At 40.0% G+C, this 288,358-nt stretch overlaps 1 protein-coding gene across 4 annotated transcripts; it reads left to right on the plus strand.

Moving 5' to 3' along the window:
• The first annotated feature begins 784 nt into the window (after window positions 1-784).
• Window positions 785-137,666, plus strand: ADGRD1 (adhesion G protein-coupled receptor D1). Of its 4 annotated transcripts, XM_051769134.1 has the most exons (26): window positions 785-1,829; window positions 1,926-1,962; window positions 4,328-4,411; window positions 7,586-7,681; window positions 9,526-9,648; window positions 14,144-14,323; window positions 15,508-15,762; window positions 17,595-17,659; window positions 18,501-18,656; window positions 21,183-21,242; window positions 22,421-22,538; window positions 23,730-23,840; window positions 25,515-25,590; window positions 28,867-29,008; window positions 77,398-77,471; window positions 79,188-79,311; window positions 94,017-94,120; window positions 96,944-97,055; window positions 101,917-102,070; window positions 105,256-105,322; window positions 106,380-106,446; window positions 113,182-113,273; window positions 132,402-132,528; window positions 133,709-133,750; window positions 134,513-134,605; window positions 135,288-137,666. In XM_051769134.1, exons 1-26 carry the CDS (start codon window positions 1,761-1,763, stop codon window positions 135,381-135,383), a joined length of 2,724 nt encoding a protein of 907 aa, XP_051625094.1. In that variant the 5' UTR covers window positions 785-1,760; the 3' UTR covers window positions 135,384-137,666. The 4 variants fall into 4 exon arrangements, with proteins under 4 accessions (XP_051625094.1, XP_051625095.1, XP_051625096.1 ...); XM_051769135.1 differs by lacking the exon at window positions 7,586-7,681; XM_051769136.1 differs by lacking the exons at window positions 785-1,829; window positions 1,926-1,962 and having other exon boundaries at window positions 4,332-4,464.
• The last annotated feature ends 150,692 nt before the right edge of the window (window positions 137,667-288,358 follow it).

The raw sequence follows: 288,358 nt of genomic DNA on the forward strand, positions 1-288,358 counted from the left end.
AAATTCAAAGTTTTCAAAATTATTCTGTTGTAGGTCCTCAGTCAGGATTACAAACAAAATTCATTTTTGATTTCAATACCGAGATTTTATATTATTAAACTTTGGTAACACTGGAGCATCCAGGCAGTGTGAATGTCTTGGGTTTTCCAAACTTAATTTTTGATCTCTTCAGTCCTTGGACTCTTGAGTTCCTCTCCACTTGCCAGTCATTTGCCAGGAGCTTGTTACCACCAGAGGTTTTGGAAGTTCAGAACACATCTGGGAAGCCAGCTGGGTAAATCAGGACCACAGCTACTGCCAAGTTTGCTGCATTCCAGCTATATAATACCTATATAAAGTGTCAGTGGAAAACTGTTTCATCCTAAAAGTTATAATGAACTCCAGTCAGGAGGTTGGTGCAGAAGTTGCCATCAAGTAGCAGAGGAGTAAGAGGGATAATACAGCGGAAAAAATAGAGTTGACAAAAGGAACCAGGTGAATAAAGTGAATAAAATATTACTCTGGTTTATTTCACTGAAAATAAAGACCTTGGAGAGAGCTGAAAGCAAGATATTATCATAACAGAATAAAATAAATGAAAAATATCAACTAGATCTAGCTATTTTTCTTTTACATGTAAAATGCTGATTACTATTTGTGATATAGTTCAGAGTGTAATTGAGAGATTCATAGAAATACTTATATGTAATTATTTTTATGTAAAAAAGTAAAATAGCAACTACTTCAAGAAGTCTTTTCCCAGGGGTTTGTTTTTACTGGTTTTGTTGTGCAACTTTGAGCAAATCAGTGAAATGGTGAATGCCTCAGTTTCCCCTGCTAGACACAGGCATGGTACAATCACTGCCTCAGAGTGCCATGTGATTTAAACCAGTGGTTTTTTTAGAGGTTATGCTTCTTCAGGCTGAACTACAATCTGTTATTTCAGTAAACAGATCTCAGCTTTCCTTCAGAAATCCCTGCTCTGCTTTTCCCGAGCGTTCGAATTGTGAACACTTGTTCTGGCTTCGATTCCTCTGCGAGTGTGCAGATTGCTCCGAGCAGTAATCTCTCTTTTTATCTGTTTGCTGAAGCACATGGACTCGTTTCCACTTGTTCCTGGCTGGCTGGTGTTAGGACCCAGAGAAGAGACAGCAGCAACGTGATATATAAATAGAGACCCAGAATGGGACAAAGTTGGAGGAGAAAGCATGACATCACTCAGCCTTGCTCTCCACCCAAAAAGATCTGGGATGGAGGTGCAAACGTGAGCTGGACAAGAGAGGAGTTTGCAGCTCTTTTCAGCTCAGTTTCTGAGGGAAGAGGGAGAGTTTTCCGCCCGATGTGCTATAAGGAAGTGCATTTTCTTGCGAGCAAAACTACGACCGGCTTCGGGTCTCTGACAACGTGAAAGTAACTGCAAGGAAAAGGCAACCGTAGGAAGAAAGTTGAAAACAAGATCTTTTCTTTTTTTGGCTGAGATTGTGACAGAAATATTTGACTCCTTCCCACGGAACGGCACAACTTTCGGATTTGATGCACGTTTCTTTTAATTTTCCTCCAATCATGGGAATTTATTTGCAGTTAAATGAAGATATCGAAGTGTGAAGCAGGAAAATACTACTTAAAGGGTCTGGAAGGATATTTCGCCATCGCTGAAGGAACAGACTTTTTGAACCTGCATGGAAAATGACCTTTTTAATACCAAAAGCAGCAAAGGAAAACTTATGATTGAAATCTTACAGGAGTTTGATTTCAGTTGTACTTTTAACCTGAACTAGACCATGGAAAGTTTATTATCCCTGCTCTGTTGTCATTATTCTCTGCTGATTTTATTGCAGCAAAAATACCAGGTAATGTTCTGAATGTGGTCAGTATTGAGATATACTTGGATTCCTCTTAGCAAGTTTTGCCTCACTATGTCTCATTATGTAATATTTCATGTGCAGGTGTATGGAAACTATTCCCAGCTCCCCAAACACCCAGGTAAGGAATGCTCTATTTACATTTTATGACAATGTGCTTAAATATTCATTTGCTTTTTTGCTTTGTATTTCTTATTCTCTTAGTACCTCCAAAGAAACTGTGATCCTGTGTTTGAATGTCAGCTCTGTATTAAAAATGTAATAGTCTAAAGTATCAGACTGTCCCAGTCATCTTAAATTCAGCAACCTACCTATTGAATATTCTGCATAGAAATATATTTGCAGAAAAATAGCTTGTATTGGCTATGTGGAAAAATCTTGTATACACTTATTAATTTTTTTGAGTGTGTTTCTCTGAACCAGACCTCCACATAGACTATTTTCCTTTTTTCCCCTCAATGTTCAGCATTTTCAATTCAATGATTTAGTGTTAGATATGTCAGCTTGTATACTTTGCAGTACTTTAGCATGGCTTCAAGTCATCTACCCTCCTCCCAGCCTCCACTCTTCAGTTTAAATCAGTCACAGGGCGTATTAAAGGATCTCTCATCTGTTTTCAATGTAGAAAAAACTTATTCAAAGCTTATTCGGGGTCTGTGTGTGTGTAACTGCAGAATTCTTCTGTTTATATAAATAGTTTAACCTCAAGCCTCATGGTGGTGTACAAGCACAATTTTACTGCTTTACCAATTCATGTATTGCTTTGTGCTTTTTAGTTTTAACCACATGTCATTATTTTCAAGTCAAACACGGAGATCCGTGGAAGTGCCGTGTTGGCTGCCAGTGCAGCAGCTTCAGCCTGATTAGGTTCTTTTGTCCCACCTTTGCTCAAAAACAAGAAATACAACCCCATTCCCTATGAGTAAGGATCACTGGCTCCTGGCTGGTGGAACAACAGGGGGGAAAAAGCCTCCTGCAATGAGGGGGGCAAGTTACCCAGCCCTGATTTTGGAGTAGAGTGTGTGTGTGTGAAGCACAGCTGCAAGAGATGCTCTCTGGATTTGAAGCCGGCTGCAAAAAAGTCCTGTGACTTTGTTCTAATCGGTGTAGTTATCTATGGAAAGGACATTGCATTCAGAGCAACAGGTATTTGTTTCCAGAGGTCTTTTGGTTGAAAGTGGGGTAACAGCACAGCTTTGTGGAGTTCAGAACTGGGAGCTGGGAAAGCCACCAACATGCAGCGTGGCTCTGGGCAATTTTCTTTGCTGTATATCTGTTTTCCTTCCCCCCCCCCCCCCCCCCCGTTTTTTTGTCTATTTTCACAGCTTTTAAATGTTTCTGCTTCTTTTGAGTTTGATGCCAGCCATGGCAATGCCTTTGTTGTGATGCTGCTGCTACTGCTACTAAAATGCTTGTGCCATATTGTGACACGTTTTTTGGCACCAGATAATTTTCTCCCAGGAGCTTCCTTTTCTCTTTTTCTCTCTTTTTCTAATTATTTTTTTCTACTACCTCTCTTAAATCCTTTTTTGTCCCCTAATACAAAAGGGAGATGTTAATGGGAGCAAGAGATGTTTGCATATAAGCACACTGTGAACCAGCAGGTGTGGTCTGTGCTCTACAAATGGAGCTGGGAGTTTGATGAAAGTCAGATGGAGGTATGTTAGCTCAGGTTAGCCTATGTGGATGCTCTTACTGCCACAGAAATTTATACTTTTCATTTCTTTTGCAGCAGCCAGAATATGTTCTTTGAAGATAGAAATGCAAAAGGTCTTGTTCCTATATCCCGTGTTCTCAACCTGCTTTGCCATGCTCAGCTTAGTTGAGTTTGGGTTGCTTGGAATTTCAGATTGGATTTTGTATGTGCTTATTCTGTGTCACTGTTCTCTTATGCTGGCAGCACCTTTGCCCCTTCATTAGCAGTTTTGCTTTTTTCTTCCTAATAGTCAAAGGAAATATGTAACCATAGAACCTTATCAATTCCCCTAAAGATTTCTCCATCTTATCTACTGATGCTCCTGCTCCCTCTCTGTGGGAAAACCTCTGTACAGCTGCAAACATTTAGCTGAGTTACCTCTGGGGGAGGCAGGAGCAGGAGTAGTTTGCTTTAGTGACAGTGCTTTGTACTACCCACCATGTGCTTGAAATCTCAGTAAAATCTAGAAATTACTCTTGGCTGACTCCTCAGCTGTTCCTTCAATGAATGCTGCTGGATACAAGCAGAGATTTAGTCAGAGATTGTTGCACATTTTAAATATAACCAAAATAAAAATCAGTTGAGTTTTAAAGCAGGTTTTCTGCAGTGGTTAATCAGATGGCTTTTATCTACTCTGCTGTGTTGATTTATGACCTCACTTATGTACCACACTGGGTATACAGAAAACATTTTCATTTACTTAACCAATTGACCTCATTTATTGTTATTTTTGGTTGCACTCCTTGTTGGTCTTGTCTTTAACAATCTTCTCAACTGTGTTTCTTGCAAGGGTTCAAAGTTCTGGCATCAGCTTCCCATTACTGGCCACTGGAAGATGTGGATGGAATTCGTGAGTTTCGGGATGCGAATGGAGGTAGACAAAGGATTCACTGACAATGGCAATAACATAAGTATTTGTGGCAGTCTGTAAGTAAAAGAGGAGCAGGAGAAAAGAAAGGGTTCAGCTTTTGTGCCACAGCAGTTTCAGCTTTTTTTTTTTTCCTCAGCTAGTGTTTTTGCAGTGCTCTGATGTCCAAATGATATCTTATTTGTGAACTGATTTTTATAGAGCATTCTCAGAGGTTTTATGGGCTGTCTGTGCATTTTTAAGGTCATAAAGAGAAAAGGTTTATGATCCAAAGAGTCATTGAAATCACATTGTTATTAGTTGGTTTGGTACATGCATTGCATGCACTAATACACTCAGTGACTGAGGTCTTGGGCTATGCCAGCAGTGCAGGTGTCTCCTTTTTGATTTTGGAAGGAGATAAATGCCCAAATTCCTCATGCACTTTTAAAAATTGCATGTAGAATCCATAGAAAGAGAAGTGTAAGCTCTTATCTGGATACTTCTTACTCATTTTTATCTGCTTTTGGGTGTTTCCTTAAAAACAGTATTGCAGCGTTAGTTCATATTAATTTGGGGTTTTTTCCAATAAGGCAAAATCAAGAGAGATTTTAAGGCAAAACTCACTGATTTAAAGAGTCTGTTGTGAGGACTGCAGGATCCCAGAGGGAATGATGTTAAAGGGCAGTCTGGTTGGGTTCAGCCATTCTCTGGATCTGAGGTTTCACATCAGGACCGAAAAGGGGGTGTGGGGCTTTCCAGGGATGTGGAGGTGATGTCATTAATGGGGCTCCAGCAGAACCACTGTGGTCCCTCAGGAATTTTCACATGAACTGTTTTCTCTCCTCTGACGCTTCCAAGTTGTGCTGGTTGTGCATTCCCCAGGATTCCTCACTCCAGGGCTGCCCACCCTGGCAGCTGAGCAGTTTTGTGCCAGTGCAAGGAAGGGGCTGTTGTGACTTTAATATCTTTATCCAGAAAGAACCACTGCAGAAGATTAAATCAGGAGTTAGAGACAACCTTACGTGAAAAATGTTACCAGAAGTGCAAAGTTATTGCTATTTATTACACAAAAATGGCAATATCAATCTCTGGTCCTAAGTCTGAAAAAGATCCATAAATATTTAAACCCTTTTATTGCAGAAGTTTTCAAGTATTTTAAGCTTAAACTTTGACCTATCTTTCCACAAAATTTCTGAAAGGAATGGAATTGGCTGACCAGAAATATATCTGAGCAATATTCTGCTTCCATTAGGAGCTGATGGCAGCATTCCTATTGACTTCAATAGAATAATAATTTGGATTACAAAAAGTTACCATGTGAGTTCTCTAACAGTGTGTTAAAGTCATTTTCTGACACTGGACTTCACGTAGTTTCAAAAAAGTCAAAGTGTTGCATATCTAGCACTGCTTTGGCAATCATGTTACAACAAAGTTGTTTGGAAAGTGCTTGAAAATGATAAATATAAAACAGAGCTCTTGGAAAAATGACAATTAATGTCAGATTGTTTTTCAAGTTTTGTTAAATGACATTATTTCAGCAAAATTCAGAAATCTTTTTAGTAGTATCTTGGCAGAGATAAAGCAGAACAGATGAAGTTCCTGATCCTACAAACCTTCACTTACAGGAATGGGACTGGCTCACAAGAGGGATCTCTTTTGACTCCTATTATGACATGGTGTTAAAAAACTTCATAAATGAGCCAGCTGCATGACTCTGCTGAAGAGATCTGGAGGACTTTGTCACACAATTATTTGCAGAGGGTGCCAGGAGCCGAGTCTTTATCTCTGCAGAGCAGCTCTGACCATGCTGAGTTCTTTCCTTAATTTTGTAGTGGATAACTCAAATTATTCTCAGCTGCTCATATTCTGTCTGATAAAACACAGATATCATCTCAACTGCCTCCAGCAGAGCTTTTATGTATCTGCCTGATATTTGACTTTGATATGCAAGAAAAGTTTTCTTTATTGTTGTAATCGACTGCAGGTGACAATTTGCTTGTTTTTGATACCATTCTGATGACACAACTCTTCTGTTTATTGCTGGAGTCTTTCTTGTTTTTCCACTCGTCATATCATGCAATTATTTTCATTCCATGTTTCTCCTCTTGAATCCTTGAAGCATCATAATCTGTCCGTCATGTTAATCCATTTTATTTGTTGAAGTCATTGTGCACGAAGCCAGATTTATATCTCTCAATGCATTTGATGTTGTGAGAGCGTGTCAGCAAATTAATTTTTGGTTATCTCAGCAGTGGAAGCAATTGAAGGGAAACAATCAACTCAAAATATAGCAAATAATAAAAAAAAGAAGTGGCCATATTCAGGTTTTCCATCTGACCCCTTGTTTTCCATGCATTTTTATCTTGAGGGTTTTCTGTATATTTTTCTTTTTTTTTTTTTTTTGTTTTTAAGAGCATTTGTCTTTTGTTCTCTGAGCTCAGATGGTCTAAATCCAAAATCAATGTCTCTCCCTTTACCTTCATGGGTTTTCCATCAAGCTTTATTTGCCTGCCCAGGGTAAAAAATTACAGTGTGCCAGATACTGTTAAATTATCAACATCAGAAAAAAATTAGAGAATAAAATTTTATTGTCAGATATAAAAAAGTTGAGACTTTTCTTATGTTTAGATGGAATTTTTTGTATTTTATTTTGTGCCCATCGCCTCTTGTCTGTTCATTGGGTACAAATAAGGAGAGTCTGGCACTATTTTTACGTCTCCCATGGAGTGTTTTCACACATTGAGAAGATCTCTGAGCCCTCAGATCTCCAGGCTGAGCAGTTCCCAACATTCTCAGCCTCCCACTGGACTTGCTCCAGTATGTCCCTGTCTTATACTGGGGAGCCCACAACAGGACATGGGATAGAATTGCCCATAACTTTTGTACCAGTATAATGATTTTTATTATACATGCAGAGTTCCTCACCAGCAGGAATATATTTCAGAGCCCTTCACCTGCCATTGCATTTTTTATATTTTTTTTCTTCTCAGTAACTGTGAAGAAAATATTGTTTTAGTGACACTGGATTTGCTTCTCTCCTGCAGATCCCAGGGAGAAGTTGTGGGATCATTTTAAAGGCCACTGCTCAACATCTGTGCTTTGTGCTGAGTTGAGAGATATGAACTGGTCAATTCATTACTGATTGTGTTGATTCATTGTTTTGCTTATTTGCTTGTTTTCTTTTGTTGTTCCACCCAGCTCTAAGAATCCACAACTTCACTGTGCTTCCTTCCCATAACTCTACCTTTGTATATACCAATGACTCTGCCTACTCTAACTTCTCTGCAACTGTAGGTGAGGATTTACATATTTTTTTTTTTTGTTCTGCATTTGTCAAGCTTGGATGGTTCTTGTAACGTTGGATTCAAAATTAACTGAGTTTTGGGTCAAGTGGTTGTGTGGTTTATGCTCACACTGTCACACATGCTTGGAAAAGCACTCCTGCAATGTTACCTGGGTTGCTCCCAATTATTAGGAGAGGAGGATGTGCCTTAGTGGTCCTCCAGAACCTAAAAAATTTTTGTTAGTCTTATTAAAACAGAGATGATGTTTCAGAGGAACATATAAGAATAAATAGGTTGATTTTTTTTTTCTTGTTTTCAAGGCTAAAACTCCATTTTTAATTGTTTCATAGTATTTTTTAGAAAGACAGATGCAAACAAATTTGCAAAGCCTGGAAAGAAGATCTTGTCAACCACGACAACTTTGATTCACATGAAGTTTTAAAAAAAAAAAAACAGGGAAGCAAAAATCTGCATATATATGTCCATTTATTGATTGTATTTTTCTTTAACATCAACACACTGGGAGATAAAAGGAAGAACAGAAAATCACAACTCACCAGGTAGAAACCTGACAGACTGGAAACCAGCTACATTTACAGCAGCATGATATTAAAGTCACTTAATTTAAGTCACTAACATTTATACTGTGTAGGTGCAATTGAAATACGACCTCTTATCCACTTTATGCTTAGGTATTAACTCCCATCAAGTTGTTGGAAAATCTGACCTAAGCAGAAGGATGGAAATGGTGAAACTGTCATTTGGGCTGCTCAGATACTGAGATTTTTATATTGGAATACTAAACCTACGATTTTTTTACTCTCTAACAGTAAAAGTATGCTGGCAAATGTGAACTCTATTAATAATGAACTTCACATGACCCTAATTCCTTTCAGTCCTTTCTTATCTGCTTTATAGACCATTTGCATAGTTCTCACGTAATAAAATATGTTCAATATGAACATTATAAAGAGTGACATCAGTGGCAAAGGAGATGCTATGGAAACAGAAATGCATTACCTTATGGGATTTATTCTGGCTGGATTAACTTCTAATTCAAGTGCCTCAGGAAGAACTCAGAAATGCTTGCTTTGCTCCATAGTGCACACTCACAGTTTTAAAAGAAACCAAATTTTATCTGTCAGTTAGAGGCAGGACTTGGTGATTCCTTCCTCAGATGAAGGGGAAGATACCCGAAAAGTGATAATTAAGTACTGAAATAAGAGAATATTTCAAGCTGCATTCAGTGAGGGCTATGCCAGGCTGTTGCTGTGTCCTTGAGGGGTGTTATCCTGCACTGGGACTGCTGCCCTCCTGCCTGGAGGTTGTCTGGAGTTTGGAAAGGAGATGTTGTGTTGCCCATGTCCCTGTTGCATAAAGGAAGGCACAGGCTGGGAGCAGTGACAGCAGGACTGATGGTGGTCACTCGAGACAGATGGTCTGTCTCTAACTGCCCCTGTGCCAGTTTTCATTAATTAAAGAATTTCTTCACTAACAGTAAGACACCTCTAGGATGTGTCTGGTATTCAGAAATCTGGAAAGCGTAAGATTTGTTCAGATTACTTTAAAATAATAATTTTGGAGTGTATGGGTTCTGTTAAACAGTCTTAGTTAATCACAGAGCTGAGTGACAGATATAATATTTACAAACTTGAAAGAGATATCTGTATGTTTCTTTAAAAATACAACAACAAACCACCAACAAGCTCACACAAACAAAAACACCTAAAAGAAAAACAAACACACAAAAGCAACAAAAGCAAACACATGGTCTGAACAAAATAAACATCTGAGGTGTAAGAGCCTGTTGAAGTTTTGATGTAAATACTAAACTATATTTTGCTTTTCCTTTAGATATTGTAGAAGGAATGGTGAACAAAGGAATTTACGTCACTGAAAAGAAAGGAGTTACCTTTCTCTTCTTTGGAAGCTACCAAAATTCTTGCATTAGTAATCCAGAAGTTTGTGGACCTGAAGGTGAGAAAATTTATTCATTATTTTTTACATTTCTTTTGCTGTCAAATTATGTAATTCAATACTCGTCGTTTCTTTCCTCATTGGAATGAAATCTAAAAATCTGATTTGACTCTTTTTTGACTTCTAAAACAACTGAGTGTTGATTGCTGAAAATTTAGTCTTTTCTAACTGCAGTTTAAATTAGAACTGGTCACCAACTACTCAGAGCAATGTTTTACAGTGTAATTAATTCAAACAAAGCCAGAAATAAACTTACAGTGTCCAAAATCTTACCAGTGGCAACCAAATTAATTAATTCCTACAAGATCAGCAGTTTGACAAGCTTAGAACTTGTAACACGGACGTCAAATTTAGGAGACAGATACAGTGTGGCCTCTCAGCAGGAATGGGTTTGGGTTTTTCACATTTATCTCCAGAGATAACAAAATTTGCAGGTCTCTGGTGTTATGGAATCCATTTGTCCTCACAGACACTTGAATCTCTTCGTTCTGTTTCTGTTCCCTTTTTCTTGGGTTAGGGCACCAAATGACAGGTGGAATGGGAAGGGCACAGGTTTGACAACATGTTGGTTACAGAAAATGGCTCAAACTGTGTCTGACTGTCAAACCAAACACTCACCTTGTCACTGGCATCAATCATTCACCAGGGGTTTAAAAGTCTGAGGCTCAATAGAAAATGAGGCTTTCTATAAACTCCAGCAGTCCCTAAACTTAAGAAACATTGTTAATATTGAATTTTTTTGCTTTTATTGATTTAGGCTGTTTTTCAAACTGGTGACATTGCTTGAAATAGGATTACTTTTGAGCTGATAAAACAAGAGCTGTGTATGAACTTTTCGTGAAAGTAGGAGACACTCAGAGAGCAGATGCTACATGGCTGTTACATGAGAGTATTAGAAAAAGTAATTCAGTATCCAACTGTAGGTGTATTTTCTGAAATATGCTGTATCTTTTCATACTTTTCTTTCATACCACTGGGAAATAAAAATCATCAGGAAGTCATATTGTTTCAGTGTCTACAGTATAACCTAATTATTTTTATAATACCAGAGCACTCCCAGTATCTCACAAATAAGGACATTAAAAGCATAAAACACTGAAATGTCCAGTAGGTAAAATGTGAAGAACTCATACAAACCATAAATAATAAATCGTTGTAGCAGGTATTAATAAAAAAAAAGGGGAAAAGCCAACACTCTTTTGTCTAAAGGGAGTGTCTTTTCTAATCAAATACACCTGTGGCAAGGATAAGGTGTAATTTAATGAAGAAAGGTAATTTTATTCCAGCCTGTTGTTGCTAAAACATCCCTTGATTCGTTGGTTGTGTTTGGGTGAAACTGGTGTTGAGTACATTCAACCAGGGGAACGAAATGGTCTTGGGATCTTTCCAGATGAAATACTCTGACCTATGAAACAAAAATCCCACTATTTTTTCCTAGGCTAATAATTTCATAACATCTCAGGACTGTTATTTTTTACTTGAGAAAACAAATTCTTCTCGCTTTTGAAACGTCGAAACGCTCTTCCCCCACCTTCCTCTTTCTCAAACAATGGTTTGTCTGTGAGCAGTTTTGGGCTCGTTGGAGTGGTATTTTCAGTCAAAAGAAACATTTGTGGAAGATGCAAGAGAATGTTCTCATGATCATTGGTTTGAGCACATTAGGAGAAGCGGGATTTAACTAATTTATGTGAAGTTGAAATTCAAAAAAGATTTTAAAAATTCTGTGCAACATACCATTTCATAAAGTTGGGTGTTTGTTGTGTGCCTGACTTTAATCTTTACTTTGGATCAGGATATTCCAAAACTAAAAGTAAAAATTAAAGTTTTCCCGTGGCCACAGGTTGATCAGTTCCTACAGGACATTCCAGTAGGACAGACAGTCAAAGATGGGACAAACCAGCTCCACTGCAGACAGGCTGCAAAATTAAGTCTCACTGTCTACATAACTTAAACTGCATCTCCCAGCCTGTAAAGAAGGAATAACAGCAATTCCCTACGTTTCAGAAGTGGAAAAAGGTTGTGAGAGGCTTTGACAGAGGGATCAGGAGTAGCTGGACGTGGTCAGGCTCGGTGTCACCAGGTTGGTGTCACCAGGGGGGTGGAGGGTGCTGTGCAAGGGACACCCATGGCTTTCTGGAACAAGAGTTGGGTCAGTGTTTCAGCCTGCTCCTGGTGTGGTAAACAAGCTGAAACATGAACTCAGATTTACCTGCTGATGAAGATATTGCAGCTTGATTGCAAGACACCTCAAATCCTTCAGCGGGGAGTCCATGGCATTTTTACAGCTTTAAACCCACACCCATCAAGATCAAGCAAACTGAGGCTGATGATGTTCATTTGCTGATTGATTTCTAGGTGGCCAATGATGTTTGTTGGTCATTTCCATGGTGACTATTTTATCATGTATAAAGCATAAAGGGAATGGAATGCAGACCATGCAAACTGATGGTTGCTGTCATGAGGATGGACACAAAGATCAGTTAGACAGGAAGATAGAACTTAGTTAAATTATTTATTCTGTAACAATTTTTAGCTTTCCTGCTAAGTTAATTTTATTTAAAAGGTTATGTGAAATATAAAAAAAATTATGCACCATATATAGCATTTCTGATGACTATCATGAACTGTCTGAGGCTTTTCTGTCTTTGATCATAAAACTATGAAACATGTAAAAATCTATGGATTTAACAAGAAATGTACATAGTAGTTTGAGAGCTTCATTAACTTGTCCTGGGCTATCTGGTAGCAAATTGGCAAAGTTCATACTGCTTGGAGGGCCTCAGAACTGCTGGCTATAAAATCATCCAGATAGTTTGACTAAACGTAAAAAAGAGCATAGTCAGCAGGTTAAGTGAAGTGATTATTCCATTATTCCCCTCTGTTCAGCACTCTTCTGAAGTGCTATGTCCCATTTCTGTCCCCTGACACAAAGGAGGTGCTGACAAGCCAGAGTGAGTCTGGCAGATGAGTCTGGTAGGACATGGGAGGGGAGGCTGAAGCATTTCCTTACACCGTGAGGAAATGTGGATTCTAAGGGCTGCCTCCACCTACCTGATGAGTGGTTACAGAAGCAGATGGAGCCAAAAAACCTTGGAGATGCACAGTGAAAATGTGCCAGGCAACCCAGGCACATCTGAGCTCAGGAAATGCTGATTAGATCTAAGGAAAAAAAATTCTCCCCGGTGTGGGTGGCCAAGCATTGGAGTGGTTTACACAGAGAGAGGCATCCAGGGTGATGTTAAAATCCCAGCTGAGCTCTGAGCAACAAGACCTACCTCGGAAATTGGGCCTGCTTTGAGCAGGCAGTTTAGATAAGGTGATCTTCAGGGTCATTGCCTTGTTAATTCACTGTGATCCCTGGAGGCAAAACCTCTTCCACTTCTGTACTTAGAAACTTTTCCTCAACCTGCTCTGAACTCAGATTTTACTGTTAGCACTTTGCACTGTGAATTCTGAGGTGAACATTTTTAGGAACTGTTTAGTCAAGCCATTTTCTTTGTATTTGACTGCAGAACCTCTCCAGTAGAGCCAGGAGAACTTTTGCAGTGTGAGGGAGATCTGATTTGCTGCTTGTGTTTCAGTTAAGCCTTTTGAGGTCACCTTTAATAAAGAAACCACTATCTTATGGGAATCATATTTCCTAAGGTATAATCTGAAGAGCTCCTCCATTTTACAGTTCAGTAGTAAAATTTACTGCAAATCAAACAGTATTATTTGTGGACAAAGCTAATCACATGGGGACTTGCAGGATTGCACTTGCATTTGAGCAGAATTCTTTTGTTTTTGCGCAGGTGGGGACGTCAGAATTTTTTCTGTGGCTCTGCATGTGTAGCTATTCTGTTCTTTTACACTGGTTCTTTGCTTTCAGGAGTTATTGGAACACTGAAGTGTGAAAACACATGTAATAGCATGCTTAAAGAATTAAAGTGTGGTTAGCAATGAGTGCTACTCAATAAGTGAGGGCAGCCAGGCAGTGCATCAGTAGCTTGGGAATGGTCAATGCACTAATTCTGGCTGTGATGGTGTTGGGTGAACACCAAAAAAAAATGTAGGTGTTGGATATGGTGGAGGATATGGGGATATGTGAGCAATGGGTGTTTTGGAATAAGTAAAGATCACAGAAGGAAAAGGGGATCATCACAGGAGGGGTAAAAAGAATGGAGAGACAAGGCAGAGGGAAGGGAAGCATAAATCTGGGAGAAAGAGACTTGTGATCAAAAACCTTTGGCTTTAACTGACAGAAGCTGCTCAGGACACTGATTCTTGCTGTGTCCTGTGTGTGCACATGTGATGCAAAACAGGGAGAGATGTTTATTTGGCTTAAACTGTTAGAGCATTGTTGATTTTAAAAACCCTGTCCTTGTTTATGCTAGGAGATGATCTGGCCTCAAAAGCATTCCCACTGGCTGTATTCTACATATTGGAAATTTTTAATTGCATTCTTTTTTTTTTTTTTTTTATTTTATTAAAGTCTCCTCTCACTTGCTTTTATCAGGAGTAACATTTTCCTTTTTCTGGAAGACTCAAGACCAACAGGCCAAGTTTCTCCCTGCCTCTGGCGGACGGGTAATTTCCAGTGGTTTCAAAATCTGTTCAAATGAAGGTGAAGGCTCAGTGGAATTTTACACCCGTGGGAATGCAATGATGAAGTGGAAAGCAAGCTTTAGCCCACCAGGTAAAATTTATAATTAAAAAAAAAAAAACCCAAACGTAATTTCTTTGTTACTTTTTGCTCTATGCTTGCAGACAGAGGTAGTGGTAAGAGCACAACATCAGGAAAGAGAAGTAGATATATAAAAATAGCTACAGATCTCTGTGCTTGAGAATTCTCTTGATGAGGGGAGAGAGAGATAAAGTACAAACTGAAAAAGTGATATTTTATTGTAGAACATTTGCCATTTGGTAACAGGCCTTGGATCCAGCTTCCAGTTGTTTCTGAACTATTGACATCAATAGATTAATGCATGTTTAGATGGAAACATGAGCAAAGAATGCTGGTTAATCCCTGACAGTTCTCAGTATATTCCAAAACTGGTGGGCTGCCTCTGCTGCCTCCTAAATTAAGACTTTATTTGGTAACTGTCTAACTGGGTGTTTAGTGCTTTCATAATTTTGTTATCTGTTGAGTGTCAAGTTTTCTATGCCATGCCATAGTATTAATAAACATTCTGGTATATCACATATCTTACTGCTTCTATCTAAACTGTGTATTGTAATACTTAATGACTGGAACAAATTCTGGTCTTCTGATCGTGCTACTGACATTCAATAATATTTTTTTGCCTTAATTTGACTACCTGTGCATTGTTAAAATAGGACTTTCTAACCTCATAGTAGCAGAGTTTTGCAAAGTTTAATGGATCAGTTTAGAAATCTTATTTTAAGAGAAAAGATGCAAAATGGTAAGAATAATTCACGCTTTTGTGGTTTATCCAATCCAAGTGGAAATTTATATTATGTTTTCTAACTCTCAAGCATAACAAAGAAACTGTGACATCTTTTAATTAGTCTGTTTGCTTGTTCTCCAGTTCTTGCAGCCTTTATGCTGTTCTTGCTGAGCTGAGTTTTGAGACAGTATTGAAGAGACCTCAAGTCTTGGCCAATAATACTCAACAGCTATAATTTATGGAGCTGCAGTGAGCCCAAGTTCAGACAAAAGCTAGCAGGCATTCTGCCAAAGCATGGGCTTCCCCATGGGTATAAAGATTAATATACACAGCATCAGCATTCCATAAGTCACTCTTAGCACTTCCTATGCAGCTCCACACCATTGCAAGAGTCAGCAAAACCACCCTGAACAGGAAAGGCTCCAAATGGGATTGATTCATGGCTTTTGCTGTGACTTTTAATGTCCTGCAGGTCCTTATTGGACTCACATTCTCTTTACTTGGAAATCAAGAGAAGGGCTGAAAGTCTATGTCAATGGAACTCTGAACACCACTGACCCAGATGGGAAAGTGTTCTATGATTATGGAGACCCCAGTGCCAACCTCCTGACGGGGACAGAGGGGGAGCAGAGCAAGCGCTACGTGAACGGGGCCTTCGATGAATTCATCATCTGGGAAAGGGCACTGACCCCCCGGGAGGTGGAGCAGTACTTCACAGCTGCTATTGGTGAGTGTCTGCATGGCTAGAGTTCATCATCTCTAAAGCTGCTGACTTATAAATGCTCAGTGTGCAGGGTTTGCATTTGTTTTACATCTCTCAGCTGCTCAGCACAACTTTTAGAGGCGCAAAATGTCAGCTCTGAATGTCACCGGGACACTCGGCTGCCTTTGGATGTGCAGCTTTTTCATCTTGGGTTCCTTTACCTGAAGTGATAAAGAGAATTATTAACTGCTTGGGAACTAAAAGAAAAGAGATCAGCTGAAATGTAATAGAAAAAGAGATCAACTGAAATGTAATAGAAAAGGCAAAGAATCAGGATTAGAACAAAGACAAAGTCTGGCCAGTAAATCCTGTCAGTGGTTCTATGGATCCTTATAATAAACCTTTCACTACAAGAAGGACTGTTGCTATTAAGTGTGAGCAGCAATTAGAAAGCATCCATTTTAGGAATAAAGCTATGGGGCACCTGGAACATTTGGCTTTGCTGGAAGTTTCCCTGCCTTCGTTTATTCTTACCAGGTTTCTGAGAGCTAAAGCAGTTACACCCATAACTCATGTGCTTTTAAACCCATGGGAACCATTTTCATAACACAGAACTTCTGATGCGTGCCTGGAAATGAAAATGTGCTTGTTTGTGACTTCAAAGTTTGATTATGCCAATCAAATATATACAAAACGTGTTTTATAAAAAATAAAGTATAAAGTAGTTTATGCGGAATTGATGTCACTGAAAAAGAAAACCTTCCACCTGGTATATAATGAAGCAATCTATTTGATTTGCCACACAAATAGTAGGAAGTTCACTCAAGTATTTTATATTAAAGCCTTTTTATTTTAAAAAGTGATTCCTCTGAAAATCTTCAGAACTTCTGATTGGGAGACTATTCATTTGGTAGTCATTTGATACAAGAAATAACTTTAAAAACTTAAAAAAAAATTTATAATGCTCTAGTCATGTTGGAAAAAATGCTTTTGTATTTGGCTGCTGTATCTTTCACAACAATTGAGGGTTACTATAACACCATCCAACTCAAAGCTACCATAAATCAGACTCTTTGATTAATGTAACTCAAGAAGAATGTTACGGTGCTGAACTCAAGAGCGGCAGATTTTCAAATTGCCCTGGTTCATCTATATGTGTGCCCTGTCTCACTGTCACAGAACTATGGCTTCTGTAAATACAAAGGGAACTCTTTTTCTTTAACCCCTTGAATCCTTGTGAACTCGCAGCTACCACCCTCAGCTCTCCTATTTTCCCATCTTCACTCCAATAAATAACCAAGGCGCCGTGGAAAGCCCTTTCCACAAAAGCAAATCCTGCTCAGGGCTTAAGTTTTTACTCCTCCCCTCTCTACTTTGGTTTGGAAAAAGTCTTACTGGGGCTCAAAACATCGTGGTTGGTGGACACTGATGTTTGTAGCTCCCTTTTGAAACCCTGCAGAGAGAGTTGGGGCCTCCGAGTGTGTTGGGGGGAAGAGCTGTTGGACAAAGATGGGTTCCAATGTTTCAACTGTACACTTGCCCTCTTTGAAATTAAATTATAGCACTTGAAATTCCTGTTTGCAAAGATGTGAGTATTTAAGGTTTAGACTGCTGCAGTGCTCATCCACACAAAGGTGAGGAAATAAAATTGATGACAGAATCGGAAAATTAAATGTCTTAAACAAGCATGTGTAACTGCAGTAATGAAAATAAGTAAAATCTACAGAACAGCAAATCTGTTGCTTCCAGGTAGAACTGATTCAGCTTGCAGAGGGAAAATATATATATATAAATATGTATATGATATTTAAATGTCAGATTTGTTAATGCTCTCACTTGTGTTTGTATTTTTCCAGGGGTGCAAGTTTTGCTTTCTTCCACAATTCCATGGTCTCTGATGACAACCACTACAAAACCTGGGGTAGGACAGTCCTCCTAACTCTTTTCTGTGATGTCAGAACGTGCATATATTACATACAGACATGTCTCACTTCATAATTTGCATTAATGGCACTTAGTACCCCAATTATATATACTTTTGGATATGCACAGGGAGAATTTTTAGCCACTATGGAAAGATGGAAGTACTACACAACTCCTAAAGGAAGACAGATGAAAGAAATTAACTGTTAAATAAAATATTTTTTATATTAAAAAGGGAAAAAAGTAGCAACTTCTGAAGTATTACATTTAACTTTGAAGATGTAGGACATGAAAAATCACTTTGATAATTGTTCCTTTTGTTTCTTTTAAAATTAGAAAAAAAACCCCGCCACGATAACGAAACTGGTTTTCATTTGTTTAGTGAAGGTGCAATGGAAAAGATGAAAATAAAACCAATTTTTTCATATGGAGAATAGCTACAATTAGCTGTAATCAATTAGCTGTAATCAGCCCATGTGCAATTAGCTGTTGCAGTATATTGTCATGTTCTTGCTTTCTGCAATATCAGAGTTCTCTTAGTTCTTGTTCACTGATGCTTTCAGGAAACCCTGGCAGATAGCAATGGCTAATGAAAAAATTAATCTTTGAATATTCTGGTTATTCTATCATCTATCTATCTATCTATCTGTCTATCTGTCTATCTATCTATCCATCTATCCATCTTATCTATCTGTGTGCTTTCCTTTTCCCTTGGCTCCTGTAGCCTCCTGTGTGTGACCACAGCAGCCTGCTGTGCCTTGAGCTCCCTTTTGGGGCTAAACCCATAAATCCTGCTGTCCATATGGGATAACCTGTGCTGAGTTGTGCCTCTGCTGTAGCTCTCCACCAACGCCTATCGACCCATCATCGCCAACCTCACCCAGGAGAGAGAGAATTTCCACTCCCCCGAGGCCACGCTGGGGTACCTGGAGAACGTGTCCTTCAGCTTGCCCAACGAGTCCCTGTCACAAAACACTGCTCTGAGCCTCACAGAGGTAAGTGTCTCTCACACCAGGTGGTGCTGAAGTTTCTCCAGAACCTGGAAATATCAAACACGGTTTTTAAAGTTTTTGCTTGTTGTTGGAGAAAATAGGTGTGAAAAAAGCAGTGGCTGCTTTAGGGGGGGTAGCAGAAAGTGAGCTTCAACCAGAGAGGATGGTTTAGAGATCTCATTGGTTCTTGAAGGTATTATTTAGTGCCTTTGGATTTCTCACCGTGAGACATTTTGGTGCTGGAGGATGTCCAGGGGATGACAGAGCTGGGGAAGGGTCTGGAGCACAGATCTGGTGAGGAGCAGCTGAGGGAGCTGAGGGGGCTCAGCCTGGAGAAAAGAAGGTTCAGGGAAGACCTTGTTGCTCTCTACAGCTCCCTGACAGGAGGTTGTAGCCAGGTGGGAGTTTTCTCCAAATAACAAGCAATAGGACAAGAGGAAACGGCCTCAAGTCGCACCAGAGAGGTTCAGATTGGATATTAGGGAACATTTCTTCACTGAAAGGGTTGTCAAGCCCTGAAACAGGCTGTCCAGGGAAGTGGGAGTGTCACCATCCCCGGAGGTGTTTAAAAGGTGTGTAGATGTGGCACTTGGGGACATGGTTTAGTGGTGGGCTTGTCAGTGCTGAGTTACTGGTTGGACTCAATGATCTTAAAGATCTTTCCCAACCTAAGTAACTTAAGCTAATCCACAGGGAGAAAAAAGAAGGTGGCATTTTCTGCAGTCTGAGCTGAGACTATGGGGTCATGTTCTGCTAACATAAAGTTAGCCTGCTGTAAAATGATGGGCATCTAATTCCCTGATTTCAGCAGGCCAGAAAGCTATTGTTACAGTAATCAGCTCTGGCCCCGCTGGTGATTGTTCCTTTAAGCCCGCGGGTAATACCAGGGTGAGGAGGATGCTTTACTCAGACAAACAAAATAAATAAATGCCTCTGCAAACGACACGGGACAGCAATTGATAGGTCGGGTTAAAAGCTTGGCGTTTGCAAACTGTAAAGCTCGGATTTCACGGATCACAGTTTAATATGTAGCAAAACCCCTTCTAAAAAGCTCTAATACATTGTTTCCTTTGTTTTACTGAAAAATTTGTGTGGGCTTTAAACCACAAATGGAACATGGCCCTGCCAGACATCAATACCTGTTTCCCACATCGTTCCAGTTGCTCTTTGGTTGCTCATTCATGCTGTCTGATGCTGCTTTGTCTGCCATGAAAGTGATTTGCAGACAAAAATGTGGGACGTGATTATCTTTAGCAAAGCTATTTTGGGAAATAAACACAAGAGAATCCTGATCATACATCCCGACTCTGTCATTTGTCTGATTGATGGCTGGGCTTTGTATTGTCTGCAGCTAATTCCCTGAAAGGCAGGCACTGAGCATGCATGTGATTTTTCTGTGGAGTTATCTCTGTCCTGATTGTTGTACGCCTCACAGCACAAGGAAATTTGATTTAAGTGATACACAATAAACTTTCTGATTCCTGACACGCATTTATAATGAATGGCTTCTGACAGATCTGGTTTGTGTTTTGCTGTGTCATGTCTTCCATACTTCACAGTGGAACTTCTTCTGTATTCAGTTGTTCTATAAAGACATTTTAATAGATAAGTTTAAGCAGGAGTTGTGGGGTTTTCTCTTTTAATTTTCAGTGCCATTTTCTGTGCTTCCTTTTCTCCTTCTATTTGTGTATATTGGCAAGGCTCCTTAGGACTGTGACTATATTGTGCTGAGCACTTGATTGGTGCCCACTGTGACAGCTCTTGACCCCAAAACCAAACTTTAAGTGCAAAAGTTAAGCATCTAATAGACTGTACTAAGTGAGGGGAAATTTATCTAGTGCTGTGGAAAAATGTAGTCATTTAAGACCAAAAGAGGCCTACAAGAAAGATGGAGAGGGACCTTTTATCAGGAACTGTAGTGTCAGGACAAGGGGGAATGGCCTCAAACTGAAGGAGAGTAGGTTTAGGTTGGATATTAGGAAGAAATTCTTCCCTGGGAGGGTGGTGAGGCCCTGGCACAGGTTGCCCAGAGGAGCTGTGGATGCTCCATCCCCAGAAGTGTCCAAGGCCAGGTTGGACAGGGCTTGGAGCAACCTGGGATAGTGGAAACTTTCCCATGGAAGCGGGGCTGGAACAAGATGATTTTTAATGTCCCTTCCAACCCAAACCATTCCATGGTTCTATTGATGTCATATGAGTTTAGACAAAATGGGAGAATAAGTTCACTTCAGTGTTCAGTTCCCAATAAGTTCACTGAGTGTCAACTCAGCTGTGGGATAATCACTGCACTCTGGGAGTTACACAGTGGTGTTGCTTTTAATAAATAAATTATTACTTTAAAATGTCACCATGCAGAACATGGTGAGAGTGCTGGCAGGTAGAGATGGATCTGTGACTTGAATGGCAGTGGGCTTGTCATGTTGGCATAAACCTCAGACAAATCCTAGCAGAGACCTGCCTTGGATCCTTTGCCAGGAGATGTAACTGATTAATAAATAATCAAATAATGGAGTTTTATTTATCTTTTAGGCATTTTTAAAAGCTATAGAAGACTTTATGTTGTTGCCCAACCTGATTGATGGACCACAGGTAAGACAAATGGGCTCAGATTTGTAGATTGCTTTGGTTGCATAAATGCACATGGATGGTAATGGAACTGGTTATCTCTATTATTATGCCTGTTAGGGCTTTTTTGGCACTGTGACTTACTTATTTTCTTATCTGTCACTTCCATATTTGCAGTAAAGATACACGGGGAAAAAATTGTGTAATTCTCTTTTATAATATGTTCTTGAGGGTTAAAACAAAGGAACTTTTTCTGCTGCTGTTTCCACATATTTCAGGATGAATGAAACAAAACTGTACTTATAAAATAATAAACATTGTCACTAAAGTAAGTGTTTAACCACTCCTTTTTTAGCACTGACCTCTGATATTTAAAGGTTTATATTTTTGGTAGATTGATGCTTTTCAATGCACATGAAATATGTGGTGGTGCTTACCTGTTTTGTGATCTGAAGCTCTGGGAGAGATTAGACCTGATAGGGGGGAAATGACCTGTATCAATGTTCTTTCTTTTCTAGTCTACCTATTATTGTGCCAAGGAATACCCGCAGGGTGAATCCAGGAGTTTCCTGAGATTTTTGCCTGAGTCCTAAGAAAGCACAGATTGCAGAATAGAGAGCTTTTAAACTGAGAGAAGGAGAGGCTAAAGCAAATCAAGGTCTCATTGAAGTCTAAAATGCTTTTAAGACAAAAAGATGTCTAATTGATTTAAGTTCTTAGCCTGAAATCCTTGATCATCTCTGATGTAAATGGATTTCAGATAAAACTAAAACATGCATTAACTCTGAGATTTTATGGATCAGGTTTCAACCTGCAGGGTTAAAGTAGCTTTATACTTTAAAGGAGCATTTTAATAAGATGAAACTGTAGTTTCTCATCTTGTGTTCCAACACAGATCTGAAACTGATCTTTAAGTATTGTCAAAAAATTCTTCACAGTTCTTGGCCTCATTCTGCTGAATCCTCAGTATAATTGACTGTCAAATGCTGGTGGGAGCAACAATCATTTGGAGACATTCCATAAAACACAGTATTTTATATAGTTGGGCTCTGGGTGGCATCAGTTTGTGTAACATTTTACCCACTAGACGTGGAAAAGGCCACGTTTGGCTCGGGGCAGTCGAATGATGAGTCAGGCAGGGATTTAACCTGGCATAGTTTTGTGCTGTGAATGGCAGAACCTTCTCTTCCTTCCCCCCTCAGATAGCTCACGTGTTTGGCAGCTTGATCCAGACTGTGGATGCTGTCATGTCTCACGTGACGCGCAACCTGGACGAGGACTCCTCTCCCTCCACTATCGAGGGCACGTCACCTGTGGCAGGTGGGATTGAGCAGGGACATTCCCTGTGGTGGGATTGAGCAGGGACATTCCCTCTGGTGGGATTGAGCAGGGACATTCCCTGTGGTGGGATTGAGCAGGGACATTCCCTGTGGTGGGATTGAGCAGGGACATTCCCTCTGGTGGGATTGAGCAGGGACATTCCCCCTGGTGGGATTGAGCAGGGACATTCCCCCTGGTGTGATTTAGCAGGGACATTCCCTCTGGTGGGATTGAGCAGGGACATTCCCTCTGGTGGGATTGAGCAGGGACGTTCCCTCTGGTGGGATTGAGATGGGATGTTCCCTCTGGTGGGATTTAGCAGGGATGTTCCATCTGGGCTGTCTGGGTGTCCCAAATGCTTCCATGCTTGCAGCCCCTCCTCTGTCAACACGGAGGAGGGAATCAAATTGGGTGATTTTCTCTTTTGAATGCAAACCAGAGCTTCAGTTGTAGAAAGATGAGTGTGCAGTTAGTCCAGAGGTAATCGGCTCTGACTGTGCTTGAACTCCCTCGAGGTTATGTGGGGAGGAACTCAGAATATGAATTATATGTGGAGAATCTGGTAATACTATGCTAACAGAGTTAAAGGACCTAGAGCTCTTAAGCAGTACTTTGAAGTCACAGATGTCTGGGTGCTACAAAATCTTAATTTTTGCAAGAGGCTGAAAATAATAGGAATAGCCTTGACCTTTTTGCAGAATTTTATTTTACTGCTCTTTAACGTCCTAGCACCCTCACTTCATCTGCATCTTTGGATGCTACAGGTATCAAAGGTAATTTATTTCTTCTGGCATTCTGCTGTGCCTTCAGGGGTAAATAACCTGAGCAGTCCCCAGCACCATTAATCACTGCATGGGCTCTCCTGGACATTGGGATTCTCAAATGGAGGACTGAAATAATGCCTTCAAATGTCAGTGGAAGAGAGCTATTAATCTGTTTTGCTGGTAAACTCAGTGTCTGAGGCTGGGTGAAGTGATCCATGGTATATTAACAGTGCACATAGCACCTTTTATGTCATAAAGAAGTCAGAAATAAAAGGCAATTTTATACTTGGGGAATTTACTATATTTACTAATATATGGGGTTTTAAATTCAAGACCTGCAACAGCTATTAGGGAAGTCTAGTTAAACAGTCAAGTAGGTTGTAGAGGCTATTGATTTTATGATATTTTTGTTTGGGTTATCACACAGATTACACTGTGCTCAAAATGCATCCTCAGACTCTGAATTTGTCCCACTATCGATTTCCATCTCGGGGGCAGAGTTATATTTCCATTCCCAGTGAAGCTTTCCATGAAAAAGGTAAGGAAAAGATTAAAGGGAGGAGTGGAGTCATGTACACAGGGTATCCAAAAATGGTTTAGCTTGTAACCAAGTTTTGGTTCACTTTATTTTTCCAAGTAACTGATTTGATCCCTCTTGGTTGTACTGGCTCTGAGGAAGCAGCAGTTGTCCTGTCATACCAATGACAGAGTTTTCATATTACTTGAATTAATGTTGAGTAATAGATCTGGGCCACAGAGACTGAAGCCATTTAATTTTGACACATTTTTATATTAGAGAAACCTTAATCTTGTAAATTTGTTTTAATCATCTGAACTGGTTATTTTTAAGAAATTCCAGGTTGTCAGATTAGGTATTGCTTATCCCTTCATGCAAAATTGCTCTTTTGTGTGAAATTAAATGATAAAATGACAGGTTTAAGCAATAGCAGCTGCAGAAACGAAATGAAGATATAGGCTGCAGTCATGGCAAAAAGGCAGCACTCAGAAATCCATACCTAAGCCAACATTTTAATAATCTCAAAAGCAAGGTATGGCAAAAAACTGCAACTTTATTCAAGACTCTAAAATAACTATTTGAAGTTAATCATCTTTGTTTTACTCTGGGATTGAGTAAAGTATCTACCCCCATCCTCAAATCTTTGAAAGTCTGACTTATGTGCCCTAAATTCCAACACACAGAATTTGCTCACCCACAGACCTTTCTGCAGTCACCTCTGTCAAAGGATGGTCAGTCCCTTTTCACAAAGTGCAAAGTTAGCTGAAAATAACCTACAGTGAGAAATTCTCTAATAATTACTGAACTGTCTGCCTGATTTGTGATGACAGCTTTGTTGCTTTGCACTGGCAGGGGCTCTGGCTGGACACTGCAAGTACTCTGAGGCTTGAACAACTATAATTGTAAACCTACTTGTAAGGCCAAAACCAGCATTTGAGAGGACTTTTTTCCTTTCCCACTTATAAAATTTCTCACCAAGCAGAGTTTTTTTTCTTCAGAACGTTGTCATGCTTCGTATCCCAAAATTATCCAGTGCATTAAATGTTTTATTCTTTTTCCACCTAAAGCTCACTTCTGAGAAATTTCAGCCCTCAGGCCACACTTCTACACTGCCCAGATGAGCTAAGCTAAAAAAATCTGTTATTTCACCTTAAACAGTTGACACTATAAATACTTGGAACCCAGCAAAAGGGGTAGTAAAAGACATCTGCGTGGTTCACTCTTAGAAAATACACATCTGTCTCTTCACTCAGATGCTGGAGAGCCCAAAAATAGTGGAATGTGGGCAGCAAACAGAAAACCAGCATGGGAACTGGTTGCCTGTGTTTGAGTTTCACAAGCTGCCAGTTCGTGTAGGTGGTGGTGAAGTGGCCTTGAGGTTACAGAGACACCGACTCTGGTGTGTCCTGAGACCCTTTCTGGTGCTGGGTGTGGGATTTACAAGTGACAATTGATTACTTCAGCAGCTTATTTTGGAAGTTTGGTTGTGCAGGGCAAGCTTCCTCCTATTTTACTTTTGATATCCATCTCTCGTGCTGCACAATATGTCCAGGATGTTCCACTTACTTAAAAGAACAATATGAAGGTGAACATAAATCAAGGCTCTTAATTAACACGGAGCTCCAAGCCTAGGAGAGAAGTGCCCCTTGCTTAGAACTGTTGCTCTGAGGAATAACTCCTGTTCCCTTTCCACAGCTTGGATTACCATTGTTGGCCTCCTTTACCATGACATGCATTATTTCTTTCACAATATCAACCCTATGGATACCAAGTAAGTATCTCAGAGCTCTCATGTTTTAACAGCTTGTTTATTACCTTAGTGATATACCTTTATAACAGCCGTGTCGTTATCAGCTGTAAATAAATTACAATGTTGAGGACATGTAGTCATTAACTAGACAAAGATTAAAGTTTACATTAGATGTTTTATTTTACGTCGCAATAAAATAGATTCCCGCGGCGACGTGTTTGTCTTTCTTTGTCTTCTCCTTCCATTCATCTGATCTGGTACTAGAAAAATCATAATTTTAATCTGCCTCATAAAAGAAAATTGCGCCTTCTCTCCTGACACATATCAAGATAAAGCTTGCACTTAAATGAAACAAATAAGAAAACAAAATCTGAATCCTAATCCTAGAAACCCGCAAGGTAATTTTACAACAGGAGACCAGGCAATGCTTTAAAGACCCTTTGTTTTATGTACTCCATCAGGGAAATCATTAGCAGATAAGATAAAGTAAATGCAGAGCTGTATAAACTCCCAGCAATACAGTTCCCCAGGGGATTTTGCAAGGCCATTCATGTAAATCATTACACTTTCCTTTCAGGCAAGTGGATGACTTTGTGTTTCCCTTTGGTTTTCCCTGGGGTACAGAGAGCAGTTTACACTTTCAGTCTTTTCCAATCTGTGATTTTTTCTGTGTTGTTTCTGACAGCAGGAAAGATGCAGCACTTCAGCTCTCCTCAATATCAGGGATTGCCTTCCTTTCCTGACAAGGGAGTTTATGGTCACAGGAACTCTTTTGTGAACTTCAGGGTAAAGAATCTTGGCTTGATTGATCCAGATTGGATCACAATCCATGTTGATCACCCTGAGATAATCACACAACTACTACTAAATAGCATTTCTAAATCCATAGCAAGCTGTGCTGTTGGTTGCCCTGCTCTCTCAAACAAAAGGACACTCAGCAGGTGGCTGCCAGGGAACCATGTCACTAATGTGCAATATTTCATACTGACATGAAGAAATAGAGGCAATAATTTATGAGGGCTTTTGTTTTTCAGACAGGAGGATCAATGCAATTTATTAAGATAATCAGCTAATAAGATAATAATAATCTCAATTTTTCAAAGGGAGAAAGAGGCTGAGTATGGTCCTGACATAGGTCAAAGTTTAGCAAACACAATAGGATTAAAGATGCTGCATGGCAAAGCACTGTATTGTAGTATATTGTCATATATCCTGGGGCTCTGACATAGCAAAATAAAACAGTTGTGTCATATTTGTGGACATTCTCTGAAGTTTGTGGAATAGGACAACATTCCTGGTCTCCTGAGTTGTGTGTGGTTTCAGCACTCTTTTAGAGAAGGAGGGATCTGGCCCTGTCACAATGTTAAATAGAAACACAAAGACATGGGAGAAGAAATGTTTTCTAGATTTCTATAATTAATTCAAAGTACTTGAGCTGCTTGCAGTGTGTAATGCACTGCAAAATCACGTCTATAAAATTGTAGGTGCAGGTCTGTCCAAAACAGCATCTAAAAAGGTGATAATAATACAGGGAATTCTAGCTTAGTGATTTTTCCTCTCTGGAATCAAACCCTAGATATTGAAAAAATGCTCTAAAAATAAGTATGCACTTCTACTGACTTTTCTGTTTTGTACTCTGCTATTATAACTTTTTTTACTTACTTTTCAGTAGAATAACAACTTTTTCACAGATTAGTTTGTTTTAAAGACTTTTTAAAATGTTCCCTCTAGCACTGGGCTACTTGAACACCTGTAATTTGAACCCTGTCCATTTTCTTCTAAGGGGCATTTTTTTCTTTTGTGGTGGAAAACCAAACCCAAAACTCTTGGAGCTTTTGTGCTGTACACACAGATGACTTCTATTTTCAGACTACATAAATAGCACTTTCTAAGGGGAGTAACTTTTGATTCTTTATAAAAAAAAAATTGAAACACAGCAATACTTTGAGCCCAGTTCTGCTCATGTACAGGTTGTGTAAATCTGCCATCTCACATCCAAGGCCATGGTGAAGAAAGGCTTGTGCCTTTTCTGCTTTTGATGAAGATTTATTTCACACTTCAAAACTCACCAAACTCTCTGAAATTAAAACACCAGATAAAGGGTGTGGAAAAAACACTTAATCCTTGCAGGAGAAATCTCAAAATGTCAGATAAAGGTTTGAACATTATTAGTCCTTCTCTGAACTTAAACTTTTCATACAAGAGGAGGCAAATTCTACCCTCAGATGCTGGTTGCTGGGAGCAGAAGTAATCTCTGATACTGATGGGTTTTTTAAGGTCAGAAGGAAGGACTGGTGCTTGGGGCTGTGCTAAATGAGTTCTGTTCCATTTGACCCTGCCAAGGAACTCAGGGTGGTTATTTGAATGTCTGACATGACTTTTTCTCTTGTTTCCTGAAAGCAAAATAAGAAAGCATCACAAACAGGTGGCAAATGTAAATAAAGTGGCTTTTAAAGTACTTTGCAAGCCAGCTCTTTCCAGTGGTGGGCTGTGTTTGCAAGCCTATGGTGGTGGTTAATTTACTTTGGCTCGTATTTCTCACAGTCAATACCATTCTTTCACGTGCTCCAAAGGTGGATGACAGAGAACATTTTACTCTTGTACAGTTTGTTACTGGTAGGGTAAAAAATTTTACCCTGCAGCCAAATGGATCTCAGTCACACCTAAATGTGCAAAAATGCCAAAGTCATAAGTTTTAGCTGAAAGCAGAAATAAGAGGGTTCTTATGTAATGCAAAATTACTTCAGACTAAAAATAAATGTATTACCTGGACAAATCAGATATTTAGTCAAGTTCAGCTGTTTGTATTGTGACCTGACTTATTCTCTAACAAACCTAACTGGACATAATCAATTTTCCAAAGTAAAGCTGTAAATTACTTCTAAACATATTCCTGTGTATATATTTATATGCATTATATGTGTGTGTCTTACACACTGATGTGTGTCTTTAGTCAGCCTGAAACCCCTCACAAGTTTCCTCCTCACTTAGGTTGCTTTCCTGAGAGCATTTTTAGATTCCTTCATAGGATTCTCCCTAATTACCTAAAGCACTTTGAGCAAGGCTAAAAGCAAGAGAGGAGCAGAGTGAAGGGATATTTAATGATGCCAACTCTCCAGGTTGTTTGTTCCCTATACTATGGCTTCTAGTCCTGTAGGACCTGTAGGATCTCACTCTCCTATAGAAATTAACTGGCTTGAATGGAAAAAGGAGATCCCATGTTCCTTTGTTGTGGGTGTTGTGGATGAACTAAAAAAAAGTTCTTCTTCTTCTTTAATATATTTGCTTCTTCCCAAGGATTGCTGAAGCTGCTGCCTACAAAGGTTATATGATCTCAGCGACCAGTTATCTCATCTCTATCAAAGTGGAACCTCTACCCAAGTTGTCCCACAATCTGTCAGGATCTCCTCTCATCACCATCCACCTCACCCACAAATTGGTAAGTGAAATGCAAACTACCAGTTTAGGTCACAAAACTGTTCAAAACTTCGGTGCCCGTGGTGACTTTTTTGTATTTTTCTCATAATTTCTGTGGGCATTTTTTTTGTAGCAATTGAGGTGGTGTTTGTGGCTACAATATGATGTTTTTCCAACCACTGTGAGTCCTGTCTCCATCACTGCAAAAGGCTGATTAGTGCACGTGTTGTTGAAGAAGGTGAAGTGACAAGTGCAGCTTTAGGCCTTTCTGTGTGTGCTGCTCTAAGGGTGTGTTTGCTGCCTGCAACAGAGTGGGATAAATTGCTTTTTTCTCATTAGAGTGGCCAAAACCAATTCATTCGTGGTTTTTGCTTTTGCTCTTAATCCACACTGAGATAACTGAGGGGTTCTGAATGAATACAACCAGAGAAGGTATGTTGGGCAGAGCATCTCCTGGGTAGGAGTGGAGCAGGTTCAAATCCCTGCTCGAGTCTGAACTGCCCTTTCTAGAGAGCAGAGCTTTCTGAATCTGAGACTAAGAGCCAAGAAATATGAGAATCTGAGCAAACTTGGAGAAAAATTTGAATAAAACTGCTGAGTTTCAGTAAGGTGTTTCAGTTTCCCCAAATCAGCACATTCCAGCAGGAAACTGGAATAATAGCTGGGTTTGTTTGCTCTTGGAGGGAGAGGTGTCTCTTTGTCTTGTCAGTGGAATGGAGAAGAGTGGAGTTCAAACTGGCAAGAGGAATGCAGCATCTCTGACCCACTTACAGCATCGAATGGAAATGCAAAGGAAAGATTTCAATTCTTAAATGTTTCCTAGAAAACACCTCTTAGATGTTCTTCGAAGTGCTGAATCATGTTTTTCTTCCATTGACTGTTTTTGAGCCAGTTTGTCTTCTTGCTGTTGGCCTTCTGATGAAGATGGAGTAAGCTACAGGAAGGAAATGAAAAATCCCCAAGGGACAGGAGTGAAGTGTGTTGTTTTGCTGACAGTTTTTTGCAAATTGCACTTTGCTTTATTTATCCAGGCACCTCCTCGTGCTGTAGTTATCATGATTTACTAGGAGGTTGTTAAACAAACCCATGGGTTTTTAATTTTCACTGTTAAGATGGCTTGTACCATGGTATACAGATAGAAATGTTGCCTGTTCAGGTGTGACTTGGGTTTGGTTTGTGGCATTTTTTGTGTGTGTGTATGTGTGGGGTTTTTTGTTGTTGTTGTTGTGAGGGTTTTTTTGGTGTTATTATTTATTTTTTTTTGTTATTATTTATTTTTTAAAACTCTTGCAGAAGTTGGGGAAACATCCTATTCCAATAGCATTGAAAAAGTAGCTCAGCACTGTTCAAAGTCAGTCAGGGAAATACATTTATATTTAAAGTTCTGAGAATTTCGAGGCAGGAAGCATTTCTAAATGTGCAGAGAGCATGATCTTGAATTCTGCCCAATAAGCTGTGCTGGGATAATGACTGTGTTAGATGTTGCTCTTGGGCACAAAGCCCTGAAAGGAGATGGGGAAGGCACAGCAGGTTCACCCCTCTGAAAGATGGGGAACTCTTTACCTTCTTATTCACTGCCTGCAGCAACAATCTGCTGCTGGGTTTTACATCTTATTAACTGCACAAACCTGTAAGTTTGGCTGAAGCTCAAGAGATGCAAGAGATACTTTCTCCACGAGTAGGGTTAGAAAAGTCAAAGTCTCATTGTTTCTTTTTTCCCCCTCAACAATCTGTGGACTTTAATTAAAAGCTGGACTACATAATCATTTTCCCAGTGTTTTTGAAAGCAAAATTAAATGTAAGGGTGGGAGGTATTTTATGTGCTTGTTTCAGAACCTTATTTCAGTGTTACCTGATGGTGAAGCACTTTGTTGATCTCCTAACTGGATTTCTAAACTCCCTTTTAAAATTCCAAATGCTAAAAACCTTCAAGCACCAAAATGTTCTGAAATCACCAAACGTGTTCAATCAGAAAATCTCTTTTGACATTATAAAATATTTTATTTAAATGGTGGTTTGCTGTATTTAATATCTATTGATTTCCCAGTGAAGAAATGTAATTTATCATTGGAATAGCTGTTTAAAAAGAGAACCTGGCATACAAGTTTGTAAAGAGAATTAATAAAGCTATAAGATCAGGGCAGTGGGAATACATCTAGTTACCTACTCTGCTTTTTTTGTGAATTTGCTTTAAAAAAGGGCATTAACCAGTGAGGAATATGCCTCTGGGTATCTTATGTATGGATTCTAAATTCTCTGAGTAATCTTTAGAAACAAAGTTATAGTGTAGGTAGAAATACATGGAATATTTGTCTGTGGGGAAGAGGTGTAGTAAGGAGTTGAGCAGAATGTGTGCAGCTCTGCTGAAATGGGATACACACTGAATTTGATAGGAAAACTGCTTGCTTGCCTCTGACACCTGTGGCTTTGAGAATATAATTTCTCTTCTGGCTTTTAATTAATGGGGAGGTTTAATATTAAGGAATGGATGAGCAGATTATTCCAGTTATGTGGGAGTGTGGCAGCAGTGGGTTAAATCTGTTCTCTTTTACGCTGCTGTGTCTCCAGTGACTTCCATGGAATAACTTTGAACGATATAAATTTAGACAATTTACTTATGAATTTACTTAAGCAAATTACTTAAGCAAATTTACAGAAGTCAATTCAAGGGAATTGACTTAAGCAGATTGGGAAATGACTCCATGTCTCTGGAAGCTTTCATATGATCCCAGCACAGATCCTTTCTTTCCCACTACATATGATTTCACTCTGGAGTGGTTTCATTTGGCTGAGCATGATCCCCTCATGAAATAAAAGTAGAATTTAAAATGTAAAAGAAATTCTGGCTGCAAAATCACTGTGTTAGGTGTGTGCTTTAAAGAGTAGCAGTCAAGCTATTTATCTAAGTTTATGATTGAATAGTATGATTAAACTGAGAGCATAAAATCTGGCTTACAAACCTGCTTTATCCATTAAAATACTGCAGTAAGGGGAGAAACATTTGAATGTTTGTCTGTTCCACATAATGTTCTCAGTTTAACAGAGGAAAGCACAATAAGAAAAAATAAAGAAATGCCAAGTCCAAACAAACAGTTTTTCTTTATTAATTTTTAAGTTTGAGTCTGACTTTTTAATTCTTTTTCTTCTAATGCGTATAGGAAAAACGCCAATCATTTAGCAACAGGGGGAAAAAAATGGGAGTAAAGTAAACCATGTCTATTTTAGGAAGTAGTTACAAAGAAAATGCCTGTGAACTGAATATCACCTCTTGAAACAAAACTTCACAGAGCATTTGTCATTCTGCAGCTCAACCCATGGTTAGTTAAATCTCCTCCTAAACAAGGATTCTCTGGGTTTCTCTGAAATTATCTGCATTTCTTACATAGCTCTTGGGAGCTCGTGAGATGATGAAGTTTCTTGTTTTGAAACATGAGGCGATGCAAAGTGAGGCTCCTGTCTAATCAATTAGGTAAGAATACAGGGAATATTTATAAAATACATGTTAATGCTTCCTTTTCCAGAGAGCACCAAGGGGCAGAGAGCACTGAGGGGGACAGGCTGGAGGCTAAACTGGAGCACAGGAACTGAGAAGTCACCTCCTAGTTAATACACAGTTAATTTATGTGTTCAAGGACCAGGGAGACCAAACTGCAGACTCACCTCCATCAGAAAAGGACATCAGTAATTACAGCCATTAGGCCTCGATGTTCAGGCTCACAGCTCCATTCTCATGGGACCAGTATTGCTGGTTGACTTTCTCTCTATCAGCAGAGCAGGCAGAAAATTTTCTGGTCGAGCTTCCATTAGTGAAAAATGGTTTTCTGACTTAAAATGGAATTTTTCATGATTCAGGATGAATAAGTCATCACATTATTTTTTTCACAAGATTAAAATATCACTTGTTTAAATCCTTCTTATGAAGAAAAGACTCTCTGTGGATAGGATAGATATGTATGTTTTATTACTTATAATATTTTAATCACCACTATTCTGACAACACTTTATTTTGTTGCAAAGTCCCCAAAACCTCTTTTTCTGTTACTCTTTCTTTTATCTTATGAAACTATTAACAGCTTGAGAAAGATTGTTTTGCAAGAAGTCTTCATCATCAAGGATTTAGAATTAACTTCTTTGCATGAGAATATAGAGTGATTAAGTGTTTTATTCTTTCTACCAGTCTGAGGAAAATTTATCCACAGTGTCTCCTTTTATGGCACAGTGACATAGCTGGGGGTGAAAAGCAATTCTCACTTTCCTTCTCTGTAGATATGACACAGCTTTTCCTGTGATATTTGGGCATCATCAAGGGCCTTTTTGCTTGAGACTTTTTACAGATGGAAGAATTACTTTAATGGGTCTTTTTAATGACTGTCCCTTCCTTTCCAATGCTCAGGGGGGCAAGAGGAAGAGGAGAGGGAACCAGCAGTACTTTGTGACACTGTATAGACTCAGATCTGTTGTCACCATGCTGAGCTGTTTTATTAAAAGTAGGATTCTAAATCTCATTGAAGATTTCATGTTGTTGATTCAATATTTGTCCCAATACAGCCTTGCAGGTCAGCACACACCTGTGCAGAGAGAGGGGAGGGCTTTCTGTCTTTGTACATATTGTTTTCTTTCCAGAGCTTATGTGAAAAACTATCAAAGGCTGTAATTCAAGAAAATCAAGTTCACTGGCAGTATTGACTGTAATTGCAGGACATTCAGTGTGAACACTGAATATATACATTTCTCTTTATCAGCAAAACTTTGTCTGAATTAAGTCCTCTAAGAGACAGAAGTTGATACACTAAGTAACAATAGTTAGTTGTTATTCAGGAACATTTCAGTGACACAGACATGTTTTTAACTGATTTAAAAAGTGATTATGCCCTGCTCTTCAGCAGCTTGGATGAACTACTGTCTCCAGCAAAAAAAAATAACAGGAATCAACTCACACCTTCAGTGTGTGTGGGAGGATGTGAAGACTGATGGTAGTTTGTAGCTGGAGACAGCTTAGTCTTGACCTGTCCAGATGTTTTGTAATGAGGCAACAGTACATTTTGTAAAATGATTATCTGAAAAAAAAAAAAAATTTCTGTTTCCAGCAAGATGTTTTTCGTAGCAGGAGCAACCAGAGAAGAATTAACATTTCGCTTGTGCGATCCAAGAAATTACAGCACGGGGTAGAAATTCAGAAGAGATGAATGTCAAGGCTGAAATGCAACACAACATGCTCTGGAAAAAGTCAGAGGAGGCGACAGAGGAAGAAATGGTGTCAAACTGCACCAATATTTTGTAAAATCCATATGGTTATGTAGCACAGACCTTGGCTTTTGACCATGTTGAAGTCACTTTTTGATTCTCTGGGGGCAAAGTAGCTACAAATTCTTGTGTTTCCTGACAAGGCAGCTGACTGTCTTTCAGCTTATAGAAACAGCAGCTTGGTATAAATCCAGGCCTGCTTGGTGCAGAGAGGGCAAGGGACTGCCTCAGGTGATGAGACAGAAGGGGAGCAGTCACACCCTGCATGGAGCAGCAGAGCTCACTGCTCTGGTGATCCCTGGCTGTTGACTGGCACTGGAGAGAAAATTGCTTTACATCTAGAAGAAAACTTTTTGTACTCTACTTTCAAACCAAGTAGTTTTCTCCAGGGGTTTGTTTTGTCTTTCCTCTTTGCAGAAGGGGGACGTGCAGCTGCAGTTTTGGAGGGCTGTAAGCTCCTGGCTGATGCACCCTGTGTGAGAGGGCCTCACATGAAGATTAGATGCAAATTGGGAATTCTTAATGCAGCTGGTTTCCCCCCAGATATATTTGGGGAAATGCCACTTTAAATATTTGTTTGATTCGGGAGAAAATGCATGTTTTACTAAGATACTACCACGTTAGGACTAATTTAGCATTGTTCCCTCTCAGTCCTTTGCTCTGTGTGGTTCACTTTAACAAACACAGTGCTTGGGGAATTGTCTGCCTGACCACGAAGTGTTAATCTCTCCTGCCATATTATTGCACTGAATCATTCAAACAGCTGCTTCCCTCCTCTTTTTTGAGGAGTTGCTGGTGCTCTTTGTTCCTTTCTGCCATGAATGCTTCCCATCAGAACCCCACTGTGACCTGCTTCCTCTGTGCTCCTTTCTGAGCACTCCATCAGTGGAGCTTTAGCAGCTTCTCCTTTTAATCCCATCTCATCTTCTGTAATGTGACTTTCTCAAACCTCCAGAATCAGGAGTCCTAGGAGAGCATCAGCATTCATTGTAGTTCAGCCTGAATGTCGGGGAAGAGCCCTCCTGGGGCTCTCCTTGGGAGGTGGTAAAGTACCAGGAAAAGATAGATCTCTTCTCTTCTCTTCTCTTTCTCTCTCTTCTCTTCTCTTCTCTTCTCTTCTCTTCTCTTCTCTTCTCTTCTCTTCTCTTCTCTTCTCTTCTCTTCTCTTCTCTTCTCTTCTCTTCTCTTCTCTTCCTCTTCTCTTCTCTTCTCTTCTCTTTCTTCTCTTCTCTTCTCTTCTCTTCTCTTCTCTTCTCTTCTCTTCTCTTCTCTTCTCTTCTCTTCTCTTCTCTTCTCTTCTCTTCTCTCTTCTCTTCTCTTCTCTTCTCTTCTCTTCTCTTCTCTTCTCTTCTCTTCTCTTTCTCTTCTCTTCTCTTCTCTTCTCTTCTCTTCTCTTCTCTTCTCTTCTCTTTCTCTTCTCTTCTCTTCTCTTCTCTTCTCTTCTCTTCTCTTCTCTTCTCTCTCTTCTCTTCTCTTCTCTTCTCTTCTCTTCTCTTCAACTTTCCTCCATTTATAGGAAAGTGCTCCTATAGAAAGTCCTCTTGCAGTTCAGGAAGTTAGGCACAAAGTTAAGGAACATTTTCCTTTGAGTTTTTAATGAGGCAATGGGACTTTTGCCCCTAAAATGTACCCTGAACGTCATCCTTTTTCTGTCTTTTTCCTGGCCATGCAATATCCTGAACTTTGTTTAACATCATTGCTGATAAGAAAATAAACTAAGGGAAGAAGCAATTCCCATTTGTACACAAATATTAGTGCTACCACGAGAGAGACAAATCAATGTGGAGCCAATTTATTTTTATGGCAAGTTAAGTGTTGACTAATTTATATATTGACTGAGGAGAAAGGGTGACTCTTGCCCACACCTGCAGGTATAATTTTTCACTGGAGGGGCTTTGACAGAAAGAACTTGACTAAAATACAATTAAAACTGTGACTCTGGCAGGATGTACCACAGTTAAGCAAAAAGAAAAAAATAATAATAAAGCCTGTAATTTAAAAATCAATGCAAAGTTTGGCACTTTGTTACACCAGTTAAGTCCTTGCTATAAAGAGCAAAGGAAATCCATTGAGTTCACATGAGAAATGGACATAATTGCAGCTAATTTTCTTGCTCCTTGGCAACCTTAAAACGCCAGTAGTCATTATGATGAAATACAGCATCTCTTAATGATACAGCAATAGTTTTGTTAATGTTATGAACAGAAACATCCCAGGACTTATTTTTTCTCATAGGAATCCATTCCAAAAAGACCTAGAAAGGTGCAGCTGCAAAAAAATATAGATTTTCGTTAAGCACATTGAAGATGGGCTGCTGTAAGGATCAGGACTGCTTTGTAATAAGCTGTAATTCATAGAAGGTTTAATTTCCATGTCAGAACAGGAAAACCTTTTAAACCTTTGGAGGCACAATACTTTCCCTGTGTTATCACTCATTTGCTGTGAAACAGGTCCTCATATTTCTTTGTAAATGAGTCCTTTGCCTTTGAGGTGGATATTGCAACAAGAGTGAGGGTTTCACGAGGTGATTGAGTGTTTTTGGATGCATGCAAGTAAAGTTTGCTTTCAATTTGGAGTTTACTTGCTGAGTTTTATTCTTTGGGTATGTGGGTAATTTTATATGCAAGCTTCCACTTAGTAGCTATAAAATTACCTCTTGCCTAAAGAAAATAACCACTGGTGACTGGAACCAACTGTTATCAATCTATGGCAAAAAGCATCTGCTTTTTCTCTTTCAAATCTCTGCTTGCAAGTGACAGGGTATCAGCAGTTGGAGCTCAGTCAATACCAAGCAATAAACTCCAAAAATCTTGCTGACTTACACACCCAAAACTGCATTCCCCAGTCATCCTGTTTTACAGAACTGTGGCATCTTGTGCTGCCTCACTCTGCCTTTGACTGAACATTTGTCATAATGGAAAACAAAATTATGGGGTTTATATTTGACATGATCAAACCTGCAATGCAGAGTTCTGTCCCAGGCATGAGCACAATTCTTAAATTCAGTTTAGTTCTCCTGTTTAAGTTCCCCATCAGTGACTAAATCCTCGAGGAATCCTTTCATGTGGGGATGGCTTGTTACAGGAGTTCTGTCCAGTTTCACTACATTTAATGAACTGTCAGGGTTTCTGCTATAAGACCTTGTGTTTCTTTGGACACTGTTAATACAGACAGATACATATTTAAATGCTAAGAAAAAAACTTGCTGCAGAGGTGAAGTGGACAACATTCAGATGTTAATGACTTTGATGTATAAAACAACAAACAGAAAAGTGAGAATAACACCCCACCAGTCCCTAATCCCCACGGTGAACATGGATCCTGTAAAATCTCTCCTGGTGAGGCCAAGCTGGTTTGAACTGGCACAAGGCGGCCGTAGCATTTGAAATTTCTGGATTCAAAATGCCCAAATCATCTTCTTTTTGGTTTGTTTTGGGTTTTTAAAGGTCAGAAAGAGTTGTGCTGATTGAGAATTTCAAAGTCACTGGAGTCAGATGCTTGGAGACAGTATGTTTTCCCAGCTGTTTTGTAATAAGACCTATTAAATATAAAGAGTAAAATTCTGATTTAATTATGATCTGTGCTAGAACTGCTGACTCCCATGGGGCCAAGCTTTCAGTTCTCACTCTGATGGTGATCTAATGTTGCTTTCAGACTGGTACAGTCCATTCCTCATTATTTTTAACAATTTGAAGAGAAAACAGAATCAAATCCAAAGACTGAAAAAGAAGGTTTGTTTCAGATACTTCGTCTGCTGATTGTACTGGCAACCAGTGTTTTTTTAAGTGAGCAAAAAAATCCAATACCAATACATTGCTAGCTCTCCATGAGCTACATCTTGAATAATCCACATAAAAGCAAAAGCAGAAAGGACTTTTCAGATCCTCTGGACACATTGCTTGAACTCTAGGCGGGTTCAGCTCGGTTTGTTTTCCTGGTCAGTGTGGTTAGCAGCCAAATAATTTACTGTGGTGGAGGGAGATTTAAGGAAGATGTTCTTGTCTGGTGTCCTTCTAACATCTAGACTTTCCTAAGCTACTTGGTTTTTTTCTGCTGTGTTCTCACATATAGCAATTAAATCAGAGTAGAGCACATACCTGAGCACCAAGAACTGCTCTTAAACCAGTTTTCTGTGTTGAACATGGCAGGTGGTTCTGCCTCTCAGAGATACCACTTGTTGCACAGGTCAGGTCCTGGCAGATAAATAAATGGGCCTGCATTTGTGAGGAACAGAGCAAAGGCTCTCTGTACAAATAATTCCTGAAAATGCAAAGCTCTGTCAGCACTTTGCATAACAAGTTGAGAGTTCACTACAAAATTTCTTGCTAGTTATTGACCTAGTTATTACTGCTTATTACCTCACTGCTGAGGTGCCACCTGCAACCCTATTTAATTTGGGATTTAGTGCTTTCAGGAGTATAGGGTGTGACTAACCTGCTGCACCTTCTCCTTGAGTCACTCTGGTGTAACAGTTGCTAGTTTTTTTTGCACAAGTGGTGACTTCAAAAGGTTGGTGGTAAGTGTTGGGGGAGCTGGGCTGCTTTTATTAATTCTGCAGAGTTTGAGCTCTTTGGTGCTGCTCTTTTTGCCTTTTAGATTGTGGGTTTGCATTTCTTGTTCATCAGTCCAAGACATTATCACATGTTTTTATTGAAGTTCCCCATGGCTTCTGGAGTGTTTGCCCATGTTTCTGTGAAACCTCTTAGGCTCACAGGAATGATATATGTGGCATGAATGGACGATATTTAAAGGCACAGAAATAAGTGATACTTCACTCAGAAAATTGTAAATGTGCTAAATCTATTTTTGTCTTTCTGGTTTATGTTCTGGAAACATATGCAAAAATATGCTGGAAATGAGCAGGTAATGAAAGGCTGTGAAGGTGTAACGTGTTTGGAGAAGAATAGGGTCCCTTGCTTGTACTCTGGGTTAGAACATGTGGAAAGGCCATAAGCATTTCTTTTAATCCCTTGAAACACTTCTTTGGTTGGTTGGTTGGTTTTGGGGTGTGTGTGTCCAAAAGAGTACAAGAAATAGATGGATATGGATAGTAACAGGAAATTTATTCCTTTGTATGTGCTTCTATATCATAGATTATTTAAGCTTTTTGAACATGGAACTCCTCCATGTTGGCTTGCAGTTAAGAGGGATTGGACCAGGAACTTTTGAAAGTTGCCTATTGGCAGGTTACACACATTAGACATGAATGATGAATGTAAGGGAGTTCACTATGGTTTTGTGGAACTCAGAAAGTTTAGTTTATGATAATGAGGGTTGAAAAGTTGTCTTCAACTTTGCTGTTCTGGTGATAAAGAAATAGTGGGCAGTTTCCAAATGGAATGAATTTATAGTTAGGGTTTGAGGATTTAAAACTCTACAAGTCCACTTAACATATATTTATATCCTCTCCTCCCCTTTTAAATATTCCCAATTTCTGCGGGCAAATGTGAATATTGCCTTGGACCACTGAGTGGGAAAACTAGAATATGTTCTGCATTAAGAGTAGAATCATCACAACCATAATAGTAAAGTGGGGTAGTTTGAGGGAAAAATAACAGTTATACAGTCTAATAGAGGCAAAGATTATTGCTCTGCTGCTGGTGATTAGCAGCGTTAGCACAGAAATAACTACACAGATTTTTGGAATTAATTGGACCCTTTTTATTACACTCCTGAGCTGTTGCATTTAACCAACAATGGGAAAACAAGGCACCTGCTCAGCAGTGGTGAGGGTGATCTCCTTTGCCTTTCCCCAGTGGAATTTCTCCAAGGCAAACCCGAAGGCAGCCGGGGGTGTTTGGCAGCTCCGACTGAACTAATGACAGGGCAGCGCTCGGGCTAAGTATGGGCTGTGTTACAGGAACATCGCCCACCTAAAACACGGCTTGCACTTCGTTCACACAAGATAAATAAAAACTTTGGCTCACAAGTAGCGTTAATTTTAGCTCAGAAAGGGCAGAGGAGTTGTACTTTGTAGGAGGCAGTGGATGGTAAATTTGTGGGTTTGCCTGTTCCCCTCCCCACCGTTCCCCAAGCAGATGAACTCCACTCCCTCTGTAGATAATGACATTAACAGCTCGTAATAAAAACTTGGACTTGTTGTTCTAGCAGGAAATGTGCAGCTGCTAAGGAGGGATTTTCCCTTTTTTTTAAAAAAAAAAGAAAAAAAAAAAGAAAGCCCAGTCCTTCCCAATTTAAGAGGCAACACAAGCTGGCTCAGCAGCGAGATTCCTATCGGGACAGGGCCAGCCAAGAGGAACTGCATTTCAGTGACTCACCCTGCAGCCAGCCCTGCATACCTTCCTCCTCTGCAGCGGCTCGCTATAAATTTCAGTAATCTCGGTCTGTCCAAGCTATCCTTTAATGACTAACATGTGCTCTGAGGAGGGGAAAGGGCGCTCGGGATGAAGGCAGAGCTCCTGCGATAACACATTGTTTGACAACCGGAGCATCACAGCCTGGGAGAGGCAGCACAGAGTGCAGCAAACAGGTTCTAGGGGGGATTACTCGAGTGGTTTGAGTCGGGCACGGTGCCAAGTCGGGTGTTAGGTAGTGCTGAGCAAGGAGAGATAGAAGATGTGGAAATCGTAAATAGAAAAATCCCATTAACAAATAAAATTGAAAGATATTTAATTAATTCGCCATAAAAACGTTGGGTAAGTTTAAAGTTCTAATTCAGAACACTAACTCGGTCTTAAAAAAACAAACAGAACAAACCCCCTTACATTTTCCCTTTTAATTTCTTTCTTTTCATGTTTTTTTTTTTTTTTTTTTTTTTTTAAATTTTCTAAACACTTTTTTTCCTTTGAGAATTATTTTTCTCGGGTCACTGGATTTTAACGTTTTGCTTTTATTTGTTCTTCTGGGGTTAAGTGGAATTGTTTCATAAGTATTTCTAATGCAAGGGGCCATAGAATATGCTTTATGTAAAGATCAGTTTGGAAATCCTCATAAAGATAAGTATAGAAACTAATGTCTCAGGGGCACAGGTACTTTTAATTAAAAATCTACTGGTTGATTTCAGAGAAATCAGAAATAAATGCATACTTAAAATAATAGTTAAAATAAATTCTCAGGTTTAGTTAGAGCAAGTCTAATCTGGTCAACTGGTAAATTTTTTTTTTGCTTGTCATGTCTGTATCCTAATTTAGTCATTTTATAGCCTGCTATTTATATATTTATATGTATGACTAATGTTAAACACTGTATTGCTGTAAAACAGGCAGGAGCTGGAGTGCTGTCCTAGATAATGTGGGGCTTTAGCTGAGCCTGAATGCTTTGGTGGAAGGAAGATACAAGGATCCATCCTGGAATTAAACCACTGGCATTTATTTATTTTACATATGGTGCACTGCAGGAAGAATTTACAGGGTTAGGCTGATGAAATGTGCTTTGACAGATCATGTAATGATTTAGGGTGGAATTAATCCCTAGATGCTGGTGAAAAATGTTTAGTCACGAGCTTTTAGTCCAATGGAAGTCATTAGCTTCATTATTTTGCATTCATGCCAACCAAAGAGCTGTGAAATGAATTAATCCTGTATACTATGGCTAAATGTCTTTGTTCAGTGTAAGAATTGGTGATGTTACCAAAGGTTTGGAGGTTTTGCTGTGAAGTTCCCTCAGGACTTTCCCTCTGGATAAACAGGAGGAAGGGCAGGGGTCGTGTAAAGCATCAGGACATGTTGTCCCCAGGCACTGGGGAGATTGCTGTGATGTGCATTATAGGTTGGTACAAAAAGCTCCACAAGATCTAACATTTATTATTGCAGACCATTTATTTCAGACTGGCGTGTCCAAGCTTTGAAACTTTAACTGTTAAAGTCCAATTGTGTGATGAGTGGCAGGGCACGCTTAGAGAGGAGATCAAAATGTTCCCTTTCTTGGTCCTGTGACTGCAGTGTTGAGCCCTCCTAAACTGTCACCAAGGAGCTGTGACAGCTCCACGTGTTTCTCCTTGGCAAAGCAGTTGGGCTTTATGCAAATTCCTTCGAGGAGCAGAAATATTTACCTTGAAAACCCGCCAAGAGTCAGACGAAGTGTTGGTGGGGTAAGGGAGGCGTGGGCGAAGGGAGAAAATCATCCAGGGAGTAATTTCAGGCAGCAGAAGAAAATATTGCACCAACACCATTCCTGTTTCAGCACTTTGCTCGTGGGAGCAGGTGCCAGTGGGAGGTGAACAAGCAGAATTCAGCCTCCCCTGTGGGACTGAGGGCTCTGGCAAAGTGACCCAGTGCTGTCAGCTCTGGGGGGAAGCTTGGGGCAAACTTTTAACCTTTTGGGACAAAGCTTTTGCTGAGTGAGGTTCAGTCAGGCCCATTTATGACTGCACTGCTGGCCCAGCTGGCAGGAGGGGTGAAGGTGTGTCCCTGGACAGGCTGGATGCTCCTCACTGCACCAATCCATGTGGAATGTGCAGGATTCCAGCTCGGAGTCCCTGCAGCCAGCTGTGCCCAGTCTGTGTCTGACAGTGGAATTCCTGCCCTTAAACCCTGCTGGTGAGATGTTATCTGCCTAACAGGGAATTTTCTGCCTTACTTTCTTTTGTGGATTTCTCTTTAGCTGTTCAAATGTACAAGAGAGAAAGAGCAGCACGGGAATGGCCAGTTGGGAGGGATGAGATGGGATGTTGGGTGCAAATCATTCAGTTTAAAAGTCCCACACAATCCCCTGAAGGCAGCGTGGAGGCAACAAGCTCCTTTAAAATGTGTTATTAAGCCTGATTATTTATTTTAAGAAACAAATATCCTTATACTTATCTGAGTAGGTGATTTCACTTTAAATCATGTATTTCGCAGTTAACCACACAAACTTCAAACCCAAGTATATCCTGTGAACATAAAACCTGACAGAAAGAATTCCAATTAAAAATTTATTAAAAGAATTGCAGAGACTTAATGCTTTGTTGTGGTAAAGTCTGTACCCAAGGGAACAAAAGCACAACTTCAGTATATAGTGTATTTCTTTATTGTATATTTTCATTCTTCATAGTCTGCAGACTGTTGATTAGCTTTTACTTTCCTCAGCTTGAATATTTTGTATATCCCAGAACTAGATTTACATATTTTAGCTCATTCTTTGGCTTCCTCTTGAGGAAAGTTAGAACTCAGTAAATATTATTAAAAAAAAAAAGACCATAAATATTCTTCCACTTCAGAAAAAAAAAAGATTTTAAGTTTGCTTCCTGCAACTATCAACTAACCAGCAGAAAACAAATGTACTGGCAAGAATATTTAGCAGAGCAGCAAATTTTAAGTGGTTACAGAAGACTGTTCCTGGAAGGCAGACTCCAAAAAGCAAGCTGTCACATTTTTTCCTAGGTATCTACTATTTTTTTTGATGTGTTATACATATTTGCCTGACTCTGTCTTTGCTAATGACATGTCAAAACACTCAGGGATTTACTGGATTAAATACAGTGATCAACTGTATAAAGGCAATTAATCAATGCAAGGACTCTTTACTGGTGTTACTTCTCCAGGAGCTGCTGCTCACTCACACTTTCCTGCTGCACACATTTCATCCCTATCTTTGCTGGAGTGCAGGTCTTGTAGAACAGAATTTTATTACTTGATATCTGAGCTTCTATTTATTTCTCATCTATTTTCTTTTGGATCATCGAGGAATTTTACATTTCATGCCACAGCTTTTCTTGCCAAGTTTTGCAGCATTTATCAGTGCTAGCAAAGAGCTTGTTGGCTTCTGAGCTGGAGAATATCAAGCCAAAATGTTGGAGGTGAACTTGCTGCCCTTTGCACTCGATGAAGAGCAGACAAAATCCTTACTGGAGCTTCCAAGGGTCAGGAGGCAGGAACAGTCCAGTGACTGGGAGCTGGAGTTTCACTCACTGCTGTTCCAGTGGGTTCCTGTAGCAAATCAGAAAATGCAGATCTAAAAGTATTTGAGTATCCAGTTCCCCTCTCTTTGAGTGAAGCTTGCACCCGGTTTGGTTTGCATTTAAAGACCCGGGGCAGGGTGTGTTTGAGCAACACTTTTGTGTTTTAACATCCCCTAGGACTGACATCTCCCTGTTTGCTCCACAGCCCAGGCTGTGTGTGCGGTCAAGAAGAGGTGTTAAATCTTCCAGGAGATGATCCATCTCATGCCAAAGTGTTTGTTTAAAATGTTTTGGCTGAATTGCTCCTGTTTATCTGGACTGATAAGGGAAACTGGAGCGAGAAACATCTCGATTTGCTCAGCTAAAACCCCACCCTACTGTCTTACAGTTACACAGATCAGGACCCAGAGGGAAGTTCCCTGCTGTGAGCAATAATGTGAGGGGTGCAATAAGGATACATTAAGGAATTAGAGGTGCTATTTGTGCCTGGTGTAAAGACTACACAGATGATATATGGTGATTTATATTTGTAATGGTTCACACTTGATTACTCGCTGAGAAAAACTCACCCCATTTTGGATTTTCTGGAACGTGCAGTTTTTTCACCCTAAGGAATGCACTTGGAAAGATAGAAGAAAAAAAAAATTAAAAGGCAAAGATACTGAGACTATGAAAGTCCTTTATTTTTCCTCATATTCCTTCTTGCATGACTGAACCAGATTTTACGTTTTGATGACACCATAAATGTGACATTTCAGCCCAGAGCTACAGAGCCCTGAAAATAAAAATGTGTCTTGCAACCACTGATGGATCACTGACAGGGCTGGAGCTTCCAAACTAATGAGAGATGATGACAAGCCCTGCATCCAGATGAATTGTTTCAGTCTGAGCTGCAGCCTCTCTCATTTGTCTGACACTGTTCTTCATAGGACATTGTCCCACAGCACTGGGTTTGTGAGCAGCAGATAAAGATGTGTCATCCAGCTGTGGTTTGTGCTAAGTTACAGCATCCAGCACTTCTTCAGTTACATAACTCCAAATGAAAGGATCAGGGCTTGGATGCTGCTTTTTCCCCAACGTGAAGGACTAGGTAGGAGCCAGGCTGAGCCTGGGCAAGCCTGGCTTGGTGCAGATGGCATTTGGTCCTTGCAGAGAGGGAAGGATGAGCCCTGTGCCAAGTGCCACCTCCCTGTGTGTATTGCCTGGCTTGGGGGGTGGCTCAACCAGTTTAATTTAGGAGTAGGAGGGACAGTACAGACAGCAGTATTTTGCATTTTGTACACAATTATCTCCCATGACACACTGTCTGACAACTTCAAGAAAATATAGGCTAAAAATAAAGGTAAGTTTCAGAGTGGTAGTAAAAAAAAAAAAAGTGCAGCTGAAACATATGGTCTGATGAGAATCTAAGTACCTTATGTTTTGAGAACTAAATATATGAGCATATTCAAGTATACTCCATTTATTCTGCTCCAAGCTTTGAGAGCGTGGCAGAACGGCAGCTTTGTTCTCTATTGATGAAAACCAGGGTTACATTGCAAATCTTACTGGTAGCAAGACAAATGTGAACAGAAGAGCTGTGCTATGATCAGCATGTGGTGCAACAGCTTTCTACTCTGCCCCTCTCTGCCTCCTGGTTTGAATCTGTGCCTCCTGAGGAGGAACCCGTGGGGTGATGCTGAGGATGAAGGCTGGGAAGGGAGGCAGTTGCCCTCTTTGGGAGCAGGGAGATGGTTCTGGCTGCTGGCCTTGCTGGCCCCAAGCTGCCATGCAGATCAGTAATTTATGTCACAGTGATAATAGGTTGTGGTGCCAGTAACTTTTTATAACGCTCATAAAATTCCTTATTCCTGTGGGGAAACATTCCTCCAGTGTGGGCAGGAAAATGATCCCTTTCAGATGTCAGTGTGGACTTCTGCACTGAGAGGTTGCCAACTGTATATCAAGGTGACCAGGTTTTCTAGGCTCCAAGTCAAGGAGAAGTATTTTGGAGGAATGGAAGGAGGAGGAGTGCAGACCCCACCTGGGATTTTGTTACAAGCCTTCAGTCAAGCCAGGAGTCCCTTCCCCTTTCTTACATTTACATCCCACTCCTCTGTTGTGTCTGAAAAATCAGATCCTAAAAGACCACATCAAACAACCATCACAACCTGCTGTGTTATTTCATTTAAAGTCACTCTGGTTTATAATCTGATCCTTGCCCTACATTCCTTTGGTATAATCTGGGGAAGTATTTTCCAGGGTTCATTCTGTCCTGCTCGTGCCAGCTACAAAAACTCTAGATTTCAAAAAAAATGTGAGGGCTGAGGCAGTGCCTTCCAGCAGGGCTGTGCCTGGTGCTGCCAGGCCAGGCTGCTGAAGGAATGCACTCCATGGACAGCACCAGGCAATGGGGACGATTTTTCTCCTAAAAATGTTATCGCTGGGAATGTGTGTTGAATAAACTAAACAGCTCAAATATCACATCTGCTTAACTGTGCCAGGTCTGGGTGGGTCAACGGGTAATAATCTGCAGGAAAATATCCCAGCACCAACCCTTTAAGACCTAGTTTGGTTTCTGTTTGCTTTGTGAGAAGAAAGTTTCTTTTGAAATCCTTTCTATTTGCTGGTGTAACATATTAAAGGCTATCTGTGAAAACTTTAGGTTCCTTGCAGGAAGGTAACAGAGACACAGGAGTCTTCCCACTTTCAAGATTCCTCAGTCAGTCACTCAGAAATCTGTGCTCTCATTTTTATGATATTTCTAAGGTGGTGTTAAGCTTTTTTTCTAACAACCTGCTGAGTGATCTCCTGTCTTTTCAACCTGAAAAATAAACAGTTGCATTATTATTGCCATAACATATGTGCTTATTCCTACAAGTAAACACTGCAAAATAAGTAATTTTGGACTGAAAGCCTACAGAGACCTATATTTAATTTCTCCTACATAACTAGTAGCTTGAAGAGTAATGATCTTGATTCCAAGATCCAAACCATAACTTCCATCCTTCTGCTAGGTTTGATCAAAGATGCTGGGTGGGCTGTGATTGACTTCAGAGGATTTGATTTAAGCTGTTATGGATACAGTTTTTGAAACTCATGGAAACTTGATCCATGAAAGAGAATTGCTCTCTCTCTCTCTAATATATTAAAGAGTATGGAATTAAGATGTCATTGCAGTGACATCTGAGTAGGTCAATAGTCAAATAATACAGGTGATGTTCCTATTTTGTTACTACAGGTGTCAGTTCCTCACAGTTAATGTAATTACAGATTACACAGATCTCCTTAGTAATGTAATGTCTCCTCTCTGTTAATGATATTTGAAACAGCAGTGTGTCCTTGTGAAAAATCTTGTAAAATACTGTGCTTTGGTTTTAATTAAATGTTGAGTAACCTTTATCTTCTAAAAATCATGAATAAGTAAGGTATACACGATGTTTAATTTGAAATAGAAACAGCATCATTTTAGCACCATCTGTTTAAAGATACATGTTCATAATTCTTTACAGGGACGAGATCTAAGCTGGTAGATTGCTGAATTTTTTTGAGGCAAAGTATCTACAGAACAGCAACTATCAACCACCAGTTAGAATGCTTACTTAGTTCAAGTTAAGGGCAGAAATAATTAGAGCAGTGTGGCTCTAGACTGTCTTTATTTTCCTTCATAGATATGAGATTCCAAACCAGGCATTATGTCAGAATCTCTTAGCAATGAAAAACTTGACAAAGCAGACAAAAATTTGATTTATTAATAAGTCTTTATATTGCAGTACCACTGGCATTAAATTTCTTTTAGAGAGCAAAAGCAAATTAAAAAAAAAATAATGTATTTTTCTACAGATGCTATAGAATGGAATTAATCTCAGGAAGCAGCACATCATAAGGCTGTTAAGTTCATTGAATGTGTTCATCAGGAATGGCCACTGTACAGTGGCAGTCAAATGTAAATTAAAACCAGATCTTCAGAAATAAGTGCCTTGCCTAAATACAGGGTGAGCAGAAACAAGATGCTATTTTAAAAGCAATGACTGCCCCAAAAGGAATAAGGTAGGAATAGACTTAAACATGTCAAATTTCCTGACATTTGGAGTGCTGTGTTTAATATTTGCGGATAGAAAAGTTGGAAACTGAGCTGAAAATTCCAATGTTGTTGAGGGGTATTTTCGGCCCAACCTTTGAACAACCATGTAAAGACCATTTCAGCGTGAACCAGGTCCCATGTTAACAGCAAAACTGCATAAGAAACCCAATGGGCCTTAATCCTCTAAATTCTGGTGTGAGGTAGAGGAAGATTTTCTCTGGTCGTGTGTGGCCAAAACATTGGCCAAAACAAAGGTCTTTGTTCTGTAGCTGTGTTCCAAAAGATGTAGAGCCTCTTCCCTCCAAACCTGACAGCTGTTACTTGTGAAGAAACAAGACACTTGTAAAGTCTGTCTTAGGACAAAAAAGAAAATTAAAAAAAAAAAAATAACTGCAGATGCTAGAACAGAAAAATATCTTTAAAGTTATATCAGTTGCAATGGAAGGAGGGAGAAACTCCCTTCCAAGAATGTTCTGTCTCTGTTTTCATGTAGATTGTGAGCTTAAAAGGAAGACAACACAGGTAACAACCACAATGGCCATAATCAAGAGCATAAGAGATTCCAGATTAGAAGTAGTACTTTAAAATTAAAGTACTTGTGCTTGGGTTTTAGCTTGTGTTTTCATTGACAATGTTAGGTTAAGTGAGACTTAACTTTTTGTACACATTCAGCTTTACAGGAATCCTTATCTTTAAATTGTTTTCAGCTCTGGGATGCTTCTGGGAAGTCAAAGTGTCTTCAAGTTCTCCTTCGATTTTTGCAGGAAAAAAAAGAAAGCTTTCGAGTACTTATTAACATTTCACACAATATAGAATGTTTAAATTTGAATAGGCCTAAGAATCTTAATAAAAACACAGTATTTGCTCTAAAAACAGGAGTATTTGCCCAGCTGAGAGAAAAGATCAGCTCAGACGTTGTTTTCCAGCCATTAATGATTGTGCCTCACATGGACATATTATACTTTTAATGTGAATATGTATTTTCCTAAATTTATTGGAACCTGAGGCAGGTTGGTGAAACCTTTTTATTGCCTCCTGTTGGCATGAGGTTGTATGAACTCTGGCAGTGCAGGGGTTGCATGAGAATTAGACCTTTCCAATTAGTTCTGCAAAGAGACAGAGGTTGCTTGGGGTGAATCTGTAAAACAAAGCACTTTTCCCTGTGACATAATCCTGCCTTTTTTTACAAGTTTCTCAGACCACCCGCTGCGGTTGGAGAGTCAGATCCTTCCATGGGGTATTGGAAATGCAGTCAGATTGGACTAAAACTTCTGGGGGAAAAAAAGCCCCTTGATAATTACTGACTTTTAAATCACAGCCCATTCCATTATTGTTCATTGTTCCCCCTCCCTCCCCCCATTTCAATTGTAACAAGGGATCATCTCAAGGTACAAAGGATTTTAAGACTTCCAGTGGTTCAGACATTGCAGGATGTTTCCAGGATGTTTGGTCTCAGGAGGCTCTTGGTTGAGTGCGAGATGGCAACAAAATCTGTAAGTTTTATTTTATTGGTTTTAAAAGGACAGGGGAGGTGAGCACTTAAATACAAAGCTGGGAAAATAAACCTGGATTATGATGTGGCAACATTAGTCATAGGAACTGCCGTTCTTGTTTAGTCTCTGAGGGTATATGAATCTCTTGACTTTCAAGATGGGCACTAAAACATCTGTTGCTTCTTGGTTTATCATCTGTGTTGTTCATCCTTCAGGTCAGAAAGAGAAAACAGTCAGGGCAATTTTCTGGCCCACTTTTAGCTTTTGCAGTCCTTCCAGTGAGAGAGACATTTCCCCACTTTCCATGAGAAGGAAGCCCTAAGAAGTATAACCCTGGGATGTCACAAAAAGGCACGCTCTGCACCTCTTTGTAAAATTCTCACTGGCCCTGCTCCAGCCTCTTTTTTTATTGCTTGGGGTTTCTTTGAATTCCAGGTGCCAAAGAACTGGTAGTTTTGTGTAATATCCTGATATATCCACACCACTCTGGTTCACCTGCAGACAGCAGGACATCCATCATTCTCCCTCTTATTTCTGGCCAAACCCCTTAAATCTGTCTGTGGCAAACATTCCCCAAATACCAGCCCATTTCCACTTGGGAAAGAAGATGCATTTGGGCCTGTCTGCATCCCCTGAAACGTTCCATCATGGAGGCTGTGGGACCAAACTCCAGGAGCTGGAGAAACCAGCTTTGTGCTGAAGGTGTCAGGGGCCTGGTGTAAGGAAGAATTGGAAATATATGGAAATGAAGGTGTCAGGGGCCTGGTGCAAGAAAGAATTGGAAATATATGGAAATGAAGATGTCGGTTGTTCGCTCGGCCGTCCCTTCCCTCGTGGCAGAGCAGAATGCAATCTGCTTCCTGCATTACAGTGCCTGTTCCCAAGGCACCCCACTCATTTGTTTATAAGGCAGAGCACATCTGTGGAGCTCTGTTGGCCCCTGGATAACTTGATTTCCTCAGGGCTGGGGGGGGGAGGCCAACTGGGCGCTCTTGTTTTGCAGTCAGCCCGTGTTTGACTTTCCTCTCGCAGGTGGGTGCATTCAGCTCTCCCAAGTAGGGCACAGTATTTAGCTCTTTAAGGCTTCTCAGGAAATATTTCTAGTTTGACACAGCCAAATTACATCTGCACCTGCTGTTTAGAGCACATACAGCAAATAGAGTTCAAACAAAAAGACAAGAAATCACTGAAAAAAGCAATAACCTGCCATGGGCAAACTGTGTTTGCTTCTTTGCATTTCTCCAGGTACAAAAATATTTTAGGGGGGGTGTTGGTTTCTGTCATTACAAATTATAAATAATTTCAGGGTGTTTCTTAGGAACACCCTTTTAAGCAAATGTGTTATTTGCTCCTATTAAAATAGTTTGCTATGTCTGAAATACATCTGTGCTATTGAGAGTGTTTCCATAAAAACCTTTACATCACAGTATTGAAGGATATTGATGATACACTTTGGCTTTCATGACTTTTACCTCGCTGTACTAACAACTTAGCTATTTTTCATGCTGTCACATGTGGACATGGTGACAAACAAGGACAAAAAAATCCACAAATCCAATTCGCTGCTGCCTGCAGGAGTCATGTACGTTTGCAAAGAAGGGATGTAAAACACAGTACCTTGATTTCTCCATCTGTGTTTTGCAGATGTGAACAATGGCATGTAAAGTAAGATGTTTGGAAATGTTCTATATTGGTCTGACTCTTCTTAGAGTCTGTGCTGTGCTTCTTAGTCTGTGCTGACAAATCCAGGAAATTCTCTTTTTTTTGAGGCAAGGTAGAGAATTCGGGTCATGCCTCTGCTCCAGGAAATGTGAAGTTTCTCCTCTCATCCCTCCCTTTGGAAAAAGCAAGTTAGGGAATATCTGAGAGTGGTCACTGGGGAATGGTATGGTCCAGGTGACCAGTTCTGTCTCTGTGCCACCTTACCCTCAGGAATGTTAATGTAGATTTAGCATGCAGGATTATTAGGGGGGAGAGCTGGGTTCCCTCTTGCTTCCCAGTCCACAATTCATAGTACAAACTGTATGGCAGCTCAGCAGAATTAATACCACACATTTTATTCACGTGGACTGGTTGTTTTCTAAGAAATTGGATTGTGATTTAATGTTTCCTCGAAGATTATACAAAAAAATGTTAGTGGTCCTGGTCAAAGTCCAGCTCTGACTAAAGTGTGAACTTAGCTGAATCACAGACCATTTCCAATAAATTCCAGAACACAGGAAAAGATGTCCTCACAAAGAGCCAGAGGTTCCTGAGACAGCCAGAGGGAGATGGAGAAGGAACTGAGATTTACGACTGGGAAATGTTTTCCTGAACTGCTCTTTTATTCGCTCAAACTTGTAATTTTGGATGGGCTGAATTAGGTGTCAGTTGTGCTGAAAGGATTGAATAGCTCTGGCAAAGCATTTATAAACCTGTGTAGTATTTTTAAAATGGAAACATTTTATTTCAGTATTTAAACATGGAGTATGTTTCTTTTAACATGACACATTGAATCTGAACGTTTTCAGTGTTTTCTGTGTCAAAGATGAAACAAGACTCAAGGTTTTGTTACATACATGTAGAGAGTCATTGTATCAAAGGAGCAAATTGCTTTTTTGACAGTCTAGAATGTCTCACTGCACCTTCCAACCTTCTTTGCTGTTTTGATCACTATAACCAGGCTCCTCAGCTCTTTGCTACACTCAGCTCAGTGCCTGAGCCACCTTCTTCTGGTCTTCAGGAGCTTCTGGTTTTCTCTTTCTTGACCCATCAGCAGCAACCAAACAGTGCTTGCTGCCTTTAGAGCCCAAATGCTGACCAACTTCTTGAAGGGGCAAAGTTTTCAGGGTGTGTTTTGCATTGTGATATCTCACTTTATAAAGATGAAGTTTTGCAGGCATTTTTTTTTTATTATTACTTTTGAGTATTCTTTGTGGGTCTCTGATATTTTTGGCTCTGTTTCTTTCTTCCATTTTCTGGGAATTACAGTGAATTTAACTGAAAGCTGTGCTCAAACTGTTTAGCAAGTTTTTTCATAACATTTTTATTCGCCTCCTGTCCTTCTTGTCAATGTGTCCACAAAGTTTGGTGTACACGTTTGAAAAGTCAGAATTAAGGGATTTCTGTTCACTTTCTTTGTGCTCTCTATACAAAGTCAAAGTCCAGTTTCTGTCTGCATAGCAGGCCCTTGTCTGTATCAACAATGGCAAATGTATAACATAACTTGACTCTTGAATTAGAAAGCAGAACATAGAAACGGTGTCTGTAAATAGTGAGAAGATGAATGCTGGGAGTCTGTTCATAACTCTACATAGGATATACACCAAACCTGCAGTTTGAGTTGTTTATCTCACCAGAATATGTGCTCAGAACAATCCTGATCCTCTTCTGTCTGACAGGCACATTTGACACCTGATTTCGTACCAACAAGGAGGTTCCACGCTAGGAATGCAAACTAAATGAACTGGGCATTTCTTGTCCTTGTTGGACACAGCAGGACTTACACAGGGGGATATTCCATGTGGGAGAAATCTTTGGGAATAAGCAAGGGACCAAGATAATTTAGGAGAAACAGGGGGCATTGAAATCAATCCTTGCTGTTAAGTAAGCACGAGGTTGATACACTGTGAGATGAATCAACCTCTTCAATGCCATCTGTATAAATTACAGGATGGATTGGACTGAAGCAATAACAGAATGGAAAATAAGACACACTAAGGTGAAGTAACTGTACAAGGCTAAAATTTTGCAAAAAGCTACAAAATAAAGGGAAATATATGTGGAGTTTAGCAGGTGAATATATTTTCACTCATCAGTGCCCATATTCCTGTCTGGAGTTTGCAGGTGTCAGCAGCTTCAAATGTATTCACCTTTCTGTACTTTCTTAAAAAAGCTGAAACATGTATGGCTTTCTTCAGAGGCAAACAGGATATTTAATGTCCTCCCCCCAACTGACAAGCAGGGTTGAGGTGTTTTAGGGCATCAGCATGAAAGTTTTAAAATAGCACAGTGTTAGTTTTAAACAGCATTTCTTTTTTGTCATCAATGTTTCTTTCTTCAGAAATTAGTCATGTCAACTGTCGTTTTCCAGGCAATCATTGAGAGTTTTTGGCTTTGGTTCAGATTCCTCTTTGAGAAGTTAATTCCTGTCTAGGAGGAGTAAGTGTCTGACCTGGGGATTGTTAGCAGACACCAGTCACTCCTGTCCCCAAACAATTTTTTGTTGTTAATAGCTGTCCATTTAATTGAGGTGGTATTGTCTCAGTGATCATCAGCCTTATTTATCCACATAAAAGAGATAACTGAACTAACTTTTTAAATTATCATTCTCTTTCATGCCTTTCCCCTTTTTCCAAGGCTTCAGAACAAATTGTTCATGGGCAGTTGTATAATTATAATGTACCTGTGGTTGTCAAGCAAGTTTTCTGCCTTTCTCTGTTATAACCCCTGAGTTCTCCCAGGGTCATCAGCTCTTTCAGTGGCTCCTGTCTCCTAAAATCCCAAACATCTGGACTATTGGAGAACAATTTCAGACTTAAACACAATAGAAGCATTTAACATAAGCCTACAATATTCAAGCTTTGAGGGCCCTTTGCAATTTTTTTGTTGTTAGGCAGGGTTTTATTTGGGAGAAAGTGTTGCATACCCTGCAAGAGCTTCTTGCCTCTTCACTTCACCACAAGAGAATTGAATGCTGTGTTTTGCTGTTATTCTGACTCCTGACTCCACTGAGCAAATTCGATGAGAACCAGGCAGTGGCCTTTGTTAGGGTGTTTTGAAAACTCTTCACAACGTGATTCTGAAATGTTCTGACCTTAAAGAAGAACCCAAACAGTGCTCCAAGAATCAGTGAAGAGCCTTGGGAATCAGGAATAAATAAAAGGCTTTTCTGCTTACAGCATTTCAGATTAGGCGAGTCTTTCTTTTCTCTCTATCTCAAATACCCAAGCTCTGAGTGTGCCTTCATTTCTGGTGCAGTGGCTCCCTCCTTGGAGACAATTGCTCTCCCTGATGCAAGAGCTCAATTGGACAGCCTTGAGTTTTGCATAAAAGCTTATGTAGGACAAGTCTTCTGGGCTTCACCCAGACAGAACTGTGCATTTTGTCAATACGTGGAATTGGAGCAGGAATTAACTGTAACAGCATAAAGGTTTTGTATCACCTTATTCTCTTTTTATTTCATATAATATGATACCCTGTGGTGTAGCCTGGATTTGGCTTTAGAGGTATTTGGAGTGCAGCAGAGACAGATGAACCTTGATTGCAAAGTGGTGGCGTGGGTTCCACTCGGGTGAGGGGTCCCGGACAGCTTCTCAGTACCTGCCCTCTGGAAGGCAGCTGCAGGATCCACTTCCACAGCCACCTTCCTTGGCCTCTGTTGGGCAGCTTGTGCCTGCAGAGGACCACCAGGAAGGGCAAGGACTTCTGCTGTTCAGCAGTATCAGAGGAAGAGAACTCTTTTCCCTGAACTGTGATAGTTTGTGACAAGTCTGATTGATGATGTTAAAGGTCTTTTCCAACCTTAATGATTCTATGACTCTGTGATCTATCCTATATTGTTACTGTTTTTTTCTTTAAGACCTTTCAAGACCCTCTAAGCCTTACCTTGCCCAGTGGGTGCCCTGTTGCTGCTTATTTTAGAAACATATCTGACACTAAGACTGCATTTGGGAGACTGAGCTTGTGCAACCATCTCCTCTCAGGCACAGCTGCTGATTTAGCCTTCAGCTTCAGCTCCTCATCCCTAGCATGAATATAACTAGATGAGATCCCTGATTAGTGTTATGAGGATTAAATAAAATAGTAGTTCTGAGATGAAGAGAATCTTTTAAGTAGCTGGGTGTCATGGTTTAACACATCAGGCAGCTAAACACCAGTGTGGGGTGGGGGAGAGAACTGGGGAAAAAAATTAAATTTTGGGGGTTGAGATAAAGGCAGTTTAATAAGAAAGAAAGGGAAGGGAAAATAATAATAGTGACAGAAGAAGTAAAATATAAAAAACAAGTGAAGCACAATGCAGTTGCTCAGCACCCACAGACTGATGCCCAGCCAGGTCCCTGTCCAGCTTTCCCCCCTGATGCCACACCATGATGGGTATGATGCCATGTGGTCTGGAGTATCCCTTTGGTCAGTTGGGCACAGCTCTCCTGGCTGTGCCCCCTCCCAACTCCTTGTGCCCCCAGTTGGGGTGGTGGTGTAAGAAGCTGCCAAGTCCTTGGCTTAGTGCAAACACTTCTTAGCAACAACTAAAACATCAGTGTGTTATCAGCATTATTCTTATCCTAAAGCCAAAACACAGCACTGCACCAGCTACTAGGAAGAAAATTAACTCTATCCCAGCAAAATCAGGACACTAGGTAGGGTCTTGCCTAATAAGATGGCATTAGAATGCTGAATTCACATTGCACAGTATTAGCAAATAAGGATCATGAGGGACAATAAATCCCCCAACAGCCTGGTGTTAATTTATTTTAAACAGCAAAACAAGTGAAACCCAATTAAGATCATAAGTCATAGTGTGAACAGAGTCCAGAAAAATGTCAGTTCCAATAAATATGACAAACAAAACCATTGGCATAAATTCCAAGGATTTATATCATTGGCACCATGATAAGCTGATCTTGAGACATGACTCAAAATGTGAAGAATGAGAAGATAAATATAAATAAAGGGATGATTTTTTTCCCCTAAATGCTGAAAGGGTTATTTTTAACACAGTCAACATTTTCATTTTAAGTTAATGCTAGTCAGTGCAATTGGAAGAACTTCTCAGTGGGTTTAGTACACCCAGCTGAAGTATTCGAGATAATCTGTACTGAACTGTCACAGAGCTGGATAAAATAGATTAATATACTAATCAGATTATAATAACCCAGAGCATCATTCACAGTCTTCATAATCAGCTCTCAGTAATGAGTTCTGCACTACTTTTCCTTGGATATAACATTTCTAGAGAGAGAGATAATTTATTGTTCAGAGTGTAAACTCTGCACACACTTTTTTTTATGGTGATCCAGGTTTTAATGGCAGAGTGATTGAGGCATCAAGCAGTGGGGGCCAACTCAAAAACTTTGACTGCATCTTTTCTTAGAGCCATTTAGCACGAGTGAAATACAACCCGTGGGGTGAACACATGGAGGAATTGCTGGGTGCTCTGCTGGATTGCTTCAACCTGCAGAGCCCCTGACTGCTTTTTCCAAAGGATGTCACCTTTCTGTGTGGCTGAGGGTTCACCCTTACAAGGTGCTGCACTGGCATCCTGACATCAGGAACATGTGTTAGGTTCTGTGCTTTTCCTTGGATATAGGTCCATGAACATCAGCAAAACTATTTTGAGGCCTGGGACTCAGAGCTCAAAGACTGAAAGACCCATTCCAGGAAAGCACAACAGCATATCTGTAGAACAACACTCATTGCAATGTGGTTTTGACCTTAAGTACCTGAGACATTATTCATCCCTTAATTTAATAACATCGCTGTTCAAATATCAAATACTGCCTGTGAAAGAATACATTATAGTCACTCAAGTGATCTCCACCAGAATAATTGGCCTACAATCAAGCTGTAATTTACCCTTTCAAGTAGATTGAGTGATTTAGATTGATTTAAAACAAAAGAGCTCCTTTTTTCCCCCCAGAAAATAATAGATGTTCACTTCACATTCCACGTTTTAAAAAATAATTAATCGTGGGATGTCATTTTGCTAATCTGAAATAGCTTCTGACAAAAACAACAGGATTTGGCATGTAGCTTTAAGCTTGTACTGGTGGGTGTTAGAAGTGGATATGTGCAAGTTAATCACAGTCTCTGTGGCCTTATTTACAATGAGATATTTCTTGTCTTTGACTGTTTCAAACTGTGTGGAATTACTGGATCCAGAGACCCAGCCACAAGTGAATTGCTCAAAGTGTCCCCATCAGGCTGCCTTCTTAATTTTCTGGTAGTGATAAATTCCCTTATCCAAATCCTCTTATTCCTACTCTGATGACAGGTAATTGATAGAAGCACCTGGGGAAAATCCACGAGCTACAAGGGTCTGCAGTGTTTTGCAAGGTGGATTGCCCTGGGGTCAGGGTCCTCAGTGAGTGTAAACTGCTATAAAATATGCTGAATTCAGAGGAGTTTGGCTTTCTCACACTGAGCTGAGAACACAGTCTTTATTTTCTGTTTCCTTATTTTCCTGCACTTTGTGTAGGATGTACAGTGAGCACTGATGCAATTCTGTCCCTGTTTGGTAGCAGTTGAGGCTGACCTAAAGCAAACAGATCTGACCAACAACTTAAATTATAAAGGTAAAGTTTAAAGCCACCCCTTCCAGAAAACCCTGAAGGTTTTGTGGAATAAGGCAACTTCTTCAGTTCTGAAGAACTGATTAAAAGACTGTAAGAAATTTAAATAAAATTAATAAAAATGAAAATTAGGTAAACCTTTGCTCAGACTGAACCAAACAGCACCTAGATTTTTTATGAGATTGAAAAAAAGATAGTTAACTTAAAAATACAGTGTAAGACTATGCACTTCTTGATTTGGGTTTGAGCTGGACTAAAATAGCTTTTTATGTGGCATTTCTGGTTTGTGGCTAACCAGGCTCTACGGCCAATCTCATGCAACTGTCATTCCCATGAACTTGAAAAAGATGCAGTTTGTGTGCCAAGTTTTAGATATGCTTTAAGTAAACCATGCAGTTTTGGAGCAGTGTCCCAGTTTTCTGAGCTTTCTAAAGTTAAAATAAGAAAAAAAAAAAAAGACACAAAATTATCTGGTTTTGGTAGAGTTCATCTTCCTGCCAATGCACCACTCTTCAATTTTTTTCCCCCCTTTCCTCTGACATGCCTGCTCCAATTTTAAACAGGGCCAAGCTGAGCCATCAGAAAATCTGTCTTCATCCCCAGCAGCTCTCAGGGTTGATACAAAACCCAACACCTGGGAGTTCTGGTGCTGTGGGGGCAATTCAGATGCTTCATATTTTTCCAGCTAAGCACAGAACTTCTCCCAGGCTCTTTGCTTTGTCCTAACTCTCTGAAACAAAAATATGGATGATCTGTCAAGCTCCTTAGGAATTCTCTTGTTCTTATTCCTTTTGGCCACAGTTTTCTAGAGTGCTGCTGAACTAGACCATAAATTGCTTTCTGTAAGGATGAATATTCAGATGAATCTATTTGCATAAGAAGCTTATTTTCACATATTTCCCCCCTGCTTTTACTGCCTTACACGTGGTCCCTCAGTCAGGGCTGCTGTGGTTCCCTCAGTCATTACCTTTGTGAACTGCAGTTGTACAAAGGGAGAGTTTGCAAGTGCAAAAGGAGAGTGAAAAGATAGTTTTACACTGGCAAAGCATTTCATATCTAAAAACCCATTTCTGAACTGGCATAATCGACTTCTGTAACCTGGAGCAAACTGTTTGAACATGGTTGTGTCACTCAGAGGAAATAAAAAGAAATAGGAAAAGAAAAGAAATATTTTCCTCCTTGATCTCAAGGAGGGAAATAGTCCAGAGCAATTCAGGGCCTCAGTTTTCCTGTTTGTCAAATGGACACAATGATCTGTCAGCTTTTTTTTTGTTGTTGTTGTTCTTAACCATTCTGTCCTGTTTAGATATTTGCCTCTTCAGAGCTGAAACTGTGTGTGTGTGCTCAGTGCTTGGCATGTTACTTGACATACAGACTTGGCACAGAGATTTTAGGATATATTGTGCTGCATCACTGGTTGAAATTAATTGGCAGATAATTTATGATATTGATTCTGATGGGTCTTCCTTTTCCAATATTTAAAAATTTAATTAATATTTAAAAATATTTTTTAAACCCCATTCTAATATTTAAAAATACTTTTAAAACCCCAAACAGTTTTCCCACCCTCCTCCCATTCCAAATAAGATCTGAGCAAGCCACATTCTGGTCCCACTAAAGTCGATGGCCCAGTTCCCACTGACTTCACAAAGACCAGGAGTTGGCTCTTTATGTATAGATATTATATTTGCAATAAAAGCAAGAGAATCTAACTGCAAACAACTTGGGCAGCTCACAGAGCTGCTGGTTCCCATATGCCACAAATATTTTACTATTTGGTTTGTGTCCATTTCTCACCATAAATTTGAATTGGACATTTTTTATTCAGCTTTCTGGTGGGATCTTTGGAGAAGAAACCCAAATAAATCACAAAGTTCTGTCTAGAATTGTTTTCGTAATGATTTCATGTTTTCAGTGTATACCATGTAAGGTGAGGGGAAATAGCTGACATCAAAGAAACAGCCTCTATTTTCAAGTGCCTGTGTGCTGAGCTTCTGTCGTTCATATAGGATTCACATATGTTTTGCTTTTATTATTATTTATTGTTACTTTCGTCTCCTGGAGTAACTTGAGGAGAAAATTTATTCTCTGTTGAAGTCACTAACTTAACAGAAAGATTTAATTGAAGCTGGAGAAGCCACTGCACTCCTACTAGTTTGTGCTGGAGACATTTGTCTTCTTTTTTCTCTTTCTCCACTGTTTATTTATCCAGACACAGAGCCTGTATATTTTTATAGTGGTGACTCGTTGCCTGTGTTAGTGAGCAGGTGAGCTGCCCAAATTAGTCTGTTTAGTTTAACTCAATTTTATTGGAAAGAAAGTCCTGAGAAGCAGCTGAACTGGGGTGGAACCTTTCTCCACTCCAGAATTTCACAATACTTGTTATTTTAGTCCTTTTTACTGCCACAGATGAGATTGTTTGACTTATAGCTTAAGCCATGTTTGGGGAGAAAAAGCACTGTATAGAAATGAAAGATATTATTATTACTATTACAGGGTTCTCTATAACTTTTATAGTTTATAGGCTGTCAGCATTTTCTTTAGAAACCCTGTATTTTAGGTGTCTCAGTTTGGCCTTGAAGTTATTCTCAAAGTTAAAAGTTGAAATAGTAGAAACCATCTCAAAGCAAAGTTGTTTCCCTCCTCTCTCCTCATAAAATGAAAACAAGCTTTTTAGAAACCTTTCCATCACAAAGACTCAGACAAATAAGTGACATTGTTGGCTTCAGGCTTTTTCTTGTGATAAAACCCAAAAAACTTTGTTTCTCTTGTTTCCCTTTTGTTTTAATGCAAATCTCTGGAAATCATCACCCTGGTGGGACTGATCTTGTAGTTTACACGAGTTCTGTGGATCTGATTCTCTTGCCACCAAAATCAGTGAATGAACTCCCTGTAGTGGGAAAGAGGAAAAGCTTGGGTAAAGCAGGAGGGAAACTACTTTATTTATAGTCAGGGAAAATGTGCAAAAAGAAAAATGCCACGTGTGTGTCCTTAGAAATGTGGGTGATAAATAAACCTGCAGGCTTTTAGTTTGTGTTCCACAGAGAAACAAGTTCTGGTGTCAGACTCTGGACTGGGATAATGGATACTTCTGAGAGATGAAGAGATGTCTTCTGGGCAGTTTAGTATGATTGAATGTAATAATTTAATCATTTTCTGTATTGCATATAGGCTGAAAAACAAGAGAATGTGATCCAGAAGAGAAATATCAAAATATTTTCAAAATGTCGCAATTTTTCCGTTCAAAATTAGGGGACAATTTTCTATCACTTTGTGATTTCTTGAGGGAAATGGAGAATTAAGACCTTTCAATATTTTAATTTTTAGAATTTCGTGACATTTCATTTTTCCAGTCCCACATTACACAAAAAAATGGAAAAAACCCTCCCCCTACATACAAACAAAATGTAGAGAGGAGTGTTTGTTTCGTGTAAAATTTCAGGAAAAATAAGAAACAATTCTTCATGAATTTCTGAGTTTTCTGTCCAATGCTTTAACTCAGTGATTTCACACCACAAAGCAATTTCGTGGACAGGCATACATGTGATTTCTTTCTCCTTTTCCCTTTATGAGAAAAGTATCCAAATCTCCCACTGGGTCATTTCATATTTTGTTGGGCTCCTGGCTGGGGCTGAGCACAGACCGTTTGTGCCCTCAGCATTTATAGCCACAGCTCTTTTTTTTTGGGTGTGATCCTTTTTACTATCAGATGAACTGGAGTATAATTTCATCTAATTGGAGAGAGCTCATCCTGTGAACAGAATGTATTTTTGGAGACTCTCTCCTGTGCTCATTCACGTGTTTGTGTGAGTTCCAACCACACTCAAAACCCTGCTGGCACTGACCAGAGAATGTATTTTAGCTTGCAGTTGTGGGCTGTGCCCAAACACAATATGTTTCAGCTTCAAAACAGAGTAAAAGAAACATTATAGATACATGAAGTTAGAATTAGACAACAATGGTTTAGTTTGAATAACATCCATGCTGTTTCAGCTTAACATGAGGGTATTCCCTCAAAGAAAGTTTTGTGACCTCAAGGAGTGCTGAGAAACAATAATTTTCCTTTGTTTTCATCAACTGCCCCTCTAAGAAAAGTATGTTTAAAAGCCACAACCCACCAACGGGATAAAATAAGCCTTTTTTTTAAAGCAAAAAAAAAATAAAAAATCACAAGTGTAAAAATCAAAATTAATAGGAAAAGAAATTTTCCTTTGATTGTGGGATAGCTGCACACGTTAGTTTTCTGGGGATATTTTAAACCTTGCCTCAGCCCTCAGCATGCCAGCAAACTGCTTTATATAGCTGTTGTGTTAGTAATTGGTGCTGGGAGCTGGAGCCTGCCCTGCCAGAGCCTCATGATTGCTACGTTTGCTGGGCTGTGTGTGTGTGTGTGATGAGGGACCAGCTCTCTGTCCCTGGGTGTGACACACATTAAAGGCTGCTTCTGCTAATTGCTAGGAAGAAATAGGCAAAAGTAGGCATTTGAGATGTCATTTTTTGTCTGCTGGAGTCGGCCCCAAGGCTGGCAGGGGCTGTAACCCATAATATCCACGTACCACGTGTGCAGTTTGCATCCATGGCCATCTGCAGCAGTTCTGCTCCGTGGGCCGTGCTGCTGTGTGTGCTTTAATTTACCTCTTTAATTTACCTTTAGATTTTTCAGTCTGTTCCCGCGTTCCCACTGAGGCACCCACTGAAGAGAGCAGAGAGGAGCCCCACGTTCCAGTTCCCCAGCCTGTGGTTGATAAAAAGGTGCAATCTTGCTCCAGTCTCATCTATATACGATTAGTTAAGGATGAGAGTAGATTGCTGCTGTCTGGGCTGCCCAAGGCTGGAATTCGTTTCACTGTTTTGTCTGTTAAATTTAAAAATAAGGTGATTATTGTTATGATTTCAGTCCTTGAGGAGAGGGGAGAAAGAGGAGCTAAAAGCAGTACAAGTGGCATGTGGATTTAGGGAGAAACAGTATTTTAATAACCTTGATTCCTGAAGCATAAGACATGTCTGCAGCACAGATTGCACCCCACAGCCCTCAGAAGGGTGACAAACAGCTCCTCAGTGTTTGCATTTCACCAGATGTCTTCACCTGCATTTTATCTTTTTGTCTTCTCATGCGAGCTCTTATGATAGTTCTGTTGCATCCCCTCAATGCCTCTACCAGCAGCAAATGAGAAGCTGCTTGCAGTGGTGCAGACCAAAGGACCTGCACGATTTTGGTGCCTGAGCAGCCCTGTCCTTTCTTTGGGAGACTGGAGTGGGAAGGACGCTCATGTCTTAACTCAGAAGTCCCTCAGTTTCTCTTCTGTGATGTGCAATTCCTCAGCTCAGAGCAGATGGTTGAAATGTCCTCCAGCAGGGCTGTAAATTCCTCTTTACAGAGAAGTAGATTGTACTTTTGGGAAGAGGATACAGCTGGAACCTGCAGAACAGATTAAGGAGAGGGAAGGGCTGTTGCAAACAGCAGGGGCTTTTCTGTCCTGAACATTCCCTTACACAAGTTGCTCCTCTGAATGCAGAAGTTCACATTTGTAAGCACTAGGGCAACCTGAGTCAATCAACACAAAAACAAAAACAAAAAAAAAAAAAAAAGAAAAAACCACATAAAAAGGAAAATATACCTATGTAAGGGGCCACACCTTTGTGCTGTAAAGGATTCTGGTGCTGAAAAGCTCTTGAGCTGGCAACAGTTTCTAGTAATGGATTCTGAGGGAGTATGGAGTCTCTGAGGGTGTTAATGAGGAATTTTGCTGGCCCTGTAATGGAGACAGTTGTCCAAAACTTCTTTAAATCCAAAGAAAGGCTGTAGCTGGCTTAAATGGGTTTGGGATCAAGCCATGGATTTTGTCATGAAGCTCACTTTGTAGGCAGATTCAGCTGGACATACAGACACTTATGTTACACCTCAGTCTCAGCACCTCTAGCTGCCTTAGTGACCAAATTGTTAAAAACTGCTTTTACAGGTAGCAGACGTTAAAGGTTAGAAATCCCTGAAACATCCTGGCTCACCTCACATACTGGATGTGGTCCTTTGATTTTGTTGCTCTTCCTACTCTACTGAGGTTGAATGTAGAGAGAACCCAGAGAGTTTGCCAAGGCAAACAATGAGAAGTAGGAACGAAACACCAGAAAAAACTCTGGTTGGAGCAACATTTTTCTGGTGGGAAATAAGTAGAAATGAATCACTAGTGTGTAAAAGAGAAATAAGAGGCCTGACTGTGCTACTGCAGGTGCTGAGAAGATTCCCTGAGCTGGTCTTTGCCCTCCACTGGGTGCACTGAGTGCATCTTAAAATGCACCCAGCATGGACTGGGTAGCACCAGAGGTAGCTGACTGTAGTGCAACACAGTTTGAAGAGGCATCAGGAATAATTCTGATAGTAAATCATATTTCAGATGGGATTTTGCTACTTTCGAAAGTTGTTCTTTCTTCCACTGAAACTTGAAATTCTCTCTCTGGTACTCTGGGTTGGGTTACAGACTTACTGTATGTGTGACTGAGTCCAAGAGGAAGAAAGGGATGTGCTTTCTCTTCCCTCTTCTCTCTTCTCATTTTTCTGTCTCCTCCCTCGGGCTCTTCTGCTTTTTGATTGTGTGCAGCACGAGGAGACCATAACAGCCACAAACTAGAAGATTGCCTTTAAATTATATTCCTTTTCTTTGTATTGATGCTCAAGGCTGTTTCACTGTAGTGCTTTAAACTTCTGATTTATTAGTGGGCACAGCCTGGGCTGTCCCCCACAGTGATCATAATCCCCACAAGGTAAATTGCAGCCCTGTGGTCCTGGTTTATGAGAGTGCTTGGGATGCTCCCATTAACTGCAGCAAAGCCTTTGGTGTGCAGGGCAGCCCAAGAATCCCAGTGACTGCTCTGATGCCCCTGATAACTTACTGTGCTGCACAGAATCAAAATACATCTCTGGGGAAGGTTGTTTTGCCTCTCTCTTCTATTCTCCCTGTTCAGAAATACTCAATTTTGAGTCACCACAAAAGTTTGTGAAAGAGCCTCCCGTCTCTATAAGAAAAGACTTGGCATTTTTTTTTTAATGAACCACCTTTTCCATCTTTCTAAATATGCAGTGGCTGATATGAGTATGGGGTAGAGATGCACAGCATGTGCCATTTTTGGTTATGAGGATACTGAATGTTCTTGAGCTGTAAGTAATGGTTGGAAGGAATCTCTTGACTTATTTGGCCTGCGTATTACTCTGTGTCAGGCTAACCATCATCTCTTTATTAGAAAAAATGCCCTTATTTTTTAAGCTACCAGACACTTGATTAGAGTCTTTATAAACTATAAAAAGGAGGTCTTAATTGGAAGTGTTGCCCCATTGGAAACATTCCCGTGAACACTAGCAAGAATGTTTCCAAAAATAGCATGCTTAGCAAAAGAAAGAAATCTCCATACTCCATGGCACAAAACACCCTGAAGTAGCAGTCAGATGACACTGAAATCGTTGTTGTAATGTTCTGAGACACTGTGTTCCTAAAAATGGACTGTCTTTCTTTTTAATAACCCTTGACCACAGCAGAACAGGAATATTATGCCTTGTACCCACTGAAGTCACTGGGAGTTTCCCTCCTGAGTTCAGTGGGAATGGAATGGGTGCATCTGAGCCCTATAAAGGTACTGGCACATAGCAGTTTGCTGAAGGCTTTTGACTGTTGGTTTGTAACTTTTCTGATGTTCTACAGAACTATCCTGGTAAATTAAGTTGTGCACTCAGACATTTCTGTTTACATTTGGTTATAGTTTTATTAGATCTAAAAGCATTTCCCCTATTTATGTAATATATTTTTCTTGAGGAAAAAAAACCAACCAGACAAGAAAAGACACCAATTGATTTACAGGGTGCCTGTGTCACAGGAGCTTAAAATCTTCTGTGCCAAGATGCTTAAAAATCCAGGTTACCATACAGTGACATTTTGCTGATGTGCAAGGAGGAGAGAGGAGAAGAGAGCGGCAGCTTTGCCATGGAAGGGAGAACATCCTTTCTCGTTCTTTGCCCGTTTTGAATCGTTGTACTGACTCATTGACAAGCGAGGCTGGAGGTTTTGCAAAGCTCTAACGACCACAGCTGCATTCCTCACACCATTAGCTCAGTTTCCAGAGGGACCCGCTGCTGATTTCAGGAATCTCATGGAAAAACTGAGCTCCAGACAAATAGCGTGAGCTGGGAGCTGAGTAACGGTGGAGGCATTTGAATTTATGGCAGGAGATGCCTTTATGTGGCACTCCAGGACAGGCCTGGCTGAACTGGCCGGCAGCAATCCCTTATCCAGCGGTTTGCTCCCATTCCCGTGTTTTCTGCGGCAGGTTGGGTTTGCCGTGCCCAGCTGCACACGACTCCTCTGGATGAACATTCCTGTCAGCTTTCAGCTGAGGACAAGCTGGTGTTATCTGCAAAGTGGCAAAAGACTGAAAGGTTGAATGTGCCCCTGCTTTAAAACCTCCATCCTGGTTATCCTGGAAAAAAAACTCCTCACGACGAAAATTCCAAGCTCCGGCACCTCAGGAGCACTGCATTTATTGTGCTGCTGAAAACCCAGCCTTGTGTGGTTCCTGCCATTCCAAGGGCTCCTGGCTGGCTGGCAGATGGGCACATGCATCTCTCCAGCCCCAGTGCTCACCCAGGCTGCTCCATGAGGAACTGGAGTCCTGGTGCAGCAGCATCATCCTCCCAGAGCCAGGGCCCTGCCTTAAATTCCAGCTGGCTATTTTTCTGTCTCTGCTGTATCAGCAACAACATCTCTATCTGTGCTGTGTCTGGAGACACACACAAAGCTCCACTGACTTCCATTTTCCCATCTGAAAAACCAACTCAGTGGCTTAGTCTCATATTGCTCAATTTTGTAGCTGGAGTTAATGGACCAGGCCTCATTCCAGACTGGTTCTCAATTTGTTGGACGTGGCTGATGCACAAATCAAATAGTTCTGGCACCCTGACATTTCCTATGAATGAAAAAATGACACTAAATAGTTGTCTGAATTTTATCCCTATTCATACAACAGACTAAAAGACAACTCATATTTGGCAAATGTGCAGGAATGGGAGAAAAGATTCAAATCGGAGGGAAAAAAATATGAATGTTCTCAAGAGAGGATGTTGTTGTTGGTTTTTTTTCCCCACAGTGAAAAGAAAAAAAGGGGAAAAAAGCCGTATTCAGCTGATCCACGGCTCTTACCGGGAAATGCCACAGCTTTCTGGTCTACACTGGTCTCTGCAGCCTTTAGCTGGGTTCCCACTGTGCAAAATACAGGATACAGGTGTCATGTTTTAGTGTGAGACATGACGGAGTAAGCAGGTGGGATAATGAATGTGAAACTAAACACAGAGACGGGAAAGAACCTGTGAAAAGCTGGGAAAAGAGAACTAGGGAATAAAACCAAACGTCCTGAATCCGAGTGATTTTCTGATCACACAGAATAAACATTCCCTTATCTCGCCTAGTGGGCCTGAATATCTTGGCCTTAAGCAGGCATAAGTTTTTTGTCATATTTTCCAGTCTGGTTACAGCATTTTATCGTAGAAGGACTGTGCGCTGTGTCTTCGTCATGAGCTGGGGCATCACAACCGGAATGTTTATTGTACTCTGTCATTATTTGTACTCCGTCGCTTCCATTGACTGCCTGTCCCACCCGCTCCCCGGAGATTAGCTGAGCCGGGGAAAGGATAAACGACGATTAGCAGCTAGTCAGGGGCTGTAAGAGCTGAAAGGGTCAATAGAAAACAAAGGCTGCCACATATAATTCACGAAGAACGCGAGGCACTGCCTTTCAGAGGCAACATTCGCATAGCCACGGTTTTAATGAGAATGGAAAAGGCTACCATATAAATCCAGTCCTAGAAAAAAATATTAGCAGCGAACGCACTGAGTGGTAAATATTTTTACCATTAAGCCTGGTACTCTGTTTCTGACGTGAACTATTAAAACGCCTCCTAAAGCTTTCATTAAATCATGTCTTCAAAACTCCCTTTAAAGCGTGGTCCTTTGTTTGGAAAGAAATGTGAGCAAAGATGCCTCTACAAATGTGTGAGGATGAACCAACTGAATATCTTACAAATTCCCTGCAGGGGATTGCAGTCTGTATAAAAAAGAGAAACGTTCTATTCCCAATTATTCCATAAATAGTCCATCATTCCTGTTATTATCATGCAGAGTAAATGAAATTTAATGTTTCACTACTCCAGGCTGTCAAAGCTTGAGCTCTTCAAGATGAAGAGCACAGGTTTTGTTTGGTCTTTGTGTGGGAAAATTAAGACATCTTTGTGATTGTAGTCTTTTTTATCTACTTAGAAAAGGTAATACATATTGATTCTTCACTTGGAAACCTATCTTGGGATAACTACTGTGTGTGAAAAATTGCCTAAATAGTCTCTAAAGGCTTTCCCATAATAAATATGAGTGAACATTGATTGATTCTTCTTATAACGATGACTTTCACTCTTGCAGGACTCAGAGATGTTTGCTAACTCAGATTTCGTTTCTGATTTGGCAAAGAAGGATGTAAAACCGAAACCAAAACGGGCCAGTGAGACTTGCCACTGCTGTTGGGTTTTCCAGCTTCGTGTTGCTTTTGAATTCAGTGCAACTTCTTGCTGTTGCTGAAGCTTGTTATTTGTAGGTACTGAACCTCTGTTTTAGGGGTTTTGGTTCCACCTGAGCTTTGTGAAATCTAGTTATCAAAAATCCAGGCATGTCTTATTTGGGGGATGGGTGTCTGGGCTGTGGAAACTGGAACAAATGCTGCCAGGCCCTGCCTGCCCATCCTGCTGCCCTCTGAGGTGCCAGGGGGGCACAGGGCCCAACTCCTGCCCAGCTGGTGCTGTCCCAATTTCTTGTTTCTGATTTAAACTTTCTCTGCCCCCATAACATGGAGGTTGTGAATTACAAGTGCAGTTCAAGTGCTAAATCTGAGCATCTTGAATGGCTCTTGTCTGATGCAAATGTTTCTCTTCTTAAAAAAAAAAAAAAAAAAAAAAAGGCCATCAGGAGGAAAAGTCCAAGCACTGTTTTGGAAACCAGGAATTGTGGGAATATTACCTCACAGGAAAAGTATTCCTAAAACTGATCCTACTCTGTGCATCCCTTTAAGGGATTATGCTTTATGCCTGCCTTCTGGTCCCTGTCACAGCTCTTGTCATTACCCAGACAATGTTTCCTGTTAAAGAGCTCTGTGTTGGGCCTGGATAGTTGTATGGCAAAGGGAAATATTTCTGCCTATGTCAAAATACTACAGGTGAATGGGGGGAAAAAAGATTTATTTGCCTCTTTCATTGTGGTTCTGTTGGATTAGAAAACGTGCCCATTTTTAAATAGCCTTTTCTACATCAGTCAGAGCAGTTGTTTTCCTTTGGTAATACTTTTGCACGAGTTTAGAGAAACAGAGCAGATTAAGAAAGGGTGTATAGAAGGCACATCTGCTTCTTGTTTTAGAAAAGCAACAAATTTTTAATATAATAATGCAAAGTAGCAGAAAAAGGAAACAAAAAAACCTTAAGAAAAGACACAGTCCTCTATTTCACTAAGCAGTTTTGGAAAGTTATCATTAGCTTGTATCAGCATGACCACAAAATCTATTGTATCAGGCTGCTTGTAAGGAGGGTGGAGAAAAGCTGAAGTGATATTTCATTCATCTCTCCAAAAAGTCCTGTAAGCTTCCAGCAGTGCATGTGAGCAGAATTTCTCAAGGCTGGAGGATGGTTTGCACAGAGAGTTTTATGAGTGGTTGGCTTTACCTGCATTAAAAATAGTGTTTTCAAGGAGCCTTGGAGTGCAGGGGCAGCATAAAGCAACCTGGTCTTGGACCAGAGGAATGAACACCACAAGCAGTTGCATAAATAGCCAGCCTTGGCAAGGAGTATCTTGCAAAATTACCTTGTGGAAAAATGGGTCAAATGCCAACCTTTGGGGTGGTTTGGGATTTTTAGCTTTGTTTTATCTATGCTCCAAGGTTACTTTCAGCCTGACCCATCCAACTCAGATCAGAGCATAGGAGACAAAAATGAGATCTTGGTTAGGGGAGAAGGGCCCATGGGAGTCTGTGTTTGTGGTCCCTTTGGGATCCCCACTTTAGGTGGGTCTACCAATAAAAATAATGATAGATTTCCCTTTTTTTTTTTATTTATTTGCCAGTCTGAAAAACTCTTTTTGAGCCCTGACAATCATGCTGGGTTTCTTCTGTCCAGGGAGAGGTTCTGGAGCTGAGTGAGTGTGGATGGGAGGGGAGTTGGCAAAGACAGAACAGCTGCTCTGCAGGGCTTTGCATTACACTGAACCAAAACCAGGTCTTTTAAGCAATAAGTGACTGCCTCAACATGGGCACCTTGAGCGAAACAACTTGCATTTTTAATCCCTTGATTTAAATCAGATGTCTTTGGAGCCAGGCTGTGTTCATTAATTTTGGAGAGGTAATGTCTGCTTGGAGGTTGTGCCCTGGGTTGGTCAGAGGTAATGTGGGGTGGCCCAAGGAGTTTGATGATTCTAGTTCTGAGCAAAAAACTCTCCCAATAACACACAGGAAAGAAACTGGCTCTCACTTGCTCTCTCATTTGAATTAAAACATGTCCCAAGTGCATCAGTGTCATTGCCCTAACTTTGCACTCCATCCATCCTTCCATGTCTGAGTCACATGTAGGTTTAGATGGCTGTGTACATATAATTTTTTTTGCTTAAATATGGATATTACTGTTTAACTGTAAGGACATAGCAAAACCCTCCAACTGCTATATTGCTAATTACTCAAATTTCTAGAGAGACAATATTAATATTTTCAATTTGTCATTCTTTAGAGCAGAACTGTGCTTTAAGGGACATGAGAAATATTTTCACTTGAGCATTAAGGCAGCTTTTCAGGCAGACCATCAGTTCAATCCTATATCTGTTGGTGCTCACATCAGAAAGGCTGCTGTGCTGAGCCCCACTTCTCACTGACTGGCATTTAAATTTTTTAAACATCAAATATTTATTGAAGTAACTTGGTTGCTGCCCAAATTGAATTTCAAAGGTCCTTTTCCTTTTGTTTTTATTTGTGCATGCCTTCCGCTGAAGCCAGCTCCATGCATCTCTAATGAGAATGAACATACTTCTTTCTGTGGCTATTTTTCAACCTTTCCATGCTCCCCTTTATTACCATGATTTACAACAGTATTGTGAGTGTTATTAATCCAGATTGCAGTCAATGGGAGTTTGGCAGGGCTTTACACTGCAGAGCTGCATCTTAAGCAGTTCTGGCTTTCAATCTGAAAGGGTTTGGCACACAACTCCCTGGCACTGCCCAGGGTTTGCCAAGGCACACAGAACACCCCTCATGCCCACATGCACAAGGTCAAAGAGAAGGAAAGGGGGGAGAAATGTAAATGTATATATTTTCCCTTCTCCCCCCCCCCACTACAGAGCTGTGCCTGAAAGTTTCTCTTCGGTGTTGAGGAAAATTCTGGGGAGATGGGGGGAAGCTTGGAAATTGGATTTTTTGTGGGGGTCAAACCACCACAGTGGGTAAGGTACTTTGGGCTGAGAAACTCTCGAGGAGTCCAGGCCTCAGCACTGAGCAATGATGCTGTGTTAAGTACCTGAGGGATCTTCATGAGTGTAACTTCTGAGTTGGAGGGGGAGTTTTGTAGCTGTAAAATTAAAGATAAGCCACTTGGGAGTTGTGCATGTGTGTTTTAATTATTGAGCTTGTAACTTTAGCTCAAGGGTTGCAGGGTTTCCTTTGCCCAAATTTCCTTAAGCAGTTTGGAAAAAAATGGCTTTTATGCTGTTTAGCACCCAAAACTAGAGAGAAGAGCTGTTACTCTTAGAACACAGTCCTGACATTGCACCTAGAGTACATTCAGCTTTTCTGGGTGCCACGAAGCTCACCTGTGCTGTAAGCAGTAACTGGAATGGGATCAAAGAGACAAGCTGAAGGAAGATGAGCACCAAGTAATAATTCCAGTTTCTGTAGGTCACAAGTGTGTGGCAGATGCACAGAGCTTGACAGCCCACACTGAGACCTGCAAGTGGTCAGATGTTGACTTGGCAGCTGTTGCATGAAACCCCTTGTACACTGTTGTTAAAAAGGTTGGATCCTTTTTAAATGTCTAGCAGGATGGCATTTTTATTTAAATGGTTGTGGACTTGCTGGTCAAAACATAGCAAGACCTTCTGATGCTGAACACATTCAGAAGTAATAATTTATTTTTTTTTTTGCTACGTGCAAAAATTAAAAAAGAAAGTATCAGGACCATTTCCTCATCCATTCCCTCCTCCTTTTGTCTCTCTTTGTAAAAATGATATCTAGTAGAGCAGCCAAGATATTTTTCAGTCTGTTGCTCATGGGTCTTTTCATGACTTTTTTTGTTCTCACACTGCCTGCCCAATACAGCAGCTGTTAAATGGAGAACTCTGAGAACTGGGGAAGGCTATGGGTGTAGAATTTGATTAACACTATTTTTGCAGGAAATTGATATGTCAACTATTTTTAGCCTCAGGCAAAGGAACAGCCAAACCCAATCCATATGGTAACCTTCTCTGGTTTCAGATGCCTTTATAACCTCTGATATTTCACTGAGTTTTAAATTTATATTGTTGTATGTCACAATCTTCCACCCTTTGTGATATCATGCAATTTTTTTTAACTGTATAATTGTCCCATTAAGAAATACATTCAACAAACTTTCCTGTTGGCCCTGGGAGCCTGCAGTGTTTTGTTCATGGCTTCAGTGTGTTGGCACAACTCTTTTCACAACAATGGAACAACTAAAGGTCTGGCTTTCACCCATAACACACTATAATTCCCTATTCAAAAGCTAAATTCCTTTTGCACAATTTGTTAATTTTTTTCATTACACATGCTGGTTACATCTCAGGGTGAATCAGTCAAATGGGCTCTAAATTAAAACAGTTGGCTGATCTAAGCCCAGAGTCTGTTGCAATGCAGTTTTCTCACAGCTTGGAAGAAAACAGCCAATATAGCCACTATAGAAACAGGTGATTATTCTTTCTGTCTGTCTTTTTCCAGGTAACTGAGTAGATGAATGTAGCCTAAAGTTTTAATCTTCTAGGTAATTAGCAGAAGTAGGTGGAAAGGGAAGTCAATAAAGCGTGTATCCCTGAATAGGTCACGCCAACAGTCAGGATGTCACTGTGAGGACAGGAAATCCTTAAATTAGAAGCATCATTTTAGGCTCTAATTTAATCCATAAACCAGAGTCAAAAGTGTTTTAGAACAATACACACATGAGAATATTTCAATGGGGCTGTGAACTTCACAAAAGACACCAGCATAGGGACAAGAGGCATGTTTGTCTTTTCTTGTGCCTTTTCTTGCCACCTTCAAAATAATCCATGGTATTTTTGGAGGTTGAGAAAACAAGGCTTCAAAATCTCTGAATTAGACAAAATTCTGTGTTTTGTAAACAGAGACAAGTGAACTCCAAATTGAACTTAATAGGGCAAATTATGAAGTGCTTTGGACGACGGGAAGTCCAACACCCACCACGTTGGGCTTGGAGCTGCTGAATTTAGATCAGTGACAGATCTGACCCAAAGGTTTGTCCTTCTCCACATTGGAGAATGAAGGTGCACATCCTCCTCTCTTGGTGGCCACCATCATGTAGCTCAAGATTTGCTTTTTACGTTCAAGGGAGGAGAGGAGAAACAAGAGCTAATCTCATAAAGGTTCACCCCACCCTCTGCTTGGCTTCTCTTCCTTGGCAAGCCTTCCCAGCAGCAGCTGGCTGCCTGTTTTTCTTCTGCAATTGTGTTCATGACATTTCCTGCAAGTAGGTTTTCCTGAAGGTTTCCAGCAGTCCTTTCAGCTCACATCCCCCTTTTTTTGGCCTCCTCACCCACTAACCATGGCTTGTTCCTAGTTCCCAGCAAGTGCCTCATCCCCATCACACATCCATGCACATTGGCTGTAAGCTTTCCAGGCACACACTGGATTTCTGGGATTTGCTTGTGAGTGTGACAGATTCACTGAGGGTAAGTGGTGACTGTAAGGGATGCTGAACAGCCGTGATGTAAATAGGCACAGTCGTGGAATTGTTAAGGCTGGGAAAGACCTCCAAGGTCATCGAGTCCAACCAGTCCTTCCTCAAGGTCCCTGCTCCATGACACAGACACAGACTTTGCCCTGTTTCTTGGTGCCAAGAGGTTGCTTTTCTCTTTTAATGTAATCTTTTCTTTGAGAAGCTGCATGTGGCCCTCTCCATGCAGAAGGACTGATAAGAAGAATGTAGATGAGGGAGAGCTCCTGCACAGATCCTGGGTCATTTAGTGCTGGTACTTTCCCTCTCCACACTCCTGAATGCTTCATAAACTGTCCTTTCACAGGCTTTTGTAAACACTCTAGTGACTTAATCTTTTAGTGTAAAAGCCTACTTGTATTTTAAGCTTTCTGTTATCAATGTCATTAAATCGATATCCTCAGTTCTACAGAACTCAAGTCACATATAAGCTGTCACACACAGTTTAACTTGAGAAGTCCAGTATTTAGGTACAGTTAGTTCATTTTTCATAGATTAGAGAGTACTTTGTAGTACAGCTGCTGAGGATCAGAAGGAGTTTATTCCTCTGTAGCCACTTTCTTATATGTTGGGGTCTTTCTAATCTAATGGCAGTTTTGTTGCAGAACTTCAGTGAAGTTTGAGAGGATGAGCATTTTATGCAGTTATCATAAATGGCACTGGAAAGCCTTGTGAAGGTTGTGTCATGGGTGATAAAACATGGCACATATTCTTTAAGAGAAATGAAAAGGTAGTTTAGTATGGACCCTTCTTGTCCATTTTTTAATCTATTCATCTATTTATTTGTAATTATTATTTATCTATTTTTTCCATCCAGGTACACACACAATTATGGACAGGTCAGAGGCTGTATGGCTTCACTTGGTGCAGTTCATTGGATAATGAGTGACATCTGTGTTTAGAGTTGAGATGGAGAAAAACAATAATTTGTCCCTTGCCAGAGATACATAATTGAGAGTATAACATACATCTGGGATTTATCTGTGTAAAAAGATACACAACTGCAATACTACATCTTCTTCCAACCTGACCCCAATGCACTTTCCATTTAGTGCATTAAGAATCCAGATTTATCTAGAGATATCTTACAAATCAGAAATGACAGTTATTGTTCCATCTTAGCTGTTATTACAGCAGATCTTGCCCTCTTTTCTCTCTCTCTTTTTTTTTTTTTTTTTTTAGCCACTGTTTGTCATAGAAGTGAAATAATTTGTAATACAGGCTGACTGTAGATTCTTCCAATTGCTTACTTCAGGAAGGCTATTGCCATGATGGACATGACATTATAGAGCACAACAGGCAAACAGTGCTCTTGCTGCTGGTGAAATAAAGGGAACTCTGCCAACAAAACTCCAAATTAACTGAAGTTGCAGAAGGCAGTTTTCCAGCCATGGGTTATGGATCATTAGCCTTCTGCATTTTCTGAACTAGTGCTCTTCAAGATTGCTCTGAGCAGCGAGAGGTGGGATTAATGAAGGAAGCAATTTCTGTCAGACATTCTATTTTATGGGTAGTTTGTGACATGGAAGGTGTGCAGGACATGCCATTGTTAAAGGTGAGGCTGTGGCAGGGCACTTTCTGAAAAGAACCAGAAGGTTAGGATTGATGGATCTAGCAGGGAACATACCAGTTCAACCCTGGAGCCTTGTACAAGGCCTTCTCTGGGCAGCCAGTGTTGGGGAAGGTCTTTCCTGGAATCATGGAATCATCAAGGTTGGAAGAGACCTTTAAGATCATCCAGTCCAACCATGAACCCAGCACCACCCCTGTAACCACCAAACCACATCACTCAGTGCCAGATCCAGATGCCTCTTAAGCACCTCCAGGCCTGGTGACTCCACCACCTCCCTGGGCAATCTATTCCAGTCCCTGATCACCCTTTCACAGATGAGGGAGGACTCCTCTGTTATTACCATTAATTAACATCACACACTTGGCTTTGCCACACCTCCCTCACCACAGCTGGAAAGAAAGTGGAGTGAGCAGATTGGGGGTTATATCAGTGAGGTGCCCCATTATCCCTTCCCATACATGTGAGAGTATGGGGTTTCAGTGTTTGCCTGGTGGAAAAGGGCTGCAGGGTGCCACCAGAACCTAAGGGGAAGGTAGAGACCCTCAGCAGGTGAGTGACAGCCCTTCCCCTCCACAAAGCACCTGACCTGCAACCTCAGCTGTTTCCCTGACAAGGGCTTGGAGAAAACAGGGTGAGGCAAGGAACTGGAAGTTTTGTCCAGGGATGTGCTCAAGCAGATAGGAAAATTCCATTTATGTTCTCCAGAGACATGAGTTAAGAAGAAGTAAATGTCCTTATCTACAGCACAGCTACTTGAGGTGTGTGGAAATCCAGTGTGCACGTGTGGGTGCCCTGGGCTGTGCAGAAATGCTTTATCATCACTGGTGAGGAGGGAACTGTGCTGCCTTGTGCCTGACACTCCTTGTGGGACTTGGGGGAGAGGAGAAGGAAAATTGCACAAGGAACTCCTTGTACTAGGTTGAGTTTCAGCACGACGAGGTGGTGGGGTTTTCTCCCTTCTTTCTCTGAAACATAACTTGGTTATCTGTCTCCAAAGCCATACTTGGTCATCTTTCAGCTTGACAGCAGGATTGTGTTGCAATAATCCCAGAGCTGTTAATTCACCAGTGATTTGTTTCTGTTGAAGGCTCTTGTAATTAAAAAAATTGCCATAAGGTAGGGTCCACACAATGTGGACTTTGGGGATTTATGTATTAGAAAGGGTTGAGCAAATCCCGGAAATCTTCTAGTTTGCATATTTTGTCTGGAACAAAACTATTACTTTGGTCCAATATAATTTGAATTATTTTGTCATCAAGCTGGTGTAACAGAGGGGAGAATGGGCTCTCAAAGCTTCTTGAATATAGGAGATTGAGTTATTTGCTAAATCTGTTTACAGAAGATAGAAATTATGTCATTATAATGCTGAGGTGTGTTAAAATAAAATCTTGAATTATGGCACTCCCCTTTCAGTTTGATTGTATGTTTTAAAATAATTGCTATTGTGGAAAGAAAACGTCTGTGAGTTGGTCATTGTAATGAAAATATTTCAATGTTATTAATCCTAAAATGTGACATTTTTATTACCCGGTGAGAACAAACTGTGAACAAAACCCAAAGAAGCCAAATACATGCCAAAGAATAATGCCCCAATCCTCCAAAAATTAACACATGTATTTGTGTTTATACACAATAAATAATCCTGGTTTGCTATTTACTTAAATGGGACAGAGATTTCTCACTCAAAGTGGCGTGAGATTAATCCCAGTGTGTAAAATTAAGACTGAATACCAGCCTTTGCGTGTTTGGAGCCTGTGTTAAAGCTACGAGGACTGAACAATTTTGCTGTCAGTTGTGGTGTGTTAATCTAGAATAAGCCTCTTGAAATTATTATAGCATTGAGAATTTAAAGGAATTGAATAGCGGAATTTAATCCTTTTTAAACATTCCCTCAGGGTTTGTGGTTTTTTTCTTGCAGACACCCAGACAATACAGCCAAGCACTAAATAAGAGTAACAGAGTTCATCTTTACTGTGCATTTCTGGACTATAGGTATGTTACATAATTTCAAATCCTTTAACTTGCTCTAATTAAATTACACGTGGTTTGTGATGCTGTGTGTTACCTACTTCCTTCTTGTTTCCCATCGTTCATGGAAACAGTTAAAGAAATGGAACCACTGGTTTAGACAAAATGCAGTCTGATAGTGGCTTCTTACCATAAATAGGAGACTTGTTACTCACAGACCCTGGATCAGGTGGGTAACTGGGAGACTCAAAAGATTTTGTGATCAAAACTGCAGAGTGATACAAATCATGCTTATCTTGGTTTATGGGTATGTCCACTTGGGCAGATGCTTGGATGTTTTACGGTGGCAAACCTCCAGCACAGCCATTGTTTTCACTGGACCTGTGCCTGTGTCACAACAGCATGTGAGATCAGTATTTCAGAGCTGTGAATTTTGGCCAGTGCACGGAATGGATAAATATTACATCCCTGAATGCAAATTGAAATTAAAGGGAAACAAATAACGCCTCAAATTTCAGTTGGAAAATAAGAGCTATGGAAAAGAACTAGCTTTTTCTTTTTCTATTTTTTTTTTTTTTGCTCTGAATACATTTCATCTGGTTTTGATTTGGAAACGTGCTGCTCTTACTGAATTAATTGAGAATTAATACAAATACTGAATTTTGAATTTGATGGAGATTAACAGTTTTTGAGCCATAACGGTATAAGCCTAATTTATGTAGCAACAGCCCATGCTGTGATCCCTCCTACCAGCTTGCACTTGGGAAGGTCACTGTAATTGTTTTATTGAAGTTTTGTTTCAAATGTGTTGAACTGTCCCAGCTGTTGGCAGTTACCCGTTGTTATGGTTACTCACAAATTACAATAAATTAGAAACAGATTTTACTGCAGCAAATTAATATGGTTGTGGCATTGTTCCTGTGCTGCTCCCCACTGGGGCTTGGGCCCTTGAGGCTTTGCCTCGGGGTAGAAACTTAAATATGAAATCTGTCCTTCCAAGTGAGTTTCATTTGTGTCAAGGTGATCTTATTCCCTAGTGCGTGGTAGTTAAAGAATAAGGAATTAGTCTGTGACCTACAACAGACTCTCTTTGAGAATTCAAGGAGGTCTCGAAGGACAGAAGTGTGAGGTAACACTAATCTTCAAAATAAGTACTGAGACAATGCAGATCACTCAGTGGAGCTGCAGGACCCAGAATAATATCAAAAGTAATAAATAGGGAAGGTCGGGCAGTTTGGGTGGGTGACCTCTGGTGCCTGAGCCCACAGAACACCCACAGACCTGTGCCTGTGGCTTTTCTGTCCCCACCCCACTTCAGGACTGTGATAGCACAGGGAATTCTGTTTTTCCCTGGCTCCAAGAAAAGTTAGACTCATGAGCATCTCCCAGACCTGGGCTCAGGTCCCACAGCCTGCCCAGCCACACCCTCAGGGGAGCAGGAGCTGCTGTTGCTGCCCCTGAGGGTGATGTGACAAAACCCAATTGACTATAAAACTGGGAAGAAATCTCTAGAAACATTCATGTAGAGGACTCAACTGCACCTTGTCCAGGTCCAGGTAAATATTTTCCTTAACTATTTCCATGATGGAATTGAGAAGATACTAGCAGTGTTTGTGGATGCTCCAGCCTGAGATGGCATCCCAAATTTTTATCTCCTATATAGTACAATGCATGTCAAATTAACCTGCATAAGATGCATTTTGCTAAGAGACTGTGTTCCATTTTTTGTGTGCTTTGCAGCGATGGAACTGGTGTTTGGTCTAATGAAGGCTGTGTGCGTGAGAGTGGGGACCTCAACTACTCGGTGTGTCTCTGTAACCACCTCACTAACTTCGCCATTCTGATGCAAGTGGTGCCTCTGAAGGTGAGATTAAGCAAAGGAATAAATCTATCTGGTAAAAATGAAGCATAAAGACATCAGTTTCCTCCTCATGCCTCATCAGTTAAGTGATTAGGACTGGGCTTATTTATGCCCAACTCAGATTTATTCTACATCTTGCTATCTGGTGGGATGTTTTAATACTTCTTGACTATATTTATGTTTTAAAACTTTTGGGAACTGAAATGAAGCATACCTGTGGTAGGTCAGAATTCTCTTTACCTTATTCTCAGTGTTTGGGCGTGATTTCTTAAAGTTCTAGGCAGGAAAAGCACTAGAGGACATTGTACAGGTGACCTTGGCTTTTATGATTCGTTTTCAAGACAGAGACAGCTGAGATGTGGCTGTTTAGGGTTTTGGTAACTAGATTTGTGGAATATGAACATCTGAGCTCAAACTCCATGTGAAGTGAGCTCTGCTGCCAGCTGGCCCCTGCTCTCATCTCTGCCAGCTTTCCAGGTGTCTCCCCACTGCTGCTTCTTCTCCTTGTTGCCAAGCAGGGGCTTGTGTGGAAGGAGCATGAGAAGCAAACCAGTGCTTTAGAGCTGAGGGTGAACCCCTTATGTATAGTTTTCTCTATGTTCAGTTCCGTTGTCCAAAGAGTTGGCAAGGAAGCATCTCTTCATGTGGAACGTGACTCTTTCTCTCTTTACCCAGGACCTTTGCTTGCTATTCACACTAGTCACTGGTTTCAGATGAAACTTTGATGGCAAAAACATTGTTTTGCACACCAGACATGGTCTTCTCTTCATGGTACAGAGATGGAGCAGAGTGCCTGCTCCTGACAGGTGAAGTGTTGCTCCTGCTGAAGGACTCCCTCTCCAAAACTCAGCAGCAGGCAAGGTCAGCCCCATCCTGGATCTTAGCAATCAGACAGCCAGCACTGCCATGAGCATGAGAAATGTTCTCACCACTTTTTTTAGGTGTACTTCTGCCCGGGAGGATCCAGTGGAGATAGGGATGAAGCTCTGCTCCGAGCAACCCTCAGTTAATAAATGATGAACGTGTAATATAAATAATTTACCAACGGCACATTTAAAGGAGCATATACAAATTGTCTGTCAAATTTATACTCTCTGGCACATTCTCAGTTTTCTGCAGACACCATCCCAATAATATAAATTAACAGGCTGAAGAGCTTCAGGAGGACTCCTCCTGCCACAGCTATCCCTGTGTGCTGCTAACAAGGGTGGTGTCCTCTGTGGTGCAGCTGGAGGGGTTTTGTCAGTTCTGTTACCATGGGCCCATTGATTATATGGCCTTGTCTCAGGCTCTGCTTAACTGATGGGTTTGCTCTCCTTTTAGGCAGCAGCTTTGCCAAAAAAACACCTGCTGCAGGATGGGCAGTGTGGGCTGGTGAGGGCAGCACAGGTTCCTGCAGATGCAGGGGTCAGCTTGCAGTGCAAGGGAACTCTGAGCAGGGTTACACCTCTGAGCAGCACCAAAGTCCTTCCAAGGACTGGCTCATCCCAGATTAGAAGCCGGGAGTTGGCTTCTTCGGGTCATCTGGGTTTTATCTAACTGTTATTATCTTTATTACTTGCAAAGCACCTAACGACTCCAGCTGCTTTCCAAGTATAATTTTTCTAGGAGATCTTCATACTGATAATAAAATGCAGCTTTCACTGAAGACCTCCAACCTTGTGAGACAAAAGTATCCTGAGACAAATGCACTGTTATTAACCTTTTTAAACAGCAGCATACAGGGAATTAGCCAGGATTGAACAGGAACAGCCACCAATAAAAGGCCACTGCAAGAGTAGTTGACTTTTAACTGGGGAATAGTTCTGAAGGTCCAGCTTTCAAAGAAACAGATTTAAAATTGTGGTGATTAGTGGGACTCTGCAATAAGTTTTAGTATTGTGCAATATTAGTAATTGGAGAAAAAAGAGATTTCACATCAAAGCCTTTGGAATCGAATTTTCCTGAAGAGGTCTGAAATGCATAAGCAGGAAAGGTTGGATGTGGATGAACCTTCAGGTATCTCTCTCACAGTCCTTTAATGCTTCCATTTTCAATATTTCCTCTCTCCTTAAATTTTTGGTCTAATGCATTTCCATCCACCTGAATTTGTGTGGAATATTTTTGCATTGTTTTCCCCTCCTTTTACAATAAAAGGAAAATCTCATCCCAAATCTTTGTCCAGGACATACCCTTTAAATTGACCATCTATGTTTATCTTGTGGTATTAATATTTTAAGTAGTGAAAAAAAGTGTTACCTTCATTGTGTAATTGGCATGAAGCTGAGAGTCACACAAAGACAGGCTTCCTGGCTTTTGAGCTGTACAAGAAGACTGTGCTCAATTACAAATTCCTGAAACATTCCCTAAGTATTTGCCTCAAATGTCTGAGCATTAGAGCCCACTGAATCAACTACACAATTGGAAACTCCTTTCAGGTGTCCTTGGAACCCTCTTAAGTAAATGTTACAGTGCTGTGGGTTTTAAGCACCTATTCATGTCATTCACCATGTTCTGAAATTCATAAGCCAAGGTCCAAAGGGCCCATTTGAATCACCCATTGGAATATTAGATTGTCAATGCTCTAAGAAATTGTTGCAATGATGTTATATTTGATCTTGAACTTGTGTGTATTTTATTTTTCTTATCGTAAATGAAGTGCACAGATAATATGAGACAAGTAAAAGAGAGAGTAGGAGTATGCAAATGCCCACATTTGAACAGTTCTGTTTATACAGCTATTATATATCTGTGGCCATAAAAATAGAAATGAATGAAATTTTTCCATATGAACACTATTTTTGACAGAATGTTTCATTTTCTTCTTGCAGAAAAGGGCCTGTTTTTCATAAAAAATGTAAATAAGTTGTTGGAAATGCATTGCCTGAAAACTGCAGCGTTTTTCATCAAATGCTATATTTTGGTACCAAAAAAAGTTAATTCATTTTTCATGGGAATTCTTTGAGTGTTTTACATTTCCATTCTCCTATGGAAAGTATAATTTCCCTTTCTCTCCATCATGCTGATAAATGCAGCTCTCAGGGGAGCAGCAAGAGTCAGACATCCTCTCCAAGGGCACCAGAATGGCCTTTAATGCAGCAGTAAAACCAGGTATAAATAGTTCTACCACTCCTTGCAGAAAGGCAAGCAGCTGCACAGAAAACAATTAACAAAATTAAAAAGGGGAATATTGACAGTTGTAGAGGGTTGTGATACAGACCAGCACACAGAGCTGGGGGAGCACTGTTGGTGTGGAAATCCATGAACTCTTGAGACCAGCTCAGTGTGATAAGTGTTCTCTCTCAGCTCCTTTTCATATTGATTTTCTTTCTGCTCAGGAAAAAAAAAAAAAGAAAAAAAAAAGGCATAATCATTCCATTAATGAGGCATTGCAGTTATTTAGAGTTTGCTGTTCCCACCCGGAGAGCACAGCATCCTCAGGGAGTGCAGGCAAAGCCAAGGTGTCTCTAAGCAACAATCACCAACAATAAGTGACCTTCCTCAGAAGTGCCTGCTCTGCCCCAGGAATGGGTGTGGTGAGCATTTCTGATGACCACAGAGCTGAGCTGGTACAAGAACTGTTTGTCGAGGATGGTGACTCTTTCTTCCCAGCTGTGTTAAACTCCAGCAAGAATCTCCTTGCCTAACTCCTTCTCTTTATTCCTTCACATGGTCAAAGCTACCTTTTCCCACTTACAGAACCACAGCATGATTCTGACCTGCTCACCCTCCCCCAGTGCCTCCCTTCCTGCTCCTTTTCCCACCTGTACCAATATCCAGCAGATCACTCTACATATTTACACATTTTGTGCATCTCTTGTGCACATAAATCCCTTGCTATATTCCCAATGTTTTTTATCATTGCAAGTTTATTGTAAGATACAGAACTGTGATAGTAATATATGCACCTGGCTTGGGGAGGAATTAAATTGTCTCACATGGATTTCATTTTGTTTCAGTGAGACACTCATAGGAAGAAAACTGTAGGATATCCTGCATCTGATGGTGCTTTCTCTTGAGTGCTTGAGCTGTGAGCTGAGGGATGCTGGATTGTTAGATGTTTATGGCACAGACTGTCAGGTGGGTCTAATTTCCAGGGAGCATAGAAATGCAAGAAGGTTCTTAGCAACAAGCTGTGAGTTCTTGAGTTTTCTTCTTGATCTTGGCCCAAAAGAGGTGAGATTAATTCAGTCACTGTTCTACTGTATGCCAGCTGGAAGTAATCTCCAGAGGCTGAAATCTGCTGAGATGAAAAGGTGTTTTTATTCCAATATTCAGAGAAAGAAATTGAAAGAGAGCGGTCACAAAGAAAAAAATTTAAATTCTGGAATTTTAACTTAAATGGGACAAAATGAACCTTCACTCTCATATCTGTGGGCTGTACACCAGGATGTGAAGAAGAAGGACTTTAAATGCCGTGAATTAGTTAAAACTGAGCTCGGATCACAAATGTAGTTGAACACCACTCCAGATTTTATATTCATTTCAGCAAGAGCTTGAAAGCACTGGAGTCGTGGTGACTGTGAAAGAAGGGCATGAACAATGCTGCTGATGAGCTCGGGGTACATGTGTGAGGTTTAGATGCTTTCAGGGATGCAGGGGATTAGCAGTTGTAACAAGTTTATTTTGGGAATGAAATAACCATCTTGGAAAAACTTACAACCATGTGGTGCTCAGATGTCAGCCTGGCACTGACCTGTTAGCCTGCTGATGAATTGGCCCCCAAGGAATGCTGGAATTATTTGTGTTTTATCACTCTGCTGTTATGTCTGTATCACGCCTGGCCCGAATTCTTGCTCGCTGAGATTCATTTGTCTTGTTGGTTTTCACTTGAGGAATTATAGCATTTATTTTGAATTTTGGAGATTAATGGTCATGAGCTGGTTTAACCAAATAAATAAGTTGATTGAAGGTAAAATGTGACCAAAGATGAGTGGAATGTTCCTGAAGGGACATGTTCAGCCCTTGATTGCTTTCGTGGAGTCGCATGGATGTAATTAAGGTCAGCACACAATCAGTACTTGGAAGCTTGGTTGAGAACTCTTTTCACTACTGTGATCAAGTCAGTAAGATGGAGAATTATTCAACTGCATCTTCCCAACAATAAATGTAAGTGGGATGTTCAGAGTAGGTGTGATATTGGCTGATCTGTGCACCCTCCTCTGGGAAACTCATTGCTCTGATTAAGCTTCCCTTTCTGACAAGGGAACCTGAGGGAGGGTCAAGTCCCTCACAGCAAACCATTGCTTAGGCTGCACTCTTGGGACTTCACATCTGTCCTTCTCTTTCCTTGACCCACAGACCAGTGTTCCAGTTTTTCCTTCAGCTGGTGCAGCCAGAACAGACCTTGGCTGCCAGCACCCTGCAGTGCTGTGCTTAGGGAGACACTGATGCACTAGTACAGCTGTGGCAGGAAAAAGAAATAATCCCTTTAGCTGGATGTGTGTTTACGCTGGTTTATGTTTGCTTCTTCTGGAGGAAGCCCAAGCAGAAGGCACCCAGGGTGATGTGCTCCCTGTGGTGGTTTTCTTGTGGCACTGTGGTACAAGAATCTTCTGCTGTGCCCGAACCTGGAGAAGAGCAGCAGAGGCTGGGAGATGAGGTCCCCTCAAGTGGCAGAGAGCCTGGGGAGATCTCAACCTGCAACACCTCCTCCTGCACCCAGCACCCCTTGGAACTTCTGGCTGGAGGGGAAAAGGCTGGTGGAGAGGTCCCATTCCTGGGGCAGGAGGGACAGGTGACACGGGGAGGAGAGGCACGAGCAACACTCCTCTTGGCCCAGACAGACAGAGGGATGGCTCAGGGTGCTTCCTGGACAGCAGGAATCAAACCCAACTCGGAGTAAGGCTCATCTCAAAAGCACTTCAAAGAAAATTCGGATGCTACTATTTCATTTTGGGCAGCTTTACTTCCCCTCATCACTCAGTGGGGCCCTGTGCTCCTGCCAAGGAACATGCCAGCCATCTGGCAGTTTTTATTTTTATAGTGATCCAACATCTCCAAGGCATGCCAGGCTATTTGTACCATCTGCCACATAAATGTCAGTTCAGCAAAAGGATGGTGGACACCTGGGGACCCAGAGTTCAAAAATCCTTCCAAAGGGGAATCATTGTCTCCCAGAGATAATAGAGCTCGAAGCTTGGGTCCACTTCCCCCAAGGGACCAATGCAAGACACAACTGAAATATTTATTACTCCCAGACCATTCTCTTAAATTGTCCTTTTCCCTTGTTTTTTTCCCTCTTCCTGTCTTTTCCAACTGCGAGAGTATAAAAATTACTACTATAAAGTTCACATGTGGATGGACATTTCCAGTGAAGCAATAGTGTCATACAATCTGTGGTAGAAATTGTTTGGGGTTTTGACCACATTTTCTGCATTTCTAAAACTAGAAATGACTTTGGGTTTTGTCCTGCTCATAATTCAGAAGAGAGGATCAATCAATACAGCACAAGCCCCTCACCAACAGGCTTGAAAGCAGAGTGGTGTTTATAAAGGGAAAAATGTTTAAGAACATCTGATCTTGCAGCTGGAGCTATAGAGACAACCCATCTTCAGGGAGCCCAGGATTTTGAAAAGGCTTGGGGATTTAGCTGTGAGGTTCTATTTACAAAAAGAAAGGCATCCCGAGTTTCTTCTTTGGGGCAATATGTGTGCTTTTATTTTATTTTTCACTGTTATAGCTGAGTTTGACAGTAAGTTTTGATAACGTATGACTGACTGAGAACAAAGTGCATCAATTGCTGTTTATAAAGGAGGCTTTGAAAATGTCTTAATATTGTGAATGCTTTAAAAATATGGGGGATAGGTGTGTAATTTATAACTTTGGAGCATTGTTTCCTAAATCTAATATTGCAGTTATTAATCAAACATTGCACTCTGGGTGCAATAAAATAGCAGTCTGAAGTGATAACCCTTTTTCTTAAAATTTTCAGCCAGCTACATTCTCTAATAGGACAATGAAATGGAAATAATGTGGCACTCCCTGATTTCTGCTGTTTTGTAATTTTAATGTAATTACTTTTCTCAGCACGCTTTTCATTGCTGGAAACATAAAAAGAATAATGCCTTAGCCCAGTGATTTTTCTTTTGTGTTGCATATTTAAAAATTGGATAGGCATTTTGATTTCTTTGGTCCTTGTTTATTACCATTGACAGTTTGTTTAGCTGAAGAGATCTCTGCAGACAGTTCAAACAGCCCTTACCCATCAGATGAACAAAGACAAATCAGCCTGAGTGTTTATTCTAGTATTGCTTTGTAAACTTTCTTTGCTCTTTCTCACTCTCTCCACTTCCCCCTCCATTTTATTGCAGTGGAAGTTGTCCCCATGGAGGAGCATTTCTCTCTGATGTGTTCACAGTGTGATTGTGCATCATATTTCTTTTGTCCTTACTATATCCATGCTCATCTTTTCTGAAAATTGAGCAATAGTCTTGATTTTTAACTCAGAGCAATTGTTCATTCTTTTGCTGTTCCACTCCTGTGCCAGTACAGCTTCGTTGATTTTGATGGGAGGAAATAGGAGACACCTTCCTTGTCCTTAATCCCACAGAATTACATGTAAAAAGTTGGACTGGTGCTGCAGGATACTAAACCCTTCAAATTCCTTAGAGAATTGTTTGGCAGTTACTGAATTTCACTCAGCAGAGGAGAATAAAAAATGACTTTTTATTTTTGGAAAGCACAAATATTTAAGAGTGTTATAATGGTCAAAAGAACTCCTTTGTTCAAGAAGCACGATAGAATATTCTATTTGAATCAGAATACTTAGTAAAATAACAGAGACTTCCTTTCCATGGTGGAAATGAAAGCATTGAACCACTTGGCAGCCAGTTCTTCTTGCTGACTAAAGGATTTCCCCACGCAGTATAAAAAAGTTATGATACTGCACCTTTATCCATCACTGTTCTCTGTTGAATATTTTTAAATTTAGTAATTCTGTACTCTTGAGTTCAGCCTGTCTCCTGTGTTGGCCTTTTCATGCCCTTTCTCCCCAAAGTGTGGTGTAGGGGTGGTTCAGGGCTGGGTACCTGTTGCTGCTGGGCTGCAGTGCAAAACTCAGTTATCCACAGCCCTGAATCCAAATAGACCCTTCTGAGTCAAAAGGAGACATACCTATTTTTGTAGAATCTTACTGGGAGCTGGGTATTTAATTAACCTCAACTGCTCTGAACAGTCTCACACTCAGTCTGGCAGGAGACCATCATTCCTCTGCCTGCAAGAGCCTGCAGGAGCCCTGCTGGGTTTGATCCTTCTCGTAGCTCTCTGTGGTGGACTTTGTTTTGGTTGTTAATTGGAGAACAGGATGAGCCTGCTCTGGCTGGAACAGAAGGCAGAGAACAGATGTCCAAGTCTCAGGTGTACAGGCAAAAGCAGCTCCTTGGGTGTCACAGGGGATAATCTGCTGTAACTGCAGCATTTAACATTCCCTGAGAAACACTGCCAGCATTAGGCCTGTAACGAAGGCAGAAAACCCACACTGCTTTTTTTTTGCACTAACAGATATGAAGAACTTGAAAATGCCTGCTTTTCTGATCCCCAAACTTTGTTATAATCTGACAGGGCTTCGCCACTTGAGTCCTTCCTCCCTGCCACTCTTCCTTCAAGCTTCATTTGAACCAAGAACTTGCTGTGTGAGATCTGTAATGAGCAGATTACCTACTGTTTGATGGCATCTTGCTCAGAACCGCTTCGAAAAATGATGGGGGCTTTTAAAAATACTAATTAATATCTTGGCAGAGACGTTTGGAAAATTCTGTATTTTTCGCGCAACAGTGAAAAGTTTTAAATAAGCAGCACCAGGCTGGGCTGGCTGGAGGAAAATGTACCTGTAATCCTGAAAAAACCCCTCTGTAGCACTTTACTGCAGATCCCTAGGAGTTGTGGAGTTAATAGAGAATGGGAATTCGAAAGCAATTCTGCTGGAAATGGCTGATAAAGGTGATTGCACCGCAAAGTGTGACTCTCAGAGGCCTTTTTTTCTTCGAGCTCGCAGTGTCTGATACATTGTGACTTGAGAAAAGAAGTTTCTGCATCAAGGTAGACTTCCCTTTCTGTGAGTAGTGGTTGTGCAGTGCCATTAAACATGGCCCCACCAAAATAATTTCTGTGGTGTCAGGGAGTAGATTGAGCCTCCTGAACTCAACACAGATGTTAATTTGGAGAAGCCATAATGTTATGTACCTAGCAAAGTGCTTGACAAGCTGAAGGAAAACAGAGATTTGTATTTTTATTATTATTTAACATATAAATAAAGGCCTCTCTGGACTGAAACTGAATTTCAGCAGCCTTTCTGGAGGCAATTAAAACCATTAGCTTCATCAGCCAAGGCCAGCATTTTAATGTCTCTGAGACACTCAGGCTGCCAAAGTTAATTATTCATCCTTTTCTTAATTGGATTCAGATTGCATTTTAAAGGTGCAGCTTCAATAGCACTGGCTGAACCTTGATTTTTCACCCCTTTCCTCCCCCCAGGAAATGTGTCAGAAGAGGTTGTTCAGCCTTTGCACAAGAAGGGGCTGAGGGTGGATTTCAGCCCAGGCCAGAGGGTGGACAGCTCATGGCAGATTTGTCAGTTGGATAAACAGGGAGAAACCCACCCCTCCTCGTAATGTCACAGTGGGAATGATCCTGTGGGATGGAACACTGACCAAAAGGGACATTAAAATATAACTCACTCCTACGTTTGCACTCAGGGCAAAATGCAAATGTCATGTCTTATGTTTCTACCAGTGAACAAATAACTTTGGTTTTATAAAATGTATGCACTATATGATCATATGCAAAGATATGTTCTGGGTTCTCAAAGTAAGTAACACTAAGATACAAATGGGAGGGATGATATAATCCTTAGCTTGCAGGACTTTTTTTTTTTTTTGAAGTCTGTAAAACATTTTTTGGTTAAAGAACTTATCTTTTTCTAGAAGAAGATGAATTGCTTTTCAAAAATGAGATTTCTAAAGTAGTTTAGACAGTGAAATTACTACTTTTAGTGCCTAAATGGCCAAGCTGTAATTTGGTATAGGGAAAAACCCTTTCAGGATCAGCTGTGACAAACCTTGGTTTAAGTGTTTGAACTCAGCCCTTTGTCTGACGTGTTGCTTTTAAAGGTGGACACAGAGGGATGTTTTGCAGTATGTGAAAAAGAAAATTTTAGGTTAGCACTTCCCCAAAACATCCCTTTCTTTGGAGAGAGCCCAAAGTACACCCTTTGCAAAGCAGAAAACTTGTGGTCAAGTGACTGAGAGGTGAAGAATGAGCAAAAGGGACAGGGGTGCAAATGTCACACCAAGCAAGGGCACACTGAGCAGAGGGCCCTGTGTGGCCCAGGCAGATGCTCTGAGCTGAGTTGTGTTCCTGTAGCCCATCTACCTTTGTGGTGGGTTGGTGTGCTGGGTTGTATATACAGACACTCAGTAACCTGAGATAAACAATTAGATTTTCTGATCTAGATATAGAGCCTATTGAATAACCTTTCAGCCTGAACTGACCTTTCCCAGAGATGAAAAGTACCATCCCATTACAATAATATATTTTCATCTCCCTGTGCAGCTCTGTTTGAACAGAGGCGTTACATGTCACCACGAACAGCATCAGAAATGAAAAATATACATTTGGAGTCTGAGCTGGTGTCTTTCCAGGATTGTTTCTCAGACCATCCAGTTGCCTGAGAGTTTCCCAAATAAAAGTGTTGAGCAATGCACTGACTTTTACAAGGGAGAACAAGGCTGAGACAATAGACTAATACCACAGATGGGTGGGTCTGCTGAAAGCACCAGCTCTTTGCCCACGCTGTTAGCAACACTTGCAAGGTAAAGGGTGTTACAGCCTCAACCAAAAGGGTGGGAGTGTTATGTGAGGCAGGAATTTTTGATTTGACTTTGTCAAAGCTGGAACTAAGAAACATCTGTCTTTTAGTGTTTGTGATTACTAACACTCGGGGCTGTATGAGCTCGTTTCCTGGCTTTTCAGCTCGCTGCAGAGTAAGAGAATGACCGTATAAACCCAAAAGAAGCAAAACCTGTTAGAAGAAAAGAATAATTTAATGTGGATTGGGACAAGTGTGAGAATCAGGCTCATGGGACTACTTCACAGATTGCTGAATGTTTTATTTGGAACTTTTTCACACTATTTTCTTTAATAATAACATTACAGCCCAATTAGCATTTTTGTGCTGACTGCAAGATCATCCCAAATTACTGTTTTCTATTCCACAATCACACAGGAAGGCTGAAAACTTTTAAAAAAGACAAGCTGAGGTAAGATGAAATCAGCCCATATCAGAGCATTGGAATTTGTAGGAAATTGTTTCTCAATTGATGATTCACAACACTTTGACTACCCAGGTACTTGTAACAAACTGCTGCTTGTTATCCCTTGCAGTGGGAGCACTCCACACGTGTGCTGTGACAGCTGGGCTGTGGGGAGTTAGAGATCTGATATCTTAAACACGGGTTCTCTTCTCTCTTGTACAAATCCCTGAAACAAGGCTGCACACCCTGGAAATAATCCCAGGCCTTCTTTTCCTACTGTATCCTTCCCCCTGGAGTTCACATGATCCACAGAAAGGAGCTGGTTTCACCAGCTGCTCTGAACAGGGACCCCCTCTTGGACCCCTCCAGCCCGACAGCTCAGTTTGAGAACACCTATCACTGGTTCCTTAATAATGATAAAAAAAAGGTTGCAAGCTAACTACAGGCTTTCTGTCCTTCACACTGGGCAAGATGAGGGGGTGAACTGCAGCACTGTTGCTTTTGAAGTAGCTCCCACCAGACTGATGTTGGTATTAAGAGCATCATCCTTAAAGCATCATCAGATTCTGGTTGTGTTTACCAGAGCAAGAGCAATCTCCAGTTGCAGATGCAGGGCCCTGTGTAGGTTATTTTATGGTTCAGAGAATCTTCTACATTTTATTGTTAAGAGATTTTTTTTCCACTTTTTTTTTTGTTTCTAAGTAATACAGGCTCCATTTGGGAGAACTTGATTCTCATTATGTCTTGCCCTGCAGGGGTTTCTGGAGGAAGACTGAACTAAAACCCAGAGAAAGACTGTCTTAGAGGCATGTTAGTTTTGATAGAAATTAGTGAGGAAAAGATGTTTGTGTGATCACCATCTTCTCTTGGATTACTGTGGAAAAAAACAAAACTGTGGATTTTTAGAGGGATTAAGCCCCTCTCCTCTGAGGAAAGGCTAAGAGAACTGGGATTGTTCAGCCTAGAGAAGGCTCCAGGGTGACCTAATTGAGACCTTCCAGTACCTGAAGGGGCTACAAGAAAGGTGGAGAAAGACCATTTACAAGGGCCTGGAGTGACAGGACAAGGGGGAATGGCTTCCCACTGAGAGTAGATCTGGATCAGATATTAGGAAGAAATTCTTCCCTGTGAGGGTGGGGAGGCCCTGGCACAGGTTGCCCAGAGAAGCTGTGGCTGCCCCATCCCTGGAAGTGTTCAAGGCCAGGCTGGACAGGGCTTGGAGCAACCTGGGCTAGTGGAAGGTGTCCCTGCCCGTGGCAGGGGGTGGGACTGGATGAGCTTTAAGGTCCCTTCCAACCAGACCATTCTGGAATTCCATGATTTTTGCCAGTTTCCACTAGTTTGCTCCTCTGTATCTTCTGTATTTGTATATGATTTTCCCTTTGCAGATCCTCTGCCAGTGCAAACACTGTGAGAGATCCCTGCAAACCTGAATGAGAACTGAGCAGCTCTGACCTCCCCAGGGAACATTTTCTGGCTGCAGGAGTTTGGGAGTGAAAGGAGTGAAGGAAAGCTTTGAACTGCTGAGAAGCACTGATTTCAGAGTGATTTGAAGCTGTGAAAGCTTCCTCTGCTCCTCTCCTCCTTCTGTAGAATTGCAAACCACCTGTAGCCAGAGAAAAGGATGTGTATCAGAGATATCAGGAAATAAGGTCCCTCCATTCTGGACATGAATATCCCTGATGAGGAAATCACTTCTAAACTGCTCAATTTACCACAGAGATTACTCCTATTTCAGGAATATTCTCTGAAGAAAGGCTATACATGGCTTCTCTGAGGAATGAGGGACGATAGGATCTCTTCTGTAGGAATTATATGGAGCTTTTAAGCTGGTCCAGCACACAGAACTCTTTTGTTTCTTTAACTGATGCTGTCCGAGTCAGGGAAAAGAAATGTGCCTTTGGCTGGAAGAGGAAAAACCACTCAAGAGCTGCATCATATTTCCTAGGAACTGTAACACCATAGCAACAGTTGTCTTCCAATGCTGCTGCTGCATCCTTTAATAGTTCTCAGATTGCTGAGTGAGCCACAAGTTATTCTGCTGTAAAACTTACTGTACATGGGGTGGTTCTGTTGGCAGATAATTGCAGGAAAAATGTACATATGTAACACATCTTTTTGTCTGTGTTTCTGTTTCCTCATAACCACATGGCATGTTATTTCTCTCCTTTAAAGAGGAATTTTAATGGGAAGTTTATTGGTGGGGCTGCTTGGGTTTGATAATCTCTAATGAAATACTTTGTTTGGGAGGGAAATTTTTATTGTGCATGTGGAAAACAATAGAAAGTCCCAAACATGTGAGGAAGGATTAGTTTTCATTAGATAAAAGTTTCTGTAAAAAAGTTGGAAAAGATATTGTTCCTTTCAGTATTTTTTCTAATAAGTAAATATTTTGAATGAGTTTTCAGCTAGGAATTTAATTTATGGTGAACAGAGATTCAAATTAAAACATAGTATTTCAAGCATCAAAATTAAAACTTTTTGATTGACTATATATTCCTCCCCCCCCAGTTTATGTTCAGTTTATGAAAATGTCAACTCTATCCAAATTCAAGTCAGGAAAAATGTTTGAAAATTCTTCTGAGATGAGAAAACCTTTTCCTGCCTCAGTTCGTTCTACTTATTATATATTAATACTTCCTGGCTCCCTTTGTTGGGTGGGGCTTTTTTTGTCATTCTTTTATGAGAACTTGCATGGAAAATTAAAACACACTCTCTGATTAGTTTAAGATGAATGGCCAAACCATGGTGTCCCTCCAGCATTGACTCTATCCAGGTTTAACACAGATCCTAGTGGAGAGCACTGTGGAGTTACAGTTTAAATGTTCATGAAAAGTGGATTACTTCTACAAAAGGTGCCTGTAGATAAAAACAGAGGCTGAGAGGAGAGGTTTGCACTCCTACTGCTCATACTGGGTCTTTTCTGGGGTTTTCCATTCTGTAGATGTCAGTCCAGCTCTTCAACAGCCACTGAAAACGTGACACAATTAAACAAAACGAGCGGGCTATAAATGGCCTGTGATTTATGGCTTATCTGGGTTTGTCAGTTCTCACTGCTGTGAAGCACTTCTGGTATTTGCATAGTGATGTAAATTATTGCTGTGTGAGAGCATTACCTGTGACAGATCCCACCACTGACTCTGCCTGTGAGCCCAATAAACTGCTCTGTTCCCAGGCTGGATGATGCTGCAGCAGCAGAGAAACTCCAGCTTGTGCTGAGCAAAGCCTGGTTGAGGAAATAAAAGAGGGAGCTAAATGCCACGGGCATGTGGATCCCCTGGCTGTGTGACTGAGTTTGGAGCTGGCTCCTCATTTCCCCCTCTAGTAACAGCAGGGAATGACTGTGAACAGCTTCCTCACGAATGGCTGGAGGAGGAAACGCTGACCCGTGGTTCTGCAGTGTGATAAATCAATTAATAGTTGTTATTTCGTTTTTGTTTTGTTTTGTTTTTTTTTTTTTCTTTCCTTTGTGTGCAGCTAGCAAGAGAACACCAGGTGGCCCTCTCCTCCATCACTTACATTGGCTGTGCTCTGTCCATCTTCTGCCTGACGATCACGCTGGTCACATTTGCTATATTGTCGTGAGTAATTTTAAATTAATAACCCGCTGAGCAGCTATCACTGCAGGAAGGGAAGCAGTGCATTTCAGGCCACCGAGTAGGATCCCTTCAGGTGCTCAGGATAAAACAAAGGCTATTAATTCTACAACCTCCCTTAATTGGATTCTGCACATGTATTTGTAACAGTTGGTTGGTTATTTCTAAATTACTTTCATTTCCTGAAATGGGGTGGTCTTTATACAGCGAGCTATTTCCATCCCGTGAGGGATTTTTAGATTTATTTTTTTTTTTAAACTTTCCATGTTTTTCTACAGTTCAGGAGTCTTGCAAGGAGCCTCCTTGCAAGACTCCTGAACTGTAGAAAAACCTGGAGAGTTGGTTGGGAGCTCAAAGCAAGTACAATATGAGCAAGGACTGCAGGATCACCCCCTCTGCCCCCCTTACCCTCATCTTTGGGTTGTTTGGAGTGTACAGTCAGTCCTTCTGTCTGCTCTTGGGCTAGAAGGCAGTGTGTTTATAAAGGAATGCCCAGAAAGGAAGTCTCAGTCAACATTAGAGCTGCCTGCCTTTTGTTTCGTGCAACATGTACACAATTACATCATACAAGCCACGTTTATTTTCGAGTTGCTGTTCTCCATTAGGCTGGTTATCTAATGTGTTGTTTTAGGAGGATGAAGGACACTGTAAGCAGTGTGATATTCACTCCACAGCTCGTGTTTAAAACCTCTGGATCCCTGCAGCCTCCTGCCTGGAACAGGGCAGCCCCTTGGAGGGCTCTTTGCACTGGAATGTTTCTGCTACAGGGCACTCAGGGTCTTTATGCCTGTTTGTTTTCCAACAGTGATAACTGAGTTTGAGGCCCAGCTGGCCTTGATACAAACATTTCCAAGAAAGAAGATTTCATAGAGGTTTGTTTCTAAACAAAAACCAGAAAACATGACAAAGGGTGAAGCAACTTGACTGAGGTTGTGCAGCAGAGTGGTTGAGCAGCAAGGAATGGGATTCTTTGTCTCCTTTCACACACTAAACCATATTCTTCCTACTCAGGAGTTCAACTTTTGATTTCTGTGCCTAAGAATGTATTTTGGACATCCCATTAAGAGGCCAGTTTCTAGGGAAAAGGACTTGCTGTAAAAACAGTAAACTGATTGCAGTGTTCCTTTGTTCCAAACCCCGTATTATTTCCAAGTCTTGAGATCTGTGTTGGTCATACTTGGATTAAATGTGTAACGTGTGGCAGAATCCACTCTAAATAACTCCAACGTCTGCCTATGTGGCACTGCGCTGTGGGCATGTTTAGGCTGAGGGGAATGATCTGCTCCACTTTTGTCTGAGTGCAGAATTGGATGTTACAGTGTTTAGAAAGGAAAAAGGAGTAAAGGGAGGTGGTGTGGCTGCAGCAGGGCTGAAAACTCCTCAAGAAACTGGAGGCAAAGAGAAGACTTTTGGAAGAGAGCTTGGGGCCTGCTGACTGTCCCGGGGTTAAAGCACCCCACCTACACACAGGATCCTTCAAACTGCCAATCAGAAATAATTTGATTAGGTTTTCACTGGAGAGCAGGGTCTCGTTAAACAGCTGAAGCGAAATTTTGCAATGTGGTGTTAGATGACCATAACGTAAGCGGAGAAGAATCTGGCACGTTCTTCGCTGCTCCGCGTCCCGGCAGCGCCGGGCGGTTCCCGGGAGGGCAGGCAGTCCTGCTCGCCTCCTGGGGAACACTGCCCCAGCCTGCCACCACCAGAAGCTCTTTATTGGAAAGCCATTGGCACCAGGCAACACATCCTGGCTCTTTGGATTCCTTTTAGGACACAGATACTTCTCGTCGTTTCCCTCTTCGTTCTCTTCCAGCGGAGCGCTGGCTATGGCAGTGCTGGAAGGGCAGGGCTGACACAACCATGGTCTGCATCGTCCAGTCCATGTCACTCTGCTGCAGGGACACACACACAGTGGCTGCAGGAGTCACCCCCATCCAGTGTGACACAACAAAAGGATGGGAGTGGGTGGAGTTGAGTGGAGGAGACACACAACATTTCCCATCACCAATGGCCTGGGTGTCCCGAGATGATTAAAACTGCTGGTGGGGGCTGGCAGGCAGCATGGATGGAAATGGGGAACCTGTTATCACCAGAACTGCTTTTTAGAGTGAAGAATGAAGTTGTGGGAAAGGCCCGAGATGTTCAGATCAGTGTTTTTGTTTTCTGTTTCCTTTTTCTGGATGAGAACAGAAACACGAGGTCAGAAGACTTCCAGGAAAGCATGTTCTTGTCCGAGTTCCAGCTGTTTTGTGCAAAGCCAAGAGAGATGTGTTCAAATGATGTTGTAATCACTGTCAGGTCTCTGTCAAGATAGGCACTGCCCATCTGCATATGGAGCTATAGTTCCTGTGCCCAGAAGCTGATAATAGTACAAGTCAAAATTATAATAAAGGTCTTTTCACATTCCCTTATTTCTCACACAGGCAAATACCAGCAAAATAAATCCAGGAGTTCTGTGGCACAGTGTGGGCTGACTGGTGCAAGGTGCAGTGTGCTTTCTGTGAGGTGCAGGTCTGACCTCCTCTGTATCACAGCACCATTCGAGACATTCTGCCACTAGTCACGAACAGAGCTTTTTCATGTGCAAATCAATCTTTCTACTGCCTTCAGGACAGCAGCAGAATATCAAAGCAACCACTCAGGTACCACTCCATCCTGGTGGAAGGAGAGCTCAGAAGACATTGTGATAACCCCACCAAAACCAATATGCAGAAGTCAATCTAAATGCTTGCTGATAAATCATAAATATATTCTCGGACTGCTTCTGGCAATGCTGTTTTATTCACAAGTGTTTCTGCCTCCTGCCAGGTCTGTCAGCACCATCCGCAACCAGCGCTACCACATCCACGCCAACCTGTCCTTTGCTGTCCTGGTGGCCCAGATCCTGCTCCTCACCAGCTTCCAGTTCACCCCTGGCACTGTAAGTCCTAAGAAGAAAAATAATTTGGTTTGGAATGAGTGCCATGTGCAAGAAAAGCGTCTTCCACGTGAGATCTCCTATTTTTGACATGCCTTAGCCAAAAAATGCCCTCCTGGATAAAGCATTTTGTGCACCCAAACAGTGTTATCTGTGTGTCTGGTTGTTTGCCAAACCAAAAGCAATGTGTACCCATCCAGTGGAAAAATCACTGTAGAAATGGAGCACACCTCAGTGTGTTTTCAGATGTCATGGCTGATTCTACTTGACATGGCTTGTGCTTTCTCTCATCCCTTTAAAATTTTAAGAATTCTCTATTGGAGAATATTGCATATCTTGTGTGTTTAGGTAAGGTATTTGTATTTGGGTTAAGGTTTTGGGTTGGTTTGGTTGGATTTTGTGGTTTTGTGGTTTTTTTTTTTCGGGTGGGGGTTGGTTTCTTTTAATTGTCTGCTCTCTGCTCTGGTACATTTTTGACTCTTTTTTTCTTTACCCCACATTAAAAAGTTTTCTGATTCTCGATGGAAGGCAATGAGCTTTCCGATTGAGCTTTGGCAATATCTTCTACTGCCTTGGAGGGCAAAACAGAAGGTCTTTGTTTTTTTGCTCAAAAAGTTTTGTTTGTGGGGCAGAACATACTGTTTTTCTGAATAGCAGATTGATTGATGATGATCTCTACTCTGTAGATTTAGATGATTTTAAAGTAGGATTTGTGTAATTATCAATGCCAAAGGTAAAGCAACTATTGCTTAATTAGCCAGAGGTGACAGAAAGCACTAAGTATCACTGTGTAAGAGTTTGATCCAAGTTTAATCCAAGATATTGTAAAACATGTATATATTTCTCTGGCCATCTAAGGCAGCCACTTAAGCAACAACACCTTCATGTTGCTCACATGGTACTTAAGCTCTATGCATGTATAGGGTTTTTTTCTGCCTGATCACATAGATTGGAACTTGAAATTACAGATTGATTTTATGGATCTGCTGCTGCAGGTGGGAATTCCTCATGCAGAGTACCAGGATCTAAACCATTAAAACTGGCATCTAAAACAGCTGGGTTAGATTGAGACAAATAGGCCAAGTTAACAGTATTACATACCAGTAAAACCAATTTCTTTCCACTGTTGTGTTTAAAAAATGCAATTTAAAGTAACATAAGGTCTGTTGATGGAAAGTCCCACCTGAAAAGCAGAAACAAAACCTGATTTTACAATAAACTTCCAGTGTGCTCTGTTTTTGTAATGATCAAAACTTGGCTAGTTTGGTGCCCAGCTGTTGCTCCCTATTACTTTTCAGAAGCAGTGAGTGGCTTCTATTAATCTTTTTTTCCTTCTGTTTATTCTCAGTGCAAGTCAAGATGAGGCTTGCACATTCTTCATTTTGCCAATACAACAGCTACCTAAATTTATATTCAGCTCAAATGGGATCCTTTGAAATTCTGTTAAGTTTATAAATAACAATTATGCCTGGTTTTGCATAGGCTATTACCACCTGAGGATCTAAAAGCACTTTGTAAAATAAAGTTCATACTCTTTTGCTGCTTAACATTCAGGTGGGTCCTGAAGGAATGAGGCAACATGCAAGGGAGAAAATGGCAGGGAATGGTTTAGAAGGAAAATGAAATGGAGACAGCAAAAGATATAACTTGAAACTGAAGAAAGTGGAAACCAGGCATGAAAATAATCCTCTCTAAGTAGAGAGCTAAAACCCTGCTGAAAGGACGTGGGCTTGAGAGCAATAATGGGTTCACTCAGGGTATCAGTGTGTCTTTTCTCACAGTTTTTCATTTTTCATCCATTCCAGGCTTTCAGACAATCCAGCTGAGTCACTTCAGTTAGTGTGTGAAAGCCTCTTTACACCTTATCCAGGCCAGCATCACCTCCAGTCTTTAAAATCCTGTGAAACATTGGTTGTGTTTCCTGGTTTTACTTGGATGTGGGTGGAGCTCGTGTTCTCCAGAGGCCTGTCCCGGTGTCCACCTGCATTTATACCATGCCTTGTTCACACACAGGTGTCTTGCTTGTTTAGTCAAGCTTGTGAAGCACTCACATAGGCTGAAGTTGCAGTTTAATAAGTGCATATTTTCTCTTAAACCTATTCAAAACTTACTTCAGTTAAGTAAGTTAAATTGGAACAGTAGCACACAGAAAGCAAGACCTGCTTTACACCACAGGCTTTGTGAAGTGAAATGCTTCACAGAATCCATGGATATTTCAGCCCTACCTGCTCTATAACAGCAGTAATTGAAGAACATAACACTGTAAAGATCTTAAAGTTGAAGAATGTGATGTAAACACTGTCTGCTGTGCTTTTATTTTTATCGTTTTAGCCTCTCAGGATCAGGGGGGTTGTGATTCATCCTTTTATTGGCCTCACGTCCTTACTCCATGCTCTGTTCTCACTGGCTCTGACAGCAGTTTTAATACCTTTAATTGCAGCTTTAATTGAATTGCTAAGTGGTCGTTTACAGAAAGAGGGAGGCAGTATTTACACTAGAAGGTGTGAATTTGTAATCTTCTGCTTCTGCCAGAGATGGAGTATCAGTGCCAGGCAGTTTGGCAGTGCCCTTGTTTGAGAGAACCAGTGGGACCCCTTTGTGGTACCCCCTTGCTTGAGCCAATGCAGTGCAACAGGGAAAAACAGACCCTGAGCTGGCATCACTTCCTTGCATGACTGCGTTGAGCCTCTCCATCCTTTTCCTGCCTCCATCTCTAGGGACATTCAGTTTTTGATTCCAGATATGGCATAGAGCATTCCCCTGGTAATTCCAGATGTGTAATTTAATAATTTACAGTTTATACTACAACAATTTTCCTTTTGTCGAGTAAGACTGATTTCTAACCACGAACCTCTGTTTTCACACACAGGACTTTGATCTTTGTAATACACTCAATTGGTTGACTGATTTATAAAAAAGCTGGTCATTGATACCTAACATCAGTAGTGCTAAAACAGGAGTCTCAAATGATCATGGCATATTCCAGGAAGGCAATCATTCCCCAAACCAGGTTGTCTTTCTTCTAGAAAAAGTAAATATTTTTTGCACGAAACATTTTCTTCCTATACTGCCAAGTTTCTGAGATATCTTTACTATCCACATGCCAATCTGATGACTTCCCTTAGACTTTCAGCAACAGACAAATTTGTTTCTTCAGAGAGCTTTGCAGTCTTAGTTACTGACTCTCTACTATAGACTGGAGAGCACCATTCTTTCAACAGATTCTCAAACCACAGCGTATGTTTGCAAGTAGTTCACCATCAACATTTCTTTAGGCTCCTAAAGCCTTCCAAAGGCCTGAGAGTGTTTGTGGGAAAAACTGAAGAGTTGTTTAAACATAGGGAAATGCAAATTGAAATATAAGGTGTTAAGCAGCATTGTGGTTTCCCAGCAAAACCAGAAAATTTAATGTGTCTGCTACTTGCAGTTCTGGGTCGGTGTATGGAGCTGTTTCTCCCTCAGTACTCCTGCATGGCATTGCTGAAAACACTTCCAAATGGAGAGATGAAATGAGCTGCTTTCCTTTATGATATATGTATAAAATTATCTGTCTGTTTTAAGACTGTCCTCTGAGTCATGACTAATATATTTCTGAGAGGCCTTTCTGAGAATTTGCTTTACTTTCTCAACAACTATAATATGATGGGCCTTGCTGCTGGTTGGGCTGATTTTTCTATTTCCACAGACTCACAAGTAGTCAACTCTAAGAGTAACAGTAATGAGATCTGCCTTTTTACAAGTATTGTGCTAAAAGCAGAGTACATCCTATGATACAGCAGGGGAGACATGCTTGGGTTCAGCACAGAAAAGCTCAGCTTTTCAATGCTTTTTCAAGAAGGTAATTTTGTCATTTAAGAGTAACTTCTAAGCCATCATTAAAGCACAAAACCAGAACTAGTAGCAACTTTGCTATGGATTTTAGGTACAAATCTGCAACTAAGTGTTATACAGAATTACACGCAGACCAGCCTCCTGCTACTTCACTGTGTTTTATTTTTCTGCTGTTTTGTGATTCATGTTGTTTGGCTACTCAAACCTTGGAAAGCATCCATTTGACAGAACTAGCTTGTAAGTCAGGTTTATGTTGCATTTATATTTTTGTGGCTTAATCTTCTGGTGGAAATCAAAAGGCATTAAAATGCACTTTATAGCCTTATGATAAAACTAACTGGAAAGGCTTTTACCATTTTTGTCAATAAGCTAATCTGGTTTAATAATATGTCCCTGAACTTTGCGAAGTACTAAACCACATACAGACCTCACTTACACGAATTAACCCCAAATTTATTGCTTTTGAATACATGTAGTCACATTGGATTTGCATTAGAATGTCTTTGCACTAGCACAGAACCAGCTGAGTACAAGTGAGAACGTTCAGGAAAGCATCAATTTTCATTGTACTATCGAGTCCCAACATTTTAATTTTCATTAGTGTACAAAGTCCCAAATCATCAACAAAAAGAATAAAATGCCAGCACAAGCATAGAAGTTACTCCACTTCTTTGACTCCTGTACTTGCTACAGGCTCAGGAGCTGGATGCAGACACTTCAGTTTTGAATTCTTAAATATTTTGTAGACTTTGGTAGGAGTATTGCTCCTGCTGTTAGAAATAAATAACTCATTTGGATTTCCACATTGTGTTTGGCAATGTTGTTTGGGTTTTTTTTCTGTTTTTTTAAAGGTAAGAGGATTTGAAACTGTCTGAAAATGCTGTAGAAAAATGAAATTGCCTAGTGCTTTTTTTAAAAGACTTTTACTTCAGTGATTTAGCACGTAAATGTATATAGAAGTTAAATAAAAATTGGAAAACCAATGTGACTGTATCAAAAAGAAGTAATGCATTAATTTTTATTCTTAATTTAGGTGCCTTGCAAGATCCTGGCCATTCTCCTTCATTTTTTCTTCCTGAGTGCTTTTGCCTGGATGCTGGTGGAAGGATTTCATCTCTACAGTATGGTGATCAAAGTATTTGGGTCAGAAGAAAGCAAGCACTTATACTATTATGGAGTTGGATGGGGTAAGCATTTAGTAGCTGCTTACTTTAAGTCTCCTCACTCTAGGACCAGATTATATTCAGAAGCATATTTGAAATTGTCATCTTAAGATCACAGTTTGCCTTCTGAGAATAGGTCTGTTGGATAAGAAAATGCATAATTTTTCTGACTGTAATCAGACTTTAAAATGTATAGTCCTTAAACCGAATTCCACTGCAGCGAATTCCATGACATCTCAAGGCCAAATCAGCCCCTGAATTACCAAATTAAGAGCAGGACTGTGGGAGGGAGGTCCCACTGCACCATTTTTTTATGGTTTAGCTTACCTAATTGTTATACTGACCTAAGATGATTGTAGGAATTTGAAGACAAGGATGTCTCATCTCATGTTAGTCAAAACAGACAGTTCATTTATTGGTTCTGTGCTTTCAACTGAAGTGTGTAGATGTTTGGCTTTTGCAAACTCATAGTTCCTGGAATAAAGACAACCCTCCTCCTGAATTTAAAAACCCAGGCCCATCATTCTTATCTAAGCAGAAACACTGGGCTGAGTCTGTGTTTAAATGTTTGCAAAATCCCTGCTGATGACAAATCAAAACTTGAGGCCACAGTGAGGAGAGAAGGACAAGGAATTCTCCACCAACCTCCCAACATCTATTGAGGGATCTGAGAGGTGCTATTGCTGTAAAATGAGTTCAGTGGTAATGGGAGACACAGGACACCAAATGTGCAGAGCTGATGGAAGTTCCCACGTGTTGCCTTTAGTCCCAAGGGTGCTGGAATTAACTCAAAGTTGTCAGGAATTTAAACTCCTGCAGTTGTCAGGAATTTAAAAAAGAAAAAAAAAAGGCAATTTGAGGAAGGTGATGGTATCCTACCATTAAAACTACCTTGAAATCGATTGGGTTAAAAAAAAAACACCTTCTTTTTTTGCCTTGATGATTCAGGACAACACACAGAGATTATTGTAGCAAAGCTTTTCCCTCCCATCGTTTTTGGGACACTGATGACAGAGTTTGTGATAGTGGAGGTTCTGCTGTGGCACTTTGGCCTTAGCATGTTTTCCTATTTCAGCCCATTTCCTTTCCTTGAGAGACTGTCACAGATTGAAGACTTTGTTCTGAGCTGCCAAAAGACATAAATTTCTTTGTTTGCTGTTAGTTGATACAGTCCCAGACTTCTGCCTAGATATGACATAACACAGCAGAAGAAAATCATAGAAAATGAACTTCTACAATATAAATGGGAGAATATACTTTTTCCCATCAAGCAAAATAGATCTTTTCATCATTGGAAGGAAATATACTTTCACTTGTGTCTAATGCTTCATCTTTCTCAGTAGATGACATATTTAGCCTTTTAGAACTAATGTCCTAAAATTGCTTTAAATTGTCTGCCACAGATTTTCTATAGCCTGCTAGTTTGATTTTAGTTTTTTTTTTTTTTCCTGATATAGAAGACAGAGAAACTTTCAAAATACAGCATCCAAGTTTACAGGCATTTTCCATTTTATTTGTCAGTAGTGCCTCAGAAAGAAAGAATGGTTTGGGTTGGAAGAGATGTGTTATGGGTGTAGACTAAGCTTCACAACTCCTATGTAATTATTGCTGAAAAAAATTAAGCAACACACTAATTTTTGTGCATAATGTATAATCCACATGAATTCCTCAATCCAGATAAAATCTTATGATCCCCTTAGGACAAAAATATATTTTTTTTTCAACCTTTATGGAGTTAATTGAATAGCTGTTCCTTAAAGGAAAAATACTCTTGTTTTACTGTAACAAAACCTTGCTTCTTCCTCCATTGCCATTATCCATTTAGTGTCTTGTTAATGCAATGAAAAGGTAAACAGAGCACTACAGGCTGCAGATCATTTTATTCTCACTGACTTAAGAGCTCTTCTAATGCTGGTGACTGCTCTATGTTTCATCTGCATAAGTTTTATTATCTTCCAAAGGAACTCTATTTAATTTTCTTCTTCACTGCCATTTAAAATTGATAAAGAGTCGTGCTAAATCCTTTGAATATCCAGCATTTGACTGGGTGAAAAAAAAAAAAGATGGACTAGAAATATAAAGAAGAATTAGTCAGGTACAGGGATTTTTGCTTCAGTGACAAAGTCCCTTCTGTGGGAAGACAACTTGCATCAGCAACAATATCTATATTCAGTATCTACTCTGCAACCAAAGATGTGCTTGGGAATGTAAACACATACCTGTGGGACCTTTAGTGCAGGCAACTCACATATCCATGGCATATTGATTATCTGTGCTTAATTGCTCTGGTGAATATAATTATTTCTGATTTTGTTCAACTGTGTGTAGGAATTTCCTTTCTTAAATAGGCAAGTGAGGCAGTAAACTAAAATCTTACCTTTGATTGGGTCGTACATTTAAGATATTATTCCTGATTTGGACAAGCACGAGAAAGCAGAATGAAGCTCATGAGACATTAAACTCTATCCTACAGGATGGATTTCAAAGTCTAAGACCTAAACAATGCCTGTAGATGATGCTTCTTAACTACTGAGTATTTCATTGTATAAATACATATGGATATAAATATATAAATATTTATAAATGTGCTTCTAGCTGCAATCATTAAAGACTGAAAATACTTCTTCCAAAAATTATAGGTCTGTCATTACAGGAAAATTTTATAGAATTTGTGAGGATGATAGTAGTAAAATTAAACAGAAACTGCTTGTCAGAGAATTTTGTAAAACCCTCATGCAGAGAACCTGAAGAATTAAACAGAAAAATTGAAACTTGAGGCTATCATGTCTAATACTCTGTCTGGGACCTGGTTATTAAGTTCTGTAAGATGATAAAAGCTCAACCCTTCACATTTTATTAAATCATACAAGAATTACCCAACAATCACATGGTAGCACTACTTCAGTAGCAAGAGGCAGAAATTACACCAACAAAAACCAGGCTGAAAGAGGACTACAATTGTCAAGGAAATTTGCACTAATTCAGTTTAACTGTTAAACTAGTGCTTTATTGAAAAGCCATTTTGTTTTTCTGACATCAATTGATTAAAGCAAGCTGGATTACACAGCTGCAGGAGGATGTCAAGTTAGACTTAATTTGAAAATGACTCTGAGCTGTTCTGTTCATACAAAATCTGGCAGAACTTGCTGGGTTTACTGGAAGATGGTGCTTTTGTTCCTAATATTGCCACTGCCTTTGCCTTTCTGCAGGCTGCCCACTGGTCATTTGTGTCATTTCTGCAACAGCATCCCTAGACAGCTATGGAGAAAGTGGCAAGTGAGTACAAAAATGTCCCCACTCCAGGTGCAAATAGGATGGAAAATCTGACGTGGAGGAAACTCATAGATGTGTTAACAGGGCTGTGGAGCTGCAAGATCCTCCTGAGGAGCAGGGGAGATAACTTGCAAAAGCATGACTCTTTCTTATTCTTAGACATATTCTGGGATTTTTTTAGACATAGAAGCCTCAGGTTTGCTTTTCACTGCTGAGCTGATGCACAAAAAGCTCCTGAGATGTTTTGCCTCTTATCTTTCACTGCAGAGGCACAAGGCCTCCTCAGTGAGCTCCCTGCTCACCCCCTGCTCAGGGTAATCTCTGATTAAAGATATTCAATCTTCTGAAGAAAACTGCAGTTCTGGAACAGAAACACACTTACTTGGGGGAAAGTGGCTGAAATAATCTGATTTTTCCTTCGCATCTCAAGATCTAGAATGGATCACGTCCAACATTTGGAAAATTAAGTTCCTTTCTAATTTAGAAAAAGAAGAGAGAATTTAACCAAAAGACCAAGATAGGATTTAATCCTACCATAATGTAAGCAGAAGCTTTGGAGCAAAGATTGTTATTTTGTGTGTGGTACCCTGGCTTATCTCATCTGGGCTGGAAGAAGGGCCCACGAAGCTGAGAGTGTGTTGAGCAGCCCCTTCCCCAACACCAGCCAGGCAAGGCAGGGAAGGCTTCAATTTGTCCCTGGCTGCAGTGACAGTGCTCCAGCACTGAAATCACTGCCTGTGGCTGAGGATACAAGAACAACAAAGAGCAAACAAAACATTTCCTTTCTTCCCATCTTTCCACACCTGATGCTGTTTGAAAGTGGGCTGGGGCAGAGCTGTCACTGACTCTTTGCAAGACATAAATGCAAATGAGATCCTGCCTTGGGTTCCCTGAGTGTGAGGGGGGAAAGGAGCTTCTTCCTGGTGTTCTATCACATCTCTTGGTTTTAAAATTCACCGGTCTTTTTGCACTCTTTTTGAATTGCCTCTTTTAAATTAAGAACATTACTAATTAAATGACTGTGTGCTTCATCTGAAATCGTTCTGATTTCTCCCTGCAGCTGCTGGCTTTCACTGGAGAATGGAGCAATCTGGGCTTTTGTGGTGCCTGCAATGTTTGTCATTCTGGTAGGTAAAACCACAGCAGCTGCTGTTTTCTTGTTGCATTTCTGTGTCAGCAGAACTGGTTGAAGGCTTGGGGTCAATCCTTGTGCCAGCCCAGTGAAAGAGCAGTCGTGAATGTTCCAGAACTACTTGGTTCCTCCTCCAGCTTTTTTGCATTGTATTGGTTTATGCATATTAATTCTCACACTGGTAATTTCACTCTTGCAAAGATAGGACCTAAAATACTGGAGCAGCCCTGCTGGTGTCATTAATAATTGTGTAGGACCAAGTAATCTTGGGAGTTTCAACAATTCTCAGAAAGAACCCCCAAAAGAACAGACTCTGTGATTTGTGTTCCATATGCACCAGTAAAAGCTGAAAGCCTGATTCCATCCCACTGGTGTCTGAAGCTTTTGTGAGTGTCCCCAGTGAAGATGGTCACCAGCAGAGTTTGCAAGAGTGGGGTAGAACAACAAGAGCTGTCACCCCTTGGGTGGGCTCTGGGGATGGCAAAAAGCTGCCTCCACATCTGTCTCCTTCCAGCACTAAGGAATTTGTTCTGTTCCTCTGATCTTTGGTGTCAGGTAGGGCAGAGTGTGTGGCTGATCGAGGCAGGGCTGTTAAGGTGAGGTTTGAGGGTTCAGGTGGCTGCCACAAACACCTCTAATGAGCAGTGTCCTTCCAGGGGAGGGGGCAGGTTCAGGGCTCGGATGCTGCACCAGGAAAACTCTGCAGCAGTTTAATTTTGCTCACACAGCCAACTACAGTGAGCTGTAGCTTAACCACTGTGACTACTTAAGGAGACAGGGGTGTTTGCAGGGACTAAGTGGGAGATTAGCACCTCTTCACCACAGTTTCTAATACTTTTATTGATCAGGTCATCTGCAATTTTTGATAGAAGTTATAATGTCAGAGCGAAAGTATGGAGATGAAATAGACTCACTGATTAGTGAAATCAGGTTGGCTTTAAAGCTCTGTTTAGGTTTAATAGGCATGGACCTTTTAAAAAAAATAAAGAAACATCCCAGATTTCATCTCGCATAACCCCCCCCCAGAAATCCTGCTCACAAGCCAAAGGAAGGAGGGACAAATAAATAAATAAATAAATAATAAATATAACTAGTGTTTACCATTGCATATCTCTGGAACTATTTGGCAAACAGAAGATGGCTCCTTGGCTGACCTTTACCATCACAGGGGATTTTGTGCTGTGGATGAGTGGCCATCCTAACATTTGCCTGGGAGACAGTGGAATCAGCATCTCTTCCAGGCAGCCCAGCCCAGCACCTTCCACCCACCATACAGCCTCTGAAAAACTAGGTTATATAAACATATATTAAAAAAACAATGCAAATGGTTGCCATATTGATGTGACAGAAACTGTCTCATGTTAGCATTTTAATCAAATTATTAATGGCAACACTCGAAAGTCCCTAAACAGTAAGGGCAGAATTTCTTTTACCTCAGTGAGAGCATATACCTGTAAATAAGAAATGTTGATCACTAGGTTAGAGCTGGCTAAACAGCTATGGATTTTGTTCCAACAAACTTTAATTCCTTGTTGACTGTCCCTTGAACCTTCTGTATGTGAGTTTATTTTCAGAGATATGTAGACATTGATGATTGGAGAGCAATTAAAATAATCTAATATTCATGTGTCTCCTGCCCACGTTAGCACTAGCTTTTTGGTCATTGTTTAGCATCAGAGGAGGAAATGAGGTGCAGGCAATAACACCAAATCTTTCCAAGCTGCTGTCCAAAGATGGTGTTAACCAAAACACACCAGCTCACCTGAACAAGCACAGCCTTCAGCAATTTGCATGCAGAGGTGCTTGCCAGTGAAAGTAAGAGTTTAGCTGTCTGGCTCTAACTTATGATATATAACATTTGTGCAGCTCTAATTATATTCTTGTAGGGGTACAAATATTTTCAGAAAGAGAAAGAGTGAGCTCACAAGGTTGATTCACGTAGAGCAATTTGTTAAATAAGTCTAAACCCAGGTCTGCCCAAAATAGCAGCAAGCTGGCTGACAAATTACCCTCTCTGGGCATTGAATATTCCAGCTGAAAAATGTGTTAGTGCCTATAGGGAAATAACAAGGCTAAACAGTATTTTGTGTGCGTGTGTGCCTGTGCTCTTTAAATAACAAATGAGCCACCAGTTGCATGAACTGATGTTTAACTTCGAAAACACTCCTCAAAAAGCAGGTTTTGACTGGTTCCATCCACAGTTTCTCTCTGCCAAGAAAAAGGATTATGCTGTGAGGAAAACAGGGGGACTGCTCTTTTTAACTCCCACTCCCTAGAGACAAGGCAGACACAGTTCACTTTTGTCCTGCCACAGCCTCACAGGCAACATAGACATCATGGAGCCTTAAAACAGAGTGATGTGTAGGGAGTGTGACTGGGAAAAAACACTCACACGTACTTTTCTAGGCAGTAATTCACAGAACCTCCCAACCCTATATGGATTCCCATACCCAACGTGCTCTTTCTGTGGGTTTTAGTCAAGGGATGTGATGAAGGAAATAGTTCCTTCTATATGTAGGTTTTTTGGCTTCTACCTACATCTTAAAGATCACTCTCCCCCACCCTCCAAACCACAACACATGAGCCTCTATATCATCCTCTTCAGGCAGCTTCACAAACAAATTCTTGCAATTAGTTTGCAAACCAAACTAAGCTCAGCCAAAATTGGCCTAGGACATGTGGAAAAAAAACCCCACTTGACAAAGCACCTGAATTTTTGATACAAGACATTAGAACTTCTGGCAGAAGGCTTTGCTTGTTATCAGCCATCTGCTGCCTTGGTGTGTTTCCATAGACATGGCAGAATTAAGGAAATTCTGTGGAAAGCATCTGTGTTCCTGGAGCAGTGGATGAGCTGCAGACTGAACAATCCACTGCAGGGGGAGATACTGGGCTATAGTGACAAGTCCTTTCTGTTGTTTTCCCTGTAAGTAGTCATTTTTCTGCAGGTTTTTTTACAAGTCTTTCGTAAAAACAGCATTTTTATGGAGCTAAATGAATATCATTGGCATATTGCTAAGGGTTCTGTGCTGTGGGGACATCAGCTTTGTGACCACTGTCTTCAGATGGGACCCTGTGGAACTTGGATCCTGGGCTGAGATTGCCATCATTGTCTTCAGCTGCTACTTGCCCATGAATACTCAATCTATAAAATAGTATTATCTCCTCCATACCTGTTGATCATAAAAGATTTAGTAAGTTCCTTATGGTATTTATTCCCACCTTTATTTACCAGTTGTGATGGATAGTGTCTCACTCTGCAGTCAGACTGTGAGTCCAACTCACACTGATTGAAAAGTGACAACTTGTGTCTCTTATTAAGCATCACTTATCATGGGAAAAGGTGGCAGAGTTGAACATATAGTGTTTAAAGGCCCTGAGACAGTAGGATTCCTCAGTCTCGTTGAAATCAAGTACCTACTTAAATGCTGTGGTGGATTAGACCACACCTGCTAAACTTCTCATTTTTTCTTATTAGCACTCAGCTATGAACACTTTTATTCTTTTAAGATTAAATTCCTTCATTATGTTAAAATTAAAGTTCTTCTTACTTAACCAACAGGAAAGCATGCAAGATTTTTTTGAACAAGGGCACAGATTCAATATTAAGGATTAATATTAGGAAAGTGCAGAAGTTGGGCTCCTTTATCTGTTTTCTTCTGTATTTCCTTTCCAACCTCAAAGCTTTTGCTCTGATATTCAGCTCTAACTGGTGTGATACTACATGCACTAACCCAAATTAATTTGCAAAATAATTCAGTGTACTCTATTCCATCTGCAGTTGCTCTGGGATAGCTAAAAGTAGCATCAGGCTACTACATATCTCCCAAATTTTAACATCCATGTAACTCAATCGACTGGCTCTGTTTGGAAATGCTGATTGCCCAGGAATGGTTTCTGATGTGCCCCAGCAATGGGCTGCAGTGTTGGTGTGTGACCAGTGATGTCATGTTAAGGATCAAATTCACTCACACCATGACAGAGGAAGTTAAACCTCAATTGGAAGTCACTTAAACTCCCTGTGCTATTGCCCGAAACTGAAGTGGAGCCCAAAATAGTTTGTGGTTTTAGAGGAAAGCTGGTCAATGGATTTAATTAAGGCAATATGTTAAGTTGCTTTTTTTTTTAGTTCCTCTGTATTGCCAAGCCTTTTCTTGGCTAGCATGGAACACACCACATCAGAGGGTTTTACACATGGGATTTCTGCCCTGTATTTAAGAAGAAACAAAAACCTCATGTGACTTGGAGGAAATCTAGGTGAAATCCTACAAAGCAACTGAAGAGAGGGAAAAGAATTTGTCTCACTGCATCTGGTCTGGCAAAACTTTGACGAGAAAAGCTTTTGAAAGAGGTTCTTTTTGTTCATTTAAGCCTCTCCCTGATCTGACAGTTTTTGGTCAGATGAAGTTGCCACTAGAGCGAGCCAGAGCTCCCTGATGTCATCGGGACCTTTCCGTGGGCTCCGGTGGGCTTTGGATCAAGGCTCCAGTAATGGGAACTGGCAGCTCCTGCTGACTCTGCAGAGAGTTGTGAGTGCCTGGGGTTGGACAAGATGCCTTGAAAGGAGTCCTGTGAATTAGTGAACAAGCACTAATGTTAGTAGTTATATTTTTTTTAAAGTAGAGTGTGGCCAGTACCTGGAAGGAAAACCATTCTAAGTTCCAGTCTAATTTTAAGGAAAAATAACTGCCATTGTCAGGTTATCTGGCCTTTCAGGAAAGAAGAGGTAGGAACTGTATACAGTGGCCTCATCTAAATATTTATTCTCATAGTTTGAACATTCTAATATAGGTTAAAGAATAACGAGTGTTTCATCAACTAAACATTCTCCTGTTCAAATCATTGGCAAAGTATTTATGTCAGATGCCAAAAAAAAAAAAATCACTGGAAGAACAACTCAGTGGCTGTATTTTGGTTTCCCATTGTAAGGGCAGTGGAAATAACTCCATGCTTTACTTACTGAAGCATTAATAAAGGCAGGCATTTGTAGCTAATCTGTTTATTTAGGCTGGATGAGATTACTTTAATTTCTCAAAATACCTAAGCAAAAATTTTTAAGTGGTTCAGGAAATTTAAATATAGAATTTCAGGACTTGAGTACCTTTTTCTACATCAGCAGTGAGATCACAATATTCCCTTCTCATCTTTTAAACATTGCACCCTGGAAAAGGTATAGTCACACTGACTGCACCAGAGGAGAAGCTCAAGGCCTTTTAAATCCACTTTACACCATCCAAATTACCTAGGAAATGAATTTTATATTTAATTTCTTTTATATGAAAAAATTAAAAATCAGTTATAAATACTGAAGAACTTGTGTGTTAGAAAACCATCTAATTTGTCTAATTTGTCTTGTGCTGTTTTCATAACCAGATCTAAAGGTTCAGGTCCAGTTTGAGTGAGAGTGTGAAAGATTCCAAGTAGAGCAGATAAATGGGTTTCTCAAAAATACTCATTACCACCTCAAAGGACTTATAAAAGTTATTTACAAAATATGATTTGGTGGGAATAGGGGAAATGATCCCAAGATCATTGAATTTCACCTCTTATTTCTCTCTGTAAAGCTGATTGAACAACAAGTACTCTTGTTATTGAAGAGCTGTCGGTTCCACAGGGTATTCTTCGGACAGACTCAAAAGATGTGGTAGAAAGGAATTATCACAACTATGCTCTGACTTTACAGCAGGTGATGATCTGCCCTTAGAAATCTAAAATTGAAAGAGTGGTCAGAAGATTTGAAAAATACCAAGGAAGTCATTAGCATCAAACTTAAACATTTATAATTCACGCTCTCATCCTCAGAATTAGAATATTTGTGTCAAATAGAGAATGATTATTGAGTTTTAGTGAAGGAACAGCACTTTTTTGAAGTCTTCTCTTTCTTTTTGTTCTGTAGTTGAGGATAGTTTTGCTCTTAACTTGATGCTTTGTAGCTGGTGTATAAATTTGGGCAGGAAGGGGGAAATACGTCTTTCACCTTCACATTCTTGACTCTTCTTTATTCTTTAAACCCAAGGTCTTTGCACAGAAGACAGTCTTTGCCACATTTCCTTTAAGTGATTTCCTTCTTCCTTCACCTGCGACTCCAGCACAAACTTTCTTTTGTTGGACATTTTCAGTGTTAGTCTTTTCAAGATTTCCTACTTTTCTGTTGGGAATTCTTTTCATTTTATTGATGTTTCTGCTGGACCCGACATCAAAGGCAGCAGGGCCTTTGAAGACCAGAGTTCAGGCTTAACATATTTTTCTCATCGCTGTTTTAAAATAGTCTTGGGCTTCAACTGCGAGCAGACTTTGGTGAGAAAAGGGAGTTGTACACCCTGGAGTCTGTGCACAGGCAGGCACAAAACCAAAGGGAATGCAGACACGTGCCCTGGCTGGCGAAGTTCTTGTCTGGTTTGTCAGCTGGCAGAAGGCTGTTAAGGTATTGATTTGTACAGCAGGGATCCCGAGCATTTCTTTGGCTGTGAAGCAATGTATCAATCCCAACTTTTCCCAAGGACTGCTGGAGGAAAGAGAACACAAGCAAGAACTACCCACTGTGGGGGGAAAGAAATCACTGACAAGGGGCAAACTATAACAGTCCAACACTGAAAACATTTTTTGCCAAATAAATACCAAATTTCTGTTTTCTGCTGTATTTGTACAACCCCCTCCTCGGGCAGCCTGCACCTCTGACACGGTCAGAACTTGCTTTCCTTACCAAGTCTTGTTCCTTCATCTTCTCCAGGTCAATATTGGCATTCTCATTGCTGTCACAAGAGTCATCTCCAGAATCAGTGCAGACAACTATAAGGTCCATGGAGATGCTAATGCCTTCAAGTAAGTTTTTCTCATTCAAATTATATTGTAACAACGTCACTCAAGCAATGTTAAATCGTGGACCTGCTCCCAGAACATTGACATCATTCCTCTTCAGTAAAAAACAAATAATGTGAAAGGTGGCTTATCATTCTCTTGAATGCAGCCAGTTAACCTATATTTTATTAAAGCTGAATGCTGCACAGGATGAAACCTGTGGCTCAGCAGGAGCTAAAGTGTTTTCTTGCTTATTACAGTCTCCAGCATTTGCTGATTCGTGATTTTCCCTTTTATTAATGGAGACTTTCCTCTTCCTGCTGTATTCAAAGCTAAATCCCACACAGCATCATTAATCTGTGCTGGGCTATTGGAACTATTCTGCTCCTTCAGAGGATGGACCTTGTTTCTAAGCCCAGTTCAGCATAATATTTAGGCATATGCTTATCTTTAAGACTCTCTTGATACTGCAAAGCACAGAGACTTATGCTGGATTTAAATGTGTGCTTAAATCCAAGCAGGTCTTTATATCACAGTGCCTTGAGCCTCTGGGGATGGTGGCCTCTGAGAGTGAATCATCTTTAAAATAGCACCAGCAAGTCTGGAGGGGAAATAATGTAAGGCAGGCACAAAGCTACTGCTGAATACACAAGGACAAATTCTGATTTCTAAAATATATAAGATTACATATGGCTAACTAAGAAGATAATTTAATATACTGAGGTTAAATTAAGATGCTGAATATTCCATTTTCTATCTCCTAAAGATGCTTTGGTCCAAATATAGAAAGGACACTATATAACTAAAGGAATAGAGAACTTACATAGAAGAAAAATGTGATGATGGTTTCTGTTTAATGTTTCTGAGACACAGGCTATTGTACAATAGGGATTTGGTGCCACTGTTCTGAAATGGTATCATAAAGAATAATTTTTATGCTTGGATTACTTATGTAATTTTGAAAGTGTCATTAAGTTTTAAATATTGGTGACAGTTACCTAATCGAAGTTAGTTTAGTTATTGTACACTTATCCAACAGGAAGAGAAAAACAGTAAATAATCTACATGAAAATCTATAAGATAATTACACTGGAGTGAAAAGAAAAAATTGGGAATCAAAATGACTGTTTCAGGTTTGGCTGAGTCCCTGTGACCTTCAGAAGTACAAAGGAAACATAGAACCTTAGGAAACAAATAACTCTATATTGTCAATGCCAATTTCTCTGCATTATTAGTGGTATGAAGACAAAGAAACAACTCTATAAGTAGAGGAGAAGCTACACAGATTGCTCTATGTACTTAGATATTTTACTTGGATTGCAAGGAATATCTTCAATACACACTGTACCCTGCAGACTAATATATATTAATTTTTTCAAAGAAAACTATGTGTGTGCACATAAATAAATCCATGGATGAATGATTGGTCTAGGAATAAGATGTAATCCCTTCAATGAGGAGTATATGTCCAATATTATCAGCAGTAGATTTGGAATGGTGTAGCTCTGTACTGAAAATGTGACTTCTCCAGACACTCTGGCTCAGAGATTCTCTCTGTGTCAAGAAGTTTTTACATTACACTTTTAGGATTTGACCTGACAAAAGTGATGGCGGGGGAGAAAAATGATAACCAATGGAACAATACAGCTGGAAACATTAAATTGTTAAATTATTTAGGGGAAATCTGCTCTGATAGAACATCTTTCCTCACAGAACTCAATTAAGTCAATAAAGTATAATAGAAGGTAAACAGAACATACAGAATAGCTCTTCTTCTGTAGATATCATTACAGAAATGAGTCTTCAAAAGTAGTTTTAAATGAGGAGGGCATAAATATCTGTTCAAATCAGATCCTGGAGAGTATTTATACTCTGATTGACACAGCAGTGAGGCATGATGAATTAGAGTTTCATGTACAGGGTGTGTCACGGAGAAAGTAACTGCTCTGTTGGAAAAAAAGATAATTATAAGGCCTTTGTAACACTGAGTTTCTTTCTCTTGTCATCAGTATTCTTTATACAGGTGAAGAGGTTTATGTGTGTAATGTGAAATCATTCTGCCCGTGTTATCATTTCCCCCCAAAAAAAGAAGGGAACAAAACAAAAGAAGGTTCTGCTCTGACAGCAGAATGACAAGGGAAGGGTTTTTCATAGTGAAAAAAGCCCAGTGGCTCGGAGCACTAAAGGATGCAGGGTGCTGATTGCAGGTTGTTAACGCCTGAGAGTGGATAAGCACAGCAAAACGAAACAGTGACAGAACACAGAGAAATCAGACAAACATAATAAGCTTTGTAGTTTCTGTCAGGTCCCTGCCAGCGAGGACTGCGAGGTGGTTTTTGAATCAACAAGTTCAGTTGGCTTAGGGAGGGATCACCGAAGGCTGCAAAGCACTTTGTGTAATGTGAACCTTAAATAAAGGGCCTGCGGGGCATCCCTGTGAGTGCTGCAGTTCATTGAGATGAGCCACAGGCAGAGCTGCAGTGTGTTAGGAGGAGTTTATCAACCCCTTCTCACAAACACAGAGCTGAATCCAAATGGCACGACGTGACTCTGGTGAGACAGGAAAGCACTTTGTCACCACGTCGCAGTTGTTCGCGGCGTTCGAGTGGGACACGAGGCAGAAGTGGTTCCTTCAGGGCTGTGTTTGTGGTCTCAGAGACAGAAAATGAGAAATGCAGTGCCAGGAGCTGTGGAAGGGAAAACTGCTCAATCCAATAAACTCGTGAGAGGAAAAAGGGGGGATTTCAGTGCTGCCTTTTCAGGCTGGAACGAAATTTAAGTGGAAAGCGCAGAGAGAAACAGTCAGTTTTTGTCTGCAACAGTTTGAATGACAGCAGTTAAACAGCAGGGTTAGACATTTAGGAGTGATAATGAATGGAAGGCCTGGCAAACTGGCTGAGGAATGCCCAAAGTGCCTGTGGCAGGAGCATCAGGGAGGTGCCAGTGCCACCTTTCCTTTCCTTGGTGACTCAGGCCAACACATCTGCCCAGAAGCACCTGACTGAGAGGCCTCACACTTGAGATGTTGCTGCCCTCAAACCTGAGCAGCTACTGTAGCCTGAAAGTCTCAGCCTAGAGGTTTTACAGAACAGGCTCACCTCTTGCCAGGCTCTACTGCCAAAGGAGAGGTTTAATCATGCTGACAAAGATTGGCTTCCACTGCTGCTGGCAGCCTGGGTGGGACAGGACCTCACCTGGCTTCATCTCCCCTAAACTCCAGAGCTCAGTACAGCTGACACCACCTCCACTGGGACTCCTGAGCTGTGGAGAAATGGCTGCTGACACCAAGCAGTTCAACTTGTCTGTTTAGTGTTCATCTCACTGGCCTTAAAAGTTCTGATTTCTCCCCAAGGGCTGAGGGAAGCCCAGACTGACTGGTTTGTACTCCCAAAGCACCTCTGCAGGTCTCAAGCCAGGAGTGATAACTCACACCTCCAAGGCCATCATCAGCCCCTAACTGAGCAGAGATTACCTCAGGAAATAGTCAGAGCAAAGACTCACTTTGAGTCATCATGATATCAGTTAGAATGGGTATTTATTGCTAGAGAAGTGCTGGGCCTGGAGCACATTTAGTTTCCTGAAAGATTAAGTTACTTGGCAACGCAAGTGGATATTACCAACACGGCTTGTTTCTCTTGGCAACAGACAGCAATAAACTGATGTAATTATTTAGAGTAATTGTTCCTGATTTTCCATATGGCAACAGGTCCTCTCAAGTGCTGACTCAAACATGACTGCAGAATAGGCATCAGGGTGAGCCAGTGCTCCACTCTGAAGGCAGCACCTGTCAAACTTCGTGTTTAAAAGCCAAAACAGAAAAGGAAGTTGTGAACAAAATTCCATTTTCTTTTTTTTTGCCATAGAACTAATTTATTATTCATGTTCCCCATTCACATTTCTCACAGAACGAAGTGCAGTACATTATTGGCTGGTTGACCTCTTCAAGTTCAGATGTTACTTGTCACAGTGGAGGCATCAAAAGCATCTCGTTGAACATTTTGTTTTAGTTCCAGACCTACTCGTGTGGTCATTTGTTTGTTTCATGTAAATAATAATAGTGCCTCCAAAACAAAGTATAGGATAAACTGAAGGAGCAGCATAAAAGAGCAAGTTTTTGTGATACATAAACTGCAAAATACCCAGTAATTTAGGGCAAAATTAATATAATTAATCAGTATCTGATCAGAGACGTTAACTAATGCATAATAGAATACTGTGAAAGTCTCAACAGCAAGTACTTGGTTGTTGTAGTAATTTTTGTATGTGTGTAAAAATAGCCACTTTTTAGTTCTTTAATTCAGCAAGAGCAGTTTGCTGGTAAGAGCTGAGCAAAGAATTATCAGCTCCTATTTATTAGTTGAATTTACTTAAGAACATGCTTTTTGTTTTGTTTTTGAAGCGTGTCGAACAAATATATAGAACAGGAACTTTTCACTTAGTTGTGATTGATTGTCCTTGAACCTTTTATTAGAAGATTAGCTATTGACTCTCAGCAAAATAATTTCGAGCAGTAATTCAAATGTGTCTTTGTGAGAACATTTTGCATCCAGGGAACAGATTTTCTGCCAAAAAGCTAATTTGAATGTTTTAGTTCATAGGATGCTGAATCTAATACCTTGAAACATTTAAATGCACACATACAGCATTTGTTTGAATTATCCCTTCTTTTTTTAGGGAAATAACTAATCATATGTTTGAGTTTAAGCACATGAGTAGCCTCTGTAAGCTTAATGCAATTAAAGCAGCTTAGTTTAATGGAATTGCTCATGTGCTTGAAAAGGCACATGATTACATTTCTGAGTTATGGACCATTTGAACTCTTTTTCTTACTTATTTCTGCTGCATCCAAAGACTTAACTCTAACAGTGCATTCATTATCTCTTATTAAGACCTAAATAGCTTTTTTTCTTGCTGCTCTACCCCCTCAAACTCTCACTCCTGTGTTTGTTTGCAAAGGTACTTCTCTGTTACAGTGAGAAAAAAACCCTAATGTGACAGTGTGCTAGAAATGTGCACATTTTGTTCCCCTTGGGAAGAACCCTTCCCTGGTTTTGCCTATCACAGGTAATTATTTGACTACCTGAGTTGCCTGGCTCCTGGGTTACAAGGGTTAAAATATGACAAAATTCTCAAATATTTTAGTTTTGCACTAAGACTAATATTAATGATAATAGAGGAAGAAATAAAAAGCACATCTCTTTTGCAGGAAATAGTTTTAATCTACTCAGCCATACCCCTGTGATTTCCCAGCCAGTTCACTTCTGCATTGTGTTGTCCAGAAGAGACAGTTTAATTAACTTTTCTTGAGTAAACTGTCAAGTCCAACTCCTATTGAATACTTTCTCACTGCTTGCTCTGAAATGGTCCAACGAGTTGGAAAAAATCTCTGTCTTTTTTGTGAAGTGTACACTTCAGCACCCGGTGAACCAGAAGTGATAGCTATCATAATCATCCATGGAGAAAGCAATTACGGCAAAATTAGAGATATTTCTTAGCCTTTAACCCCATTCTTTCTTTCATTTTGCTTATTTTCTCCGTCCCTCAAAGCTCCACTCAGTAAAACAGTTCTCCATTGCAAAAATACTTCTTCTGTTTAGTTAAATTAAGGACTGAAATTTGGAACAAATGGCAGTAGCTTCAATGCATGGGAGGAAAACAGGACATCAAGGAAAGCTCAGCAGGCAAGGAAGTCATGGAAGCTGCTGTGTTCTTCATGTTTCCACATATCACAGGCCCCTCTGCACGAAACTGAAATGGAACGTGTAGGTTTGATGCAAATCCATTCCTTACTTTGGTTATTTGGGAAAACAAAACAAAACAAAAAAGCTGTAAAGAAAACACAAGTCCCATGAGGAGAGGCTGAGGGAGCTGGGGCTGTTCAGCCTGGAGAAGAGGAGGCTCAGGGGAGACCTCATCACTCTCTGCAACTCCCTGACAGGAGGTTGTGGCCAGGGGGGGGTTGGTCTCTTTTCCCAGGCAACGATCAGCAAGACAAGAGGGCACGGTCTTGAGCTGTGCCAGGGGAGGGTTAGGTTGGATATTAGAAAGAATTTCTTTGCAGAGAGGTTGCTCAGCCATTGGAATGGGCTGCCCAGGGAAGTGGGGGATTCTCCATCCCTGGAGGTTTTTAAGAAGAGACTGGATGTGGCATCAGTGCCATGGGCTGGGAACCACAGCGGGGTTGGATCAAGGGTTGGACTTGATGATCTCGGAGGTCCCTTCCAACCCAGCTGATTCTGTGATTCTATGATTCTATGGAAGTATTTCCCTTTGCCAGGTGCGAATCCCAGAGGGTTGTCCCCCTCCAGCTCGTGGTGCTGCAGACACCTGCACGGTTTAACCGTGTAATTGGCCGTTCCAAAGCACTTTGCAAAGCCATCTATTACCTCCCCTCAGCACACCCACTCTGCTGTGGCAAATTGTTCATCCGTTTAATCACTGATCCCTTCCGTGCCACGACTCTGCCTCGATGTTTTACTTTGTTTGTAAACACACCAGTCACCTCCTGCCTCGGATACCGGCGCTGGCAGTTGGTGCTGATATCTTTGGTGCTTCCACATCGGCCATTTTTTCTGCAGGATATTGTGTATTTGTTGTGTTTTGCTCCTGCGATACCATCCCTGTTTCGTGTCATTTGGTGTCCAACGACTCCTCGTTCTAAGGATTATTCCCAGCTGTTCTTTTTCACAGAATGTGCTTGTCAATCACAGCTCTTGCTTGAAGCTCAGGAGAGCTCTCCTGCCAAAGGAGATACTGTAATCTCCCTCCACAACTAAATTCCTCCCCTTTGTGGTGCCATTAGACAATTTTTCCTTTTTTTTTTTTTTTTTTCCTCCTTCTACAAGGGGTGAGAAGCAAGTTACAATCTGCAAACTCTTCTGAAAGTCTGCAGGGAATCAAAATCTGTAGCACTAGAAAATCCTTTCTGTGCCTTTCTGGGTGGCAGATGCTTGCAGAGCAACCCCGTGAGGCACGAAGCACCTGTTTTTGTGTGCTCTGCTGAAAAAGAAAAGAACTTTTTCCCTTTGCTGAAGGAGAGCCATCCATTAGACAGAGCAGTGTGACAAGCCAAATCTGCTTCCAGATATTCCTTTTCTTGACAATTCCTCCCTGTCTGTGAGGAATCGTGTTCATTGAACACCACTTCAAACAGCATGAGGGATGTACCTCACAGACACTGTTGGAAGGGGGGGAGTTGACTGATAATAAAGGAAATAATTAAAATGAAAGTATTAAGCAGTGACAATTAGTGAGCTGAAGTGCTACTGCCAATGATAATGTTTTCAACCTAATTAAATTTTTGGCTCATTGAATATGACAAATACAAATGCAATTTGGGTATCTCCTTATTAGACTCAGAGTTTTAGACTGGAAATAACATGGGTTTGAATGTTGCCAATGAGGGCATTAATGAGGAAGTGCTAATCTTTTAGGGATCATAATGACAGTAATGGTAGTGGTTTCTTTACTGCAGATGCTGAGAGTCTCAGCACTGGAGAAAGGCTCCAGGCCATGCTGTGATTGTTCAGGCGCATTTCAGGCACATTTTGGGAGGAGTATAAAAAGATTAAAAGTATGTAAAGCATAGCTGTAGAGAGGAGGCTACTCTGCAAAACCAGAGAAACAGGGACAAATAGTAACAGGCTTAAACTGATGGAAAAATCAAATATCTTTAAGCTTCCTGTAGTGGGAGGGGACTTGCAAAGTAATGGAGCTGATCACCTGGAGAGCTGCTGAGCTGCTGCCTTTGAAGAGCTCTCAGAAGTGGTTGTGCAGCTGCCTGTCAGGGCTGATTCTGGTGCCAGGAGCGACAACAGACCCCTTCTGATGACTGAGCTGGACGAGATGACACTGTGAGCCTTTCCACAGCTTATTTTTACCTTGGTTGTCTCCTTCTGAGCCAAAATCGTCCTTTGTGGGAATAGTTTTCTGTCTGTCATTACTCCTTAAGCAGGATTTGCTGCTCCAGGGCCTGTTCATTTTGGCTCCAAAGCAAACAAGCAGCTTTGATGCTCACATGCCTATTTCTGTGTTAGGAAGGGTAGTAAGTACATGTAGGTACAAAGTATATTTGGAAAACTTGATAGTTAAGAGGTGCTGGATTTGGTGAGTATAAAAATATAATAATTTTTATCAGAGATGCTTAGGCATGTTTGTTTTCACATCTGAATGTCAGGATGGACTAAGGCTTACTAAAACTTGGTTAATTAATCCCTGTGATGGAACTTTGCTGTGAAAGCAACAGAGTCAGTGATGGGAGTGAAGGGTGTGAGAGAAGGGGCCAGCCCAAGCCACCCTTCAGCTGTTTATCATCTTGTCTAGATGGGAATGTCTAGAAACCTCTGTTGTAATTATTGATCTGTGGTTGAATCAATTCCTTGATTCCAACCTATCAGTCCCTGCTGGATTCCAAGAGCAGTCTCTGCAGGTGTAATCTGTTCCCTACAGGAGCTGAGGGAACACTGTGTTCAGTTGGGGCCTTCTTAAGGCAAATCAGGATTTATACAGCATTTAATGAGGAAAAAACTCTCTGCTGGCCCCATACCTAAGATTGGATCACTCCTGATGAGTATTTTGCTGCATAAAAAGTGCCAGCTAGAGAGGAGTTGGGTCAAGGGTGTTGTTAACTGTGTGAGATTGAGACATCTGAAAACAGAGCAGGTGTGGTGTCACCCCAGTGTCCTCTTCCCTGCTGCCAGAGCTGTCTAAGGAATGGCTTGTCTTCTTTATCTTAGAATTATAACAGCAGAAACTTTCAGGTTTTAAAAATCTATAGCTTTGAAGTTCACATTAATTTGTTTTTTCTAAAAAAATGTCCCAGTTGTATTTAGTTTCCAGTTTTTTAATATCTGATTTGAAGCCTTGAAAATGCCTGGAGTGGGAGGAGGATAGTGCTCTGAGTCACAGCTTCATGCCTGGTACCAGAGTAACAATTAAATGCTGATCCTCCATCACGAAATGGCACAATTCCCTGTGAACAGCAATAACTTCAAGACCTTGCTAGAACTGCTTCATTTACATCCTCGGTCCAATTTATAACCCTGGAATTCTGTGTCAGCTTTATGCAGAATAATAAGAACAGATATTATAGTTATGGCACTGCAGAAGGTAAATGCTGATTTAAGCATGCACCTTGTGCAGAGTCCTGGGCAACCTGTAAATCACTGCCCAGGCTGGCACAGCCCTTAGCTAAGTGTGGTTTATATATTTTCCCTATAATGGCCTCTCAAAATAAAATTAAATAAATGAAAAATACAGGTAATTACAATAAAGAAAAAGTCCTATCTTAGAATCAAAATTACTTTAAAACTTTCAGGTACTCTCTCCAGGTCAGTAATAGAATGCCACTAATGATAGATATGCTACAGGTGTTTTGGAAATAGAAATGGGACATTATGCTCAATTCTTTTCAGCTGAAAAAGATGTGAGGCAGAAACATATTTTAGTGAAAGAAACTGAATAAAAAGCACTTTTCTTTTGGAGCAATACTAGAAATAATGAAAAAGTTAAGTGAGATGATAACTGAAAGCACAAGAACATGAGGAATAGTGAGATTTTGGAAGTGAATTGCTGTAACCACCCCAGGAAGGGCCATGTTCTTTAACTCTGCATAGTTTCTTATCCCAAATAAGTCTCCTGTAGCTTCTCCAGTTGCCCTCCCAAGTTAGCTGCCTTTTAATAATGCCATTTAATAATGATATTAAAAACTAGGGAATATGTGAATACAGTAGCAGAGCAAAGCAGCTCTGAGTGCCCTCATGTGAGTAGATGTAGTAATGATTCAGATCACTTGGTCAAAATGTGAGCAGCAATGAGACAGATGTGATAAATATGTGTGGAGCTGCATAAAGAAGCATTTCAGAAGTTATTTGTCTGAGCCCACAGTCCAGAATAAGACAATCAGCAAACTCTCAACTCAGAAATGAAAATAAATCAATATGTGACCACGGAGTCTATTTTTCATGTTCATGGTGTATATGGAACCCAGCCTTCCCCAGTGCAGCAAAATCTTAGTAAAGCAAAGGGCTTGAGATGGTTCCAAAAAGCCATGGAGGCAGAGGGACCAGTTCAGAGGCAGGGTGATTAAAGTGAACATCTCCCACTGATTAATGAAAGCAGCAGGATAGTGTTTGCAGTCACCCCGTGGAATTAAATTCTTAGAGTTTTACTTTGCACATCTTTTTTTCTCAAGAGCTTAAAGAAAAAGGTTTCTCTTCCAACACCCAAGCAGAAAATGAAGGACTCTAAAGTTTGCCTCAGCCAATGCACTTTTCACTTTTCTGTTCTTCCCAAACTGATTTCCTTTCTTGTACCAATCCTGATCTGCAAAGTGACCTCTCCTTGGGAATAATGAGGATACTTACACATAATGTGCCTTAAGCATCAACTGTGGCATTAATTTTGATAAACACTCTAAAGCCACATATTGCCTGCCTTCTTTAATACCAGTTTGATGAGAAACCAAGTTCCTCACGTTGCACCATGGCCTAGAGCTGGATGTTTTTGTGCAGTTTGAGTTGTCCTCCCAAGCAGCAGCTGCTGGCAGAACCCAGGGCAGTGACTGTAGCTGTGCTCCAGCAATCCTGGCAATCCTTTTTTTCTCCCCCCATTTGTACATTTGAGACGGACGATCAAGCAAGGACGTGGCTGTTTCTTTGCCACTGCTGCACTCAGAGCTCGTGTGAACCATCACACAGAAAATTGCTTTTCTTTCTCAGTTCATGGGCCCGACCTTGACAGCTTTGCCGTTCCTGGGGCCGTTGCCATGGAAATGGGAGAACGATCGTTCTGTTGATATTGTTGCATAATTAAGGGTCACTGAGGCTGTTCAGGTCAAGGGATCATTTTCAGAGTTCAGCTCCTCGGGGGGGGGGAGAACGTTACTCCACAGAAATTTTGTGCATGATTTGATGTGATTGTTACTTTGTCATCCTAAATTAAACCACGGGCCCCACTGACTTCAAGCTAAAAGCCAGAAATATTTGCCAAACCTACAGATTCCTGCAGGAGGCTGCTTTTTTTCTGGGTGTTCCCAGGCTACAGAACTACCAAGCTGTGGATTTCATTGCCACTTGTCTGCTAAAAATTTCCAAGTGGTTGTGTAATTGCCTCTGACCATTTTGAAATGTGTATAGAACACAATCACTTGTACTGGGAAAGGCTCTGGTGATGGATATTTAAGTCTCTGCAGGGTGTAACAAGCTCAGAAGGTTTTTCTCTTAAAAACCTTGACATTTCTACAAGAACAGTTTAAGAAAGGACAAATTGCAGCCTGTCCCATTTTTGATAGGCCATGTTTTCTAGATTATCAATAATTTTAATTGGTTGCCTCCAGTCTTTCCAAAGGACCAAACTTTTGAAAATCCAAACCCCAACATGATGCTCCAGCACAAACATCATCAGCACAGAGCACAAAGTGGGGGCTACTTCATCTTTTTAGCATATGATGTTCCTGGTTTGACATCCCAGAGTAAGGAAAAAAAAATCATAATGACTTTCCATCACTGACTGCAGCTTTATAAATCTTAAAAAACAGGTCTATAAACTGTGTTTCATTATAATTATAAATAATTAAACAAAGATGGCTCCATATTGACACCTAATTCTGTGCTTTGGACAACTCTTGAGATGTTTGGGGAAAAAAGGCTCCATCCACATTAGCCTTCTGGTTTGGAGAGCCACTATAGATGTTCATTGCCACACTGTTCTTTATTTTTGCCATACTTTAGTTTTGCACAGAGATTTTTGAAAGGTCTGTCTGCCTCTAGTTCCTGGCTCTTTGAGCAGGTCTATGCTTTTAACAGACCCTTTCTTTTTCCCTGTGTGTCCTTTCTGAACAATCTGTGCCCTTTCATATCAGTATTCCAGTCATGTGAATGCTTCCTCCAAATCTCCTGTTATGTAAGGAAAAGTGAACACTCTGAGGTCCTTTTCATAACTTCTGTAATTTGACAATCCCTCTTTTTTAGCACTGGGTCTGTCATCTTAGTTTACTGCCAGGAAAACAAAGATATTCCCCACATGATACAATAACTATAAAAAAGATTGAGATGGCTGTAAATAGAGCAATAAGACTAATTTTCATTATATTGTTTCAAGAAGACTTGCAGAGATTTAGCCATTTAAAAATAGTAAGAGCTGGGCTGATGCAGATTCATGGCTCACACTGACAACATACCTAGGGACAGAAAGCTGTCATGAGATGGAAGAAGTCCTGCACTGGGAGCTTGGAAAATGAATGAAACAATGGAGATTGTAGTGGAAGAAGTAATTAGGTGTAAATGTTGGAGGAAAAAGGTAGGTGACATCTTGCCTTCTCCACCTGGCACCCACAGGCCCTTTCAGACACTTCCATTGCCTCGTCCTTGAAAGAAAAACATAACGAGTTTTCTGGGAATAAACTGTTACAACAAATTCCTTCTCCTGGGCTCAGTCCAGTGCAGATCTGGGTACAATGTCCCTGTTAGAAGAAGGGGGAATTCTGAGGGATCAGACTTGTTCTCACACATGCAGAGTGTCCAGAGCACCACTGCCTGTGAATTTATTCTAAATGGTCGTACACAGAAGGGTTGGGATTGTTCTCAGCACACCTGCAGTGACTGTCTGACTGCAGATATTTGTGCTGCATGCTCCTTTAGCAGTTGCTATGGAAAAGGGAAAACATGTTCTCTTACACTGGGGCTCTTCCTGAGGTTCAAGTGATGCTTCAGGAAAAGCAGAGCTTGAGAGGAAGTGCAGAGACACGCATTGTTTTGATGATTAAAGCACAAATATGCAACAAGACTATTCATTAGCAGCTGGTCCCAGTCACCTTTTAAAAATGGTGACTTCACCAAGAACAGAGAAGCTTTTGGGTGTCTCTTGGGAATGAGTTTGTGTAGAGCTGGGTGTGCTGTGGCACAAAGCTGCTCAGTGCAGGTCTCCTCATCCAAACTCAGTTATTGACACTTCTTGGCTGCATATGGGACATCTTTCCACTGTGATAATAGGCTCTTATTTTCTTTGATGACTCAATGGCAAAGTTCAGTGGAAAATTAGCTCTTACCTTGGGCTTGGGGATGGAGAAGCAGAGAATGCTGTCTCAGCAGCAGTGCAGTGAGAGAATTAGCAACAAAAATGGTTGGAGAAAGGAACCGTAGAAAAATAATGGAAAAACCCCACTGCAAATCCAGTTCCTCTAGGGAAATCATAAACACTGAAAATTCGGCTTGCAAGGACATTATATTTTAATTCTTTATGTTTTTTTAATAGCTTACATTAAAGACAAGGAGAAGAACATGTTTTGGTTCAGTACTTATTGTTTTTTTTTTGGGGGGGGGAAGTATACTTTTTTTCTTTTGCAGTTTTAGAATCCAGAAGCAGTGGAGGTGACATGGGACTTGACCTCTGGGAGGCCTTAGCAAGGCATGGATTCCTAAATCCCTGGTTAGGTGCTTAAGTCAAAAGTCAGCACTGCCAGTCACTGGAATTGCCTTCTCAGTATTAAAATTCTTAAAGTAGCTCCATTTCTGGTCATGGACTTAATTTTTTCAGGCTTGATGGGGATTTGAAATGAGACTTGAATTTCAGTCCCTGCTCTACTGAATATTTAATATAAATTCAGAAATATTAATAAAGCAAGGATTAGGTAGGACTCTCCTCTCTCAGGGAGTGCCTGGTGACTAATCTGTGGAGTTCAGATATATTATATATTAACTATTTAATATAAGTGGAACAGGTTAAATAGGCGAGAATGAGCACCAAGCAGGGAGTCAAAATGCTTTTCTGGAAGGAAGGACACTGCACTCCCTTGGACAGAAGAGTGAGTGATTTGAGCCCAGACTCCAATATTCTGGGCAAATGCTGCACCTACCAAAGGCAGTTTTAAATTTTTGGGAAGGCCTGTGAGAGGTGACACTACTTTGGCTACATCTTCCTCACTGTGAGGGTCTGTGGTTGAGAGTGTACAGAAAAGGAGTAATGCCACCCCCCCTTCCACTCATGTGATAAAAATCAATCTGATTTAGTTGCTGTTGCAGCCTAAATTGCTTTTTTTGTAGCTACAATACTTTTGATTATCAAGGTCTTCCTGGGTTATAAATGGCACTCATGAGAAAGCAATGATCTGAAGTGACTGTGAATTTATAGTTCTTATTCAGTTTCACAGCATTACTTTGAAAGTGCAAATAACATTTGGGAAAATGGGAAATGGCCTCTGCAATTACCAGTAGCTTTGTCTTCTTTTTTTATTATTGTTTTTTTTTAATTTACAGCTGAGCCTAGAAATCACCCAAGATTAGGCAAGGAAACGTGTATGTGCTAATTAAAAGCCATTCCTTGTGCCATCAGCCTTTTTGTCCATACAGCCAAGACAAAGTGTAGGAGGAGAAGGAGGTAGAGCTATATTTGCAGGAGTTCATGAGCTTGGTGTCAGGAGCAGAAGTAATATCCATGCCTGTCCTTCCTAAGATGAGAGCTCTACCCGCTAGATCAAGATGTCTGGCAGAGTTCAGAGATTAATTTCTTTTAATGAAACGCCCCCACACCTCCTCTGATGTCACTTGGTGCAGTGTGGGGAGTAAATTGGTTGCTAAGTTCAAAATGGGCCTGAGGGATTTGACTCTGAGCCCGAGCTTTGGCTGCTCTGCTGAGCAGCTCACACCACCCTCGGTGCATTACTCTGCCAAGACTCCATTCTTCTCTTGAGGAGCACAAGGGACCTCATTCCTCTAAATTCCTGATGGTATCAGTGGCTGTGGATCAGCCCTGTGTTTTTATTGCTATTTAAATCCCTAAAAAATATGAGGTGTTACCAATATCCTTCCATCTGTCTGTTTGACATTGGTGACAACTCACCACCTAAACCTTCTTGGTGTTGGTTTTACTCCTTGGAGCAACGAAAGGAGCTCAAGAGAGCAAAGGGAGCAGCAGGACAGGGTGCTCTCATGGTCAGAGACCTGCTGTTCCTCTGACAAGGTGTGTGCTGAACTTGCATGAAAAACATTTCCATTCCCAGGCAGAATTGCTGCCTGTGGCTTCCCAGCAGCTCTCCAGCTTCCAGCTTAGAAATGGGTGAGTGCTGCTTGTAACGAATGGGAAACCCAAGCTAAATTCCATTTTTCCCAGGCATTAGTCCAAAATGTTATTTACTGGTCTGGGGATTTATTTATTTTATACGAAGCACAAAGGATATTGCTGGAAGTGACTTGTGAGGAGTTCAAGAAACAAGAGAGAAACTTCAGTTAAAAGACTTATTTGTCAAGTTATCAATTTTGGTGAATTGTGGTGAAGGATTTCTGCCTTTTTTTTTAGACAGCATTTCCTCCAATGATTACATAATCTTGGCTTATGGGTCTGAATTTAGTTCTTACTTCAACAGGCATCAGGGCTGAAAAGTGGATGTCAGAAATCTTAAAAGGATTAGTGCTCCACATAGAACCAATAAAATTGATTTGTGAATTAGGGGGCCCCCTTTACAGAAGTAATAAAGTTTTCTTTCTGCGAGGAGTGAAATTTCCTTCTTGTAAGCTGTCAGTGGAGTCGTTCTGCCTCGCTGTGAGGCATCGACAGAGTGCTCAGGGCAACAGCAGAAAAGGGCAGAGATTAACTAAGGGGAAGGGAGCAATCACAACTGAGCAGAGCTGTTCCACACCAATTGCAAATACAATAAAACTGGAAGGCCCGGCTGTGCTCTTGGAAAAACATCCCTGGTAACTTTAGTAACAGTGCAACGATTTTATATGATGTTGGTAATGAAAACACGTCTTGGAGGGGCTGGAACCTGCACTTCTCTCACGCGGGGGCTTCGACAGAGCCGTGATAATTGTCCAACTCGGAAAACTTCCCTTCCTCTGCTGATTGATTAGTGCACACTCCAGGATTTCAGCTGGAGGGAAATGCCTGGCTCTGGCTGAGCAAGATATACAGAAAACATCAAAATCCTGCACTGGAGTAAATGTTAAAAGAAAAGGAACTGAGAAAAAAAACCGGTCGAAGAAATTTGGAGGGGAAGATCTCTGATGAGCAGGGTTTACCTCTCAGGAATTAGAATTAAGCTGTAAGAAGAGGAAAAGGAAAGAGGGAAAGGAAAGAAAAACACTTTTTTTTTTTCAGCTGGAAAATGAAAGGGTGAGTGCATGTTAAATGGATAGCTTAGAAATTAATGGATAATGTATCTAAGGATATTTAAAAGACTCCACTCTGGCCCTCTGGAAGTGGGATTCCACTGTGAGTGCTGGGATTATGTATGGATTTACAAGGACCTGCCACATCTGAAGAGTAACCTCTGATGGCAGAGGATGTGGTGCTGTGCAGCACTAATTCATGGCTGCTGTTCAGCTTGGAAAAGCTTACAAATCTGAATAAGCTGTGCCAAAGTGGTTCTTGGTGAGCAGCACTTCAGAAGTCTCTGTGACCCAACCAAAGAGATTGTTGGTGTTGGGGCAGAGTGAGAATAACCCCGAACCATAAACTGAATTGATAGATAGGTCATGTACAGCTAATAATACCCCAAAGACTTTTTCATATACTCTAGATATAAAAATTTATTCAGACTCAAAGTATTTTTGTGTTTTCCAGAGGTTGTCCAAGTAATAACAGGCATATGCTTAAATATATATATGTATATAGGCAAGATAAAACAATAGAAAGGAGAAAAGAAATCTTTTGTGCTGGTTTTGCTTTGTTACAAATTAATTAATAGGACTGATCCTTCAGTGTATTTAGGTGCAGAGAGACAAAAAACTCACCTAATTTGGTGTTGTTGGACTGCAGAAGAGTGACAATATCTGAGCTTTTAAAAGTGTATGTGAGAAACAGGTTGTTGAGTTCCTTCTGATTTCAAAGGCCAGAGCATGAGAACAAGCACACAGCAGAAATTTGGAGGGTCCTTTCTAAAGCAGTGGCCATTCTGTCTTCTGACACATTTGGGCACAAGGACAAAGAAAGATTTTAGCAGGGTTTTTGAAGTCCTGGTGGGGCTGAACCTCAGTATCTGCAAAGTAAGACCTGCCCCTGCCCCAAATTATTGCTTCTTCATGTCACCCATTTTATAGACTCAAGTGATGCTAGTGACTTTTTTTTAAGTTGCACAGCTTAAGTCATGCATGGAGAAGTATTCCTTCTCCAAAAACAACATCTATTTGATTGTGCTCTATATCTTAGTGTACTAGAACTAATCTGCTAAAATATTCATGTGGAAAAGAAAAATGGGAATAAGAAAAAAAATAAAGTATGTGCAGAGTGTCAGAATTAATGTACTTAGTGGAATATTAACTTTAGTATTTCTAAGATTTTTTAACCTTGCTGCCTTAATGGTGTTCTGACACAGCATTTTACAGTCAGTATTTTTCTTTTTTAAAGTTCAAAGATAAAAAGAAAGAAGGGTGGGAAGGGGAGGGGTAAGTGGAAGAAAATAAAAGAGCACCATAAACAACAGAGCTGAGTCCTTTGATTGGTGACTAAAGCTCATAAATGCCTTGAATGAATAAAGTCATATGTAGGATGAAATTCAGAGCATGTAAGCATAGAAAGTTATGCAATAATTAGGAAAAAAACTAATGAGATTTAAGTGAATCATATGCAGAGCTGACCCTTAGACAGTCTTAAATGAATTTCATCCTCACATGGCTGCTCCTCTAAATGAGTGTGCATGAAACATTAATACTTCTGCGAGGAAAATCCCATGTCTGTATTCTATTTTCATTTTTAGCTGTGAATTTCTACTGCACATGTGCTGAACTCTGGGCTTAGTAGTGAGCAGTCTTTATTAATACATGATTTTTAAAAGTATATGAGACATTTGTGATGTTAAAGGCCTCTAAAAATCCACTCTGTAAGAATGGGTTTGAAAATATTGGAATTGAGGGCCTGACTCTATTCTGCCCCCAACTACAAATTAGAGATGAAGCTTTTTATGCTCTGACTCAAAAACAAGTATTTGGAAACACTTTTGGCAACAAACCAGCTGGGGAAAATTATATTCCAAACTGAAAAATACATAAAAGTGGCGAGTGTGAGAATAAAAGAAAGAAGAAGAAGAAATCAGGGTGGTTTGCAATGCAGACAGTTTTACAAGTGTAGCTGTGTTGGGCACACCAATCCCTGCTGGATTAGAGCAGAAAATGGATGCAGGTGTTTCCCACACCTCTGCTGCAGGGTCCTGATCTCTAGGGGAGGTTTGGTTGCCCCTAATTCCTCTTGCAGATGAAGGAAGTGGAAAGTGATTCTTTGGTGTTTAATGGAGACAGCTACAAATACACTGGGGAGACCTCACTGTGACCTCACAATTCTGAGCCCAAAGCCTTTATTTTCTCTGTGGTTCCCTTTGTTTAGTCTTTATATAAAATCTGCTCCACCGAATTCGGCTGCTGCAGAAAACTTTCTGTGATTGTTTAATTCTCTGATATACTACAACTCAATTCATCTTCCACCGTAACAAACACCCTGTACATAATAAACACCCTGTACATAACTCATTAAGGCAAAACCAAAAATCCCTCTTATATTCTCAGTGCTATTAACTTTTCAGCTGTCATACTACCTTCCATTGAAATTCTGCCAAGTTCCTCCAGACTAAGCAGGGTGAACATATATCAGTAGGGATCTCCAAGAAACACAAGCTATTTAAATATTTGATGTACTTTTCTCTGAATCAACTCTGAACAAGGCAGGGTGGTAGCAGAATAATGCTGAGGTGTTAGAGGATTTGCATTTGGCAGAGTTACATGTTTATTCCCATTTGTGGTGATTAAAAATCCCAAACCACTTTCTGTAAGGGAAATACCATGTTTTCTTGACTCAACTGTATACTAAGCATATATAGTTTGGATGTACTATACAGTGGGTTTCGTTTTTCCAGTTTCTGGCCTCTACTTTTGACTCTTACAATTGACTCCTCACTGATAAAATGATATTTCACTGTAAACTGAAGATATTTCAATAGTTTTAGGACCATCTCTGCATCTCTTCCCCTGCACCCTCAGTCATTGACTCCCCATCTATATCCATCCCATGTGATACCAAGATTCTGTTATCTCCATTTCCATAGATGAAAAATAATTGAAAGGCTTGCCCATGAAAAGAATTCCATGGCAAAGAGAGTTACACACATTGTGGGGGCTGAAATCTGTTTAACTGTCTCCCCACCTTGGCTGTTCTCGTTCTCTCTTTCAGACTGACAGCTAAAGCCGTCGCTGTTCTCTTACCAATCTTGGGAAGCTCGTGGATCTTTGGGATTTTGGCTGTCAATGCCCACACATTAGTATTTCAGTATATATTTGCTGTTTTCAATTCACTACAAGTAAGTACCTGGTGGGAAGGTTTCTGGCTACAGAACTGGTGCCGAGATCCAGCTAAATAGATCATTAGTAACATTTTCAAATGCTTGTGCTTATTGCATTTTTTTTTTCCTGTGTTTTCCTTCCTCTGTCTTTTAAGCCTGTGTTGACCACACAGTGCTGGCAATAGCTTGTCTCTGAACAGAACTTGTATCCATCCCACTCCTCAGTGTTTCCAGTAGCAATAATTAAATAAATGAGACAGCGAGCTTGAGAAATGAAATCCATTCTTCCTGGGCCATGTACCACGGGCAGGATTCTTCAGCAGAGATACCAGGCCATTTTTTCACTGTCAATTTAAGGCCTCGTTACTGAGACTGAATGAAAGTGAACAGAAGTTTGTGGGGAAGATCAAAAGTGGAGCTATTCCATGTGCTGCACGTGGCTCTTGTATGCAGACAACTAGACCCTCATCTTCCTGGTGCACCAAACCAGAAAAATAGCTCTGTCCAAGAAGGAATATAAACATCTGCTTAGCTTTAAGCAGACATTTCAGTAGAGGTCTAAACCTATAGGTGTGTTACAGTTCTTTCCCAAATAATAATTACAAAGAGGAATCAAAAATAAACTCCTGTAAATCCCCTTTTTGTCTCATGGACACAAAAAGAGTGAAACGGGGTTCTGCTCATGAGCTGATAAGAAAAGTTCCGATTTTCATCCAAAATAACAAAAAAAAAAAAGTTTGGCTGAATACTCCCCCCCAAAAATATAGAATTATTCTGGGAGGAAAAGAGGATGGGACTTTTTCACTTTACATTGGACAAAAAGCAAACTTCTGCTTTGAAAATTTTCCTAGTGCTTTTTTAGTGTGGAAAATACTGAGCTGGTGTTTCCCTCTGCCTTGGTCTTCACAAGCACGAAAAAAAGTTCTCGTTTCATGAAAACGGAATTCCTGCCTATTTTCAGCCAGATTTTTCCTTTAGTACTGCAAGTTTTTAGGAGGTGCTTTCTTACAGGAAGAGTTCCAGACAAGCCTCATAGTTACCTAATGCTGCAGGTCTCTGAGGTGTCACTCGGGGCACAGTTTAGTGCACTCTGTGATATTTATAGATCTCCAGCTACCCAATAGCTGCTGTGTATGACATTGGTGGATTTGATTCTTCACAGCCAGACCTCACCCTTCTCCCTTTTATCTGTTTCCAGGGATTTTTCATGTTCCTGTTTCACTGTCTTCTGAACTCAGAGGTATGTAACCAAATGGTGTCAACAAATTTAGTGTTAACGAATTTGGTGTTAATAACTTGAAAGAATGTAAGTGCAGAACTAGAACAGACTCCCCATTATTGTTGTCTACTCTGTCACTGATTGCCTTTTAATTAATACATGACTGTTAGTGGCTTTGTAACTCCCGGCATTTTGGCCCGTGCTTGACATTTGTTTTAATTAGCATTTAAGAAAGGTTTGAAACAAATAAAAAGGATAAGAGCCGCTGAAAACAGTATAGGGGCATTTCATGAAATCATTCAAACCAGGACTGCAAATGCTGGGAATGTATCTTTATATGCACTGCAGTTTGGGGTTTTTTTTTACTTTTATTATTTTTCGTTATTTTTTTTTAATGAGATGAATGGTAGCAGTCACATCTCAGAAAAGTAAAGTTAAATTTTAAAATAAGACCATAAATATAAATAAAAGTGTATAATAATAAATAATAATTGTACTATATAAATAATTATATAAATTATATACATAATTTATATAATTATTTATATATATTATTTTTATATATTATTTATATATAAATATATACTTGTATATTTATATATTTTTATATATATATAATTTATATATTTTATTTATATAATTTATATTGTGTCTTGTTAATTAGCACAGTGACGCTGATGTGGAGGAAGGATAACAGGGAAATGATTGTAGGCTCCCCCTGTGAAAATGAACATAACTTTTTCAAAGGAAATCTTCTACCTGGTTTCACTTTTCCCCCCACAGGTCAGAGCTGCCTTTAAGCACAAAACCAAGGTCTGGTCCCTCACCAGTAGTTCCACTCGCAACATCAATGTGAAACCCTTCAATTCAGACATTGTGAGTATTCCTCCTTTCCTCCCCCCCCCCTTTTAATTTAAAAGTGTTCCCCATTAAATTCTCTTGGAAAGAACAGGACGTGAGAAGGCAAATGGGTATTTTTAGTCCTAACCTAGTGCATCCTGTAGACAGGTGGAATCAGCAAGCATTAAGTTGCAGCTGCAATACCCGTTTTGAAAGCAAAGGACAAAATTCTGCTTTCTGGTAAACTATCAAATAAAAGGAAACAGGGGTTTATGAACCCTGGAGTATAATTTGTGAACTCTGGAGTTCAATCAGATCATTCCCACCAATTGTAATGGACTTTTGCATTCCAGCAGTGTATTGCTCTGATGATGATGATGATGGCTTTTTGATAGGGCATCCTTACATTTAAACCTGAGGGATGAACTCTTAAGGCAACAGGTAAATATGCTTTTATCCCTTTCCTTAAATTGCCTAGAGGCAAAAGACATTTGTTTTTATGAAGAGCCAGACACCTGAAGTGATAGATATTATTAAGTTATCGTTGCCAATCACCTTAGATCCTGGCAATAACTGCTTAAGAATCCTATATGGCATATGCTCCCAAGCCCCTGTGACAACACTGTAATGCAAAGAGATGCTTTCAAAGCTGTTATTTCATCTGGGCAAGAGTGGTCTGGAGAAATAAATCTATTTTCTGTACTATTTTGCTTTCCAGATGACTGGGAACAGGCCAGGCACAACCCCCACCAAGCTGAACACCTGGGATAAAAGCACCAACTCAGCCAACCGTGTTGATTTATCAGCAGTGTGACAGTGACAGCAGCTCCTCGGAGAAAATCAAGCCATACATTCAGGACCTCTGACACCGTGTCCACCAGCTTTTTCTCACTGTTTGTAACAGTAGAAAACTGCCTTTTTTTTTTTTTATAATCACTGCCTAATAAATTGGGAATTGCCATGTTGTTTTGTCGAGTAAATAGCCCTCATCTGCTTGCCTTCAGAACTGTAGCACATTCTACCACTTGGCTCTGAGCAATACCTGCAAAAATAACCAGCACAAATATACACTGGATGGTTTTGTCAGCAATGATGAAAACACTAGGTATGCAAAAAGGGCTTATTGCTCTCTGAATCATTCCAGCTCCCAGGACTGAGGAAAGGCAACCTCTGGAAAGATGGATTTTTATGCCCTCAAATGAAATGCTTCCCATTGGGGTGTTGTAATGGGGCTATTCCGGGCTCGCTGTGCTCTCTCTGTTTACATTTATGACCTTACAGAATCTGGTTATTGAAGTGCAGTTTATTCAAAATAGTATGGTGATTAATTTAAATGCTACAGGGAAGCCAGGACTCGAGGGAGAAGCAGGTTCCAGCTACTCCACTCCCAGTGTGGGCATGGATTAGCAGGGCTAATACACACATATTAGCTGTATGCACATAAAGAGCACACGTAACATGTAAATCTCCTGTATGTGGTCCATTAGTATTTTAGATCTTCCTGTTGGCACCTGTTCTATCAGAGGCAGAAATGGCTAAGGTTGTCCTCTAGCAGCCCAGAACCTCTGTATTGCTGATTTGTGTCTGCTGACATGTCTCAATACAAATTATTCCACTGCTTTGCCTGGAGCCTTGGGATGCAATCAACAGCTGTCCATCAAGTGCATTTCTTAAACTCTCTGCAGCTTTTAGAAATCAAAACCTGGCACTGTGACTTATCTTTCTGCTTTTACTGGTCCTTTCAAGACACTGAATTCCTACCACGAAGATGAAACACAATGATACACTGTGAAGACAGCCAGCCTACAAATAAGTCTATGTATTGTTACCTACAGACAGCTTTTAAATAAGTCTCTGCAGTCCCTTCTGTGGTTTTAAACTCTGCTCAGCACTTAATAGCTGCTGTTTTAGTACTGCTGTGAAGCACCTCTAAGGAGAAAAAATACTGTTTGTTTAGAGCAGTGTTTTGTAGGTTCTCAGAGTGGTGTTTGGAGCACAAGAGAGTTCGATCTCGCTGTGCCAACCAGGCACCTTCCCAGCTGGAGGAAAGCAGAGTTTAAGTCCTGGGGCTGGTCAGAGTCCCTGAGTATGTGCCTTGCTCTAGGACTTAGCAGCCAGGGTCTCCAGAACAATTTCCAAAGATGAGATCCCCTCCCCTTGTCTCCTTATCCCCAGCTCTTCCCTGTTTGCTCTCCCCATAACAGACTGGGTATACTGGTTTGCAGGAATCACCAAGGTAATTAGCTTTCCTAATACACTGAGCTATCAAAGTACTACAACAAGCAGAAAATATGCAAATCTTCAGCCTCACGTTTTGCTAAGAGGTTTTGTGATTATTTTTTTTTTACCTTAATTAAATGTTTGTATCTTCAGCAGCTCAGACCGTTTCTGGTCCCAGTGAATCCAGCCAGATATCTGTTACTGATTTCCAAGAGAACAGGTATTTAAGTCCTAATGTGCAGAGTGGAAATTTTCTGCTAGATAGTAAATTTATCAAAAATAAAATAAAATTAAAATGATCTTTAGGGAACAGGAAACATCCATCTGCTGGGACTGAATGTAGTGAAGTGTTTAATCCAAAAGGCGTGGAATTGAAAGTTTAGAGAAACTTAATGCATTTCATTTCTGTTTGATCCCAAATTAAGTTTTGTTCATGTTTCCTTCCTACACTAAGAAAAATTATCTCTTTTAGTTTGGACCAACCTTTTCTCCCCTTTCCCCTTCCTGGCCAAGAATTTTTGGTGTGGTCCCCAAACTGAAACTCCAGACCCCACCCAAGTTAGTTTGGGACTACAAATTAAAACATTCTAAAGAAATTATCTTATTTGCACCAGATCTATGCTGGATTTCTGCAGCTGGAACAGAGCAGAATGTGGCATAGTGCATATCACACATATACATGCATGAAATATATAGGCTTTAATCTCGTGTTTCCTAATGCTAAATAACTCCAATTGTTGAGAACTAACTCCAAATGGAGGGTCAGTAAAAGCTAAATATGTAAATGGCTGTGTGTTTATTTTGGCTTTTGTGTATGGCTTTTTCCTGCCTTTTCTGCATTACTGTGCAAATATATGGGCTTTTTGTGGCCTGAAAATATTTTTTTTGCCCCAAAAGACACAGTGGATGGAGCCCTTGGAATGTATGGAGGAGATTGTAACAGAACAGTACTGTGACAACAGAGTTCAGAGTTTGTATTGTGTGCAGACAACATATTTAAGCATAGTTTTTATACTGGAGCATATGAGCTTTTTTACTGTGGGTCTGATTTTTTGGTTTGGTTTTGATTTCTTTACACTGTGACCAGAGATATAGATTGAAACCTTCCTTGATCATTTCTCTTCTGATCATTGTATCATAGCACAAACAGTTCCGTGAGTGAACCAGACAAGATATAAAAGATTTTTTAAAAAAAAATCTTAATTTTAAGAGTATTCCCCTCTAGACAATTTTCATTGCCTGCATTCCCTCCTGTGCTGATGTTTCTTGGTCACCTCTGTCACTGCCCAAGGTCCATTTGAAAAAAACCCATGATATACCAATGACAGCACAAAATGACAGTGGCATAAAGGGCTGAACCAGTTTTCCATCCAGGTATTGCCCTATTTTAAAATTGTTCTCCAAAAATAAGACAAGCATAGAAATGTATTTGGCTTTATCCTTTTGAATGTGACATAGATGTATTGTGTGTTGAGGGAGCATTTGTTATCCTGTATCTCCTGAGATCCACTGGGGATAACCTGCATCCCTGATTTAACTGTTGAACGTGGCTCGTGAAAGAGTTTATCTTGTTGGTCGTGCCCCAGGAGCAGGAGCACTGTATTTATAATACTGCACTGGGGATGGGGTTTCTTCTGTTTTTGATAAACCAGTAAAAAAACCCACGTTGCCATCTAAGTCCACTCTTCTTGTTTGATTCAATGTGTTTTTGTTGGTACTGAATGCAGCAAATGTACTGAATACGAAGTGTTCAAATGAATCTCTAAACAGTCTCTTCCTGTCCTCAATCTTTTGAAGCTTGAAAATCTTGCAGTTTTATTTATGGGCTTGTATATAGCAGCTATTGCAATATTTTTTTTTCAGGACAGCATCATTTTGTCAACAGTATCAAAGCTTAATTGAATGAGATGTGAGTTTTAAAAACAGGTAATGTAGCAAGACTGACTTTGCCAGTAAGCAGTAAAATAATTTAGTTTTGTTGTTTTTTTCCCCTCAAATAAATAAGAAATCTTAATTTCCTAAAAGAGTTTTGTATTTGTTAAGATTATTCTGAAGCTTTGGCTCTAGGACTGGTTTCACTCTGTAGCAGGTCAAAGGGTCACAATGAAATGAATTTTAAAAGTGGGGATTTCTTAACTGATGCATCTTGTTTAAAACTTTACCACTATTGCACTTTTACCTGAAAAGGGCAGTGTAAATCCAGAGATGTTACATCTCAATGAACAAGCAGCTCCATCAGAGGGATGCAATCCTGCAGCTCAGGTTTTCAAGGTTAAAGCTGGTTCTGTGGTGATTAATAGGCTGCCAGCTGCCTCCTCTGGGTTGCATAGGTGTGTAGATGTGGTGGGGTGTGTGATGAAAAATAACCAGAGCAATTATATCCTGAAAAATTAAAGATTGGAATTTGGATGAGGAAGGTTTTTCGTCCTCTTTCCATATTCAAATAAACCTTTTTCCCTTTGTATGCCTTCAAATCATATAGCAAGGCATGCATAAAAGAAAGCTTTCTTGCTATGCTGTGAAACACAGAGGTTATTAACATTTATCATCCATGACAGAATAATAAATTAGATAATTTTGGCACTGGTTTACATCATGTTTGCCTTTAAAAATACTTTCATTATGTCTATGTTATGCTTGGATGGCTCCATGTAATATGTCATGGATAGTTATTGCTATAATTGCCCTTGTTCACACAATTTTCCTTCTCAATAATCCCATATGTTCTTGGAATTTGGAGGCCATATTTCATCTTGTCAAGGATGATTACAGTCCCACTGACATCAGCATCTTCACCAGGTGCTGACACACGACAGAAAAATGGAGTCATAAGGGACTTCTAAGCACTGTTGAGTGCATCTTTACCAAACACCTTCCTTGATCAATGGCTGATTTGCTCAAAGTAGTTCCCAGGAGAGCAGTTTTAGGCTGTCCAATTTACCTACACCAAAGGCAACTGGAATTTTCTCTCCCTCTGTTATTTTCTGTGGTTCTTGTCCAAAAGCAGGCTTGATTGGGCATTGCACGTGTTCCTTTAAGCATTCTTGGTGCTAAGCATTTGCTTGCATCTACTTAGAAACAGAGAATAAAGCATTAAAAAGGTCAAGAAAAAAAAATTGCATCTGAATTAGCAGCTCTGCCGCTGCAAAAGCCTAAAGTTTTAGTTCATGCCCCTAATATTCTGAGAGAAAATGCACAATAAAACAAAACCAAGTTTTTACGTTCCAAAAGCGTCTCAAGTCAGGCAAAGATCAAATGCTTCTTGGAAAACCTGTGTCTTACACAGTAGGATTTGGACAACCTAAAATTATGGTGCTTGTAGAATGTTTTCTCCTGGCATTTTTGTTTCAGATTCTGCACAGGTCAACTAAATGTGACTCTTTTTTGATGTGGCACCTTCTCATTTAGCCAGTCGTGTATCACTAATTTGTCGTAATTTTCCATCTCCAAAATAAAAAAAAAAAGAAAAAGAAAAAAGAGGGAGGAATATGTGGGCATGTGTTCATAGAGGAAAAAGGGCAAAGCTCAGTCCTCTTACTGACCTGTGGCCTTTCCTGCTCTCTGCTGATGACTATGTGGGAGGCTTCAGGTTCTGAAGCTTAGCAACTGTGAATATTTGCATGGATGGCTTTTTGCAGCAGCAGCAAAGAGCATAATTATAAAAAAAAGTATCTGTGTCCTGAGTTTTACAAGTGGTAAGCTGAATATTGGGCATTTAAATTGTATATTATGCATTAAAATCTCTGATGTGTAATCAATAGTGCAAGTTTACATATCAACGCCATGATGGAAGGATATTTTTCAGTCCTATGCTTTCATATCCCTGAAAGGCTGCTAAATATTGCCTGCTAATAGCAGCAAACCAACACATAGCATGCAAAAGGTATCCCAGAATTAGTTCTTAAAACCAGACTTTCCATTAGTTAGTGAGGTTATAAATAATTTATCAGAATTTCAAACTAAGGGGTTATCAAAACAAGGGGCTGATTATCACCTGCCAAAAGAAATTAGTTCAACGTTGGGAACTCTCTAAGCAGCCTGCTGGAGCCTTTACTGCTCATCAGGTGTTAGGAACAGCGTTCAATCAGAGTCTGAGAAAGAAAACTTAATTAAAAGATGTCAAAACTTCTGTGTAGGACAAATGGCACACAGAGAGCATCACCATGCAGCCCACGCACACCGTGTGGAGGAGAAAATAGTCTGAGTAAAATGTTGATAACACCAGCAGCTAATAATTGACTGAACCCTGCTGGTGTGAGAAGATCTCACATCCTGAGGGAGTTGATCTGTGCCCTGGAAATACTGACAGCCAGACCTTGGAATATTCATCTCTTGAATATGGTGGTGCTACAAACACACACAAACCTCTCCTGAACAGAATACAAGTTTGAACAGATACACTCAGCAGCTTCAGTGGGTCTTTGCAGCAAAGTCTGCAGTAAATGCTTCACCATTTCTTTACTGCACTGGCACTCCTCATCCACAACTGTGTTTTTATTCATTTACGTTTCTATTCACTTTTATTCGCTTACGGCACAAATTATGTTTCCTTTATTGCCCTTTTTTTCTTTCACAGCTCATATTGCCTTCAGGAGTGCCCTTCTCCCAGCTAAAACCAGAGACAGCCTCCTGGGAGGTGGAATTTGCATCCCTTACACCTTGCAGGGGAGAGGGAGAGCACAGCATTTTGTTCTACAGCTCGGCTGCAGATGTATTACATGACTTATGTCTCCTCTCTACACAGTGTAGTTGCTGCTTCTCTCCATAATACTGCCAAGGAACTTCCTCTCCCCTCAAACCCATTAAGGAAAAAGAATAATCACAGAAGAAGTCATGTCAGTGCATTTGTCACAGACAAAAACCACCCCAGTGCAGCAGTGTGGGCTTTTCTTTTTTGTTCAGCAGGGGAGCAGGAATCACCCAGAATGTCAGAAATCTGGATTTTCACATTCTGTTCTACAGTGTAGTTGGAAAAAAATGTGTGAAAGCCACATTCTGGTTGCCTGAAGATCCTCCAGTGTGTAAGGCATTTCTGTCAAAATCAGTTATTATTTTATACTTGCTGAGTAGTGTGCCTCAGACACCCAACACAGGACACAAAATAAAATAACTCATGCTGTGCTCTGCCATCTTAAGAGCAGAGATTATTTGGATCAGAGGAGCCGTTTAGGAGGATTTCAGTGGACAGGGAAGGGTAATAGTTGTGCTAGGACTTCAAAACAGTCACTTCTGTGAATAATTCCTCTTTGAATCCGTGGCCATCGAAATCAAACTTCTGAAATCAAACTTATTTTCCAGTCTATCAACAGAATAGACCCATGAAAGGAGGAGGCACCACAAACCCACACTGAGGAGTCTGAAGCCCAGCACTTGCTGCCTTGTGCAATCCCACCTCTGCTCTGGGGCTTGGCTGACAGCAGCACTTAGAGGTCTCACAGAAGTCCCCACACGTGCTGGCACACCAAGACTTGCCAAAAGGCAACTGTGAGAAAGCCTGAGGCAAGGAAAAGCCCTTGAGCCCTGTTTCCTGCAGCCACAGCAGCTCTGCATTCAGGCTGAAGCAACGCTCCCCACCTTGAGTGGGCTCCCCAGCCCTGGCATCATTCCTCCCTCTCCCACATCCCACTCTGCTGCTCTCTTCCTTCAACCACCTAAATCCTCCTGCAGAGCTCGTGTGTGCCTGCAGACTCCCTGAAATACCAGCCCTGTAACTCTTACATTCGCCACAACTCATAATGACAAACATTTTGTAGAGCAACTTTTAATAATATCTTCCCATTAAGGAAATGTTTGGTCCTATGAACATCTAACTGTTCTTTGTGAGAGAAAAATGCAGTCCCTTCTGGCTGTGCATCAGTACAATAATTTAACAAGAAAAGAAATATCAGATAATCTTCTTCCTCCATATCAAAGCTTTTCATTTAATAGAGCTATTTTTTTTTTCAGATAACAGCCTCAGTAATGGCACTAAGAGAAAGGCACATCAGGAAGCTCAAAACAGCTAAGCTCTACTTTCTTTCTGTGCACTACAATTTGTGAAACATTGCACTTTCCCAATGAGAAAATAAGAACTTATAAATGCAATTTAAGGGGGAAAACCTCCCCAAAATGAGACAACCCCCCCCCAAAAAAAACCAAACAAATAAACAAACAAAAATCAGCTCCAGAAACTGCCATGCAAAAATGAGCAGTCCAAAGACAGGCTGCAGCCTTATTTACTTGAGCCAAGAGTCACAGGCAGCAACCCACTTTGTCTATGAAAGTGGTGTACACACTGCATATACACATCTTCAAACTCCCTCCAGCTGCCAGCACAGCGGGATCCTGGCCAAAAATATCTGATTTCAGTCAAGAAACATCTGTGCAAAAAGGACAGCACACACAGGACCTGCTGATGGTCAGAGTGCACAATAACCCCCATTTTCAGAGGAACAGAGATACCTGCCTGGGAGGGACAGGGGTGATGGGGAGTGCCAAGAGGAGCAATATTTGCTTTTCTGCTAAACAAGAAATTCCCCAAAAACCACAGTTGATCACTTACTGTCATGGCCAAAATCCCTCACACTCCTTCAAGATATTCCTGCCAGAGAACAACAAAATTCTCATACATGATAACAGTGATACTAAAGCATAACAACACATCATCTGTAAAACCAGGACCTCACAACACATCATCTGTAAAACCAGTATGTCTCTGCTTCTGACTAAATCAGACACAAGCACCAGGACTATGCCAGCTCTGTAACTGTTTTTCTCTGCAGAGCACCAGGGATGACCCCTTGTTTTAACTGCATACATGGATAGCACCTCTTCTTTTAGCAATTTGAAACCTAAAGTTATAATCTGACTCTTAGTTGCAAAACATTTTTTAATACTTTTTGCATTTTCAGTTTGAATAGTACTTTTAGTTCATGACACTTAAAAATAAACACATTTAAAACTCACGAATTCCAGTTATCTTGTTTATCTGGCAATTAACATTCTTAAAGTGCATCACTACCACTAGGTGCCTCCCACAAGCCTTTAAGAACAATGTTTTGTCACTTGTGTAGTCATTCCCCAATCTCTTCTGTTTTACTTATCTGGCATTATCTATTCAAGTGAAACTAGAGCAGATGTCCCAAAATACAGGCAATTGCCTCCTATGTGATCTATAGGTACTGCTGCTTTTTCAGTATTAATTTTTGGGACTGGCATAGGGAAGATGTTATGTTACTTTTACCTTCTGCTTTTTCTTCCCTACAGATGGTGGGTTTTATAGAATGAAATTAATTGCAAGTCAAACTGTATTTGTCTGGGATGTGTGAGGCAGCTGGTCTCTGTTTGTGGTAATCAAATAAGTTCACAGCTCTTGTTTCCTTCTTCATTCTTTCAAGCTGCTTACTTCCCTTCCCATAAATACCTCTTTAGCTCATTTAACTCTTCAGCCTTGGTCTTGCCAGCACTTTCATCAGATACTGTAAATGTCCCTTTCTGCACTGCCTACATTTTCCATTTTCCCTCTAACATCGGCACCTGGCGTTGCTCTGCCTGGCTGGGGAGGATGAGGTTCTGTGATAAACAGAAATCTGTGGCTATCTGTAGAGCCCAGGTGGTAAGTGGTTTATTTGTAAACACTCACTTACAGAAATCCATCTCTGGCCAAGAGCTTTCTGAAAACATGCTCTCCATGAGCCCAGACGCTCTGTGAAGGAGATCCTGAAGTGCTGTGAATTGGCACCAATTAAGTTACGGAGCTGGTGCCACCTGAGGACCCGTCTCTGGCTGACTCTGAGGCAGCTAAAACCCAACTGCAGCCCTGCTGAGGGCTCTGATTCGGGTCCTTACCTCCCCTCTGCTTTTTTGGCTCGTGTTCTGGGCCTCCTGCTTTCTTCTGGGCTGGTGTGGTGTTCGGACTGGCAGCTGCTGCCCAGCACCACCTCTCGCTGCCTGATTTACTTTTATAGTTTAACTTGGCAGGTGAGGGACGTTGGGGCTCTGAAGACACCAGTTTCTGTGGAAGGTGTTTTCCCCACACAGACAGATCAAGGGCATGAACGTAGAAGTAGCTGGTTTGAATTTAATAGAACTGCTTCTCTAAGCAATAGTGTAAAAATTACTGTTTGCCCCACAAGTTTCTGAAGCCCTGCTCAGGCAGGAGCACAGTCACTGGGCCCAGTTCTGTGCTATCACAGCACCATGCAAAGGGTGAATTGGCAGCAGGCAATGAATAGATTCCCATAATGAAGGTTATTTCACCCTTTGCCACTCAAAACCCAGCAGTGGACTGTGGGAATGTGGCTTTGCCCAGGCCCTGTTTTACGTCCTTGACTCAAGGCAGGATCTGCTTGAACGTTTCTTGTCACTGATCTCCAGCTTAATTTCTCTGCTATCTCATAGCCTGCAAGGGTGCAGGGAAAAAGGATTTATCTGAAGAAGAAAACCATTGACCCTGAGATTCACCACATCTGGATAAACCCTGCCTCAGATACACACAGCTGTAATTTGCTGCATTTTCATCCAAGTCACAGCCTATGCCCAGACAGGTGTTGCCCCCCAAGCTTGCCTTGTTCCAACAGTAGGTCAGCAGTCTCCATGGAAACCCAAACTGGAAGCAGCACTTAAAATTGATTTTCTTGTTAATAATTCCATTGGCATTCAAGAGAAATAGAGGCCCTTACTGAGCGTTATGTCAGGGCTCTCTCAGAAAAGCAGCTTTTAATCAGCAACTTGCCCCAGGTCAGTACCTCCTACCACTGGTTGGACTCATTGCCTGCAGCTGGTAGCAGTGATCCTGACTTTCCTGGTCTCCTGTTAGTCCTCCTTAGGCCTCAGTCAATAAGGAATTAAATTTGACTGTTCTAGGAGGCAAGCACCACAATAATAAGCATGACAGGAAGGCCTTGATGGATCTACTGGATGACAAAAGCAAACCCCAACACACCTCGGTCAAAAATTCATTCACTTCCCTTTAGCAGTTGGAGTCATATCAGGAGATTTAGTGACAGAACAGTAAACTGTGCCCTAATCTGTGAAAAGTATTCTCTTGAGCAGTTTCTTGTACAGTATTTACTGTGCTTATTTGCTATTCACTGTTGTTATTATATATACAAATAATACTCTCGATGGCAGCAGTGTTTAGGGGCCAGCAGGAAACAAGGTTGCATAAACAGAGTAATAGCTGGTCCCCTGGCTGGTCAGTAGGATGGATGTGAAAAGGCAGTACATAAACTTGGTGAACAGTGAGCAGTAAAACCTTTCTTTTGTGCTACATCTCTCCCTGACTTTACTTGCTGGTCCTTGTGCTGGCACCATGACTAGTAAGAGCAGTTTCTGGAGGTGGCTCTATAATCTATTTTTATTAATCACCCTTTTCCTTGGCACCTGTTGCACAGAGCCAGCTCTCTGTGTGGTCCCTTTCAGAACTGCTAATATCAGTCTTGAAGGAACATTTGAATATCTTCTTTTGGAAGTCATTCTTAAGCAGAGCCTAGGTCAGGAATCCTTCCCAAGGACCTGATTCCCTCACCATACAGTAACATTCCCAGTTGTACTCAGCACCAGCGGAAGATGACCAAAATTTTTGGTGCTAATATCAGTAAGTTTTGGATCAGATCTTGACTCACATTAATATTACTGAAAAAAATCCATCTCTAATTTTCAATAAAGAAGGGAAAGACAACACTGGAAAACAAGATGACATAGCATCCAGAAATGAAGAGGATAAAAGGTTCTTGTTTCTGCTTTTTCTATAGGGTATGAATAGTTACCAAATCTATTTTGAAACATCAATAAATTCAGAACAACAGGAAAAAAAAAACTAATAAAGAAAAATATCCTCACAGTTTGCCAGTCATTATATTATTCAGTGTTCCTGGAAAAAGACAGTCCTGGTTTATGATCCAAATTACAGATAAGAGCTGGCAGCAAAGCAAATAGAATAAGAAATGTTATTTTATATAAGGAAAGTGGGAGAAAGAGCACGTTTGTTATCTTGCTCAGAGCAGCCCAGTTCTCTGTCAGAAAAGGCAGTATTTACAATCAGCCTTATGAGGAAAAGTAGATAAAAGGGAAAAACAACAAATGAAAGGTGGCTGAGGGGAAAAGGAATATTTTTCTCTCCCTTCTGTCTGGAAGGCCAAACTGAGGGAAGGTGCTGGTGTGCACCTAGCACATGTTTAATTTTCTGTAAGGTTTGCTCAGGGAGCTGAGGAGGCTGAGCCCTTCTCTTCCTCCCAGCAAAAAGAGCATCCTTTGAGTACCATGATGCTGAAAAGATACCACTCAACTCCACCATCCCAGCTGGAGTAACAGCCACCTCTGTTTTCTAATTTTTGTTTCAGTCTAAATAAAGTTAAGATGCCAACACACCACAAAATGAAGATCTGTCCATTCCAGAACAAGAAATGTTCTGTTCCCACTGCAATGAGGTTCTCACCCCCCTGCCTGGTAACATGTGTGCCTGCAAAGCCAAGCAAAGGGCAAGGTTAGGTACAGGCATGAGCACCCTGCTTGAGGCTGGAATGTGATAGTATCCTTTGGATAAACTGAAAATTTGCCTGTAACTTTCACTGGAAGCTTTGATTGCATCAAAAAGCTTCTGTAGCACTTGGTCTGGACTAGGATAATCTTCCTAAGTCACTCTACTCAAGCCAGAAGGTGCCTGTCACTCAATTCCAAGTGGGCCAAGTCACAGACCAAACTGTTTATACACTCCAATTATAAAAATACAACAAAGAGGCAAAAGTTGCCTTTTGTTCTCCTCCAGCTAAATAAATTCTACGAGATAAATGGACTGTAATAACTTAAATGTTTAGCATTATTACACCGGTTCCCTTTTTTTACTATGACATTTATTCCTGATAAACTTGCAACATTTTTTTCCAATTTTCTAATTACTGCCAGCTCTAACAAGATAGAAGTTTCCTTCTTAGAATTTACACCCTTAGGATATTTGTTGCTGTTGGAGCCCTTTCCCTTAGAAGAAGAATCAAAGACATATCCAGCTGAACGTAAATGAGTTATACACATTGCTGTCAGAATCTGTCTAAGGACTGATTTGTGACTACCATTTCTCTGCTTCTCATTCAGGCAGAAATCATTAGAAAAGATTTAATCGAGGAAGAGTAATGAACTCTTGAGAGAAGTTGTCCAGAAAAATGAGAAAATCACTCGACTTCTGTTGAAAGATGCTGGATTTTTTGAGTTAGAACTTACATTTTTTATTGAGTTAATATAACCTTAGTTGTCTATTTCAACTGAACTCCTGTCTCCCAGCTATAAGTCAAATTGTAAGTCAGAAGCAAGTCTGCTACTCTTTAGAGATCTCTGTATGCACACAGATATGTATCAATATGTACCTTTAAACTTGTAGATTTGAAAATCTGAGCTATTTGGGCTCAAATATCAGACTTTTTTTATCTTCAAACTAGCTACAAACTGAAAATCCAGACCAGTCCTGCTGTCAAATGTCAGGATGTCAACAGAAGGACTTGGACATTTGTGACTTTTTCAAAGAAATCAGCTTTAGGAAGATCAACAACCAAAAAGAACAATCTTAACCCCCACAACCCAGTAGGGCAGCCTGGTCTGTCTACAGAAATGCAATTTCTGAAAGGAAATGTAAGAAGAGGGGGAAAAATACTCGGGGAAATCAAACCCAGATAATGTATCTTCAGGTTATTTCTATTCCATGCACGAAAAGAATTCCATTCTCTGTCTCAATATTGTGTTTTCACACCTCCTGGTGTGAATATTGTTCTGGTTCTGTGCCACACTGACCCATTGTCTCTCTAATGAATGCATTAGGGACATTAGGAGAAAACCTGAGGTGAAAAAACCAATGTTTTGTTGCCAGGTTGCTCTGAAGTGCAACTTCCTCCTCATACTGTGTTTCATCATGAAGAAAATGATGTTTCAGGGAAAATACCTTAACTTAAAGCAACCAAAACACACAAGTTACACAGCAGTCCAGTGTCAGAGTAGTAGTGGAGATTCTTCAACTCATTCAACAGGTCCCTGCTTTTCATCTCTATACTAAACAAAAGGGGGAAAAGAATTAAAGACTATGTTACACTCAAATATACTGAGGTGGAAGCTAAAGCTATAAAAGCCCTCTAAATTCTACAAAACCCTTTAGAGTAAAAGCACAAATATAAAAGGTGTTTGATCATTTTTTTTATACACTAATTGCACCCTATTCAATAAACACCATGGGCACTTATGTGATTTTGTCTTAAACTGAATTCAAGCCTAGCCTATGTAGGCATTTTATAACGTGCTGCTGAGCACTTAAGCACTTAAGCACCCAGGTTCAATTTTTTTCGTGCCATTGCACTAAGCACCACAAGGTCTAAAGGATTTGAACAGCTAAATCCTGCTTTCATAAGTGACTGGGCAGCTGGAAGCCCAAGTAGTAAAAGGCACTGAGCAGTTCTTAAAGTCTAAATCACATAGGCACAGGCATTAAAACATGCTTAACTCCTCAGATGCAAATGGAGACCTAGCAAAACGTTCAAAGAGCAACTATAGTCCAATTACTTTCAGAAAATGCTTTTGAAGATACAGTTATGTGGTTTTGGCCCCATGTCCCTGATGATGAAACTTAAATTCCTAAATCAGCTCGAAGCCTTGAAAAATGTTTCCTTTTTTTTTGCTTTGAAACACAATTTATGATAATATTTGGAGGGGATGCTCTAACATAAGAGTTGTTACTTGTTTAAACTTCTAATGTGTTGTGTCTCTATGCAGTTGCAGGCAGCTATAGCTGAGTAGAAGCAAACTTCCCTTTATCAGAGATTTCAGTGCAATATTTCTTTTGAATGACCTTGTATTTGAATTTCAGTCTCTAAAACAATAATACTCAAAATGTTTTCAGTATTCTCTTCGCATCCTTGCGAAAGGAAAAGAAATCTCACTCAAGTCAAAATGTTTTTTATTGTCCATTGATCTGTATAACCAAACCCTACAGCAACTAATTTCCCAGATTAAACTAATAAATTAAGATTGCCTCACTAGAATCCTGACTATTGCAAAAACAGGCACTAAAGGGAAGAGATTTACTGAGGTAAAAGAAATCTCCATTTTAGCTGCATGTTCATAGCTCCCTGGATCAGGATGGGCTGGCAGTTATCAGAGTCCAAGATAAAGATATATAATGTTTAGAAATGGCACCTAAGCTATTATTCCAGAAAACAAGCCCAAGAGGGTGTTATTAATCTTGGGTTGTTAGACCTACTAAATCGCTGTCAGTAAATCAGTAATTATTTATGTGGCTTCTTTAAAGCGAGTAACTAAAGGACTAAAATTATTTATCACAGTTGCTCTGCAGAGTAAATTCAATAATTACTTTTGCTGTAATGTGGTGTATGAGGGTACACTTGCTTGGGGAACTCCTGCTGTCTCAGAGTGCACTAGGGTTTATTGTATTCTGTGTTCAGCCCAATATTTGGAGTGAAAGTGTCAGCGACCAACCTGTTAATATGAACCCATATATATAAATATATGTATACCCTGTTGATATGAGCTCAGTTGCTCTTTGCATGAATTGGGCAGAACAGATGTGTATATACAGCTGTGGGTATTCAGTGCATTGCATTAATTTTGTACATTGGGTTCATTTTGCATTTGCAGCAGAGCTGCTGAGCTCATGCACTGTCCCACCAAGAAACTCGTGTACAACAAAACCTGATTTACAGCTTTCCCTGCAGCAGTCACCATCACCTACTTTTGTGGTTGTTACCTACATCTTGGAGGTTGGAGCCAGCTCCTAGTCAGATGGATGGGTTTTCCATCTCTATTTGCTTCCCACCAGCAGCAACCAGAACAAAACTGAAGAATCTCTTAATTTGACAAATTTGCCATGTGTAGGATTAAATCCATAGCTCTTGGACAGTGTGAAGAATGAATTGTCCATACTATTCACAGGTTCCCAAGCCAGAGATCTCCGTGCAAGTCAGAGAATTAAAAATAATGTGAAATTCAGCAAGGTTCAATATATCTATTTTTAATGTTATGGCATTTAAAGCAAATCCTACACTTATTAATTTGAACACATATAGGAAATATGGAAAACTCTGGACTGGCAAAGGCTGGAGGTGATAAAAAATAGAATTTTTTTTGGCAGAGGAATTAAATAGACTGTAGCAAGAACCTGTAACTAGAATATGCAATAATTCTGACAGCCAAGATGACCTTTTTTTTTGCAATCACAATACTGTAGCTATTTAATGAAAAGGAAAATCATATTAGAACTGCCATTGCTGGAGGAGTTCTAAACAGGTGTACTGTTACTGCTGATCCACCTGGATGTCCTCAGGGACAGGGCAGGGAGAGGAGCATCACTCTACCACAGGTCTGTGTAACACAAGATTGACCTGATCCTATTTTTGCAATTTTGTTAAAAAAAGTAACATTTTCTAATTACAAAAGAAGAGCCTGGAGACTGCATAGACATAAAGTAGATCAAGACCCATAATGACACCAATGGAATGTCCAGAATAATATCTAAATTACCAGTAAGAAAGACTTTACAAGAATAGTGAGCTCCTAAGAATAAATGGCTGTACAAAGTATAACATAATAGAGGCTTTAAAGATATGGACAAGCCTTCTTATTCTGAGCTCTGAGACTGTGGAACAATCCCTCTAAACCCTCCAGAAGCTTCAAGTTAAAAGGACTACCTGTTGTCCTTCTTTTCAAAGATGCAGTTTACTGCAGTGAAAAGAAGCCAGGAGGTCCTGAGGAGAGTCTGCCAGGATCTGGAATTGCTGCAGGAACTAACTCCTGCATTTGCTTGGATTTTGCTACTCATTGCAAAGAAAGTATTAGAAGGCATTAGTTATGCTCTGCAATCATAAAAGTTGTTTTCCAGCCAGGATTTAGGAAACCCGCAGTATCTTGCAGAAGCCAAGCTGGCACAGTCCTGGGGAAGTCTTCCTAAGGGCCATCTACATGGAAAGGGGAGGGAGGGAGAATATCATCTGGATCTGATTAAAGATTTTAGATGCAGCAATGAATGAATAATAACCACAACAGAACACAGGAGGTGAACAATTCTGCTCTGTGCAAAATCCTCCGTGTGGTTGTTAAACATTTAAACACTATGTACTTTTCATTTACATTTAAATTAAACTGGAGTCATTCAGTTATGAGGCAAACACCCATGAAAGTTGTGGAAAGAGTTTGCAGCCCTTCCAAGTGCAAGGTAATCATAGTATTGTCTTGCAGAAGTGCTGCATGTTCCTGGAAATGGCAACCGACTGTGATTTCTTTAGTGCTCTTATTGGGATGCCCTTGCCTCTATTATTTCATTTTACTCAGTGTGAGCACAACCAGATGCTGGGTTTTCAGAACAGAAAAATGATGCTTTAGATGTGTGAAAGCGAAGGGTTGGAAACATGATAAAACCAATTCCCTCAGGAACTGATGAGAGATCAGTTCTTCAGAGATCAGATCTTCAGAAAAACTGAAGAAAAGATAAATGTTACATGCAAAACTGTTGTCATTGAGGCAGCATACAAGCCTCAGGTGCTGGAGTACACCTCAGTCAAAACTGACTTGAATTCGCAATTCATTACAAACTGGGAACTCCAAAGGGGTTAAAAATGAGATAAAAAAGTATCTTGCTTGTGTTCAAGGCAGCAAGGTCCATTTTCATAGAAGATAAAGCTCCCAAATGGTTCCACATTGAGAATTATGTGAGAAATAATACAGAATCACACAGAAAGGCTTGCAAACACAACCAAAGATTGAGAAATGTTTGGTGCTAAAGAGGAGTAAAGAAGGAATTGAACACCTGGATTTATTATTGCCTGACTCCTGCTGTGAAGAACAACACTTCCAAGAGAGGTTACCTCAGTTAACTACTAGCATGATTCCTGGCCATCCACAAGGGTCATGGCCCTCTGGAAATGTCCTGCTTAAATGTTAATTTTGATGCTTACACTTGCATTCACTTAATGGTTTCACTGGCTCAAAGAAACAGGAAAGCTTCCTGAGTAAGAGGAAAATGTATATAATTACCTGCTATTGTAATGAGCATTTCTGGTTGTAGATCTCATCAAAATTATTATAAATGCTGGGGAACATGCATAGCAGAAAACAGGAAGATCAATTGCAAATGATGCCATATCCTACCTGCTGCTGAGAGCAAAGAGCTGCTGTGATCACTGGGTTTGCTTTTACCTTCTAACTCAAGGTCTTAAGATGCACTGAAGCATCTCACATTGGCTCTGGCTATGCACTTAACTAATTTAACTGACCTTTTATTTTTATTTCTTTGCTGCAAGATCAGCCCCTTTTGTTCCTCTGTGCCACCTGCGAGTACAAATGTTATCATGTCCTAATTTAAATTATTATAACAAATCCATTCCAGGTATAAATTCTGGCAAGATTTCAGACCTTTGCAGAAGGCCAGAACAACACTTATGGTCAAGTTAATTCCCACTTGAACCTGGTGAAGTTTTGAATTGGTTTTAACTGAGGAACAGAGTCTGCTACAGTCTCTGTTCAGAGCAGATTGCATAGAATTCTGTGCTGTTGCTGCTGCTGCTTCAGTGAACTGTTCTCTCCTGCTTGTGCTCCTGCCCACAGGTGAACAGGCATTCTGGAAGAGAAATCCAGAGGTTTTATGGAAATTTTTATTCAAGTCACATAAGGTAGAAAGATCCAAGCAAGACATAATATCTGAAGGTAGATGTGCTGGATTAGGTAAATTGCATGAACTACTATGATTAGCAAATAAATCCATGCACAATTCAAGGTGTGTTTTCAGACAAATAGCCAAGGGCTGTCTATAATGAGTTCCTGAGTCATTCAGTAAGTTCCAGTCTGATCTGTTCAGAGCTTTCTACAGAGAACATTATCATGTTATCTAAGCAATATTGTTTAGTTTTCAGTCCTAAAGCTATTTTTCTTCCAAATACAGTTCTCACTGCTACAAGGGTTCCCCTCTGTCTCTCCATCTGCAACTATAGTGTAATAAAATGTATTTTATTTGATCAATATCAACAAACACACTTTTCTATGTACTGGCAAGTAGGAAGGAATGCTATTCCCAGCTGTGTTATTCCCAAATGCAAAGCATCAAACCCATTCATTTTGTATCTCTGATTCTATTGTAAGTTAAATCTCTGTATTTCTCAGTCTAAAACCAGAACTAATCTATTTGCATGTGGAGGTACCTATGCAACCAAATGCACATTTTAGCTTAAATGATCAGGAAGTCATCACATTTCCAGGTATGTCAGGAAAGACAGCAAAGAGTTTTTAAACAGAGAAGAAAAGGACAGGGATGGAGGAGAGGCAAAGGACCCAAAGAAATGCATGGGAGGGAGAAGATGCAGGGCTGGATGTTGCATGAAGGAAGGAAAGGCTTCAGTAGAACTGTGGATGTATATTTGGCAACAAACCCAATTCTCTGCAAGCTCATACAGTGAGGAGAGGCAGGATGCTAAACACTCAGCATTGTATAGTAATTTAAGAAGCAAAATTACATTTTTACAAGTTGCCTGACAAGGTAAAAGGACGTTTGTTATCTCTAAAATATGAACTTCTTCCAAGACAAATCAGCCGGGGAAAGAGAGCAACCAAAATCGATTTTTTGATGGAGGGAATGACAATGTGATTATGTTTCAGATCTGGCAATTTTCTTTTCCCACCTTCAGTTATCCATAATCCTCCCCTCACCTTCCAAGACAAAGGGAAGCTTTTGATTTTACGAAGATTCATTTTTATACTTGGTCTCTGGTCTAGAAAGGCACCCGCAGCCCTGTCAGACATCACCAATCAGTGCTTTTGTTTTATTTACAAGAAATTTAATACAAAGGTTGAAGGGAGAGTCTGGGAGACTGATGCCCTCCATTTAATGACAAATAGGAACAACATCAGGAATCTCAGCAGAGGCTGCTCCTCACTGATTAAACAACATCCTCCAAGCCCAGCTGAGAGAGCTCATTTGTAAGGGTGAGATGTGAATTCAGCTTTCATGTCCAGTTAGGCTTTGGTCTGTCTACCCAGCCTGAAAGCACAGGCTCCAATTAGAGACATCAATCATCTATCCCAATACTATTATTTCACAACACCACCCTCATTTTTGATCAACCACAGAACAGTCCTAACTGGGGGCAAACGGATTGTCCTTCTCACGTTTGGAGTATGACTTCAAAATAGTATTTGTTGTAGGCAAGAAGTACTATTGGCAGATAGATCTGATAAATGGTCTGAGGAAATAAAAAAAAAGGTTGAAATGTTAAGGATAAAAGGGCTGAACCTGCTAATTAAAATGGGTTTTGATGGATATAATCATTATCTATGAAACAAAGGTGTGTAACGAGGTAAGAACAGAGTGAACAGTATCTGTATCTATCAGATACAGATTATCTATTTATCTGCCTGGTAAAGCTGAAGGACTGCTGTAATGGTGGGCTAACACATCTATAGGCAGCTGATCCCAAAGAACTGAATGGCTTTTGGTTTTCAACATGGTTATGAACAATTTTAGAGAGAACAGCACTGAAAGTTGAACAAAAAAAATCGTGCATATTCTGCAGATGTTTTTCAAAGCCTGTTCTTCAACGTGGAACACAGGTATCTGTGATGATTAAGGCCACTTCAAATCATATTTTTAAATGATATTTGCAATTCAGAATATTTTCCCTTTTCTTCTCTTTTCTCACTCCAGATTACAATAGAAGATATCTCAAATGTGTTATCCAATGAGATAAATAATTTATATTCATGGCTACATAATAAAATTTTATCCCTCTAATATTATTACCATTAATTTAAAAATTTGCAAGACAAAACACCTTAGTTCAGACTCAATCTGTTTTTCACCAGAAGACACCCTGAAAAACTTACATCACAACAATATGCACATCAATCTGAATAATACATTATTTGGTGAAAATACCTTTTTTCACTTGGAAACTCAGTTCACGACAGGCAATGCAGTTACTGCACAGCAGTTTCTGTGTGAGTACAGAAATACTCACAGTGCCCAGTAAGAGAGCCCCCACTGGAAGATAATGAGCTTGTTACTCTTAATTCTTGCCATCATGGGTTCTTCTGCAGCCCAGCCAGGAGAAACACTTCGTGATAAAGTGCCTGAGTGTGTGTTGCTGAAAACCCAAGAAACCTGAAATCACAACTGTGCAGCTTTACCTAAAGAAACAAGCACAGTGTGGTTTTGAAAGCAGTGGGGGCTGTCCCCTCCAGAATTTCTAGTGTGTTCCAAAAGGTTCCTCTGAATTCTTTAATTTTGAGACAAGAGTTAAGACTGGCTGAGAAGAGTCCCCTCCCTTCCCCGCTTCTACCCACCTGCAGGTGTCTGTCAGAACATTTTACTCAGGGAAAAAGTTCTCCTGCCCAACGAAGGGTTCAGCATCTCCTCTTTCTTTTTCCACTAAAACCAAAATGCCTCATCTGCCGGGTTCTCATTGATGTGGTTTTTCAAATAACGCATCCACACATTAAACACTTCGAAATAATCCAAATGCAGACCCCTTTGGCTGTCTTGTTCTACTTTTTTAATGACTACAGATATCACTAAGGTTGACTTTACTCTCTCTCCTGAGCTCCTAAAGTATGAAACGAAACTCTAATGAAACTGCAAAAAACCAGTTGTCAGGCCTCAAAAATGGAAACCTTGCTGGACCTTGGCTGAAAGTCTGGCATCAATGTGCTACAAGGTACTATGGGGAATGCCAGATGATGCCCCTCCTGCCTACTCAGGCTTAACCTTCAGGTCTCCTGCACAGCATTGGATCTGTGCTCTTCCCTTAAGAGCAGAAGAGCTCATAATCATGTTAGAAAGTGAGGGCTGAGAAAGCCCATTACAAAGCACAAACCACCATTCACTGCTGCAAATCATCTCTTGGTAACTAATGCAAATGAGTCCCCGAAGATGTATTTACTGAACCAGACAGCTGTACAGGAAAAGAAATGGCAGCCTACAGCTTCTGCCTGTAGGTGATGGGAAAAATGAGTGGCTTTTCATAATTACAGCAGTGCAGGTTTGAAAGAGAGGAGAAAAAACTTCTTTGCTAAGGTTTAAAAGCAGGGATTTTAAACTCTCTGCCATCGTGTCACTTGGCAACAAGCCAGGCTAACCAGATAAGATGCAGCTGCTCACCTTCTTACATATCCTAAGTTTCTAAGGGTGGAAAAGTCATGTCTTGCTGGAAATAAACTTGACAACATTAATCTTAATAAAATACATAAGGACTGAGTACTAACGAGTTGCATATGTCATTGTTTTAACAGCAGTATAACAGTCATTAATTATTTTCATTTATCTTTTAAAAGTGCTTTTCAACTTCTTGGCCTCCGAAGGGTTTCATAATCACTGATGGTGATTCTGATTTTCTGAAGCACTTGAACTAATGCTCAGCTTTTGGGGCATTTCAGCTCACCTGAATTGGGCACAGGCATATTGCACATGGTTAATTTACACTGAGGCTGATGCTCTGCTGTATTAGACCAAAATCCTTCAGTGCTTGAGATCATCTGACTGCTGCTAAGATGGTGAACAGGATAAAGAGGATGTGGGGAAAGAATGGAAACTGGATGATGCACAAAACTGGCTCTGGATGATGCACAAAACTGGCTCACGCTCCGTATTTCTCAGCTGAGGTTTCACAGGATTTTTTCCTTGTGAACTTCCTATAGAAATTCCCACATCTCTGAGCCTGTTTTTTGCAGGAACCTGGCAAGATGAGCAGCTTAATGCATGGCCTCTGACATGCCTGTGTCAAACAGTGTAGAAAGCTTTTAGGCTCAGGCAATTTAGAAGAAGAAATAAAACACGTAACCAATACACAATGTCTAAGCTCATTTGGAGAGTAAAACACAAAAACAATTATTTGATGCAAATATTTAATGTTCTTAACACTTCCTTGCCAGTTTCCAACATTTACTTGCTCTTTTTTTTTTTCCCCTCTTCAACTCTTTGCTTCAGCAAATGCCAGAAACCAGCTGTGGATCACGATTACATCAAATTATTTTACTGAGTAAACACTGGGTCAATCCATTTTCCAAACATGTCAACAGAAATCTTTCACATTTCTTTTAGAGGATATGAGACTGATTCCAAAGCAATTATGACAATGATGCTCCAACTGTATCTCATATTTTTCTTTATATTTTTAGCAGCAGTTTGACTGCAAAAGTCTGAAAAATCCCCAAGGCAACTTCAAATACTCTTCTTCTGACCTTATTTAGCCAAACTTAATTAAAACCAGAAAGCAAACTGCTACTTATCTCCATACTGCTTTTTGTTCCTGCTATGTACTAACTTAAGGACAAAAGGAAGTTGATGTTTTCAGAGTCAAAACTCCCAACTCCCTTCATCAACAAGTGCTTCAAAGTCTAGCAGCTGGTTTGAGGGTGGATTCAGAATGAGTGATAAAGGCTGGGTGTCATCTGCAGTTTTACAGCAGCCTTGTCTGCTGGTTTTTTAGTTAAATTGTGGAGATTCATTCTCTGCACCACCTCTGTAACCAGTCTTCCTATCCTTTCCCCCAGTTGTTCCCATTCAAACCCATTGCAACGCTCCTGACTTCACTAGCAGTAAAAAAAAATGGGCTTTTAATCTCTGGGATGGTAACACTGGAAATCCCAGTCTCTGAACGTAGCAGGTGGTAAATAATTTCTGAGTGCCTGGGTGAGAAGTTTTGCTCGTGAAAACCAAGGGGGGACACCCAGAGGAAACCTGAGGATGTTTTTTTTTTCGCCCATGGACATCTCCAAGGCAGATGTCCAAATCTGGCACACTGAACCATACAGATGGCAGGCAGGGCCTGAAGGTGCAAGGAGTTGTTTCTTTGCTAATGCACATCTGGACATCGAATTGTGCTCTTATCTATAATCTAAGAAATGTCTTCTCAGGCAGGGGAAACCAGAGCTGCTCACTGTAGGAGTAATTGGTATGCTTTTGAAAGGAGAAGAAAAACACAACCCATTTAAAATATAATTTCAGCTATCTTCTAGCTCTGGCCTCGGGGAAAGAACATTCTAAGACTTACATGTAATTTTCCCTTATTTTGAAGAATGCTTCATTTTGGTTTCAAAATTATTTGCAGCCCACATTAATCTGGTGGGCTCTCAGTTTTATTGCTAAAGTGTAGTTACATCAGAAATAGCCAGGAAACCACATTTTGTATGTTCCAGCAAAAAGAAATGGATGGAAAGTTTCCTTAAGTTCCCTTAAGCTCCATTTTGCCTACTTTCAGATTTTGATTCAGCTTTATGAGCACTTAATTTATTTTTTACTGTTGTTTAATCAGTGTAATAACTACCTGCCACCCTTTGCAGCCTTTTGTCCACATATTAAACTTTTGAAGTCCAGTTTAATCCACTGTAAACCTGGTTCCCTTGACACTTCAGGCTCCTGTTGGCACACCTTGTTCCATTATCATGAAAATTTCATACAGAGTAAATAGTTGCAGTTTGTAGCTGCAGTTATGACTGTCACAAGGCCATCCTATACAACATCTTCAGCACAGGAAAAAGGAGGGGGAAAAGCCTAGTCCAAACACAATTAAGGTAGATTGATGAATATATTCTGTCCTTGTACATTCAAGACACCTTTCTTACTGCAGCTCAGTATTTGGCAAGCAGAGTATACTTAGCTGAGAAAACAGAGTATTAAGCCACAGAGTATTGTGTTTTCATGGAATTTTTTCCAATAAATTCTCTAATAGCATATTTGAGTTATAGTGGAGTAGGTGCTTCAGCTGCAAAAGTCCACGACAATACTCCTCTTTGGGGGGATGGTCTCCACATTCTGCTTGAGCTGAGCCCCCCTCTGAACCAGGACATGGAAGAACACACCTGAGTTAAAACACCTGCCATGTAGAAATCAGGATATGAAGTCGAGGGAAAGAAATTAATGTTTATTATCTTATCCTCCAAAGATTTGCCAGGGACTCCCACAAGGGAAAAAACTCCTGCTGGCACTGACAACTCAGATGAGCAGTTCAGGTGTGAACCCCTGCACTGCCACACCTTTGCAATCAGGTGATGTGAAGCCAACCAGGGAGCCTGGAGCTAAAATTATTCAGGAATAATTGTCCCTCAGTGAAAAATGCTAAAGGCAGACAAGCCCTGAGGTGTAGGAATAGTTAGAGAAGGGATTGCCCTGATGCAAAATCTGCTCTGAGTTTTGTATTATTTCTATTTATATCCCCACGACACTCTGAGAGTCTGAAGGTGCATCCTTGTAACTGCAGTACCATAAGACCATCCTCTGAAGAAAATACAGAAAATTATAATACCTATTATGATTTATATGACAAAACCAGAAAAATGCCTGGGGTAAGGATCATCCTTCTCCAATGGGTAGGAACTGGCCTCTCCTACATTATTCTTGGTGAGAACAGGAGAACTACTCAAATCATTGCTTTCTAAATGAAGTCCTCTAGCACACAAAACTTTATTTTAAAAATATACAGCCAAATTTCTCACCTTTATCCATTTGGGACTAAACTCCTTATTGCTTCTTTAGAAACGTTTAGAATACAGCTGTCTTGTGCACAAAATCCTCTTCTCACTATGTTGGCAGTTTAAGAGGATCAGGAAAAAGCAACAAATAATTTACTCCCACCTTAATGCTCCTTTAAATGGTCAGAAAAAGAGTTGCAGTGCAAACTGCAGTCAGATCTATTGCTAGTACCCAGCAGCACATCATGAAAGGAGGCATAGCTAAGATTAAAAATAATAATCATAAAAATCATCCACGGAAAAGAATCCATCTAAAGTTGTTATTCAGTGGCTGGCACAGAAAATGCATCCTCTACCTGAGACTAGTAATGAGTCATCTAAGCAACTTGAAATGAAAAGCATATTGGAGGGATATTAAAAAAAAAAGAATTTAGAATCCAAAAATAAATAAATATGATGATTCCAGGCAGGTAAATACTTTGGGAGACTACTGAAAAAGATAGGATTAATATCATTCTTATCTCTAAAGTAGAGAAGTTAAAAGTACATCTGGCAATCTGTTGGTATCATTGGTATAAAAATTCATGCTAAATGTCAGACAGAGGATTCAAAATGGAGCTTATTTTTTTTTCCCTTTTTTCCCCAGATAAAGAAGGTCTGAAAATAAACAAGAATAACTCAGTGTGTGAAAACATTGACTGGCAGAAAGGTGAAAACACAAAATAGAATTCAAGTCTCCCTGAAAAACATATCTCTGTACAGGCTTCATTTCACACAGTTTCAGAAATTAAGATTAAGGCGTGGGATGCAGGGTCATGGCATTCTGGGTGCTTTGAAGCAATATATTGAATTACATTGTAGGTCAGATTCCTCCAGAGACAAGAGATGAAATCATCTTCAAAAACTAGAAAGGACGTCTGAGAAATGCAGGCTAAAGAAATCACAACTTAAATAGGGGGGGAAAAAATGTAAAGGTAAAGAGAAGAGACTGTTGGAGAATATGAATGTGTCCATTCTACAGCCCCCAGGACTGTGCCAGGGGAGGGAAAGCAATGCTAATGGCTAATGGAGAAGTGTGAGCCATAAATCCTGCAAATTGCAGGGGGTGTAGCCAGAAGATCCTGACTTATTCCACCAGGGAGTTAGGGTGTATCAGTTAATCCCAAAACCAAATCCAGACCCAGACCTCCAGGCTTCTACCTCACAGCTCTAGATTCAGGACAACTCTTATATTGATACCCAATCATAGGAAAATTAATCAAGACAATGAGAATAATTAATAACTGAGAGAACAGAGCTGCCTTTCTGAGACTGCAGAACATTTAAATTCAGAGAAGAGAAGGATTCCCAGATGGTGAAATATCAAGGAAAATTGCTCTGCCTGCAGGGGAAAAAAAAAAAAAAAGGGAGGATGAACAATATGTCAAACAATGGCTTTCCTAAAAGCACAATTCTAATTAGAGCAGAAAGCAGGGTGGGGCACGAAGTGAGAGATTTGCTGATGTATTATCTGCTACAGATCCATCTCAGTGCACTGGTGGATGTGAGGTGTGACAGCACACACCCAGTGCACACACAGGAGGAAATCTTGGTCCTCTCTGGGGCTCCTGGGGAGTGGGAACACCCAAGTATTTGCTCAGTCTGGGCAAAGCCCTTTCTGCCACAACCCGAGGTGGGGCAGTGCAGCCAACTCTGGGACACTGCAGGAGGTCTTTGCAGGATGCCATGAGAAGGACTGGTGGCTTCAGCCAGCTGTCATGCCAGGAGAGAGACAGGAGGGAATGAGGGACGGGTGACCAAGAAAGGCAGGAGGCCTCCATGTCCTGAAGTCTTCTGGATCAGAGAGATAACTTCAGGAAAGATCTAAATCTAATACTGGGCTCAATAAAAGAGTGAAACCCTACAGCTGATTTAAGAGTAGCTGAGGCTATGTGATGTCAGGCTCCCTTCAGGCCTAGAAATCTGTGAGGGAATAATAAATTCAGCAAAACGTAGTAATGGCAGAGAAAGACTCATATTGAGAGTTTTGGCCATGAGAACTGAAGCTGGGAACAATCACTTAACAATCTGACAGAGGAAACTGGTAAAATGGGGAGAGAGGTTGGAAATTACGGGAAGAGACAACAGAGAAAGATCAACATGCCATGGGCTTCTAATATTTGATGGGTCAGAAAGGTCATTTTTTTGAGGGAGAGTCAAGAACTACTGATTTACAAATGAGAGACTGAGTGAAAGATTTCTGGGTTTTTTTATCAGTCTCCAATTTTTGCAGGGCAGTTTTTGAACGACCATTTTTGCTGTCATAAGGTAGATCACTTCACAGGCTTAGGGCCAAACTGGCAAATCTCTGGGTACCTACAGGTGAACATACCTGTCTGTCTGGGTTTGCAGAAGCTCCTGAGCAAGTCAGGTAGACAGAATGTCAATGAGGAGTGAGATATCTGCTAACACACTTTGGCACTTGGCAAAGTTTGAATTCTACCCCCAAATCTGGATGTTTCATGTTATTTTGAGATGTGCCAGATATACAGCTGCTTTGTGCAGCAGGAGCAGCCTGAAATAGTTCCTACAATGCAGATAAATTCTGGTTGATTTGATAAAACTTATGGTAGTTAAGGGCCCTGAAAGGTTTCAACATCTAGAACAGCACATAAGTTTTTGCAACAGGTGGGTGAAGTCTCAGTGGGAAAACTGGTAACAGTGACAGTGCAACAAAAAAGAGAATCTGTCCATTTGTCTATATACTGCTAATATTCCAGATAAATCTGTTTAAACACAGATATGTCATGCTAGCTCACTCCTAGACCTCCATCCAAAATCATTAAAAACTGTGATTATTTGTATTGTAACTAATTAACTATATCCTCTAAGATGTCCTTATATGCATTAAGATTCTTTTGTAGCTGTACAGAATATATATATCTCTATCTATGACATAGAGTGGTAATTTATTGTAAATTGGGAAAAAGGGTAGCTAACATCCTAAAATAACAATTTCTGCAGAAGGGCTTCTAATCAAGATCAAAATCCATGCACTTGAGGTACCCTTGAGGAATTCAATGTGCTTTTCGTACTAATGTGTTTTGTTTTTTTTTCTGTGAAGTTAATGCAATAATTTTCACATCATTTTAATGTGTTGGTGCTGTTCATTAAAACAGAGATAAAGTTGCCAGATGATAGCATGCTATTAAGTCTAAAAAAAATGAGGAAAAGGAATTAACTATTTTGACACTAACTAGGCATAATTAATGGCTATCAGAAGTGGATTTCCAAATAACAGTACACAGCTTGTTGACAACAGGAGAAGAAATTCCATGAGAGCAAGTGTGTCAAATTACATTTGAAGCTCTGTAGAGATTTGTGTGAAAAAAATGTGAAATTCCAGCTCTAGGGATTGCCCCATGATCTATGTATATATATGAACTGATATATCAACCAGCTCTTGAAGGCTGCTAAGCAATTGGGAGAAGAAGAAAAAAAAAACCATAGGTAATTCTCATTATCTGAAAAAGAACAGGGCAAAACTTTTTGAAAAAAGACTTTTTGATGTACTTGCTAAAAGCCAGTGATACCTACAGCAAAGCCCAATAGGTGTGTTTCTCAGCTACTATATTTAGAGGGGGAAAAAAAAGTGATATGATTGTTCTCCAGCCAGAAGTAAATGTCAAGAGAACTCGTTGGGGGGTGGTTGGATGGGGCAGTGCCAGTACTTACTGGAGAGAGAAAAGAAACAAGTCTTTCTGATTTGGTTTCAGGCCTGAAGTGTCTGTGACACCAAAGCCTGATTGCTCCTCTCTAATTTTTAGGGCAGCAGGCAACTGTAGGCACACAGATCATGTAATCAGTCAGTGAAGCCAGATTCTAATTACACATTTAAACACAAATATAAAAAAAAAAAAAACAAATTGCTACCAATTTCACAGTTTTTTTCCCGGCTTATATTGTAAAATATATGTAAAAATGAGCCCAGTGAAGGTTTCTGTGACTGGGTTACTGCCAGTGGCTAATAAGGAGAAGCCAAGATTCAAGCCCCTTACCATCAAATGTATCATCAGTGAATTATTCTATCTGCCAAGATGACAGAAAATTAGCAATGCTGTCATGCACATGGATGATTTTCTTGCAGAAATTCGCTTAAACTGAGCATTTCTTTGTTTCAAGTTTTGATACTGGCCCTGTACACAAGGACAAAAAGCCAATGTCAGGACACAGATAATGAGCCTGGATCTCAGAGCACGGGGCATTAATAGAGGAAATTGTGCAAGATACTCGAACTCAATGGCTTTATGCATCTGCTTGAAAATTAATGTATGGACCATGAGTCTGCAATTTATACCAGCTACTTGGTTCCAGAAAAAATCTCCTGCTCTTTAGTTGCCAAATTCTGTATCAGCTTGCATGGCTGGAGTAATGAGCAGCACAGATATTGTTAATGTGTCTTTTCAGCTCCACTTCCATGGTATATGATTTTAGTATTTCTCTTTAGAAAGAAACATTAAAATATTAAAATATTTCTTCCTAATTTTTTTTTTAAGCACAATAATCCGTCTCATACCTATTTATCCTTGTGATTATTCTCCTTGTCAGGTATTTGTACATTTTAACCTTTTGTAGGAGTGAAAGAATAAACTTTGATAAAAGAGAGCATGAATAAACACCCTTTTGTGCCTGGCTTTCTCTAATCCACACTTTGTTCCTTCTTTTAAGCAAGACCCCACACAAGACTCAGCTAATCAGAGGATGAACTTAAAAGAAAGCAACAAATAAATCACATTAAACTGTGAAGCAGCCAACACCTTATCCAGAAAGCAAAGGTGAAATTTCAGCCCCAGCTGAAGCTCCCAGAAAAATTCTCCTTGATTTCAGGATGATTAAATTCCTCATGAATGTGAGGCCTCTGTGGTCTATCACTATCTTCTAAAGAAGGAAGGTCCAGCACACACCTACAGAGCCCTGTTTTCCCAGCATATGCAGTATTATGACTTTCTCCAAGGATCCTCGGATTTTATTGGTAAATAGTTTTAAAATGTGCCTCCTGATCTCCACTTCTCGTGGCATTTAATTTCTCCACAAAGCATTTTTAATGGTTTGCAAAAATGTTCCTTCATAAAATGATATAGGAGAAGAAATAAAGGCATTGCTTCCTGGAGAGCAAGAGATCTTGGGGGGGAGTGAGGAAAAAAAAAAAACCAATCAAGGAAAAACCACTAACAACCATTAAAAAGAAGTAATCATTAAATCTTTCCATGTCTTCCAGCAACACATTTGATTCCATGGGTCACTAAATTAAACCTGTGATAACTAAAATCAACTTTTTGTGCAAAAAGACGAGAAAAGAAAGTACAAAGCTCTCTGAGACATCAGGTTGGTTAATCACCCAGAGAAAACAGATGTCCAAACTACCTATTGTACCATATGTGAGGAGCCACTCACTTTCTTTCCTGTAATTGAGACATGACTTCAGAGTTATAAAGACTATCTACTCTTCACCAGAGGGGCCTGGCTAATTATTGGAAATATTCAAGCTGGTAATATTAATGAATCCAAAGCTGCCTGGAACTCCAATGGCCCCAGGCCAAGTGACAACTTGCTCCAGATGTTTGGTGAATTGCTGCAGGAACCCATTTCTTTCAATGAAGGTCTGGGGCTTCTCTTACTGATCTTTGCAAAAGGAATTTTTAATGAAAACAAAACTCTTTTTCTATCCTTTTGCAGCCCAAACACTCCTGCCTCTGGAGGAGAGAGAAAATGCTGAGCTGATTCTGAAAGGGGGACATTTTTATAGGGAAAGAGACACTTTCACCTATCTTTTAGTACCAATTACTCACATCCAGCTGATTGTTATAGGTTTGCTTCCAAGAGGATGGATTATTACTAAATGATTTATACAGAAGCACTGTTAGAAATGAATACTTATTCTAAATTAAATTGAACAAGAAGGATAGGCCTATATCTCAGCACCACAGGGGATCTGAGATCACTTTCCACTCTCCCACACATCAATCTGTGCAAGGAATTAAACTCTTCTGTAGCCCACTGCACTGTGGCACAGCAAGGGGAACAAGACTTTTTTTTCTCAGTTAATTTTTTGCTCTTTACACAGGAACTGTAAGTGCTTTTGGGGTGGTGATAGGCATAAACAATTCCTAGGAGAACTGTCTTTGAAGAAAAATCGTGGCCATCACAACCTAATAAGTAACATCATCAAGCAACAAACCTGCAGACACTTGGAGAGACCAAGAACACCTCACCAGAAACAAGTTTTGATACAGGTTCTACAATGATGAAATTCCCTCTGGAAAGCATGAGGAGAAAATAGTGTTATAGCTGCTGCAGCTGATAAGCCTTTTTACCACGAGACAAATGAAAACATACAGGAGCTGAGTCTCCAGAAATCTCTATGACATTCTCTGAGCCATCAAGACTAAATGTAAGAGCTGATCCTCAGAACACAGAAACACTGTGCCTGTATTAATGCTGGTTGTTAAAAGTTGGTTTTTCAATCTGTGTGCAATTCAGCTCAATTCCTGGGAAGCATCTGGTTGGCATCACTTTGTTTGTATCAGCTGAGAGCATGAAGATCATTAATGGGGGATTCTTCCACAGGCAAAATGCTCTCCTCTGACATCAAAAGATTACCCCAGCTTCCTGTTCCAATCCTGACTTACAGGGATGCTTGTTAACATTGTACTAGTAACACCCCAAATTCAAGATTTATTTGCATTTAAATATAGTATTATGAACATCATATAAGGTTTTATTATTATATCAACATTATATCAGTAGTACCCTACTCTGAAAATAGAGCAAAGGAAACAGCTCTCAAAGGTGAAGGCTGAAGGAATGAGTCAAAAGAAAAAAAATATTGGTAATTTTGGAGTATGTAACTTCTGGAGTCAGTATAATGAATGCACATTACTTGAAATCCAGGGATTTTGATCAGCTGATCATGTGGTTCTATATAATTATGAATCAGAATCCTTCTCATTCTGTTGAGAAAAATCATATTATTGAAAATGTCATCTAGTCTGCAGTGTGATAGGGTCTCTTCCAGAAGGTAACTCGCAGTCTCAAGTGAATTCTCCAAATTAATTTCTTTGCAGATTTGTCCTTTCACCAGAAGACAAATAGTTCTGTTGGTCTCCCAAGGAACTTCAGTGCAGTCCCACTGTCACTGCTCCACTCAAACACACAGACAGCCCTGTATTTAATCCCAGCAGTAATCCCATGGGATCCAGCACAAGCAGAAGTCTCTGGGAAGTTTGGATCTACACATTATTCCAGTCAATCACATAAAGTCAAACCCAAAAGAGCATCTGACAAAAACACACCTCTTCATTAAAGAGGCTTCCAAGTGTTGTTCTTGTTTTAAATGACACTTCTTTTTCTTGTCCTCTCTGCATTTACCAAATCATTTCATTTAATTCTTATACATAATAAGAGCCTGTGGCTCTGGCTCGAACTTTGACATTGACTTTATGAGTTCTTAAGCACTAAATTCTTCATAAATTGAGTTTCACATCTGGAATTTGAAAATAGATTAGTCAATGTTAGCTCATCTTTTGCTGGAAAAATAAATATACCTCAGCATTGAGTACAAACAAGTTGAATTAGACAGCATTATTCAGGGAGAATGATGCTGCTTTAGCAGATCTTACAAAGGATTTAAAATATGGCATATTTAGGAAAAAAATCCACTTTATATCTGTAATACATTACACTTACTGAAATTTGTATCTTTTTAACCAGTGTTGAGTACTGTTAATTACTTTTCTTTACAATGGAAAGAAGAAATTCTAATAAATTCACACCTTTATTATGTGAAAGACAATGCCAGTTAATATGTCAGTGTTCTCTGACTCTTCAAAGAAAGAAGGTTTCAGCAGGATCTTAAGACATTCTGTTGGTTGTTTAAGATAATTAATATTTTCCTGTTACTGTTGCACTATGGACCAGAGCAGTCTGAGTTAAAACATTCTGCTATGGACTGCAGAGGTGGATGAACCACAAGAATTTCTTCATGTCAGTTTTCATTGCTCATTTGTGGTCTATAAATGTGGATAAAAGTCTATCCTCCTTTCAAATATAGTTTGAGATCTGGGTTTTTAAAATTTCACTATGTGTCACTATGAGCTGAAAAGAACCATCTGACTTGATAATCACCCTCGTAAAATGGATTTAAAAAATGATAAAAATACAGTCAATTCAGAGAGTGACATCCCAGGCAAACCATTAAAAACTTTCATCTTTTCATCTTCCCAAAGATCACCTTCTCAACTCCTGAATCCCCTCAACGACTTTCTTAATAACTCGATTCTCCAACCGGTTTCTGGTCTTTGTCAGTGTAAAAATCTGAATCTGCTTTGATTTGAGGTTCAATCCTTCCCATACTGAGTGGAACTGAGGAGGCAGGATATCCATAAATGCCATTACAATGTATAATACAGAAGTAAAAAAGAGCCAAAATTGCCTTAGCATTTCTCTGCAGCTCTCTATGCAGCTTTAGCAGTTAATTGAACCTACTGTGGTTCTTTTTTCATTTATAAAACTCTAAAATATGTGGTGTGCCTTGTTTCTGCCTTCACATAAATCTGTGGATGAGTTACAGTGGTGTACTACCTTTAAAATCCATTTTTTCACGTAGTGTAAACGCAAAGTGTACAATTTTTTGCTCTTTTTGAGGAAACTGGGCCACAGAGAGGAGACAAGATCCTCCCATCAGTGCCAACTTGGCCAGCACATGCCTTTGAACACTGAGGCTCCAGGTGCCACTGCCATGGCCAGTGGTTTCTGCAGGGGTTTGGTGCTGGATACAACTCAGGCTTCAAAATGGGAGTGAGTCCCATGGGAAAGCAGTTGGAAAAAAAAAAAAACAACAAACCACAGCAAAACTGGCAGGAGAAAAATTACAGATGCTGTCTACAGCTGCCAGTCTGCTACAAGTTGGACTCTGGTCAAGTTGGAGTTTGTCACTGAACAACTGGAAATAGGAAAACTGTATTTTTCAGATGAAAAAGATAAGACAAGATTAATGTTTTTCTGAAAATTGGGAAGAAAACAACATTATTTGTTTTGTTAGCTCAGTCTACCCTATTTGCATTTTCTCATGTTTTCATGCACTTGGTTTCCTCCAAGAAAATAAAAAGTCTGCTGCAGAAGTTGGGGCAAGAGGCTGAAACAAGATAATATTGGAAAGAAAAGCGTCTCACCATCTGTCCATTGTGGTTTTTTTCCTACACATCATGCAGGAGCAGAGGTCAGTTTTGGAGCGTGGATATTTTGATCCTGAGAGGTTCAGAGTTTAGTTCAAAGTTATCTTTGTCTATGGAAAAAATAGCAGATGCTCTGCTAAGTGATAGCAGTATCCTGGAGAACATATTCAGAGCAGGCACCACAAAGATAATTTAACTAAGATGTCATTCACGCTGTACTGAAGAGTGAATGAGAGCCAAAACAAACTAGTTCCAAAGACCACAATTTAGGTGGAGATAAATTCAACCAGAATGGGTTCTGTTGTGCAGGAAATACTGGATTTATTTTCTCCCTCAAGTAGCATATGCACCATTTTTTTTTGCTACAAATCACACCCTCAGATAACTCTTCTCATGTTAGTGCACGACACTGCCATGGACAAACCCATTCTGAGAAGGGTTAATCTGGCTTAATCAGTCACAAACCATTTTTGTAATAAAAATTTCCCATCTTAAAAGTTTGCACTTCATTCTCCTCTTTTTTTTTTCCCCCCCACAAAGTCAATAGTTCTGATTTTCTAAAAGATGAAAGTGAAGTGTCCATTATGCCTGAGAAATGACAATATTTCTACTCTGTGATGTTCTGTTACTGTGATAATTGTCTGCCCACTAGCAGTGAACCTTGTCATTTGGATTGTGAAGCTCTATAAACAGCCTTCCAAATGAAGAAAAACTCCCATGTCCTAATCACACACTGCATCCTGGTGTGCACTATAAACCATGAATAATGCTCAGCAGTCAGTCCCCAATCCTTTCCCCTCAGCCAAGCTCTAAATATGAGATCACACAAGATGAGGAAAGTTTACAGTTGCTAAAATAGCATAGACATAATTTCAGTCTTTCTTATGCCAATTTGCTAAAGAAGTTCAAGAGAAAATGTTGGCCTTGATTTAAGAGATTCTTTAAATACTCTGGGAGAGCTCCCATCACTTTTGCAGCAGTGGTGAGAAATAATGCACCGGTACCAGTCCAGCTAAGCCTTTAAGTATATAACTATTTTTAAGTTCTCTGTAGACTTAAAGTAAGTCTCTGGTATGAGGCTGTAAAGCAAGATGAAAAAAAAAAGAAAGAAAGATCATCTAGATGGGCAATTCATCTGTTGAGCAGAAGTGGGCCCATGTAGTAAGTAGATCTGAGTGACAGAAAAGAGGACAATATAGAGACAGAGAAATGCTGTCATTACCATAGCAACAGCAGAACAGCAATTATGTGAAATGCCACAGATAGTTTGGGGAAAAAACTGCTTAATTTCACCTGAAATCTCGTATCTTATGGCATATTTTCTTTAGCTTTAGATATTACACACAGTATGTGAATTTTCCTTTTCTCCTACCAACTCAGTCATAGAAAGGCTTGGGTTGGAAGGACCCCAAAGGCCATCTGCTGTAGGGAGGGACAACTCCCTCTAGTCCAGGTTGCTCAGAACTCCATCCAACCTGGCCTTGGACACTTCCAGGGACAGGGCATCCACTGGGCAACCTGTGCCAGTGCCTCACCTCCCTCACAGTAAAGAATTTCTCCCCAACATCTAATCTAAATCTCCATTCTTTTAGTTTAAAACTCTTCCCCCTTGTCCTATCACTATCTGCCCATGTAAAATCTTTTTTATAAGCCCTCTTTAATTAGTGGAAGGCCTCAATGAGTTCTCCCTGGAGCCTTCTCCTCTCCAGGCTGAATGACCCAACTCCCTCAGCCTGTCTTCACAGCAGAGATGCTCCAGCCCTTGGATCATGTTTGTGGCCTCCCCTGGACTTGTCCTAAAATCTCCACATCTGTGTCATGCTGGGGATCCCAAACCTGGATGCAGAGCTGCAGGTGAGGTCTCACAAGGGCAGAGAAGAGGGGGAGAATTACCTGCCTCGACCTGCTGACCACACAGAGTTTGATAGAGCACCTGGATGCCAAAATCTAATCACCCATTAGATCTCTCCTGGTCAACATTTTACATCATTATGATAGTTTTGACAGAACCAGGAGGTGGAAACCTGCAATCCTCACTATCAGGTTGCACTGTCCTCCTGTGCTTATGAACATCCCTCTAGGAGAATAATAGAAGCCTAAGCATTGTCTTTCTGGATTGATTTTGGGAGGGTAAATTATATGCCATCAATGACTTACAATTGTTAAGGAAGACAGTTTTCTATAGTAAAGTCAAGTGAATTTGTGCTGGAATGGAATAGTTATGAAAGAGTTTAATAAAGTGATTTTTGCAATAGCAAATGCCTCAACTTAGTTTCAACACTTATTTAACTGGGAAGAGCCTTTAGTATCTAGGCAGATTCCAACACATCATCAAAATTGCTGATAAGTGTTAGTTTGAGCAAGAAAAATGAGGTCTGTTATAATTCCATAAATCTGTATATCTTCTTGGACTAGTCCACTGGTAATGGAACTAGAGGAATGGTGTTTTCTGGGTGGAATTAAAATTGGAAGGGAAAAAACTGTCAACACCTCCAAACAGCACCTGTGTAGCACTGCAGAAAGAGAGAGAAAAAAAGAAAAGATATTTTCCTGTCCCTCTGTATTATATTTTGTCAACTATCCAGCAGGTTGACCTACATCTATTACTGCCTTTCCTGGTTAAAGAAAAAAGACTTCCAAGCCTTTGAATAACAACACATGAAGTCTGCATTCACTTCAAGTGGAAAATATTCCAAACCCTAACCTGTTTAAAACATTCAAACCATTATTATCCACTTCCATCACTCTTTCCATATTTTGTGCTTTATTTCTTGCCAAAAGAGAACTTGTTATATAAGTTTTCATGCCTCATTTTGTATGTTCCTTCAAATACACTTCTATTAATTAGTTTTTCTCTGCTTTCCAAATTTAGCTGATGCCACTTATTTTTAAAATTCTTTTAGCCCCAAACTTATTGCATTCTGCTGGTTTTAAATTACTGCCCATTTAACATTTCCAGACCATCCATTTGGCTAGCAATAACACGAATTTTTGAACAACAGAAAGGAAAGCAGCCCCTCCCCAGGGAGCAGTGAGGGACAGAGCAGGAAATGCTGCAGCATTGGTAATCCCCAGGCAGCAGGTTCTGCACAGTCAGGCTCTGCCTCCTCTGACAGCCTCTCAAATCAGCACCAGTCACAAAAATTACCAGCTCTTTCCATTTGCAATACTTGTTTTCAGCCCTTTGGGGCAAACACCAAATGCCCCCCTCCCAAAAAAAAAAGGCACATTAATTAGGAATAAGTCTGGGTGGACACAGCCGAGGAGAAAGGAAAGAGTCACCAACATGTTTAAAAGCATTCAGAGCTCAGTCTGGCTTCTGTGATTCAAAAAATGGAAAACTTTACACTGAAATCATATAAACTTATGTATCTTATAGGTTTACAGAAAAAGAGGTAGCTTGGGGCTCAAGATAGGATTTTCTCCTCTGAGAAAATTTATGCCTTGGGCTGACACTGTCAACATGTTCTGTCTCCAAGAGCCATCCCACTCTTGTGAGGCAGGAGGTGAGGCAGGTGATTTCAAACAATATCAAATATTTTTTGTCTACCTCTTTGTACAGCAGTTTGAGGCTGTGCTATGAACAGATAAATGATCTTATGACAAGCAGAGTCCTTGTGCAAACACGGGATTATGAAGTGTTGCCATGGCCAGCACGAAGGTCTCGCCCTGGAAAGTCATGTGTTGGTGACTTGCAATGACACCTAAGTCAACATTTCCTCTCTGCTTCCTCCATTTATTCTTTATTCTTCCAACTTACATACTGTTATGCCTCATGAAAAAGAGCAACGTGCCTCAGGCAATATTTTTTCCCCAGTCAGCTTTAGGAAGAGTAGTTTTCTCCTCCTAATGGGGAAGTCACAAGTCACTGTCTGGACCTGAGTGATTAATTTTGCCTCCTCCTGAGAGACTGGACAGGCTGCTGTGGAATTCCAGTGGAAATGAGACTTGTGGTAGCCTCTCTCTCCATTAATCCAGGTTTGAAGTACCATTCAAGACAATCTCAAGAGGTGAGATTTTCTTTAAGATTTGAATGCAAACCTACCCTGCCACACTTAAGTTACCCTGCAAAAGTTTTGCTGAGCTAAGGCATAAACAAAAGCTGTCTTTTTTTTTTTCCTTTGCTAATCACACTTAACTCTTCTCAAAATGATTGGTGATCATTCCCATAACACCATTAAAATGTACTGCCTTTGTTTACAACTATGTAGATGTTTCTTGCTGGGTTTCACCACCTGTCCTTCGTTGCCATCTTCACTTGGCCATTTTATCTTTACAGTGCCTACTGATTGCAGGACTTGCCATATCCCCTGGTACAGGTGAGAACTGAGAGAGATAGAAATAGGGTAGACTGGGAAACACTTAAAAGCTTCATTTTTTTATGCCATCACATTTCTGTTAACTTCTGAAAAACAGATCAGTTGTAACTGTTATACCCCTTGGTAACACACCTCCAGCTCTCCGTGCCAGATGACGAGGGTGGAAGGAGGTTGTCAGATGATGGAAGGGTTAAACTGGGTTAAACCAGGTTGCTCTGTCATTAGGGTTGATGTTACCTGTGACAATCAAACACTTTGCAGAGTCATCATTCTGCCATCACAGCAAATTTTTCAGGACTTACCAGCACTCCCCAAAGTGCATGAGATCAGCATCTTTCCCAGTGTGAAATCAGAGTGGATCCTGTTGTTTCTCTGCACCAGTTACCACTGCAGCACCTCCTCCACCTCTTTTTCAAGGGCATGTGTTTCCTCTTGCTGGGATTTCACATTAGTGAACCCTTTGCTTTTGCTGAGTCCTCCCCTTCACATTTCCCCAGGGCTGTGTGTGAGGCTGAGCCATCCAAGGGGTTGTGTTCCCTCCTGGTGGGGAAGCTCACGCTCTGCTCTCAAGGTCTCTGTACTCCTGAAAGACAAAAAGTTTATTGCTGTTACTGCTTTGCCTTTTCAGGTCTTTATTTTCTGGGATATTCCATACTTAGTGATTTGGTCTCACATTAATATAGCACAAGATCTAATAAAGGACTATCTGAACAAGACTGGGCTTTTTAATGTCATACATGTAGCATAAAGAATATTCATTAGATTAAAAAAATAAAACCCAACATAAACCAAACCAACCAAACAAAAAAACAACAAAGCACAAAAAAATATATTTATTTTAACAAATGAACCCTGAAGAAGTGATGCAGGCTGGTGATTTCAGTGATTATCAGAATGTGGAGTGAATGCCTTATATTGCCAGAGAAATATCACCACATAAACAACAGGATCTATATTTTAACAGATCCATACTCATAATATTTTATTGTGTCCTGATGCAGAAGAAATATTTTCTACTTGAGTTCCCTAGCTGCCCAGAACCTGCAGCACTTCATGAGCTGAAATGTAACATCTGCCTGGAGTTGTGGATACAAATGTTATGCAAAGTGGAGATTTAAGGATAAAAACTATTTATTCTACTGAAGACAGCCAACAGATTTCTCACGGCCATAATCAAAAAAACAGATCATTTTCTACAGTATCAAAGCAAACTTGAACAGAACAGTAAACCAGCTGTAATTTCAAACCACCCGTGGGCAGCAGGGAGAGCAAAAGAGTCAAGAAGAAAAAAAAGTCCACAAAAGTATAATAGTTATACATTTTAGTATAATTCAGAACTATAATGAGACTGCAAATTAAGATCTGCACAAACATATGGACATTTTGCCAGAGTAAAGGACCGTCTTTTCATTTCATTCATAGAAAGGAATATATATTTGGGCAGGAAATCATTAGGAACAATTAATTTCTATGAACATACATTGTAATTTGTCTAATTTGGCTTTATAGCATTACCCACTGCAAAACAGCACTCAAATTAAAATGTTCAATTGCAGCTGCAATAGTCATTTCTGGAAAGCACAACATTAAAATATTCACAAGGTCAGGGGAACCAGAGACACCTGAATGAGGCAGTGAAGCTTTAAAGCTGAGGAAATTACATATATACACCTCATACCTCAAGATGCTCAGGGACTCTGTTTTTCTGAGCAGCAGCTTGAGCTGCCATTACAAGTACTACTGAAGTCACAGCAAATTCAAAAGCAATTTTGATTTTCTTTTCTCAAGTGACACCATGCAGTTCTGGGATAAATTACTTTCAGATGCTTTAAATGTAATTTAAAATGTACCACTTACAATAAGGAAAACGTTATTGTTTATGAATCTTTTATAATTATATTATAGAAAAATCCATCTTTGCTCAGATGATGGGGGGGAAAAAAAGAAAGATTGAAAAAAAGCTTTGGAACATTACTATTTGTCAGGTTACTCTCACTAGGTCAGGGGACTGCAATCACCATTCTTATTTCTACCCAGTGGTACAGTTAGGAAAATGACAACAACTGAAAATATCTTTAACAACTCCAAAAATCACCATAATAGTTTTATTACAATATTAATAATTAAAACTTACTTCCAAAACCGATCAACCATAATTTTCATATCTACAAAACCCTGCAGGAGCTGGGAACACAGAAAGAACCAATATGTAAAGAAATTAGTCTTGTAAATTTTGTAGCACTTTATCCACCCCAGTGGAGATACTAATGGCACTGAGAAGTAATTTATGATAATTTAAATTTATTTCTAGATGAGATGATGGAATGACAGAGGAGGGAAGGAAGGAAGGAAGGAAGGAAGGAAAAGATTGTGACCTTTGCTACCAGCCTGGCTGGGCTCTGAGAGCAGACCAAGAAGAAGATGGTTTAGTTGTGTGTGTGCTAAACAGGTAGCCCTGGACTGGAGGAGTCTGGGATCCATCCTGCCAGCATTCCAGTGGGTCCCCAGGGCCACAGTGCTGCCCTGAGCAGAAACCTCTGGAGGCTCAAGCAGGAGCCTGAGGGCTGTGGCTGTGTGAGGGCTCTGCCCAAAATCCCTTTTAGAGCAGGACTTGTAGGGTTTAACCCCAAATGTGCACACACTGAGCCAAGCTTGGTGACTGAGGCCACGGAGCCACTTCTGTCACCTGAGAGAAAAGGCCTCAAACGGGAGCAGGAGGGGATGGAGCATCACAGCTTCTCCCCACAGTGGGTGCCACAGGTCTCACTGAGATATCCAGCCATGCAGAGGAGCCAGGAAAATGGTGTGGGGGGGATAATGAAGCATTTGGTCAAATTGCTTCCCAGAACAACAACCTTGTTTATCCTGACTCGCAGCACTGGTGGCAGTGCCAAGGAGGATAATGAACCAACACAGTGCCATTTATCCTCAGCTCCTTACAGGACAATGCAGGAAACCCATTTGATTAAAGAGGCAGCTCTGTACTTTATTGCTCTTGATTTCTTTCTTATTCATGAATCTCTGGGTAAATTCAATCTATTCTCCAATATCATCAGAACAACCCCAGGAACATTGGAGAGCTGAAGCAGTGGTGTGATGGAGCAGAGAAAAAGCTTTAGCAGCCACAGCACTGTGCTGATAGAGACAGTATAAACATCCCCTTCCCAGCCTGAAGGGAGGAGAGGCACTGATGTTTCTGTTTATGAAATTAAGAGGTCCAGAAAGTGCAGCCTGCTGAGGCATCACACTATTAGCAGGAGCCCTGCTGGCAGCCCACTTAGGAAAAAAACACCAAAGCTGTGACGGCAGATTAGGTTGAGGAGTTGGGGGGGGGTTGCTTTGTTTTTGTGAAGGGGTACAGAGAGAAGTCAGCAATCTGTTTCAAAGATTGCTTCCTCCACAGCTAAAAATAACAGACAGCCCTCTACATGTCTGGCCAGTCAACAGCTCAGGCCAAGCCCCCAGCAGATGGGACACAAGTCCCTACCCATGGGGGCACTGCGGGACCTGGCTGGGGACAGCTTGGTGGCAATGGGCAGACAATGTGGAGAAGCAGCCACTTAATACTTAGTTCTCCAGTAGATTAGGTTAAAATTGTGATGTTCACATATGCACTTCATGGCACCTGCTGAGGTCTTTCTCACTGAAAATAATCGATCTGTTTATATAATGGTTTTCTTACAGTTATTACCAGAATTTGGGGTAACTTTCATGGTGAGGTAGCAAAATATAAAATGCATACACAGAACTGGACACCAGATGTCACTGTCTCGTCATTCCAACATGGCCAAAAGTACACAAATCAATCAGCAGAAAAGAAAATCATATACAGACAAGAGGTAAGAGAAAATCTGGAATATGAAGAGATAGATTCCTTATTAGTCATCAGACCTGGAAAAATAAGATGTCATGGTTTACTTTGTAACAGGTTTGTCACCTCTGTTATAATCACTGCTGTATTACACTAATTCCTTGAGGGTTTTCCCTGGCATTGGTAGGTGTCATTGATTACCCCACAGTTGTAGAAACTTAGGATGAGCAGTGATCCTGTGAGAGCAAGCTTCCAGTGAAACCAGACAGGTCTTTATGGTCAGGATTACAGGAACCAGTTGGACTGTCTGTCTGAGCAGCTTCTTCCATTGGACATCTTTTAGGAAAATTTCAGTTTTGTGAATATGTATATCTGGTACAGATTTACATATTCACATATAGATATAAGATAATAGCACTATCTTTCATAGTAAAGTTAATATTTTATGGACTTGGAACGTTCTCATGCATAAAAGCACTCTCTTCTTCCATGAAGATGGTACGTGGCTACAATACAACGAACCACTGAAAACCCCCACGTACAAACTGCCTCTTCCTGGGCCCGGGAGCTGCTCTAATTACAAATATTCAAACCACAAGAGGTATATCACGCACAGAGAATGAATAATGTAATGCCTCTGCATATGTGCTGTCAAAAGGGTGAGACAAAAGCCTCCAAAACCCATCACGATGCAGGAGAGCAGAGGCAGCGCCAGGCAGGAGCAGCTCAGCTCCAGAGGAGCAGCACAACTCCAGACAGGCTAACGAGTTCTGTGCATTCCCCCGGCACTGCCGGGCGTGTGACAGCATGATCAGTCATTCCCTGGGAGTGCCCTCCTCTCTCTCCCTGCTTTGCTCAGGGAAGTTGTTCCTCCAAGGGAAACTGTGAGTGCCTGAAGTGAAGCAGAGACTCGGCAGCTCTTGCTTGGGAACTCCCGGCTTGGCTCGGCACGAGGTCAGGGGAGCCCGAAGCTGCCAGAGGTGGTGCTGGGCACTGCTGCCTTCCTCCGTTTGCAGCTGCTTTAAAAACTGCTTTAGTTGACTCTTCCTGCAGTGAGAGATACCTGTGTGCTGGAGAGCAGCCAGGCAGGGAGGGAGCTGGGAGTTTGGACTGACAGGAAGCTGAACATGAGCCAGAGTGTGCCCAGGGGGACAAGAAGGCCAATGGATCCTGGCCTGGATCAGGAACAGTGTGGCCAACAGGTCCAAGGAAGTGATTCTTCCCCTGGACTCAGCACTGGTGAGGCCACCCCTGGAGTGCTGTGTCCAGTTCTGGGCCCTCAGCTCAGGAAGGACATTGAGGGGCTGGAGCAGGTCCAGAGAATAGCAACACGGCTGGGGAAGGGACTGGAGCACAAGTGCTGTGAGGAGAGGCTGAGGGAGCTGGGGCTGTTCAGCCTGGAGAAGAGGAGGCTCAGGGGAGACCTCCTCACTCTCTGCAACTCCCTGACAGGAAGGGGGAGCCGGGGGGGGGGGGTGGTCTCTTTTCCCAGGCAAAGATCAGCAAGACAAGAGGGCTGGGTCTTGAGCTGTGCCAGGGGAGGGTTAGGTTGGATATTAGGAAGAATTTCTTTCCAGAGAGGGTGCTCAGCCATTGGAATGGGCTGCCCAGGGAGGGGGTGGATTCTCCATCCCTGGAGGTTTTTAAGAAGAGACTGGATGTGGCATCAGTGCCATGGGCTGGGAACCACAGCGGGGTTGGATCAAGGGTTGGACTTGATCTCGGAGGTCCCTTCCAACCCAGCTGATTCTATGTGTGTGTAATGAACTCAGAGACAGATAGATGGGCTGGGACATTGAGTATGAGCTTGGCTACCTTGGCCTTTCCTTTTATTTTTACCTCCCCTTCATCTTGTTTATGCTTTCTCACTACAAAAAAAAATAAAATTGGTGCTGGATCAAAATTAATTTGATACATTTCTATACAGGGCTGGTATTGCTTACACTGGACTTGTATGATAATACCATTACAAATTTTGGACTTGATCACAGAACATGAGGACAAAAAAAAAGAAAAGAAAAAAAGTCTTCTGCTCATTCTTCTGAGTTCTGTCTGAATAAGAATTACTGCATCAAGGATACTTCGGAGTTAGATATTATAATTTTTAGCACAGCTCAGAACTGTTAATATCAGTCCTGTAAGTTTTCCTAGTGATGCCTATGTGCAATGTTTGCTTATACAATTAACAGTTCCAGCTAAATCTTCTTAATAGGACAGGTAATAGTCAAGTACTTTTGCATGTTACTACAATTCAGAGAAGCCATGATTGACTCAGCGTAGAAGATTTTAAAAAGGCTGGAACAAAGTATTCTGGTTTGTAACTGTTACAGAAATGCATGCAATTATTGGGTTTTTTCATGACAATTTTACTTCCATTAAAGCTCTGGAAAAGCCATCAATATTTGCCAAATGAAAAAGGCTAAAATGCTAGAGAAAAATGTATTGAACAACGGTATAAATTGTGAGGGAAGAAAAACCACCAAGCTTTTCTGATTAAAATTTTACATTCAGATCTCAATTTCAATCAAGTTACAACCCCAGCATGACAGGCATTGTTCAATAATATACCAAGTGACAGCTCCTGTCCCAAAGATATTCAGCTTATTAATATCATCTGATTCAGAAGATGCATTAGTTATATTAAGCACGAAATTTGCCCCTGATGCAGCCAAGACCTCAGCATTGATCTCAAAGGAATGGAATTCTGTGCTAGTCTTTAGTTACACATACTCTGATGAATGCAAACTATTTGTGGTACAGCACTCAAAGTAATTCCAGATCACCTATCTTATTTTCCAACAAAAAGAAAACAGAGTAAAGTTTATTTTAGCAAACTTATTTGAGCTGAAAACCTTATTCCCTAGTAGGACCACCCAGAAAAGACCCAGTATTCACAGGGTCCTTAAAGGGGTCTTGCATAGTCCAGTGAAATCTGACTGAAAGAAATTGGACTGAATTAGATGATACAGAATCTTAACTAAAGAATTAAAATGGTTTAAAAAGGGTGTAAATGAGCAGTGCGTGTGATGACAGAAATGCCCCCTTACCCTGTCACAGCTTCAAAAGGCCAAATTCTCTTGTCTCAAGCACCACAGCCATGAGTCCTCTCCATCAGGGTGCTGAGGTTCACCTGAAGAAAATCTGGCCTCTCTTCTTGTGAAGGAGCAGCTGCTCCCACACCTCAGTGCTCTGGGGATGGGAACCTGGCTCTGCACTGCCAGGCTGAAAGTACAAAACCTCCTCTATATCCATCTATTCTTGGATCACCATTATCCTCCTCTCTCCCTCCATTTTTATTTCTGTATAGCAATGATGCTCCTACTCAGATTTTGTTCTACAAGAATGAGACAGCCCCTACTTTCCTCCTGTGTGATCAATTTTCCATTCTCCTAATTATATTAGTAATCTTCTTTTGCTCCTTTTCTGACTTTAGCTCATCTTTCTTGAGCATGAATAGAATTGCAATGATATGTCAAAGGAGGCCATATCAACACTCTGTTCAGTGCCTTAAAATTTCCCCTTTATCAGGAATTTGTCTCTTTTATATGTTAAGTTTTAATGTACTTATTCTGCATGATCTGCCTGTGTTCCAGAGCACCAGACTCCTTTTAAAACAGAAAGGTGGAAATAAGCACTTGCAGGAGGATCCACATGTGAAAGCTGGATCCAATGTGCACTGTGTTTTCACTTGAAAAACCTCCCCCATTGATGAAAAATAAAACATACAGGGCAGGAGAGGGGAAGCATGTGAATTCTGGTGTCATTCAAAAGTACTACTGAAGAACATGAGCTAAAATATCATAATATTTTCTTTAAAACCATTACACATTCTAAGAATTCAGTCAACACACTCATTGCAATTACATAATTAAAACTCAGAATGAAATAGTATAATTGCCATTTTATGGCCAGTGTTACATAATGAGTGGTTTTATGGCAATCTCAGCTAACTCTGGATTTGGGTAGTTTTATGAAGTTATTGATTCCCACAGTACCACTCATGATTTGATCCTGAATAGTTCAAAGAAAGAAGAATTCTGTCGAAGTCAAACATGCTGTTTGTGGTTTCTTCTTTTAAAGATTTGAAAGGGGTTTCCTTTTGAAAGGGTTCAATACAAACTTAAAAACTCAGAAAGAGTAAAATGGATTTTTTTTTTTTAGAGGCATAAACAGTCAGCTTCAAGCTGATTAATAGGAATGTTCAGCTCAAAGTGATTCTTAATGAAGATGGTAAGCCCCAGAAAATAACCATTTATGGGCAATACATAACTTAAAACTGCAGCTCAATCATGGAGTCTCTGCCTCCCACACACCACATTCTGTGCTGTGCAGCTCAAGAGCTGAAGCATGAAAGACACAGCCTAAGGAAGAGAAGGGGAACAAAAAAAAAAAAGAAAAAAAAAATCTTTGAGAGTATTTATTGCACCTCTCAAATATTGACTCAGCCTGAGAAGCTTTCTGTCCTAGAGTTGCTTCACCCAGCTCCCTGGGAGTTGCTCTGTGACTCAAATCTTTCCTTCTCCCAGTTTCCTCTCATCCCTCTGCTACACCCACCAAACACTGAGAAGGTGCTGGAGTGGTGTACCTCATTTTGGGGGAGTTCCTGTAGGGCCTGTTCATCCCTACAATCCCAGCTCTGTTTGGTATAAATGTAATATAAAGATCCCTGAGATAAATGGCAGCCATCAAGCAATGCACCCAACCCCTCACCACTGCATTTCTGGGCATCACAACAGAAACCAAACAGGCAACCAATCCCAATTGGATAAATATCCACATCTCACACAGCCATCAGCCTGCAGTTGTTTGTGTAGGTGAGCCAAAGCTAACAAAATGAATTATTGTGAGCCCACACAGCACCAAGCACAAGATCTCGTTGCAGGCTACAAGTCTGAGAATTTTGGGGGAATTTTGGACAGGGTGGCTTGCAGAGTTTTTATCAGTCCCCAGACTAGGTGGGGTAGAGGTGGCAAAGATATGTCTACATAAGTATAATTCTATTCTTTAGCTAACATACAAATGTATCTCTGTATCATCTCTTTAACTATCACTTACAAAAAATATCATAAGCCAAGGTTGCACGAAAATCTCATCTGTTCTCATTTCACATACTGCAGAATATTTTGATGTCAATATTTGCATTTTCCTTGCCAAGGAGAACAAAATTGCAGACATGTCAACGAAGAAAAAGGTGTATTACAGAACATGTTACTAATGGGAGCTGAAAGCTGAACTCAGAGAATATTTATAAAGTGAGAATATTCTCATGCTGAGAGTGGCATGAATGATTCAAAACATTTCTCAAATATGTTGGTAACATAATAATAATAATTATAGAAAGCAGTTTTCTGCATATACTCTAGTGAGATAACGCTAAGAAGAAGTATCACACTCTGACAATAACAGCACCAGGTTAATTAAAGCAAATTCTAGTTTATAGTGTGCAGATATTGGGAAACAGGGGAATTACCTCTTCAAAAGCACCTGCATGTCCAGAAGGTTGCAGGCATTCTGTTCTTCAAATAGTCTACAAAACCTTCCTCTAAATGCATTTTCTGTGCTAGTAAAGGAAAGTTTGCCCTGCAGCAGTGGGTGGTAGGTGCTTATTTATGACTGCAGGCTAAAGGGGCTGTAATCTTCAGAGCACGAGAACTTCACAGCTACAACAAGCTGATCAAGGTTAATGAGACAATTAATTTTGCACCTGGTACCATGAGTAGTAGACAAGATTCTGCACTTTTTGTCTTAGGGAAGTGTATTATGACCCAAGACCAAGAAGAGAGTAATTTGGGTTAGGAAATCATCATCATCCCTGCATCTCTCAAGCCTTAAATGAAATCAAAGACAAAGGAGTTTCTCATCAGTGCTACAAGACAGGAATATTTTTTTTTCCCAAAGCATTATCAAGACTTATGGCACATGTGCAATGTCTGAAGCACTTACTGATGTTCAGTAATGGTTGGTGGTTGACACCATGGGTGTGCAGTGAACATTTTCACTGTGCAACCCACCGAGCCCTCAGCCTGCATTTGTTGATATAACTACAGTTAAAAAATATCAATATCAAAAGATTCCATTCTACAAGACCAACTGAATCAATACAACAGTTTTAATTTGATTCTTATTGAATAATCATTCTATTCCATGGGTAGGGGAAGCCTTAAGTTCTTGCTTCCTTCACTCTTTTATTACCTAATGTGACCATATTTGATGGATATCCACTCATGAGTGAACTTCTGGCCCCTGGCAAAGAATAGGATCAATTTGTACATGCCTCTTGTATTCAAAAGCAAAATTTATTTGCAGCTCTGATTTCTAAACACATACAGAGAAGATGTCCTGGCAGTCCTTTTATCTAAAGCACAATTCCAACTTGTTGAATGACATCATAAAAATGACTTCAGGGGGTTTCATGTTCAGCTCTAAATGGAATTCAGTCAAATCTGCCTGACCTCATTGTCAGTAACACACATTAAATCTGGGCTCTTATATTTAAGTGTGGCTTTCACTGTCTCATCCAGTATAGGCAGCTACAAGTTCAGAAGGGTATTAAAAGAGTAAGCTTTTAGATTTATATTTAAAAGAGAGCTCTGATGATGTAAAGATGTAACCTTTTTATTCCATCCTGTATTTGGTCAAACTGTACATCAGCCACCAGCACAGGTTAGTTCCCCCCCATGTTAATGCCCCTTATCTACACAGAGATCTGACAAACAGAAACATTCCTCCACCAACAAACAATTACTTCATTAAGAAGCAATTTAACAAGTCTGATGTGGAGGCTCTCAGATTTCTTTGCCTTGGACTTGCCTACATTTTTAGTCTATTCTGCCTTTCTACAGTTCAATTTATACCACACAACGTACAACACAGGAGTTCTATGTTCCCTTCCAAAAAAAGCCAGGGGGAAGAGAAGAAGAAAAGGGAACCCCAAAACTCAAAGCCAACATTCTCCTTGGAAAGTCCCCGGATTATTTGGTTTTCTGATTGATTACATGTCAATTGGTTGATTAACATGCCAGGCTGAGTTCAGCAGCAGAAGACAGCATGGAAATGAGGCAAAAACTAAAGTATCCTATTTCACATTTGTAACTCCTGACAAAGTTTAGAGGCTCCTCTCAACTCTGACATCTATGAAAAAAGATTTAGAATAAAATCCCCACAGATACTGCATTTTTATCCCAACAGGATGCAGTTCAAGCTGAGTCCTTACTACACAGGGAGCAGCTGTAAGGATCTATACTCAGCATATTTTCTTGTTCCTTTCCTGGACTGTGTCCTAATTTATGCTAAAACAATCTGCCTGCAACCATTAATTCATCTCACTTTTCAGGTCCATGAACGTTCACTCCTCCTCTGGATTTGATATTCTAGTTTTTGTTTTCTTTCCTGCCTGCACATGAGGTAGAAACAAAGACTTTTGCACAGCAAGCAGCAAGAGATTCCTTCAGGAAAGTTATCATTCAGTGTCTTTGTGTGATTCTCTTCAAATGTGAACACACTGGTGTGTTTTTCCACAACTCTTCCTACCTTTTCTAGCATTTAATAGCTTACTTTTGAAGCAGAGGCATTCTGTATAGTGGGAGCCAAAAAGTACATTAGTGAATTCATCTAAGAGAAGTGTGCTGTTAAATAATATGTAGACTAATTAATGCAAATGCAATGGTGAGAACATGCTGACATTGTTGAAGTTAATGATCCAGCTGCATTATCAGTTCCAACACTGTAATATTGAGAAAACCAAAAAACTTGGCTTTCTGCACTCTGGCACAGCATTTTCACTGGGCAACTTGCAGAGACAGTTGAACAGTCTTTCTATGCTTCAGCAAAGACCACTGTGTGATTTTATCATGAAATTTGGGACAGCACTTTACCCTTACCTACAGCCTTGAGCAAAACATGACACAAAACTTGTGTTATGCCAGGAACAGTTTTCCAAGCCCTGGGATTCAGTGAGGCAGCTCCCAGTTTTCCTATTGTCTGTCCACTTCTGTCTTTGCTGGCAGGACTGACCTGTGCTGCTGGTTTTAACATTCTGCCTGATGAGTGAGGGGTCTCACTGAGGTGGTGAAGTCAGCACCTGACCCATTTCCATACCTCCATCCCCATCCATGTATGCAACATCTATTGGCTAGAAAAGAGATTTTAAGAAACTTAGAATATTTCTTAAATTTCTTCTATTTAGAAGGTTGGAAGAGATACTGAGGGAAACAATATTTAACCCACAACATTGTGAAGAAAGACAACCCTTTTTGCAAGAGTGCCCTGGAATATCCAAAAACCAGCTGTCTACTTTTTACCTAAGAATATTCTATATATTGGAAACATCACCAATAGTTCTGATAAAGATGGGCAGCACAGAAGGCACATTTCTTATATTAGTTCTTTTCTGATAACAGCAGAGGGGAAAAAAACCCCACACATTCTGCCTGTTAGGCAAAATAAGGAGATGCACTTCAAAGTTCACCAAGGATCTGTTCTGTGGAATAAATGCTTGCCATTTGTGTATAATTACTTTTTGATTGAAACTGCTCTTCAGACAAGGCATAAGATCTGAAGCTTTGGGCACTTCTGGCCCTCTCGTCCGTGTGTACGGCAGCCAAGGAGGCTTTTGGAAAGTCAGGAATTCACATCAGCAACACACAACGCTCTCAAAGCAAAGGAACAAAAGAAAATGTTGCTCTGAACGGCCTAGAACCAGCGATCAGCTCTGGGTTCATTTCAGCAGGAGTAGTTTTGCTGCTGATTTTCATGGTTCAAAACTGGGGGCAGCGCTTTATAAGCAGAACAAAATCGCTCTGAAAACAACACCACGTCCTGCCCTCAGCTCATGTTTCCCAGTCAGAAATCACTCCCATCTTGTTTCAGCAGGGCTAGGATTTGTCTATAACCCTGACTCACAGATGCATTTAGCCACCAAAGGACTTTTTTCACTGTGAAAATGAAGTTCATCTGTTCCAGCCCCTGTCTCGAGCAGCGCTGTCGTATATTCCTTTTCCGCCTAAGTGTGATTCATTTTACAGTTTTAAAATTTCCTTCCAGCTACAAGTCCCACGAAGGCACTGCTACTTTAGAAAGAATAAAAATGGCAAGCCCAGCTGGCCATCTCTTGCCTACAGACACTCAGTCCCACGTTTCTTTGGAAGCACAAAAACACAGATTGTGCTGGCTCGGTGAGAGATGCGTGGTAAGGCCCCAGGCAGACAGACAGACCTTTTCCTCTTCATGGCTTTTCCTATGACCAGGCAATTACTGTGAAGGTTATACTCTAGAGAGAGATTTTCTAGAGATCTCAGATACACTCTAAATTCCAAAAACAACTGTACAGATTCTAAAAAAGTGCCCAGTGATGGAAAAGTACCAAATATGAGATAAAGCATTACAATAAAATCACACTTTAGGAGAAAATGGAATAGTCAAACTGGGGGGTTTTTCTCTTTTTCCCTTCCTGTAACTTGTGTTTTTACTGACAATGTGTGGCTGTTAAACAGACAGGGGTCTATTTGTGAGTGACCTTCATGAACAGCCCTGTTTTTTGTTTTTAAAAGCTCTGCCAGAAATGAAGGCATCAAGAGTGCACCTCATTCCATTCAATCCAGCCTTTCAACAGAGGGTAATTTTTTCAGAAAGACAGCAGCTTTGAAATTTCTGGCAAACCCCCCCCCCCCCCAAATATTTGGAAATGATGTTGTGTCATGTCCATTTCTCATGGGCTGGCTGAAATTTCCCATAGGGCATCATACCTAGAAATTCAGAGGAATTCAAGAAAAGAAAAATAATTTTACATGACCTGGAATATAAAGCCCAGCTGCTGGAGGGGTTTGGGAATATGCAGCACTTAGAATGTTGCATCTGCAGATGGGATTTATATTTATACATCTTTTCAGCTGAAAGGTTAAAAAGAAAAAAAAGGAAAAACTTTTTAGGCACTAGAAAACTCAGCTACACATCTGCATTATGTATATGAACAGATGATAAATGGCAAATATATTCACACTGGGGAGTTACTCTACATAACAAAGCAAACACATGCCCTACTCTTCATTTCATGTAAGTCTCATAAAAATAGAGGAAAAAAACCACTGAATTTCTTCTACTGAAGCCATTGGTGGGTTTTGCAGTTGATCTACAGTGTTAGGTCCACGTTTATCACTTTTTTCCTCTGCAGAAGGGGTTGTATGAGAGATTAAATGGCAACATGTGCACACAATAACACCAGGGGAAGAGAAGGAGGTGGTTTAGACATTAGTTACAGACTGGCTCAAAAGCTCACTGTAACCAAGAGAAAAACATCCCTTAGTCTTGAAGAGCTTTCAACAGAGCCCACGAAAGCACAGAAAATCCCCACAGGGAAAAACTCAAAGGCAGAGAACTGTGAGAGTGGGTGGAACTCCTCTGATATATCAGGATGACCAGATAATTGCAGCTCTCCATAGTGGGCATCCCAGTGCCTTGAAGTGCCTTTCCTAAAGTGCCTCTGCCCTCTTCCCTTTGCTTGCACAGCATGGAATTAAAGGGGACCCAGCTCTTTGTAACCAGAAACTGTCCTTCAAATGAGAAGCAGAAGGAAAAGGCTGGCAGGGCATGCAGGGAACAAACTTTAGTGATGTCCTTTTCTGGAACAGGGCACTCAACAGTGTGCAAGAATCCCTTGTTCTCCCTGAGGAAGAGGGAAGGTGTATGGGGGTTGTGGGCTTGAAGGGTCTTGGGGACTGCATTTACTCTCTTGTCTGGATATGCTGTTGAAGGTAAGCATGTAAGGAATTCCTCCCATCAGCATAGTAGGTAACATGTCCTCAGCCTACCCAAACCATAAGGTAAAATGTATTGGCTTAAATTTCAATTTTTCTGCTACGAAGAAGTGAAAGGACTCATCCAAAGTCATACAAAGTAGGAGGAGTTTAATGCTGCTCTGAGGACAATGTCTACATAATTTCAACACTGTAAGCTTCCTCTGTCAAAGTTCTCAGTTCACAGTTACCTACAGAAACCTGAACAATTGTGGATCTTACTGAAATGACCTCCCAGCTCTTAACTGCCAAACCATCCTCCCTTTCTGAAGGTCACTGAAAAGTCTTTCCAGTGAGATGAGCACAGGATTCAAAAGACCCGAAGGTCTTTTTATTTCAATTTGAAGTCTACAATGAAAGTTATAAAATGATAGTTCTATTTTATTCCAGAAACAAAGGTTTATCACATTATTTGATGCTCCCAGTCGAGTGCATGTGCAAAGAATCTTTGGTTAACTACACAGCAGCTGATTGGAGGAGGCCAACATATCATACCATTTCTCCAAGGATTTTTTAAGCTGACCCTTTATTGCCTCTTTTTATCTCTTAAAAGCTAATGTCACTCCAGCCCTGGCAGAGTGTCACCACGTAATGCTTCTAGCACTCAGTAGCCTTTGGAAGAGCATTCCCATGGTAACACTTCAGATCCTGATGGCTACATCATTTCAGCACAATAAGCTTAATATCAGATGCTTGAGCCATCTGTCCAGCTCCTCAATTAACATAGTTAGCTACTGAAACTTGAGCAATTACGGATATTATTGAAATCACATTGCAATCAAGGAACAAATCCACAACACAAAAACAGGACAGAGGAAACCCTGAAGCCACACTGCAACAGAGCTAGTATGAGTGAAAAGAGAAGAAGGGGTACTTCATCCAGAATGAAATGCAATTAGAACTTAATCTGGCCCATAATATCTGTCTCAAGTCCTCATTTTGGCTGTGGAGCAGTTGGACTCCTGTTCTCATTAGGGTAAATGACCGTGTGGTGCAAGGAAACAGAAAACCAAGCTCAGCACTTGTCTCCTCTATAAATAAACTTGAGAAACCCCTTGGGACTGAGATGAAAGCAGAGCAGCCTAGGGCTGGGTCATGAGAAGGAAGATGTCCTTTTCTGCTAGGTTTGGACTTGAGGTAAATACCGTGCAGTCATCTGGATGTATTAAAAACCTGGCAGATGAAAGTACACCAAGCACAACCAAACCCCATAATCTGTGGCTATGGGGCACAAATCATGGGGTTAAAGCAGGTAAGCAAGGGCCCTGAAGGGACAGCAAACAATACAGGCTCTGTCAGAAAGACCAAAAGCTGCACCACGTGGTGTGTGAGGGGCAGCAGCTCCAGGGAAGCTCGAAGAGAAAATGCAGGAGAGAACCTTGTGGGAAAGGGCAGTGCTGAGAGGGCAGCAGCTGGCACACGTGGCTCTGGTGGGGTCTGCAGGGCCAGACACTGCCAGCAACACTCCTGCTGTTCCCTGAGGACCAGGGGAAGGGGCTCACCTCACCTGCCTGTAAATGGCTAAATTCAGAAGGCTTCAGCTGGTTATCTACCACACCTTAGTAGTCCTTAGAGACACATAAGCACTTCTAAAGCATGACTTATATGGCACTTTGAACATTTACTGTAGAATAAGACAAATCATTCCCTATTTCTCTCCATGGGCTATAAAAGCACTCTGTATGCCCAGCTCAGCTACAGATGTCTGTACTATGGATATCTAAATTAAAGCAGCAGAGTCCTACCTTGGAGTGCTCTAACAGTTGTAGTAAGAAAAAGAATTGTTTTCTTGGTTTATAGGGATCACAGTATTGAAGAAACAAATGATGTTTCTTACTACATCTTCCAAGATCTGCCCTGCTAAGTCCTTGCTAAAGCACTTACAAAAAGATGCTGTCAGAAACAGCAGCCTGTTACCACACCTGAGCCCAAAACTGCCTTCTATCTGTTTGCAGAGAGAGAAATTCTCCTCCCAGTCTCAAAAAAGTTGTATGAAACTGTATGAAAACTGTATCAAACAGTAAGTTTATGTCAAAAGACATTATGGTCAAACATGTCAGCAAAAGAAAGACAAGGTACAAATGAATGCACTGGTAGCAGTTTGTTCCCTCACAGCAAGCACTGCTGCACAGCTTTTCATCTCTCAGTTCATGCTGGTTTTGATATTTAAGTGTTACTGTCAGGCTTGAGTACTTCAGGTACTTCTATTTCTTGGATTGAATCCGTTAAGGGAAGCAGCAAAGCCTAGGAAGTCTTCCCATACAGTTGTTTGTTTTGCTGTCTCACATTCCAAGAGCCTCCTCCTGCAAGTTAAGAAGAGTTCACTTTGCATGAGAGCTGAGTGGTGTCCCTTCCATCACCCTGGGCTTTTCACTCAGGTCACCTCTTAGTCTGCAGCACAAACAGCCTCTCCTGTTCCCATCAGTCCCTCTGTCTCATAGCTTCTGCATTCCCTCCACCCGAGACACAAGCACGTTAATCACAAATACCACTTGTGCTTAAAGGTATTGGCCATGAGCTCTCCTTTCCACAGAAGCTCAGAGCCTTGCCAGCCCTTGGCAGCTCCCTGCAGTCAGACATCAGTGCCTCGACTGCAGGCAACTCATTTCCCTGCTTGCTTTTCCCCACCAGCCCGAATTCCCACCCAGGAGGCAGAGAGATGGTGAGAAAAAGGCTGACTCCAACCCAGACTCTGTAGCTTACCTGGTTCTATTTGACTACACAAATCTATTACACCTAGATGTTTATCTGTTTATAGCTGCTATTCTATTACCTTAAGAAGAGCATATCATGGAGTAAATCCTGCTTTTCCTTAGAGAGATACAGGGGATTTTGATAACACAGCAAAGCTCCCTTACGTTCCTCACAGGGTCGTGATGCTCTTTACTCGTGTGTTTTTGCTGCAGATTATTAAGTCTGTTCCTTATTACAAGAGACATTTTTCTGCTTAGAGCTATTCACAGCACAACATTAATTTTCTCCTCATTTTGTGTGAATATATTGATCTGACCACAGCCACAACTCATGATGTGTTTTGCTGCTGCTACATTCAGGTACTTGAAATAATATTGCCATGTAAAGCAGAGCTATTAACTGCAGCCTAACATCCACCAGTCAGTGGTGTGTGATAGCAAACCAGGGAACTATCCCAAAGGGAAAACTCAAAACATGTAAATAGAGTCTAGTGAGTCAAATAATGATAATTGTTTTCAATAACATTCAAAAGCAACATTCAGATTATGAAGTCAATTCTCTGTACCCACTCATCCATTGGGTTTCAGTTATTATAAAACCCAGCTATTACTAGGTTCTTTTTACAGTTTAACAGTAAATGAGCCATATGTGCCAGACTGACCCTTTGTCACATTGCATTTATGAACTCAAGCCATAAAACAGTGCTCGTTACATCTAAAATCCATTTAATGTTTATACAAGACTGTCCACCCTCTTGCAATCAGAGGTATTTCCCATCTTTCAATCCTGTGTGTCATCAGTATTGGGACTCTGCTATTAAAAAGTAAAACCCAGCTATTGCAGATCTTGTAGAAGTGACCTGGCTGGAGCCACTCTTCCCTTTTGTTGTCTGAAATTGCAATATTTTAGTACTTTTAACTCCTCCCAGCAACACCAGCCACATGAGAGAAACCATTTATAAGGAAAACCTGAGTGTGGTTTGGGTTCACCCTCCTGCTCACAGGATTAGCTTTGCCTCTGAGTGCTTTCTGGGATTGCATCTCTCCCAGGGAGAATGCTGGGATGCTCCCTGAGGAGGCAGAAGGGCCAAGTTGCTGTATCCTGCAAATCTGTTATGATTCTCCTGGGTCTGGTGAGGCATAGATGGATGACTAACTAATGCCCTGTCTTTTTAAATCCAAATACTTTTTACCAGGGAGTGTTTTTTTTATTTCTCATGGTGTTGTTTGTTTGTTTTTAACAATCAATACATGGTTTAAATATTTTCTCTTGCATTTTCACTGAGTGACAATCACACAATTCACAACTGCAGCTCAGCTGAAAACAACAAATTGTTAATCCTGTGATTAACAGGAATGTCCATAACCATCCAGGGCCACAACTTCTTATTTACTTCTCAGCAGATTGTTATTAAATCAGACAAACATATGCACACATTAAACACTTCAGTGACCCAGTATAGCCTCAGGAACTGTACCATAAACCAGGACATGCATAAACTTTATAATTCATTGCCAAGTTGTCCACAGGATACCAGAGGGCAGAGTTCTGTTTGACTCTGCAACAATTTTGCATTTCAAACTAGCTCATTTGCTACTATTAAATTGCAGAAAAACTTATTTTGGTGTTATTTCATAGGACAGATTCTACTGTTTTAAATTTTTTAAGACTGTTTTTAGTGCCTCAATATTTTTTCAAGCTTTTGTGATTTAAGATGAAGCCTGTTGTAATTTATTAAGTTTCCAGAGAATTTTGTGACAATATTAACTTTAATTTTTAAAGAAGGAAAGTTAAAAGTTTTCACGATCTTTAAAATTATTCATTTAAAAGTTTTCTGATTTTAATCCAGTTTTATGACTTGTAGACCTTAATCATAAACTTAGAACTCTTGGGGTTGCTATTCCTTCTCCAATATCTAACTTTTATGGAAACTGGACAAGCATAGAGACTGTTTCAGTACTAAACCATGACCTGAAAAATGGCTTTATGCTACTCAACTGTTACAACAGGGTGCAGTAAAAGTGTTATTTTTCATGCTCCTAACTGGACAGGGCCTTTAAGTGTGATGGCAAGTGTGAAAAACATCAACCCACTGAGGATGAGCAAATACACAACATGTTGGCCATCATGAACCACCTCATATGTGTAGTATACATTTCTATCTTGCACTCTAATCTCTTATCTACCATCTGATCCTTGTTATCTTTTTCATAACCCCCATATTTGGGCCAAAAGAAGGGGGGAAAAAAACCAAACTGAAAAAAACAAAGCCATTATGAACATGCTGGGGCCACTGGCCCTGCGTGTCAGGACCATCTATCATATTCATCACCTCAGTAAAATTGCTGGTGTGCACAGAATGCAAATCCTGTTCCAGGAGAAGAGGTATGTGAGCACCTGTTTGCATCCCAGAGAGCCAGGGGCCATAACCAGAAGATAAATAAGACCATTCCAAGTGTAATGCTGATTGTACTGTACCAAATTTGCTAATAAAACCCCTCCATGCCTGAAAACCAGAGAGCCTAAGAAAATGTGCTTCCAAGAATTGCTGTGGTGTGAGCTGAGCCATAACGAGTGTGCAGCCATGGAGTGAAAATGGCAAGGCAAAAGTTAACAGGAGACCACGTGAAGCCATTAGGAGCCCACTAAGCTGTGTGCAAAATGACAAAATAAGGGTGTCTAAAATCCGCTGCAAATCTGATAGACTGTGTGTGCTGGAAGCAAAGAAATGAGATGAACAAGGGCTCATCTACATTAGAAAGCTTTACTGCTTTAATTAATCCAAAAACATAATTAAAGCTGTGAAATCTTTCTAGTGTGAATGCAATTTTGCTGGTTAAATGAACAAGCTCTTGCAGCTCACTATGGTTCAGATATATCATTTACCCATCTGACTGTGCCCTACCCTGGCATGCTTTAATATACCCAGTTTTCTTCTACAGGCAGTTCTGGCTACCAATCTAAACTTCACAGAGAAGTTTCATATCTCAGAATAGTGCTGAAATCACACAAGTCTTTTAGATGCACGAAAGAGAAAGCAATTCACGTTGTTATTTATGAACTTCACAGTTGTGCTGAAGTTATGTAACTTGAAAGGGTCATTTCCTCTCGCTTGACATGTAAATATTCAGATTTTTTTTCCTGCTGAGCACTGAGGCACTGAGCAAAGCAATGAATGACTAAACAAAGCAGTCTCATTTCGAGACTAAAAGGATGACTGGCATCCACACAAAAGTCACAGAGTGTTTTGTGTGGCTGGCAAATGTAGCAGAGACTCTTTTTGTTGCTTTGCATTCACGATCCAACTGATCTGTTTCAAATCTCCCTCCACAACAAATATACAATTACCCCTGCCTTTTCTCTCCCTGTCATCATCCATTTATTGTTCAGTTGGGATCACTGTATGAACATCTGCAGGAACTGAACGCCCGCAGAATTTGGAGACCCAGATTCCCAGAAGGACTCTTGGGCCTCCATCTGACTGTGGCTGCAACTGCTTTCACTTGATGTTTGCACAGCAGCTTCCTTGAGTGAAAACCCTGAGAGGAGTCTCAATGAAACAGCATCAATCAATCAGGACTCCCAGTGACATTCAGGAGATAAAATGGGATGTTACTCATGTGTGTGCTCTGCATATTCAGTGGCTGGATGTTAATTTGGACTCTTTGCATCATGGCTGGATAGAACACACTGTTGCCCCACTGTGATCTTGCAGACTAGTGGTTAATGGGAAGAAACTCTCAGAGAACAGGCAAACTGAGTTTTCCATCTCTGACTGGGTCTAGGTGACCTTCTCTCTCGTAGAACTGAATGCATAAGCAACCAGAACATTTGATATCTCTTCCCCCCTGAGACTCTGTGGGACATGGGGCCCTGTGAGATAAGAGCACTCAGCTGTCGTGTTCTGCTGGAAGAAAAGCAGCCTCCCTGCTGTTCAAGTAGTGAGCAGGATTGACAGATGTCAATCAGCTTCCACAAGACTGCAACGTGGCTCAGGAAAATGGAACTCCTGCATTCATGTTCATGTGGGAAGATGAAAGCTGCCAGTACTCTGGAAGAACTCATCTGCACTTCACATAATCTGAGTTTCACACTCTGTGCATCAAAACTCAGTTCTTACTGATTTGCTTTCTGCTGATGTAAGCACCTTTTAAAAAGTTTTCCCTCTCTATATCTCAATATATAGACAAATAGGTGAACACACACACTCTTGTGGATGTGCTCTTGAAAATGGGAGGACAGAGGAATTCCTCTGTGAAGTGTCACCCCCAATTTGTAATCAGCCACATTAACTGCTTCATTCTGAATGTTCCTAAGGAAATACAAAGATTTTTCATCTGAGAAAACTTTATCAAGGCAGAGGGCATTCAGTAGTCTGAGTAGGCTCATTTAAAGAATGAAAGACAAATAAGTTCTGACTTCTGATATGATTTTGAAGACTGTTTATACTGACTTAATATATATTGAGCTGTACTGGGAAGCTTAGAGCTTTTTGTTACAGCACAGTAGATTCAGAAATCAAAATTTATAAACAGAGTATACAAAGAATGAATGGATACATGGCCACCAACAGTCATGAGACAGCAAAACACTACAGATTTGAGTAGCACCTTGACTGGAAACTGCTCTCCCCTCCAAAAATAAAAAAAAAAGGGCACATTTACAATAAAGTTCTATTTCTAGAGAACATGGATATAACAAAAATATTTAATTCAAACCCATTAGAATTCCTCTCAATACTTATTACTGAGTTACTAGAATTTTGCTTTGAAAAATTCAGATGTATGTTCAGTTTGAAATAGGTCTTATTTTGCAGCAATCTAAGTATTTCATTTCGAAAGAAGAAGATATTGTTGAGACATGGTTTTGAAAAAATTATGTCTCTGCCATTTTACTGCTTATTTCAACTTGATAGACGAGTTTTCCTCACAAAACCCAGCTCTATCAGGATTCTCTTTAGCCTGGCTTTAATAAACTCCCTCAGAATGGTGACAAAAATGAAACATCTGTTTTGTGACAGTTGTAACTCACACAGAATTACTTGAGGGTGTAAATAGAACCTTTTTGTGGCTACAGGCAGATTAGTCAAAACAGACAGAAAACTTCCTCAAAATTCATTCCCCCCACCTCCCCTTTATTCCTCAATGTATTTTCCAGTGTAGTGCCCGAAACCTTTTGCCAAGGTTGGGATAGGTCAAATTTATTACCTTCAATTATTCTGTGAGCCTAAAAATGTGATTCAGCAAAGCAATTAAGGGTGATTAAAGAGTCATATTAGTGGTACTACCAACTTCAGTGGGGACATGAGCAAATGCTGGAAGTTGAGCATCCAGCTCCTCACCATGGGCCCAATTATAATGTCTCATCCCTGACCAGGACCCTCCCTCAGCCTTCAGCAAGAGCCTCATTATTTGGCAAGAGCGAAGTTAATTGGCGTGCGGTTCCATTTGCACGAAAAGAAGGTTTTTAAAAAGCTCTGCTTTGCACATTACAGCAAAGCCAAGGTCTTTCAAAGGTTTTTGTGACTGTGGAGATGAAAGGGGAGACAGTCTGAGAAATGAGAGCTCAGGGTTTAAGGTTATGCTGTCTCGGATGCAGACTGGCTTCCTCAAGCAGGGGCTCTCCACATCACCCTCCAACTTTCTACCAGTTTTGCACAGATGCCTCTGGTTTTCACCAGAAATCCCCATCCTTGAGCAGAAATCCCTCTTTGAATGTAAACTTGCAGAACATATGTATGTTCCCACAGCTGAGAAACTAAAAAAACCTCCCAATCAACCTTTCAGAATGAAGGCTGCAGAAACACTGCAGGAGTGGAGAGCTGAGCTGTAAATTAACACAGGATGGTAAATAAGGATGGTATGAACTCAATTAAATGATATGTGGCACTGTCATAAATCTGCACATTCTGATTTAAGGAATGTAATCATTAAGATGAATCCTGGAATAATCCTGAAGTAGAACATCTCTGTTTTACACACAGCTGGTGCCCCAAGTGACAGAAACCAAAACAATAACATCACTATATTCTATTAGTACACTAATATTGTCAAGACCAGGAAAAAGACTCGGTATGAAAAGGGTCAGTTCTCAAAAATTAATTTTTTTTCTCCTTAACTTCCCTATAAATTGCAATTTAAAAACCCTGCTAATCTACGTTGTTTAGTTTCTCTGTGGCTGTTGAGTCATAACTCCCTCTCTAAAAACTTCAAAAAATAATTGAATTAGACACCAGAATTTCTTCCATAAGCCCCACAATTGGGCACATTTCCATCTTAAGTATTACCATCAAGACTGAGGATGGTTATTGGTGTACTTGAAGGATGCAAGGCCACTAGAAGTGGATTTTTCTCATCTAACTAATCCTCCTCTGTAGTCAAAGAACAGAGATGGAGAGTGCCATCCCACAGCATTTTCATCTGTCTCAGAAATCAGTTCACTCTCCAGTGTCAGCTTTTTCCCCAGGTTTTGACTGTGGAAGCGATTGCATTTACATTAATGTATTTTATGTAGAAATTGAAATACAATATTATAAAATATAATAATAACATATGGTGGAAAATAAGCCTGGAAGTGCCATCAAGTCCCACAGTCCATCCTTTTTCCCAAAGAAGCTTGAAATCTTTATTCCTTGACACAGGCTTTCTGAAAGAATTATTTAGAAAATGCTGTGATTGAAATTCTGCTTTCTTCCTAAACCATGTGGTCTCTTACTTCTCTTTAACTGACAAGCTGAGACAGCTAAAGCAGCTAATACCATTTAATTGACTTAAGGTTGGCAATTCTCCAAAACAACGAAGAAAAGCTTGGAAAAACCCATCCTTCTTCCTTGCAAGCAAAGCTAAGGGACAAAATTCAGGCAGGATTTATGATGTGTACACAGGGAAGGAAGGTACCCCATTATCTTAAAAGTACTGGCTGAAATTTAATATGTTAATCCCTCAAAAACAACTTTGAAAATCCCAGTCGGAAAGAACGAGCGTTGCCTGTTCATTAAAGGAACCATTCATTATTAACAATATTGACTGTGCATTAATTTAATCCATACTTTTACATCCAATTGGAACTTGTTAAATACCTGCTACCTGCTAAGTATGAACGACCAGCATCAATGAGGTTTTCAAGGGAGTGTCACAGGCAAAGCTGCTGGGATAGACCAGCTATATGTTACCATAGAGAGGCTTCCAGGCAAAAAGGTAAATGCATGAAACACTTTATCACAGAAGCTCAATAAAGCAGCGAGTTCTAATAAGCTTAAGAACTTGCTCGAGGAGAGTTTAACCAGGAAAGCAAGGTGGAATTGCACTGGGGAGGATTAATCACCCGTGCAATGTATTATAAAAATTGCTATTTAATATTAAACTCTCCCCGTCCTTTAGACATTCCTCCTACAACATCCTGCACTGCAGAATGTAGTTTTCTGTTCTACAGAAAAGTGAGTTTAAACTCCCTCCTGGGCCTCTGGGGTTTGTTTGGATCTAATCTTATGTGTTGATCTATTGAGATCGGGGCATCATGTTTTTCAGGCTGGTTTTTTTTTATTCAGCACATGTGGTCCTTTCTGCAACATTTTTCTATAATGTCACGAAATTGTGCATTGAGTTGTTTTTAGGAGCAATATGAATAAAGCATAAAGAAAACATAACTGGAATTTCAATCATTATTTAGCTGCTTTTCCCCTTTGCCCGAGTCTGAAACCCAGTGCACCAATTTGCATGGGCAATAGCGGAAAAAGTGAAATAGTTTTAATAAATTAATCTGAAAGATATTAGATAGAGGTCAATTCCCAATTCTTTTGAACTCCATCACAGAACTCTCATTTAATTTTCTGGGAATAGAATTTGGCCCCAATCACTTATAAAATGGGATTAAACTTCTGGCTTTCTGCCCAGAATCTGGAATGAAAGTACACCTATGAAAATCTGCAGAATCACAAAACAGAGCTTCCTAAAGAAGGGAAAGCCTTATATGTAGCTTTATGGTTTTTTTTTTTTTAGATCCTAAGACTGGCACCTTCAACATGAGCCAGCTTATCCTGTTATTCATAAATTAATTAAAACACCTGAAGTCAGAAGCAATTTCTTGAACTTGCCTTGAATCAGTGAGCTTTCCACATTTAGACATTTTTCAGCATGCATTTAAAATTGAAGAGTGAGCAGCTATCATTTCTGTAAGACCATAATAAAGGTCAAACATTTGTTAGATTAAAAGTGACATTAATACCTCCTGAATTCTTATTAGAGGAGGTCCATCACAGTATCATTTTCTTGGAGAGCAATGGGTCAGCTGTCAAATCTGTCACCGTGTTTGACTCTGTTTTCCTGCTGCCAAGCCAGGACCAAAGAGAACAGAAGGAAATCAAAGAAACCACACTTCTCAAAAGCACCAATTTGATGGTTTTAATCAAAGGCACAGGTTCAAGCACGTGGCAATGGAAATCCTAGAGCTGATTCTTCATGAGAAGAATCTAAAGAAATGGAGTTGCAGCATAGGACTGCACAAGCCATTTCCATTCTTACATACCTACCAACCCAAGACATGACTTAAGAGAAAGCATATGAAATATTAGATTTTCAGCTGGGACTGGCTTCTTACCCAAGAGAATCAGAGAATCACCCTCATGACATGATATATTCTACCTTAGACTCAAATAGGTTACAATCTGGTCCCCCCAGACCAGACCTGCACCTTGCCTAAATCTCTGACTCCTTACAGGAGGCATGGATGCACTCTACCTTTTTGACAGTTGGGCATCTCAAAGCATCAAAATATTTGGTTAATTAATTAGTATATATGTCAAAAAATATATTTACAATATGAGAAAAGCAATAAAACGAAAAATGCAGTGAAAGGAAAGACATATTTTACCTAATGTAGTCATGCTTCTGGTTTTAAATGTCAATGAGGGCCAGCCAAGCTACTTGTATTTTATGTATTTATGCATGTTGGTTTAAGAAGAACATAAAATTATGTGAGTGGAAAATATATTATTTTAACTGCAGAAGGCAAGTCAAGCGAGGGGAAAAAAGAAAATGGAGGAAGTTACTCCTGTGTTGCCTCTCATTAAGATGTAACTGCACTTTTTTTTTCACACCAGGCCAAGACACAGAAAAGTTTACTAGAAGAAAATCCATTATTAAAAGAGAAAGGGGCAGGGAGGGAGAAGAGAAAGGAGGCATCAAAATTTCTAAGAATCAATAAAGATTGAAAATATAGGGTAGCCAGGGCAAATCATGAATCTTTTCCATAAACTTCTCCAGTTTTATCCCCAGGATAATTCAATGATATCTGAGCCACAGGCATGAAAGTTAAAAAAATATGGAAGCAATGAAAATAGTCAGGATTCACAGAAATATAAACCCATGTTGTTTAAACAGGGCTCTCTCTTCTATTATGTTGTTTGGTAAACAGAAATATCCTGCCCCAAAATCAACTCTGTTCTAAAGGCTTCAGTGGAACAACACCCATTTTTACCAAGAGAGACAGAGACAGCTTTCCTGTCTGGAACAGAACTGAACAAAGTTCCTTCCTCTGAATTCCCACATCCAAATCCAGATCTAGGTACCGATTTTTGCAGCTCAGATTCCACCATGAATACAGACAGTTTTAGGAGCCAGTATTTCAAATTCCTTTCCATAATTTCACAAGATGTGAGATTTTGATTCACTCTCAATGTACAGTGTGCACACCTCTTTGCAGCAGCCAGATTCCAAAGTGTTGACAGTGACAAATCTTACGAAGAACTTCCAAAAACTGTGCTAAAAAGAGTGAAGTTAATGTAGTTTGAGAAGTGAGGAAGAGACATAGTTTTCGCCACTTGATAAAAAAAAAATCTCCCCAAAATAGGACAATGCTGAACTGAGATGGGATAAACCATTTGAAGTGATTTATAGTCATGATTCACAGAACATAAGCTGAACACATGACAATATAAATTATAGGAATGAAGGAAAGCTTTAATGAAACGAATGAAAGTCCTGAAGATGCAGAGAAAAGTATTTTCTGCATTACTTACATATGAACGTGTAGGAAATTCTTCATACTGATCTAAAATACATTTCTCAGGGGTTCAGTTCCACAGGCAGAGTGAACCTGATAAAAGACTGATAATATGGAACAATTAACAAGGGAGAATAGACATTCCTGACAGTATGCATGTAATTGCTGAGAATCTCCTTCCCTGAAGAACTCTCTTTGCCAGTATCCACATATAACTTGAGAATACAAGTAATTATTTTTTTTTAGCTGTTAGATTTAGCAGTTTTGGCATCCTCCAGGTTTTACACAACGCTGTAAAAAACTTCTGTAAAAAACTTCTGGTACATATTAATATTATGGATTTAGGAAGACTTTTCCCTGGTTTTAGCTGCCTCCTGAAAGGCTGTAGAGGGCTGTATCACGTATTTAAAAATCCATTATTAATACCATATTAGCATTTTGAGTCTCTAAGGAGGTGGATGTTGTTTCAGGTTGCCCACAAAGAATCTACTTTCAGTAATGAGGAGCAGAACTCTGACATCTGTCAACTGAGTAAATTCCACTGTTTTGTAAATATTGATCAAACAATCATGGCTAATGATACAACTCTAAGTGAATTAGACAAATGTTCCCACATGGCCATCAATTTAATTTCCCAGACTAAATTAGCTTCTTTTGTAAAGCAAAACCCTTTTAAGGAAGATAAATTGTTCAGTGACATCAACGTCCATTTCAATTATGGCTTTATTCTGGTAGAGGCTGCTCTGCATAATACACCTGCTGTTCACCTGGTTGTGCTGCAGGAAAATACAGTGGGAACCACGGGAGACTAACCATGAACATTTATTTCCCATTTCCCTAAAATATGGGATAGCTGATGTAAATGATACCCAAGTAAGTAATTACATTTTTTGTGCCAGTTGACACAGTCACTCGAGCTGAAATCACTATTAGTGGAAAATACACTGATTTAATTCACCTTAGCACAACTGTGTCTCAGAACTGTGCTGGAGATAAGAGCTGCCACCTGAGAACGAGCTGGGTGCAAGATGGGGAGAGGGGGACAGAATCCACCAAAAGGATGCTTGCAAATGGGCAGAGAGCACTTAAAACCAGACTAATTACCTCTCAGAAGTGATTCATGCATCATCACTCTCTAGCCTGCTTCAGTGGAGACAAAACTCAGGTTCAGCTCAAGTGGCCTCAATGAAGCAAGAAGGGAGGGGCAGGGGAGGGTTTCAGTTGGTCCCATTTAGATGCTCTCCCCTCAAATGTAAAATACTGCCTACTGTAGAAGGGTAGCAGCTCCCCACTGACTTCAGTGGACTTTGGAAATAGCCTGATATAGAATATGAAATGCCTTCTGATTTCTGTGTTTTAGTCTTTATTGGCAGCAATTTGTTAATTCTGAGAGACAAGAAAGGCTCCTCAAAACCAAAGGGTCTCTTACTTGCACACAGTTTATTTCAAACTGTTGAAGTTAAAATAAACCTTTTTTTTTTTGGTAAACATAATTACATTTTTAACATGATTTTGTGACAAAACGGCTATTAACTCTCTCCCTCTCAAATCTTTTCCTTGATACATCCTAGTTACTTTTAGAGGATGGAAAGAAAAACCTGAGTAGGTAGTTGTTCAACACTGTAAGGACTTTTCCCCTCCCAAGACAGACAGCTGATGTTTAAATGGTTTGTCTAAATGGTCTTGTCTCACACAAGGAAAGAAAAAGCTTTATCACTGCTCTGTACATACATGGGCTGCCCAGCAGAAACAGAGCACAGCATGAGCCTCAAATCCCTGCTGTTACATTATGCAAAAGCAGACAGTAAAAAAGGAAGAGGTTGTAGAGGCAATTTACATGTTGCATTTAGAGGTTAATAAAGCTCTTTTTTGAAGAGAGGGGTCAGTTTTTTAGGATATTCAGGTGGCTAATTCAATAGGAGTAAAGAGCCTAAATGCCTTTAAATCTCCCTTGGGGTGCTCATTGTGGCAATTTAATTTGAAGAACTGTGATGTTATCAGAACAATGAAACAAGTCAGACTACAAGAAAAAAAAAAGATATTTCTTTTTCTCTGTTTGATTTTTGTCTTTCTGTATATTTGACCCCATTTTTAAAAGACGCAGTCCAAGGATCCATTTGAATAAGTGAGAAGAGAGTTTGCTGGATAATAACAGGGCACTTTGAAGAACAAAATATCATCTCTGAGCTGAGGGCATGTCATGTGTCACCTCAGTCTGTGGCTGCTCAGTTTGCAGCTCATTCTTGTGTCATTCCTGGGCAAATCATGCATGGGCAAATAACATCTGCTTTCCACTTCTGTTTGCTACAGATATCTCCACCCAATTTGTAGTCTTGCAAGAAAAATTTACCAAAAGTTCTAAAGAGTTTCTGTGAATAATTGATGGCCACCCCAGGGCTAGCCAGAAAATGGAACATCTCCTCCACGACTCCTTCCAATATTTATTTTCATTCTGAATCCAAATGAAAGTCTGTGAATCAAAATGAAGTGCACAAATTCACGTAAACATTTCCTTATAATAAACATGATCCTATGAATCATTTAAATGAAAGTATTTCCAGGAAAAGATAGATCTTTTTCTAAGCCCTTGTTATCTGGGAAACAGGTGATGACGGGAAGGCTGATTTATGATCACACAATCAGATCATGGAGAGGTGGATGAAACAGATACTTCTCCAGAGTGCCAGTCTCAGAACCAATTATTTAAATGAAAATTATTCCCTGTGTGGCTTTTAAAGGGTTTATTTTTCATATCTGCCAGGCAACATTGCAAAAACACCTCTCCCTCTCTGCCTGCCTGTACACATCACACACAGACCACACACTCCCCAATAAATCAATACTACTTCTTAACCAATTAAAAATTTGAGACATACGATACTGATGGTGTTTTTCTTTAATATAATGTAGAAACTAATCTTCAAGCAATAATTTTTTTCTTTTTTTATACCTCCAATCTACCAAAGCACTCCAGTTGTATGGACTTCTTTACACCCCTAAAATGGAGATGCTGCTGTCCATTCCTGTTGACATTGCTAGACACCAATTTAATATTTAACCTGGGTGAAGGATTATTTAATAGTTGGTATAAGGACTGGTGTACAGGCAAATGTTCTCTTTTGGATGGTTTCTTCAGGTTCTTTTTTTGTTTGTTTGTTTGTTTTTTCTCTGAACTGGGTCAATATCTGCCTCATTAATTATCTTCTGAGATTTGACCCATTATTTTGAACAGTCCTTTAAGACCTCTCAAGAGGGAGATGAAAGCAATCCAAATTGCTGTTTGGTTTTTTTTTTTGGTTTTTTTTTTGTTTTTTTGTCAGGCTGCCTGAATTATCTGAACAGTTGCTTGAATAATCAGGAACAATTAAATTTCACAGTATGAAAGCCCACAGGAAAAGGCAGGCAGAGGAGTTCCAAAGATGGAGCTGGGATAGGGATGGTCAAATTTCTGCAGTTCTGTCCAAGCCTAGCATGGAAAAGGGGGAATAAAAGAACACACTGATGCATTTTTTTATGTGTAGATATAGACAAGAACTCTAAAGCCTCTTTATAAAGTTGCCACAGCACTTTCAGTCCTCAGAGGACAAGGAATACATGAGAAACAGCAGCCTGGCCCTCACTACAGCACAGCTTTGATCAAAACCAAACCAACACACTAATACTCTTAATTCTGAAAATTGAATGCTGCAGTTAATATGCTTAGTTTCTTTTTAATATCATCAGTGAATAGCAGGCTAAAAAGCAAATTTAAAAGAGGCAATTTTCTTTGATTAATTCGATTGTCAAAAGTAAATAAAAATAATTGAAGAAATTGAAAAGGAAAGATAACATCACTCATTTGTTAACACGGGAAACACTCTGTGATTTCCTCTCCTGAGGCCTGTACTTATCATGGATCAGCTGCCTATTGGATACATTATATGTCTGAGTTTATCCAAACTTTCTGACATCCATAAATTCATCACTAAAATAAATTATAGAAGGTACTTTGTGGGATTTTTTTTTACCACTGATTTCATTGAACGTCGAGATAGACATTTCTGAGTGCTTTTGTTCAGCTGACATGGGTAAACATCACTTTCTAAATTCCACTGTGATATTTGCAGGAAAACATATTTGCAGTCTCAGGAACGAAACCTCCTGTCCTGAGACAGCTAGAGAGATGTAAAGGTAAACAAGGAATCTGAGTCACCGAGAAACTGAAAACATTATTCAATACCAAGAAAAGTCTCTATCTGTGGGACACTGAAATGCTGTTTTGAGATATGCAAAATAATGCAGTAATAAATTCTCAGGGGTTTTGTTTAGAATATTAAGCCTAGAAGATTTAAGATCCAATTCAGTGTCTTTTTTTTTTCCTCTAAGAAGTCTAAGTTTCCTGCCACAATTTCAGTTTACAGGTATTTGTCTCACTGTCATAAAGCAAAGTTTTCCACATAGTCTTTGTCCTTTTTTATGAACAAACATTTCATTGTTTCAATGCCAGGTTCAATTCTAGTGTAAATTCAAATAACATCAGCTGGGTGAGTCAACAGCAGCCAAATGAAGTAAGAATCTTCTACCAGACACTCCTTTCCCCAGAGACAATGTAATAACCAACAGCCCTTTCTGACTGCAGACATTTTATAATCTGATTGAATCTGGGAAAATATGGATGGTTGTACAGATTGGATGCCTCACCAGTATGCTAAAACAAAACTGGAAATCATTGTTCATTGCAATTATCTTTTCTCAAATATATCAAAGTCTTGTCTCTCAGCCTTCAAAGGCCCCCTCTAAAACTTGAAACAATTTTAGTTACAGCTCCTGCCTTTCCCTCAGGCTACTGCTGAGCTTACTGGAATCAGAACTTAAACTGCACAACTGCTGAGAGTTGGCTTAGCAACAGACAGTCGTTTCAGAGATGCCTTTGTGCTAATTAGTATTTAGAGTTAAACACTTGCTATGAAATACTGCGCTGCGATTGGTTTTTTGGACGTCCCTGAGAATTATGCTGAGGGATGTGGTTATTTTATAACAGAAAAGGTGAGGTGGCATCAGTGCTTTGTAGGGGCAGTTGTGACTGTGTAGAAAACAGCAATTCTAAATATACAAAACATGTATCATTCAATAACTTTGGTACTGAGGGAAATGCAGCGTTTTCAGAATTTGGGTCTGGATCCAGATCATGGGTTCAGAGCTGACCTAAATTACTGTAACAGATCAAATTAAATCTCCTTGTCCAAACATCTGCAGCTCCTCAAACATGACCTAGTGAACCATGACCAATTCAGCAGGTCATGGCAGAATCACAAGCACTGGATATCTGAGTCTGCAGAAGACAGAGATGTTATTTTGTTCTTTAAAACAGATGACTGAAAATATTTTCCCAGCAGCTAATTGAGTAAGAGCACAGAGTGATTGATATGAGCAACTTCAATTTTTCAAAAGCGTAAGGAAAATTACTGAGGAGCTCTGCTGTGATAGCAAAAATAGACTCCATATACTGATGTTGTGAATAATTAAAGAAATTCAGTGTTGGCACAGAGTACAGAATTTACATAAGATGTGAAGGGGGAAGAAAGGATGGGACCAAGGTCAAAGAAAATATGGACTGTCTTACATCTTACTTGGCCTTTGTCTGTAGTAGAAAGCAAGTGCAAGACATTTTAATTTCATTTCACTGCTTCAGTAGAAACCCAAAGAAACCAAAGCCCAAAGACAACAGAGAGTACCTGGGGAATTTGTCTGAATCCTTTTCTATGAATCTCTTGAAAGAGAAAAAGAAAAAAAGAAAAAAATCTCAGCAGATAAAGCAGAATGGCAGATCTCACCCTAAGGGAGCTACACCGGAAGGGAAACTCAGATGTGCCTCATAAAAAGTCCACCTGGGTTAAGGACAATGGGTCTGCATAAGGGCTGGTCAAGGAGGAGAATTTGAAAGAGGACAAAGAAATAAAGTAAAAATGTCACCTGACAAATTAATCTGGCAGAATTGTTCAAATTTGTGAGATTTTTTTGTTCATCATGAATAACAAGAAGTACATAGCACTGAGTTTTGTAGGATCTGGAGAACAACTATCCAGCTCTGCAGTGGAAAAAGGGCAGCAACAACTATTAAACCATAGCTGTGTATTTTTTTTTTTTTTGTGCTACAACGTATTTCATTGACTTAGTGAAACAATTATAGTGGCAGATGCTGCACTTGCCTCTAAGAAATATTAAAAATGCCACCACCCTCATTAAGAAAAGTTCAGGATCAAGTGACATATCACTTTATAGCAACATCTGTTTTGGGGAGGAGCTGAGGGGGGTGATGGAGGGGCAAAATAAGAGAGCTACATTGCATATATGCAATAAATTCCTGCTTGCAAAAGCAATTTATAGAGTCATTGGGAAAGCCAGAGCAGCAATGAATGTCACTGTATGAAGTATCACTTCAAGGTGACACTAAATGATTTGCAAGTTCAGTCTTCAGAAGAACTCTGTGTTCTACAGCCCAATTCCCTTCAAACAGGTTCCTGAAAATGTAGCTTTCCAGGGGGTGTCTGCTCTAGGTCAGCCCCATTTGGAAAGTGTTTGGCAAAATCTATCCCCTTCCTTCTCCCTTCAAACAAAACCAATGACAGCAATTCCTGCAGAAGCAATTGGCCATACTTGCTGGTAGATTTCCCAGATGAACAAGGATGAGATTATCAGAGACATCTACAAATTCATGGATTTATATCCCATTAAAAAATAAATGGGCATTGGCTGTCCAAATTTCTTTCTAAAGATGTTTGTGTCTTCAGATGTGTTTTCTGCTTTACAGTCGTGAGTGCTCCCAGCAGTGCCCACACTTGTCCCTTGTGGCATGGACATGAATTAGGACAGGAACTGAAAGTCATGGATTTAAACTCTCAGCAAAATGGCCACTTGAGCCTGAATTTCACAGTTTTCATGTGCCACAAAATACTGTAAAAATAAGCATCACCGACAGCAAGCACCATGTTTAATTAAGAAAGGATACTGATTTGGATATCGTCCTTGCAAACATCATGGCCAAGCTTTCCTACCTTTACTGCAAATTAACTCTTCAATTTTCTAGATACTTTCTAAATTGGATAAGTTCCAATATCCTGCAAAATAAAAAAAAAATTACCTGCTGTAATGTTTTTAAAAGATCTGTCTCACTAAGCATAATTTTGGTTTCATGGGGCACTGCCAAATCTTCAGGTCTACTTCTGCAGAGGAGAACTCCAGTGCTTGAGCAAGGGCTCAGGAGCCCAGGGGTCTCAGGAACTCCAATCCACAAAAGGGAAGTGTTCTGATTCAGTTCAAAATGAAATAAAATGCAAACTCTTTGCTGCAAGCTTTTTTATCTCACCAGAGCAGACTGCAGAGTGAGGTCAGAGCGACTCCTCACCAGAGGCAGAACTTGGATGTTTGTGTTTAAGAGAATATGAACATTTTTTATAGATTGATACCAACTAAAAACCTTGACTTTGCCTCATTTCTTTTGTTCTGCTTTTTTTTAAACTGAAATTTCTTCAGAGAACAAGGGAAAACACAAGTAAATTCAGCTTAGATGAGACACACTCTTCACTCCCCACCTGGAGTCCTTGGGCATGTCTGGGCTTTGCTTTATTCATCAAGTGATGGGACTGAGGAGCTCCCCACTTTTTCCAGGCTTCCCCTCATCCCAGACAGTGCCCAGTGATCCATCTGTAGCCAACTGCATTGCCTCAGATGATGGTCCCAAAGTCTGTGTTGGATGGTTAGGGTGAGCCTGGACTGCATTTGGAGCAAATGAGCAGGGCTCTACTGATTAGATTTGAGCAGACAATAATTTTGCCTTAATTTTAAGACAATCTTCTGGCTTTCATCTGAAAGTTTCAGGTACAAAACCAGTGAAAACAATGACATTCATAAACTCATGAGAATCTTTAATGCGAGAGCCTTAATACAGTATTTAAACTATCTAGTCTCCTTTTCATCTGGTTTTGAAATGTCAAAAAGAGTTGGCCTTTTCCTCTTGGGGTTGAAATAACATGTGCCTCTACCTCACATAAATAAGGGAGAGAAGAGAGTGTTAGGAAGAGCTCAGCTCTGAAAAATCCTGAGCACATCATCCACAGCAGTTCTCCTGAGCTTTTGTGAGCTGAAAACATGGAGCTGACAAAGAACTTGAGAGACTTTTTCTCCTGCAGTGCTGGAAGTTTGTTCCCCCCAGGAAAGCAGGGATGGGGCCATCAGTCTCTCCAGATAATCCTCACAGCAGCATTGGTTGCAACGTCACCTCTCTGCCTTCAGTGAGATGTCATAGGAATGAAAAATGGAAAAAAACAGCATTCTGCAGCTGAGAGTAAGGGAGGAGATCTTAAATCAGGAGTCAGCTCTGGAAACTCCTGCAATTGCTGTCAGCTCACCTGCCAGGGCAATTCAGAGTCTGCAGTGCTGTCTGCTGCTTAATGCCACAACACGGGCCCAAAAGCAAAACAACAGGAAAGATAAATTCAGTGTATAATTTATTCATAGCATTTTATGAATGAAAAATACAAAAATTATAGGAATTAAATTAATCTTAGGAACTGGGGACATTTGGACAACATTCCTGGAGTTTCTAGTTCTGCGATAAACTTATTTTGGTCTTGAATAAGGCTCATAAGCTCTGTGCCTAAGTTTCTCATTTGGGAAACAGGAATGGCACACCAGGATGCTCTTGGCACATCTTGCCAGTGTGGGACCTACACTGTTCAATCTGAAAGTTATTTGGGGTCACTTCTGCAGAACCATCTGGAAAGCAGAGATGGTTGCATTACCTCTGAAATGGGGGTTGTAGGTCTGTAGGAAGAAGACACAGCCCAGCACCCTTTACTGGGGAGAAACCCCAGAGAGTGGCTCCAGGAGGGAACATCACTGAATTAAAAAAAGAGACACAAATCAGACAGGCCAGGGGAATGTGCCCTTGTGGTCTGCTGTTGTGTTCTGGAAAGTAGCCAGAGAAAAACAGCTTCCTGAGATCCAAACTCCAGACACAACTGATTGCAAACCTCTGAGAATTTGGCTAATTGGTCACATGAAAGCAGACCCTGAGCAATTTGAAAATGTGCACCTGTGTAAAGCACAGCACAATGGGGCACTGATACCCAATAAAAGTAGCAGAAATAAAAAGGATTTGTAGGAATTTCACTCTTTCAGAAAATACATTAATCACCACTGTGGTACAGTGAGAGAAAGGAGATGTTCGTGTGAGCTTGAAAAGAAGCATCAAACACCTGAGAAAGTGAAGTTTATATGTTGCACTAATGTCTCAGATACAAGAAAACTGCATCTCAGGCTCTCATTTAGGTACCTTAAGTAATGTCATGGTGAAAAAAAAAAATCAATGCTAATTGCATATGTTTTCAAAAATACTCTAAATTACTCTATTAAAGTAAAGACATGCCTCAGGAAACAGCTCCTGTCATGCATATTAATAGAGTAAGAGAATCCTTTGTGTTTATTATTTTCTCTTTCTCTGTGTGTTTGCTGGTGAAATCTCTGGCTGTTTGTACAAACTGACCATGTGCTCCTGTCCTGTCAGACTCCCTGAAAATAAAAAAAAAAAAAAAAAAGAAAAGGAAAAGGGCAAAAACACACATGAAGATGAATTAATAATGAAAAATCAGACCTCACAGGTGATACCCTCCCCTGCCAGCGTTCCTGAAGGCAAAGGGAATGAGCCAGCTTTTAATGCATGGTCTGGTGACAGAGTAAAGAAAAGCCAGATGAAAAGAGGTTCTAGCCAAGAGCTTCAGCCCAAGACTTTACAGGAGGGGTTGCTAGAGAGCTGCATCTGGGGCAGCATCACCAGCACTGCTGAGCAGCTACCCTGAGGAGAGATAACATCTGCACTATAAAGGATATTAGCGGGCTCTCTGTTTTTAATAGAGGAAATAATTCTTCAGTATCGTCTGGGATTTGAGTTAGAAGCTCAAATTAGGAAGGCAGAGACCTCATTAATGAAACAAACCCAAACTTTAGAATGCCTGTGTGTCCTAGGCAGTTATATACAAGTGTGATGTATTATATTAGCTGTCTTCTCGCTTGGCAGTGACCAGTGATCGTGGATACAACGCAGGTATTCCCAAAGGCAGTGGAAAATCAAGCAGGAATTGTTATCTAACTATGGTATCTAACAGTCTCTACAGCTCTAGGACTCACTGAAAATGAAATTTAGGGCACAAAAACCCCTTATATAAGCCTCTTTCTCATTTGTAATGGAAACAGGTATTCTATTGAATGAGCATGTAAGGAAAAATTATAGAGCTGTAAACTGCTGGAGGTAATAAAAGTCATTCCTACAAACTGACTTTTGCTGAAATCCAACAAAGAAATAGCAAATATATATTAGTGATGGTCCAACCACAAATGGAAGCCTGTGCATAGAATCAGGTGCTGTTTGTGGCTATAAAATATTCGATGCTCTTTTAACCATACTGGGGAGATCCATTAAATTCAGTAGAAGAGAAATAGTCAGTGTAAAAGCTATGTTCATAAGGGGCATAAATCTGAATTTTTCAGAACAAAGACTTGATGTGTCTTCATGTTTTCCTTGCCTCTCTTTCTCCAACAGAAAGAGCATTTTCTTCCCTAAGTTTGTGCAATCCACTGAGTGTCACAGTGAACATCTCCAGACCACCTTTAACAGCCCCATTTTGAAACACTAAACAAAAAGTCCACTTGGTTCAGCCTATGCTGGAAATTTTCCCCAAAATAGGACTCATTCCCAAAGGTGCAACCACAAGCATTTCATCAGAACCCAATCAGCAGTCACAGAGACTCACACCCAGCTGAGGAGACACCAACCCCTGTAATGCCCACACCTTGGAATTTGTATTAGTGCTTACTTGGGAAAAGGGAGACAGCACTCAAATTCCTGCAGTTATTTGTCATAAAATCACGTGCCATGTTTCATGTAAATGAAATTCTAAGCAAGCAGACAGAGAAAGGCAAGAAGGCAACATCAACTAAACATGTGGTTACAAGCCAACAGTGTCTGACAGAAACTCTTATCTTCTGAAGCCTTGCCTAGAACCAACTAAATTGTGCAAGGCACTTGTTTAATTTTAGAAAAGCTCTTCAATGTCATTAAGAAACAGAGACAGTGACTGTGATGGTGTTCTATGTATTGTGGTTTTTTTTTTTTTCCTCGAGAGGTTTTGCAAGGATCAAAGTGCCTGTGAGCAATGGGGGGCAGGAATAAACATTACACAGAAACTCGAATTAGAGAAGCCAAAGAAGATGAAAGAGCTGGAGGCTGGTGCTGTGCAGGGCTCCCCGTAGGAGGCCCAGCTTCTGTTGGTGACAGGGGATGGTCTCCATCCCCTCCAGCTCACCTTGGAGAAAAGCAAGAGTTGGAAAAGAACCATGTGTTTTTCAATGAAGAGCTGTGTCAATTAAAATAAACTTCATAAATGTGAAAAATTCAGATAGAATGTGTCTTCCCATTTCCCTCTAATTATAAAGTTTTAAAAGGAGAAATAATTAGATAAAACAAGCTAGTCTGCAAGTGAAAGGAACAACTGAAAATTAAACATCTGCCTATAGAAAGAGATACTAAAGCATATTGGAAAGTTAATACATTTTTGGTGAAAATGAAAGCTGTGCAGCTAGAAATGACCAAAGTACCCTGACTTGTACCAAAAAAATTGCTAATAATCCAAATGACATTGAGAAATTAGAGCAGTGGAAAGAGAGCACATAACAAGCAATTTAAAATATAAATTCCCTGGCAAATGCAAGAAAACCCTGCAGATACTCCAAAGGCAGAGAGCAAAAACCAAAATTACAAAAGCCATAGACAAGAGAACCTCACATGTTCAACACATCCTTAGGAAGTTATGATTACTGCTGCATGCCATTTTAATATTCCTCAATTTCTGATCTGAAAATAGACATGCAACCTGTGGCAAAATGGGGGCAAGTTTTATGCCCTATAGCCAAAAGGTCTGGAGTGCAGCTGTACAGCTTTTATCCCAGTGCATTTATTCCAGTGTCTCCCCCTTACCCACATATGACCTGACCAGGTCAGTCCATCCCTGACCTGGGATAGCCTTTGGTGTTTGAAACAAAATAAGACTCCTAGGAATTGAGATTCCTAAATATTATATGATATTATGCTGGGATCCATCTGATCACTCTTTGCTAGTGTTCTAACAGACCTAACAGTGTTTCTTACTTTACTGCAACCCTGCTGAGGAGGGGAGCACTGTTTTTCCCCTTGGAAAGTGCAGTATATCCATGCTGCAGTCACAGCAGAGACTGTTGGACATACATCTGAGCTGATGTGGGAACTGGTGACAGTTAATCTGCAGCAGGATGTGAACTGCACACATTAAACATCCAAGTATTTACAAGATAAATCTGGTCCCTCAAAACTAATTCAGTTCCAATACATTGCACTGAAAACTCTGTAAATGTTAAGTGAACACTTAGAAGCACCAAAGATTAGGGAGATGGTTCCTACCCCTGGTGCCAGTGCCCAAATTGCACAGCAGCTTAGTAGCTCCTCTGCAGGACTGAGAGTGGAGAACCATTGCCCTCACCAGTGGAAAGGGACCCATCCAGCTTCACTGGACTCCCTCAGCCACCAGGCTACAAAATCCCTGGGATGTCCTCCTGACCCTGTGGCCAAGGGCAGCAGGAGGAGGAGGACCTGGGACAGCAAGTGAGCCAAGAAGATTGTGGCCCTACGTGTGAGGCACAAAGGGAGACCAGGAAAAGTGTCTCATATGACTTATTGTGGTTTTTGGTGCACTTTGGTCTAGTGAATGGCCAAAGGAAGCAGAAGTTTAACATCCTGCCCTCCCACATGGTGAGAGAAGGGTTTAGCTGCAAGTATTTCACAAAAGGTGGATCTGTTATTTGCAGGAAAGGAGTCCAGAGTGTGATTTTCTAGAGCAATCCAGCACTCAGCACACAACTCTGTGGGGCTGGGGTTGAGAAAAACCCCACAACTGGTGGGCCCCACTCTTTAGCAAGCTCTAATCAGAGCCTGCCTCATGTGAAGGACCCAGGTATGTTATTCTACAATATTGGAAACTTTCCTGACCTTCAACCACACCGTTTCAGTCTAACCTCATTTCTTTAAGCATTGCCACTCCAAACTGCAGAAGCCTAAGCAGGCTTGCTGGACCCACTGCACTCTTGCTACATCCATCATTTAAATGTCATTGAGAATATTGAGCCCTTGATCACCTGTCTCCTAAAAGGCATCAAGTGGAAGCAAGTTTCTTAGCACAGTTCTTCCATGTAGTGAGGAGGCCACTGAGCCTTTGTATTTTTGCTTGAGAACCAATTGCAGTTTATAATTCTCTGCTGAAGTGCAAAATTACACACACAAAAGCAAGCCCAAGGAATGCTAATTTGTGGGGGTGCGTCAGAAATGAATCATTCCACAGTCATCGCCCCCTCTACATCTTATATTAAATTACTGAAACAACAGTGACACTATTCATTAATTTAATTGCTCAGTTTACATGTTTTACTGTATTTCACCCTTGGAATTATGCAAAAAAAACCCTGAATAAATGCCATGCTTGCAAAGCTTCAGTTTTCCTGATATAAACGTCCACAACATGAAAGTGTCAAAAAACTACAGCTCTTTTTCTCCTTCTAGTCTTCAGCTGAACTTCATTTCCCTGTAGGGGAGAAGAGGGATAAAAAAGGCTGGAGTAAGGATTTTTACTCACCAGGTGCAGCTGAACCAGCATGGAGGAAGCCTTGCATTGGAGAGGAAAAATGACCATTCCTGCAAAAGAAGAAAGGGAGAATATAGTTTCTTACCTTTGTTACCTGGTTCCAACACAGATATTAACAGTTCTAAATTGAGGATCTCATGTTTAACTTGTAAAATACAATGTTCTATACAGTTGCCTTCAGTAAAGGGCTGGGAGACACCTGCTATCCAGAGCAGGGTGACAATTTACAGATGCATGTCTGAATCTACGTGCTGCTCATTTTATCCCTGTGTCATTTTAACCTCCTTGTTAAACATCCCTTTGCTTTCAGCTGGTGTGTTGCCAGGCAAAAAAAAGGTCTTAGCCTATAGCTGCCATTCCCAAACTGCATGACAAATATTAAAATGCAATTAAACAAGCCAAAGGCACATTTGTCAGACAATATTCAGCAGAAATTCTACCACAGAAGAATAAACCCAGTGCTTTTTAAGCAGCAGAAACACTGACACGTTTCTTTGATTTGTTGTTTTGGCCACTGCTATCAGTCTCCAGCTATTATGAACATCTCTTCTCCTTTCTTTTCTGGCCTTCTTTCCCATCTCTGCAGCTGTTTAGTTCTGAATATTGGCAGGGGAAATTAGTTTTTTAGTTATCCACATTTTGGTAGTTGGATGAGCAAAATTCAGGGTTGCTTGGGAATCAAATGTCGGGTTTGATCCTCTGGGCAGTTCTTCATGTGTTTATTATGGACATTATTACTTATGAACAGCTGAGTCCCTAAAGGGACTAATTTCATGGGGTCTAGAAAATAGGTTCAATAGTTTTATCACATCCACCAACATTCAAAATAAGTCAGGCTCCATTCAAGCACGTAAGATTGAGTAATCCATTCATACATACTTATATACATATATATATATAAATCTTGTGGGCAGGTAAGTCAGTTATATAAACATTTGAAGCAGAAATATCATTTCTGATTCACTTAAATCTCACACCCACATTTTTATCTTTCTACCCATAATCTGTCTTTCCAAAGAAACTCTTAAAGAAGGCAATTTATTCCTCATCAAGGTTTAAAACCCCCTAAATATGAGGCTATTCATAAAATTTTATCAAAAGTGGATAAACTGTAAAAAAGTGAACTAGAACTAGGTTAATATAAGAAAAAACTACTTGTCACTTAGATACTGGACTAGATTTAAGAAGATTTAATGTAATTCTAAAATCCTCCACAGATATCAAGAATGACCTTTGGACAAGCACTGAGTTTCAAGTCCCCTTTACAAAATAGAGATGACAATAATATTGACTCTCTTTGCTTTGAGGCTGTCTTGTCTGCTTAATTGTAAGAACACCAAGTGAAAGATAACTCACTCTTTGTAAATCCAGCCTTAAGCATTTCCTCTTTCTCCAAAAAGTTAAAGAATATCATGGAAAGGGTCTGGAATCTGCAAGTTACCGGTACATAAAGAGGAAAATCAAGCCTAATTAGAGTTAACAAGTAAATCTGAAGGACAAAATTGTAAAGCCAGATTTTATTACCAAACTATGGCTTGAAGAAAGTTTGGAAAATACAGGCTGAGCAGAAGGCATTTACTATGTTTCAGGGACACAGTCATTTGTCCAGATGGCAGAGCAAGTTCCTGGTGCCATGACTTTGATTCTAACTCATAAGGAGAAGGTGAGTAAGAATTCCAAAGCAGAAAGGAATTTGGGAGGGGAATCAAGAAATTGTCTGAGTTCTCTGTTGGAAAGAGCAGTGCAACGAGAACAGTGAAACTCAACAGATTCCAAGGGTTAGTGGGTTGGATTTTTTGGGGAAAATGTTCTGAGGGAAAAAGAAATGCAGAAGAATTGGCAGTTGTTAAAAACACAAAGGCAAAAGAATCTACCACAAAGGAAAAACACTCGGCATGACTCTTTAAAGAGCTTTACAAATCTAAAAAGAACAGAGCATAAAGGAGGAATGGGAAGGTATGAAACATCTAGACAGGTACACAATCAGAAAAACGAAGGTTATGAGCGAGTTATTGCTGGCAAGGAATATCAGAGATAAAAGTTCTTTCAGTACTGTGAGAAGATGGCAAAGACAGAGATTATTTAAAGGAAAAGAGAGCAAATATGAGGTAACAGAGAAGACTGAAGGATTCAAGGTGTTTACTACCTCAGCCTTCCCCCAAGACACAGGTGTTTTTTGTGCTGATTTCAACAAAAAGACAGGCCTAAAGACCAAAACCAGGAACAACTGACACGTTCAGATACACTAAGAACCTGAAAAAAATCATCCTAGAGTTGTTAAGGAACTAGTCAAAGCAGTATCAGGGCCAGCAGTAATTATGTGTGAGGGATTACTCTCTTAAAACAGTAGGACTACACACATGCTTAAAGTGCTCAGTGTTCACTAAATTAAACTGTTACTTCATATTTACAACAACTAGATTCTTGTTCTCTTCTTAGTTTATCCTTTGGAGGCACTCAGGAGAATGCTTGGCCATGGTTCAGTCTCAATACTCTGAAGGTTCAGTAATTCTGTGGTATATTGACTCCTTCAAAATAATGTTTAGGGGAATAATTCCTGCTACCAGCAATAAAGTATGTCTTTTCAGCTTTACAGCCATTTAGGGAAAGCAACATGCCCCAGAAAGTTGTGTAATTACATGAAGTGATAAAAACATAGAGCCATTTCTCTCCTTCATTATCTGTATTCTAATAATTGGACAGTTATCAGCTAATAAACCATAACTGGAGCTCAAGCCTGGCAATCCTGCAGTTTGATGTAACAGACCCACAAGCACTCCATAAACAATTACAAAAACCTCTCAGTACAGAAAGGCAGCACCAAACCTTGCATTTTAAATGCCTATGGAATCACAGAATCACAGAATCAGAACCAACCAGGCTGGAAAAAACCTCTGAGATCATCAAGTCCAACCCTTGATCCAACCCCGCTGTGGTTCCCAGCCCATGGCACTGATGCCACATCCAATCTCACCTTAAACACCTCCAGGGATGGTGAACCAACCCCCTCCCTGGGCAGCCCATTCCAGTGTCTGATCACTCCCTCTGGAAAAAATTTCTTCCTGATATCCAACCTAAACTTCCCCCAGCACAGCTTAAGACCCAGCCCTCTTGTCCTTCTGCTGGTGGCCTGGGAGGAGACCTGTGCAACTGTTATGAAGGTCTCTCTCTTAATTCTAATTTAGGCTGTATGGACACCTCTGAGGGCATAACCTGTGGTCCCTGACCCTCCAGATTATTATGGTTTAGCACTTACAGAAACCAGAGCAGTCTGGACAGTGTCTTTGTGTTAATTCCTCAGCCGTGGACACAACAGTTTAACACATCACAGCTGAGGCAGCACAGAGCACTGAACAGGTCCTGGGAGCTGAACACTGCAGGAAAGTAAATTTCACCAGGAATGCATTATTATTTTCTTTCCCCTGAGTGTCTGTTGTATATTTACTTCTGCCAGTAAACCTTCAGGCACAGCACCTTGGTATAGTTTCTAAATATCAGTGCCATATAAGTCAAATGTCTATTTGGTGTTTATTACTGTAAATGTAACATCAGTTAGATGTATCACAAGGGAGGGTGATTGCCCAGATTTAGCAGAAAAAAAACTGCTCTGTATGAATACCTGAACATATTAATGGCCCTATGGTTTTCCTCTAAACCATTAGAACAGATTTTATTTTTTATTGAAGAAATAGATTTGCACTAAAAGGTCTTCCTTTTATGGTTAATGTTTACTTTGTGGGAAGAGATGAGGAGGTTGTCCTTTTTTTTTTCTTTTTTTTTTTTTTGAGAAACTTAGTATTTTATTGCAACTCAGCACTCCTTCTCTGGATTAAAAAAATGGGAAAAAAAAGTTTAACAACACAGTTCCATTTGCCAGTTGACACCCAGATACCCTTATTAATAAAGACAGTAGTTTAGAAGTTTAACTTCTCACTGTGGCACTTACTCAATAAGACACTATATAACTAAATCAAAAGATCAATATGTGACCCCATGAATTTACAGCCACCAAGACATCCCCAATATTTGTATATATGGTCTTAAATGTAGTTTAATCTACGTACTTCTACTGAAGCTTGGAAGAGAATATAAACATCATTTAGAAGTCTATGCAAATATCCCACTGCAGAGATGCAACAAGCAGCAGTTGCTGTGCACTTAATCCCCATCCATGGGCTTTGTGGTTGTGCTGTGGGATGAGCAGAGGTTTGGATGGTGCAGTTTGTGCCCTGTTTTACCCCTAACACAGCACCTGTGGTCACATCTGTGCTGAAATCCGGCACAAAACTTTTTCCCTGCTGATCCCATACCTGCAAACGAGTTTTAGAGAACTGCAACTTTCATTTTCAACACGTTCCTAAGCACTGAAAATCTGATTTGGATACACCTTAAGCGCTCAGAAACCAGATAACCATCGGAATGAGCTCAAAATTTACTCGTAAAATTCCTTGTAACTTCTAATCACCTGTTGGTTTGAGTCTTGAGGCCAAAGCTGAATAAACCAGTAACTTTCTGCTCATCTTCCTTATTTGCACACTGGAGCTGGGGAAAACACAGAGGAAATTGTACCTAGAAGTGTAGATGATTTATAGTGCCTTGGGCCAAGCGATACAATTTATGCACTATGCCCTGCATAGCCCAGCCCAGAGGCTCTGCATAACACTTTGATGAGGATTTAATTTACTTCCTGTAGCGATAGTACAGTCTGTCATATCAGAATTTAAGTACATGAAACAGCAACACCATAAAACTTCTCATTTTCATTCACAAGTCAGAAGTAATTCCAGCAGGAAAAAAAAAAAAAAAAAAGATATTTCACATCAGAAACAGATTCTCATCTCCTGAGAGATTTTTTTTTTCATTTGGAAGCTTTAACAGTGACATCTCATATACTCTTCTGATCCTTTGGTTGGAAATAGTGACAGGCAGCAAGGCAGTCACACCTTCCCTTCCAGAGTGTTGGGATCACTCCCCCAGGCAGCTCAGGAGCGTCAGGAAATGGACTGTGAGTGCCAGTGACCTTAATGGTCACAGTTCAGGCCAGAGCTCTGCTCTGCCACCTTCCCACTGATGCCTTAGAGTCTTTTTGATTTTTTGACTTTTCTAATTTTTTAAGTAGTTATGTAGAAAATGAAGGTTTTAGAAGAAGCAGTATTTATTCCCTTACCCTTAGCACAGTAACTAAACTCATACCCCAACCCTTTTACCCCATTCCATGCTCCCCATATCAATTACCCCCTGAATTCCACTAGATTATTTAGACTTCTCTTCAAGATAGGCCTCTTCTGATTAAGAACACTTGTGCTCTGGCCTAAACCACAAGAGACAGCCAAGAACAGGGTGACTTGTGTGCCCTTTGTGCTCCAAGGAAGATGAAGATGATGAAGAAAACGACCCCAGACTCAATATCCAAGGGGTGGATCGGAGCAAAAGCCAGGGGGTGGAAAAACCTGGGATTGGAGGGACAGTATTATAAATTGTAACACCTAAGGCAGAGGTGTCTTGTAACCCTGTTGCCTTAGAGGCATCATTAAATCCCTTTTTTACCTGACCTCCAAAAATTAAATTGCCTCGGAGTTTTTATTTCTCTGCCTGAGTTTTCTTTTAGGCAGCACCACCCATATTGGGGGGGGTAAGAATTGGACTCTCAGAACTCTGTCCTGGTGTCCTTCCTCTGCAACGTGAGGTCACCTCCAGTGAGCTCCTCACACACCTGTCAGTGGAACACCTGGTCAAGGTATGAAACCCTAATGCAGGTCAAGAGCCACACTGGTATTATTATGGAGACTGAATCCTGTACTACATTGTGAATTCCAGTCTGCCACAAGACACCCTTAAAAATCTAGTCATAATTTCCCTGGATTCAAATGGCAATGGGTTCTCATCTGCCATGGACACTCCGAGAGGAATATGCAAAATAACCTGAATAAGGGATGACACATGCACATGGGTTAAATGGAATTATTCTATGTAAACTCATTCCCTTCCACCCAGAGTAACTGAAACTAATACATACATATCAGACTTACAGGCTCATGCCATAGAGTTTGGAGACAGGCTTCCCAAAGGGATGAATTTTTCCTCACTTGCATGTCTAAATTCGGTTCACTGAAAATTAAATTTACATACGCCCTGTTTTTCTTATTAATGGCAAAGAGAAAATACTTGGCCAGACTTGGCCTGCAGACTGGATAGATTGCTTCTCATCTAATTTTTTCTGGGTAAACTCTATCTTGTTTAATGCAAGTTGAGTATATCCTGATATAGATGCTCACAGGGGCTGAAAAATCTCACAGCTCAAGAGCTTTCTAAAGTAGCTGAAGCACCACCTGAAGAAGAAAGAATAAGTAAAATAATGTCTGACTTCTTGTACTTCTCTGAAGCTTTTTTGCGTACATTTTCCTTTTCTTTATTCTCAGATAGCAACCAATTAAAAGAATTTTCTTTTGTCAAACGTTCTCCAGTTTCTGCAAATTTAGGAACCCTCTGGGAAGTTCAAACACTAATTAATAAACTCAGCAGAGGGTGAAAGTCCAGCTATCAAGTTCCATGAATACAAAAGCTTTTGAAATGCAGCAGCAATCAAATACCAGCAAATTTGTTTTAACAATGACTTGTCATCGGATTCTGTGACTGAGGCAGTTTAAATAGCACTCAAAAATTTCAAGTTGTAAAAAAAAAAAAAAAGTATCTCTGCTATTGAAATATTTCATTGAAAGAAATAAACAAATAGCACAGCTCTCTAAGAGGCAAGTCCCCAAAAGGATGATTTCAGAAATAAGTTGGTTTTCAGACTAAACAACAGATCTTGCAAAGGGGAAAGCTGAAAACATCAGATTACCACTTGGGAATTTCTTTAACTCAGAAAAACATTTACAGTGATTTCAGAACCATTCTAATTCTGCTCAGCTGTCCCTCAAATAATGTTAAAGTCATGTAATAACCATGAAATAACCAGCTCCCCAAAAGATTTACATCTCACAGCAGCAGTGCACTTTCTGCACTTACACAGGAGAAAGAAATTCTACAGGTATTTTATACTTTTCTTGAGTTGCAGCTACATTAATTTTAACCTTTTGTAATTTATGTTTCTCTTCTTTATGTAAGTGATTGGTGTCTCCTTTCCTGAACGAAGCATTTCTCCCCTAATCATAATGCAGTTCCTAAAAACCCATTAAAATCAGAGACACAGTGTTAAAATGTCAAGTGTGTAATTGATGTGTGGAATAAATGGACTCTCAGGGCTATGCAAAGGGTGAACAGGCACTCTGAAGGATACTCCAAATGAAGGCAGCAGTATTGTCTGGTCAAACACAATAGACAGCAATATTTGAAGCCAGCTTTTACCACTGCCCTTCTTTCTCTTTCCTGACAATAGCTGGAAAACACAAACAAAAGTTCAATAAATACAATATTTCACTTGGGCAAAAATTCTGCTGCTGATTTCCCAGTTCTCTGAAGGAGATGCAAAGTGAGAAAGATTCAGGAGCAGAGGAAAGAGCCTGATTTTTTAGAGCAGAATATCATGACACCAAAGGTGGATTCTGATGACTTTTTTCATGGTGTAGGAAAAAATTTGAAACAGCCCCAAGTCACTGAAGCCCTGGGTAAAGGTTGGAAAGGAGGGATGCTCCAATGACCTAGAAGATAACTCTAGAGAAAACTAACTTTTGGCACTTTCAGAAACTGAGGAATAATTATGGGTCTTATGCAAATGAAATTTCTATCCACAAAACAAGCAGAGGCCTAATCTCTCCTTATTCTTTTTGGCTTGTTCAAATGGGACACTTTTCTCCACGCTGAAAAGCTGTTGCATCTTGTGATTACATTAAAAAAAAATGACATTTATAAGAGATTAAGACATCAGTGTGGATATTTATGTAAATAAGATCTATTAATACATCTTTTTCAAAGAAGTTGTGTCATTTTACACTATGATAAAAGAGTTTAAATTATTCTATAATTCAAGGGCACAGATGAACACCTTTGAAACATTTAAAGAGGACAGATAGCTACAGGGACAGGTGTATAGATGGTGAAGATTAATAGTCTAACCTTCTTCTAATCAGTATGAAGATTTTAATTTCCACTACTACCAGAAGAATTTAAATGTCTATTTAATTGCATAAATATTGCCAAGTATCGTATTTTATATTTCTACAGTCCTTATGAATATTCATATAAAAATGATGATTGCAAATAGGTTGTCAATAGAGCAGATAGACAGTCTGAAATGCTTAATAATAATCATAATAATATTTGACCCTCATATAGAATTTCCCATCCAAGGTATATAATAGCCTCTTCTCTTCAAATTAACAAATCTTAATTAGGACACATCCTAATTACCTTGGGAGACTGCAGCCTAAGAGAGTAAAATGAGAAAAATTGGTCTACAAGAAAAAGTCTGGTCCTGTAGACAAGCAGTGGAGTACAAGAGAGGAACCTGGAATGAAGAGAGAACACTGGTACATGTGCCAAGCATTGACCTTGGGCAAGTCTGACCCCTTTGTAAAGACTGAATAATTTGATTTGGCTTGATTCCCCCTTCATTAAAGTCTCCAAGTACTTTGGACTAAGAATTAATTTGGTATTTTGGCCATTTAATGTGGCAGAAGTTGTCACCTCTCACACTGTCATTCAAGGTTCCATATTGTTTCACTATGAGGAGGCCACTGTTAAAGTTATATTTAATTACTCCTCATAATTCACGAGAAACAAAAATTTGATTTTTTTTTCCTTCTCTTGTATTTTTAAAAATGAAAAATCAAAGCCTGAAGAAAGTCTGGCATCTACTAAGGGTGTTTGAGGACTCAGATGTCAAACATGCAGACATTCAAAGTTGCACTGAGAGCACAGCAGTTCTGCATGTCCATCTCTTACAAGACTTATATCCACATCCCTGGTTTAATAATTAGGTCTGTTCTGCTAATGATTTACTCTTAAAAAATCACGTTAGATGTTCTCGTCCTAGAGAGTCAAATGAGAGATTACAGGCAACTGAAGTCATCATTCCTCAAATTCAGTAAAGAGATTGACCTTGTCCACCTTTGCATTTAAAAGAAAAGCAGAATATATTTGCTATCTCAAGCCTTAGGAGGAGACTTGCAATCACATGATCATTGCCTCTGTCTTCCCAGGTAAAACCTGCCACTGCACCACAGATCTGATCCACAGGCTGGAATTATTGAGGGAAATTCAATTCCCTGCTTAAAGCACCTCAAGGTTTTCACATTCCACTGTGTCAGACATCAGGTCAGTCCCTGCCAAGCAGAATTCAAGCACCATCATCCCCAGCACTCTTTTAAACACATCTGTCTGCTCACCAGTTCCAGGAGAGCACAATTCCAAGCATGTAAATTCACTCCCTCCACTGACAGAGTCCTTAGGCTGTGACAGAGCTCTGGTAGAAAAGCAGCTTTCTATTGATTTCAGCCATTGATTTTTGTCATCAGGTTCTAATGAAACTTGAAATTAACGTGTTTTTTCTTTAACAGAGGAAAAAGTTTTTAATTAACTTGAGTTTCCTCTGCAATAGCTGAATAGAAAGCCCTGTAGGTGCACCCCAACCAGCAGAGGAAATGTGCACAGTGTGATCTTTCTCTCCTAATGGGTACATATGTAACTTCCATTTTCATCTCTGTTTAATTTCTGATTCTGTTTCACATTTTGGTCAAAATTAACTCTACTTTATTAGAAATTAAACAGTTCCACATAAAGCATTCTTTCCATGGGTGGACTACAGTTAAATGTAAAGTTCCTGTCTGATATAAATCACCAAAACTCAGCTGACTTGAAGGGAGTACAGTTGATTTACACCAGTTTAGTACCTGCCAGCAAACCTCTGAAATACAAAATATGTCCTTTTTCTTTTCCTCTTTTCTTTAAGCCACTCCATTTTTATTACCCTTCGAAAGCAACTCTGAAGTGCTTACTTGTCAAGAAGACAAAATATTTGCTGTTAAAGTTCATTCCCTTAAGTTTTACAGTGATTGCTACCATTGCAGGGGTCATTCTTCTCCCCATTCCAAACCCCAGGTCCAGTACAGAGATATCAGTCAATGTTCAGAGGAACAATGAGCTCCCAAGGACAGGGACAGAGCTGGGAGCCAGAGCAGGAGCTGCTGGCACATGGAGGCACTGCCCCAAAATTCGGTGGCTTTCCACCTCTGTCCCTTCTGGGCAGCAGCAATTTCCCCAATTTCCACACAGCAATTAAGTTACAAGAGAAATATGCCCAAATTCCTGCTGGCCAGTTAGGCTGTCAAATCCCTGTTATTCCTGAGTTCCTTCTGTGTGGGATTTTTCCAAAGCAGACCTGGCACAGTCAACACCAGTGAGTACGGGGCAAAAGGTGAGAAAAGGACAGAAATCACCACCAGCATTGTTCTCTCAAGGGGAACATTTTGGTAGGGAGTCATCTGAACTTGTTTCCATCAGTGTTTTGAGGTCTAAGACTTTATGGCTATGTTAAGAAGTCAGTGAATGAACAGAATATTCAAAATTCTGATCTCCTTGTGAAACAGAAAAGGGGAAATAATTTCACAGAATCACAGAATACGCCAAGTTGGAAGGGACCCACAATATACTGATTTAGCTCAATGTATTTCTTTGGGTCAAGGGAAATTCAGGTCAGGAGTAATGTATTTACACAGAATACTTTAGCCTCAAAAGGAGTAAATGAAAAGGGACTGACTGTCTGAATATGCCAGCATTGGGATTTGAGGGATCCCATCCCTCACGCTTTCACCATTCTGGCATACAACTGGGATAAGTGCTGCAATCCACAAATCCAATCCTGGAACCCAGAAGTCTCCCAAAAACTATTTCTTTCAACTTAAAACACAGAATTTTTGTTGCAGGAATTTTTTTCACCTGGCAATGACAAACATTCCAGAGCACCTGTGACAAGCTAAAAGTGTCCTGGATGATTGAAGCCTCTTGCAGTCCAGATGCCCACAACCCACTCTTCAACCAGCCTCCAGAACTCCTGAAATCCCTGACAAACTCCTGTGCTACAGAGAAAAATCAAAAAAAGATCTGAACCAAACCCCACACCGTTTATTCTACTTCCCCAGAGAGCCAGTTTTGTTTGTCATTAACTCCCTGGATGCTGAGTTGACTTTTTGATAGCCTGAAAAGGTTGAGTGTCTGCAGAGCTGCACTCTATACTGCTTATTTGATATTTTTAGAGATCCTCTCAACACTTCACAGTTGTCAAGCTTCTTGATCTTTTTATAGTTTGATTTACATAAATGTGTTTCTTTCCTCTAAATAAACATCCAAGCAATTCGAGGCTTAATTGATTTCCAGCCTGTTGCAAATGCAGCAAGAAAAGGCTAAAGATGAGAAATTATCCTGATAAGTATATTGCATTGACAGAAAGAAAGACTGTGTTTATCTGAGAAAATATTTTTTTGGCAATTTCTGCACCACCTCAGTCAGGGAATAGTCTATAATGCCTAGAGAGTACTAAACAGGTTTAAAGCCCAAATATTGCATTACTTACACAAAAAGAATAAATAGTCCAGTGCTGGTAATTTAAAACAAACTGCCAATAGCTTAAATCATCTGATCAAAAACTACTTCTTTCTGTATAACTCTGCATTATGGTCTGTTTCCTCATGGTAATCCATAAAGTTTCCAAGGTTGTAAGACACAACTCACCATCAAGCTTTCCAAATTAAACAGACAATGCAGTCAATAATTGATTTCTTGGGCTCTGGTTACAGTATATCTACTAGATTGGATCACTCAGAGAAAGCTTCCTGAGGCTTTATTTTTGAAGAAGGATAAGCAGCCAGATCATGGTCCCACTGCCCTGCTCTGCCAATGCACCATCACTCTGATTTGTAATTCCAACTCCCAGATTAAGCAAGACCTCAATGTGCTTCTACCCCTTAGAATTACTCTGCCAATCTAATGTTCAACCTACATCTCCTGTGGTTGCCCACTGACTGCTCTGCTCTGTCAAAACTCGTGGTAATGCTGTGAAAGGACAGACACCAAGCCAAAATTTCCATCCTGCTGAAATCCCTCAAAACTGCGGCGAGAAGAGGAGGGGGAACAGGTGAAATTTGCTTTTTGTTCAGTATCAGGATGGAATTTCAGCAGGGAGATATTTTTCCAGGGATGGAAATTAAAAGAAAAATGGGAGAATGTAAACCAGAGTGTGTTCATGTTTCTGGCATGGCAAGGAAAGGCTGCAGCCAGCCCAAGGCTGGAGGTGATGCTTGTCAGCCAAGCAACGCGGAGCAACAATCCTGCACGGGGTTCAAGGGAATGAGAGGAAGGGTTTCTTCCAGCAGACTTGACCTGTCAGAGCTAAAAGAGTGCCTCAAGTCCACTGAATAAGCATTTTTCAATGAAAAACTGTCCTCTTTAGAGAACTTCAACAAGCTCTGAACACACAGCATCACACATCCCCTTTTCTGCCTTGATTTTCATCTAACAGCATTTGCAGCGTGTCCTATCTGTTTATATCTTATATTCCACCATAATGCTGTCTGAAACTATATTTTAGTCTGATTTTCTTCTCCCCTAGGTTGGTAAGAATTACAGAATTGCTCCCTAGAAGCCAGTGAATATACAGTGAGTGTGAAAACAGCCAAAACTCAGCCTCCTGTCTAAATCCAAGTGTGACGTGTTTACTCTTAGCCTGTTCTAGTTGTTTGCTTTCAGCTGTTATTTGGCATATGAAGACAGCTCACTGATGGCCCATTATGAGACGGAAAAGATATTTAGTGATGGACTGTATTTATTTTGGGTGCACATTCCGAGCTCAGAATGCTGTAATGGGTTATTTTCTATGCATCTTAATGCAGTGGAGGCAGCTCACTTAGATTGTATTTGAATTTCAAGATCAATTATTGTTTGGCTTTGTTTGTAAACAAACATTCAAAGACTTGAATAATGGAGTATCACATGTAAAGAGAAAAGAAAAACAGATTTAATACAAATATTCTGAGGAACAAGTGCCACACATAGAGAAGATAAAGCTAAATATATTATGTATATTATGCTCCACGTATATTATTTTAAATGTAGCGAGAGATGAGCTTCACAGCATGTCACATGTGACTAAGTCGTTTAAGCTGAAGAAATTGTGATGTTTTACGGGCTGAAAACGAGACAGCACATACATTATAGACACACCAAGAGCTTTTTGCCATGGTTACAGTGCCAGCTGCACCTCTGTTTACTGTCAGGGAGAACTCTGCTGAGTGCTTTTTGTCTCAAATATTCCACCAGCGTGAAGAAACGCTCTACTAAACTCTGAATGCACAGGTGAAGGGTGTGTACCGTGGCTTTTTTCCCACTGATTATCTAAGAAGTGTTCTTATATTTTTCTGCTGGTTGGGCCTTGTTTGAAAATACTGACAATCAGCAGCACCAAACCAGGTGTTACACTGAGAGAAACTGCAGCAAAGCCATGGTGTTTGCCTCCTGTCCTCCAAAAGTGACTATTTTGGGGCACCACTGGACATCTAATTGCTGCCAAAGCTACTGATGATACTCCATGTTTCAAATTTCTTGAGAGTTGAGTATTTTAAGTAATTTTAAACTTTGAGTTAACATTGTTTGCCGATAGAAAGGGTAGAAAATGATAAAAGTACTAAGAGGCAGCAGAACAGGACAAATCTATTGTCTGGCAGCACTGTGCAATCAATACAATTATTAAACTGATGGATTAAGTGTATTTTTCTTGAACCATGTAATTCTAATGTTAAATTAAACAGGAAAGAAAATATATCATTTTCAAGGACATTTCATTTTCTTTGTCATAGTAAATAAATAAAGTCACAAACTCATTTCTTATGTCTGGTTCTTCTGTACCTCTATCACACATTTCTATTTAAAAATGGCTGTTTTGCTGAGCAGTAAGAGAATCAATTGATTTCAGCCATCATAGTCTCTGATAATGCACACTTTTTAACCTTTAGTCAATAATTTATATCTGAGTATTAATTATTCAGTGGGTTATTTTACCAACACTATTTTCAAGAGAGCTGTTAGTTGGATAAATTATGCCTCTTAAGTCCCAGAGAAGTAACACTCAGTACCAGCCACCTTCCATCAGATGCATTGCTGTACAAGCAGTAAATACCTGTTTGACAAATGCCTGTTAGGAAGTTTAGGAAGAACTGCATTGTCTAAAGTTTAATGAAATCTTTAAAATTGAGGTCTAAAGATCATCACAATTATTTCCCATTGTCCATTTTCACAGGGGCTGCAAAGTGAAAACAGTAAGATAGGAGCTTATCTCACAATTAACCTTTTGTACCAAACAGTGTTCAAAGTCTGCAGAAAGAAGACAATTCCCCCATCAGCTTTCTGAGAACATTCCCATCACCTGCAGGGTCCTCCAGGGTTGTTCTGATGTCACTCTGAAGGACACAATCCCTCAATGAGACGTTTGGCAGGTGGTGGAAATGAGCAGAGGCTGCTGGGATATGAAAACCACTATCCTGGTGAAAAACAGTGCACCGTTTTTTACACCCAAGCCTTTTTTTTTTGGTTCAGAGGCAGCTTTGGGGGGTTTGGTTTCTCACTACTGTTATTTTTTCCCACTGGCACTACCAGAGCCTTTTGACCCTTGTTGAAGAGAAAACAGCTTTTATTCAAGCTGTGTTAGCAAAGTCAATTCATTCAATGATTAAACCTTTTGCTGGTGTTGAGTTACTTTGTTTTCCACATTTCACTGTATTATTGCAACTTTTTAATAGAATTGATCATTTGCAGAATAATAAAAACCCCAAACTTTCTGGAAACACAAAATGGATTGAGGTAAAATCATGCAATTAATGGCTACACAAGATTTGAGCAAACCTGTCTCCTGTAGATCATATAAAAATACAATGAGGTGCTCATTAATATGGAAGCTGCAAAATAAAGGAATTCTTTCTATCTTCCAATTCAGAGATGTTCTGAAATTCCTTTCTCTATTTTTCTTTTTCTTGTGACTCTATTTAGGGCTGTGTCACAGCGTGGCATCTCCTGTGACCATTTAATCCACTGTATAAAAGTTTTCAGAGGACTGTCCATGTGGATGGAATAAAGTGCAAATCAGCGCAGGAGATCTGGAGAGCCCTACACAGAATCTGCAGTTTCACTCAGCTCTTCAGAACAAATCAGTCAGGAGAAAATTATCACTTCAGTATAAATGTAAACAGCTTTGGTCTTCAAGATTAATGACAAAATTACTTCGATATGAGACACAGGAAAATGTTTTTCCCTTCAAGCATCCTAAAAGTAATAATAGAGAGTGACAGAGTCTTTTCTGAAAGCCTGTTTTCAGACCACAGCTTTCTTGGATTTATCATCCTCCTAAGAAAACTAGAAAGCAGTGATTCCCCCCCTGGAAATCCAAAACAGATACTGTGAACACATCCAGGGGGGGCAGTGAATGTGATAAGAAGGTCAGCTTTTATTTAAAGTTGTATTTTCATGTCCACAAAATCCTTGGCCAAGGCAGGGTGACATTAAACCCTTCCCTTGCTGCCTAAGGGAGAGTGTAAGCCATGGCAACCCCACTGACCATCACTGCTCTTTCTTGGTGTGCATAAATCAAGCAAAAATAAAAAGGAGAAGAGCATCTTTTGATTTTCAAGCAGTACCCCCGAAAGGAACAGAGGATAGACTGTTCTTGGGAGTAATTAAGGTAAAAGTATGGAGAGAGACAGCTACAAAATGTGATACTAGTGAGAAGGAAGGATAGAGAGACCTAAGTTGTTTCATACACCTTATCTTCAGGACCAGTTCATGCTTTTATCATTGATATCCCTATAAATCAAGCAGGGTTATTGGAAACTGATGCAAAAATACTTTTCAGAAGTGCAAAGTAGGGTTTTTCACCCAGAAATGATACAAGAACTAAATGTTCATTCAAACCACAATTCTATTTTATGCTTGTTTTACAACTCTTGTAGCCAATTGAGGAGAAACTCCAAACAAAATATACTATAGTTCAGATAGGTAACAGGTCAAACACAGCCCAGCAATGCCTTGGTACCCAAAGGAAAAGGCAGCATTTACTCTTAATCTTTCTCTCTGCTTCATCAACAGCTTCATTAATCAACAGTTCAACCAAATACAATAATAGATGGACTACAGCTCTTTGGTCACCTTGTAGCATCAGTTCAGTGAACATCACATGCCATTAAATGCTCCATGTTTATTCCCTGCCATATCACTGATACTCTGATGAAGCCTGTACCATTTTTTTTTATTGGTTCTGTTCTGGTTTATGATTTTGTGTTGTATATGAAAGAGCTTAACATACTGCTACTTCTGACAGATCAATTTAATTTCTTTTTGGATTAAAATCTCGTTTGTACAGCCTTGTTGCAATACCTGACCATCTCCTGGAAACTGTTCTTGGCATTTAAACCAGACTTAAGGTGTTCTCTTACATGTATTTGCATCCTAATCAGCAACTCCTTATTTCCTTAGAGGAATTTATTGCCATCCTTTACCCCTACTGAGGCTTATCACTTTCCATATATCAAGAGTGTCCTTTCTCCTTCAAATCCCTATTTACCTGACTTGCTTGTACTAATTTCCCCACAAATCATCACTGCTTGCCTGAGAGGTAGGTGCCATAATGGCTCTCCCGTATTTAACTTCTCTCAAAGCCACTGAAGGAAAAAGAAGGACACGGTTTTAAAAGCTTCTAACAACCTTAACACCCAATTTTAAAAGGCCTGATTTCCAGAAAGCTCCCAGCAATTACTCTCTGTCAACTCACTCTGATTAGGTATTGAGCTGATTCTCTGGATTGTGACTCATTCAAAAGCACTAATTTGGAAAAAAAAAAAAGAATTAAATTTGTCATTATTTTTCATACTGATAAATCCTTCCAAAATGATTCTGTGATGGACAGCGAGCACCTGCTCGAATTCTCAAGTCTGTATTCAAATAAATAACTGCATAAATAACCAGATGCAAATAAACAATCCCAGCAATAAATAAATGTTCTTGCATCAAACATGAAAAACGTATCAGTTCTGAAAATGAACTGAAGGAATGATTGTTGTTATAGAAGCTTCCTTTGCAGGTGATGTTGTACCTCCTCTGACAAATGCTTGTGAAGGGCAAATTCCTTATTATTATGTATGATTCCTAATTTCCCTGGGAAAAACTGTATGTGATCTCTCATTTCCTAAACATATAGGTGAGAATGAGTTAATTAATGCCAAGCAGCCAGAAAATGTTTTGTTCATTCTTTGTCTAACATACTCTAATCAGTATTAGCTATAAACACACCCATAATTCACATTAAGAAACAATTCCTGCAATTCTTAGACAAAGTTCCTGGTGAAGATAGATAGAATGCCATTAGACAAAAAAAAAAAAACAACTTTTTTTTTTGTTGTTTTTACTTCCTAGGTATTAATATAGAGCTAAATAAAATGGGATATGCAACATCTTGTCCATGAAAGTTTGTGCTCAACCCCTGGTCTCTTAAATCGACTATGCACTGTAAATCTGAATTTATTGAAAAGGAAAATTATTCCAATGTACGTCACGAAATAAAGGCACAGCAAGTCACTTACCACAGCTTCCCAAAATAAATTAATTTTTTTCTAAAAAGTGATACATAAAAAAGAGCCACATTTCTATACAGTCATATGGGGAAAATATTCTTCACTCTTACAGACAATGGACACAGAAGAATCTCCTGTGTGCTTACCTGAGGTAAGCACTGTGCCAAGTTCTGACACATGTTAACTAGCAGTTAATCACTTGGATTTTGCAGGAGCAATTTTCAGACAGTCAGCAGTATTGATTCTTATCCATTGTTTAAAAAAATGGCTTTTGTGCTCTCATGTTTGATCAGCCCAGGCATTAACTTTGTAGCCATGAACATTTGTCATTCCACTGCCCCTCCAGTAGCATCCACCTGCCCACTACACTAATTACCAAAAGAGTAATCAATCTGAACAGCAAAACAACCTTTTCCATTTCCAGTAGAAAAATCAATTCCATAAACTAAAGTTTCAGAAGTGACCAGTTGCCTTATTCTGTATCAGGTTCTGACCCATGTTTATATGGAAAATGGTTTTGAGTCAAAACGCTGAAAACTGAGTGTTGGAATGGAATTTTTGCCTCATCCAACACGAAAATCAGAAAATTACTGTGGTAAGGCTCTGACTGAGAGGAATTAAATTCACAGTTGGGTTTAGGGTAAAAATGGTGTAGAGCAGGAAAGCATCTTTCTGAGTGCAGAGGGACATCAGCTCTAAGAACACCTTTGAAATCTCTCACACCCAGTTCCTGGCATTAACCCACTCCAGGGACCACCAGACCTTTTACCTGAGTGCTCAGCCACAAACTGTGGTTTGGAAGAGGTGAAGTTCAGCTATGAAAACTGAAGGGACTTGAAGGACAACTTATATGCTGAGTCTCAATACGTATATCTCATACTCACCTCCTGTCAGGGGAGTATTAATTGAGGTATTTGCAGCCCCTCAAGGCAGTGCCAAGTACCCCCTTACACAGCCACTGTTGACCAGCACAAATATCCCACTGCCAAATACCACATTTCTTTGAGCAGTGCCAGCAGGCATTCAAAAAAATATCTTGTGCCTGACCCCTCCTCATACTAGTTACAAATAATTGAGGTTTCTTTTACAGCATGAGAATGATGTTTCACTCATGATCTCCAGAAAAATAGAGTGACTACTATCAGCAGAAGCTGCAGTCACAATGATTTAGAAATCCTTTCAATTATATTTCCTTGGGCTATGAGGTTTCTTTTGTGATGTTGTCCTATTAACCTTTGAAGAAATCATATGTTTGAAAAAAAAAAAACAACAAACCAAGAAATGGCTTGAGGAGAGGAACAGCGGCCACAGATTTATGTAATATTTATGGGTTTACTTCTCAAAATAGAGGAACTGGGAAAATTAATATATTCTCTGCCTGAGGCTTTTCATCAGTAAGAATACATCGGGTTTAATAATGCCATCCCAACACTACAGCAAAACTCAATTCATTCCTGTCTGCAACAGGGTTTTGGCAGCTCTGGAGGAACATCTCTATCACAGGCAAAAATATTCTACAGCATTTTATACTACTGGCTAAGTTTGGCAGAGATTGGAGCAATGTCTTGGAAAATATATCCTGTGTCTCTCAGTTTAGGTAGAGGTAGGTCTGAACACCAACTGCCTGTTCTGCACACAAAACAAAGGGGAAAAGCCACATGCCACATTGTCACTTGGGCCTCAAATTCTCACTGAATTATTAACTGCAATCAATCCTCCAAACACATTTGTGGTCTAAGTGTTCACATTTGTACCAGCAGGATGCCCACACCCATCACTCAGAAAAGCAGAACACTTTACAAATGCAACTTATGGATGCTGCCATCACATTTACCCCCAAAGGGTCTGAGAAAGGGAAAATCACTGCCTGGAGAAAGAGACATCAGCAGTGAGGAGCACTGACAATATTGATGATATGTCTTTGGGCAAGAAAAAGAGGTTCTTCATCATCTTTCAGTGTGCCTTAGTCTTCTAGCATGAAGCACAGGAAAGAAAGGCCAGAAATTTTTCATTACTGTTTTACACACACATTTCCTTTCAGCTGAAAATGGTAAGAGGGACTGAAACAGCCACCCCTTCCAGTAATGGATATTTTTGCTATCTAATATACATCAGTGTAAATGATAGTTATAGTCAAACTGCTGAAGCATAAAAGGGTTCAGGTTTGGAAAAGGATGTTTTTTGCCTCTGTGAAACACATTTGAGACTCTCACCTGTATCTAAATACCGGGGAAAATCGTGCCAAAATATGCTCTTATTTCTTAAGGGTCTTTACCAGTCAAACATTAAACAATACCAGAAACTCAAAAGTCTTCAGTTCCAGGGTCTTCTCCTTCCCACCCCATTTATTCTGTGACCATTACACCACATTCTCATATTCATTAGTTTGCAGGAAAATGCATAATTTGTTTCAATACTGTCAATATGACACTCTGGTGGCTTGGACATATGTCTTCCCTGGGTATACTATGCATTCTATGACTTTTTAAAAAGTTGAATTATTTCACTATTCTTAATGAGCCTCTAAGGGAGTTAAGGTGCAGTATTATTATGGTTCTTGTATCCCTTAAAGCCCCAAATCCATAGCTTGTTTTTTTTGAAAGTGTTGGTTTTGTGATGTAACAGCAGAAAGAAACTCTGTCCTTTCTTGTGGAGGGAGGAGAGCTATGTTGCTTTTGTAATTCAGAAAATTAAATGAATTCTTCTTCCCTCACTATACAGAAATGTCAAAAATGAGCTTCAAGGTCACCGTCTGTAATGACTCTGTCAGCTCAGCTGAAAGCAGGAGATGTTCCCGTTCAGAGGAACAGTAATTTCATCTCTGGATTATCACTCTCACACATCAGCATCAGATGTCTCAACCTCTCTGTGCCCTAATTTTCCCACCTCCAAAATGGGGGCAATTCACAATCTGGCTTTTCTGAGCCACTCAGAGCACCTCGTCCATTGTGCAGAGGGAAAGTGTATTTTTAGATCAGAGGCATCACAAAAGCCCCAACGTATCCAAAGACACCACAGGTAAAATCCTTTTGATTTCAATGGCATTGTTCATGCTTGATGAAATATGGATGATGCATAAAAGCCTCTTGTCTGTCAGAACTGGCAGTGACTCTGCATCTGCTCAAATGTCACCTGGAGAGGAAATAACTTCTATTTGGTGCAGTGTTTTAACCTTGATAAGAATGTACTAGTTCTAGTATTAATTGGAAATCATTTCACAACCAAAACTATTACCAAATTTTGCATTGAAACACGTTCTCCAACACTGAAAGTCTCTTAAATTACATGAGGGAGAAAAAAAAAAAGAACATTTTTGTTAACATGGAGTTAATTTACTGTATTGACTGATATGTGGAAATTATTCTACATGCTTGATATTCTTTTACTCTTCCCTAAACATCTGCTGTTGCCGTCAGTCGTGAGTTCCACCTTTGTCTTTATCAAGTACCACCATTTATGTGTGCAAGTCACGTGGCACAGATGGTGGGGGCATCACCACTTGGTTTTTCCAAGTGTGTTTGGCTTCAGTTTTGTTTGACTAAAATTCTCATTTGGTGATGATTTCTAGTGGTTGTCCCAGTAATTCTGGGCCAGAATAGAATCACAGAATGGTTTGGGTGGGAAGGGAGCTTCAAGCTCATCTCATTCCAACCCCCTGCCATGGGCAGGGACACCTTCCTCTAGACCAGGTTGCTCAAAGCCTGGAAGATCATTAAGTCTGGTTTGCTCTGACTTTAAGCAGCTCAAATCCAAGGACTTTCATGGCTACTCTTAATTTTGGCATATAATTTACTACTATGTGTATTAAATTTCAGCATATTAAGTAGCCCTTCTGAATGCAAATACTCCAACTTTGTAGGCAAAATCCAAGAAAATATGACCTTTATGAAAAACAAAAGAAACTAAGTTCCTCAGCAGCTAAACCAAACTCTTGAACAGAAAACTTCATGGAAGTTTAAAGAGAATATAAAGCTACTTTTAAATTAAAGGTCAACACCAAGAACTCTATCCCAAGTAAAATTAAAATTCAGCAGGAGCAATAATAATTTTCCAAAGGTTCCTAACTTGGCAAACAGGGAAAAAAAATGAAGTGGGCATACCTTTGTGCCTGAATTTCCACTGAGTAAACAAGTAAATGATTTACTGAGCTTTGCCTCCTTCTTAGATCCTGGAATATCTGTGAGCAATGTTTGATCTGCGTGAAGGAATCCACTTGAAGCAGCCAAAAATATTCTTACTGTGCAGATGCATCACCAAGAGCTGTCAGTGAGGTTGGCCTTCTCTGTGCCCCTCAAGCCATCAGTCAACTGGACCATGTAGCATTTTTCAGCCTCAGCTGGACTTGGTGTGCAATCAGTAGAAATTGTTCCAGTGAGCTCTGGGCAGATAAGATCCAGCCCAACCTGGCAGATAAACTTCTCTGGTGTGAAATCAGTATTTAACACCACCTAAACACACATCCTGGTTTACATTCTGAATTTCTGAATAGTTGGTAAGGGAGGTTCTCACAAATAAAATGTGAGCATGGAAATTCTTTTCGGGAGCTGAGGCACAGAACTGATTTTTCTGGGTTTTTTTCATTGCTTGGACATGGAAACACAAAAAATAAACCCCATAAGGATGTGTGACAGTCATTCAAGAGCATGGAAAAAAGCAAACCAAAAAGATATCAACAAAGGATTTGCTCGGATACAAGAATCAGTTTCTAAAATATGTACACAGAGCCATTTACTCTGGACACTTGATGAAAAATAAATCAATTTTTTCATATTGTTGTACACCATTTCAGAACAGAAAAGATATTTAAAGCCACATTCTTACAAGGAAGATTTTTCTCTGAGACCGTTGGATCAGAAATGTAAGAGCAAGATGGAGAAAATTCAAGAAGAAATAAAAAATGGAACATTTGGAGTGATTTCTCTATATTGCTCTATGTGTGTATTTCACAAAGAGTATTAATCAAAGAAGTACTTATTGGTAATACATATTTTCCTTTTCAGATTTTCAGACCCAAACCTCTTTGCCTGCTCATCTACAAAATATATTCTGTATCCAAGTGCATTCCCACGTGCAGAGATCTGCCTGAGAAGCACATTTGCAGTTGCAGGCGGCAGCTGTTGCTTCGGAAAAGCAAGATATGATCATTCTTCCATATGCATTAGCAGATATAAAGGCTTTGAGAGCAGCAGTCATTCCTGAGAGAAAGGAACATGTCCTACTCTGCCATTATAACAGCCCTGGAGCAGAGATATCTGAGTTTTTCCACCCCCTGCCCACTGACCAGTCAAGAAAACACGAAGGCAAACCCATGTAAAATTCATCACCACCTTGGTGCTGACGAGTTTACAAAACAACTCCCCCAGTTGTGCTGCTTCCTGCCTCATTTTGAGGTACCTGGGAGATGAGAGGGGGAAGAAAGCCACTGCAGAATTCCATAACAGATCCTCTCTCTCCATCAAATCCCTGCCAGGGCTCCCAGTGAGCCCCTGTGGAATTGCTGTGGGCCAGAACTCACAGCAGAGTGAGTGAGCACAGGCACTCATGCCAAAATTAAGAGCAGCCATGAAAGTCCTTGGATTTGAGCTGTTTAAAGTCAGAGCAAACCAGACTTAATGATCTTCCAGGCCTTGAGCAACCTGGTCTAGAGGAAGGTGTCCCTGCCCATGATAGGGGTTTGGAATGAGATGAGCTTTAAGCTCCCTTCCCACCCAAACCTTTCTGTGATTCTATTCTGGCCCAGAATTACTGGGACAACCACTAGAAAGTGCCATGCTCAGCCAGGCACTTTTTCCCCTTGTTCTCACTGTGGCACCCACATTCCTATCCTTGCAAATGCCATTTCTCTCTGGTTACCACCTCTAATTTTTTTTTAATTGCTGCTTAAAAAAAAAAAAAAAAAACGTTCTACCAGGGTAGCTGAATTTCAAATCCGTGAAGGAATGCAGAGATTTGCTGGCCAAAAGGAAGAAATTATGATTTGGGACAATCAGAATGCTGGAAGAACCATGGTCATACTGTTGGCACTGTGTGTGTCATTCGTGTAACAGGTAAGAAGGAAAGAGATTTTGAAATTTAAGAGTTAGGTGAGCAGGAACAAGGCTTAAAACCCAGTCCTTTCCTCAAAATTCCTCATCTTCCTTGTACAGAAAAGTTGCTATTGTGTTTTTCTAAGCCTCTCACAAAATGCATTAATATAAACTTGTGAAATAAACTTGTGGTTTGTGAGATATAAAAGTGTAGTGTTGCCAGCCAGCAAAGAATGACAACTTGATTTATAGTAGCCAACTTCAGAAACATTATTGTTCATATTGGGGAATACATATCAAACCTCATGCACTCCCTTTTTCATGATTCATGTGAACCCCAAAATGCCCAAATTAATCATAGACACTGTCATTCCAACATCCTGTAAGCAGAATACATACTGCATAAAATTGGTTAATGCATAAGAAATATTGAAAAGAACTTACTGTATCTTTCCAAGACAAGGAGGGGGGAAAGAAGTGGCTTTGATTAACACAGACTAAAACAAATTAAACATATTTAAGAGGTCTCAGGTAACAAACTATCATGATTGTTCCAATTGCACTCAAATAGGTGTAGGTGAAACTAGACATATTTTGGTTTATGAAAAATGAACAAATACAGTGAATATGAAGGAATAAGGAGTGCAAGATCCCTTCCCATTTAATCCAAAAGGGCTCCAATTTATGTACCTCCAGCAGTCAGAGCTCCTTATGAAGCTGTTACATTTCCAATGCTGAAATAAAGCCATTACATTTAATATTTTAATAAATAATATTTAAAGAATTAACCTACCTGAATTATGGTTATCAACATTTAAAGGTCTTGGTCATGTTTTGTTTCTTTTTTGAGTAAGCTGACAAGGTTGCTTATCTATTGTCCTAACTAAGAAATTGAAATATGAATGAATTTAGTATTACAGATATTCCAAATTTTTCAGAAATCAACTACATGACGTGAAACAGAAAATTCAAAATTATTTTTAGATCAAAACAATGCAGTTCTCATTCAAAAAACTTCTGACTCACTACCTGGGCTTTATGATGCCACCATTTGATTTTTTTCCTCCCAATTGCTAGATTCACATTGTGGGAATGAATCAATATTTTCAGTAGAGAACGTGCCTGCACTGTTTATCTGGCTGCCTCAGGCAAAACAGCTCCAATGTTCTTGGACACATTTATTAAGAAATAAAGAAGTGACAAGAATAAAACAATATCTGAATCAGTTTTTCAGAGCCTGTGCATTCGCCTCACACATCCCTGATTAAAGCAATTTGTAACCTGTGCATAACTTTGGGGATAATTGAAATGTATGACCTTCCAAATATTATTACATATTGATTCTGCCGATTTATGCCATAGGATGAAAAAGAATTTTGCAGTAAATTGCAGTATTATTGCAATCAGAATTTTTAGTTTCCAAAGAAACAAAGGTTGAGAGAAACAGCTCGGATAATTGAGCTCATTGAGACAGGAGATTGTGGATGTGCTGGGAATGCAAAGCAGCCTCTGATTGCATAATGCTTAACACAACCATCAGAAGTAATTGATTTCACACTTCTTTCAGGTTTTATTTCTCATTACTAGGTAAAGGCAGCGATCATCTCATTTTGTTTCAATGCAAGAAATGACAATTGTTGCTAGTTAATACAGAATATCTTTAATAGTTTCTCAGATTTTTAATTTTCTGGATCTCAAGTTTTCAGGAGCCCTCAAATTGGAAACCAACTTCTCTCATAACTGTAGAACTTTTGTTTTCTTTGTATTATCTACTGAAAAGATGATAAGAATTCAAGAGTAAACACCCCGCTGTGCCTTCATTTTCCCAATCCATGCCTTGCCAGGTCCACCTGCCAACACCTGATTAAATTGAAATAAGAAGCATTTGTCATAAATGGTGTATGATGAGGACAATAAATCTTGTGGCCATGCCCTGAGTTTTCCTTGGCAGTTCAGACCCAGCCAAACTCTGACACTCAGCTTCAGTTCCAGACACGGTTCAATACAAGAGTACATTGTATGTGAATTGTGCCTGAATTGGGATGTGCTGGTGGGATTTTTAGGAGGCAGCACTGCAGGGCTCACAACTGTGTGCCTCTCCACCACCCCAAAACATTCCAGGGCTTTGGAAAGCTCTACTGTTCACCTACAATACCACTGAACCACTACTTTGCATTTTTAAGACATACACTAATTATGCCTAATGCTAGAAGAGACAATAATCAAAATAAAGCTACTCGGTAATTTCAGTGATTAGAATGAAGAAGGGGGTTGTACTTAAATTTCACCTTAAAACATAAAAAGACCATGGTAATATTTAGCAACTCTGATTTTAAATCAATTGCTTTTAAAAAAAATCCTGAATTGTTTTGTTGTTTGTTTTTTTTTTTCCCCAGAAGATCCTTCTAAAAAAAGTTAAATAATGACATCCACTCTTACACACATTTATATTCAGGGAGTCACTGCAGATACCTGACCAGATCATCATGCATCTGCTTTAAGAGAGTTATTATCTTCTGTTCACTGCCAAATGATTTCTATCCTACAGAAGGATTGTTAGCAGAGATACATGTCATACAGCCATAAACCTGCACGAGGCAGTGGCAGTCATCTGAGGAACTGTGCACAAATATTTTACCAAAATACCACCGACTGTGTCACAATCTTTCAGGGATTGGCACATTTTTCCAAAGAATACATGATGTGATTGATAGTGGGTTTTCCTCAGGGCATTATCTAGTCTTTTCTTCCTTGTCACTCCAATCCCACAAGGGCTGAGCATAAATTACTGAACCTGTTTTGTGTGCAGGCTTTGAAATCCGTCACAAGCCTGTCTGCTGATGAGCTGTTTCATCTCTTGTAAGAAACAGAAACAGGAATGACAAAACCCATATATGTTTTTATGTTGAAAGCGGGGTAAAGGATCGGTACAATACTTCTCAACTCACCTTACAGAAGCTATCAGATCACTTTTTTAAACTGCCTTTTTTTCCCCCCTCCTAATTATTATGTGAAGAGTCCCTCAGTATTTCCAATTTTCTTAATAAGGCAGAGTTTGCAGAGAGTTTTTTCCATTCTAGAAGACATGAAGTATTTCTTGAGTCAGAACTGAGTATTTTCTACATGCCTTATCCAGAAAGAAGCCATATTGAGTGACTAATGATTCTCAGGACTACCACAGGTTTATTCTAGTTGGGAAAATAACTGAGGGTAACTTTTTGATGATGTTTTCTGCCCTGTTATAATGCATAGCTACAATTTTGGCTTTTAAGGACTACATATAAAAAAAAAAATAAATCTGTCATCTTATAGCAGAATAATCTTCATGTTACATCAAACACTTTTTTGGTTACAGAATGGTCTTTTAGCAATCCTGATCTGTTCCTCACATCCATTTCTATGCAGTGCTCTTAAAACATTATTTTTATCTCTTACAAAAATCTGAAGCACTCTCTGTAAATCACCTTATTTTTAGAAAAATAGTTTAGAAGAGGCAATTTCAGCAACTTAAGGTTTGTGATGATTCTTAGCACAAATTTCAAGAGTAAAACTAACCCAAAAAAACCAGCTCAAACAAGAGTTGTGTACACGAATAGTTAGTCAGTGTTATTCATGTGCTCTGACAGGGTTGCTAAGTTGCATATTTTTCACCTCTGTGTTGCACTGCAGACTTTTACAGCAGTCAATTTAGACACCACCAAAGCTGTGCTACATCTCTGGCTGAATCAGGAGATCAGGAAAATACTAATACTCTACTAAACTGCCTTCCACTGCTTAAAAGGTCAAGATTAATAGTGCTTCCCACAGCTGCCTGTGCAGTGCCACCACTCACTCCATCTCCTCTGCAAGACAGGAGTCACCCTGGCTGTCAGCAGATTGCTCAGAATTGAAACCCCTCCTATTCCTGACGCCTCAATTTGCACATTCAGCCCAGTAACAGAGTATTGTGTGGGGCTGAAAATACATCTTAAACACTATTTTAATTCCCAAAGATGCTGTGGAGAAACTACTGATATAAATGCCCCTGTTGTTGCTTTATTTAGCAAAACAGGAGGTGGAAATGTGGCTCCTTGTGGCACGATCAGTCTTTGGATGATGCTGTAGTTACCCAGAGATTCATTTTCCCCTTTGCCCTGCAATGGTAAAACCTGTGCTCCTGCACTCCCCAGACAAAGGGAAGACGAAACAGAGCCTTGCTTGTAAATTGTAGTGCAGAGTTCTAGAAGTACATGATACACTTTATGTTACTTTTACAAGAGAAGATACAGAAATTGAAAAATAAAAGCAAAAAAAAAAAAAGCAATAAGACAGGAGCAGCATGAACAAGGGAAAAACAAGGCTGTCAGTACTGCATCTACCATTTCCAACCAATTTCAGCAGCACAGAAAAATAGTGTGGTCTTATAACCACATTTCTTTAGATGAACTGTGATGGGAAGGTAGATAGTTCCTTCCTAAGGAGACAGTTATCCTCTAACATCCTTAAATAAAGTTTGCTTTCTAAAGTTATTCTCTAACATAGCTGATATTAACCTGCCAGCATCAAGATAAATGGGTCTAATCTTCTCCAATACACTGATTCTTTTGTTCCTATTAATTTCAATCTAGCCAATCTACAAGGTTACAGAAAATCTATTTTCTGATACTTTTCAGTATTGATTAGTAATTATTTTGAAAGGTATAATGGAATGGGAAATCAGTAACTAAATCTTAAGCTTATTCTTATCTTGGGGCAGCAGAGTCAAGGTAGGTGATTTTCAGGTTCTTGTCTGTTGTATTTTTCAAGCTCATGCATATGGTAATTGAGTTAATTATTCAGGCTATCTGGTGGTGCCAGCAGGTACCCAGTGATACCTGCTCAGCCAGTGATCAAATTATAAACAGAGAATTGTCGTTACATTTATACAAGAAATATCCAAGTTTTTCTGGCTTTAACAGAGCAGCTTTTATTATCAAAACTAGATTAATTACTTGGCTCAGGGAAGGAATGGCTTGAAGCCATGTCAGGGGAGATTGGAGTTAGGTATTATGGGAAAGTTCTTCACCCAGAGGGTGGCTGGGCACTGAACAGGCTCCCCAAGGAAGGGATCACAGCACCAAGCCTGAGTTCAAGAAGCATTTGGGCAACATTCTCAGGGACACAATAGGATTCTTGGGAATGTCCTGTGCAGGGCCAGGGGCTGAACTTTGATGGTCCTTGTGGGTCCCTTCCAGTTCAGGGTATTATATTATTCTCTACTCAAGACATAAAGAAAAACTGATCCTAAAGCATATGACTGTGCCTTTATGGGTTTCTGCAAACTCAATAAATGAGTATATTCGGGAGGGAATTAATTCTATTAAGTTACAAGTTATGACACTGAGTCAATATGCAGAAGGTACATTCAACAGCTAAAGATACTGCAACCAAAAATCCCTGAAGTTTTCCTTCCTGTGACTGATAGCATGATATCTGACAACCTGATATTAACATATTTATCATACTAGTTATTAATCTGATCTCGGGAATACTGAAGAATGAATCAGAGTGGGCGAGAAATAAAGCACAGAGAAGAAAGACAGAGTAAAAAGCACCCAAACACCTATTTTGGGAGGAACCAGAGGTTGGCAAGAGTTGGAAGAGTTTTCTGAAATAAAACAACCTTTAAAAGAGGATGTTATTCACCAGTCATTGCAAAGCAATTGAACGCTGACACATCCAGACACTTCACCCGACAATGTGCTAACAGGACTGAACATACATACATAATGTGTGAAGAATGGTGGCAGCACCAAGGACTTCCTGTCTGGGGAGATTATTTTTGGGGCATTCTCAGTCATTTGTGCACATCTGGGTGTTTTTTTAACACCAAAATAGTGGGTGTTTACCACTATTAAACTGGCAAAATCGTCAGCTATAGGAGAATCTGTCAGCTATAGTTCACAGAGACCAGTCAAAACCTGGAAGCCCACTTGGTGAGGGGCTGCAGGCACAGGCAGTAGAAACAGGAGACAGATAATGTCAGGATATATCAAAGTGATCTTCTTTGTTTTGTGTTTACCTTAAAAAAAGAAAAACCTTTGCACCATTTTTCAAAGGTAAACTTTGCTTTAAAAAAGAAAGCCTAACAAGGCAGTATAAAAAGAAAATGCTGAAAATGGAGGCTAAAGAAAGGTGAGAGAGGCAAATGAAACATTTGCCAAACAGTTTATCAGTGATTTGGGGTGCAGGGCTGAAAAGGAAGCAGACTTCACCTCACTAACGTGATTTCAAAAGAACACATTTAAGGAGTGACTGCACAACCTAAATGGGGCAAACGTGGCAAAATAAACCACCTAACCAATCACTCTACTACACATATTAAGTAGAAATAATGTCCTATAATATGCCAAGTATTTTAATGACTGTCTCCTGATCAGCCATAACAGCTCCATAACAAATGTAGCTTATATGAAAGGACTTATTAGGGAAGAGAGGAAATATCTGACTTTCGTTTGGCTGCTATGAAGGTAACATTTCGCACAAAAAGCACAACCAAAGCTGCTTTTCTTCTTTCAGATTATGAAGAGAAATGATTAAATGCTGCAGCAATTCAAGGGAGGCAAAGCCATTCAGTGCTGTGGGGGCAAACCTGCCTCTGCCTGGGCTCGGTGGAGCAGCACCTTGCAGAGCCACCAGGGCTGGTTGTGGCAAGTTATCTCTGGGGCCAGAAGCACCAGGGCTGCCTCAGTGTGGTGCTTTGAATAATTACCCTTCCAGGGAGGCAGAACTAATTACCTTGGCTCAAGCCCAGGTGGATATTTTTTTCCAGGTTTCAAGGTTCCAGCTCCACGAGGTGCTGGATGGGCTTTTGTGTTCCCTGGATTATCTGTGCCATGGCACTGCTAGATAAGCACATCCTACTCGGTAACTGGTGGAAATGCCACAGAACTAAGGGTGCTGAGAATATCAAGATATTATTTGTAGAGCAGAAAAATACATATTTACTACAGCTAAAAGTCTGTCAATAGGTATAGCCACCAGCACACCCTCTCCATCATATCGATTATGATTCATATGATACATCAACTACAAATTTCATTATAGAACCTTATCAATATTAAAATGAATCACTCTGAAATATTTCTGCCTTCCAGCATGGTATTTGATGAGCACAATTCCTCCTGGCAAGCAAATAAAACGACATAAAAATCTGTACACCCGAGAATTTCTATTAAATGTTAAATTTCTTTTGCATGGAGACATTAAGTCTAGGTTTTAAATTGATTTTGTCTTGTTGTTAAGCACAGAAGTATTTCAGCCTTGAAGACTGTTCCAAGGGTGAAAAGTATTTAGAGCCACATTTTACCAAAATGCCCTCCAGTTAACAAATATTGACAAGGAGCACCTCAGTTCAGGAAGCCCCAGGAGTCAAACAGCAAGTGAACATCAGTTTTAAAGAAAAAACTCTCCAACACATTTATCCCAACTCTGTAACATGACTGGAGTAATCTCTGACATTTCAGTGTGGTCAGGAAACCTGCATTACAGATGCAGAAATGAGAGGACTACATTCTCTGACACTGTTGTGCTGCTCTTTGGGTGGAAAAATGCAGTTATTGACCTGACCAGACAGTGTTTTTAAGCACTGGAGGTATGAGGCCAAAGACCTTCTGAATTTTCTTAGAGGTTAAAGCCATCCAACAAGTTCACTGAGAGTTTTGCTTCCTGCAGGATCAGACTGCAAATGCAGCCATCATTGGTTTTCATATCATCAGGTAAATAAAACCTCTGATACCAATCTTGGTAAAGAATCAGAAGTTTCAGTTATTGACCTAAGTGGCACTGAATGTTATAGCACTAAAATTTTTCTACTGTGTCCACAGAGTGAGCTCTCCTTGTGTCTGTCAGTGGGACGAGGTTGCCAGTAACAAACTGGGAGGTTTCTGGGATAAATCAGAGCCCATCAGGTGCAGAAGTGACAGGCACCATTACTTTCAGCCTTATGGGAGTGGTAGACTTCTTTATTGCTGGTTTCACTTCTCTGAACCATAAAAAGCTCATTATCCTGAAAGCTGCACTCTTCTGTTATCCTGTAGACAAAGTCAATACCAGGAGAACTCTCTCACACACAGTATACTGATTAATATTTGATCTATCATATTTGCAATCAGCAAAAATTCACTTCTTTTAATCTTGATTTTTTTTTCTTTTCATTGCTTTTCACCACCCTCTCAGTAAGAGACAAATGACATTTTAATAGAAGTTTATAGTCACAACATTAAAATGTTCAAGGTAATATTTAACGAGGCATAGAGCTCTTGGCCACACTCCCTTGATCTTAATTATAACGTCAGCTTTTTTTTTTAAAATGACTATCACTTTTCTACAAACTTTCCTGAAGGTTGGGGTATACCAGGACAGAAAAAGTAAATAAGCAAGCAAAGAAAGCAATACATGCCCTACTTCTAGGCTTGGGGAGCCTAAAAATCAATGAGTAGCTTTGACAAGTTTCAATGTATTGAGAGATGTAACTGTCGTGATCCTGTCTGGGAATAAATCAGAAAGTTTTGACACCAGCAGTAATGCCAGCTTTCTGCCTTAATATTTATTAAATTTTTTTTTGTCGCTGGGATAATCTTCAGAGACAGATACCTCATTTTTATGACAGTTGCTCTGGAAACAAAAAAACCTGGGATTTACTTTTCAGTTCACTTCACCCTAGCTGCTGAATTTTTAATTTGAAGCAATTAAGAAAAAACATATTGACAAACAGAAAGTCTTTTAAGCTAAAAATATCACAAAACATTCTATTGCTTTCTTTACGTGTGTCTAGACAGTAATGCAATGCATTAATTCAAGTGCTTTCTACTCTGTATTAATTTTTTACCCAATTTGCTATGTATTAATCAACTCCATAATGCACTTCTGAAGGTGAAGGATTAGAGAGAGAGCTGGAGAACAGAAGGTCCAAGGGAGTGCAGCCTTCATATCATCTTACCCTGGCAAGAGTATGTGCATAAATGTGTTCAGTGAGAGCAGCCAAATGCATTCATGACGAGCAGCCATGACCAAGTCAGGCTTCAGAGGGTGTTTTGTTTTCCCAATGTTTCACTCAGAATAACAAGCAACCCTCTGCTGTGTCAGGGCCTGAATATCTATCAAAAAAAAATGTCAGACCTTGATTCCTCTGAACCCCCCGAGCAACCCGTGGAATCTGCTTCTATAAAAATGAAAAGCAATATCTTAAAGAAAATACATAATGTACTTTGCAATATGCATCCTCCTTGGACTTTTTCAAGCCTTGATTTGTTGGGTAGTTTTTTAATTTTTTTCCCCTTTACAGTGTCCATATTTTTAATTAAACTCCCTGGACTGTCCCCCCATACCTGCCTGGTTGTCAAACACCACTTGAGGGTTAAGGTACAAGGAAGGAAAAGCTGTTTCTGCCCCAGGAACTGCATTTTAAACTTCCTCTTAGAAACCTGATGTGCTACATGCTGGGGAGGAAAAAAAAATACATTGACTTTTAGATGCCTCCATTCCCTCTGTGTTTGCCATGAGAAAGAATAAATTGAATCATAGTGGTTTTATTTTCTTTATATCAATGCATGTGGTTCCTTCTGAACTGTCAGGAGAGCTGACTGCAAAACGTGTTCCATTTCTTCAGTCAAATGTGCACATGTTTCTTTATCTCTGCTTTTTAACAAATAAATATAAACAAGCTGCAAGGTCTTTTCGAATAGTGTGGTTGTATTCTCTGGCTATGGCATAGTTCTAAAATGTATTTATTTTACATTTCAGAATGGCTTTGCCTATCACACTGTTTTTCTAGTGTGTAGAAACATTCCAGAAGTCTTTCAAAGCAATGTATGCAATACTAACATGGTTAAAACTGTGTGTCACTTCAATTTAAAAGGATAAAAATTTATTTCCTTAATCTCTTAATGCAGGTTTACGTATTTAATTTTTTTTACCTAAATTAATTTCAGCAAATTATGTGATCATTATATTATTTCCAAATCTTTTTCTAAACCAACAGATGTTCTTAACACATGGAAAACAACTAGAGACAGCAGGTGAAAGATAAAGAGTGCTAGTCTCAAGAAGGTAGGGATTCTGAAAGACAGCACAGTTTTCATAAGCCAAAACCTGCAGACTAGACAACACAAGAGGCAATTCAGAGCATCTGTGAAATGACAAACACACATGAGACAGTCAACAGTAAAAGAAAAAAAAATAGACAGATAAAAACTGAAAAATCACCAGTGCTTTAAATTTAAGAATAGCTAAGGAAGACAGTAAAAAAAAAAAGAAAACAACAAAACAACAAAATCTTGCTTGCAGTGTTATTTGGAGAAGGCAACAGCTCTGTCAACAAATAGGAAAAGCCTACAGATAATTTCAGACTGACAACCAACTGAAAGCCCAAGAAACCATATTCTCTTTATGGAAAATAATAACAGGAGGCTGGAGGAGCATCAGAGGGATATCACATGCTTGATTCTTCCTCTGTCACCACAACACACTTATTGCTCCTATTGTATGGGCTGCTGGACAGGATCAAAGCCTTAATCCATGCAACCCTTCACACATCATGGGCTTCACCAGTGGAGTCCTTTTTCCAGGGTTCCCAAAGCTTTGGGCTGCCTGTGACACCACCGAGGTACCAGCTGAGCTGAGCGTGGGCAGCAGCTCTGCCACAGCACTTGGGGAAGAGCTCCCCTCCCCTGGAGTGGGGCTGCCAGAGAGTCAGGGCTTTGGAAAAGCTTTCAATAGATCATTTTCCTCTTTTCTTTCCAAAGAAAAAGTAAGGAAGTGTTGTAGGAGTTGATACACAATAATCATTTGCCTATTGAGCCCACGCCTCCCCCCTTGGAGAATGAGAACAGTCCTATGTTTAAATCAGTACACTGAGATTAATGTCAGATATATGTACATGACTCATAAACCACTCAAAAATACTAGAGTTAAAACTGCCATGGTCATTATCAAAGTGGTCTATAAATATGCACACATTTAATACATTGATTCAGATGGAGAACTTGTGCTGTTGTAACAGATCTCTCTGCTGTCCATTTTCTGCAGTGTGTATGTGATGCACCTTTATCCATTTTCAACCAATGATACTAGTGCAATTATTTTTGCATGCTTATTAATCACACAGCATAATGAAATAATTTATTCCTAAGCAGGTCATAAAAAAATGAGGTGTATATATTGATGTTCTCTGTTAAAGAGCAAGAGCTGTTACAGTATGTGAAGTTCTTATTACATCTGACCCCTGTCACAGGCTCAGTTGTGATATTTAGTGGATATATCTCTTTAGAATAAATGGAACAGTAAACAACATTTTATTTTCCAGGTCTATATATTTAGCAGCTACAGCATGACTGTAGCAATGATTGCTAGCTCAGGATGATGCACTATGGACTACCTTGATTTTCTCCTATTTAAAAGGAGGAAGGAGCACTGAATATATAATAATGGACAATCAACTGAGGTAGTTAAGAACAAAAGGTGATTTTCTAAACAGCAGCCCTGTCTATTATCTGCACTGGATTAGTGTCACTGCCTATGCTTTTTAATGCACTGTCATCCAGGATAAATGGAGACTGATGGCAACTATTAGTCTATTTTTTCACACTTTCTGTGGTTCGGTGCCTCTCTGCTTGAAAATGTTGTCGTGTAAAAGGGCAACATTCATCAGCTGTATTGTTCATTGGTTCAAATCATGTGTTGATGAAAATATCAGTGTACTGCTACTGACTTAAACCATAAGAGCATAAGAGATGTGTGGGTCACTGTGTCAAACCTCTGTAATCACAGTCATTAATGTAAATGACATTACATCCTCAAAGTTCTTGACCATCCATCACCAGCCACAGAAAAACCCATTACACTAAGCCACTTAGACACAAAAAAACAAAAGCCTCAAAACACAGGTTATGATTCAGAAAAAAAAAGAGAAAGCAAGAGGTCTTGCCAGTATCCTGGAAACCTTCAGCATCAGAAAATGTTTTAGGTGCTTCAAAATGTTACTATCAGCCCAAATGCTCTGAAGTTTCCCAGGCAGATCACTGGACCCTTCAGAGCAAGGACTCATGTCCCTGGGGGTGCTGCTTCACTCAATGGGTACAAGAGGCCCCTTTTCACTCTCAAGTCCCAGTGAAGGTTATCCCATCATCCTTCCATGCAATTCAGAACCTTCTCCTCCACTCTTGCAGCCAGACACTGTTTCCAAGTCCCAGGGCATAACTTTGCATTGTACATTATTAAATTTAAACCTGGTTCTATTACTACAGGCAACAAGGACACTTGTTCTTGTCATAGAGTGATGTAGATGTCTACATTACCAACAAACTCGGTTAACTTTGTGTCAGTCCCAAATTGCATTTATCTCTTGATTACTCTCTTTTCTTCTAAACCCATTCTAATGGTATTAAGGCCAAACTGGGAGGTTTGTGTTTCTTACAGTTGAATGCTGGTAAGGTGTTTGTACTTTCACACTCTAATCCTCTATCCACCGTCTCTAACCAGAAAGGAAAATTAGTTCCAAATTAACAACTACCTAAATAGAGAAGACAACTATTAGGTGAAACATTTTGCCTCTCCAACAGAGGATTACAAACATTATGGAGCTCCTATCCCATGGTGGTGATCTAATGAATGCCAAAATGTTGAGAAGACAATGAAATAATTCAGTGGAATATATAAAATTTAAGTGTTTAAGATCCACAGGGAAGAGTAGGACTCAGGGAAGTTTCACACTAAATGATTGTAAACAGATCATTATAAATAGTTAAATTCCTGCAGGAAACAGCAACAAGATGGCAAAAGTCAAAGGAAAATTGGCAAAAGTCTTTGTATGAGCAGTGAAGTAGCATTACCCGTGTGCTCTCTTTTTAATTGGTTAAAAATGCTTGCACACAATCTTGCACACCAGGATTTTACAATACAGTTAGCAGGGGTTTGCCACTGTGAGTGTTTGCTATGTTCCCACATAATTCAATTTAATTTATTCAATAAGGTAAATTCTTTAAGAAGCTCTGCTTGCTGAGATGTAAAGTGGTCGTAGCATTTCACATATTTGTGATGAGTTGGAGATATTGCTCCTCTCTTCTCACACAGCTTTTTAATAAAAATGCTGCCAGTTGGCCGACCTAGCCCTCTTCAAGGTTAATGGTTTGTTATCTACAAATTACTTTTCATGATACAGTTCAGGTTATGAACTCCAAAATTGTCTTCTGTTGGCTCTCCCTTCAATTTGTTTTAGGCTCAGAGAAAAGCAGCTTTCACAATAGGAAAAAAGTACTCCAGAAATGAAAAGAGATAATGTTGGCTTTACAAACTTACCTCTTTGTTCTATAAAAAGACATACAATTATTTCAGCTGGGTGATGTTGGGGAACAACTGCTGTCATGTTCTGTGGTGAAGCTGAAAGTCTACACGACTGCAATTTACCCAACACTGCCCTGACTCCTGTTCCTTGAATACAGAGCCTCTGGGCTAAAGATGTTTCAGAGGCAATAATTAGCAACATTGCATTATTGGAAAGGTTTATAAAGATGTTAATAGTCAGGCAATTTATAATAGGCAGTCTTTGTTATCGTTATGGAACATCTGGTACTTAAGAGCCACGTCCATAACAAACCCTGCCCCAGCATTTTATAATCCTGTCACAGTGTAAAAATGGGAAAAAAAAAAAAAAAAGAGATGAAATTAAATTTGATCCTGAGAGGCAGCAGACATATTTGCATCCCACTGAGGACAGCACAAGCAGAAGGTGTTCAGCACCACCCTGCAGTTTTCATATCCTTTAATGACATATCTCATAATCTTTTACCAGTTGGCCCTTTCCACCCTTTAAACTTAGAGGGTGAATTTTGTAAGACACCAAAGGCAAGATTCCAGTAGCACATCATAACTCCCTCTCTGGGAAATACACATTTGCTTTCAAGCCCTGGGGGACATTAGAGCATCTACACTATCAAAAAAATATAACTTCACCACTTCAGCTGTAATTTCAGTCATTAGAAAAAAAGGTGTAAGAGTCTCTCATCCTGACTGTTGTTTGCTGGAGATCATTTACTTTACATGATGCCATTTTGAAAGGAGTGGGAAATCAGGCAATAATGAAGCAAGGCTTTCTTGGCATATTTGTGGTAGCTTTGCACATAGAGCATTGCAAACTGCTTAATTTGTTTAATTTTGCATAAATCATCTATCCTACATATTTCTAAAGGGTTTTCAGTGATACCTGCCATCACACTGCAGAATTACAAGCTGAAATGACTCTTACCACTTTACAAACCACATAACAGGCCAGACTTTTGCTTACAGTTAACTAATAACCATTCTATTATTGCCATTCAGAAACTGCTGAAATTATGTCAGCCTCTTCCAACAGGCAGTAGGCCCAACCTTTTTTGGTCCAAGTTGCTGGAAAAGGATTGCTGGTTTTTTATCTGTTTTCTAACATGGTTTAGGACACGACAGTTTCGAGCTGTCCTCCTTGAGTAAAATGTGCACTGAATTAAGCAAAACTTCCAGAAGAGGTAGATCTGATAGTGGTACCCTAAAACATCAGCTTAAAAGCATCAGTGACCCATAAAGAAACAGATGCTGTGAAATGATTAAAAGCTTTAGGGTTAAAGGGAAAGAACAGGTTGCTGCAGCGCTGCCATCAGAGTAAATCAAACTATAAATTCTTTTACCACTATGCAAAATTTATTCTGGTTAAAACCCTAAGCCTTTCATTATCTAAATTAAAAGTATACTGTGTTTATTGAGTTTGGAGATTAGCTTGCTGTTATACACTGCAGTCTTACTTTGATGTCTGAGGATTAATATTCATGAGGTTTCAGACTATTAACTACACATGTTCAACATCTAACAAGAAACATATCTTACAGAGCTCAATTATTGTAGGGTGCTTTTAGTTCTGATTTTATCCTTCATTTTCCTGTGGATTCCCATGGAGTTTTCATACTGTCAAATGTTTTAAAGTTGGTCCTGGCAGGGTTATTGTACCGATGGATCTGGCTAAACTTAGACTTTTAAATCCAAAGGATATCTTTCAATTTCTTTCTCATTTTAACTAGTTTTACACAAGTGAAAACTTTCAAAATCACTCACTTGAAATGTCTGAACTATCAGAAGAATTGCAAATCAGCAGAAATTGGTCACCAGCTCAGCCAGAACATGGCATGACACTATGGACATTATAGCTCCACACTCTTGTCCCTTTTCAGAGAGTCTCAGGGACACGAAACCTTTGTGAACTGTGGGCCCCACAAGCAGCCATAAACACAAGAAATTCTAGGTTGTTGCTTTTTTGGAATTCAAGCTAAAACTCAAACCCCAAAATCGTGGAGCACTTGTGTGGTCATCCCCACCCGTGAGAGCTGCTGAGCAGAGAGCACCACTCCCCTCTGCCTCTGTGGTGCTGCTTCAAACCTTCTGCTCCTTTCCTCTAGTGCAGGACAGAAAGTCATAAACTGCACAGCGACAGCAACCAAAAGCAATAACAGAAGCAAATGTCAGGATTTGAATTGCAAACTACGTGTGAGCCTTGACTGCTAAAACTAAATGCAGATTTGAGCATTAAAGGTTTGGAGTTGCTCTGCTGGGGCCAGAGGTTGTCCCTTTAACAAATTACTGGGCATTACAGGCAGAACAGAGCTGGTAGGGACGGAGAGCCATGCCTAGCAACTCTCAAAAGTAGGTTCACAGGATTCATGGGAAATATTCACTAATTTAATAGAAAATATCTATTAAATTACTCCTTATATAATAATTATTTTCCTAATGGAATTCTGGTGCAGAAATGTAACTTTCTAAAGCAGAGACTAATTTGTGCTGGAAACAAAAGACATTTTAGGCCTTGCTGTGTAGGCCCTAATTCCCACTCAGATGCATGCATTTAGAAAAAAAATCAGAATTAATCTCTTGAAAGGCACTGAATTTCCCAATAATTTGAGATTTGGGAGCTTCAGTTTTGCTGTCTTTCGAATTACACTTTCATTAATTTGGGCTCTGCAAATGCACGTTATTCCTCACCATCAGTAAATCTATTAAGTTGTGTGTTTTGTTCCAGCACAGTAATGTCATCACATCTTAGTGTAAAAGGCTAAATGGAAATGAAACAAATGTCAATTTTCCCTCCTACAATTATTCCCTTGATGGAGAAAAATACTTGAAATACCCAAACACAAAGCAGTGGAATATTAACCACTAAGGGCAGTTATTTCTTCACATCAGAAATTACCTGAGGTGTCCCTGTATGACACAATCTCATGTTGTGCATAAAAAATTAATGGTAACTCTGGAAGATCTACTGAAGGCCCAGAAGCAGCATCATAACACTCAGCACAAGCCTGAAAATAACCTGACCTAGAGAGAAATGTGATCTGTGCTCGGCAAGGCGAGTTTTCTGAGAAAGCTGACCATTTCAGTGTACAGAAGTGAGGGATCAGAATGTGCTGGTTCTTAGATTTTTAAGGGACAAATACCAGTTATTCTGTCAGGACACTCCGTTCTCAAGGAATAATTGTTGAGAGATTAAGAGAGAGCTAGAGAGATTAAGAGGCATCTCTTCAGAATTAGTGTAGATATGTCACCCTGGTCTCCTAAAGCTCTGCAGTATTTGAAACAGCTTTACTGAGCTTTCTGTTTTATTAATAAAACTTACATACAACCCTGCTTGAAAGGCAAACCCCTATTTCCACCATTAATACGCTGAATGAATGTTCTGTGTCAATTCTCCCCTAAACTGTTGGAGACATACAGCAAATATTTTTTCCGAGAGAAAAAGAGTAATGCTCTCAACCCTTGCATTCAGTGTTTCCACCTGTGGGGTAATATCAACAGGGAAACGCTTAAAATAATAGTTTAAAATTTTCTTTTTGATCCATTTTCCCGTGCCACGAGCACAGCACAGCAGTGCAGCTGTTCTGCCACTCAAAGCATTTGCTGTTTTTCCCCAGCTTTGTTTGCCACGTGGTTCAACCCCCTGTCAGTTAAATGAACCCTCGGTGTTGGACTGGGAGGTTTTCGGGCACTTCGGTGGAAAAGCAAAGAGGGAAAAGCCGCAGAACTCTCAGAGCTCCTCCCCAGGATGGGAGATGCTACTGAGGGTTATAATCGACCCTTGTATTTGCAAGCAAATCCCTTTAAAGGGCTCGTTTTGGTGCAACGAGGGAAGGCAAAATGGACTCTCATTATAAGCAAAGAGAAGATGAAAAGTGTCCGGGAGTTAAAAGTTACTCACCAAAGAAATCAGGGCTCTCACAACAGAAACTGGGCATTAAAAAGACAAATCTGAAAACTGTAATACACAAACACAGACCTGGCTTAAATGTATAGATGTGTTCCTTTAGCAATCACACAACTTATAAATACTTTATTCCTAATGTTATGTTGCTTTTTACTGGGCACTGGAGGCAGCTAGTTCTGACACAAAAATCAATACAATTTTCTCAGTGATTCACCTCTATTAGCCCATCTTTTGCAGTAATCTCTTTTTTTTGATCCAGTTGTTTGCTGTCCTTTTCTTTCTCCAGGCAATTTAACAGGAAATTGCTTTGTGTGCTTTTGTACTTGTTTCTACCTTGAAAAAAATATATATATATTTTAGATCTGGTGCACTTCTTATTCAGACAAGGAGTGTGGATGGCTGGGTGAGACAGATCAGTCCAAAAGTAAAGAGGAAGAAACCTATAAGGTTACATTTTGCCTCAATTTATAACAAGTTTTGTAAATATAAAACTATTCCAAATAGGATTATGAACTTTTACCTCTGCAATAATAAAAATTATTTCAGCTCCATCTTTCCCTGAATTTCAGGGAATACAAGAGCACTTGTGAAAGGATCATTGACAAGTGATGAACAGTAATGAATGTTTGTAAAAGAACCAAGTGGTTGTTTTTTTTTTTCACAGATTATTGTGAAATAATAATATGTGTTGTCTGGCCTGGAAAATGCAGTTTGATTTTCAATTCTTTGTATTTATATGATCAGCAGTTTGGTGTGTATTAGGTGTGAGATGACATCCTACTCACTCCTTTGGAAGTGTGAAAACCAACTGGCCCATCTCAAAATTTCTCTTTGTCTTGCTTTTTCTTTTTGTTAAGGAAATAACAGTTTTACATTTCACTCCCTCTTCTTCAGTAAATTTCCTCGTACCCTCCAGTAACTCAAAAGAAATCCAATATGGAAATCAGCACAGAAGAAGAAACAAAGACAAAACCCGACGAGGGCTGAACTAGTTTATGCAAAGTCCTTTCCTGCATCTTCCCACATTTGCATTTTTGATGAAATATGGTTTTATTTCTTCTATAAAGACTACAGAATAAGTCTTAATCTCCTGTCCATACTTGCAGCCTTTGAACAGCCTGTTGTAAGAGGCTTAGCTCTATGGACTTAGTAACAGCTCTTTCAAAAAGCTGGAGGCAACTTGCTATGAACAGAAGTTTCCACCTGAGCCAGAAATTGGTCTGTGTGAATAATTTAGCCATCCTTTGTTAAATTGCTAACCAAGGCTCATGTTCCTCTTTAATTTGTGTACATTTGCAGGAATCATCCCAAACCTGCAGGTCCACCTTTGTCCTTCCACCCCACTGCCAACTTATCACCTTCTACCTCATAAAGAACAAACAGGTCAGAAAAGCAGGTTCTAAATGTCAGAAATTAATAGATTGTTAGATACAGAAATAGCATGATTTTGAGCACATAGTTATGAGATCTAGTAAAAAAAAAAAAAAAGAAAGTAACATAGAAGAAAAAAATCTGCTCTAGATACCAAAGTTTCTGAAAAATATATAAAATATACACTGTGGCTCACACAGATGGGTTGTAGAAAGGTGGCAGATAATGTTATACTCCTCTATCCACCTTCTTTCTCATTCTTAAAGAGCATTAGAAATAATAATTTAAAACTAAACTGAATATTTTTAATTGATTATATTTTCTGCATAGGTAGTGTCTACGTAAAAAATATGAAATCATTAGGTTGTAAATGGTATGTTCAATTACCACCTGATAAAAATAAAACATGCTGAAGGTAATTCATATTTAAATGCAGTTTGTAGCCAAAATAGAGCACAGGCCACTCTGCCTTTGGCTGGGTGCTAATACCTTACCATTATATAGCCTGTTGTGACAGAGTTCATACACTTGTCAGATATATAATCTATGGACAATTTAGTTTTTCAGACTGATAGTTACTCTTTTTCTGGATTAATTAGCTTGAGTTACACACACACACACATACACACACACAAAAATGATAAAAAAATTAACAAATCCCTTGCATCCTACTTTGCAACTCTTCATGAGAAAAATAAGAATTTTTCAATCTGAAGAGAATTTAAATAAAACTCCAGCCCAGCTTTTATGTCTGAATTTTGCTGGATTCTGAATACACTACAAGGGGGTAAAGGACTGCAAGCATTCCTTGGTGGTGATGGATTCTTTAATTAAAAGAGCATTCTCCTAATCCAGTGAACTAATACAGCAGCCAACAGAAAATTTTCATTTAGCAGATTTGCACCAGGGCAGGGAAATACTTCACATAAGGAAAAAGTTCAGAGGAGCATCACTCCTACAGAGGGAATAATCACAGGAACATCAGCACTGGAAAGGACCTCTGGAGATCTCTAGTCCAGCCTCCCTCCTGATGAAGGTCTGTTGCCAGCCCCAGATATGGGGAGCCTGGGCCTAATTAACCTGCCTCGCCTAATTTGCAGTATTCTCTTTCATTAACAAGCAATCAGATTAAACTGCAAAGACACCTGTCATGGTCCATAGATATTTAACATTAGGAAGAATTTGAGATTTGTAAGGTACAGTTAAGATTAGCTTCTAGTCATTTCCCTAATTAACACCTGAAGATATATCAAAATACAGCCCAGCCTCAAACCAACCATCCTCCTGCACAAATGCAGGAACTCAGCAGGGAACTAAATTACACTCACTCTGCATTATGGGCACAAAGCAGGTTGCTTTGTGGTCAACCTGACATTTAAATAAAGCAATTCAGAATGGTTTAATTTTCAGCTTTACGGAAAGAGTAATAAAATCTGAGTTGCTCTCAGTCACCACCCACATTAAAAAACCTGCTACAATCAACTGTGGATTGCAGAAGGATTTCATAATTAATGGCTTCCTGCTGGCTGCATTTTCAGTCACTGTGACTTTGCATGGAGTTGGAGCTCTTTCCAGATTTTAGTAAATGACAAATTTTCCTCGCACTTTTCTCACAGTGTTACTATTTCTACATGATGTTGCTGGGAATTGTAAACATAAGTACACATTTCTTTCATGTGTATGATAAATAAGCATAACAAAATAGGGTTTAAGCAGCCACAGAGGATTACAGAGAAAGCCCTCTGGCTTTAATACTGCCTTTTAACACTTTAATAGTGTTAAAATTCAAACAAAGGTGGAAGAAAATCGAAGCCAGGCTAGGCTGGATTTTCCAGCCTGTGTCAACTATTGTACAGCTACACCAACAGCTTTTATATTTGAAATATCTCTAAGGCAGCTTTCAGTAGCCTAAACACCACCTATTGAGGCTTCCAGGCAATCCAGCAAGTGCTACAACAGTTTATTATGAGAATTCCAAAAGTATCTTTTCTTTTCCACCAAAATCAATAGAGAAAAATCAGGAAACACTGTAGAGACACCCATAAAAAGGTTAAAAACAAGAAAATAGAAATTAGAGATCACCTTATCCTCCTTCAAACTAAAGAAGAGAATATTTTAACAGGTTTGATTAAAAGCTATTCTCTATCTCCCACCGTGACCTCCAATAAGGAATTCAAGCTGCTGAGTTTTGATGTACAATGATAAATATAAGAGAACAGTTACTGTACTTTGACTGACTGGAGAACTCAATGGGTGAAAACGAAAAAAAAGTCTAGATTAAGTTAAGTTTACTGTGGTTTTTTGGGAACATTTGATGTAACTAATATTCCTGACTATTCTGACAGCAGGATCTAAAGATTCAGAGATGCTCTTACAAAAGCTGCAGTAGAAGCTGCTACAGGGGAAAAAAAAAAAAAAAGAAAGAAGAAAAAAGAACCCCACATGCCTAAGGCTGGGAAAAACAGGCATTTATTTTTTTGCCAGCTTTTGTACCTGTTAAGTGTTACTGTTTTAAAAATGACTATTTGTATTAGAAAGACTAGAAAAGCCATTTTAACAGGAACCCCTCAAGACAATAACTGTGCAACTGAGTGGCACTGGATTTATGAAATGTCAGCAGTGGGAGATTAACTGCCAATATGGGAGAAATCCACCCCCTAAATCAGAATTTATACATGGAAAATATATTTGGTCAAGAACAAAGGCTACACATCTCCTGTGGATGCCCAAGAGTGGGACAATGTTGCCTGCTGGTCAGCTACAAATTAGTCTGTGTGCATAATACACAGAATCACCTGCAGCTGGAGAGATGATTTGTGTCAACTCAGATTTTGAAGGGTACAACATGTGCGGAAAGGATACCCTACCCAAGTGTTCTAAGTCAAGTGTTTGGTATCTGCAGTACTTTATCTTGTTCTTGCTGTCATTTCAGCTTGCTCGTCTCTGGCCTCTCATACATTTAAATACACTCAGAACTAATACACATTGTGCTGTAGAACAGAAGAAAAGCTACTCAAATTGAGAATTTTGTAGGAAAAAATAATAAATTCTTTGGGTAAAAATACACAGCCCCAGAAAAAAAGAACTTTGCACTCACTGTCTGTCACATGGAGCATGCAGGGAAACAAAAGTCTTATTTTCAACTTGTCTCCTGGTACTTATGTTCTGTTGTAGTTTATCTGAATAATTAAAGTAACAAAAGAAGAAGCCATTATTGAGCCATTCTTCCTAAGGAAATGAGACTTAGATCACAACGTTCCCTCTCTGTTACTCATTAAAAACACTTTTATTAATTCTCCGTTGAATTCAATCGGATCTGACAGAGGAACAGACATCTCAACCATAGGATGCTTCCTAGAGGAGAAAAGCAAAGGCTGGATGGAGAAATGTGACTCAGATTAGCGGTTCCAGCCCCTGGAAAAAAGGACCTCCAGGGATGCTGAGTGTCCACAGATTCTGTACAGATTTTGGAACAGGAAAGCACACAATGCATGTTTAACAGCACCGATAAATACAGGAAAGTTTAATTCAGATTTTTCTTTAAAAAAACTCCAGTGAGTTCTACTGTGTTGACTTCAGTTTCAGGGCCTTTTTGTTCAGTATAAAATATCTATAAAGCTATCCAAAATAGAGCTCATTTGGCTTTTACCTTGGCATCACTACCTCACACGTGGATCCAAGGCAAAACTGTAAACCTTTAGAGAAGGGGGAGGAAGTTCTCTTGCTTTTGTTTTGGCTTTCAAGCCACTTGGAGGTGCACAGGGATTTTTAAAATTGAGGTTAATTCCAAAGAATTGAGTTACCAGACAAGTAATATGGGCACTGAGGAAGTGTATGATATGGTTGTCAGATCTGTATATGATATATTAGGCATATTTTCTGGGTCTATTGGCTCAGGAAGGAGATTTCAAGGCAAATGCAAAGAAAAGAGGAACATTTGGGTTTAGGGTGAAGGTGAAGGTCAGAAATCTTTCCTCTCATTTAAAACTATATTGTAGTATTGCAACAACACCAAAAACCCTGTTCATTTTGCTACTGAGCTTTGTACTCCCATTTTTATTTTGAAGACTGGCTGGATGAAATAAGCACAGCCATCAGCAAACCTGCCAATTGAGAGATTAAAAAACAAAACAAAACAAAATAAAATCTTTCCATGAAAATTTGAGTTGTGGAAAGGAAACATTATTTCCAATGTTTATTTAACCATCATCCTTGCAGATACAGCAGGAGGAATTTATACAAGCAAGGAAACCATTCGTGGTACAGGAAGGGACCCTGTTCCTCAGTGAAGATGCTGCCAAGTCAAATCCCTGTCTCTGGGAAGGGTTCACTCCACTCCTCCCTGTGCTTCTTAGCAATTGCAGCATCTTGGCAAATTCTCCTCTATTCTACATCCCAAAATTACCAGTGTCCTATGGCTGGACAGCATCCTGCTAAAAGCAATACATGTAGATAATAGCCACGGAGCAGCAATGACACCACCTTGGATAAACAACACCTCAATTACACCAGCAAACATCTCCACTGAGGAAAAGATCTCATAGAGAAGAATATGTAAATTACTTTTTCTCCATTAGGAGACAAAGGAAGAGAAATGCATGCAATTAGCAGAAAGCACAGCAGTAACCAGCTCTTGCCCACAGCTATCTGTTAAGAACAGCAGGAGAAGTGTGTGGGAAGTCTTCATGTTGCTGTGCATGTTCCTCATGCGGCCCCATTGCACATCTGGTTCTCCCAATACCTTTAAAATAAACTTGCATTTGTCATGCCTAATATATGTTCAGGAATAAAATGACAAAGAATAATGGTGGTGGCTAACAGGAAGGTGAAGAAGTGGAAGCTGGTTCGTTCCAGACCATGATCCAGACACCCTCAGCTGCAGATGAACAGAAGGAAATCATTTTGCTGCTGCAGGGAAGTAATAACCTCCTTCATGTGCACGAGGTCTCTGTGTGTTTCAGGGGTTTGCAGGGTCATGCACAGCTCTGCTTCAGCCCAGGGTGTGTGATGGGACAAGGCACTGGGACAACGAAACATTCACACACATTCCAGGTGCTCAGGGGTCAGTGTTGCAGTGACCCCTTACAGTTGTAGAACAGGAACATTAAGACAACAGAATTGCTAAAAGCATTCATACAGGACCTTGGTTGTGCAGGAAACCATGCACAAATAGCCCATATTATAAGAGCATAGAGTTCATGGATTAACCAGCAAAATGTTTCAGGTCAGAAAACACTTGGCCTTCTGATCAAGCCATTTAACAACACCTGATCCAAAACTAAAAGTACTGACCTTCTGCACGAGCACAAGCAATGTAGGGTTGACCCAAATATATTCTTTCACCCATTAGTGACTTTTGACAGCAAGCTGTAAGCTTCATTTGGTTTCTTCTGGACCTGAATACTCCTCAGTTTTCACCCACATCTGACCTCTCCTAAATTTCCTTTTTAAATCTGAATTTGAAGTTACCTATCTGAGCATCCAATCAAACAAAAGAGTTACTGTTTTTAGAAGTAATTCATTCATGGCAGTAATAAAAGTACACTTGTCACCAGTAGGATGGTTGTGAGTAATTATATTCCATACATTTCAAATTTGTCCACATCTCTGGTAAACTCACAGTCACTGTACCTATTTATAGGCATGTTTAGGTCAAATAATCTCAAAACTCTCTGATTTCCTACATGTAATTTAGGGCATATGAAGTCGTTTGGGTATTTAATTTATGTCTCTCAGTTGCTGAGCCATCTATTTCAGCTCTAGCTTTTATTTGTAGCCAATAAATCTGGCACTATTCAGTTGAAATGTGGGAAAGAAAAGCCACATTCCCCTCCTGGACAGCACAGGCCTTTATTCCTACATGTCCTTGATGCTTTCAAAACATAAGGCTGTATTTCTGAAGTGCACAGGAACTGCAGGAGCTCAGTGAATAAACAATAATTTGTTTGTTCACTTGCAAAAAAATATAAAGCACCGTTCCTTTATGCCCACTACTGACATAATTTTTAATGACATCTAATACTAAAAATATTTCAAAGGATGCTTTCTGCTGCAGCTACTCCTGTTGCCCCCAGTGCTGTATAATTTTGCAGTAATTTACTACTGAAATCTCCTTTTGTGCAGGCAGTGAGCTATTACTGAAACACAGAGAGGATAGGAATAGAAAACATGCATTACATGAAGGCATAAACTAGGAAGTTTCCCTCACTTTCATAGGCTTGGAATTGACAGGAAGAAACACAAAGATAAAAGAGACATAAAGAGAACCAACATTTTCCCAAAGTAACTCTTCTATGAGTACTGACAGTTTTGATGCTTCCTCCAAGAACCAACATTCTGTATTTACTGTTGCATTTCATTTTATGGATTTTTTTTTTCCCCCCCACATTCAGTTCAAACAGAATAAACAGAAGTTTGAGTTACAGCATGTAACGTGGTCAGAAAAGGACTTCATAGAATTAGATCAATTCTTGTTTCTTATCCCCCTGGATTCATAAAACACCTGTATTGACTCTCTGCTACTGGAATCTTTGTGTTTGGTTGCTCGTGTCTCACAAGCCATTACAGGCTAAAGGAAGAGCTTTTTATGAGAAAAATAGAAGTCATGGGACTTGGACAGTGCTACTCTCTCTCTTCTGCATGTTTTTTCTTTTTTTTTCTTTGCTAAAGCATTTTGGGAAAGTTTTCAATCTCTCATTTTTGCCCTGTATACACGTATTAAATAAAACCCTCCATTGAAATTCAAGAAAGATCTATGATTTCACAGGAAGTGAATTCAATGGAAATACATGTCTCCAGCTAGTTCAATCAAAAAATAAACATATTTCCAGTGAAAGCATGAAAAAACTGGACAAACTGTAGAGGTGAGGCAAGTGCAATGGAAAGGAAGTGAAGAGGTGCAAGGAATCCTACTCTAGACCTCCAAAGGGTTTCTTGGGAGAATTCAGTGTGCTTTTCCCTGAGCAATATAACAAAGGAGTAGCTGGTAGAACTGATGCAGTGTTGTCTTCTAGAGGGAACAGATGGACATATCAACCTCCTATTCCAGTGCAGGAGGAGATAATATATCCAAGATATTTCCAATCAGCTAATTATTTCTTAAATATTAATATTAGGTATTAGGAAATGCCATTAAAGATATAGTTGTATCTCTTAGATTCTTAGAACAGTTTATTAACTGTCTTTAGTTTCCTTTATTTTAATTAGGAACCTTAAACAAGTGCCTTGAAATACAGCTTAAAAGATGCAACTTCTCCCTTCTTTTGCTACTTCAGGCAAAAATTAAGCTTCTTGGATTACCAGTCTGGCTCTCAATATGTATGAAAGAAGAAACAATGCTGCCTGCGATTTAATAAAGGTGATTATCTGTAATGAAAAGCTGTGACCCCTCTGTAACGCATCTAAATTAGATCTGCACAATAAAGAGGAAAATTTCTTCTTTCTTAGCTTTGCCATCCTGGATGAGAGCAGTGTTCCAAGTGAGAGACTGAGATAAGCCCAACATCTACAGTCTGACTGAGCACAAAGTTGCAGCTGGAATTCTGGCTTCATTCTCTGTGTAACACCCTGGATACATCCCAGCAGGAGGGACGAGCCCCTAATTATGAAGGAAGCTTGTCTAGAATGTGTCAGCAAAATAAATAAACCAACACACAAAGGAGCTGGGCACATAAATCACATGGGTTTCTAAGATGCTGGAAACCTTGTTGTGGTTTGGTTTTCAGTTGTTTGGGTTTTTTTCATTCCCACCAAAATATTTAGGGTTTCAATAGTAACCCCAACGCAGATCCTATCAAAGAATTACAATTCCAACTTCTGTCGACCAAACAAAAGGATATTTCTATTATAGGTCAAGAGAAGTGCAACCATCATTTTGAAACTGCTACAGGACCCTTGTGTGTATCCAGCAAACTGGAAGTTCTATGATCCCACTACATTTTGCAACAAAAAGACTCCTGATCAAAGGGTTGAGGAAATCCAAGCTTCCAAGTTACATCTCTCAGGTTATCAGGGATTTAAGCACCCTAACCCTTGTCACAGTTAGAGTTCACTAACTGCTGGTGAAAAAAGTGTCTTTTCTATCTCAATTCATCAGCTCCTGAGGTATTTCTAGACAAGCAGAATCAAACCATTTTCTAGCACAGTTAAAAACCTTCTTATTCCTTTATTATCATTTTGTGTTTTGCTCAGTGTCTCACTACTGCAGTAAGTATTAAATATTACATTTTCTATTCAAACCAGTATTAAGATTCATAGCTTTTTTAATCTAACACTGATTGCCTTCACCTCCAACAAATTAGTAACTTTATATTAAACTCACATAACCATAGCAATGAAAATTAAAGGAAATATTTTATTATTCTGTGCTTGTACAGTTACTTAGGCTGTCACTACGCTACAAGAAGGGAACTTTTAGCAGTTGGCTCAAGAAATGTGTCAATATTTAAAATGAAAAAGAAAAAAAAATATAAAAAGAAGAGTTATGATCTCTTGCTGAACACAGGAGCCAGAAGATTTTGATTTATAACCTATTTCCATTGGTAGACAACAGATGCTTGTGTGCTTAAGATTTCTAAAAAATCAAATGAAAATAAGCTGCATGCACATCTCAAGCCCTGAGCTGTATCTATTATTTTCCCAGCTACTTTCAATAAATGGCAATCTTCATCTCATCAGCACTGACTCACACGTGGTAACAGCCAGCACCAGGCTACTGTGTCACAAAAACGTGGCTGTCATCCAAGAATCAGGGCACTGCTGGATACGTGGACGACATAAATGCAGCCAATAAAGCATTGCCTGGAAGTAAATGAGCTCCCTCAATATTTGTATATCAATGAAACGACGCGAAGCGAAAAGAAAATTACACTCGCCATAAACGGTAAGTGCAAATTCAACACAGGAACTAAGGGTGGGCAAAGCTGTGGTCCTACAACCCTGGTGATAGACAGAAAGTAAATTCTATCCAAACTGAGCTTTAGCTTTTCAATGGAGATCATTTTGCTCCAGTCCCTGGCAGCAGGTCCAGCCCAAGGGAGAGTGTTCTGTGCTGCTGCTGTTGGATGGCAGAGAAAGGTGGAAAGAGAAGGAATCAGGGGAATTCCACAAACAACCAGTGCTAGACCCCTTTGTTGTCACCATTCCTACCAACCTGCTCTCTTGGCAGCAACCCTGTGCCACCCAGCCACAATCAGTCAGCCCCCAAAAAACCCCCGAGTGCAAATCCAGAGCAATTTGTTCCCCACAAAACCTCCATGGTTGTTTGCAAGCACTGCAGGACACGGTGGGGCAGAGCGAGTGACTGAAGGGATGCCTTTAAATTTGTTCAGGAAGAGGCTGGAGCTACATATTCTAAAAATCAGTCCAGTTTGAAGCTCTGGAAAGACACATTATGCTGTAAATATGTGGAATTCTCACACTCTATTGCACTTGATCCAAAGATTCCTTTATATAAAGTCTTCTTGGGTGCACACAATTGAATTATCACACCAAACATTCAGACAGTTATGAGTTTTTAGGTTTTATTGAGGTGGGTTTGGGGTTTTTTTTGTTTGTTTGGGGGTTTTTTTGGGTTTTTTTATGCTGGGGGGGAGAGGAGTTCTTTTGTTTGTTTGATTGATCGATTTTTTTTCCCTGAGTTTCTCCACCCCCCAAATGTGAATCCTGAAAGGGAAGGCCAAGATGCAGTTTGGTCTACTGAGTCATGGCAAAGCAAATTTACCAAATAGATAAAAACCCCATCTACACAATAATATTCCTTACACTGATGAAGGTGGCAAATAAATAAGCAGTGCAATTTGCTGGTTTCCTCTGTGGGCAGTATACAGGCCATAACTGTTTTGTTAAACTAACTGTGTCCTCCTAGAAAGGTTTCCAATATCAATTACAGCTCTGATTGCATTGCTGCTAAATAGACTTCCCTGTCATGTTTCCTTGATTATATGTAAATATTTCCTAAATTGGACATGTTTCAAGCTCCATTTAAAATGCAGCACAATTGGGTATTGTGTCAAAATCATGCAAGATAGAACATGACCACAAGCACCACCAGACTAAGATTTAGACCTTTCAGGTTGAAATGAAAGGAAAATAATTTATTCTGGGAAATGTCATTAAACAAAACACCAATAAGATACTTTGGTTTTATGCTATGGAAAATATACCAGCTTTTCTAAGCTATGAAAAAAATCAAAACCACCTGAAGTTCAGGTTGTGTAAGTCCCTGAAGCCTCAGACATTGTTCCAACGATAAATAAGGAATTTAAAAGTGTGATATAGGACAAGATCTTTTCCCACTACTACAGTAAATTGAGCTGCTCAGGTGATGGGAATTTCATAATGATACATGAGGGAATATATTAATAACACCCTGAAGTTTTTCATTGCTCACCTCGAAATTCCTGGATTATTTTAAAGATGCAAAACTACAACCTTCATATATTTTATTTTGTGAGAATTCTGACATAGTCAACTTTTCTGTGAGGGCTGAAAGTCTCCAGAGAAATGCTGAGTACCAGAGAATACTGGATCAACAGTTAGCAGCTCAAACCCAGATGGTTTTACTTTGAACATAGAGAAGAAATTAAGAAGTTTTAGTTATTATGGGATTTCTTTCTTCTTATTTCTATGAAAATATGCTTTATATCTACCTATATATTTCCTCAGAACTTAGTGGTTAGTTACATGTTATTTTATTTTCTCTTGACTTCATTTTGGTTTCTCTGCTAATATGAAAACCTCATAGAAGGTTATTACTTCCTCAAAAGTAAGAAAGCAAGGGAAACTTTTCCCATATTATTTTTACCTCAAGGGTTTCAAAGATAAGGATGTGCTGAGAAGTTTACTTAAACTTTAATACCTTCTTTAAAATTTTACACCTTATGCCACAGGAAATATAAATCAGAGTTTGAACACAGCACAGTCTCATTGTCAGCCATCTAAATATGCTAAGTAAGCAGAAAAGCTCTCAGGCTTAGGGGAAATTCTTGATGTTAATATGAGAAAATCCAAAATGAAATTGACCTTGGGAGGAATATCACAAAAATGCTAAAAGTAATTTGTGAACACTGATGGTCTTCTCAGTGAACACTGACACTTCCAGAAATCCTTTTAGATGTGGTCAGACTGCACTTGAACAAAGGAACATTTGCCAATCAGCCCACCCATGGTTTCCAGTTTAACTTCTATGTTGCATTCCATACAACCAGCCAACCTACTTTCTAAATAAATGGGGGAATTTTTAGATAAATTTTGAACAGGCATAATTAAATTTCACCTTCCTGAAATGCTCAGATTTTATTGACACAGACACATGATGGACATTATAGTTAAGGTTTGGGTTGTTCTAAGGGAAACTTTTTTTTTATTCTTCAGTGGGACAGAAAATAAACTATGAATGCATACACCACTCTGTGTACATGTACTTCAAAAAACCCAGTGGATATTCCTTGTTTAACTCAAAACTGACAGAAGACTGGAAACAATCCCATAGCACTCATTCCTCAACTGTTCAGCTTCGTGACACAATTGCTAAAAGCCAATGAATTCAGTCTGTCTGTTGACTCAGAGGTTTTGGATCAGGAAACAACAGCAGGGGCACAGGACAAAAGACCTGCTTAGTCTGAGCACTGAGACTGTTCAGGGCACAAAGGGCAGATGAGGTCAAAGCTGCTTCCCATGAGAGGACACAGAAGTCACCGAGCAAAAAACCCTCTTCAGTCCTGTAAGTGCTCCAAGCAAACCCTCGTGTCAGACGCCAGAGACAAGTGCTGTGGCAGAAAACACGCTGCTCCAGCCCAGCCAGAGGAGGGGCAGGTCACCCTGATCCTCTGGGAGTGCTCTGCTCACCAAACATGATTTATTTTCTTCCCCACTCGCCCTGCCAGCGCTGCCTGCTCAGCCTCACACCTTCTGCCTGCCAGGTTGCACACGAGCAAAGTGCTTCGTGGCTGCAGGTAACTCCTGCAGGTAATTAGGCTTCTCCACAGCACACTTTTGCTTTTTGCTTAACAGACCTGACGCACAAACTTTGTTTCTAGAAGCATCACATGACACCCCAAGGGTACACTTCAGAAATCATCTCTCATCAGGCTCAGTAAATTAGCATTTATGGGGATAAAATGCTTTTTTGGAGCGTTGCCAGCGCCTGAAGAGCTTTTTTACAAACAATTTTGTAATAAAAAAAACCTATGTAACCTACCTAAGGGTGCCAGGTGCACCTAAATATCGAGCAGTTTGGGTATAATTAAGCCTCCTGTTGCTCCCCTACTGCTCCTTGCCATCAGCAGCTGCTTGTTTTCCTTCTGTACCAGAGCCACACATGCTGATGGCTCCAGGAGCAGAGAGCTCTTTGACACAACATCTTCTGACTATAGATCCTTTTGAAAAATGCAAAAAATGTCAAATCCCACTTCAGAGAAAGCCGAGGCAGAACAGCATTTCATGAAAACAATTGTCAGAAAACGCCAGCACAGCCTGACAATCCAAGGCTTCAATCAATACTCAATGACTGACCTTATTGAAAGTTTCCAGCCCTGCAAAAAAGCAGAGTTAACAACAAAAATCATCAGATGCAGACCATGAATCGCAACTGTTTCAACAATTCCTCTTTTAAAAAATATCTCTCTTTTCCATTGAGAGATCAATATGGAAACCTTTATGGCAGGTCAAAATAAAGTTGTATAAAAATCTATTTCTCGCTGCTCATTTGAAGCTTTAGTTTCACCACCCTGTTTATCCATAAGAGTTCACCTCTTCAGAGATTTCCCATCCACACATTTTAAAAATATTGCCTTTGGAATCACAGAATCATGTGATATCCTGAGTTGGAAGTGAAGCACAGGGATCATCGAGTCCAACTGCTGGGCCTGCACAGGAGAACCCAGGAGTCACACCATGTGTTAAGGATTAGAGAAATTGTTCCCTGTTGGATTGCAAAGTTTTGTCATAAGGACATAGCATCACTCAAATTCATAATAGGATGCATTTCAAAGCAGGAATTCATATTTTACTTCAGCAGAAAATTCAAAACCACAGCTCTTTGCATTGGAGAAACCTACCAGAACTATTGATTTATTCTCTTTGTTTCTTTTTTTGCCAGACTTTAGGATTTTACGAGGTAACTGTTCCTTAAATTCAAGCTGTTGACAAGTGTCTAATCCCATAAAATCTACTTGTCCAAAGTCAAGCTGAACTTGCAGCTTTGACTCTCACTCTCAATAAACCACATCTAATTCATATTTGTAGGTGTGACAGGGGAAGATACACTATTATCCCTTTGCCATAATTTGGTTCTTCCACCTTCCCCTCAATAAAAATTTTTTGAGCTTCCCTTCCCATAAACCACTCACAGCCATCTTGGTTAATAAACTAGGAGGTTATAGTCAAAGCACAAATTAATGAACATTCCCCCCTTAAATATTCCCTGTAGTCTTTAGAAGTTTAAAATTAGCTTAAAAGAATTTCATAGTCCAGCTATGCCTCAATTCCTCATTACTGAAATGGAGCATTTTTGTTTTCTGTCTCATTCCCAGAACTCACGAAATTTCTGCGAGGACAATCCACTGGAAATTTTTAAAAACCCTTGGAAAAATGAGCAACGGGCCATATGACATCATCATAAATGATCCAGCAAAGTGTCTTAAAGAGATGAGCTTTTCTTCCCAGTGGGATTTTCCAACAAATTTTGTACTTTCATTACACGCCTGGTCATCTACTGGGATATTCCGGGACTTTGAGGCTCGGAGTCGGGGCGTGCTGGCAGCAACAACAACAAAAACAACTGCTGGAGGAGCACGACACAGCTACAATGCCATCAGGCGGTGACAGAGCATATCAGGCTTTGACCGTGTCACTGAGAGCATCTGCATGAGCTGATAATACACCAGGGACTGGGAACTGAATCTTTGTCACACTCAATTTTGGAAAAACACAATCTCTTTTTGTTGGAGGTGGCGGGAGGGGGGAAGGAAGGGGCAGGAAATACTTTTTCTGCTTTTACTGCCTGTCACTTCCATTCAACGTTTTCATGAATTACTTCTTTCTTAGACACAGAAAAAAATTAATACTAATAGCCAAAGGCAGGAAATACATTTTTTTTTTCAAATACTTCAGTCAGGAGCACAAAAAGAAGCCCTGACACATCAGAGCTTAATAATTTTAAGCCACAAAAAGACAAGGTCTCATTACCAGTCTAAGAGGTACTTTTACAGTCTACACTCATGCTCCAGAGTGGATCCATTGCTAATCAACCAAGTACTGACACAGAGGGAAAAGAACTGTAATATCAGAGCATGTAAGTCTCTGATAATGCCCTGTGATAAAGTTATCAGTCTTGTTTACTAAGGAGATAAGGAGGGAGTTAAGGAACTCAGAGAAATAATTTTACTGCAGAATTCTAGTAATGTTAATGACCTAAAAGCAATGCAGTCAGGAAGCAGGGCCACTTAGATAACAGTGATAAAGGCACAAAAGCAGATGAAAATACTCTGGGACCCAGCCAGACTGCTGAGGAACAGGATAATAAATATATGTCACATCCGAAGCAGCAAGTAATATCTTTGTCAAACCCTGCACTGCCTAATCAAAACTTGACCACTAGTCCCAGCTATAGCCCTGTTATAAACAGAAGATCCATCCTCAAAAAAATAAATTAAAAAAACCCAAAAAACACAAAAAACCCAAACAAAAAAACCCCCACAACTAAAACAAAATTAACAAAAAAAAAACCAACCAAGCAGAACAACAAACAACCAAAAAAACACCCCAAAAACCCACTTGACATCAGCCCTTGTTATGACCACATTTCTTCATAAATCACAGGTCTTTTTGTAAACTGGATCTTCCAGCTTTTATGTGAAAACCTGATGCTTGAGTTCTCAACAGTTGAGCCTAACTGCAATTCCCACCTTATTCTCAACATGAAAGAGGGGACCTGTTATCTGAATAAAGCCAATAAATGTCCTTACCACCCAGTGCTCTGTAACTTCTCATTGCAGGTTCCAATTTTTAGCCCAGTTGAAATGCTAAAACTTACTGTAACTCTACCCTTAAATTGTAAGAGGAAACACATCCATCTGTGATAGTCAACCACATGATACAGGTCTGCTAATACCAGTTTTCCCTTTCTCTCAGTTGGATTTGTGGCTTCCAGTCCACCCAAGTTTGGGTGTTTTAGGGAAAGGTAGATAGCATAATATTCTCATTTATACCCAGATATTTTCTCTCTCCTCACCACATAGACCGGCAGTGGGAGCATGGAGGTCTCTTGGACATCCAAGGACCACTGGGATAAAGTGAGGACTAGAGCACCAGCTTTCTGTCCCTCTTGGTCCCTTGCTGTCTGTGAGATTTCTCTTCCTGGCTTCTCTACTCATCTGTACTATCGAAATTAATTTGATGTTCTGATTGAATTTTCATTAGCCTTGGAAAAAAGATTCCTTCTTGTTGGCATGTCCGAGTCAGGCATGTTTGTCACTCCCTTTATAGCACCTTCTGGAAATGTTTGTTTCTTTGGACATTTAAAACACAGTGTTTGTCACACTTAAAGCTTGAAAATCTGCCTGTATTATTAACATTAGGTCAGCAAGACAAGAATTAATCACGTTAAAAGGGATATGCCTCTCGTTGCTGTAAATAGAAGAAACTGAAATGACAAATAAGGCCAACAAGGAGCGACAGTGTAGAATATTTCTGTGGCTAAACAAAGAGATGGTTTCTGTACAGGAGTATATTATTGACTCTCCTCAAACAAGTATTGGGAAATTTATTAGGCAAGGAAATTAGGGAGATTTCAAACCCAACAGAAAATGGCATGTTGTTATTCTGAAGAGAAGTGTTTTCTCGAGTGAAAAGGAGCAGCAATTTTTTTCTGCACGGAGTGGATGGTGTGCAGTAGGATTTACTTATACACTGAATAATGTCACTGTCTTATCTGATTTTATCAGCTCATACATCTGTTTCCTGGTAGACATCTGGACTTGCATCTCGAAGCAGACAGCTAACTGACAATGGAGATGGGCTATTATTTCCTGATCGTAGATATTCTCACAAAAATGACACTGAGCTGGAAGAAATACCTGGTTTTGCAGACTAAAAGTGTCACCTGGCATCACTTTCTTCCACAATTATAGTTTATCACTGCCTTCTCACAGCACTCTGGCAAGAAGGATGCTAATAAATGAAAGCAAAGGAGAAGCCTAACAGACCAAAGTGTCCTTCAGTCTTTTACATCCAGCGGTTCCTCCCTGTCTTCAGAAATGTGCAGCAAAAAAGGAACTCGTCAGAAATGGACATCACAAACCTGAAGCCCCAAAAGACAACACTATTTATATTCCAGGGGTGGTAAACAGCAGCCAAAGTAAGTTCAGAGCAGGGAACTCCAGCACAGGAGAGATCTCCCCACAGCAGGCATCCCACAACTCCTATCAGGCAACAATTAGCAAGACAGAATGACTGAAAAGAGAACTCAAAACACAGATATGGCTACTAAATTATTCCAAATCTGCATTTTAAAAACCCACATATACACAAACACACATAATAGGGATTTCCAATGTTTTGTTTTAGGTGGCTGTATGGAAATGATTGGACTTTCAAGATAAGCCAAATGCCTTTATCACAGAGCAGAGGCACTGGACCATCTGTCTGGCCTATTCCAATCCTTGTAAAATCTGCTATAGACCCATGGCAGAACAGGACAAGATTATCTTCTTTTCCCCCCTTTTCTTTCGGCCTTTCTATATAAAGAAGGAAACGTAAAAGTTGGATTTAACACAAAATTATTTCCCCCCTCCCTTGCCGTTGGAGAATTGGAAAAAAAAAAAAAAAAAAAAAAAAAAAGGTAAATTATTTGGTCTGGACAAGAAAACCACCAAAACCCAGCAACAGTAATGCAAGCTTGGGGAAACCACTGATCTGGACACACAAATTCCAAAGTCCTCACCCAGTCCTCAGCAGTTCTTTGGATCAATATTTCCCTAAGCAGGTCTCTGGCCAGATAATAAAGTCTAGAGCCAAAACCTTTGCTGTTAAGGAAAGGGTTAATTGAAGTCACTGACATACATTAGTTCAGACCACCCCAGAATAAGGGCTCTAACACTATTATTTTCCTCACCCTCATGTTTTAAATCCTCTAGCAATTTTAATTAATTTGTCCCCTCTAGGCTCACAGGCTCAAAGCTCTTTGAATAAAGAACAGGAAGAGGGACTCAAAAAGGAGGCAGGTTTTTTACTCCAAGCTCAGTCAACCTGAACAATCCTAGCTGAAGGGGAGTTCCAGGGCACTGAGTATTCTCAATATTGTTCTGTGTTTGGTTTTACTATCAGGATTCTGTAGTGGATTATGTTTCATATGGGTATACAGATGCCTTATCTCCAGCCTTGGATTAACAGAATTTTGTTTCTTCTCAGCAAACACGGCAGGGGGAAAAAGAAAGCTCAAAGCATAAAGTGCCAATCTGACAAAAACTCTCTGTGCAGAAATCTGTTGGAAATCACACACACAAAAAAGAAAGGACTTTACAGCTGTCCTCTGCAGAAGAGCAGGGCTCATTATTTATGGCATTTTATGCAATGCATATAGCACTGACAGTCTCCCTGGGCTCTCACACAGGTAACACCTCTGACTCCTCTGCCCTCCAGGCACAAAAACCTCTTCAGTGAACACAGAGGGCTTTTTTGTGGGTTTAATCTGAGTGGCCTGGGGATAGAAACAAAACCCTGAGTGCTGCTCTCATTCCAGGGCGTAGCTTAGAGGGGTTTTCTCAGTGCAAGTACTTATCATGTGCCTTCCCTGGAATTCATCACATGTTCCGAGGCCAAACGAATTATCCCGTAATCCAGCGGGAAAGGATCAAAGCTGATACTTTCTGCCTCATTGCATTTGCTTCCAGAAGTTAAGAGAGGATATATCTGTGATAAGAGCACAAAGCAAACGATCACAGAACGACTCCAGCCCAGCTTTGCAGGGGGGATAATCACAGCAGAGCTGAGTTACCCTCGATGCTGATTTCTTTTGCAAGGAAGATTTTTTGAACAGTGAGAAGGGAGCACAGCTTCTGCTTCCCACGTGGGTTGCCAGAGCAGCAGGACAGTGCTCTGGGCCAGGGCTGAAAACTCTCTTCTGTAGTCATAGTTCTGCTGTTCCAGCTTTAAACTGTGCAGACTGAGTAAGGAAAGCTCCCCAATTCACCTTCTCCATTTTTTTTTAATTAAATTAACTTCTGAGGTGTTAATCAGTGGAGCAGGACTTGGGCAAGGTCTGCCAATACACATTTCTGCTACCAAAATGATGATAAAATAGTTGCTGACACTCAGATTCCCAGGTGTAGCTCAATTAAATTGTTAAAATACAGACATAGAAATCTATATTTTTATAAGTTTTAGAATACCACTTGCACATTGTATCATTTCATAGGCAGCAAGTAGAGTCACATTTCTAAATTCTTTTCATTTTTCTAGCTCCTTTTGCACCTGTCTAGAGGTTTAGTCAGAGAAAGGGAAAACAAGAAGAATAGTGGAAACACTGTAATGGTCCTGCCTTACAGCAGGGATGTTATTATGATAAATCCTAAACTAACAAGATGAACTAACTCTCAGCAGCTCAGAGCCATAGCTGTTAAATTTCTGCCTATTCATAGATCAGAACTTATGTAAATTCTGAAGCCTAAAAGATTAAAAAAATTAAGGCAGGAGAACAAAGTTAATTCTACAGCCATTTTCATATATTTCACTTAGTGATAAAATCAGCTTTTTTTCCTAGTTCCATAATACATATTTTCTTTTCAATCCATTCTTCAGCTGTGGTAGAAAACAAGAAAATGAGCCTCTAGGATGCTGCAAGCCTTGTGACACAATTTTTAATTGCAGACAGCTTTTATTTGGAACATTTTCTCCTATTTGGATAAAGTACTGCAGAAAGGGACAGGCCTGGGGATGACACAATTATAATGCATTTTTTTTCACAGGTAGCACAGTCAGGCTTTGCTCCAGGTACCAGGTAAAAGTGGACATCTAACACTTTTAAGCTAGAGATTGATATCAATGTAAACCAAGGCACAATATCAGCATGTACTACTGAAAAACATAGATGTGAGCATTCAGCCCTCTCACCTTTTCATTTGCAAAAAAGATAATTAGCAAAGGCAACTATGAGATAAAGGCAGTTTACTTTATGGATAATTGCATGCTTTTTGTGGTATGAGTAAATTTAGAATGGTTCACAGAAGTATTAAAGCTATTTATCTCATAAGCTTATTTTCTGACTCTTCAAGGTTTCTTTTCCCACTGAGTAGCCTCAGCTTTGCCAAATGATACCCAGTGGAAATGTGTACCCATACTTTGGTCACCATGGCACAGCAGTTACAAAAGCCTGATGTAAGTGATCTAAAATGATCTAAAACTACACATCCCATTGTCCTGCACGAGATGTTTTTGCAAAGCAGCAACACAGCTCAGCACAGAGGGCAGTAATTCAGGCATCCATTGCAATGGAAGCTTCTCCTGTCACTGAGCAGGAAAATAGAACATGAAACAAGACACCTCCTTTAGAGTTTGTATCATTTAGAAAATCTTAAACTTATTGCACCCCCAAAGCAGTGCTGATAACACCCCAAAAAGTGTTAGCCAAAAAGTTCTGGCTTTTGCTGGACAGGGCTTGCTCAGCACCAAGGGCTTCTCTACTTCTCACTCTGCCCCCTGAAGAGGTTTATAGGGGTGCAGAATAAACTGGGAGGGGCAAAAGCAGGCAGATAACCCGAATTAACTGAAGAAATATTCCATACCATATAACACCATGGTCAGCAACAGAATGGACAGGAAGGAATTTCAGAGAAGAAGGAATTTTAGAGGGGTTAGGCTATCTTTTCCTCAGGAACTGGCTGGGTGTTGGTCTACCCATGGGAGGGGATGAATGATTGCCTTTTCATCATTTATTTTGTTGCCTTCTTCCCTCTTCTTCCACTTGTCCTTCACTTATTAAACAATTTTTTCAGTGGTTTTTGACCCCAAATTGTCTGTGCTTCTCTTTTTTTCCTTTCCTCTTCTCCTGTCCCACAGGTAGGGTAAGGGAGTAAGTGAGGGAGCAGCTCTGGGGTGCTCAAGTACCCACCAGGGTTAAACCACAACACTAAGCATTAGAAAGAAATAATTAATAGATGAACGATGCAAAAGGCTGAAACAGGTAAATTTGATACAAACTCCTAGTGCCTCATTATGGAAAAAGATCACAGCAATGTCCCAAGGAGCCACAAGTACAGAAAACACACAGCAAGAGTGCAAAGAAAATTGGAACGACAAATGTGCTTACTGATGGATTTGGGAGGCAGCTTGTCAGCGTGGTGCTATGATAATAAATAAATAATACTGTATGGTATTTATGCAGTGCCCTTCAGTGACAGACCAAGGTGCTTTGTGAGGTGAAACACAGATAGCAGCAGCAAAACACTGCTGGCACATCAATGCTTTTTCAACACTGATGTAAAAATGCCCAATAGAACTGATTTAAGTAAAAACTATTAAAAAAAAAACAACAGGCAAGCCATCATCATGGGAAATAAATAGAGCCTGCTCTTGACAACTTCAAATTAGAATTTAAAAACATTCAAGGGGGGGGGGGAAGGCTTGTAGAAGTCAGTAGCATTAACAGCCAACATCAGAGGTGATCAAAGTACGAAGCAAATGGATGTTTATGCAGTTATGCATGTAATGCTGTAATGAACTAATTTAATACAGCAGCTTTCATGCTCCAGGTATTTCCTAAGGAATAGATGCATAAGCTTTAACCCATATTAAATACAAGCACAAGGGTTCAGAGTCAGGCAACAGTGTAGCAGGGAGTAAAAAAAGAGGTTGGAACCATAAAATATAACAAGTCCACTCTAATTAGCATTTGACTGTTACAAAATGTGCCCTGGAGTTGGAGTCCAAGATCAGCTCAAGTGGTTTACTGATGCTGTCCATGGTTTTAGAATTCTGGATTCCGCTTGAAAAAGGATTACAAAAAAAAAAAAAAGAATCTATGATGGTTGACTTTAGGAAGCGTATTTGTAACTATTTGTCTGCAAAGGCTGGAGGCACAAAGAATATAAATAAAAAACCTTTTTTTTTTGCCAAACTACCTCCAGTGACACACGTTACACTTGTGCAACTTCCAGTTACAAGAAGTCAAGATGATTTCAATCAATACCATCCATCTATTAATACAATGGTTCCAGCAGATTTTGTAATATAAGATTGATACAACTCTCCAGGATAAGTCAAAATCCTCAGAAATATAAGCCAACTACTGCATGGAAAGAAGTCAAGTTGATTTTTGGACTGTCTAGAATTCATGGTTTATTGAAGACCCTGAGCTCTGTCCCAGGAGTGAGGCCTGTCAGCACACAATGGGCTGCAGAGGAAAGGAAGAAGACTCCTGGAATCTGTCAAGGCTCTGGCACTCAAGGCAGGATGGACAAGTCTTTCATTTGGTCTATTTAATACATATCTATTTCATCTGATCACTTTTGATTAGTGATGCAGTTTTCCCTTTGTACTTTGACTAGAGAACTCTGCTGAATGCAAATGGGGTGAAAAAGTGAGTTATAAAAGGTCACAAGAACAAAAAACATGAATTTCGATTAATCGAGCAGTTTGAGAAGTCGTAGCAGTCCAGTGGAGTTGCCACTGATTGGAAAAGGGGAAATGTAATCCCCATTTTTAAAAAGGGAAAAAAAGGGAACTACAAGCCAGTCAGCCTCACCTCTGTGCCCAGCAAGATCACAGAGCAGATCCTCCTGGCAACTATGCTTAGGCACAGGGGAAATAAGGATGTGTTTGATGACAGCCAACGTGGCTTCACCAGGGGTAAATTGTGCCTGGTGAATTTGGTGGCCTTCTACAACATTTTACAGTGCTGGTTGATAAAGGAAAAACAACTGATGTCAAGTCCAAGTGGAGATCAGTGATGAGCAACATTCCTCAGGGGTCAGCATTGTGCAATTATATTCTTTTTTTTCCCCAGGTTTCAAAGCATTGAAATGGAAATGCAGATAACCCAAGGGCAGTAAACCACATGTACTAATACCAACTGCCCAAACTGAGATGCCCTTGGCCAGGATTTCCTTTTATACTCATCTCTAAGTGTGTCCACTCCACCACACTACACTGAGAGATTCTCCACTACTTTGCTTTTGATTAGTCCACTTCTGGAGAGCTGAGATTCAGTAATATAAAAGCAGTAGCTGCTAATCCTTAACCTTTGCCAAGACAACACAGATACTCCTCTGTTTCTAACCAAACAAACATATTGACAGTCTTTTATCATGTCCTTCAAGTTTGTTTCCTTTAGAATGGAAAAGCACAATATTTGTCATTCTGCCCGTCCTATCACATTATCACATGAATATTATCACTCAACAATTACACACAGGGCTGAGCTTAGTTTGTTTCCTCTGTATTTGATATGTGAGCTACACCTTCCTCTATTTGACATGTGAAATTTGAAAATTCAAAGCAGCCTAATATAACAGTAGTATAAGTACACACATCCACGCTCTGGTTTGGATTCATTCCACCCATCTGAGAAATTAAAGCAGTCACTTCCAGCTTCCTCTGCAGTCAAAGTCCACAGGGCAACTCAATGCATCAAAGAGCAGATTGGTCTGTGTTTCCAAGTGCAAATGTCACACTGCAAACAACACTGCAGTGCAATTTTACATCACAGTTATGCTCTCTTCACACCGAAATTTCATTGAAAGGAAACACATGCCCCACGAAGTTAATGAAAGAAGACTGATAAAACATTGATAAAATCTTAACTTGGCAATTTGGATTTCAGGAGAATTTGCAGATCTGAGCTTCCAGCAGGAGGGTGACCCTGCACAGGGGGTTGCTTTCCTGTACACGTGGTGTTTAACATCCTCTGGAGAATGAATTTCCGCTGAGATTTGGCCTAATCCCACCCTGCCCTTTGCACTGGTGACATCCTGTATTTCAGCAGTGAAAAGGGACCTGGGAGAGATTCACTCAGTCTGAGAATGTTCATTATACACTAAGGACTCTGCTGGGCAGTCAGACCAGACTTGCCTCCCAGTGGAAGACACAGCCCGCTGATTTTTACACCAACACATTAGTGTGACTTTCACACAATTTCTTTTTTGGAAATCCTTCCCACCTCAGAGCCGACTCGGGGGCTCCGGGTCGGGGTTGCTGCGGGCACAAGGTGGTGCTGTGTTCTGTTATTCGGGCCACTGCTCATCCTCGATTTCCTAAAATCTGCCCAAGGGCCACCAATTGATGTTCTCCTGCCAATCACTGCTTGCACGTTAACAGAGAAGATTCCTCAGCGTTCATCATCGTGCTTTGCCATCCATCTCCAAGCTTTTTCTATCCATCAAAATGGCTGGTGCTACTGAACTCAACATCATATTTAATTTCAAAATTATTTTTACCTGCCTAAACCCACAACTTTTCTCTAGTTCCATTTAGAACAGAAAAGAACAAAATTGCAGAGCTGAGTTTTCAGCATCACAACAAAGCACAAATACCCAGCCCTAAATGAAAACTCACTGACTTTTAAGGGTGCACTAGGAATGTTTCTAGAACAGAGGACTGAATGTGAGGACTGTAAATCTATACTTTTAGTTACTTACTTTCACCATTACCATGCAGTTTCTGCCTAAAAGCTTAGCCAGTCCTTCCTATTATTATTGTAATGGGCAGCTCAACAGGCCATAAGCAAAAAGATGATGAACACAGAATGTGTCTCTAACCCACAAACAGAGAAAATGAAGGAGGTTTTGCTCAAAAGAGCTTTTAATCCATTAAGCTCTCAGCTCAACAGTCAAGCAAGCAGATTAGAAGGAAAAGCAAGTCTCCTGATTTCCAGCCCATCACTCTACCCTGTGGATTGCCTACAAGTTTAGGATAACAGAATTCCTCTTGTAACTGTATCCTATTGTGTCTGCAATTAAGTTTTTTTTGCTTTTATACTTGTGTGTTATCTTAGCATGAGGTTACAAGCCTTTGGGAGCAATACTGATCAGTAAATATTTAATCAAAGAAAGCTTTAGTCTCTGAAAATAAAAGCATGTATGCACGCTTTAGAGATAGTAAAAATAATTACAAATGGAGTTGGCCTTTAACAGACAATTTATGTTAAACTTGTGGATATTTATCACTAATTTTTTCTTTTGATTTCTTCCCATGTGTGTTGACAAAGAAAAATTTTCAGTCCTGACGTAGAAAGGCAACACATTCTCACCAGACACACAAAACACATGCCGAGTTGCACATACAGCAAATCTGCCCAGAATACTGGTTACCACACAATTCCCAGATTCGGGAAGAACAGGCAGAGGTAAAAAGCAACTCTGGAAAAGCGACTGCTCCAAATGAAACACGTCTGAAAGTTGTGTACTGCACCCATCAGAGAGCAGGGCTGCAAAACTGAATTGCTCTTCCTACCCGTGTCATCAAGTTGCTGGTTGGTATCAGCAAAGTCTCTGGTCCTTTCTCTCTCTCCCACCCATTCCAATTTCAGCTGGAATTATATTTCCTGGAGTGTACCTGCAGCATGCAACATAAAACACATGGAAATAACAGGAAAGGTTCCTTAGGTACCTTCCTAACGATGTTAATGTGCCCAAATCAACTTCACATACTGATTCCAGTTCTAGAAAACATCTCCTGCCTCCACTCACTCCTGACTTTCCTCTTTCAGCATTTCCTGCAGGTTTACAGCTTATATTTTATAAACATTGATCATGCTTTCAGCATTTTCAAGTTAGTTATTTTTAACAAGGTTCTGAAGTCGATGCACGCTGAAATCTGGGCACGACAGCCAAAGGAAATTAAGCCAACGAAGCATAAAACAAAATGATGCAGTTTACCCATTTTAAGTCAGCCATGAAAGTTCATTACAGGTGTAAAACATCAGGAAACTTTCAGAACTGAAACTGCTTCCTTAGAGCAAAATGTGTACTGCTTCCATTGTCCTGAAAGAGGAAAAAACCACCAGAACACAGTGTAATGGCCAAAAGCATCTTTGTTTTACAGAAAGGGAGAGCATGACTAGACATAAATGAGTCTTCTGAACTGTAACTTCTGAAATTTAATTTTTGAAGGAGCTGGAGTTCAAAAGAGGAACCACACTTCACAAGTCAAGGAAAATGTTTGCATTCGATTTTTCTGTTTCTTTAAATTAAGGAGAAATTAAAAACTGTATTACTAAAGGAGTCCTTAGCACTTTCTAATACCACACCTGTATGTTGGCACAGGGTTTTTTTGTCTGGAAAGTAATGTTTCTTGTGCCTGCCATAGATACAAACAACAGAAATGGAGTGAGAATGCCAATGGTGTTGAAGTTCAGAAAATATTCAGCCACCCAGAGAGTTTATAGACATAAATCAGAACTATAAGAATCTTTTCTGATTCTCAGTCATGGCACTCAGCATCCCTCATTAACAGATTTACCAATTTTCCACTCCTCAGTAGGAATATTTTTTTGGCACTTCTCTCTCTCTCGTATAAATTATTCCTAATTAATTAAAGTGAAATCCTTAAGATGGGTGAGTTCATTAACTCTGTTAATGAGAAAGAACATTTTGGACCTTATTATTAGACTGTCATCAGTATCTGTTAGACAGCTAAATTAATAAAGTGATTATATTCAAATAACTCAGGCATTTGCATTTTATTTTTAACGTTACGTGTCTCTCTTACTTGCTCTGAGACTGGGGAAATTTTGCTGGCCATGCACAAGTACAATCTGGGTGGATTTCAGAGCATTGGATGCCTGGACATCAAAAGTATTTAGTGGCTGGAATAGCTGTGGTCCAGCAGAGAGCTATGTCAGATCCACTGGAGCCTCAAGGAAGGATTCAAGCAAACAAATACAGCCCAGACAGCCCTTGAAAATAAAGATATTGTGGTCCCTTTACTGTTAGAAAGCAAAAAGCCTGCAAGAAAAGTAGAGAGAATGGACATTTTTTATCCTTGAAAGCATCAAGATAAAGCAAGAGGCAGCAATAATTTTCTCTGCGCTGCCACTGACAGGCTGTGAAAAATATTCACTGGCTAAAAGCAACGTACAAAGGGAACTGGAGCTCCAGATGTCTCCTGTTCTCGTGAAAAGCCACGGGTGTTTGGTAACGATCTCGTCATGCATCTTCCCCAGAAATGCTCCTCCAGCTGTGCAGTGGCCCTTCAATGCTTTTCTGGGACAGTGATGCAGTCGGGGCACACAGAGGAGACACACGGCCTCGGTTCAGAGAGAGAAATGCTGCCACTCTGGAAATCATATGTCAGCCAGAGGGGAAAAAACAGTACCAGCTAAAACATAAAGGCATAGATCATTTTAACTCATAAAATCTAGGTCTGCTGGTTAGTAGCACGTGCTGCTTTTTACACATCCCTCAAATTGAAATGTCAGAGATGAAATTTTTGCTCCCAAGCTTCATTCAACAGCAAATGCAAGCAGCTTTTTTTCCTCCACCTCCTCAGCACTAAAAGGAGAAAACAAAATTACTTTTCTTCCCTTCCTCATGTTTCCCAAGTCACAAACTTCACAACAACAAATAATAATGGGAAATAAAAAAGACATATCCGGTCTGGCTCCTGCGTGACTCCGATTACATCTTAAATTTTGTAGCCTTTAAAGTCAAACAAGATAAACTGGTGCCTTTTAAGAGGCTGTTAGATTTACCATGGCCACGTGGAAAGAAACTATGTGAGCAAGACGGGTTGTTCAGCAGAGACATACGAAGGAGGAAATTGGAAGATTTTTTCCAATTCCATTAAGAGACAGTTCTGTGTCTCGGGCCCTGGTGCCTTCCAGACGAGTGCAGCTGATGAGGAATTTAAAGCACTGTTTCTTCTACTAAACCTCCTTCACAAGTTACAGAACTCAGACATCCACAAAGAGAAATTTAGCTGAAAAAACAGCATAGCACCTCTACTCCTGTTTAAATATTTATGCCACAGCTTATTTCTTTCTCTGAGGCTGCAGCTGGGGCACAATTGAATACTGCAACAGTCACATTAGGATTCATCCCAGAGATAATGATCAGAACTAAGCTACACTCATTGGAATTGTCACCACTTGGAAGTAGTGTTGGATACCTGGGCTTGAAACAATGCTGTGAGGATACACAGACTTCATAAGAGCTCCCTTCTGGTGGAGTGGTGGAGGAATTCCCACAGAGAACAACCCCACTGGTTCCTCTGCCCCACACCCAGTTCTCGTATGGACATCCCTCCTAATTCCCATTCCACTGGTCATTTAATCAGTAACAGAATCCCAGCTGGTGTGTGTGGCAGGGTCGTGGCCTGAAAAGCCTGTTACTGGTGGAACTGAGAGGAAGGACCATGCAAGTATTGTGGTGTAAACCTGAAAAATCCAGTGGGAATCCCCGTGCCAAACACTTCTGAACACACTTGGTGTAACCACCACCTGGCTGGACTCAAGAGATGAAGCCCAAACCAAACTGCATCTCCTCAGGTGTTCCAGATGTGGTGCAGGTTCAGAGTGTGCCTCCACAGCTGGGGAGCAAAACCCACAGGGAGGCAGGAAAGTTCTTGAGCAAAACACAACAATTTGCCACGCTGGAAGACTCTGATTAATGGAACATTAACCCCAAGGTAAGTGTATTTTAAATGTTACCTTGCTCCTCACAGTTCAATCATACAGCTGACTAGTAAACCTTTTCAAATATCTACCAACAATCCATGCAACAACTGCTATAAAATACGATATATTCTTCTTTTTGCACTTCAGCAAATCTCATTGATTTAATGACAGATCCACTTATATACAGTAAAAAAAAAAAGTGTATATTTTGGCCTATTTATTTTACCTCTCCCTGGGAGATGCTATTTAAATCATTCATCCAATTACATGTTGGAACCAGAAGTAGCACAACATTGTATGCACAGCACTGTATCTTGATTTTTCTGTGGGAAAAGCACCAAGAGTACATAGACTCAAATTTCCTAACACAGAAATGAAATATTGAGACTCATAAGATTAAATGAAGCAAACTTTTTTCCATAGAGGTGTGGCAGAGATTCCTAGATAGAGAGGTGGGATCTTTTATTCCAGCCCTTTGCAAAGTAGGAAGTGGATTTACATTTAATAGCAAGCCAGGGTTTTATCAATGACCTTAATTCAGAGGGAGAAGTCATTCAGCTTCTGTACACTGCATTAACTACCTTTTTTATTGAAAAACTGTTAAGTGTAATGATATATCTGTCTTTAATTACTCAATGAGGAATGTTAAGGTTAGGCTGAAATTCTCCAACCTGCCTGAAATTATGGCACGAGAAACCTGTTCTGATTTAATGTAACATTATATTTCACAAGGTTTTAATGGGCAGGTTTAATTTATTGCTTAAAATAACCACAGTTCTTCAATTTATAATGCTATTTCTTGTTACACCTGTGATATACTGCATGTTCATATCTTCCTCTGGGCATCAGCTGGTTTTATATTAGAGTTCTAGCAAGTCTTAGTGCTGAGTTGCATGTCTGCATCCACACTGGATGCTGTCATCCCTCTTCAGCAGGTGAAAACAATCTATATTTTTACCACAGCTTTTAAAGCATCATAGACAGTAACTTCAAATCCACTGTTCAAAAATGAAAGCAAAAACAAAAACAAAAAACCCAACCAGCCAAAACAAAACTCCCCAACCAACCAACTGCCTGGAAAGCTGAAATACTTCAACCTTTACTAACCTTTTCTGCTCTATAAATGCCCAAGTCAGAAAACTATCAGGTTTATCAAGACATTTTTGCCAGAATATTTTCCAAGCACACCAACAAACAGATACTGGTTCGAATCCAACTATGAAAATAGTGATTGTGGCTCCCTTTGCAAACACAGGGCATCTCCAGAAATTTTATTTCTGAAAGGTAACTTTTCATGGTTTTTGAATGAAATATGAACAAAGCATCAAAATGAAGCACTTTCACATTTTCATATTACCAGCCCTTTTTTTTCTAGCACAATTTACACAACTTAGACCATATTCCCAGGTAATTTTCAGGTTGCTCTAATTTTCTCTTTATCATATTCAATATTTCTCTTTTTCCCCCCCCCCAAAGATCCCACCCGAAATTCTCCTGACAAACAAGACCTCTCTCCACACACAGTGACAGAGCTCATGGATTTGCAGTCTTTAAGCCTTTTGACACTTTCCTGCTGAGTCTTTCTTTAGACTAGACAGCTTATCTTCTGTAGCAGTTATCAACAGAGAAGAAAACTGGCATATTCTAATTTTTACACTGATTTAAAATAAAAGGAAAACATGACCAACAGAACATCAGCACAAATGAAGGCACAGTAAAAACTATCCCTAAACATTTAGGGCAGACCCGAAACAATCATCTCTAAAACAGCTTAGAGGGATTACAAATATGCATTTCAGCAGGCAGCAGATTTAACCCTGAATAAAGGGAAGATGCTGAACCCTCCTTTTTGGGCTCTGAAGTGTGTTCCAGAAATGCAAAGTAAAGAGTTAAATAACTGTGAATAGAGCACAGAGAGTGCTTTGCTTAGCAGGAAACAGTAAACAATTATCTATTTGCATTATGAGCCATTAACTGGGGGCCAGTCTTGTAGGTTCAGAAAAACCTTAATGGAACAGCTGTCAGATAATAGGATGGCTGCAGAAATATGTACTTTGCCATTTGTAATGTTGTCTCCAAGAGCATCTGTCTGCTGATCAGTCTGATCCAAAGACCACCAAAGAGCACAGTAATCTTCTCAGAGACTTAGGTGGTATTGGTGCAGGCTCTAGATAAATTTAAATCAAGACTGCTAACCTCTAGATAGATGCTGCTAAATCCTGTTAAAATAAATTTAATTAGGCTTAATAACCTGAATTTGTCCTTAAAGTGTTAGATAAGTTGTGCTGCTCTGGAGTTCACTGTGGTGGGTTAATACTGTGGTATTAAAGTAGCTTTCTCTTCTGCTTAATGCAGTGCCATAATCCTTCACTAAGATCATTGTCATGGCTGTACATCAAAGACATAATGGTTATATATTATTAGACAAAGTCTTCTCTAATGTTAGATTTGACAGAAGTAGTTTTTAGTGCTTAAGAAAAGAGGTTCAGCCATTTATTCATCAATGGATTCCTAACATTAAGTCTCGTGCAGAAATGTTTGTTTGCAGTTTCTTTAAATTTGTTTGATGAAGTGTTTGTTACTCACTATGCAAAGGACAACTCAAAGAGCACTTGAGGTGTCTCGTGGGCTATTAAATATGAAGAAACAATGCTTTGCAGACACCTCTACACAAACTGTCACCATATTTGTACTCAAACATCTTAATGCAACCAAGTCTTCTCTCCAATTTCAGCATTTCAACTCCATATTTTAAATTCTTGGCATCTTTTCTCTGCCCAGTGCTGCATTAGCTGCCACAGGACAACAACTGCTGCATCATCTTGGCTGTTATAATCTTCAATAGAACAGGTAATGTCATGGTCCAACAATATAATGTAAATAACAGGTAACAATGCTGCCTTCTGGCTGTGTCACACATCAACTATTAATGCTATGCTTGCCTTTTTTTTTCCAACCAGACAGGTAATCTGACAGCCATGAGCATGTACAAAGAAAGATCCTATTTTCTTGCTCCCAGAACTCATCTACAGGGAATGATAACACGAGGATATGAGGTGCATGAGGAAATGTAAGACAAGGCAGTGAGAATACCCAGCTGATTGTCTCCTGTGCATGAGCAAATAGGTGAATTATGTGACAGCAGAGAAAAGAGACACTGGGAATGGAAACCCAGACAGCACTGAGGGCACCATCAGTACCCACACACTGCTCTTCCAGGGACAAATAAGGTCCTGCTAAATCTTATTAGGCAAACCATCTTCTAAATCATGCTCTGTCTTAGTTTGCAGTTGCTGTCTCCCCAACCACCACTAAGCCTTGTAACCACCACAACTTGTTCTGTGGGAAGTCCATCCCTCCCCTGTCCCTTTCTTTTTTTTCCCCCCTCTTTCCACAGTCCTTCAGCTACAAAGACTCTCTGGAGTTACATGCACCACTTTCACCATCACTGTAGTTTTCCATCATTAGCAATGGTTTACCATATTCCTTAGAGATATTTAATCTGTTTTCATTTTTCTCAGTGGACTAATAATAGAAATGCCAGAAACCATGGTCGGTATCACCAATATATTTTTGAATAACTAAAAATTCCTGCAGTGCTTACTGAATGGAGCAGTAGAGTATTTCACAGTTTCCTATTACTAGCAGACTCCTACAACAGTATTTTATAAATATGGCATATTTCCTTTGCTTCTAAAATACACTCTGTTCAAATGCATGTACAGTCCTGTTCTACCATTCCTTGTTGTTTGTACAATGTTGTGTCTATTCTGACAGAATATTATTATATTGGTACATCATTCTTATGACATACAGAGTGCAAAGAGAAACTGT

This window comes from Manacus candei, unplaced genomic scaffold (assembly GCF_025592945.1).
Source record: "Manacus candei isolate 608988 ecotype Guabito, Panama unplaced genomic scaffold, ASM2559294v1 h1tg000103l, whole genome shotgun sequence".
NCBI lineage: Eukaryota > Metazoa > Chordata > Aves > Passeriformes > Pipridae > Manacus > Manacus candei.

Bases quoted from the DNA above. Each gene is read 5' to 3' on its own strand.
- ADGRD1 (XM_051769134.1), top strand. From the start codon at position 1,761: ATGGAAAGTTTATTATCCCTGCTCTGTTGTCATTATTCTCTGCTGATT. The intron at 22,539-23,729 runs GTGGGATTGAGC...GTTATCACACAG, and splicing joins GGGCACGTCACCTGTGGCAG to ATTACACTGTGCTCAAAATG. The intron at 113,274-132,401 runs GTAAGTTTTTCT...TCTCTCTTTCAG, and splicing joins GGAGATGCTAATGCCTTCAA to ACTGACAGCTAAAGCCGTCG.